The sequence below is a fragment of the Poecile atricapillus genome, chromosome 3 (genome assembly GCF_030490865.1).
Source record: "Poecile atricapillus isolate bPoeAtr1 chromosome 3, bPoeAtr1.hap1, whole genome shotgun sequence".
In the NCBI taxonomy this organism is placed as follows: domain Eukaryota; kingdom Metazoa; phylum Chordata; class Aves; order Passeriformes; family Paridae; genus Poecile; species Poecile atricapillus.
In genome coordinates, this window is record NC_081251.1 from 49,191,900 (window position 1) to 49,435,692 (window position 243,793).

At 41.0% G+C, this 243,793-nt stretch overlaps 3 protein-coding genes and 1 long non-coding RNA gene across 7 annotated transcripts; 2 read left to right on the forward strand and 2 right to left on the reverse strand.

Annotated features, from left to right (window-relative positions):
- Positions 1-63,850: 63,850 nt before the first annotated feature.
- LOC131578011 (uncharacterized) lies at positions 63,851-78,579 on the reverse strand. Of its 3 annotated transcripts, none has more exons than XR_009277359.1 (5): positions 78,461-78,579; positions 73,482-73,592; positions 72,886-72,997; positions 71,230-71,460; positions 63,851-64,022 (listed from the first exon to the last, which is right to left on the reverse strand). It is a non-coding gene; the product is annotated as an uncharacterized LOC131578011 (long non-coding RNA). The 3 variants fall into 3 exon arrangements; XR_009277358.1 differs by lacking the exon at positions 63,851-64,022 and adding an exon at positions 67,778-68,116; XR_009277357.1 differs by lacking the exon at positions 63,851-64,022 and adding an exon at positions 67,778-69,676.
- Positions 78,580-79,255: 676 nt separating this feature from the next.
- VGLL2 (vestigial like family member 2) lies at positions 79,256-87,411 on the forward strand. Of its 2 annotated transcripts, none has more exons than XM_058836363.1 (4): positions 79,256-79,377; positions 81,586-81,877; positions 83,611-84,126; positions 85,038-87,411. In XM_058836363.1, exons 1-4 carry the CDS (start codon positions 79,297-79,299, stop codon positions 85,079-85,081), a joined length of 933 nt encoding a protein of 310 aa, XP_058692346.1. In that variant the 5' UTR covers positions 79,256-79,296; the 3' UTR covers positions 85,082-87,411. The 2 variants fall into 2 exon arrangements, with proteins under 2 accessions (XP_058692346.1, XP_058692347.1); XM_058836364.1 differs by having other exon boundaries at positions 85,200-87,411.
- Positions 87,412-96,408: 8,997 nt separating this feature from the next.
- ROS1 (ROS proto-oncogene 1, receptor tyrosine kinase) lies at positions 96,409-179,184 on the reverse strand. The gene is made up of 44 exons (XM_058835702.1): positions 179,062-179,184; positions 167,064-167,117; positions 165,142-165,201; positions 164,434-164,460; positions 161,578-161,638; positions 160,834-160,982; positions 159,465-159,603; positions 158,765-158,966; positions 158,003-158,079; positions 155,581-155,703; positions 154,434-154,618; positions 153,229-153,326; positions 152,186-152,697; positions 151,384-151,596; positions 150,423-150,533; positions 149,731-149,912; positions 148,599-148,790; positions 143,048-143,148; positions 141,271-141,485; positions 140,741-140,905; positions 140,007-140,168; positions 138,993-139,255; positions 138,119-138,182; positions 137,267-137,469; positions 136,580-136,791; positions 135,786-136,072; positions 134,681-134,857; positions 132,627-132,844; positions 132,079-132,220; positions 127,847-128,079; positions 126,855-127,031; positions 125,679-125,853; positions 125,100-125,217; positions 122,879-123,066; positions 122,153-122,242; positions 121,351-121,486; positions 120,792-120,954; positions 120,470-120,534; positions 117,629-117,758; positions 116,527-116,624; positions 115,705-115,908; positions 114,487-114,621; positions 109,238-109,401; positions 96,409-97,854 (listed from the first exon to the last, which is right to left on the reverse strand). The coding sequence occupies exons 1-44, from the start codon at positions 179,182-179,184 to the stop codon at positions 97,709-97,711; spliced, it is 6,939 nt and encodes a 2,312-aa protein (XP_058691685.1). The 3' UTR covers positions 96,409-97,708.
- A 16,783-nt stretch (positions 179,185-195,967) lies between these two features.
- On the forward strand, positions 195,968-242,940 carry DCBLD1 (discoidin, CUB and LCCL domain containing 1). The gene is made up of 15 exons (XM_058836630.1): positions 195,968-196,506; positions 212,135-212,347; positions 222,448-222,585; positions 223,153-223,204; positions 223,944-224,016; positions 225,685-225,818; positions 229,772-229,812; positions 231,061-231,276; positions 232,342-232,466; positions 233,397-233,544; positions 233,625-233,741; positions 235,199-235,289; positions 236,311-236,360; positions 237,886-238,005; positions 240,538-242,940. The coding sequence occupies exons 1-15, from the start codon at positions 196,257-196,259 to the stop codon at positions 241,053-241,055; spliced, it is 2,286 nt and encodes a 761-aa protein (XP_058692613.1). The 5' UTR covers positions 195,968-196,256; the 3' UTR covers positions 241,056-242,940.
- Positions 242,941-243,793: the final 853 nt, after the last annotated feature.

Genomic DNA, 243,793 nt, shown 5'->3' on the forward strand with positions numbered 1-243,793 from the left:
AGTTTCTACCACATACTTGTGAACTTAACAAAATCCAGCAGAAATTGTCACTGCTGATTTCACATGAACAAGGGCACTGTTTGCAGGAATTTGGTGAGAGCTGTTAGCGCTAACAACAGAGGTGCATTTCCTATACATATAGTACGGGATTCCTTAAGGAGTTGAACTAGGACATTTCTTTGAAAATTGCCTCTGAAACCCCACCCAACTATCACAAAATTTTCTGCCCAATGGAAATGTTACATCAATTTAAACGTGTTCCTGCAAACAAAGCACGGTTTTTAAAAAAAGAAGAAAAAGCCTCTGACAACTGTGTGAAGGCTTTGAGCAGTATGTGAGTACTGAGATGCTCTAAGCACATTTTCTTTTCAATGTGCTATGAGTTCACTGTAGCTCCAACCCTGATACACAGTAAAATCTTCCGTGCTGTGGCTGGCTTTGCTGTCTGGGTTTATATGACTAACTCCCTGTGAATGTTCCACATTCAGAGAAGTGTGTTCCTGACCTCAGCCAAGATGAATATTATTGTCAAAGCTGCCATCATTGCAGCTACTGTGGGTTTTCAGATTCTTCTGGTGTTTGTGGGGAAAATCCATCTGCTAAAGATGTTCCTTCGGATGATGGATTTTGTCATCTAGTCCCGTAATGGGTCAGGAAAACCTAAGGGAACATCCCCTGATGGGATTCCCTTTGCTCCTCATCCTCCTTCTGAAGTGCAGTTCCAAGAGGCTGGAGATCTTGGACACATTCTTGCCCATCCATTTCCTCCATCTGCTCCTACAGAGGGAGATGGTAAAGACTCAGTGCTGGCTTCCTCAGACCAGACTCCACTCTGTGCAGGATTCAGATGTGCCAGCTGAGGTTCCAGTTTTAGGAAGTGCTGGGACTTAGTCAAGGGTTTATTTCCTCTGTTCCTAGAGTCATTATGATTTAAAGCACTTAATTTTGTTAATAAAGTAACAAATTTCTGAGTTATTATAATTCAATAACTTAATTAACTTCTTAACCACCTTCTATACATTGTCTTCTTGTATATGCCTGAAATAAAATTTACTATAGAAATGTGAAAAAAATTGCCATAAACAGTTAAGGAAAGTTGGAGAATGTACAAGTTTATGAATGCCATTTAGCATCGTACTACCAGAAAGAAAAAGAAAAGTATTCTTTGAAACTCTCAAGTAATATGGTGGGGCCAGGAGCATAGGCCAACGAGTGGCATGTGGATGGGCCATAAAATTAAAAATAAACTTAAGAGTAAATGTGCAGCTAAATGCAGACTGTGAGGATAGGATGTGAACTTCAGCTATTTCCTGGAGCTAGTGTGGTTCCAAAGTTTAACAGCTTTAGCCTTTGGAGACCTGGAGGCGTGCATACTTGTGTTCAGTTTCTCCTCCTTTCATCTCCCCCCACTCGGAGCCCTTCCTCCTCCCAGCTGCCCTGCTCGCTCCATCCCTCCCTGCAGAAGGACACTCCTCTTGTCCTCTGACAAACATCCCACATGGCCCTTGGCACTGAGCATCCCCGTGAGGCAGCAGGGCCTCCCTTTCCATCCTTGTGTCCTTCAGCCCGCCCAGATTCCCATTTGCCCTCAAGACCTTGTGGATTGCAAAGGATTCTCTGCTCCCTGTGAGGACAATCCAGGGATAGCAGCAGGTAGCTGCTTTCAGGGCATGCTGGCTAAGGCCTGATAATTAAGCTTTTTATTCTGTGCAACTGTGATGTTTGTGCACTCTTCTTCCACACATAAATTCTTATCAAAGCACTGTTTTCCCTAAACAGATGTTTCTCTGTGTCAAAACTTTGGTGTTATATGATTGTAATTTATTGAAAATATATTGGCCATTACAAAAAGCTCAGTTCTGGGAAGCAACAAGCTCCCAGGACTGAGAACTCAGTGGATGCATTTCCTTTTATTTTTGTCCATGACAAAAAAGAGTTAAAACAAACCTTTATATGCTCTTGGGTCACTATTTTCCTTAACCACAGAGCCTTAAGGTCTTGTTAAGGATTGGGATGATATAGGAAAAAAAATTGTGTCTGCTTTATGTGCTACACAGTCCACCTTTACACTAATTTTCTAAACACACTATCCTCCAATATTGTTTTATTCCAAATGTGGTGAATAACCACAGTGTTTAATACAAAAAAAAAAAAAACCCAAAACCCAGGATGAATAGACATATACAGTATTTGTAAATGTTTCTAAGCATTTTACTTGTATGAAGGATTTTCAGGTTCCCCAAAAATAATTTTCTCTCTGTGCTGTAAGTCAGAAAAGGCAGAGAAATCAGAGGCCCACACAAAGAACTCAAGAGGGAAATATCAGATTTTGGGGTCTCCTTTCCCTTTTATCTGGCAATGAAGTCTTTATTACAGACTGGTTTTTCTGTGCAATGCCTTAATGTTTGTGGATCTTTATCATGCAGCAACAGCTACCATTGATCCCTTCAGGCTTCACCACTGCTTTCAGCTTACAAAACTATCCCTCCTGCAAATGATCTACCAAACTGACATCCCCAGGAGAAAATCCCACTAATGCATAAAGTGATGAGGTAATAAGTGAAGTGGTTCTCAAAACAAAGGGGCAAGAAGTAATCCTGTAATTGGACTACTGGTTGGAGTTTCATCACCTGAAGAAACTTTTCATCTGTACATTATCACCTGTGAAGGAAATGGGACATCTGGGAACAACTTCACCAGCAATTTAGGGAAAATTTAGGGAAAATTTAGGGAAAGGTTTCTACCTGGAACTGAAGGGTGGAAGAAGGGAAACCAGAGAGAGTTTTTTTAAACTATATATTCAGTGCACAAAATCTTGAAGAAAAAAGTATTTTGTAGATTAATTGAGGAAGTATTTTGTAAGTGAATTGTTCCTCTGAGGTGACCTTTTCTTTTACAGTGCCTTCATGAAATATTGGTGAAAATAGCAGCTTTGTTGAGCATGTTAATAACACCAGTTTGTACCCTGCAAACCATTTTATGGGTTACCAGCTAAGATGGAGTTCATTAAAAGATAATTTAAGTTCTTCTGCAGTCTAAGAAATACTGGGGGAAATCCCAGGTAAGCCAATTACTTTGTGTTATCAATTAAAACAAAATTGCCTGAACAATCTTAACTCTGCTTTATTGGGCATACACACTGTGGCATAGCCTTGGAGTACATCCCCATGTGCTGCTTCAACCCCACCCCAGGGTGTGATTCTGATGGGATGATGAAGGAGCATTTAAAATACTCAGTCTTGTACATAGCCTTCAGTGCATGGTCTTTTTCATTGTACACTGCAAAATTATACTTCTCCAGCACAGGATTCATCTCATTAACTTCAAAAGTGATAAGCCCTCATTATGTAGCCTCTGTAGGTATTCTGTACTCCTTTCTCCAGAGGGTGATTCATCCGACCAATTTTAGACAACCACTCAGCGCGAGATGTGTCTCTTGATTTAGACAGTTGTGTTTCATGTGAAATGGTTGAACCCTCAGCTTCAGATCAAACACTAACATGATCTAGGATGATCAATTTTTTAAAAAAAATTTCAAATTCCTTGTCTAAAGAAACAAAGTCTCCTGAAAACTAGTGAGAGTTTAAGGCAACCTATAAAGTTCTTAGGTTAATTTAAAAGGTAAGTGGGTGTAAAGTAGATATCAGGCTTTAACAAGAGAGCTGATGAAATTATGCAGAGAGGTCTTCTGAATACTAGTTCTTGCCATCATTTTTCAAACCTGGATCACTTGCCATAGCTTTCTTCTTCAGTAAAAAATGCTCTGTTCTTTCAGCCAATAGACTTGTTCCCAAGGTTTAGCTCAGCCTGCAGCAGGCTGACTGTCTTTTTTAGGATGCCCCTCTCAAACTGTGCATGACTCAGCTGCCCATGTGTCACTACGAGCATGGACCCTACCCTTTCAGTTAGCCTGGAAGTTCACAGTTGCAAAGACTTTCTTTTACTGTCAGTTTTATTCTTTGCATGTATAACAGGCCTGTTCTTCATCCTTCTGTGTTACAGTACGTGTTGGTTTTGCATTACACAGAGTTATCAGCATTGTCTGTTAGCAATGGCATTAAAATGCTTGTACAATGTTTTGCCATTTCACTAAATTATCTTTTACACAGAGAAGTAAATAGCATTGCTTTATGGCACATACTCATCCTTCACCTAATCTATTCATCAAGCAATATGAGCTAAAGCCTGTGCAGCAGTACCAGGTGATTCAGCAGAGAAAGTGAATTGTGATCTATATGTCAGCTGCTGTATCATAAACCCCTGTCTCCAGCACATGCCTCCCAACCTGAGCAGTGCGGTGGGTGCTGGAGTGGTGTAAGCCAACTCCACCATCAGGCATTACAGGCATTTCTTTCATTGGTGGGAAATATCTGGAAAATCTCTCTGCATCTTTGGCACTGTAAATCTTATGCTTAGCCATAACTTAGAGATAAATTATGGTACATTGAGTTGCCATTAATTTTGAATTAGCAGTGCCATTTATATTTTTCTTTTTTCTTTTTTTTTTTTTCATATAAATATCATTAAAGCTACATATTCCAAAAGTTAGGATATATATTAATAGAGTGTGCTCACTAATCCCAGGAAGATCATGCCTCCTGTTCCATGGGATTTATGTTTTTATCCTATTCAAACAAATTTGTGATGTGAAATGCTAAACAGTGCTGTTGGTGACTACTTTTTCACAAAGGCCAATGCTGGTACCTCATTTTTCTTGCCCTCACACACTGTCCATTGCACTGGAAACTGCAAAAAAATTGCACTGGAAACAAAACAAGTGAAAAAATCCACGGTGTTTTCTTCCATGGTTAGATGCCAGTAGTTGGCAAAATAAAAGCCTGGACTGAGAACTGAAGGCTTTTTCCATTCCTAATCCTTGCCATGCCAAAGGGGACTCATGACCAGCAGCATGCACGGGTTGATTCAGGTGTAACCTGGCTCTCTGTGTCCTTGACCCTGAGCTGCTCGCTGCAGCCAGGCTAGAGCAGAGCCCAGTGACAGGATGCTGACACTGTTTTCTGGTGGCCACTGTCAAAAACCATTTAATTTATATGCTTTGCCATATGTGTGCAGCAAGTTCCCTTGGCCCTGTCAAGACTCTGGCAGGGAGAGCCAAGTCATGTCCCTTGGCTTGGCTCATCTTTGGCAATTGTTCAAGCTTTCATCTTGCCTTGGAGTAGATGACATTCACTTACAGCAATCCTTTGTAAATGTTTAGCCTTCAGAAGGTAGTGAGTGGTCCCTGTTAATGTATATGGGTCCAGTGTGAAGCTGCTAGGTTTGAGGCCTGAGCACTTTCCATCCTTATAGAAAGTATCATGGGATAAATGAAGAGGTCTACAGGTTCTGCAGAGCATCAGATGGAATGGAAAGCTTTTTCCCATTATAAGTGTTTTCTAAATTGCTTTTTATTTTCCTAAAAATGAGAGAGACAACCTCATACCTTAGAAGATAATTAATAATGTTGTTTTGTGCTAGAAAAAATTCTCCTTCAAGGTATAAATAGTCAGACATTGAGAATAATTCATCTCAGGGACCAAGCCAGCCAGATAAAAGACAGCAAACATATTCCTGTTAGTGCCAAGCTGAGACTGAGTCAACAGATGCTACCTCTCAACAGAGCTTATTAAACCATGCCCAACAGCATGTTGACATAGTTAGATGGTATCCCAACTTCTTCTGGCCTGCAACAGCTTAGCTCTTTGCAAAGTCAAACAAGCGTGCAAGCGTGGCTTGTCTCATTGGAAAAACAGTATTGTACCTGCTGTGACTTTAAATATACCAATGATTAATTATTTTTTAACTTTTTAATCCCAAATATTTTTTTTAACATTTGTTATTGTAGCCAGGTCTCATCTTGCAGCAGTCGCTACCCAAAGATCTGTCATTGATCAAACTGTTCAATAATATTACGACACACAAAATCTAAAACTAAAATAAGGATGTTATGCATGTTTTACCTAGTAATGACTGATAATTTAAACTAATGTCTTCAGCATTTTATGGAAGGGCATTTAAATAATACAGAGAAGATAATCCCAATACTCTTTTGGAGATTTTGTCATATTAAGCCATTTATACACAAAAAAATCTAGATTTATGGCTTCAGAAAACACTTTTCTAAGCACATATCAGTGTTGATTTGTTTAAAAGACAGCCAGCAAGCCAAAAATACAAGTTCCAAGTGGCTGGTCTTACGGGAAGCTACCTCTGAGATCCAAGTGGCAGCAGTGTAATGGTGACTGCCATTGCAACTGTCTCAGGTGGCATTACCTATAAGCAGGGCTAGACAAGATGAAAACAAAATGTCTTAAAATGATTTATCTCCTTCCAGCCATTTCTGTTCTTGACCAGTGACTGGTTCTGTTTGAAATACACCCTTTGCAGAGTCTGCCTGTGAAGACTGTTCCAGAGACTAACAGATGCTCTTTTCCATACAGATTATTTTTTCCAGTCTAGTCTTTCCCCTGTATTAATTTCTTTTTTGTTACTTCAAGGCTCTAGCAACCTGCCAGAGAAAATAACATCAGAAGTTCTGCAAGACGGAGAATGGAGAACTAGCAAAAAAGACACAGAGAGAGCTTGTAGCAGAAGCAGGTAAAGGAAAGACTTTTTGGTGAAAACAGCAGTCAAGTGTGCCCCACTTATTGTTCTGTCACCTTTTTTTCTGTGAGTCACAAGTTGTTTTCTTTCTACAGCTTTACTTTGTTTACCTCAACAGTGAGAACAAGCAGAAGGCCTAGGATAGTTTGACTCACAGAGCAATGAGATAGTTTCATACAAGGGTTTCCCTGTGTCAGTGGGCATCAAGGAAATCAACACACAGCTGCAGTTAGCTACCAAGTCAAATTTTTGGACAAAAATCACCACTCTGCCCTACCACTGGCTGTCTCTACAGGGACAAGTAGCCAAGAATTGGATCTCCTTGTTCTCATTGTGACTTGTTTCCCTGAACACAAGTCCCAGAAATTGGTTTATTATTATCTCCAACTCATTCTTTCAAAGTTTATATCTTCCCTAGGCACATGTAGCTTCAAAATACTTGTTCATTTTTGAGTCATTGAAATTTTGCAGTTCTAATACAATAGTATGAGGACAGGCACAGAAAAGGTTGGTTTATATACTGCAATATCACAAACCACCTGGATGAACTTGATGCAGAACAAGGTGTTCTTAACTCCTACAGATCATTTAAAGACCAGGCTTTGATACACTTTTTGTTTGATACACTTTTATGACACATATGATGACTTCCAAAATGAGCAGTCAGGGTGAAAACTTAGCTGCTGAGATAGTGAATGTAGCATTCATTCCTCAAAGTTATGAAAAAATAGTGTCTAAAGGCAGATGAAATGACAGTGACCTGAAATAACAGGAAGCTGGCCTCAGTTGTAAATCTGGCAGGAGCTGAGGGTGATGGTGATGGAAGCTTGTGAGCTGTATCCAAAGCCATGAAATATAGCCCTGCCCCTGAATAAACTGGAAGACATATTTCAGTCTACAGCAAGTCACAGTTCAAGCATCAGTGGCCTTCGGAACCTCTGTTCAGACCTTGTTCAGATCCAAACACAGAAGCTTTGGAGTGATCTTTTTACTCTACTCTTAAATTTCACTGGCACCTATGTCTTCCCTTCTGTTCAGCTGTAGGCTTTCCCCAACACAGTCACTAGCATTCATATTTCCCTTCTGGAAAATGGAAATGAGGGAGTAAAGTCTTGCATTAACTTTAGCCCTCTCCTGTAAGAGAGTGCTCAAGAATCCAAACTTTGGCAATTCTTTTTTCTTTGCCTTAGAATATGCAAGGTTTTGTGAAACCTGTTCTGCAAAATGGATAGCAAAATATGAAATACAATCACAAGGAAAAGCAAAGAAACATGTGAAATAAAATCAGAGTCATGTATGAAAGCATTTCCTTGAACCTGGGAATCAGATTTATTCCATCAGAGAAGCAACAAGAAAATGAGTGCTCTGTATGGAAAAATTGCATGCCCTGATGCTTTACTTGGCACAAGCATTTCGGAAATTCACAGGTGCCTGCCTCCAGCTCAGATCCAATGGCTGCAGTTATGTGGATTAGTCTCCCTTTGCCCAGTACCTGCTACCCGTTTGCTTAGTGGAGAATTCTTTCTGGAAGGATCACCAAGGGAGACAGTGTGCAATACAGGTCTGCTCCTTTTCATAAGCAATATGATCTCCATATCAAAAGCTGTGTCTAAGGAAGCTTGATGGCAAAAGTGCTAAAAGACAAATGCAGTCTGACTGGCAGATTAAGCCAGAAGATCTCCACTAAAATTAACAATTCTTCTAATTGAGCCACTATGTGAACTACTGGATGCCTTCAGACAGGTAAAGTACATCACAAATTGATGGATCCATGATATGCTGAGCCCAGTCTAGATGTTGGCTCTTCCTTAGGAGGACACTTCATCCATCAATTGCTTTGCTCTTCACTGCCAGCTTTCAGCCAGAGCAGCCAGCAGAGGTGGCTCAGCCTGGCCATGCAGCAACTGGGTACCAGGAACCTGAGAGACGACACATAGCCTGGACAAGAGAGGAGGAGAGCTGGACTCTTTCTTCATCAGTGGCTCACAGTGTTAATTGGTAGTGAAACTGCACCCTAGAAATAACCTGTTATAAAGTGATATAGGGAGCTGATGAGTCTGCACTTGGAAATAGAAGACTCTTAATGAGGCTGAGCTGTTGCTCACAGGAGAGATGTTCATGGCAAAGTCTTCTAAAATTGCAAGTGATCATTGTTTTTTGTCTGAATTAGAGGATTGTTTGTGCTAAGTATCTTGGTTAAAAATATTTTTTACTTTGGTGGGCCTGCCCTGGATCCCCAGTCTTTTGAGGATAGTCCATAGGGATTTTATAGTTCAAGCTCAGTTTCATCATGCCCTGATTGTTCACTGTGGAGGGACAGTGGCACTAGCAAATGGAAGAGATTTCATAGTCTTTCCCACTTCATTGCTTAAGTCCTATGGGTGTTTGTGCTGATGCACAACTGGGCAGTAAAAGCGTTATGTAACACCACAGAACAAAAAAAAACCCAGAAAAGATGATTCTGTCATCCTGCTACATAAGGAGTATTTCTAGTCTTGCCTCTTGGTTCCAATAGCTCTGCTTAGAGGGGAGGACAGGGATTTCTTCACTGGCAGTTCCAAAGATTTCATGATCATTGGTAGGAAGTCACACAGCCCTCCAAGTTCCAGCTGCCAAAACTGAAAAGTTTGTTGTCTCCCTCTGTTTATGGGCAGGAGGATAAATTTGGGCAGGAGGATAAATTTGGACAGAAGGATAAATTTGCTGTTCCCAGCAGAATTAGCACAGGGCCAGGATAGGAACTGCTTTCCTTCAGCAGCTGTGTGCTTTTGGCTGGTGCTTGCTGGTGGCACAGCTGGAGGTGGGTACTGCGTGCACACCCGAGCTCAGGCAGAGACACTGAGTTGACTGACTGTGCCTGCTGGAAAGCATTCTCAACAAGACTGCTGTATTCCCACGTTTGCATTTGAAAGACCTTGTGCACACTCACATTTTAAGTATAACCACAGTCAGTGCGTTAATGTATGAGAGATTTACAAACCACACTTGAAATTCTAGGCTGCATTTTGTAAAAAACATACTGGGAAAAAAAAAAAAGTAAAAATTTTTGTGATGTGTGAGCAGATATGGAATTACATGCAATTTCTGTCTGATTGTGCTTTGAGGTAGAGGCCCCAGGTTGAACTTTCAGCCTTCTACTTGCAATCTTTCCTAACACTCATCTGAAAATTATAAAAGTATTGAACCCAGCCACCTTTGAAGCACCAATACTATTGTGGTGATTCAGGTTTTCCTTTGAAAATGCTGGAAGAAGATCATACTCCAGCAGGAGAAAGATGAGACTCAGTATTTTTCCTGTAGGTCTTCACAGGACTCACATATTTGTTTCTGTATTGGTAGTGATTCATATCACAAATGCCTTTGTCCATTTCTCTCTTTCTGCTACAATAGCCCAAGTAATTAACTAAGTGAAGAGGCTGTCAATTAAACACTGATACTAATCTTGGCATAAAAGCTCCCTTAAGAAACACTGAGTTGGAACATATTTTACAGTGACACCACTGCCTTCATTCAACTCACTTCTCAGACAATTAAGTGCTCCAAATGTTTGTGTGTCATCCAGGCAACATTGGTAGCATGAATGACCCCTGCTATAGATACAGTCCTGGGAAGAATGCCTGGAAATACAATGCCTATTGTGACAGCAAGGCTGATTTTATCAACCAAGAGACATTATATAGTTAATTAATGCCAAGATCTTTAATGATAAGATTGTCAAGGACAATTAAGAAGATTATTATAAGTGTCCTTGGTAACAAGAATGCAATACTGATTTTAGCTTACTTTCACTAAGTGTGGCTTAAAGGTCAGTTTCTCTGAAGTGTGAATACTTAAGCATTCTTTGGATAGATGTCATTATACATTAATCTCAGGAGGAAAACACATTTTTCTAATGTAGCTGTGCAGCACATGAAAATTGATGTGAAACTCTTGCTAAGAAATTAAGGTAAAATATTTCAGCAAGGAACTTCTAGCCAGTGTCACATCCTCAGCAACAGCTCTGGGCCCATGTCCTGAGATCAAGTCAATGGAACAACTTCCTCCAACTTCAGCCCCTGTGGTTCAGAACCATAACCATGCAGTCAGTAAATGGACAGACCCTCCTCAGTGAGCCCTCTCGTGCTCAGTAAGCTTCTGCTGTTCTTCATCTGCCCAATATCGGATCCAGCTTTACTGTGTCATTCATGCATTGAAGCTTAAAGGGCACTTGGCATAAAATCCCTCTGTGAACTGGGTAAGCTCACAGAAGAAAAGTGGTACTTACTGGTAGCACAGATTGCACCCTGAATGTTGAAATTATGAGAAACACTAATTTTGTCTGTTAGAACTGAGGAAAGGTGTACTGCAAGAGGACATTTCAGCCTCTTACAATGACATCATAAATGCAGGGCACCTTATGATTTAATGGTTTAAGTGATTACATGTAAGATGGAAGTGGTTTTCTTACAATATCATTCCTTACATCTTAATTCAGCATATGTCTGATGGCAAAAAAAATCACTGACTCAAAAATAAAGAAAACACATTTGTCAGGTTGAGAATATCATGACCTAATGTTCTTCTGTGGTGTGGACAGACCACAGCAGAGACTGGCATACCCAGAACTTGAAACTTCATAGCACTTTTAGTGGTTCCTAACAAAAATTGGAAATCAGTTTTAAGTATGAGTTGCTAGAGGAATGGATAAGTAATAGATACAACTCCTCAGATACAAAAGAAAGAATTGCTTAGAAAAGGTTTTCCTAGTTAAAAGAATATATGAACATTTGATTGGTATCTTTTAACTACAACCATTATAAGAAGGGAAGAAAAGGAAACCTTTTGACAATAAAAAGCAATATACAGTTTTCATTCAGAGAAATTAAAGGAATATAAAAAATGAGGTTAATATAGAAACAGATGTTATAATTACAAATGAGATTCAGTAAAAATTGAGAGGTTTAGAAGAGGCTGCTGTGCCACCTTTTAAAGAAATGATTTTATAGTAGTTATAAATACAAACAATGAAAGCAAAACAATGAAAGTCTAGTCAAGACTACCAAGAAAAAATTATGTTCAAGATGATCAAGACTAAGACACTATAACCTACAAAAATAAGGTTAAAGGTAATCAGCATGTTTTCTGGAACATTAGTCTTCTTAAACATAAAAAAGCACTGCTGTCACACTAATTAGGTCAATAAATGCAACTATTTTCTGATAGTACAACTTACTTCTGTTACTGTTCTTATTCTGTTAGTATAACTTAGATTTATCCCAGGCATCTGATACAGCACCAAATGCCAAGCTGATTTTAAACCCCCAGTTCACTCTGAACCAGGGACCTGTTCTGTTTACCAGCTCCTGTTTAGTGGGTTGGGAAGCCTGGCCACTGCCATAATGCAAAACAGGAGTAAACATATATAGTGGTCTTGAAAGCTGCTTACATCTTTCTCAATCTTGTTCATTCATCCCTGAGAAGGTACAGTCTTTTTTTAAAAAAAAAAAAAAGATTTTCCAGAAGAATCAATATCTGGTCCTTCCTTTTAACACAAAAATGCATTCCTCACAGTGTGGAATACCTCAGTTGTGCAATGTCATCAGATCACAGAAAATATATTTTCATTTATTTCATAACCAATTATCTCCACCTGTGACAATTTCTTTCCAGATACGAGTCCCACCAATATGAACACATTTACTGGGCATGACTGTCATTCTCTAAGCTGCTGCCAGCTGTGGTGCTGCTTCTGCATCTCTTTGTTTTGGAGAGGTGAAGCTCAGTCATGCACTAGAATCTCTTGGCAGCTGAGAGTTCACCTCATTTTCCCCAGGCGTTTACCAAACACACAGCCACACTCACTCCCACAGCTGCATCCTGCCATCAGAAGACTGCTGCTTTGCATGAGGATGTGAAAAGCTGGAAACAACCAAAGGGCTCTGTAGACAAGCTTGCCATATTGCCCATTTGACAGCCTCCTTTCCCCTTTCCCTCCTTTCATTCTTTCACACTGCAGATTAATTTCATTAAGGACCTGTCAGGTCCTAAACTGGTCTAAAAATATGGTTTAGGTGAACAAAGGCTCCAGACCTGGGGAGGAAACAGCACTAGGACATATTGAAAGTCAAAACTGTGAGTTTGATAAATACCCATAAATGCTGATATTTATCCATTAGTTTCCTCTACTTCTCCTTTCCTTCTTTCCCATACCCAGTCATTATTTTCATTTGCTTCTGATCTTTCCACAGCTCATCCCCACACAGAATTCTCTGAAGACTACTTAGGGCCTTCTGTAAAAAAAAGTTGATCCATGACCTAATTTTTAAGGGTCCAAAGGTTTGTTTCATTACATGTACCACCACGTTTGTCATTGAGCATCCCTTTTGCAGCAGTATCACCAAGTGTACCACCAGAAGAGACTCATAGAGAGAAAAGAAATAATTTTGCAGCTCACTGGCCAGTGACAATCACCAAAATAGGGACCAAATACTCTGCTTCCATGCTTGAGGATGTTTTTGAGTAAAGATGGGACTTGGTGAGGGAAAGGCTGAGCCTGGAAGCATAGCCACTTGCCACCACTTGCCATCACTTTCCACCAAAAGCTGCTGTGTATATTATCAGTTTCAGAGCCCATCCTTCAATTTATTCTCCACACTGGAATATTGAGAGGTTCATTTGTCTGTGAGAAATACAGAGAAATTTTGAAGTGCCTACAGTAGAAAAAATATTGCACAGATATTTTTTTTTTCCGACACAGAAATAAATCTGTTTGTAGGAAGGTGGGAAGAGAGAAGTGAATAAAAGCAAAAGTGCTGCATTTTTACACAATGCTTCATGTTGGGCATCAAAGCTATTTTTCCATCAAGGATATACTTACATAAGCAGCAGCTGCTGCTGAGCAAGTCTGTTTTCCTTAACTGCTTTATAATTGCTTTATTATTAATCCATCACATTGCAGATGAATGTCAAAGAAATTGCAGTTCTGATTGTCCATTCACACATGACAGTTTTATTCAGAGGGCTGCTTCCTGACAAACCAGTGGATTGCTTCTGCTGGCTCACAAACTCAAACACATAGCCTTTCTGATGCTGACAGATTCCATCTGCTCCCCTTTAATTAACATCTAATATGTAAACCATCTAATACATGTAACACTGCATAACAAGGGATTAAGAAATAGAAGGTAGCTCTTCATCATAAAGCTGTGTCATCTCCTAGGATCTCATTACGAACAGTAAATGGTACCAAAATGTAATGGGAACTGCACACTAGTAGAAACAGAACATGTGGGTAGTCTCACTGAAACAAGTACAAGCATATATGAACAAAGAGACAAAATAAAGTGGAAGGTGCAGCAGCTTTCATAGATGGATTCACATTGGTACTGCTCCAGCTCAGACATCAGCTGATTTAATGTAATTACAAGGAAGAATGGGATCTACTTATTTGTGTTCCCAATTGTTGCTAGCTAGATAAGAAGCATTGTTTCTATAAGACTCTGGTGAAATCCATTAAACCCATTAAAAGTGTTAATTAGCTCATGTTCTACAAATGAAAGTGTCCAGGCAGCACTTTGTTGTCTAATATCTTCCAGCAGGCAAAAGCTGTGGATGAAAATAACAAAGAATAGCTTCTAGGAAAGCCCTGCAACCAAATTAAGATGTCAAAAGTAAGGGAGACAAAATGCTCTTCTGCATAACAGCAGCTGATGAACAGGCATGAAATTTAGTGGCTGGGGGACAGGGCTTGCCACCATTCATGGCTGGCAAAGTTATGTGAAAGGTCAAGGCTGCTATGTTTTCATGATAACATCTAAGCAGAACACAAGCATTTGGAGAGTCTCATCCACACATCTATCTAGTGAGTTACATTAAATTCATACAGAACAGCTGCAACAAAGGCTTGCAATGCTCAACAAAGGGCAGGAAGATTAGACACCTCGATAATAAGATATGAAGGACCCTAATGACAAGAGGAGAAGTGGAGCTGTGCTCACTAACCTGCAGCAATGACAGAATCATTACTTGAAGCCTCTGAGAAACTGAAAGGGGGGGAAGGGATGAACTGAAGGGACAGTGTGAGATCAGCACCTCCTGGCAGGTTTGTCCTTTGGTTTTCTGCAGTGTGTGGGCTACAGTCTTGTGGTACGAGCTCTTGAGCTAATAATATTGTTCTAAGTTGTGCCAGTTGTTCTCCATTTGCCCAGAATGGATCTAGAAGGCCAGTCTCTGAAAGCATGCTCACATGAAACTGTTCTGTGCTGTGGGCTGAGCAAGCCTTGGAGAGGAGAGAGGAAAGAACTGCTCACATGTCTTTAAGGTTCATACGTATGTATTTACATTTCCCTCTTCCCTGCTCCCAATTTTGGGAGGCATGTAAACAAACACCTTGCTCCAACATATACAAGACAGCACAGGAGCCCATCATTCACAGCATCTTCAGTGGGGGCTGTTCAAAAGCTTGAAGTGAGGAAAAGGGTTTGCATGTGATCTGTTCCATCTGGGACTGGTTGTCCAGCCACCGAGGGGGAAAAAAACACTGAAGTGGGATTGTGTTGGAGTCAGTGCAAATACACATGAGCCCACTTTAGCCCCTGCCTCACATTCTTCTTTCTTAGAGCCTGGGTACCTGATAGTACGCACATTTAAGAATCAATGAAAATAAATAAGTTCATGAAGACTGCAGGCAGATGATAATGAAGCACCTACCAAGACACATGCCAATGTTGCCAACTACCCCAAAGTGCGCAGATCCAAACTTACAACCAACAAGTGCCACTGATCATATTTGCTTTGTCTTCTGTCCACTTATCTCAACTTTTCTGTTTACACCACTGATGTTTTTCAGTGCTGGAAAGGTGTATTTTTTTTGTCAGGTGATGCAGATGATCTGTCTATTTGTGCCTGCCATGTGTCCTGTCCTCTTCAATCTGGTTAATAGTCATGTTTACACTGTTGCAAAGGCAGTGTCTGAACATTCCTTTATAAAGCACATCAATACTGTGACAAGGCACACGTTTCACTTGCCTGACCTATGGGCTGTTATCAGCCATTACATGCTTGGTGCTTATCTGCAATTTACTACTGTCTTGAGAAAATACTTAAAGGGTAAGCAAAAATAGAAATCCTAGGCCTGGTCTTTATTCAGTTCTTTCCAAAATAGGTGGGTTTTCTTGTTATTTTGTAAATGTGTTAATCATAAATTGCTTTCCAATTCTATTGTTTTCCCTGAATGTTTTTTGAGAGAATGAACTAGTATTCATTTATTTTGCTGAGATTTGCTTCATAGTAGCTTTAACATCAGTCCTGGATTTCCTAACCCTTTCTTTTTCCTTTTTTCCTGCCACAGGCTAAATCCATTAGATAGATACACAATCATTTAGAAGCCATTAAATCTTACTTTTGAGAAGAGGCCCTCTAGTTAGAGTTTCACTCTTATCTCATTTCCGATCAGAGGGGGAAGTCCTGTCACAGCGATCCTGCCTTGAAAACTTCCACCGGCATCACGCTCTGCAGGAGAACACCCATCCTCCTCTCCACACCCCTGTGGCATCCAAAGACCCTTCTAAAGCAAGCACCCATTATCTATCTGCCTCATCTCCGTGTTTGCTCACTTGGGGAGTGGTCAGTTTACAGCAAGCAAGCTAAAATCCAGATTTGCTGCAGCAGAGCCTCACTCCAAACAATATCCCAGCCCAGCCCAGGACAATTTCTGGGTTTGAAGCCATGCTCCTAAGGGGAGGAACCTTACACCTGCACTGGCTAATGGATGACAGACTTCAGTAAGACAGGGGGGTAGATGTTGAGGAGGGCTTTCATAATGATAAAATAAATTAGAAGGATACCATAGGCTAGGTAGTCCCGACAGGCATGTTTGGGAGCACCAATCCATAGGTTTGAGCCCTCTCTTCCTCTTCAACCAGCTGTGCACTCATAACTGCAGCCAGAGGAACCCTTCTGTGAGCATCCAGGGACTGGGGGAGAGGAAAGGAAAGAGTTTGTTAGAAACCAACACCCGCAGTGGGTGTCAAGGCTGGAGGAGATTGCCAGCCCAACCTCACCATCAGGAGCAGAGGAGGAACAGGAGCTTGAGTGGATAATCCCATAAGCAGCAGAAGCCACGCAGAGAGGTTTTCTGTGCTGCCTTGCATGGATTTTCTGCTCCCTCGTAATCTGGTTGATTTTATGCTCAAATTGCAGCATTTGCAATTCAGGGAAAGTACTAATGTTGGTGTGATACCTACAGTGGTTTATCTGGTAGCTTTCTCAAGATTTAGGAGTACAGTTTCATGTAGATTTCTTAAGACAGGAGTCCAATATCATGACAGCCTCTGTTCTTCATTCAGACATTTTTGAAATGGACAGTAACATGCAAAGAGCCACATACACTGACTCAGGCAGAGCTTGCTTACAGAAATCCTACTTTTTAGCAAAACAGGTCGTGCTTGAAATCTAGTAAGTTTCATGAAAAGCTGGAATATAGCTTTGGGGAAAGGTCTCACTCAACTCTAAATTTTGACTACTTTACTTATTTTCATATTGATTTAGCCATCTTTTTTTTAAGCAAGTTTTAGGTGATTTGAGGCAATTGAACTCAATTGAACACCTCAGTGATATTATGCTAGTGGAAGGGAAAACACTGTGATCATGTCAAAGAAATTTTACAAATTGTTAAACCAAATTAAGAACATTTTTCCATCGTATTTAAAAAATCCAACGTTTGCATTTGAGCAAAAAGTACAAGCAAGTTGAACTTGCACAGAACAAGTAGCAGAATTGTTGGCTCCTGTGCTTCAGGCAGGATCACCAGCAGATTTCAGGCATTTTTATCTTATTTAATCACCACTAGCTGCAGTCAGGAATGCTGACACGATGTGCAGTGAAAGCAAAGAGGGTAAATTGGGCATGATAGAGGTTTCTTGATGCAGGAAGGAAGTAACATAACACTGAACACAGCTCAAGTTGCACTGTGAGAACAGAACGAATGAGCAAACCAGGTCTCTGTCACAAGACAGCTGAGAAAAAAAAAAGATCATTAAAAAGATGTAAAGGAAAAGAGTAACAAAATCTCCCCCTTTTTCTTACTAAACTAATCTTTTGAAATACAAGAAGAAAGAATACAAGAAGAAAGAACTTTAAAAGAAACTTTAAAAGCATAACTTTAAAAAATGTTATGCTTTAGTTAAAATAGCAAATTAAACAATTATCATATTGAATTTAGTGAGAAAAATCTAATTATTAAGTGTCAAAGTTTTTTTTTCTAAAAGTTTTTGTGAATTCAACTTCTGTCAGCTCTCAGGAACACTTCTATTCATAACTTCAGACTGGGTTCTTCAAACACAGCTGCCAGTTTGCCAAGAGCCCAACACACCCAGTGAGTAGGAGTTCAGGGTATAGGCCCCACTGGGCAATTAAATGCTTAAACCTTGCTGGCCTCAAGATTCTGCAGTGTATTTTAATATGGAAAAAGCTTCTTGAAGCTCCATCCTCAGGTTTATGCCATTATTGGTTGCTGAGGTTTGAGCAAAATTCTTAGAAACACGCTTCTCAGAAAACCACATATCATTAGCTTTTTACAAGAGTGTGTAGTGACAGGACAAGGGCAAATGGCTTCAACCTGAAAGAGGTAGATTTAGATTAGGTATTAGAAAGAAATTCTTCATTGTGAGGGTGGTGAGGGACCAGAACAGATTGCCCAGAAAGGTTGTGGCTTTCTGATCCCTGGCAGTATTCAAGGCCAGGTTGGACAAGACTTTGAGCAGCCTGATCTAGTGCAAGATGTCCTTGCCCATGGCAGGGGGCTGGAATTAAACGATCTTTAAGGTCACTTCCAATCCAAACCATTCTACGATCATTCGATGCACCTTGTACCTCCTCGGTGTACCCCATGCAGAGAGGTAAAAAGAGACTTTGAATGGGGCCTGGTAATGATCAGCTGCTGTTCCTACATGTCTCAGCAGACCAGTCCTTCCCCCAGCTCATCTTGCCTTAGGAAATGTTTCCCCACTCTTGCACCCTGGTGATACGTCCATCCAACCACACAGAGGCTGTGTGAGGGATGGATGGTGCCACGGGTGCAGGTTAGAGGTGCAGGGAGCCTTGGGGTGCAACACACCCTGAAATCTCTATGGAGCCCAGAAGAAGCTCCCTGGTGGCACTTCAGGCTACTGTGAGAAAAACAGACACAGGGAGACTCAGACACCAGGGGAAAAGGGACAACAAGAAGCAGACCGGCAATTCCCCCACTTTTCTGTGATTGTAATTCTGTTTCTAAAGCCAAACACTGAACCTCCTCTTCAGGAAAAATTGGTGGGATCTTACCCTCCGCAGGAATTTTATAATTAACACAGTTTTGCAATTACATTCACCTTCACTGAAACCAAGTGACTTAGAGTAAAAGATTATTTTTATTTTACACTGCTAAACATTTGTTGTCTTAGCAAATAATCTTTCTCTGATGAGAGTGAAAAACTCCTTAGGTTGACTAAGACCACCTTTGCAAGCAGCAGTTCAGAATTACCCTGACTTAAAAACATAAATAAATACTGACCAGATTTACAAACCATTCTTTAGTCTCACTCACTCTTTTCAGAACAAAAAATACTGTTTAGCTGCTCTGAGGTTGACAGCCTTACTCAGATATTCAGCACCATATGGAGAATATTCCAGAGAAGACTGCCATCACAGTCTGTAATGTATCTCTTAGAGCTGTTATATTATAGACACCACATTGTTTGTTGTATCCAGCTACACTATACTACAAAAAAGCCTCTCCTTTTTGTTGCATGTCACCTCATTTTACCTTCATAAAGAAATGTTTAGGTTTCTATCCTTTTGGATGGGACTGAATAATGTCACTTTTTATTTATGAACATATATTTTGAATTTCAACACAAGGACAGAGCCAATGAACAGCTCTATTATACTTAAGAAATTGAGTTTCTATTCATAAAGAGCTGAGTAGCGCCTGTTAGATGGTTTCCCAAACAAAAACCACTGAATACCTCCAAATGAGGCTGACTATATCAAAACACTAAAACATGAATAGGATTTCTTCTCAAAGGAAAGACTGAATCAAAGTACAACTATAGTGATATATCTTCTAATACAGCTATTTACAGACTAAGAAGTACCTTTACCTTGGCTTAGGATCAGTCTGATTTCTGCTACAGTGTTTCTGTCATAAATATGCACCTTATTATACTGAGCAAGGGCTTCTGTGAACTGTGTAAAGGGCACATTTACACACTAATTCTCCTGAATAGAATGAGGTGTTTTCCATGAAATATAATACGTGCCATTTTTCAGACTTAGAGTATCTTAACTCTAAGTTCATACTTTTGTCAGCTAATACTTTCAAAAAATATGTGCATGAACAAAAGTAAATATAACAAATCCTTGATAATAATTTTTCAATAATTATTCAGGAAAAGAAGACTTAATTCCACAGTTCAGTGACAAAAACAGTCTTCAGTGTCCAATCTTAACCAAAACAATGGAAAATAAGGGGGAGATAATATTGCACCTTTTATAGAAGCCACATGCAACCTTATCAAATTGTACATCAAGTAACAAAACACAGCCTTAGGAGAAATTTTCAGGGGTGGAAATATCACCATTGGTTTGTTAGTGCTTAATATTTCTTGCGTTTAGTTTGAAGTCTACTTCAGTCTAGTAGACTAATGGAAAGCCTGGCTCAGCAGTTGTAGCAAACCTTTGCTGAGGATGAAGAAGGTGGAGCACAGACATTGTTAATTCAGCTCTGTGATGCACGAGAGTCTCCTTATTTCCCAAAATAGATGTGATCCTGTTCCTCTGGATCCTGCTGGAGCCAAGTGAGGGTGCATCTGGAGTACAGTGTTCATTTTTGTCCTCCTCAGTAGAAGAGAGACATCGAACTCCTGGAGCAAGTTCAGCACAAGGCTACAAAGGCAATTAAGGGACTGGAGCATCTCTTTTAAGAGGAAAGGCTGAGGGAGCTGGGCCTGTTCAGCCTTGAGAAGAGACAGCTGAGAGGGGACCTCATCAATGTCTACCAGTATCTGAAGGGGAGTGTCAAGACAATGGAGCCAGGCTGTGCTCAGTGGTGCTAAGCAGTAAGACAAGAGACAATGGGCAGAAACTGATGCACAGAAAATTCCCCCAAGCATGATTCAGAACTTCTCTACTGTGCAGGTGATTGAACACTGGAACAGGTTGCCCAGAGAGGCTGTGGAGTCTCCCTCATTGGAGATACTCGAGAACTTGTGAGGCACCATCCTGTGCTGTGTACCTTGTACCTCCTGTGTGCTCTGAAATGACCCTGCTTGAGCAGGGAGGTTGGACCAGATGACCCACTGTGGTGCCTTTCAACTTTACTCATTCTGTGAAAAACCAGAAAGCAAAATAAAGGGCTGGCAACAAAACAGAAGGTGGGTATTCTGCTGGGTTTTAAAAAAAAATGAAACCATCCACTTACTAACAACTGATAGAGCCCATATCAGTGAGTAGGTTCCCTACTTTAGTCTGATATGTAAGTGAAGAATGGATACTCTATTGCAAAGTGAATATAAGCCCAGAGGAAGGGGAAAAAGTGTTTTTCTTCCCCAACCTAAAGTTTAAAAGGCAAAGTCCCATCATTTAGTGATGCCACAAACTTTTTTTGAAAGTTTCTGTTTAAAATGTTTAAGAAGATTTTTTACTTAAAAGGAGTTATTGTTGTCATTGTTGCTTTGAAAGATCTAAAACTCTCAAGTACAGTGGCATCTGCTTCAACAGCAAAGCCACTTAGAAACAGCAGTATTCCTGCTAATGGAAGTACTGTTCAAAGGAAGAACACTACTCAGTTTTCCTCCACAGCCAGCGTTTGCTAGAAGGGAAGAGACTTTGACCTCTGGCTTGTGGTGGGTAAATCTTAGATTACATTTAGCAAGTGAAAGTCAAAAGTGCTTTCAATGTTGCTTTTTTAGTTAATGGCATCTGCTCTGTTAAGACCATGACTGTTTGTAGTTCCTTCTACTCTAAAATATATGTTTTGGTCACCAGACGGATTCTGCTAGGTTTCTCTGAGAAGGAGCATCCTACAGTGAATATCTATGTCCACCTGTTTCAGTTAATTTCTATACATGATTAATAAGTATTCTGAATTATGAAAATTATATAGAATAATTTATTTGAAGTTTTATTAGATGCAGAGTAACAGTGGCTAGGATCAGTTACAGGCAGGTAGAAGGGGAGTTATTTCCCACTGTTAATTAATCTGCCAGTGCCTACTAAACCCTAGTTATACTCCACAGAAATTTTAATCAACATCCTTGTAAATTACTCATTACCTTGCAGTAATTTTTGTGAAGAAAAAACTTATTTTTTTTCATGTGTTTCCTCTCCTCAGATGCAAAGGCATAACAGGACTGGAGAACTATCCTGTAGGAAACCTTACTTTAGGCCCTCTATGTGTCAGTACTTTTGACAATTGCAGGTTTAAGATGTATTTTGCATGAACTAAACACTGATGACTACACACAAGCCAATATGAAATAGAATTTTCATGCTTTGATTTTACATCCGTCACCACAAGTGATGATTCTGATTCTTGTCAGGCTTCCTTAAGTCAGCATCAGCAAGAAATTTCAAAGGTGATTTCAGTTTCAGATTAGTCAGATTGCTTCAAAGAGCTCAGCAAATCTGTAATTCACTCATCTAAAAGCAAAAGTGCATTCCAAGAGCTTAATAAAGTAGTGGTAAAGTGAATTTCAGTCTCATTTTACTAAACACACAAGTTATTTAATAAACTGTGAAAAAACCACTTGCCAATGTAAGTTCCCTGATGGGTAACACAACATAAATTAGGTAAAAAACATCCACTGTGTCACTATCTACCCCCAAGATCTACTGTCTATTTCTGTGGCCCAGGAGAGACCATTATTTCCATATTCAGTTACATAGTTCATTAACAGAAATGTCAAAGAATTTGCACTCTGATGGTGGAAACTCTTTCTGTTTGAGCTCTCTTTGAGCTTTGTTGTGATTCTTTACTTATTAAACTTACATCAGCATGTGAAGAACTGTTTCACACTGGCTTTGTAATTTGATGTGATTATTTGATGGTAAAGGCTTTGAAGTGTGTCTTGCCTCACCCTCAGTTGCTTCAGAAAATAAGGAATGAATTGTCAGCTCTATGGATAGTCAAAGCTCAACTCTGACCCAAAACCTGAGCATTTGTGATGAGGCATAGTTTGCCTAACCATAACTGCCTGGTGCTGCTTTGTGATTCTTGAAGGTGCTGGAGAAAGCTGTCTGAGGCTGGCAGGCACAGGAGCTACAGATCCTTTCCTGAAGCAATAGTGGGTCAAGTTGTCAAAACAGTCTTTAGATTACTTTTGGAAAAATTTACAGACTAGATCAACTATGCCACTGAGGGAGGTGTGTGTGTATACATTCCTGAGGAATATTGCTTAGATAGACTTGGGAGGTGGTAGAATTGTGATTTTTTTTTCTCTATCATCATCTTACCATCTGCAAAGAACCTGGTACCCCAAAATCTGTATTTCCATCCCATTTCTCCTTTGAGTGGGGGTCCCCTTCTTCCCCAGCCCAGGTATCCAAGCCATTTTCTTACCACTGAGTAATCTTATACAGAATGGGGATTTTGGCATTAGCCTGTTTGCTTTTTTCTTACTCAGCCCTACACTGGAAGGATTAGTGTGAAAATGAACTGCAAGTGCAAAGTGACAAAATGGGTCTCTGGCTCACAGTTTCAGGCTGTAACTCAGGCTCAGCACACACAATGCAGTCCCTTGGGTTTGTTTTTATTTTCTTTTTCCTATTTTTTTTTTTTCACTCACGGGCAGCACAAGAATTTTAAGAATATGCAGAATGTCAAAATTGTCACCTCTAAGCCTTCTCAGACAAGAGAAATGGTTTTTCTGCAACTCCCCATCCTCCTCTGCCTGGATTAGCCACGGACAAACAAAAGCAGTGGATTTTCTCCAAGCTTGGGTGCCTAAAACAGGGTCGGGTGACATACAAGACAGGCTAGGTGAGTTTAATGTTTTGTCTATTGATGCCACTGTATCTTCAAAGGCACAGTGTCACTCAGCCATCCCTCACAGAGCTGGGTGTTCTAAAGGTCTGTAAGTAGTTTTAAGTTAAAATAAGGTCACATTGACAAAGAACACATTTCACAACAGCCTCAAATCCCCCTCTCCTCTGTCAGAGTATGTGAGGATTTCAGACCTACATAGCCCTTTTCAAGGAAGTGCCCAACTCCAACTGAACTCTCAGAGGCTTTGCTGTGTCCAAGTTCTAATCATTTTTCATCTCAGAAGCTCATAACCATAATTGGGAGCCATTTTTCCCTACTGCATCTTGTGCTTACCTGGGACAACATCAGCTGATACAGCAGCAAACACCACTTGACAGCCACCATGGCCCACAGGAGTCAGCCACGAGTTTCCATGTCTTCTCTGCATTGTATGGAGCTTTCCACCTCTTGTGTTCTCATGTAAATAAAATGGGACATTACGATATTCCCAAATATTTTTATTAGCAGGTGTCCTCATTGCAGGTGTTCAGCAGCTTCTTCACAGAGTGGACAGAGGACAAGGGCTTGTTCCAGTAAGGGGGATATATGTGCCTTCATTTCCCAGGTCTCAGAGTGGCTGCACTGCATGAGAGTGATAACAATTAAAGCTGTTATGGAGTAATTAAACTGTCTCATGTCTGAGAGACATGCCAACTCACTGTCAGGTCTGCAAGTTGGTGCCAAAACACTAAAGCATCTTTCGTGCCAGTGATATACTCTGGGTGAGTTCAGAAACAGAGAACATTGTTAGTAAATTGTTTTGAGGAACTCAGAAATGACTGTGGAAGTACCAGATTAGCCAAGTGCTTACTGTATCTCTTGTTCTGGGACAGCTGTACACAGCCTCCTGGTGACAGAAAAGCTCCCAGCTTGGTCATTACAAATCAATAAGCCAGAGGTACTGCTATATACATGTATTTGTGTGCATATTTGAATAAATTAGAGACTTAAAAAGTAACAGATATTTATAAAGAAAATCAAATTAAAAACTGCACAAAAATTGTAATTTCTCCTTTTTTTAACTAAAATTCTTCATTATGTTCGTACTAAAAGCAGTCATTGATAAGCATATTAACAAGTAAGTAATATGGTCCACTGCCTGGAATGTGAGTGAAAAATCAGTGTTTTTTTCCTTATTCCTCAAAGATTTTATATGAAGATGATGAATCAGTGTCTGATGTTAAGCTTTTGTCATTTTACTGCCTGTCCGCGTGCAAAGTATTACAACAATAAGTAGTATTGAACTGCAGTTGTCCAGCTGCATCAACATGGGACATTTTGGGATGTGTTGTTCTTGCTTTCTAATTCTCATAACTGACCAGAAGCCAGAGTTTTACAGGTTGTTAGGCACTAGTCCTCTGGAAGTCCTGGAGTTTAGGAGCCTACATCAGTACAATATGGCAATGGCAGAGAGTGCACACAAACATACGTTTTGAAATCTGGAACTAATTGATTTCTAAGTTTTCTCCACACAGAGTCTTCCAAATGCAGAGAACGTCTGCACAGCCAGAACATCAAGGTCTGTGCTCAGTAACCTGCCTGTGCGCTGGGTCAGTCCCTGTGCAATAACATCCAGGAAAGTTCTGGGAAGATGCAAGGCTTGTCTCTGTCATACCAGTCTCCACATCAGCCTCACAAGCTGCCTTCTCTCTGGGAATACGAACAATTCCTGAGGAACATGGTCCAAGTCTATCTTTGCACTTGGACACATAAAACTGTCCTTGCTCAAGTCATAGTACTTAGGTCAGCTTATTTGCACAAAACCAGGGTCAGTGCTTACAGGTAAGCAAAGCCCTGAAGATGTTATTGAAAAGGCTGGAGAGCTTAAGAACTTGTGGTAAAACCTCTGAACTGTGACAGAGGATGTTTGGTTTCATTTCTTATCACAGACTGAGCTGTTTGATATTGGATAAGTGACTTTATTTTGCTATGCATCTACCTGTGAATCAGAAGCAACATCCGTGGTCTTCAACCCAATCGACTTTAGGCATGATCTTTGCAGACACAGGAAAATTGTTTTGCTGAGTATTTGTCAGGTACACTTGACTTTTTCCAAGTGGAAGAAGCAGATTTAGTAGGTGGGGCTGGGAAATTATCGAGACACATCTCACACAGCAGGGGAAACCATTTATCTTCACTTAACTCACTTTCACACCTGTCTCTCCCATTCTTTAGGCTCTGCTATGTACAAGCAGTAAATTGGGGGTAATCTGAACTAGTAATATTTAACATTCCCTAGCAAAAGTCAATGGCAGTTTGTGAAACATCTATGGTGCCACCTCTTGCAGTTCATCCCCTAGAGTGTGCATTTGACACATATTTGTTTTGAGGGGTTGTAAGCTGTAAGACACATGAATACCTGCCATCCTCTTATTCTTGCTTGTCAGAGATGGGCTACTAGGCAGGAGGGATCTTGGGCTCCGGCATACTAGGGCAGGCCACACTTGCAACTTAATTGAATAGACTTGAGAAATGGAACAACTTCTGTAAGTCACATGGCATAGTACATTTTGTCAAAAGAGAAAAACCCCAGGAACAGAGAAAATGTATCCAGCGGTTATGTTAAGGGGAGCAAGGAGCAAGGGAAAGAGACAGAGGACAGGAAAGTGGCAAGTGAAAAGCCATTGCTTCCTTCAGGATGCACAGTAATGTTTGCTGTAGAGGCAGGAACCAAATTCTTCTTTTTATAATCAGCATAATCCACCAGAAATAATATATAATTCCTTGTAACTGAACGGCTGTCTCACAGATGGATGGTGTAATATGTCCCTTGCTTCCCTCGATTCTCTCCCTTCCCTTCTTTCCCTCACTGGAAGTTCCTGTAATTGTCACTTTGTAATGTATATTCCAGCACATGGACATGCAGAATGAAGGCTACATGCTCATTTTGCACCATAAATGATGTGTGCTGCCTTGTGTAACAAACAGTAAATCCTTTATATCGAAAGTCTGTTCTTTTTCACACCATTCACTTGTTCAGTAACAGTTGTCCAGATTTTTTAATTCAGCTCCTTCCACTAATCCAGCAACTGCTGGTCTTAGACAGGTGCAGGGATCAAACAGGCTCAATAAACTGAAACATCTGGCCTGGAAATGATAATAGGCCCTTTTACTTTCCAAAGCAGAGAAGGAATGCAAAGTTTTCAAATGTTAAATCATGCAATTAGCCTTTGTAATATACTTTTTTTAAAAATTGAAACAATAGTGTTTTCTATTCAGGGCTCCATTCATCACTTAGGTCCTGCTCTCCTCTCTGCTGCAGGAGACGCCAGGCCAAAGGGGTCAAAACACCTACTACTAATAATTTTTTTAAAAACCCAAACAAACTAGACCTGCCACCCCTCCTTCACAATCAGACATGTCAAGAGGCCCATCCATGCAATAAGCCAAAAACTAATTCTGTGACAATGTTTGGGAAAACCTGTGCCCCAGAGGATGGAAAAAATCCCAGTGCAAGCCCAGTTGCATGAAGCTGAGTGATCTCCAGCATGTGAAGGCTGGTTAGGGAACAGAGCTGCAGACAATCACCCCATTATCTGGATGACACGGGCAGACAGTTGTCCTCACACTCTTTCTAGCACAGAGACTATTATCAGAGATAGACAAAACCTTTCAAACCCTGAAAATGCCACAGGAGTATTTCTGTTCAAGTTTGTCCAGTTTTGGAGAAGCTCTCACCACACACTTGTGCCTGGGTTTGGTTAGGCTGAGCCCATGCTGAGAAGACTCATCATGGTCTCTTCCAGGCATTGTTCCCAGCTACTCCTGTCTTGTACATGGCTGCCTCTGTGCCCCATAGACCAGAATCAAAACCCTCTGCAGAAAAGAAAAGTTGTCAGAAACTTTTATGGTTATGTCTAAGGGGATGTTGTTTTCTGGCAGACCATGTATGTGACCAAGTATTAGGGACAGGTATGTTCCTTTTCCTGTATTAGAAAATAAATTTCCATTTCTTGTTCAAAAAGTTCTCTATCTTCTTGGTGAAAATGCTTCGGCTTGACAAAATAAAATTCTTTTGAAAAAAGCTTCAAACAGGCCTCACTTTGACTACTGGCACTCATTAAATCCCTTGTGAAGAGTTGGTGTTTTAATCCAGCATCATTGCCAAAATATAGTCTTGGTAACTTTGCACTGACCAAATTTTCCTTTACACTTGGAGCTTAACATGGCATTCTCTCCTGAGTAAACAGGAATGTTCATCTTGGACCAGAGAAACTTGGAAGCCAGTCCTGGGTTCCACTCCAACCTTTGCCTCAAGTTTCCTGTGAGGTCTGAATGCTTTCAGAAGAGCTCTGAGCCTTGGTACAATTTGTTTGGCACATTTGGGCCCAGGATTCCAAAGGTATGTTCAGTTCTTCTTACACAAAATCTAGCCTTATAAACCCTATTTGTGAATATACTTCTCTTGAAAATAATGTCTTTGGGCTCTCATGACTTCTGCTTTCAGGAAAGCTGGAATTGTAACAGAAAGAGAGCGTATAGGCTCTAGATTGCCTACAATGCTGATATCTTCTATAAAGAAGGCAATGGTGTATAAAAGACCAATGTCATGAAAACATAGAAATTATTCCTCCTTATTTATGCAGGAAGAGATGTTGCAGTGTTGCTGGCTGTGGAGGTGCAGCCATAGGGCCAGAGGGTGAGTGCATTTCACAGTCCATGCCATGGTCTGCATTTCATTGCATGACTTTCCCCAAAGGTCATGAGCCTTCAGCTAAAAACACCCTACATCACTGTAATGAGGATGAGCATATATGTTTCCCTCAGTCACTGCATGTTGACAGTCTCTGGCAGCTGTAGCAGATCTGTGTTCTCATCCTGGAGTCGGTAAAAGGGAGTCATGAGCCAGGCAATGAGGAACTCAGGGAAACCTCTTAGTTTTCCTAAATTCTTGCAGAGATTTTCCTTAAGGGCACAAGGCTGTGACAAGAGGAATCTCTAAACACATGCTAAATGACTGGTCACTTGTATTAATGGGCACCTGTGTGACATAAATGAGAGATAGAAACAAAAAAACTTAGAGTTAAGTGAGTACCATTCTTTACAAGCAGTGTCCCTAGGCCAGGGTCAGGCTTAAAGCATCACAGCAGGAGACTTTAACTCAGACCAGGGCTCCTAAATGCTGAGTTCTCCTTTCATGATAGACCTTGCACTGTGAGGCTCACTGGGGAGAGAGAGGTGCTCTGCAAGGGTCTCCATGTGCTCCCAAAGGCGTCATCCCCACCTTGTTGCAGTGGATGTGTCAGACCCAGAAGCAGCTACTGCATTCTGCAGCTGAGGGAGTTTGGGTTAAATCCTAAAGGGCAGGATGGCAACAGGCATCTCTCTCACCAGAACAACAGGAGAAGATGGTAGATAGATATCAACCAGCTCCTTTAGGAATCAGAGGACCAGAAGCTTCTGACCTAAGAAAATAAGCTGGATTGAGATTTCTTTGCATAGGGCAGATGGCACATCCCTGTGTTATCTTTGCTATTCCTGGATGCCAAAAAAATCCTCATGATTTTTGAAGGAAAGATTCAAGTAAGAGAAAAATTCTGTATTGGTACACATACAGCTGATCTCTCAAAATATTTTAACTATATAGCTGCTGATTAGAATTTCAAAAGTTTCTCAAGTTGTGTTCACAATTACAATGTAATGATTTGTTTGGGAAACACAGATGAATAAGTCAGAATTGTGTATACCTTTCATTTTCTGATTTTGAGATGTTACAGCTTCCTATAACTAAGTCAAGAATTTTTAACTTGAGACTAAAAACTTAAACTACTTAAACTACTTTAAACTACCAATTAGTTTACTTTTACTTCTGTGGGGCAATAAAATTCCTCAACACATCCTTTGTTGGTCTCCAGGATCAATCTGCAAGTCATATGCCTACTTCAAAGAGGTTAAGTATTCAAAACCAACAGCCTATGGACAAATTTATATTCTCTGTGAAGGAAGGTTATGACTCAGGGATGTTAGCACTGGAGATAATGTCAAAGAAAAGTGCAGTATAGCAGTATAGCCTGTGCAAAAGCCAGGGGAAAAAGAAATTACTCTTCAGTCATGAGTGAGAATGTGGATGCTCAGCTACTCTGATCTGGTTAATGGAAGTTCCAAGGTCAAGAAAATTTATCAGAACTGTAGCAAAGTGTGTTCAAGCATTCGGAAGGAAGAAAGAAGTAGTCTCTAGAAAAACATCTTTTCCTACCAGAAAACAGAGACCAGGCCTAGTGGCCGTGGCTCCTAGTGGCATGTACCATCACTTGAACATAATTTTGTAATTTGCCACACAAACACAGCTTATGCACTGGAGATTTACTTGATTACACTTGACTTGTGTGGATGCAAAAAAACCACCCACTCACCAAAAATAGCAAGATCAAGGTCATATTTATTATTGACTTCTAAGTTTAGGCGTAAAACGAAACCAAGACAGAGATGTTTTTTGTTAGTATAGCAAAAAGCAGTGTGCCTTTTGAGTTTTAGTGCATTTCACGAATTCAGTGTTCTTTTTGACACATTAGGTACTCTGGTTTGTTGAGCCCTACCAGTATGTCCTTACAAGTCTTCAGTTCATGTGCTCACTTCTAGTACACTAAATCCATCCTATATGTCTGTTATAAATAGGGTACTGCACATACAGCAAATGCAGCCCCCATTACACACCCTTGCATGATCTCCTCAAATAGCACACATATTCTCACGCTATATTTAGTGCTACATCCAGGGTAACATATCACCACATCATTATATACAAAATGTCTTCATAAAAACAAACATTGGCGCAGAGAAATGGGTCTCTTCAGCCTGCATTGAAGTCTGCCAAGCTGCAGAGTCCTACCAAAACTTTTATTTTACTTAGTTTAATCCTGATTACATAATTTTTTAAAGCTTTTCTTAGTGTGTGAAACTCCCAAGCAAATTCAAATGACAATTCTTTGCTGATATTACTCCAGATAGTGTTTCTACATGTGAGTCTAGCAACATGCATAAGCTGTTCAGATAATTTTTATCTGCATATTGCCTTCTGGTTTGAATTTTGGGCTGTATGGATCGACATATTGGAAACTTGCTCACCTAGTAAAGACAGAGCAGTCCATAAAAATGGAGCAGTAACCTCCTTCCAACCCCCAAGTAAGAAATCTGGACCAAAGTGCTGCTCTAAGATATTGCATCAACATAAATTAAGTATTGAAAAAGATATGAGCATGAGAGGATGTACAGCAATGCTGGCTGACACAGCAATCTACAGACTGAGCACACCAGCAATTTGTCATCTTTCTCTGTTTTTTCCTGCTGTAGGTACCACAGAATAAAGGAATGTTAAGAAAGGGTCTCAGGGAAGATAATAAGAGGGATATGTAGAAGTTTCCCTAACGTGGATAACTCTGTGGTCAAGAACATCTTGAAACGGAGCATGTGATGGCAGCAGGGTGGAGATGGAGCAGGAAGCTAGAAGTTAGAGAGTGATTAAGATCTGTTGAGGCAGGATAAAAATGTCCAGGAAGAGCTCTGAGTTTGAGGCACTTAATGCAGCAGAAAACATGGGGAATTGTTGGAGGCTTCATAGGGAAATGCTGTCCAGGGAACTTGGCATGATAAGGAAAGGTCATTACAGCAGCACTGATGAGCCAGGATGGTTCTTCAAGACCGGCTGTCCTGGTTCTGGCCAGGACCGGGTTTGTTTGTTGCAGTAGCCAGGCAGGGGCACGGCCAGGACGCACAGGTTACTCTGTAATGCAGTCATTTCCAGGGGACTGGAGAGGAGTCACAGCACAATGGAGGAAGTAGTCAGCTATTGTCGGGTGTTTTCCTTGGGATGTGACCAATCACGTGTGAATCCTCACTGGTTTTTTCCTTCTACACTCTCTTGTTAGGATTGTTACTGTTACTGCTCATTTTCCTTTTCATTTGCTGTTTCCAGTAAGTCGTTCTTATCTCAACCCCTGATCTTTACCCTTTGTGCCTCCAATATTCCTCCCCAGCCGCAGTGGGAGGAGCGGATGAGGGAGCAGTGCATGGCTCGGAGTGGTTCAGCGGGAACACTAAACTGGGGAGCACCATTCCTAAACCACGACACCAGGTGAGATAATTTTGCAGTAATGAAAGTTGCATTGTGAGAGGGAAAGGGTACATTTTTGATAAATCACACAGCAAAATGCCATCAGCTAAGGCTTCCCTCTGTAGCATCCTAACCCAGCTGAAGTCCTGATGCTCTCTTGACACTTCAGTCTGTGAAACCTCACACTGCGGTTTTTCAGGGAACCAACACAGCTGAAAACCAAATCTTACAAAGACATCAGTTTTTGTAAGCAGCATGACTCATTGAAGTGCCTGGCACATTGCACCAAGCACGAGCAGAATAAGAGAGGGAAGAAGGACATGGGACTGGAATCAGGATGGACACAGCAGCTACCAGGAGACTCTGGGTGTGTCATCTTGCATTCACTCCTCTGCCAAAAGCTGGGAGAATGGGAGGCTGAGAATGGTACTGACCACAGGACAATATGTTGGAACGGTGTTAGAAAAATATACAGAAAGCAAAAGGGTCATTTTTAGCTAGATAAATCCTGAAGCAGTGACTAAACATCCATTAGATATTATAGGAGAGAGAAGACAAGATTTGATCTGGGCAGGAATTAAAAGGTAGGTCTGTATATTTTTGTTTTAAGATGTCAGTGCTGTGAAAGCAACAGTTAGATGGATTTCTTAGCTCCTACTTGCAGTCCCTTGTCTTTATAACCATAATATTACCTTACTATGTCCCATTAGTAATGTTTTCTTTAAAGCCTATTATGGAGAATGAGCTGAAAGTCCCAAATTTCCTGTTATTATTTCTGTCATTTCTGCTCTTTGTTTTTTAAAATGTTTTCAGCTGCTCCAAAAACAACTTAAACTGGGTTTAAACTCATTCCTTCTGGTAGTTAATTCCACTCAGAGATTTCATCCAGTCATGCTTTTTCCTTAGCTACAAGGAGTTTTATTAGGTACCATTAGCTTTGTTTGCTTAAAAGAAATTGCTCCAGCTGAGATAGTTTCTAAAATACTCACAAGATATCTCATGGAGACCAAGAGCTTTAAATTTGTCTCAGAAACAAGGAAACAAGTAGTTCTGTGGAACATACATACACTGTGGTCCCACTGAGAAGCCCAGCTGCTAGCTACTGTGTAGATCATTACTCTGAGAAAATCTTGAGTGATTCTCAAAGTAGCCCTCCAAACCTAAAAGTAAGTAAAGAAGAAATTAGATAATAAGGGTAGTGAGCAAACATGAGGAATGCTGTCTCTTATAGTCCAAGATTGAAGCATGATAAATAACACACATAAACAAGTTTAAATTAACATAATTGCAATTGCATGGGCTTCGAGATGTTATCTCCCCATCATGACTGAAGAAGATTTCACAATGCTAAATTAAAAGCAAACATAGAAAACAATGGCTTTCTAATTCTATTAACCTTTTGTCTTAGAAGAGACACCAGCCACAAACCTCTGACAGAGACGTGCTGCTGCGGTGCCAAAGCACTTCTCAGCCAACTACTCACAGCATAACCCACACACTCAGAGCTGGGCACCACACTTCTGAGAGGACAGCAGGGCAACCCAGATAAAACCAGTATCAACCTACTTTGAGGTAGAAATCTTCTCTCATATCCCTCTTCTGACCTAGACTTGGCAGCTGCATCACTGACTTCAGCCCAGGAGGTGACCTCAGCCAAGTGGGTCTGGAGCAGAAAGCTGGTCTAGAGTAGCTGAAGAAGACAATAGAGGGAAGCTCAACTGTTGGCCCTGTATCAGCCAATATGTAGCATAAATCACACTGTACAAGGTCTCATTTCAGCTTTCTGTAGACCAGTTGCACCAGCCCTAAAATGTTATTGCATCCCTGATAATTAGTTGCCATGTCCGCTGCTGAGTGTGTCTTGTGAAAAATCTGTCCTCTGCTTCAGGTCAAATTCAGCACATTCAGTAAGGATGTAATTAGCCCTTACTGGTGTCTCTCTTTGCAGAAAGAAGCTTGGGATACATGTGGTTTACATGCAATTTGGAAAGGGCTGTGATTTAAATAATAAATAAAAAATAATTTCTAATAGGAGAAGGACAGTAAGAATAATGAGATTTTCACAGCATTTTTTCAGGTACATCTGAATGCATTTTACAGACAAGGTTCTTCTGAACTGTAACAGTTTCTTCCAAAAGTGTATATTGTCAGACATCTGTACCCTGGTTCATGAGCTACCCTTGATTATCCGAAAGAGCAGTCTTATTCATAACACATTTTAAGAACACAGAAACAGATCTGTTTATCAAAAACTGACCTTCAAACCTTCACTCAGTCTATTTTTAGGATAAGGAAAATGCACTATAACTAACCCATTCATGCTGCAGAATAAATTCTGGGATTGTTTCTTGTGCCCTCTGGAAAGTCTTCTTATGTACATGCCTGAAATTGAAAGTAATATCTGAGCAGATTTCAGTAGCTGAAATCATGTTAAGATGCTAGTCTGTTCGCTTTAAAATCTGTAATCAATTTCTCCAAACAAAATACAGTACAGGCATCACAGTTGTAAACTTGTACTCTGTGATGGTTTTAACCTAAACCACCACACACTCAAATCTCAGTCTTTAAATACTGGACTATCTGGCCACTAGCTCTCATGTATTTCAAGGGCATAATGCTACTTCTTTCCACTTTAGGGTCCCAATGGACTGGATTATGAGCCAGCTGTGCCTGGCAAGCAAGGACCTGGAGCAAGACAAGTGGCCTCAGCATCACCCCTCAGCTGCAGAAAGCACACATAAGTGTGTGTGCAGAGAGGTGCTCCCCAGAGCCTCATGTTCAGCTGCAACAATTCCTCACAGCCTCTCTCTCGTCTGTGTATGTGTGTGTGTGACCCTTATTCCCATACAGCAAAAAAACCTTTGCAGCCCCACAATATTAAATCTCTGATCTAACAGTGTCTAGATGGAGGTGGTACATGAAACGGGCATGTCCCAGGGGTATCCAAGATAGCTACATGGGACTCTCAGATTAAACACAGGATCGAGGCTGAGGACCTCCCAGTGTAAAGGATTCTTCATTCTCTTGTTCAGGCTCCTGAGCATATAGGATACTGACTCAGAACCTCATCCTCAGTAACTCCTGGCAAAATTTTTTTCTGTGGTTAAAAATTCAAATTCAGACTTTTGTTTCCATTACCTTTTTCTTTTTTCTTTTTTTTTTAACCTGAAGATAGGCTGGATGGGGAAGGAGAAGTGCCATGTAAAGAGACAGGCTGTATTATCATCCTGGTGTTGACATCAGAACATCCAGCCATGAGAAGCAAAGTTTTATGAAACCAAACTTTATTGGCTTGTCAACTAAACATTTTACTCCAAGGCTGAATCTAAAAGAGAAAATTTTGTTTTGCACTTGCTATTACTACTCAGTGGGCCAGCAACTAATAATTTGGCTTCTTCAATTTCAGGCCTCCAAATCAACCCCTGGGACCCTTCCTAGAGCTTTTCTTGGCATGGACATATGGAGTTTTGCTTCTTGACTATGATAACAAGCCACAGAGCACAGAGGGATGCTTTGTGCTCTATGATTTTGGGACCGAAGTGATACATTCAGACTGCCTGTTATAGCACTCAGGTTCAAAAGGACTATTTCCGCTGTTAACTGTCTAAAGCTGCCAGATGTTGGACGAAGAAAGAAGTAAATGTCACACATGAGTTATACATTCAGGTAACAACCTCTGTCTCTTACCACCAGTAACTGTGGTAGCCAGCCCACAGTGCTGGGAGAGAGGTTTGTCTGCACATAGTGTTGTCTCTCCTTGACTGGAGGCACATCTCCGGCCATTCCACTGTCTGTGTTAGGACGTCTGTAGACAGCTACAGCAATTTTGGTAAAGTCACTCCTTGTCTCTATCTCTCAGTTGCCCCATCCACATAACTCATGTCAAATATTCTCGGAGCTACAAGTGTAGGGCGTGGTTGATTAATTAATAAAAGCATTACAGATCTTCAGACAGAAGGAGCTGAGGGAGTCCAGCAGGATCATTATTATTACCACAAAGTCAACATCACATATTCAGTGATGAAAGCCTCTCCGAGGAGTATTGCAAACCTATTGCTGGAATTAACACTCCCGCTCAAATTTGATAGTACCCTTTGTAGAGGATTTTCATTTGTATTCACAGAATAACATAAATAAGTGCTCAGGCTGGCCAATCTATTTCCTCTGTAACTGGCAGCATTCACAGTCACTTTATTGTATGAAATAATGTCTTGGGTTTTCCTCCCTCTATCTTGCTTGTGCCTGACCTTCCATTAAAAGTTGCTTGGAAACTGCTTAGAGAATAGTCAGTGGTGCTTCTTATTGATATCTTCCTTTTGTGATTTCTTTGCTATTCTATCTTTTTGTATTCCTTCCCTGAAGCTTTTTATGCTAGATGAAGATGAAAAGAAACCAAAGAATCAAAGCCTAACATTTTTCTTTTTAAAAGGAACAGGAAAAACATCCTCCCTGTATACATTGACATGCTAAAGAATAAAGAAATGCTCTTCTAATAAATACTCCGGCCAGTTTTTAACACACATGTTATTATCAAGCAATTTACACATTCTTTTTAGCATCTTGGTAATTAGAAACAGGAAGATAAAGTATGTTATGAGTATAAAGTATGATAAATATACCTTGCACTTGTCATTGTACAGAAATGATGGAAAGTGGGCCCCATTATGACAACCATTTCACCAAGGAGGCTTTGTAAAAGTAGTTAGAGTTGTCTCCTAAAAGAAAGCTGGAGAAGTGGCTCAGAGGATTAACCCCTGGACACCAGTGGTCATGGTGGATAGTAGGAATTTAAGTAGCTGCCTGAGGGAAGGAACTATTCCCTTCTCCTCTGCTCATGTGAGTGCACACATGGAATTGTCAAGGACCTCCTCTGGGACCAGGAGCAGCAAGTGCTCCCCTAGGGTGACAGGGAAGGACCTGATAACCAGAGTTGTTCCACATCCCCAGCCAGAAGCAGAGTGTGGAATGGTTGGGTGCAGTCATTCTGCAAGTAGTCCAGCAAAGGATTAGCAGAACAGTTAGGTGTATGGAGCATCCAAGAAAAAAGGAAAAACTGAGGGAGATGTGTTTTTCTGGCCTGGAGAAGACAAAGCAAGTGAAAAGGTGAATCTAACAGCAGCCTTCCAGCAGTTTGTCTACAGGGGGCTATGGAGATGATAGAGGCAGAAATAAAAATGAAAGGACAAGAGGCAGCAGTCAGAAGTCGTAGCAACAGAACTAGTGGGTGGACTTGAGGAAAATACCTTTTATGACAACCACTGACACCCTTGTCCAGAAAAGCTGGTTAACCTCCATCCTTGAAAATTTAGCTTGATAAATTTTGGGGAAGCTGTCCACATGTGTGTTTAGTGACAAATCTTGAGAGTCATTTGAGCAGAAGTGGGGTTTTTTTGCATAGCAATGTGTTTTACATTCACTGTGCTTTACATGAACTTTAAGCCTTCCGCTTTTGACCACATGCTTGCTCAATACTTCTATACTAGCTCACAAAAAATTCTCCATACAGGCCTGAAAATAATTTTCCAGGTCTAAATAGTTAACTATTTATCTAAATAGTTAAATAACAGGTCTAGGTAGTTTTTCTCCCATAAATATTTTGTCTTTATTCACACTGAACTACGTCGGATGCAGGTTGGTGCTAGGGCTTGTGACTGTCATAGGCAAGTAGCATGGTACTGGAAAGCAGACACAGTAAAGCCTGAATCTGACTGTATGAAAATCCATGTCAAAATTCCACTTTTTGTCTAAACATCATTTCTGACCTTGTTCACAAACTTCCATGTATAACTATTGCTGCAAAGGATCATCCCAATGAAAATACCTAGATTTTATAGATTTTATAAATTCAGAAGAGGTACTTATTCTTGATGATCTGTTCCAATTTTCTCTATGAAGAGTACTGATAATATAACTTTGCTTAGTATAGTATTCTTCAAAATCATAGGATTTTAATTTTTTTTATCATTCCCATATTGCCTCATTTTCCTCATTTGCAAGGAGAAAATGCCAATATGACATATTTGTAAATGATCCTATTTTTTTTCACATGTCTATACTTTTTGGGACCACAGATACTTCTTTCTTGAAGATTTCTGACCAGTATACACATTTTAATGTGATTTATGTCAAAATAAGACAGTAAATTTAACCAGAAAGCAGCCCTTCTGTAAAGGAGTCTGCAAATACCACTTCAATGTATGTGGAACTTAAGTCACTATTAAGTCTAACTTAAGTCAGAATTTTTTTAAACTTCTTTTTCCCAAATTTAACTCATTGAATCCTTTATCTAAAGCTTTTGATCATGTTTCTTTGTTGATCACAGTCTGATCATCTTGCAAACAAAAGGTTACATCAATTCACAGATGTCAACATGCAGCTCTTATCTGTTTCAATCCAGAAATTCCAGGAAATTATCACATGGAGTTCTTTGCATGCCCTTCCAGAGTACAGTCTTTCAGGCTAATCTGTAAGATAGTGGTTAGGGTCAATCTACACATATTAAAGTGTTTATTTCCCAGGAGAGAGAAATAGCCCAGCCTCTTGACTCTGGGAAAATTGTATTTTATTTTCTAAATTTCTCTAGTTTTGCTCTGTTCTATTATCCTCAGGTTTTTATATAGCTGGCTGTGGTTACCTCATAATTATTTTAATAAACGGGCACAATGCTGGCAAAAGTTCTTCTCAAAACCACAGTCCAACTCTGACTAGAGTCTGAAGACAGCTTTTCACTCACAAAGAATTTCAGGTATACTGTTTTGAAAAAAACAGACAAGAATGATGGAATATTCTGGAGTTGGAAGGGACCCTCAAGGATCATTGAGTACAGCTAGTAAGTGAACAGCCCGTATGGGGATCAAATCTGTGGCCTTGGCATTATCAGATGTTTTATTTTATAAAATATTCTGTATTTGCAGAATATCTTCTCTAATACCTTCAGGTGTAATATTTTGAATATACGTCCTTTTCAAAAGCAATATAGGAATCCTAGATCTTCTCCTCTGTGTACAATTGGCAGTAAATTTTGGTATCAGCAATTTTTTTGAGTGGAAACAAAACAAAGGTCTTTTGCAATAGAAGAGCACTGATTATTGGGAGAATTTCAAACTTCTAGATTTATCTTAGTTTGGAAATGAATTTTGTTTTATTTTACTGCCCTATACTCTTAAGTACCTTCTAGGTACATCCCACCTGGTTTATGACAGTGGCTATGCTAAGGCCATTGCAGAGACTCAGAGATGCCGTGCCCAAGTCACTGGCAGGACAAGCAACCAACATTACATGAAGGAATAGGATTTGTGTTGGTAGAAATCATTGACCATTTTCCTTCTGGGATAAAGTTTAACAAGAAAGCATGAAAAGTTTATGCAGCTAGGCAGGTCCTGCTCCACAGGTCATGGGACTAGTACACTTCCATGTAGCCACCCTTTCCCAGTGGATGAACAATTTCTGTCTTCCAGGCCTTGTTTCCTTGGCTTGTACAAGGTTCTTTCAACTTCAGATTTAGGTATCCCTCCTAATTAATGATCATTTCACACTGTCTTCAAAAGCCATTGGATTTTGATTAGCCAGCAAATAAAAATGGCTTCATTTTCTCCTCTGGGTACATATTTCCTCTGTCTCCTTGGCAATTAATTGAGTAGGCGAATAATAGCTAGTGCACTTCAACAGTCCGTGTAAGGAAGGCAATACCAGCCTGGTCACCAGGAGAACTTCACTACCATTAAGCGCTGAGAAAATCTGATTCTCCAAAGGGAGAAAGAAGCTAGATCGGTGCACCCTGTTACATGGTGCCCTAATGGCTCCTGTGCAGCTGGAGCATGGAAAACACAGCATGCAGCCTGGCTCTGTTGTGGATACTCACTCCTCCATGGAGATGTCAGTCTGGAAGCTGTTGTCAGAGGCAAACAGCAATCATATTCTTATTTTTTCTTAGCCAAAAATGTGAAAGTACTAACCTTTGGAGAAGTCTAGACTAATTCCACTGAAAAAGATGAAGTGGCTCTAGCATAGCTTGCCGACAGAAATCTGCATATCAACGAGATATCCTTCCTTTTGTTTATTCTTACCCCTAAGATGTTGTGCATTTCAACAGCAAGTATTTTCCAGGGCAGAACGAGGGCAGGAGAAGTCCCCCAAATGTTTTGCTATTCTCAGCACAGTGTTTAGGCAACACATATGTGAGAACAGTGAGTGAATATGCCAGCCATCTCATTGCACAAATCAGGCAAAATGCAGCATGTGAAATCAAATAGGTATTAAATTTGTCCTGTGATAAAGACATCAAGAACAGGGAGTACTGGATAGCCTCCAGTTCATCTTGATATATTGTGCCTTATTGATATGGCTAGCACAGAAAACTTGCTGTCAGGCTTCCCAAGGAGGTGCTGAGTTCAGAGGAGTAAGCTGGAGGAAAGCAACCTTTCAGCAAGTGCCGTTTTTTGAATTCTCTCAGCCTTGGAGGGTATTAAGGCATTGTATGTATTAAGTGTAAGCAGATACATGTATGTATAATCAAATTGACATCAAGAGGTGCTGAACTTGTTTCCACAGCACTTACAGCAGGCCTTCAGCTTTCATAGGGGTGAGAGGTGTTTCTGTCATTAGCTTCAGGCAAGACCTGAATACCAAACTCTCTGAATGCTGCAAAGAGTGTGCAGTGATTTAACAAGCAGAAGTATTTTTTACACATTCTGGAATCCTTTTTATTGTCCAATCCTGTTTGTTGGATTGTGATAGAAAACACCTAGAATTTTGATGGGAGATCAACGATCAGGAGATGTTTTGTTACCGGTGACAGTTGTGCATCTCTTCTAATATATTAAACAAATATATTTGTTTAATATATAAAAAAAATATAAAACAAATATAAAACAAATGCTGTGAAGATTCATGGTTCATCATCAATAGCCACCAGGACACAAGGTTAATTGACACCCACTGGCACATTGTGGGCACAGCCATTTCTCTTTCACATAGTTTCCCATCTGTACATAGGTTGGCAAAGAAATCAGCTCTTGAGTTTTTCCCCTCTTCAGAGCAAGGATCCCTACAACATAAACTATTTCTCTTCTCTGTCACAGTGTAAAACTAATTAGTAATTGTTGCTTTTAAAAGTGTTGACATTATGAAATTAACCTAGAAACACCAGTGTGCTTTCTACTTAATTTTTCTTCATAAAAACCTGAGTATATAATGAAATTAGAAGGTAACTCTTTAACTTTTTACAAGTTTTTGTTCAGAAGTTTTCCCCGATGAACACAGCCAAGAAAATATGTGAGACCCTGATTAAACAAAATGTTTACCTCCTAGAGTTACAGTCTGAGTTGAATTCTTAAATACATTGTGGGCTAAACATGGAAGTGATGAAAGCTACTCACAAAATGAAGCAAAGCCACAATGTTCAACATCCCAGATCCTACCAAGACCTTTTTTGGTTCTCAAGCTATTTCGTTGTCTCACAGAACTGTCCCACAAAAATCAAATCAAGACTGGTGGATAGGAAAATGAGTAAAAAATAAAAATTATCCCAATAGGTAGAAACCCGTTGCCAAGACCTTTCTTGACAGAGTAGCTGTAGTTGAAAAGTAGATATATAAACTCAAGTAAGTCTCTATGACTTATGTTCATGAAATAAAACCTGCTTGTGTGTGTTGCCACTCTCAGGACCTTCAGTCCTTCAGGAGAAAAACAGGCTTCCTTTTATTTCATGTTCAGCCCTAGCTGCATTACCAACAGCAGAAATTCAAACATAACCACACTCTGCACCCAGTGAAGAACAGCTAGGAAAGGTTTCAGCAGACAAATCAGTTTTGTGTAGTCAACTCACCAAGATTCCTACAATTGGCATTTTTCTTCTGTCTAATTAATTCAGCATCACAAGTTGCTCAATACTGAACTGTTCTGTGTTTTCACACAGCACTGCTTTTATTTATGTCCCCATAACACCAGAGGAGTGAGAAGCTCAAACTGAGACAGAGGCCTCATACCCAGTAAATGGAGGCTGAAGTTAAGTTTTTTAAGGATATGCAGGTGTCTGGAAGCATAGGTGTGTCACAGAGCAAAAATAAAATTAGCTGTCACCGGATGTCATGCTCTAATTTGACAAAGCTTTGACTTTAGGAGGCAAGTGCAATCTTAGAGTATCATGACTTTGATAGTTTATTGCCTATTGATCTCAGAACAATGCTGACTCAGTCCAAAAGTTATTCATAAAGACAAAAAGCTCAAGTATTAACTCTCTGAGCCCCGTGTTTTATATCAACTGTGTCATCTCACCTGCAGACATACTATAATCTCTACCTTCTTTGACAACTACCATAACTTTTTTCCCTGAAAAATTTACTCCAGTGGATGACTCCTTATTTCCATATTCCATATTTCCATATCAGTGCTAATCTGACAAGGCAGCTGTAGGTGCTAATAGATCCATAAACTAGGACTGCCTTATTTTCCCCAAGACAATCTGAGACCAACCTTTGCTGACATATCCAACACTTTAGTCCAACAGAGGCATGGGGAATTCTTGTTGCTCTTCTGTCACTGGGGTGATGCCTTGCTTTGGTTTAAAATATTTGTTAGCATCACTCGTGGGTGACAAATAGATGATCACCTTGGCAATGGCTTCATCGCCTCAAGATTTGAAAAGATGCAAGGTGATATTTTTCCAGAGTTTATTGACAGCACTAGTTTTGTGAGAAAATACAAGAAGAAAGCAAAACTGTGACATGGCAAGATAAACTTATGTCTTGTGATAAAGAGTTTTCTTTACTTATTCTCATTGCTAATGGGCTCGTTCCCATTTCTTTTTCCCTAGTATCATCATATCCCAGCCCCCACTGATCTCTCCTGCAGCCCTACAATTTCCCCTCCCCTCCATGAGGCCATGCTCCAATGCTCTGTCCCAGTCCCCTCCTGCCTGCTGGCAGCAGCTGTTGGGCCAGCAGATGCCTCTCAGACCTCTGAAAGGCTCCTCCCAGGCCCCAGCCACCCTGGCCAGGGGCCAGGAGCTGCTGTCACCACCAGACCCACAGGAAAGGAGGTATGTTCCCTGCTCGGCACACTGCCCAGCTCTTCACCAGGTGGGGCAACTGGGAAGGGGATGTCACAGAGGCAGGAGTTGGCTCCTCACTGTGCCAGCAGCAGAGCAGCCTCCCCCAGAGACAATTTTGTCTGGATTGTCGTATCTACCTATAAAATGCCATCAGACGTGGGGATGGGATGATAGATGCATTTAAGGCAGAAGGCCTCAAAGCATGTGTGCCCACAGTCTTAGCACTCCTGCTGCTGCTACCAGCTGAAGAAAGGGACATTGAGGCATCAATACTGTCAGTTGCCAACAGGGCTGCGAGAGGAAAAGAACTCGAAGAATACCTGAAAGGAATGCAAGGAAAACATACACCGAGAGACTTGCCAAAATACAGGATACATCACCACCAGTAACACTCCAGTGGATGCTTATGCATTTATCTTGAGATAGATGGGAAGCATTAAATGGGACTGGGATCTTATAATTAAAGTGTTCAGTCTGTGTTGTAGAAACAGTGAGCAGCACCCATCTGCAGCCTTTTACTAATGAATGGGAAAGAGCATCAACCGTACAATACCCATTTGTAAGAAGGAACTTAAAAGATACCCACCAGAAGACTCGAAGAAAGACAAAAAGCAGTCTCTGTTAAAGCACAAGTCATGGATCATATAAAAAAAATTTAGATTTCTACTTCACTGTAATTTAGTCATCCAGCTAAGGATCCTATGCCAACAGGTTAACAGATTTTGCTTGTGCCTCTGAAGGCAGCATCCAGGTGGTTTGAAAAGGATGCTGGATCAGCTTCTGCTCCATTCACTGCTGTTATTGCTCTTTATGCTGGGAGCTGTCCTGCACAGACCTCACTCCATACCCAGGGTCACATTAGCACTCGTGTCTGGCACCCACAGTTATGGAGCTGAGAGGTCACTGTGGTGCTGTGATACTGCAGGTGCAGCTCCCCAGACCCTGGGCACTACCAGGCATGGATCCTGAAACACACACAACACACACCTGGGGCAGGAGCAGACAGATTAGCACAGTGGGGTGTTGCGGCTTCTCTGATTTGTCTAAGGGTTTCCTTTCATGGTGGGAGTGGTGAGAGGTGCAGACTGAGAAACTAGGTTTGGGGGAAAGGAGAGCACCTAAGTGCTTTGCTGAATCGAAGCTTTAGGACTCTGTCAGGCTATGGAGAACATGTATGCTGTCTGAATGTCTACTGTGCACACTGGAAGGAGGAAAATACATGCTGAATTAGTGCTGTGGTCAGTTATGTGTCAGAGCTGTAATGGTGGAGGTGGGAGGTGGCAACAGTGCACAGGATTGCCCATCCATTGTAGAGATCCTGCTCCCCACTCCTCACTCCCCATCTTGTCTCTGCCAGCTCAGTTCATCCCTGGCACGCAAAGGCAAAGGTGCTGCGCAGAACCCAGAGCAGACCCTTGTCAGCACATTGGTTTCTCCACCTTTCCTTTCCCATGGGGGAAGATCTCTACCTGGGGGCCATCCCTGGATCTCACTGGCACAGCCACATGCCCGCTGGCACCAGGCTGGGCGCTGCCCTAGCTCTGCTGTGTAGCCGGCCCCCCGCTGCTGGGGCTCACTGCCTGCTGCTCAGCTGTCCCGTGCAGCAGCCCCAGGGCTTGGGTTACAGGACAGTTTCTAACTTTGTGCCTGTCCCAAGGCATCAGGGCAGAGGCACATGATTTTTAATTTATGAGGACACCCATAGAGCTGTCACTTTCAAGGCAGGTGTTGAGAAATTGGCAGGGGGCCCGAGCAAAGAAAAAGACTGACCTCACCCTGAAATAATGGTGGCCAACATGGTCACAGGACAGAGAGTATTGACATAAGCGGGCTTTAAAAATAACTGGGTCATCCCGCTAGTCTAGCTCCACGTCTTATACAAAGAAGCCATGAGGTACCAATTTATAGTAAAAGTAGGAGTGCAAACAGCTATTCAAGGGGTCGAACAAATGAGTAGCATTTTGAGTCATTATTTTATTTAGCTGTTTTAATTCTCCTACCCAAATCGAGTGCTAAGGCACCACTAGACATAGCATCAGAATAAGGCAAGCTTTCAAGGTCCGTGAGTGGTGACAGCACAGACACCAGGGCAGCTGTGGTTGTAGAGTGGTCACTGCTCTGCCTTGTGGCTGCAGCCACTTCAGATCCAAGTTAAGGCAAAAATCTGAAATGGACAGTTGGACTAGATAATCCTCATAGACCTCTTCCAGCTGAACTATTCCAGTCTAAAAATGAAGCAAAGGTCACAAACAAATAAACATTTTGTTGCAGAGGAAAGTCAGTGAATATGTGTTAATAGAACCTGGCCTTAGGAAAAAAGGAGAGGAAATCCAAAGAGGAAATTACTATTTCTTTACCTAATCCAAGCTTTGGAAAAAATCTTAAAGCAGACTGTTCTCCATTCAGATTTGAGGTGGGGCTGAGTGCTTTCAGACAAATGCTGGTTTGCAAAACACACTTCACACCTCCTACGATCAGGGCATTTCGCTGCAATTCCTAAGAGGAAAAAACAAGATTTGGCTTAGACAGAAACTGCAAATAGTTCCAGTAATTACGAGTTACAAGGCCAATAATGACTTAGGTTTTGACATCTCCATCCACAATCGCCTATTCCTGGATTTCTGGCACCCATTTAATTCCACACACGGTTGAAGAATGCTTACTGCTGCTCCTGCCCTCTTCAGCTCTGTCTGTCACTGGAGAGAAAGTGTGATTTTCTCGTAGAAAATGCTTTTACAGTAAGTCTTTCATACCACCTGAACAGTGCAGAGGGAGAGGACAAGAACAAAGACTAGATACGTCCTACTCCAGTTCTGTGAGAATACAGTCACCACATGCTCAAGAGCACAAAAATTAAATTCATGTACTGGTTAACAATATTGCTTTTGTAAACAGTATAAGTTGGCAGCAAACTCTTCTCAGTCTTTGCTTCCTAAAGGGAAACAGCTCCTCAGCAAGAGCTTACAGCACCCGTGTGTTCAGCCAAACTGTTTTTCTCAGCCAGGAGAAGAGAAACAAATAATTACAACATGGAAAATGCTTGCTTTTGCTTTGACCAAGCATGCCTTTGAGTCAGCTGTTAAAGGTTTGTCACATGGTGACCATTCCTCATCTGGGTAACTAGCTAACTACCATAAAAAGTCCAGTATCGTCGGCATTAAGTTGTTTGTCCAGCTTGTAAGGCAGTTTTCTAAATCAAGACATCGTGTTACCAGAGGTCAATAGATTGCTATCTCACACTTGATTATTTCCATGCTCCTTCTAAAAAGCAACTCGTTAATTTTCAATTTTGCAACTGTTAAAAATATCAAAAATATCTTATTTCAGTAAGACACCTATTCTGCTGCTTTGCTAGTTCAGCTTTAGCATTGTCAGCTCATCACAAAGTGCAGCACTATGTCCCCTGCACCGTGTTCAATTTAAATCTAATTTTTCCGCTGCAACTTGCATGACGAGCATAACTTCTATCTTTTCAGTTGTGGAAGACTTCTGTAGCTGAGCCTTGAAAGCATTGAAGTGAATAGCAAAAAATATTTAAAATTAATCTGGGGAATAACAACCAGTATGTATTTTAACTTTTTTTTTTTAATTTAATCTTCTCTGGCACCCATTTTATAAGGCAGACTGAAAACAGGCCCTAAGGAGTTTGCAGCATTTCATGACAAATTGTAATTGACAGGCCAAATTAAGAAGAAATACCCTCAACAAAGCAGATTCTGTGAGCCCAAACATCTTATTAAAGTGACAGGCCACCTAATTAGCTTCAAATGGAATTAGGAGCTTGTTCCATGTTTCTTTTCCAGTAATGTGGCCCTCCCAATTATCCATGTCCTGTTTCATTCATTTTGACTGTAAACACCTTTCCAATATAACAGATCTTTTCTTAATCAGTGTACTGTGGATGAGATTTGACGAAGCCATGGTGCTGTTGTTCTAAGTTGGGGCAAACCTCTTTGGTGTTTTCCCTGCTGCAGCACAGCTGAGAATTATGCTGACTAGCCAAGTGATTGTAATTTCTGGATAAGTAATTGGGGAAAAAAATGACCCTATATAAATGGCATTCCTAGGCATGTCAGAGAGCTGTTGTAGACTGCCACAGAGTAACAGTAGAGTCTACAAGGTGGAGGCAATGTAAACTCTGAGATAGCTGTGATTTGCCAATTTAGCCATATCAGTAGATACTTCTCACAGTATCTGTCTCAGAAAGATATATTTTTCAAATGATCATTTAGTTGCTTGGCTTGCATGTGTTACATTCAGAGAAATAAAATTAAACTGGGCTTTGATAACTCAGCTGAAATAACCCTGGTAAGTGTTTTTGACCCTGCAGTGAGAAGCAATTAAACAAGACATACAGAGTATATTAAAGTCTTGACTCTTCAAGTTACTGACACATTTGGTGGTGATGACAGTCTAGGAATAGGAAGATCAAATCTTGTACTTAATACCCATTAGTCCAAGGCTCCATGAGAGTAAATAAATTACTTCTCTAGATAATATCCATCTGACTGTTTTAATGCCACTTGGTTTGGTATTAGCTTTCCAAATATTGGATAAAAACCAATATCAATGTGTTTTTTTTAAATTCCAATCTTTGGCTTACATTTGGCTGTGTAGTTTCCCCATGTATGTGCACCTAACAGGTTCTATATTCTTAGTGAAAGTAGAAGAACAAGTATCCCTGAACCTCTCTAGACTTGTGCCTCTAAATTGCTTAGCAAAAGGTGAAATTAACTATTTAGAATTTTGGGAGTAGGGAAAATTTTTCAAAATCATTTTATTAAAAATGCACAAAGGAGGGGTCAGTTAAGTAGTTCTCACAATACTGATCCATAGCCAGGAAAGCAACCCTAGGAGAGTAGGGACAACTCCACAATTTACCTAAGTTCTTAAGTAGAGAAGGACTGAATTCAGTGCTTCCAGTACTCAGTGAACCCTTCATTATCTCATGTCCAGGGAAAAGGATGACAGGGTTGTGAAATTTGGTTTGGACTGCTTTCTTAAATGTCAAAAAATGATTTCTGGGCAAATTCACTAAAGAAGCATACAAATAATAGCTGATTTTTGCTAAACTTGATCACAGCTGTGAGTCAAGAGTAAATCATCCAAGCAGGTGGAAGCATTGCATGTTGGAGGTTTGTACCAGACTACCTAAACATAAATAATCTCCAAACAATAGCCAGAGTTGCTGGGTAGCCACTTGACGCTTCATAGTTATTCTCATTATGTTACAGGTTAAGTAGGTTACATGTTCAAAGGCAACCTACCAGCAGACATCTCGATTAGCTATTTCCAGGCTGAAATCACCCACACAGCTCACTCCTTGATAGTTAATTCTATGCAGCACATGTATTGTGGCAGTCACAGAAAAGCTGTTGCCATGATCCTGACACACATGTTAAGATTATACCAAAATTTGCATGAAAGGAAGGATTCCATCTCTTTCTATTTTTATTGATAATATACATTCGCTACTCAAAGAGCATGAGATTTCATTTTGGAAGGGCATGGTATTCCAAAGCAAAGATGATCATAGAAGATGCTGTTTGGTGGAAACACTTCCAAGCTGTGTCAGGCAGAAGAGCATCTGAATTATTTTACACATCTTCCATTTTCTAACTGTATGCTGACATAATGTTTATATGCTGTGGGTATGTTGATTAAAACCTGCTGTACAAAAGTGAAAACTTACAGTAGTGCATGCTTATTTTTCCCTTCTATGTCTCATTGACTGGCAATATCAGTGGACAGATGAGAACAGTGCTACTGATTTAAAGGAAATTTCCCAACTTGTTCTTAAACATCTTTCCTTGCTATGAATTCAGCCAATGAAACAGTAATACTGGGTTTGAACCCAGTACAGGCTGAAAGTGTTCTGCTTGGAACCACAGCTCCAGATTCCCTAGAAATGTTCCCAGTTTGCATTTAAGTCTTCCCATTCCAGTTCCCTGGTTGCTCCTGTAGTCACTGAAGCAACCTAGTCACTAAGGAAGAATTTTATGGAAGTGCTTTTCATAGTGAAAATTCCTTTGCTGGCCTATCATATTTTTTTCCATACTCTTTCCTTTTTTTCCCCTTACCACTGCAATCAGGGATATTTTCAGCTCAGATTATTATGAGAAGAAGGATACAACATAAATATCAAAGGTGCTGTTCACCATATTAGGTCCAGAAGATTTCTCAATACCATGACAGACATCTTCCAGCCAGTTAGGTGGCCAAGAAAATAATAAATCCGATCCATGCAAAGCAGATGGCCTGGAATGCCTCATTACTCAAAAATGAGTGTGGGATTCACAAAATCCTCATGACATCCCAAGAAACTGCTTTTCTCCATAGTTTTCACTCATAAATGTTTGCAGTTTTTCGTGGCTGCATCAATGGACTATCTTTTTATTTTTTCTACTCCTTCTCCTTTTTCTCCAGCACTCTGAAGTAAAATGATTTTTTTTTTTTTTTTTTTTGCCAGCCCAGGAAATTTCTTTGTCCTGTCTGCTTTCTGAAGCTACTTTTTCCCTTTCAGTAGATTCAGGGTTCTCTGTGTCTGGAGCTGCAGGGTGCTCAGTAACCTGAATTAGGCTGGCAGTACTGCAGTGGTTGTTCAAAATTAGCTTGATAAAAAATTACAGTGGTACTAACACAGTAATAAATCTTATTTTCAATTGTTAGAAGTGGCTGATTAAACCAATATCAAAATTTGAATTTTGACCATGAAGAACATATAGAAGTGTTTCTACCTGATATCCCCAATATATAAAGTTCAGATGTTCCAAGTGGTATCACAAATATGGTACAGTGTTCAGTGTCCAATACAGAATTAGTTCAGATGTTCATAATTAGAAACTTGCAGTGCATGCTCATCTGCAGATATTTTCTTCATGAAAATATCCTCTCCTTCATTAACTACAGTAATCCACACTGTTCTTTTACAGAAAGGTTTGCCAGGGGTGCTGTTACTCTTGAACACTTCCTATATTCCTAAGGATTATGTAAACTGTTACCAATTCTAATGCAACAAACTTCTATTGTTAAAATTCTTTTCATTGAGGAAACATAAGCAAAAGTTGTTTTGTTTTCTGTGGGAATCAAATCAAGGTTAGAGATCCATTCACTGCATTGGGTAGCAAAAAGAAAATATGTTTCCTCAGAAAGTTAGCAGCCTAAAATGCTGTCAGAAACTATTTGGAAAGATATCTGGGATTTCAAGAAATACCTTTAAAAAGAAATCACCCTGGTAGTGCTTATTCTCATAAACATGTGAATTAATTGGGAAAAAAAAAAAAAAGAAAAAAAGAAGCATACATCTCTGGGAAGTAAGGCTTGGGAGGATGAAGTGGAGTGGATACCTCTCAGTGGACATCTTGTAGGCTCATATTTCACAACCCTGTCCCCATCAGATCCAGTTGCTAGATTAGTTCCTCTTAAGAGTTCCATTTAACTCCCTATAAGTGTTGCATTTAACTCCCTCTCCTGTGCCTTTTATGTCACACTACTCCTCAGAGGACAACTTGATCTGAAGCAAATATGACTTGCATACAAGACTGTGTTTTGACATAGCCACATAAAACAATGTTTGCATGTTTCAATGAGAAGACCAGTGGTGAAGGTCTCACAAATTAGTACCATCTATAAGGTAAACACAAAAATATGTTAAAAAAACTTCATTTGGGGAATTAATATCACAGCTTTTTGGAAATAGGAACAGCTATAGATGTGAAATAACATATATGGAAGCAATTATTTTTTTAAATAAAAGTGTAAGTGGCTTTTTTATTTGGTGAAATATATTTTAAACATTTAAAATGTTTTGCACCAATTAAATAAAGGCACAAGGTTGCACATTCCCTGGCTCTGTGCACTACAATCTTCACTACCAGAAGCATTTAATTGTTTAAGTCCCCACCTATTCAAGAGCCCTTCCTTAAATGCACTTGAATATAGTGATACTTAGGCATATGGTTAGGTCCTTTTCCTAGTGCCATTCAGCTTTTTAAATTTAAAATACATGCTCATTTTGTGCAGAAGTAGGAAAACACATAGGCCAGTGCTGGATCCCACTCTCCTCTAACAGGAGGGAGAGGAGTAAAGGGAAAAGTATCTGTAGCAAGTCATACAAATGAGTCAGCAGGGTAGGAATCAATGACAGTGTCCAGGCTGTATTTTTTACATACATAATGTCCAAAGAAAATGTGAGACACTTCTCTAGACAAAGTTAAATTTTGTACAAGGGCAGAAACACTATATGGGCACTCTGGAAATATTAAGCATTCTCTAACTAATTCTGAGGCAAAGTTGCAAGAAGAAAAAAATGGTCCTGTATTCCTGTGGGACAGATGGGGAGCTAGTGACTTAATACCTTGTCCCTAAAGAAACTTCATCACAAATTAAAGCAAAAGTTCAGGACTGCTAACTTTCATCCCCACTGAAGTCTTGTAACCAAATGCATAAGTACTGCAAAGGATAACTCACAGTCAGTTTTTCTTTAATTCACCAGATAACAAAGATATAGCTACAAGACTTCAGTGGGGATGAAAGTTAGCAGTTCTGAACTTTTGCTTTAATTTGTGATGAAGTTTCTTTAGGGACAAGGTATTAAGGTATTAAGTCGCTAGCTCCCCATCTGTCCCACAGGAACACATACATTGCTGATTATGATTCCAGCTGATTATGCAGGGACAGTCAAAAAAGTTAAAACACCAGCTATTGGATAACCCTCCAGCTCCTCTCCTCTGGCTGAAGCATGTATTCCCACATCATCTCATGCACATTCTCTGCCACCAATAACTAACTACTTTCAGACCTGTCTCCTTTCCCTAAAAATGACAGATGACGGTGGTCTAGCACAGGTCTGCCCAGATCCATCCCTCTGCTGTCCCAGCCTCCGCCTGGCTGCCCCTGCAGGAGGCTGGCCAGCATGGTGAGTTAAGCCTAAGATTCTCAGGATTCCCCACAACATAACAGCAATGCTTCAGAGAGTTTCTGCAGCTTGTTATGGGGGATGCCGTGCATGGTTACGAGAGGGTATCTTTTCATTTAGTCTGAATGCTTGGCACCCTCGGACCGTAAACAGAAGCCTAGGTAGAAATAGATGGAATTACTTACTTACACTTCCAGTGATGAAAATGATTAGTCAATTAACTTTGCTAATAAACGGTATCTTGTGAGAAGATAAGATGTCAACAGGCAAAACTAGCCTCCAGGTTGTGTCAAAAAGAACAAGCCCTCTGGCATTTACATTGATTTATGGTGAACTATGACAAGTATGTAAATGATGAGAGGTCCCTTTTATGTTTACATTTGTGCATTTTTCTTTGGCTATTTCTGATGATAAACATATTAGTGCAGCTACTTATAATTTGATATCATCGACAGGGAAGCATTCAGGCTGGAGAGATATCCTGTAGTGTCAACTTCCTGTACTACAAGAGGCTGAGAGCACTGTGTTGGTAAATATCTTCAAGGAGAAAATGGCAGCTAAAATTGGCCACAATGACATTACAGGGATGTAAAGAAAAAAAAAGTCCAGATGAAAAAAGTTTATAACACAAGATACAGTCAATTAGTTATTCAGCTCATTTAAGCAGTCCAGCTGGACAATTATAGACAGCTACTAATTCCATTACATAGCCATGAAGCAATGTGTTCATGAGCTTCTATTTGTGATGCCACTGTATCCACCTGGGATATCTAAATCTCTTTTCAGTTCTCTTGTACGTGAGAGTTACTGGGCTATGATCCTGCACGTGTTAAACACACCACACAACACAATTTCTTGGTGTCTCAAACCATGCAGGTGCTTCAAGCTGCCTCTGACTGAATGGCCAGCTCAGGAAGTGAACATGGTATAAACATGGATAGCCTTGACCAGAAGTTTGCTTTCATTTTATGCAAATACCACTTCACCCTCTCACTGTGCACTTCCACCATCCTTAGGCTAATCTGCTGCTCTAATTCTACCAAAAGAAATAGAGCCCTAGAGATTACAATCAAGCAACAGGGTTTCCTTACACATATCTATCTGAGTCAAAATGTTTAAGAAATTAGTTTTTTAAATGCTCTTTGGATCAAAACAGTCCCAAATTCTCAAAATTCACAAAATTCACGTGAGGAGTTCTGCTGCAGGAACTCTTTGAACTCTCCATGTCTTTGGTTTCATTGAGCTGTTTTGGTGAAGAGTAAATCCAAGTACTATGCTTTCCAGAGGTCATCCTTAAGAGATTTCATACGAACATTCACATTCTATCTTTGATGAGAGCCACTCAAAACAATTTGGATGCTCTAGAATATTAAGAATCCTTTCAGAAACCAAAGTGATTCACTCCAGCCAATAGCCAACACATAGTCCAGAGCATAAGGTGCAATGTGCCTACGCTTGTCCATGTGGCCATAAAACCAAAACCTGCCTGCATCTTTCGGGCCAGTCCTGTGCATCCAGACATATTTTTTTGCTCTAGCAGTAACAGCTCTTGACCAGAATCAGCAGCAAGCACATTACTTGGATCTGATTCTATCCTGAACTTCTCTCACATGTCTGTAAAAAGGTTAGAAGAATATTCAAAACACAGTCTACCTTAGCACAGGCAGAGCAGTCATCTGCAATTTAATTATTTCCATTGGAGGCTACTTACAAAGCTGTCCAGTCCCTGGCATCCCCAGACATCAACTGTGAAGAAAATGGCACATCTCAACATTCCCAAAGCTTGATTTCAGATCTAAACTTTGAGCAGGTCCACAAGCATAAAGATCATGCAAAAAAAACTCTCACCTGAGTGAATCCTGAACATTAGAGAAGCACAGTCACAATTTCTTCAGGGTGCAGGAGTATTTCACAGCAGCTTTCCCATGAGTGAATGGGAAGAGGCAAGGCCATACCATTGGCTTTTTCCTTCTCTTACAGCTGCCACATGTTCCATACAGTGACATCCTCTCTGCCAATAACTTCTCAGAGGTATGGCACAACTGCTGGGCCCCTGTAGGCTGCTTAAAGGTTAGAAGGTCTGTGAGAAAACCTGAAAACTACAGGGCAAAAAAATTATTTTGTTTACCTTTACTTTTTTTTCTCTGAATGTCTGTGAAAAGATATTGGAAAGCTTTGAAACAATTCAAAGGAAACATTTTCCACATAGAAAAGATAATTTCTCTTGGAAGAAACAGTGAAAGAACCTCTAGTGCCTTTTTCTTAAAGGATGTAGGTGCTGAACATCAAGCAATCAATAATGTGTCTAAAAAATTAAGCCTTCCATGTGACATTACTCCACTGAAAATCTTGAAGCTTTGAGTTATTAAAATTCCTCTATTCCTTGGGTCAAATGGCTAGTATTGTATAGTGTTAGCAATACAAAAACATTTCCACATACACGTTCATGGAGTAAAGCTGAGTATTAGGTATTAGATCAATTTTCATTATTTAAACCCAAAGAACACATACACAAACACAAAGTCCTTAGGAAGGGGTGATGTAGTTAGACAAGCACATAAAAGAGATTACTATTCTTGCAAAACTTTAATCTCTTGTATTCTTAAACCAGCCAGAATTAAGCACTTGTATTTCCACTACTTCCCATAGAAACATAGACTTGTTCTTCTGTCTAAATAGTATAATTCACACTCTCAAAATTAAGAAAAATTTCTTTTGGTAACAAGTAAGTACCCCATATTGATATTTCAGCCTTCAGTTATTAGAAAAAAAAGTAGCTGCAAGAAAACCTGAAAAACCTCGTGGAGGCATGCTACTTCCTGGGGCTTCAAAACTTACAGAAACTTTGTGCCTCCAACTCTAACTAGAAGCCAGTAGAAGTTACCCAGGACATCAAAAAATACATTTAATAAGCTGATGAACAAATAAGCTGATTTGACCTCTTGGTTTAGCCATGTATATAAGAGGGAGATAATGTCCTATTTTATTAAGTAGCAGCTATCTGAGAAGTTGAAATGAAAGAGGAATCAAAGATTCCTGCTCTGTAAGAAAAACAGCCATTGCCAGGATAATAGAATTTAGAAATCTCCCTCCATTTCTTGATAGAAAGGAAGAAAACAAGACTTAAGTCACTGATTCCAAGAAGCACTAGGCCTTATCTGTTCTCAGGAATATCTACACAAATCACTTGAAGGCAGGTCACTGTGTTCTGCCAAATTGCATGTAACAGAAATAATGTAAAATAAGAAAGTGAGCTCATCACGTGAGCTCAGTTATCCAACCCAGTCCTGAGAACAGTACCTTGGAAAAGGAGTAAGGGCTGGGGAAGAACCCATCATTTGGTACACATTTGGTCACAGTCTTATTAAACCCCCAGTTCTCACCCCCTCCATGGATAAGTCACTCACAGTAAGTCATGGGGTTAAAATCTTCAAGAGTCAGTAAGGTATGTCTGTCTTAAAACCAGTTTGGAGAAAACCTAATGGCAGAAACTGCAGGAGTCAGTCTTTGGATATGGGAAGAGCCTAAGCAGTAGCAGGAGTGAGATCTTCCACAGAAGGCAGACTGCACAACTTCCTTCAGTAGCTGCCCACCAACACTAAATGGGATAGTCTCTGCTCTGAGTACGCACCTCACTTCATACACACTCAGTTATGTGTAGTGTCTACATGCACGTGTGCAAGCATATTGCTTTTAAGATATCAAAACAAAACCCTTCAAATGCACATATCCTTCTGGAGAAAAAGATGAGAGAGTGGATGTGAGCTGTGTTGACTGCATTGCACATAGCAATACTGTAAGAGTCTAATGATGAACAGATTATCTGAATATATTGGGAGTAGGAATGATTTTTAGCATAAAACCTCTAAACTGGAATTTGTGTAATTAAACTCTGTAAAACATGTCTAGACTTGCCTGCTGCTAAAAACAGGACCAATAAGAACATAAAGCAAGCAATATTAATTTCTTCACATATTGTGGTAGAGACCAGATTGATAGTTATTCATTTTAAAAGCCAAAGCGTGGCATGTAATCTCATGTTTTACAGATCCAGCTCAGCAAAATGTCTTATCTTTAAGCACGGGCTTCAACCCCAAGAAACAGTTTGCTGATTGAAAGCCTGGCATGATTAGTGCCAGAAATGAGAGAGTTTCAGAAGCGTGAGATACATACTACTATAAAAGTGTAACTTTGCAGGACAGCAACAGGCACATCTCCTCTTACACAGGCAGCTGCTCCAGAAATACTCCCTTGTTTACTGCCGGCAGTGCGCGCACAAAGAGCGCACGCCTCCGCTCCTGCGCCGCGTGTAACGAGGGGGTGCGTGCCTGCCCAATCCTCCTGTCAGCAGATCTTCTCGGTTTTCACTTCTTCTTTGCTACTTTGCAAACTCTCAGCTATTTTTTCCCAAGCCGTAACACGGGGGCTCTTGGAGATTATTGCCATTCTCCCCCTGCCTGTCATACACCTTGTTTCCAAGTATGGTCACTATGAGGGGACTGTCGCTTGGAGCCTTTGTGGAAAATTAATGGCAGACAGGAAAGGGCAAAAAAGACAGGACAGATGGCTCTGTCACCACCACCAGCCTGATGCCATGAGAGCTCTTCAGTGCCTCTGCAAATGCCACTCTGTTCTACAGACTTACTCTGAAGTTGATCCAATTGCACCCTTGGCAGCTGTCTTTCTTCTTTTTTATAAGATTTTTCCTTGTCCTTTGACTTCCCAGGCTCATCCACGTGGTGAATTCAAAAGGTCAGTTTTTAAATTAGTGACCGGGTGCTGATGGTCTGAAGTACTGTTTAACTATAAACCTATTGGCATCTTGCTAGAAGTAGTGTTGAATAGTGTTGTTAATAGGGCTTGTTTACTTGTTGGTTAAAATCCAAATCGAGTCAGCTGAGATTTGAAGATGCAGTGAGTAATCTTCTAATTCAAGTAAGCAAATGGAGTGATGTCACCTCACTTTATTCTTTAAATGGCATTCTGTCTAGTTTCACTTTCACAGTGAAACATACACCCATAATATATTGAGTGCACACTGGAAGCACAAAGAGATGCCTCTCCTTATGTGAGCGGTGCCAGACGAATCGTGGTTTGGTTTATGCACATACTTGAGGAAAGATATGTTTAGGATTTTATGCATTTTAAACACGATGAACAGGGTGAATAAATTGTGATGCGACGCCAGGACATACAGTCAGAGTCTGCAGAGAGAAAGCTAATCCCTCTGAAGAACTGGGGTTATAATCTCTAGTTATGTAGTTTCAACCTATACGATTGTATTTATAGGAGAAGTTCTACACTGGATACACCCCAATGCCATTTGCTGTCATACAAGAACAATCCATGTGTTTGCAAAGCCTGGGATGTTTGTACAATTTTGTTAATTTGGGGAAAACATTTACAGGTTTGGTCAAAATTTTAAAAAAGGGAGAATTAGCCTGATCACCAGAAGAGCAAATGCTATGGTGTGATTCAGGGTGGAACCACCTGTCTAAATGTGAAAATGTGCAACATTCCCAAATTTACAGACAGAATTGAGCAGTGGCCACTTGCTGTGGGGGAATACCTGAGATCTTGAATACTGTGGGAACATTAATGGGAATTCTGAGGCAGAAACAAACAAACCATCTCTCACAAGGGATTCTTGCCTTTCCTGTATTTTTGAAGGTACAGGCAGTTTCCCTAATACCAGGTATAGTCCCTGCTTGATGCCAGCTTTTCCCATGGTGGTTTTGTGTTGCACATCAACGCTACTGAGTACTGGAAAGTTCTTTGCTGGAAACCAAGTGACAGATTGCTTTCAGGAAGTCAGCTGACACCCACCTACTGCAGTGGAAAGAGCTTCCTCTATTACTGTGAGTCTGGAGGGTGGGGGATTGCCATCATACCACTATATCATGCATAGTCAGTGATGTCATTCCTTGTGGAGAAGCCTGCTATTTCACATGCTCAAATTTTTTTTGCCTAATCAAACTCATCTTCAAGACTGATTCAATAAAAAGTTATAATGTTGAAGTTTTAATGTGAAATAAAGCTCAAATCTGGGCAAAAAATTACTCATTCTGTAGCGACAGGTTACAATTATGCCTGAACATGAAGTATTAGAAGAATCTACATGATTTGCCTTGAAAATGGTCCTGAAATAACTGAGCTTGTTATGTTGTACAGAAGCTGCCAGCACCAACCTTTATGACTTTAATGCACTTATCAAAGACCACTTTGTCATAGTCTTCAGAAGGGGTAAGCCCTGTTTTTATGAAAACAGAAGCTGAGCAAGGTATGTAACAGCAGGATTTCAGGACTGTTAAAGATGAAGCACTCCTCCTATAATAAAGATATCATTGATTACTTTTCTAGATTCACCTGAATCATCTGGTATTCCTCCTGGATTTTGAGCAAGAAGAAGATGTAGCTGAATTACGCTGTTTTCAGCAGACCTCACATGTCCTTTGTGTTCAGACAGGTTAGAATGAAAGTGAATTTTGTCGTTTGCATTTTACAAGGCAAGACAATGTACAGTGACAATGCCACTTATGAGGTTAAACAGGGAAAGGTGCAAGTCATTATGTGCCAACATGTCTAACAAGAGGTGGTCTTATCTCATCTGGGCTTCACTGATATGTCAGTGCTCGATGCTGTGAGCAATAAACACGCTGCTCAGATGCAAAGCATGCTGTAGACATCACTATTTAATCTGTTGTAACCAAAACAAGGTCCCATAGTCATCCACTTCCAGACCTGGAAATACCTGTTTGTGTGTTCTACGTCCTGTCCTAACTTTAGTCAGAATCTGAAAGCAAAAAAAGATTGCTGAGAAGGGCATTAGAACATAACTGCTGTCTAATATTTACTCTTGGTAGTGGATGTGCTAAGTATGGGAGGTGCTGTGCCACAGTCCTTCATGAAAGACCTTTGAACTGTGAATGTAGGTGTAATTTCACTTTGATGAAGCAGGCAGCTTACACACTCCCTAAATTCACTGAGGGTCATCATCTTTGTCTTTTCCAGGACAGAACAATATATTTACCTTCCTTTCCTGATATATCTCATGATCTCTGTTTCTCTTCCTTCTCATTTTGCTTGAAAACTTTCCCCAACACTTTACTCCTATTCCCCACCTTTGATTGCTAAAGTATTCTGTCCTTCCTTTGTCCAGCTGCATGAATTGTCTTTCTCAGCCCTGGTCTAGAATTGACATTTCTACATGTTGTCCTTGCAGAATATAAATAATAAAATGCTGTCAACAGAAGACAAGCATGGGACTTCTGTTTTTGTACGTGGAGGCTTTTGTTCATGTATCCACCTGCTAGATATCACTTAGACATATCAAAATGCATCAGATAATTTCCTACTATTACATTTCCTCATCAACAAATGCTATAATCCTCGCAGGAAAGTTATGTCATGATGAATGGGAGGGAAGAGTCCTCTGTAATCTTTATGGGAGGACAGACACTCTGCCATTCCTTAGCTTCTCTTTCATGTCTCAGAGGCACAGCCTCCTTGGCAGTTTTCAATTCTTATTTTGTGTTCCCTTTTTATATCACAATAAATGTGTGTCACCACCATGACATCTTGTGACTTGGTTACAGAAGTTTAGGAATATCAGTTTTTTAAGCAATCCACAAAGGCTAACATGAGGTTACATTTTCCAGTCTGCAAGCCTGAGTCAGGTGCTTGATGGAAGGTAAACAAATAGCATCTGCCAACTTAGAGAGCACTTTTGAAAAACAAAGGTTTTGTTAGTGTAAGCCCAGAGTTATTTGCACAAAACTACACTGCAGTTCCACCTCTTGGTGGAATCCTTGGTGCTGTGAAGAGCCTACATGAGGTCTAATGAAAGAGCAAGGCAAATAAAAAGTACTTGTATTTGATTTTAATAATTTAATTCACCAGATAGATGAGAAAAGAATACTTTTCCAGAAACACCCTTAAATCTGAAGATGATATTTGAATTTTGGTAGCGATTCCTCAGTGGCAATGTGTGGAAGATAAGCTCAGGATCAAGACTGTCCACTTTAGGAAAAGACAAATTCATTGTGAAGAGGGAGATGGGGACCCCCTACTTAAATAGGTTCAACTTGGAATAAAGTATGAACTCCCTGGACTGCAGGCTAGAAAGGAGAGTGCTGTCTGTAGGTATAGCCAAAGTGGACCAAGAAGAGCTCCAGAAACAGATGAGGGTAGAGACAGTACCTCTTCCCCTCATCCATGTCTCCTGTTTTCTCCTATTTCTTACTCCACTCATTCTGGAAGAGCAATGCAAGTACTGCCAGTGTTGTGGTCAGAGAAAAGAAAGAAAAGGTTAAAAAATGAATTAAGTCTCTCCATGTTTACTACTCCAAAATTTAAAAGTAACACTAATGAGCTACTGCTGCAGATTAATTGGAGGGAGAATGAGATCACACCATCTCTCTTTTCTGCTAACAAAAAGTCTGTATTGATAAGCAGAGACCAAGACCCTGCCTTTCACAGAATGCCATCCTGTGGATCAAAACTGATGTAGAGGCAAGGAAAATCATGTCACAGTGATAGTGGACTCATTTCTGTGCCTGCCTGACAAACAACTGCCTTGTTGTCAGTTGTTGTAGTCTGGGGAACACAGAAAGACAAGGGTTGCTCAACCTAGTGCCCTCCCAAACATCTCATCAGGTACACTATGTTGCAGCAAGAGCTGAAAAAAAAGTCAGCTGCAGAACAGGAAATCAATGTAGTCAGACTATAGACTTGAATGACTTCTGTAATAGAAGAAAACTTATCAAAAGGCAAAGCTGATGTAAAATGTAGTGTGCGAGTGCAGTCTAAGGAAAGATGGGTGGTGAAACACCATGTCTCCCCTAAGGCAAAATATAGCCAAGGGCATGATCACCTAACCCTTGTGGGCTCACCTTCCTGCTCACTAGTATTGTATTGTTTCTTCATTCATCTTTACCTGTTCTCTAACACCAAAGATGCAATGCTCTAATATTCCTTCAAAAAGCCTGCACTACCATGGTAACTTCATGAATAACCAACACCTCTCACCATAAAATTGGTTCTTGTTTTCTGAAAGAAATGTTCTAAAAGGGAAGGCAGCTGATCCCAATTCGATTTGATTAATGATCTTAGAGGTATTTCCAACTTTTAGGATTCTGTGATTCTAAGATTTTATTAATCCATTTGAAAATACTATTTAGCTACCTATCCATGAATTTGTTTTTGGAAGAGCTCAAGAACTAGAAAAATCACATTTACATTTCAGGGCTACTGAGTAGCGAAAGTCCCAGAAAGGTTCACCAGCATCTGAACATGAAGAAGTTCCTCTGGTCAACCTAAACCTGTCATCTCTTGGGAAGAGTTCCTTGAGATGTTGGCAAGGTGAAAAATTGATTAAGGATCTCCACTCCACACAAGATTTAAGCAAGAATAGAACTGTGATAATGATTCACAGCAGATTGCAGGTGCTGTATTAAAATTGCTTTTCTCTCCTCCATTTCACCAGCTCCCTTTTGCAGGAATTATGCAGGGAAGGGCTTTTTTCAGGAAAAGGTTCTCTTGATGGCATGTTCGCAGGAACAAATGTAGAAAATTAGCACAATTTTAAAACACTGACTCCATGGTAAGTATAATACACTGTTCCAATGGGTAGAACATGATAGAATGTACCAATGGAAATAATTTTCCCATATTTCAAAGTGGCCCTGGGAGTTCAGAGTATCACTTGGCCACCACCAACTTTTATTATTTGATCTGACTCTTAAAACACTGGCAGTTGCAATTAGTCAATATATGTATCCAGAAAGAGAAGCATCAATAATGTCAGCCAAAAGAGATATGTGAGTAGCTTCTGTATATAGATGACATTTGTTACTACTGTGGAGACTGAGATGAATAGCTGTGTGTGAGCAGGATCTTCATGTCTGCATGAGAGCACCTTAGTGACAGTTTGGCCTTTGTCTACGCTGGCAGACATTTTTAAATATTCCAGGAAGCCACAAGAAGTGTGCTGCTTAATTCACTGAGCAGACTCAGTCTACATTAAACTCTTGCAATAGGAAGAAAAGAAAGAAGGAAACAACTCAGAGTCATCAGGAAATAGCAGCTGGGCCAACACTACTCAGGTCAACTGGTAAAAGAAAGTGGGAAAAGTGACACCCAAAAGCAACAAGAAAGGATGAAAAAAAATTTTACAAAGCTCTCCTACTCAATTAAACCCTATATGTATGAAATTATCTAGCATCTCAAATCAAATACTTAACGTAGAGGCTTTATATTTATTATATATATTTAAAGAAGAATTAATCTTAGTTGGGAAACAAAGGATAATGTGAGATAAATGGAGGGGAGAGTCTGGTAATGAGGTTGGTGAGTAGCAGTTACTGACTCCTTCTCTGCATTGATCTTCACCGGCAAGACCAGCCCTCAGGCGTCTCTGACTTGGGAAACCAGAGTAAAGGAATGTGTGAAAGAAGACTTTCCCTTGGTCAAGAAGGATTGGTTTGGAGAACATTTAGGCAAACTTTATATCCACAAGTCCATGGAACATGATGGGATGCATCCACAAGTGCTGAGAGCTGGCAGACTATAGCCAGGCCATTCACAATCATCTTTGAAGAGCCACAGAGTTCAGGAGAGGTGCCTGAGGGCTGGAAGAAAGAAAATGTAATCCCAGCCTTCAGAAAGGACAAGGAGGATGATCCAGAGAACTACTGACCCACCAGTCTCACTTCAATCCCTGAAAAGGTGATGGAGAACCTCATCCTAGAGGCCATCTCTATCCATATGGATGACAAGAAGTTGATCAAGAGTAGTCAGCATTGGTTCACTAAAGGTAAATCCTGCTTGACCAACCTGATTGCCTTCTGTGATGTGGCAGCTGCCTGGATGGATGAGGGCAGAGCAGTGGGTATTGTGTACCTCAAGTTTAACAAGGCTTTCGACACTCTCACAACATTCTTGTGGGCAAACTCAGGAAGTGTGGCCTGGATGAGTGGGCAGTGAGGTGGATTGAGAACTGGCTGAGCAGCAGATCCCAGAGGGTCACAGTCAGTGACACAGGGTCTGGTTGGCAGCCTGACACTGGTGGTGTCCCCCAGGGGTTGGTGCTGGGCCTGGTATTGTTCAACTTATCCATCAGTTACTTGGATGGAGGGGAAGATGCCTCATCAGCAAGTTCTCTGAAGACACAAACCTGGAATGGTCGATACTCCAGGGTGCTGTGCAGCCCTTCAGCAGGACCTCAACAGCTTGGAGAAATGAGAAAACAGGAACTGTCTGAAACTCAACAAAGACAAATGCAGGGTCCTGGACCTGGGGAGGAATACCTCCATACACCAGTACAGGCTGGGGGTGACCTGCTGGAAAGCAGCTCTGAGGAGAAGGACCTGAGGATCCCAGTGGACAACAAGTTGTTTGTGAGCCAGCAGTGTGTCCTTGTGGCCAAGAAGGACAATGGCATCCTGCATTATGAAGAGCACTCCTAGCAGGTCAAGGTTGGTGAACCTGCCCCTCTATTCAGCCCTGGTGACGCCACATCTGGAGTGCTGTGTCCAGTTCTTGACTCTTTAGTATGAGAGAGGGACATGGAGCTCCAGGGGCTGGTCCAGCAGAGAACGACAAAAGGGACTAGAACATCTCTTTTATGAGGGAAGGCTGAGAGAATTGGGTCTGTTGAGTCTCTAGAAGAGATGAGTTAGAGGAGACCTTATCAATGTCTGTCAGTATCTGAATGGGGTTCCAAGAGGCACCATGGAGCCAGGCTCTGCTGGGTGGTGCCCAGCAACAGGACAAGAGACAATGGGCAGAAACTGATGCACAGGAAGTTCCATGTGAATTTGAAGAACTTCTTAAATGTGCAGGTGACTGTGCATCTGAACAAGTTGCCCAAAGAGGTTATGGAGTCTTTCTTATTGGATATATTCAAGCATCACCTGGACAAAATCCCGTTCCGTGTGCTCTAGGATTAACCTGCTTGAGCAGGGAGGTTGGAGCAGATGACCGTTGTGGTCCCTTCCAACAATATCCATTTGTACACACTTTTTGAAACTCTATATTCTATCCTATTAAAACATTTTGTATGACTTGACTGAAACATACAGAGAAAAATATTTAAATCACAATATTTAACATCTCACCAATGCGGATATAATTATAATCACAAACTGGGTCCAGGTCTGTCAGTCCTTGAACCCTGCTCCATTTGGTCACAGTCCCTTTGCCAACTGGACAAGTTGCTTCTGCCTTGCCTGGCATTTTCTTGATCTTCTCTCCTGAGTGACAGCTGTTGGCTTCCTGCAAGCATGGGAATTTGCTGGCATATTGTGGGTCAGAAAGAGAAGATGATGGAGAAGAGCAGAAAAGCCAGGTGAGATCCTGCTAACTGAGAGTGAAGAGCACTGTAAGGAGAAAGTAAAGGGAGGAGGATTTCCACCAGACCTTGAAGGTTTAATGCTTTATTTTCTGTCCAAATAGTAACCAACCCATGAGCCATTTTCTGCCTGGACCATACTGATGAACCTGACTGCAGTGGCAAGGTGATAAAACACTCACACATGTGCTTACACTCAACAATAAGTAAATTCAGGTGTCAAGTCACAGCCACTTCTCCATGGTGCCAAGTAGAAAGCAGGAATATCCCAGATAATCAAGAAGTCTAAATTATTTCCTTGAGGTTGTGGCTAGTGGTTTAGTCCCCAGATCCTTCCATCTGGCTCTATCTGGGCTTAGTTAGCATAAGAACCTCATTGGGTGCAGACCTGGAGTCAGCTGCACCTCACTATGCCCTGAGCCCAAGATAGGGCTGGGAACACTGTGCTGAAATGTCTGACATAGATCAGCCTCATCATCCTCCTTCCCAAAGGGTAGTACACATTGTCACACCTGACCTGGCACCTGGAGTCTCTCTGCCCCTGCAACATCACTTATATCCAAAAAGAATAAGCAGCTTATGAGTAACAGATGCACTTCTGTGGCTTCAAGGCTTTTGTTAGACTGGAATAATTTGAAATACCAGACTCTTAATAGCAACAAACACTTGCAAAAATACATTTTGTTACTGCTCTGTTGTATATTAAGTGTATTTCTTATAAATTTCAAGTATCTTGCTTTGTGCTATAGCTGAAGTTAATAACTGAACTTGAAATTTCTGCTTGAGCAATTTATCTCGGAGAGGAGAGGAGACTCGAGGAGAGGAGAGGAGACGAGAGGAGAGGAGAGGAGACGAGAGGAGAGGAGAGGAGAGGAGAGGAGAGGAGAGGAGAGGAGAGGAGAGGAGAGGAGAGGAGAGGAGAGGAGAGGAGAGGAGAGGAGAGGAGAGGAGAGGAGAGGAGAGGAGAGGAGAGGAGAGGAGAGGAGAGGAGAGGAGAGGAGAGGAGAGGAGAGGAGAGGAGAGGAGACATGTATTAAATTGACCTATTAAAAGATTTAAAAGACTGACTTGATTGGTTAGTTGTGCAATGCAAGGGCCCATTACACGACAGAGGGGATCAGTTTGCAGGATATCACCATCAGACTCCTTGGTTCAGTGTTGTTATTGAGCAACACAGATTGATGAAGGAAGGCTACAGTGCCTTTATGAAAATTCATGCTCAATTCTTAAGCTCTCCACAATCATTAAGACATCAACCACTACCATAGCGTGCTCACCCAGCCTAATATTCCCTGGCTGATTTCTTGGTTATACCTCAATGTGTAGAACAGGCTTAGGAAAGGATTTCAAGGACAGCCAATGGATTCATGGATTCATGGATTCATGGATTCATGGAGAATATCTCAGGCTCTAGGGAAGTACAATAAAGCCCAGAGAACTGTAAGAGATCTTGACAGACAGGCTGCCATGACCAGTGTCATTGGCCAAGCAGATGAAGGTAGGTGTGATAACAGCAGAAACAAGTATAATGGCTATAAGTGTACTGCACTCAAGAAAGTCATCCAAATGTGCACAAATGTTTTGACTGACCTGTTTTTGACAAATGGAAAATGACTCCTTGTTAACCACCGAGTCTGTTGCTGTTTCAATTGGAAATAAACTTTCCCAACAAAAGTATAGCTCTGTGTAAACCAGATGTCCTGGTTTGTTATTCTCAGAATTTTTCCACCATACAAATACATCATGACAGGGTGTGGAGACAGGGTTATGGATTTCTACCATGAAAAAAATAATGGCATAATCTTGTCTTTAGCGATCATTATAGGAAGTCTTTGGTCAGAAGGAAGCCAGAAAATCCTGCTAAGTCTTCTCCATGAAGTAGATCAGCTGCTATCTGAATTATAGTAGCCCAAACTGATGAATTACACATGGCACTGACATTAAATCTTGGTGTGTCTAGATCTTTTCTGGTTTTTAAATATGTCTACCCTCTATTGGAGAGTCAGCATGTGTTGTCACAGGTCAGTTGCCTTATCTTAACCACTAGTGAGGCTTGCTTATCCTGGGCCAGAAATAGGAAGCCGAGTGATGGTCATATGTCTGACAAGGAGCCGGGCAGTGGGCCAAAACACATTTGAGCTGGATGGAATTTCTTGCCACTGTGAAAATGCAGTGCTAAATCTTCCTCCCCCACTCGCCTCTTTACACACAAGTGGATCCCTCTAGTACAGTGAACTGTCACCCGAAACTAACAAGGAGGATGTGTCTCCCAGCAATCTGAGCTTAGGTCAAAAGTTCACCACTTGCCAGCCCCCTATGCCAACTTGGACCAAGATTTCTGGAATGGTTAGAAAAATATTTTAATGTAATTCACCTTGCTATGCTATTTCATTAATAACCTCTAAAAATGCAAAGAGTGCGGCTTTAAAATTCCTTGACATCCTCAGCATATGACTAATAATAATGAAACTTTCTTGCTGTCGGTAGAGCCACTCTGTGAAGGCTCTGTTTTCCCTGGAGTTTCATGGAGTCTTTAGCAAATGTAGTACATTTGCCATGTCCATTTTCTACTGCATAGTAACTGCTGTTCAGGCAGGCTTGCCTGAGCTATCTCTTTGTCCACACCACCACATTGCACTCTCCTTTCTCCCTGCACTGTGCTATTTTTCTCACAAGAATATTTTTTTACAGGCATAATTTGGACGTGCGTGAAATACTCTTTTACATGTTATGTCTCCCTTATTTTCTCTATATTAGTTCTGAGTCCAGCCTCTCACTGTCTTCCAAAATATGTCATCCATGCAAAGCATGGAGTTGTTACCAGCCCAAGACTGTGTGTGCTGAGTGAACAGGGCTCAGTCCTCAGACTGGGACAGACCGTGTCTGACATGCCATTATATAACATGAAACCAATGTATACAAGACCATCTTTAAGAGTACATTTTACAGAGATCCCCGTCTCTATATCTTGCTTCAAGCATTTCTTTCTAAAATAGCCTTTGGGGAGTCAATGGATGAGACTGCTCACTGGGGGTAAATCTGAGCCTACAGGTTTGCTTTCCAAGTCATGTCTGCACCCAAGCTTCTAGGACCAGGACTTCATAAACCATGGGTGGTATCTAGAATTAAAGTACATCTAGATTATTTTTTTTCTCTTTGCTCCTGATTTTGCCCCAATGGCAAAAGCAGAGCAAAGAGACAAAATGATTTTATTCTCAACACTTCCAAACTAGTAATGAAACAAAAACTCCTCTCATCATAATTTTTTTAAAAGCCTGTAGTAAGGTACAGTTATGGCCCATAGAGTGTGCTCCCTATCAGTCCTTGATAGGTCTGTCTGCATTGCATATTCAAATGTAACAGGATCATGTTCCACAGCTTCCAGCTGACACATGAGTATTTGGGGATGCCATGCTAGAAGCCTGGAGTAGATCCTTTACCCTACCACAGCCTCCTCTGGACCTGGGGGTTTGCAAAAACATAGTTCTTCTTTGGCTCTGGTGGTTTTCCCACCATGAGAAGCAGCTGAGATCAAATCAAGAGTGCTACCATAAACCATGAGAGGTTGTAATCCAAACATATTCTCTCCAACAAGCTTAGCCAGAGGAACAGTTCCCTGAGGGCTGTGCTGTGCCATGACCAATTGCCCAGCCACTCTATTTTGCGTCCAGAGATCTGTTCATACCACACTCAAACCACACCAGAGACAAAGAGGCAGGTTCAGAAAAATATAGAAAGAAGTGACTAAAAATTATTTTTATAGCTGGATGACCTTCCACTGCATTAAAAATGATCCCTTTCCCAACGAATCCCACTTCTTTTCTAACCCAACCCTGTGCCTGTCTCAATTAACAGTTCATTTTTAGATTAATGTTATGCCATATGCACTGAGAGTTTATTTCCAAAAACTTCACACACTAACGGATGTAATCTTCTAGCACAGGTGAGACTGAACAGTGGAAGAGTTTTCCAGAGGTGAAATGAGAGTGGAATGTTTTTTTCCACAATATATCCATATTTGCTCAGTATTTTCCTATTTGTTCAAAAATCTGGCCCAGGAAAAAAAAAAATGAAGAATTCCAAGCTTCTCTAGAGGTAAGCAAAAACTAAAGAAAAAGAAACAAAAATTTATCACAACAGATTAATAACATTTTAAAGTCCAGAATATTCATGAACATATGCAAATATTTCTAGCTCCAGTTGCCTTGGATTTTGTAATAACAAAAATTAGATTTTATGAGTGAATTTTTCACAGCATAGACATCTGATTTGATTTAGACAGAGACTAGGTTTCCTCCAAAGTATGTGCCACTGTTACACTTCCACCAAACATTGCCACATGAACATGAGCAGTGCTTTTGGGTTTTACCACACAGGTTTTGACTAAAGTCTCTAATCATCCAGTTGTAGGTGGTGCAGGAGCAGCTGCAGTCTGAGGGGATTGGAAATGTTCCCTTGAAGGGGCTTTCTGGGAACACCTACTTTCCATGGAACACCTACTTTCCTACTCTCTAGGAGAGAAAGAAAGACCTGCTTCTGGCATCTTCTGGTTTCAGAGAAGTGTCAGCTGCTGGCCTGGCCACACTCTCCATGTTGAGGCAGTTCTTCAACTAGATGTTATGTTTTACAGTTTTTTAAGAAAAGCACCTCTTTCCCAATTTTTTGTAAATAATAATACATAGTTTCTGAAAATCTTAATCTTCAGACTTTCATTATGTTTGTCAAAGAAAGAAAAATAATATTTTTGGTTTTTATAAACAAAAATATTTTTAAAAAGTTTTGTTTGTGTGTGTATCTATTAAGTTTATATACATGTATGTGTGTGCATGAATATTTGAATACATGAATATGTATGCACTTTTTAACCACTTTTACTGCCTCCTTTATAACGAGCTGTCCATTTGTGACAACATGTCAGAATATGTTTATCTGGCATTATGTCCTTTGTGACTGATACACCAGTGGTGTGCCATTCTGAGCAGTCACAAGCCCCATTTATCCAGAAAAGCCAAATGTACATGTGTTATATGCAAACTGACCAGTGGAAAGTAGTCAATACATGTAAAATAATCAGTAAACCAGTCTTTTGAAAGAGCTGTGCATGTAACAAGTGTTTCTTTAGGCTCATTCTTACTGCACTTGCTGTTGGCCCGCAGTGCCAACCCTCAATCAGCATGCTTCTGGAAACTTCTGTTCTTCTGAAAACCAAGCCTGTTCCTCAACTCATTTTCTTCTCCCTTCCCTGTCAATAGAAAGTCATTTCCTTGTTTCCAGCACTGTTGCTCACGGGGGGTCAGCGAGTCTCTGAAGCTGGAAACCTCAGTGCATATGGGAGCAGACTGTTAGAAGCATTTTTCACACATCAACAAGACCTGCCCTGTGTAGTTTTACATAGCATGGTGTGAAGAAAGGTTGTAACAGCCAGCTGGCCGTCCACACCAGGAATGCTGCTTATGCAGGGCTGAGTTGAGGGTGCAGCTTCCTAGGAAAATGTCCAAATCCAAATTGGGCCTGCAGAAGTGGAGGACATCTGCTGAAGGCACATGCAGAGTGAAGTCTCACCACAGAAACTGAAGGAACCACACTGGAATTGCCACTTGGCTCCAGTTAAAAGGGTAGAAAGGAGGACTCCGGCAGAGAAGGGAGGCATAAGCTTAAAGCTCCCCCTGTGACAGAAGAATAATCACCAAAAAGCAACTGCATCAGGGAAATCTCTGTCAAAACTATCAAATACAACAGAACTAAACGGTGATCAGTTATAGCGCTTATAGCAATTAACATGTGATAGGGATTTTTAAAGGTATTCCAAAAGTTCCAAATACAGGTAGATTTCCAGTCCTTCTTGAAAATGAATTTCTTAAAAATGAGAGAAAATATTAACTCAGTAGAGTTGTGGGAAATCAGTGTTTTAGGTTTTGATCAAGTGTTTCTACAAAAGACAACAGTAACCTGGAAACACGAGTCCCTCAAGGAGACTGGAGGTGAATTTTGTCCATGAAACTGCTGCATATTAACTATCAGGCTACCCATCTCCCCCAAAAGACAAAGTGCCCTCTCCAGTCCTTGGATTAGAAGTTCCCCCATCATATCCCTTAGAACTGAAGGTTTGGCTTATAGTTATTAGTTGCTCAGCCTTCTCTTTTCATGATATCCCTCTCAAACTGTCTTTGCTTAGGTATTTGATAATTTTGAGAAATTTGTATGATAGGCTAGTAGGTGGGTAGGTAGATATTAAATGGATAAATAATCTCGGTAGGAATAGGCTAGCAGACACATAAACTACACCTTTCATAGCATTTGGAGCTCTTCAGTTGAAAAACACTGTATATATTTTGGGCATATTCTCACACTTTAAATATTTTTTATTTCCTAAAAGTAAAAGTATTGACTCTTTTATTGATAAAGAACTTGTAACCGATTTGCATTTTAGACAAATTGTGAGTACAGAAAAACACAGTTGAAGAAACAACTGTGTTGGAAAAGAGATAATTACTTTTTCTAAGTCAGCGAGGATGGTAATTTTTTCTGCTTAGTGTTTCACGTATGTGTGAAATCACTACTTTAGCATGTGCTCTCTGAGATGCAGAAGAAAACAGTTCTGGCTAGTGCACATATAACTAGTTGGATAAAAACATGGAGTGTCAGGATGCCCTGAATACCCTTTGGAAAATTAATTTTACCCTTGTGCCAGCTTTCTCTCATCTATGCAAAAGCTGTCAGGCACCATTACTGATTTAGGAGATTAACACATGCAATTCATGGAGCAGGAGTCATCTTGCTTTTCTCAAATAAGAGGAGCATACAGAAGACTGTTACAAGGCAGTTGCTTTAAGGATCCTGATGGAAGGATCCCTGAGCAGGGAAAACTGGAGAACGCTAGACTGATGGACCCTACTTCTCTGGGGCAACTGACTTTTGACACTATGCTAGGGCAATGCACAAAAGTAACACGAGAGAACTTGCAACCAGCTTCTGAAGCTCCAGTGAAGAGCAGGACACACACCCCAACCTGGCTGCAAGCAGAAAAAAAGCAGTGTAACCATAATTCTGCATATGCAGAACGCAGGCAAGAGGGAACATAGGAGAAAATAGGCTATATGACATTTTTTCTGACACTGGCTTCAAATGCTGTAACTGCACTTGCAGGTTGTTGGAGCGTGGCACCTGGTGCATTTTGCTGAATGATAAAATTTGTCCTACACCGTGAGAACACACTCACCTGGGAAAGAGCACAGCACCCAATAATCAGTGTGTGTTTTCCATCTGAGCATGGCAGCAGGCTGTGCTCCATGTGGGAAGAGGCAGGAGTGGGGTGTCCCATGCGGCAGGAATGCAAGGACTGTGGAGTTTGCCTAGTGCTGGAAGGCGAGAGACTGAAACATGGTTTGCCACATGCCAGCTGGAGGGACGTGCTGAAAGACAAACTTCTGTCCTTGGGAGGGCCAGGGGGCTGGGACAAAGCACACAGCATAAATATATATTATTACATATAATATACATAGAGAAAAGAGCTGTAAGGGGTTCCTGAGTATCCTGATCTTCCTCTGGAGATCTGGAGCATGGAGCTGATGGCAGGCTTTCCCTGACAGCTTTTTCTTGAGTGTTTCTGATTTCCCTAGAAATCACCCTCAGCCCGTGTTTCAGCTGCCTGGCAAGCAGCTACCTGCCTACCCCAGGAACGTGCACAAGGGCTCCTGAAGGCAGCAGCATCTCTGCACAGCAAAACCATTAAAGCCAGGTCCCAGCCAATTCCCCAGCTGGAAGTAAAGGAGCAAATCAGGCAAAGAGACACACAGACCGGTAAAATTGTCCCTGTGATCAGCAATAGGTAGTATAACAAAATTGATGCCTTAATGGTGAACAAGCCAGTTTATTTAATGCAGCTGTTGTGTTATTTCAACAGACAGACACAGAAATGGCTTTGAGCTACCTCCCTGTTGCCCTCTGCATTGGGCCAGCTTTTCAGCTTTCATACTCTCCTTTACAATGAACCATGCTCCCATCTCGCCAGAGAACTGTCTGTATCAATTTCTGAAAAATGTCATTCAAAAATTATCCCAAATTCTGAGGCTAAATGAGTCCTGTCTATTAATTTCTTGTGAAGCAGCAACTCCAAATATGTGCCAAACTATGTGTTTGGCTCTTTCCAGCTATAAACATAAAAAAATTGAAAGGTAATTTTTAATGTTTTCTTCAATTGGATGGTCTTTCTGAAATGAAAATTGCATTCTGCTACCTTGCTATAAAAACTGGATCTGCATTCCAAAAACTTGATTTTTTAGAATAGTATCTCTATCAATTTAACTCAGTAGACAAGAAATTCTTTACTGCACTCAAGCCTTCTTCAGCAGAGGTATGAGAATGGCTGACTTTCTCTAAGCTTGTGGCTCTTACCTCCTGTGCCAGCTCACTGACTGATTCACAGGTACAGGTAAAACACTTTGCTGTTCAGGGAAGTGCCCACCTTCAGCATGAGAAGAGATTCTTCTTAAAAAGTACGACCATCCAGCATGAAGATATAAGCATTATGATTGGCCTTTGAGGTGTGCTTTTTGCATGGGATTTCATTCCATTCATCCTTCTTCTAATACTGTTGTAGAAGCAAGGACATGGGGCACAAGCTACATGTCCTCAGTAGAGTCTAGAGCATTCTTATTTATTACAAATAAGTCATCTGCCTACTAATATCCTATCTTTCCATATTAAAAGAGGTAAATTTACACAGATACTGATATGAAAGCAAGCCAGAATGCCCATCTGGGCTACAATATGGCTATGTATACACTGTTTTTCACAGACTGGACTGCAATATATAGATATTATGAAAATTAAATTATATATTCTTTTGTCCCCTTCTTCCTCACACTGTGCATACCTGTGGCGTTAGTATGTTTGTTCATTCTTTTCTTATTGTTTTCCTCTCTCCTTCTTGTTTGTTTTTCCAGCCTCATTTCTGAAGATGGAGTTGGATTTTGCAGCTGTGAGGACTAAGTTAAATATAACCATTAAAAAAGAAGAAATTAAACGTAGGCTCTGTTCAGTTTCATAAAGTCAGGATATTTTCCAGGCCCTGAAATCAGCACTATTTACATTTAACCCAGGAGCTACATTATTTGGGGCAATTCCAGGCAATCAGAACACAATTCCCTGTAGCATGGCTCCACCTCCAGTATTTTGCTATGAATTTTCTTTTTATTTTATTTTGCCATTTTGTCACTTAAAATATACTCTGTTACCATTTTCTAGTGGCATTCTCTCAAAGCTTAGCCAAATACACACTGAATAAAACAGAAGTGAAGCAGTGAGCCCCTCCTGTATGGTATAACATTGTCCACTCTGAGCAATTAAAGTTTCCACTTGAGGAAGACTTACTCATGGAAGTAAATGAGAGCCTTTCTTTTCCTCATCCCAGCTTCATATTGTTGTTAGTACACTAAAGTCTGCACAGGCATTAAAAGCCACATCCCTTACCTGTTTGTGCTCTGCTGAAACATGATTTTCTTGTTTCCTTGCATCGAGACACTTACTCTCTCAAGCTGCAGTCTTCCTCTGCCACCTACCTCCCTCTGTCTGAAATATTATCTGAAAGAGTGAAAAGAAAGATGCTTCTAAAATGAAAACACTTGCAGAAATTAAAGCCTTTGTATAAAGACACTTTCTTTTTCAAAACAAAACATGCAAAAGTATGACAGTACAATTGAAACCACTGAGACTGGACATTGCAGAGGATCTATATATCATAATTACATCAGAAGTTTAGTGCTTGGATTAACAGGGCTGGTGCTTCAGAAACCTCAAAAGAGTGCAGACACAGCCTTTTTCTGTTTTCACATGAAAGCAACCTAAAAAAAAAGTAAAATAAAACATAAATCCCCCTTATTTTGTGCATAGGGGTGATTTTAAGGAAAATTTTCACTGAAATTGCCTTCCTGCTCAAAGTACAGAAGAAATATGTATTGTAGGTGTTATATACAAATACAAAAAATATATATTTTGGTGAATGAATATCAGAACCAGCCAGATTCATCTTCTGGTGGCTCAGTGCTGAGAGGGAGAAAGAGGTGCACACTGATTCAGCTCAGATCTGAATGTGCCAAAACACCTGCATCAGAAAACCTGCTGCCTCTGCCTCTGAGGGCAAAACTGAGTCTGCTCCTATCCTGACTTGGGAAAAAACTTCCATGAGCTTTCCTGTTGCAAAATCAAGTCCTAAATTCAATGCATTCAGTGTGTTCTCACGCGTGTGAATGTATTCCCTCATGACAGCTCTGGGTTTCCCTTCCAGCCCTGCATAATGATCTCTTCATCTGCCGCCATCAGTAGAGGAGAGACAGGTGATGCCTCTGGCCCGTCAGGGCTGGGCAGGACGGGTGAGTGACACGCGCCAGATGCTGCACCCTGAGCTGGGCTGCGGCTCCCCTGGAAACACATCTTGGAGTAAAAATCACCACGTACATTCCAGCTGCCGCACAGCATGTCACATGGACAAATGTGCCCCAAACAGTGTCCGTACGTGCGGTTAATTAGCAGCAAACAGCCAGTTCTTGGAGGTGTAGGGGAAAGAAAGGAAAAGGGGAGGAAAAGTCATACCTTCAAAGGAAGATCAGACTTAACTATACAAGCTCTCTAAGGTTGAAACACAGGTTTTTCAGGACTGGGAAGGTGACAATGGAGTCAGTGATTTGTGTCATATATCCCTTGATTTTTACTTCATGTTTTACTATATTTATAATACTGATTTTTATCTTTAATGTCAGTTAATTCAGAATCCGCAAAAACTACCAAGCCAGAAGCTCTTGAGCCTAAAGTCTTCTGCATTAAAACAGACCCAGAGGCTGGACCTCAAAAACATCCCTGAGAACACCATGGTAACAGTTGCCAAGCCCTAAAAAAACAAAAAGCTTTTAGGGATGTGGATCACAAAGACTGACAAGATAAGAAATAGGAACAGCATTATCCATCTTAATTCATTCCAGCCAAATTTGACCCATTTAAACTCACAAGTAGTGCACTCAGCTAAAAGTTGAGTATGTGCTGAGTCCTACAGGCAGATTGAGATATTAGAGAGTAACATAGAGAGCAGGAATAGAAGAGTAGTTAAACTGAATTTGTCATCTCTTGGAGGAAGCACTGCACAATATGAGTGGTACACACAGCAAATAGACAAAAAATACAAGAAACAAGTCAACAAACAATCTTCCTGTGTTTAGAAATACGAATACTACCACATAGGAGTACAGTATATGAACACTGTATAGGAATATTTGTGGACTGTGCAAGATGATCATCTGTAGCTTGAAAGTTGATATGAAATCACACCAATAAATTTAGCAGGTAACATAGTAACAAGAAGACTGGTGAGTAAAGTGAGACTTGGGACTTTTGGCAACACCTGAGCCTATTGCTGAGTCTTGTGGCATTCTCATGAACAGCACAAGAATGGAGCTGTTTGAAGAGTTGCACATCTACGACCAAGGAAGACAAGTGATGGAAAATGTCTTAGAAAAGATGATTGTACAAGGCATTGTGAGCAGGTGTCATAGGCTCACATGGGATCATCACATTTTTCAGCCAAGTTACATGCAATCTCAGTCAGATATCTAAGAGTTTAGGAGAAATTCCAGGAGGCTCCCAATACCATTGTCTCCTCACCACCAAATAGTCCATGTTTTTTATGTACTTGTAGTACCAAAACTGAAAATACAGTGGTCATCACACCGGTATGATGACTTTAAAATTGTGTTATGGCAACAGTTTTAAGCATCAGTTGCAAAGAAGGTATTTTACTTCATTTATGTCTTCAGAAAGAGAAATGTTAGAAAAATAAGTTCTTGCCTCAATATTTTTATAACAAAGTTTAAAAATTTCATAGGTTGCAAATAAATGGTACAAAAACTATTAGAAGAATTGCAGAGGAAAGTTAAGGAACTCCATCTATTTTGGCAGCAAAAAATATTATATGGAATAAAATCTATTTCATAAGAGAAAATATTACATACAAAAGGACTGTTTAGATAAGTGAACTAAGGCATTACATGAACCAACAGCTGGAGGCTGAAGCCAAGCCAGCCCAAGCTGGAAGAGAAAAACACTGAAGGCTGCTAAGCAGCGTGGCAAACGGCTGCAGAGGGCTGGATTCTCCACCCACCTCATGGTACCTTCTGTTTGGAAAAGCATGCCTTACTGGAAACTGAAAGTGTCCCTGAGCTTCTGAAGAAGTATATTGTGCACAGCAAGAAAGTTATATGTGGTACCATTGAAAAACCAGAAATGTCCCTTCTGGATGGTAAATACTGAATCCTTTAATTGAATGTAATACTCAGTGCTCAAACCTTCACACACCAGGGGCTGGCAGGCTAGCACTGGATGTAGGATGTAGGGAAGGTGAGCAACAAATGTGGTCAGTGCTACCATGTTTTTGTCACAGTCTTCCTGAAAGTTGATGCTTTGTTTCATGATCTTGTTGCTTGTCTGGTGAACCCTCCATAATAGTACCCAATTCTTGTTTTGTGAAAAGTTCCAGCTTAGTTAGAAGATAACACTTACTTGTTTTATAGGAATGTTTTCTGAGGCAAGTTGTAACTTTCTGCATCTTGCTGTTTATCAGAACCAATCATTCTTTATTCTTAACAAGATTTTCTTTTCATATTACTGCTGTGAAATATTTACCAGTGTGTGGTTTAGGAGTAGGCCCATGCCAGTGCTGCAATGGTACACATTCAGTTCTTAACCCATGTCCTTTCTAAAACTGTGTTTCCTTTACTGCTGTCATAATTTTCTCTCTGAGGTAACACAGCTGTTTCTTTCCAAGTTTTTGTAATTCCTTATGTGATTCAACCCACCTAAAATTATTTAGTTAGGACCACGGAAGACTGTTTTTGTATAATTGTAAATACACAGTGAGATCATTAGTGAATATAGTTTCTCACCCTTGGTTTCCAGGATCATTTGCTATACCAGGACTAATTTCACAGATGCACCAAAGAGGCAAAATACTTCCAGCATTTTTGCATGAATGTTTGTATTGCTCTGCATTAAGACACTGAAGTTTACTTGTGTCTTACACTACACATTTTTACAGTCGAGTAACTGTCTGTAAAAGAGACCTAATTCATAGCGAGCCACATCAGACCTGATTCCCCTAGCATAGATCTGAGAGTGAGGTAAAACCCCTGAAGTCAGCCCTCAAGGAGAGGTTCTGCAGGGTACACACAAGCTAGACTATCTGCCACATCACAGCACCCAGTCACACATGCTGTTGTTACACTTTGGGTTTTTCCACACAAGTGAATGCTGAGCCTTGGCCAGTGCCAGGTCCTACCTTTGCTATGGCACAGAGTCCTGGTGAAGGGCTGCTCCAAAGAGCAGGAAGGTATGCTGTGTCTTTGGAGCAGGTGTTAATTGGACTTACCCTCTGAGAAATGGGCTTTTTTTGGTACCTTGCCCAGCACACTCTTACCTGTGAAACAGGCACAGGTCTGTGTGTGCTGGGAAAGCTCCCTACCTCTCACAAGCAGGACACAGAGGAGAAGAGAGATCCCGGTGTCCCAAGTGAGATTCCTCAGTCTCTCGATGTGAGGAGGGAAGGGCTATTCTCTAGCTGACTGCTTTAATTTGGACACCAGCCATAGAGTGAGTCCTTCCCTCTACTGTGACTATTTGCTTACTGTTCAGGAGAAATAAAATTATAGAATACGAATTACATTTTTTATTTTAAAGCCTAATACCCAGAGGTCATCCCTCATTTTCTTGTCCACCTACACAAAATTGACTCTGATGGGGAAAGGAGCAACACTGAGGCAGAACCCACAGCCACAGTGTTCCAGACTGCACTGCAGTATGGAAAACTAACTTCCCAAACTAGAACAGGGGGAAAGAAATTTGTTTAAATATGACTTTTAAACCTTGCACCTGGTGCAGAAAACATTGAAATATGCTCATCAGGCACTGAAATATGATTTTGGTGAACAACAGGCATTCAAAACAATTTCTAGCACTTGGAATATAAAAATTGTATTTTGAAGAAAACAAAATAGAGTAAATATTTAGTTTTAACTATGATGTTTCTGTGATAAAATTAGTTTAAATATTTCCAGGTCTTCAAAATTCAAAGTGTTCATTCTTTTCAGATTTTCCCCAATACTTTTGTAACCAATCAGCATTTGAAAACTGAGCAATATTCTTTCTCTTGTATTTTCTATATTTTTTTTTCTGCTTTATAACCAGTGCTTAAAACAAAACAAAATGAGTCTCTTCTCACAGTGGTTGTGACCCATACCATGAAGCTGAACATTTCAAAGAGTTTATATTGAAATGAGAACTTACATCTCTGTTAAAAAATAATTTGCCTCCTATGCAACTCCTTTAAAATGAGCAGTGAAGATACATTCAGCTATTTACAACTTTGCGTGTCGTACTCAGCAGAAAGCCAGGGAGTAAATCCAGTTTACCTTCACGATACTTTGTTGTTTTGACATGACTTTGCCCTCGGCGTTGTTTTAGTTTCTATTAAGTGCAAAAGCATCGCCGTTCCCGGGATTTGTAATGATTCAAAAGTTTCTGGGGAGATTCCTCCTCGGGAGCAACTGGTTTTTCCTCCTTCGGTTTATCAGACCTCTCAACTCCTCTGGTTTTGGTGGTGGCATTTTCCGGCGGACGCCGGACTTCGTGGGATTTGTATGGGGTCACCCAGATTCCTGCCTTTCCCGGAGCTCCACTTCGCCCGGGCCAGGAGCAGCGGCCGACGAGGTGGGGGTCGGCAGGGACATCCTCCCCGGGGGCAGCACCCGGCACAGGAGGCGCGTGGAATGTAACGAAATAAATGAAATTAAATAAAAAGCAGCGGGAGATGGGTTGACCCGCTGGGTAAGCCCCCATCTTCCGCCGACCCCCGTTCCCCCCGCCAGGCTCCGGCGTGGCCGGAGCTCCCCCTGCGCCTCCCGCCCCGCTGCTCCCGGGCAGTCCCGGCTGCGGAACGGAGGTCTCCCTGCTCCCTCCGCCTCTGCCACCCTCCGGGCCCGGGGCTGAAATTCCCCCGATGGCCGGGGAGTCCCTCCAGTCCCGGCGTATTTGCGGGAGGGAGCCACGCTTTAGGAAGGGCGGAAGGCAGGGAAAGAAGGCAGGGAGGGGGTGTCAGCAGAGCCCAGCGCGGCCTCATCCCCCCTCACTCCTCCCACCAGCGCGTGGTGCCTCTTAACCCCCGGGAACCTCCCTCCCCCGAAGCATTACTCCACTTTGCAGAACACGAGTTGATGAGAAAAAAAATTCTTCTCGGCCTCGGCCAGCCATGAGCTGTTTGGATGTTATGTACCAAGTTTACGGTCCTGGCCAGCCCTACTTCGCAGCAGCCTACAGCCCCTACCACCAGGTACGTGTAGCGGACAGCGGTGAAGAGGCAGAAGGTGGGAGGGGTATCGTCTGGAGGATGGCCGTCTGGGGCCTCACCAAAGGGAAAAAGGGAAAAGGAGAAGGGGAGGGGAAAGGGGGGGGCGGGAGGGGGGGAGATCTGGGAGCCTGCGATGGTGAGCGGAGCAGAACCGCATCCCACCTTGGCGCGGGGCTCGGCAGGGTATGTACCCCGGCGGTAAACGACGGGCTACGGGGATGCCTTGGGAGAGAGGGCGCGATTTTAACCCTCAGAAGGCTTTTTCGGGGGGTTTGTTTGCTTGTTTGTTTGATTTTAAATGTTTGGTTGTTTGTTTTCTTTACCGGGACGGGCTGCTTCCGAGCGCGGCGGGTGGGGCAGCGATGTCCACGGTGTGTGGCGACCGTCGGGAGCTGCGAGGCCGGGCTTCCCGGGGCATCGCTCACCCCTGCGCGCCGGCATCCCGGCCGCTGCCACGGAGCCCGCTTGGTGCAGAGATTTTACAGCCGCCTCGCAGGGGTGCTCCGGAGTTACGCTCTGGAAGGGGGGGAGACGAGAGAGACGGGAGGTTGTGGGGTTTCCCCGGTTTGGCGGCTTCGGAGGAAACCGCGGCCGCGAAGGGGAGCAAGGGGCTGCAGGATGCTCCCCTCGGCGGCGGCGGGACCCCGGGACGTCCTCCAGCCCCCCGGGCTGCCGGCGGCTGCCGTCGCCTGCGAGAGCCGAGGGTGCTTCGTGAGCTGGAGACACGTCCCGCCGCCTCCCTGCGTGTAGCTCCGCCCGGACGGTCGCGGGTGTCAGCTAATCCCGAGGTTTCAAGAAAGGGATCTCTCCGGGCGCGGGGATGTTTCGGGCACGCACGGCCCGCGGTGCGCGGGGATCGGCTGGCGCTGGGATGCGCACGGTCCCGCGTGGGTCAGGCTCGGCTCCTCCGGCATTGCACCTGCTGCACACCGCTTTGCTTTTCACCCCTCTGCTGTCCCAGTTTTTCCTTCTCCCCTACCCCTTTCAGAAATTAATTCCTTCCTCTCCCAGCATAACGAAAAGGGGATGGGTGCAGAGAACAGCGCCCCGGGCCCAAGGCGGGTGCAGCCCCCGCCGTGCAGTGCCGGGCCCGGGACAGCGGTGTGGCGGTCCCTGCGCCGCCTCCAGAGCCCGGCAGCGGGGCCCAGGACCCGTCACAAATAGCAGATGATGTGTATTCCCCTACCTTGCCTTCCTTCCCACCACCCCCTCAACCCCCGGCTTATTACATTATTAAGGGGGATGATCATTACCTCAATGGCCGAACAGGGAGCCAAGCGGAAAGGCGGTCGTCGCGACGAGTGACATTATCAAATATATATCGCGTGTCTTGGCCCAAGACTCTGTCCCGTCCCCTCGGTTCTTCCCCCGCCGGCCGCCCCAAGGCTCTGCCCGCAGCGGCCAAGCCGTGGCTCCGCGTCCCAGAGCTTATTGCTAAGAAACTCCCAGCAGCTGCAGACACGCTAAAGCGCATAAAGATGGGAAACATCCGGCAAACTTCACAACGCCCGCCGTTTTCCCACTCGGCGGAGTAAATTAAAATGGGATTAATACTGCAGTAAATACCTGGAGCTTCTTGGTGTCCAGGGAAATGCTGAGTTTTGCCCTGAAGTGTGTTTGTGGCTGTCAGTCTTTTTTTTCCCCCTCTTTCCTTCTACCTCGCCGCTGCGGGTTACAGGACACTCTTCGCACCAGATAGATTTCCGGAGCCGGGGACCGAGCGGCTCTCGCCTCCTCCTAGCTGCCGGCGCTGCTCTGTGGGTGCTTGGCCGTCGCACGGCCGTGCCCCCGCATTGCAGCCCCTTGACAGCTGCCGTCCGCTCCTGAGCCAGCTGCAAAGAGCCTTTTTTTGCTGGGCTTGGTGCGGGGTACCCGGCGGTGTGACCCCCGCCCGGCCGCGCCTTCCCCACCCGCCCGCTGTCTTGATCCATCCCGTTCAGCACTAGTGGGTTTCGGTCCCCCAGCCCTATTTGCAGTTCCTTCGCTGCCCCCGGACTACAGAGGGCGATATGAAGGTGTGGGGGTTGCGGTGTACGCTGAGGGAACGGCGGGCAGCCGAGGACCAGATTTTGGCATCCTCTCGGAAGGACCGCGGGAGAGGGCTCGGCGCTGCACGCCGGATGGCACAGGGCGGGCCAGCGCACCTTGGTGTGCTGCGTGACCGGCTCCGTTTTCTTTCCTCCCCTGCAGAAACTCGCCTTTTACTCCAAAATGCAGGAAGCCCCGGAGAGCGGCAGCAGCGCCAGCGCCGGCAGCTCCTTCTCCAGCCACCCCGCGGCCAGCATCAAGGAGGAGGACTGCAGCCCCGAGAAGGAGCGACCCCCCGAGGCCGAGTACATCAGCTCCCGCTGTGTCCTCTTCACCTACTTCCAGGGGGACATCAGCGCCGTGGTGGATGAGCACTTCAGCCGTGCGCTCAGCCAGCCCAGCAGCTTCTCCCTCGGCAGCGCGAAGGCGGCGCGGAACGCCGGCTCCTGGCGGGGTGAGCGCCCAGCGCGGCGCGGGGGATGCGGGGGATGGGGAGGATGCGGGAGTTGCGGGGGATGTGGGGGCGGAGGAGGCTCCCTCTGGGCCGGCACCTCGTCCTCTCCTTGGCTGCGCATCCCCGCTCTCTTCTCCCTCCCACCAGCGTCTGGTGCCCGGAGGGCATCCCCCGGGATCCCAGGCTAAGACCTGCCAGATACTTCGCCCTTTTAGAGTAAAAAAAGAAAGAATAAAGCCCTTCAGATTATGTAGGGGGGGCCATGGTCCAGGGGGAAAGCAGCCTGAGAGGCAGTCGGGGGAAACAAATTGTCTTTTCGCTGCAGGTGCTTTACCTGGAGGCAGATACCGCCCAACTAGCCACGGAGCGACTCCCAGACTGTGACTGTGTATTCCCCATTGACCCCAGCTTTCAGTTTAGAGTGCTCATAGTGATGGGATCAAAGAAAAAAGCAAATGTGGGAACCATCTCATCAGCTTCCCATCTCTAAACAAATGCTTATATGTGTCCCTGTATCTTTCCCTGCATGTACCATCACCCTGATTGCTGCTGGAGTGCTAACAAGGACTCTGAAGTTTCTGAACACAAGGGCTTCCAGACCTGCTCATAGACATGTGCTGTCAAGGCCAAGGCTGTGGCTTATGCACAGCTCTCCGTATCCACGCCTGATTCACATTGGACAGGCCCACAGGGCAGAGGGAGTAAACTTCCCCACACTCCATCTGCCAGAGAGTTAGGGCTGGCACTTCCTTGTGGGCAGTCTTAGTAACCCTCCCTTACAGGGCCACCTGCTCGGCCAGGGCTGGCTTCCCAGACCCTGCACGGATTGCTGTCTGTAGTGTCTAAGAATGTTTCGTGGGTGAGATATATTCAGTGCTGGAATTGATGGCAGTAGATGAGGTTTTTTTGCTCATCATGAACTGCTACCCCTTCTCCCAAGAAATGCCAAGGTTCAGAGCTGACATATTTCCCTGGCAAGGAAGTATTAGGAGCACAGTTTTATTTCTTTCAGGAACAGTGTGCATTCCCAATTAATCATGCATAACATCTATCTGTGCTATTAATAATCACCAGTCCATTTTGCATATTGCTAACTGGGCTAGGAAAATGTAGGGTGCTTGTTCTTTGCCCTGCCAATCTCCAAAATTCTGCTGTGGGCTTCCCAAACCTGTTGACAATATACCTAAGAAACAGACCGCTGTAATAGATGGAGAATTTTCCTCAGATATTTGAGTAACTCAAACGTGCCTTTAGTCACATCTCTCACTGTTCCTGCCCACTTTGTAACTGCACTGAGACAGCAGCCACTTTCTAGGAATCATTGGGCATAAATTCTTAGACAAGGAGATTATTAAAAAAACAAACAAGAAAAACCCAATCCTGAAAATGTAAATGGCATATAGTAGCTCTCACTCAGGTTCCACTACTGAAGAAAAGAGATGTTTCTCTCACCTTAGGTAACAACCTTTTGCCCATCTACACCGTAGCAGAAAGGTGGAGGATACAGTTGCAGTTTCATGGATAAACCGTAGGCTAGGTGTGGTGGATTTTTAGTTGGGGAGGAATCTGTACTTGTTTGGAGCAAGTTCTTATATTTTCCAGTTTTTAGTGGAATAAAGGGAATGAAAGGACTGGTTTGGGTGGATCAGGGAGAGACAGAGCCCTAGGGAAAAGAGATCAAGTCTTGTGGGGTGTGCTCATTTCTGACTTTCTTTCCCACTTCCTTCACCCAGATGGTTCCTTCCCAATGAGCCAGCGCATCTTCCCACCATCCTTCTGGAACAGCACGTACCAGCCCTCCTCGGTCCCGGCCAGCCTGAGCAGCCCCCTTGCAGCTGCAGCCCACAGCGAGCTGCCCTTCGCCGCTGCCACCGACCCCTACGCGCCCACCTCTCTGCACGGCCACCTGCACCAGGGCGGCCCTGAGCCCTGGCACCACGCCCACCACCACCACCACCACCACCACCACCACCCCTACATTGGGACACAGAGCACTGCCTACCCCCGCCCCAGTGCCATGCACGAGGTCTATGGGCCCCACTTCGACCCCCGCTACGGCTCACTCCTGGTGCCCACCGCCTCCGTCCGCCCCCACCGCCTCACCCCCGCCTCCGTATCCACACCAGTCAGCCCCCCCTGTGAACTGGGCAAGAGCGAAGCGGGTGCTGCCGCAGCCTGGACGACGCCGGGCCCCTTCCCCAATGCATCAGGAGACATGGCACAGAGCATTGGCCTCAATGTGGACACAGGTAATGAGCTGCCCTTGGTCCCTCCAGGTCCCCTGGCTCAGCTGCACCCCTGCTCCCTGATTCCACACCGGCCATAGTAGTAGGGAAGGACTCATGGGAGGTGGCTGAGACTCTGCTGTGGGGGAATGAAGTGAGGGTGGAAGCCCCATGTGTGCTGAGCTCTGTCCTGGAGGCTCTTCTTGAGGCTCTCAGGCCAGGCAAATGAGGAAGGGAGAGGAAGGATGGAACAGGCCAGCACATCCCATCTCCACAACATTATTTGAATTTCTGATGCCCTCAAACATGCCCTGAGGCTGCAGGTTGCTTTGATGTACTTTTGTCCTGGTCCTGGTCTTGCTCCTGCATAGAGCAGTGAGAGCTGGGAGTAGAATGGAGCAGCCCCAAAGGTCACTGCTTGGTCCCATCCATGTGTTGCCCTGAGAGGTCATTTCTAGACACCGTGCAGGTTCATGAACTCCTCTCGTTATTTACCTTTTCCTTCCAGGTTTTGAGATGAAAGCACAATTGCATTTGTTGAGCAAAAAAGGCAGTTTTCTTCCCCAATGGTGCCTGTTGGGGTGTCTGGAACCAAGGGTTTGGCTGCAGTGCTGGCAAAAACAGGTATACAGGCACAGTCAGCAGTGACAGATCCTAAGACAGTGGTTGTGAAGGGAAGGAAAATCTGCTCCATGCTGGTTTCATTATTGCAGCCACTAATGGCTCCTTATAGTGTCCTCACTTTAAGCAGGAGGGACGTGTGCCTTTCTCCAGTCTGGCTTGGGCTCTTCTTGTTTCACAGCCTTCTGGGGCTCTGGAGATCCCATGCTTTAAAATGACCTCAGCTGGCAAGAAATGCAATTTGTTTTCCTCTGTTCTTAAATGCCTATACCTATTTTTCTTCTTCCTTTTTTTTTTCTTCTCTCCATTCTCAGGTTTGCAACCTCAGGATAAAAGCAAGGACCTGTACTGGTTTTAGAGCTGTCCTTCAATCCTCTTCCCCTGGCTGTCCCCTGTAGCTCTCTACCCGTTAGACATGGTGGCATTCAGAGCTGAAATCGGGTCAGTTTGTAACAGCTTCTGATCTTGGTTTGCAGCTCGCCGTTACTCCTTCTGTGGTGGATCCCTCCTGAGCTGATGTGCTGACTCAAAGACTCTCAGATCCCCCCTTGCCCTTTTCCAAGCCCACCATGGCCCTGCTGCTCGGGGAAAGACAACGGGATTTAAAAGGAGCTGGCATTGCAAGGGTGATACTTTAGACCTTTTTCGGAAAGGAAAGCCGTTCTGTTGCAAGAGGAGAGCCAAAGACATTGAACTCCTGTTTAAGCAGACCCCACAACCAGACCTGCAGCCAGACTACTCTGAAAGAGACAAACGACATCATGGATGGTGATGCAAAACCACTGGCCTTCATACAGGCAACAGAGGAAATTGTGGGGGGATTTTAGTGGTGTGAATATTTTTATATGGCAGTGAAAGTAATTTCTTGAATGCAACCGTGGGAAAGCTAATCAGTGTTTTTGAACTGGATTTTTATTTTGCATTATAGAAAAGTAAAAGGAGAAGAAACTGGAACTCATGAACATTTTCGGACTACCAAGAAACTGGTCAAATTTTTTGACTTTGTGGTTGTGAGTGGCAAGTGTCTGAGTGGGGCCACCTGCCCTGGACTTACAGATATGCAGCTGTTCCCCTCACAACTGCTTAAATCCCAGAAAGACGAAAACCAAGGTGGCACTTCTCAGAGTTTGGCACATTTGCATTGGCTGTGTAACAGTTGTTTGGTTGGGGGTGGGGTTGTTTGTTTGGTTTTGTTTGGATTTTTGGGTTTTTTCCTTTTTTTCTTTTTTTTTTCTTTTTACAATAAACATTTTCTGGTGAACGTTAAACCCTCTTAAAGCAGGGGGAGAAAGGAATCCGATGAAGAATGGCTCACCTCCAACCCAACCCCCTTTAAAGGGAACACCAGAGCAAAGAGCACATGATGGACATTAGTTCTGAGTTGCCTCTAACACTTCCTTTTGTCTACTTGTTGCTGTAATTTTGCCACTTTAGTAATTGTTTTGTTTGGGGTATTTTGAAAGAGGGAGCTAGATATTTAACAGTAGCCAAGCTGTATTAAAAGTATCTCCTTCTCTCACCCTGTGTACTTTAATGAAGAATTAAAGCTAAGTAAGAGAAATGAAGCAAACTGGAAACTTCAGGATGAAGCAGAAAACATATCTCCCACGTGGATGAAGTGAGTTATTTTATACTTTTGCATGAAAGATATATAGAAATTCCTAACAGCTGAAAATATTTTCTTGATGAGTAAAACACACAGAGATAAATATAAAAGATAGGAAAATATAAGACCATTGCTGTGTTACACTTTAGAGTATGGTGTGTCTGTAAGATTGGTTAAAGTAAGGGAGCTGCTCCATATTTCTTCTGCAAGAAGAGGTGACTGTAGCATATAGAATTACTATTGCAGTGGTAAATTAAAATGTTACTACCTGGTGATGAATAATTAATGAAACAAGGCAGAAATGGCACTTACCCTACACTTGAAAGCTGACTTTTTTATAGACAAAACATCTGATCCCAATACTACTGTGTTTTGGTTTTTTTCCTGTTTTGTTCTGTTTTGTTTCATTCTTTTTCTTAATGTAATGTCTTTAAAGTTGACAAATTTTAAAGCATATAGTAGGAAATTCCTAACATTATCCCCTGACACTGGCAGAAGCAGTAGAAAATGAATTTTTGTGCTGTGATGAGAGTTTTTACCTTTCAAATTCTTATATTGTTCATCGTGTGTCAGAAGTGGATTTACGAATAACCCAAATTTGCTTCTCCTGGGTTTGGTGATAACTCCGTTTCTGGGAAAGAATAGGAATCCTAACAGAAAGAATTTGACAAAGCAGTGCAAGTACATACTGCGAGAAACTGATCAGGAGCACCCATGGCCAGAGCTTAGCAAATGGCAGGGGGGACTTGCCATGATTCCTTCAGCCAGACAAACCAATGGGCATTTTTCTCTCAGCCTCCAAATAGCCAGAGCCCAGACAAACTGCAAAGGGCAAGAGAACGACCCCAGAATTTACACTATTTGTTAAACCAAAAACATTCCCAGGTGTTTATCAAGGAAGAAGGCACCAGCTTTTTGCAGAGGAAAAGTAACTGAAAATGGTATTTAACTGCAGGAGCTTAAAGTTAGCAGGGTCATTTAATGAGCATTTTCCTGAGGGCTTTTTCAGGCTGTTTATAAGGCTTTGGTTTGTTTTTGTTTTTTTAAAATATAAATCTGAGTCTATGATTGATTGTGCTTCACCACAATTATTTCTTTTTTCTTCCTCTTTTCCTCCTCTCTTCTCTGCAATTCTTAACGAGGAGGGCTGAGTGATGCAGCCAGCCCAAATACATTCAGAAATATTCATGTAAACATAAATGAGTCATTCACTACATTGGCATTTACAATTCATTTTAACTGTGAATGTAGTCAAGCATGACAATTTATGCAATGAATCCATGAATATTAGTTTTGGCATTTGTTCTCTGGGTACATTTTATATTGTTATATTATGAAAGCATCTAAACACAAAAGCCAAGACAGTGGCTCAAGGTGCTAAAAGTACAAACAACTTTTTAAAAATGCTCCTGCTCTGGGTGGACTGCAGCTTGAAAGCGCACACGCCCTGTTTTGGCTAATCCCTGCAGTTTTGCTCACTGGATTACTCTGACTCCTGAAGGACCACTCACAGCCCCAACCTTTAAGGCTTGGGCATTAGTCTTTGTAGGACTGGGGCCACAGCTCCTACTGCAGTAACAGCGCACATGACCTCCTTGCCATTTCTCAAGTCTGTTTTATTCCTCTTTGCATCATAGGTTATTACTCCCTTAGTCATGAATGCTTGCAGAAAATCTGGAATTACAAAATAAACCCTTCTTAGATGTTACATAAATATTACCTGTCACATGCTTGTCATGTGCTGAAAGGGATGTGAGTCCCCATCTCTGCACCGTGAAGAGCAAATCCTCCCACTGTCCCTTTCTGAATGTCACACACCACACCGTGCTCTCTAGCTGCCCACCTGACAAACAGACTAGCCCAGCTGGGACAGACAAACAGACACAAACAGCTTCAAACCCATTTGTACAGCGTCCAGAGAAGGAGGCAGAGAGACAACATCTGCTGCAGAGCATGACAGTGCTGGACATAGCAAGGGTATCTGCTGCTGCCCAATAGCAAGAGTGTCCTCTCCACAAGGAGTTTCCAAAATGAGCTCTGGATGTATTCACCACAGATATTTATTTCTCTTTCTGAAAATAGCTGAAAATTAGCAAAGCCTGAAGTAGTACTGTTTTAACGATCTCTGAGGTTAAAAGTGATCTGTCAAGGGAAGGATGGAGGTGGGGATAGGGCGTGGTATTTGTGGGTGCAGTCTCCATTTCATTTTAATGAGGTTTTTTGCTTCAGTATGGCTGCATTTGCAAGAATGAAGCATAAAACTCTTAAATGCTTGTATGTGCCCCTACACTACACTGCAAAGTCTAATGTTGTTGAGCTTTAGGGCAGTGTTGATTTCTTCTTATCTCCTTTTCCGGTGTGTTTTCCATAGGAGCCCCTAGCAGAGGAGGAGGAAGGGAGGGGAGAGAGGGTGAAAGAGAGCTTGAATAATCCCTTTTGCGGCCCCTAGATCGTGTGCTGCCGCCTCTGGGGAAATGTATCTGCCCTGTCTCCTCCTTGGGTCAGGAGCTGCCGACCCTTCTCGCCTTCCCTTTGAAGTCATATTTAGGTTCACAAGACAAGCTCTAGCTAGGGCTTAAATGTTGGGCCCCTCTTGGAAGGGAGGAAAATGCTGCTGGTGGCTTCGGATGGAGCAGTGCTCTCTAACTGACAGTTGCTGTGCATCTTTTTCTGGGCAAGTGTTGTAATTAACGTGCCCTTTTGATTACAGAAGGATGAGCCAGCTCCTGTGGAGGATTGTAGTGTCCTGGCTGTCTTCCCGGGCCTGCCACCCAGAGGAGCAATTGCAGCAGGGAAAGGAGAGAGTCCTATGGTTATTTTCAGGAGTGAGACATTGATTTTGTATGCTAGGCAATTTTGCATAGGGAAATGCAAGTAGGAGATCATAAAAAAAGAAAAAGAAAAAAAAGGGAAAAAGAAGAAAAAAAGAAAAAGAAAAAAAGGGGAAAAAAAAGAAAAAAGAAAAAGAAAAAGAAAAAGAAAAAGAAAAAGAAAAAGAAAAAGAAAAAGAAAAAGAAAAAGAAAAAGAAAAAGAAAAAGAAAAAGAAAAAGAAAAAGAAAAAGAAAAAGAAAAAGAAAAAGAAAAAGAAAAAGAAAAAGAAAAAGAAAAAGAAAAAGAAAAAGAAAAAGAAAAAGAAAAAGAAAAAGAAAAAGAAAAAGAAAAAGAAAAAGAAAAAGAAAAAGAAAAAGAAAAAGAAAAAGAAAAAGAAAAAGAAAAAGAAAAAGAAAAAGAAAAAGAAAAAGAAAAAAAAGAAAAAGAAAAAGAGCAGAGAGGCCCTGGGGAGCTATGTTCCCATCCTCCTGTCCCTGCTCTCTCTGTATCAGGTCCCACAAGAGATAGCAAAGGTGCTGGAGGAGCCCGTGCAGGAGTGTAGGAATGCAGGGATGCAGAGAGCAAATGCAGGTGGGCAGGAGTGAATGTGTGTGGGGTCCAAGACTGTAGGAGTGTAAGAGTGCAGGGCGCAGGGACACAGGGTGCAGGAGTGTAGGAGTGCAGAAGTGCAGGGGTTCAGAAGTGCAGGGGTGCAGGTGTGCACTCTCCTGGGCCCCAGTCTCATGCATGGGCGCTTCCTTTTGCCGTGCTCAGCTGCAGCCCACAAAAGCACTGGCCAAGGATGGAAGCATTTCTTCAGGTATGTACCAGTTGCTTATTCATTCATGGTAAAGGCAGGAAAAACACCTGGCAGGAGTGCTGTCCCACTAGGAGATGTAATACCACATTGGATATTACTGAGGGTACTCCATCTCCCTGTAGCACGGCACATTTCCTTCTGCCCTACCTGGCCCAGATACAGCTGCAAGATGCCCCTCCTCCCTCATCATACCCACCCCAACTTCTCCACCCCTCTTCTTCTGTGTGCAGTCCAGACCCTGCATTTCATCTCCTCTCTGTTCTGCCTCACCCAGGCTCTTCCCTCCTGCACTTAGTACTCTGGCCTCACACCACAGCAGCAAGGAGCAAAGAAACAGTGTTAGGAGGGACACAAACTTTCCTGCCAAGGCTGTTTGCATGGAGTCAGTATCTACATGATAAACAGAGTTGGACAAACATGGGCCTTTTCAGGAAGAGCCAGTGCATTCGTCTCAATCCTGCACCAAACCTCTGTGACAGGACCCAAGGCCTGGTTCTGATCCAGTGGAGCAACTCCTTTTCCCAGAAGCTGGGTCCCAAAGAACTGTGACAGCCCCAGTTGCGCACAGACACAAATGATTATTCTCTCTTGACAGACCTACACAGCTCCCTCCTTGTATTTAACTGCAGTCCAAGTGAGCTGGATCAGGAAAGAGACACTTGATAGCTGCTGTTTCCGTGGTTGAAATATTTGTGAAGTTAGCGCATAATCTGAAAGCAGAAGCTAATAAATTATAGGGTGCTAATTGGGGCCGGAGTGGAGCCGTCAATCATATTATCCTAAACACACAGAGACCCTCATAACCTAAAAAGGCAAGAAAGCTCCAGGAACGGCTCCCAGTTGTCACTAGCCATGACCTCCACTTCAGTGAGTGCATGGAGAGTCAAGGCAGAGAGTTTATTCTGCTAAGAAAATGCAAATCCTGTATTTAAGAGAGCACTTTTATTTAATTTTGTTTATGCTCCTTCAGAGTGTATTTCCAAGAGAATGTTATTGCTTTCCTTTGCCACTTAACTTGACACTTCTGCCATTTAAAAATAAAAGTGTAGATCAGATAAGAATTTCCAATTTTTATATTTGCATAGTCCTTAGAATAACAGTTATAAGACTTTTTTCACAGTCCAGCTTCCTTGCACATAGGCTTGCTTTTAAAAAGCCATCCTATAACTCATATATCATTTATTGCTTCACACGCCCCAGAAACATTTATTCCACTTAGGACCTTCAGGACTCTGATCTGAGTCAAAACACAACCGTGTAAACATGGTAACTATAGGGTGTTTACAGCTATAGTCACTTTGTCACTACTTTTTCTTATATTACTTCCATCAAGATTAAGTATTTTAATCATAATATTAAACTGAATCAAAGAATTCTGAAGAGATTTTTAGCAACATTTTTCCCCAGAAATGTATTTCTTTTTGAAGATAGGTAGGCATTCCAGAAAGCATTCCTTGAAGAAGAGATCTGAATGGATCAGATCACCTTGAGGGCCATCACACTGCACATGCAGGACAATCAGAGGATCAGGTTCAGGCAGCATGGGCTTCCAAAAGGTAGGTCTTGCTTGAGTAACCTGATCTCCTTCTATGGCAAAACATCCCACTTAGTGGATGAAGACAAAGCTGTGGATATTCTATATCTGGACTTTAGTAAAGCCTTTGACACTGTTTCCCACAGCATTCTCCTGGATAATCTGGCTGCTCATGGTTTGGCTGGGGTTTTACCCAGCTCACTGGGTAAAAAGCTTCTTCAAGCAGTGCCAGGGGAGGTTTAGGGTGGATATTAGGAAGAATTTCTTCATGGAAAGGGTTGTCAAGCAGTAGAATGGATTGCTGAGGTGGCAGAGTCACTGTCCCTGGAAGTGTCCAAGAAATGACTGGACATGGTACTTAGTGCAATGGTTTAGTTGGAAAAGTGGTGATTGGTCAAAAGTTGAACTTCATGGTTTTGGAGGTAATTTCCAACCTTGATTCTGTGAATCTGTGAAGGGCATCAGGGCTGGTGAAGGGTCTGGAGCACAAATCTTATGTGAAGCAGCTGAGGGAACTGGGGTTGTTTAGCCTGGAGAAAAGGAGGCTCAAGAGTAACCTCATCACTCTGTATGACTAGCTGAAAGGAGGTTGTAAGAAGACGGGGGTCTGTTTCTTCTCCTGTGTAACAAGTGACAGAATGAAACAGCCTCAAGCTGCACCAGGGGAGGTTTAGATTGGTTTCTATGGGACATTTCTTCTCAAAAAAGGCTGTCAAGCATTGGAACAGGCTGCCCAGGGAAGTGGTGGAGTGGCCATCCCTGGAAGAATTTAAAAGACACGTAGATGTGCTGCTCAGGGACATGGTTTACTGGTGTACTTGGAAGTGCTGGGTTGATGGTTGAACTCAATGATCTTAGAAATCTTTTCCAACCTAAATGATTCTATTCTATTACAGAAAGAAAATCCAGCTATGTCAGCAGAATAAAAAAAGGAATTGATATCCAAACAGAGAGTGGTAATTTTACAACTCTGCTCTTACAGTGAAAGATAGAAGGCAGCAATGAACATCCTCCAAATGGAAGATGTCACACAAAGAAGTTAACACATCATAAAAAAGGTTATTTATACAGCAGTATCAGTTATGTCAGTAGCAATAACAAAAATATTTTGGCATCTTCAGTTGGCTTTGATACCCTGAGTTTCTGGCTATTTTTTAGAATTATAACATCAGTCAGAGTTGTTAAGTGTCATTATAAATAGAGCCATGACTGTTTGAAAAATCCAGCTGGTATACAAGCTTCTGCAACTAGAAGTGTGTGTTTAACAAAAATTTTCAAGAACGAATTAAATGAAAGTGAATTAGAATTTTTCAACCATTAACAGACCTGCCAGGCTATTTTACAGACATTCTTTTCTGCAACATCCTTTTTCAGGTCTAGCTGAATTAATATCAGCTTTGTGTAGAAAGAGGTAAAATTGAATCTAGAGCAAAACTTGCCTTCACAGTTACCATGAAAATGCATAGTCCTAAACCCAAATTACAGAGGATCAGTTTCACCTGGCTATGCTCAGTAAAGCCACACCTGAGGACTCAAATCATCACAGACAGCATGCCATAGATGTCAAAGAAAATTTAAAAAAAAAAAAAAAAAAGAGGAAATAACCTGGAGACATTAGTCAATTCAAATAGATGGTAAAATTTTTTTTTGAAAACCATTGTGGAAAGCAAGCAGTGACTCTGCTGTCAGGATCTTTGTGCCCTTCTGTACAAGCGGTGACAGAAGCATATTTTGAGGGAATTGTGATTTAGATGGTGTTTCTAGTCTCTGATATCTAGGGTACCAGGAAAACTGAGCAACAACAACTTTAGTCTTAGTGGACCCTGGCTTGAGGTTCTCAGATAAGTTAGGCTGAGATGAACTTAGTCCTTGCCTTTCTTATCCTCACCACTTATGAGTTTCTGCAGGTAACAAAGACTAACAGAAAAAAACTTGTGTTAGAAGTGTAGCTATACAACCTTTTGCGTTTCTGGTGGTCATTTTCAAGTTTCCCAAATCTTGTGACTATGCCATTGAGTGAATGACGGTAAAGTGTGCCAGAGAAGATGAGACCTGAATGTTAAATATAAAAAAGGCAAAGAAATTGTCTTGACACCCCAAGTATTTCTGTCCAATGTGATAAAACCAAAGATGACCTTTGCCTTTCATATCTCAACAAATCATCCTTTCAAGCTGTATAATTTTTCCCTTCAGAGCTCTTGACAGCCACATTCCCATAGGTATGTCATTGGGCACTCCCTCTGTAGCACATAGGGATCAGAGAATGATCCTGCTATGCCAATGATTATTGGCATATCTCTCAGCTGCATGAGCATTTTCATAATTTTATCTTTGTTCTAATAAGAACTCAATATTCTTGTCACAAAACATTGGTTTTTCTTTTATAGTATCCTGAGCATGGATTCCAAATAGAAAGCATGAGATACACAGGTTTTGGATAGCTCTGGTCATCACTGTGTGCCAGCTTAAAAACTCTTGCAAGCAACCCTGAAAAACAGAAATGCACTGATGTCTGGGTGCTACCACCAGCTGTAGACCTGAAGATAAAAGACTTAGATCCGATGTCACTGAAAATGCTGTCTTAGTAAATCAGTAACAGCTGCCATGGCCCTCCATGTTTATAAAATTATTTACAAACATTAATTAATCACCACAGCATTTGTGTTGGGTTGCAGGAAGTTCTAATCATAGGCAGAAGTAGAATATTTTTCCCCCATTCATATGAATATCAAGTCTGTGGTTGAAGGACTAGACAAACCAGCTACATCCATGTCTATCCAAGCACAGCTGAGAGTTCAGCCACAGCTGTTTGCGAGCCCAGCACTCGTGGGTTGTGTGTGTGGCATCATGTGTGCAGTGTGGTCATCATTGGTGCTCAGTGTTTGTTGTGCTGGCATCGAGGAACACTGAAGAGCCTGAGACAGGAACTGGCTATGGCCCAGACACTCACCTGGGGTGTCTTCTGATCAGTGCCTGGGGGTACATTTCTCTTCTCCCCAGCAGCTTGGGGACTGTACTGGGCTGGAGTTTATTCACAGCAGCTCATTTTGTGTTGTATTTTAGATTCTCAACCAAAACAATACCAGTAACAAAGTAATATTTTAGATATTGCTGAAAAGTACCTGCACAGAATCAAAGCCTTCTCTGCTTCTCATTCTGTGCCCCTCCCCAGTGAATAGACTGAGGGTGCACAAGACATTGGGAGGGAACACAACCATCCAGATGACTCATATTAACCAAAGAGATATTCCATGCCATGTAAGTCATGCTTAGTGATAAAATGGAGGAGACTTAAAGAGATTAGTCCTCTTTTTTTTTTCCAGGAACTGGCAGGTCATAGGTCTACCTGTCTCAGGACAAATTGAAGCTAAACACTTGGAGACAGTTTTTATTCTGCTGTACATCAGCTTAGCTTAACATATCTAATCTGATTTACAGCATCTGAAAATTGGGTCCCCATGCCTTATACTACCCTTATCTCACTTATAATCTTTCTGATAAACATCTATTGCCTTTAGATGACAATTATCACCCTTAAATCTATCTCTACTTAAAATCTGTAGCCATGGAAGTCAAGACATTGGAACTCAAGGGTTTTTTGACTCATTCCCTTGATCTGTGGTAGGAGGAGGTAAAAACAGAGGCAAACACAGGCCAGGTAGTACCCATTTCCCTGCCCAAGAGAGAATGTGCTTAAGAGGTCTTTCATTCTCCTCACCCCTTATATGCGTGTCTTCCCTACTCTGTCAAAAAGTAGCACAATTGCCATCAGGCCTGTCAGCTGGAAGGCAAGAGGTGACCTCCTCATAGTGAATAAGTGTTGCTGAGAAAAACATGAATCATCAAGAAGAGTTTGAATGAAGAGAGGAATCAACACTTCAATAAGACAGAGAAGGTGAAATCATGAAGATGTATAAGGAGAAGGGTGATACAGAAATATGAGGGATTAAGACACTCTCTTCAAGTAGAATCATGGGTGAGTGCAAGTGAGGCTAAGTTTTCCTGCATCAAATTCAGATTTACCATAACTCAGTGGAATAGTTGCATTTGCATACTTCTCTAAGGCAGGAAAATGAGGGAGGGACAATGGGATTTTGGCCAGTGTAGGAGTAGGGCCATGCTCAGAAGTCACTCTGTATCACTGAGCATGATGACTGCGATTACTGGGAAGGATAGGTATTGTGTCTTCCACTGAATTCAACAAGTTATAGATCAGGATCCTCAAACTTGGATCAATAAGTTAATTTTTTATCCTGTCCAATACACTTTTCATACTATTAGGTAAAAAAGGCATGGATCACTGGTCAATATCTTAAGGTTTCATTTATTGGCAGTGTATTAAACTTGATACTTTTTTCACATCATGCTGTGCTAAATGTTTCATTAAAACTAGGCTTGTTTTGCAACACTTACAAAATGTAAATATAGCAAGAATTACCTTCCCATTTTTCCTTCTGTGCTGCTTTGTATATTTGTGACTGCTTCAAGACTTGGAGGGCATTACTCCTTTTTGCTCTTTGTCACTGATGCTCATGTTGCCCACTAACTCAGTTTACACGTTGGTTAGGCTCTCCCATGATTCAGATCTACACAAAACTGAACTGACTTGGGATATCACATCACAGGTGCTCACAAGGCCCATGAAAGGTATTGTCCTGACAAAATTTTGGGAGGAGTGAAGGTTTTTCCCGCTAAAGAAAACACTATCGTATGGAGTCCTGTTGTTCAAAACCTTTGTCTGTGGCTTGCTGACTGAGCAGTCTTCTTGACTTAAGTGAAACTACGCACACAGAACACACTCAGGTGTGCTGGCTACAGAATAAACCAGGATCCTCCAGGTTTCTGGCCAGCATATGCCATAGGTTAGCAAACATTAGTAATTTTTAAATTACTGAGATGGATGGAATCGCTGTACAACCAATCAAGCAGCACTCGAAGAGGAAGGAAACATAATACAATATTTATTTGTTTATCCATTGCTCGCGGTCTGGTGAGCATAGTGAAGGGCTGCAATTGTATTTATTAGCAAATTTGTCTTTTACACTGATTTGTAAATGAAGAAAAATATTTATATAATGCTTGAAAGGGCTTTTTCAGGGGCTTTGAAGAACCCTAATTCAAAATATCTCAATTTATATTTTAGTGAACTTTCAGATTCCACGTTTTTTTTTCATCTGTGTTGAATCTCCATTTAAGAAACTTTTGAAGCTTGATTGCAATGGAGTTGCTTCTTACAAATGTATACATTCTGACATCAGACAAAACCTTTACTACTCTCCAGTGTGCCCCATTGTCAAATATTTGCATAAAATTATACCATGTTTCCAGCTTCCTGAAAGATGTCAGTGAATAGCTCTGTATAATTTGCAAACTACTGCTCATGATGAAAGGTTAGGAAAAGCTTATAGCTGTCTTTTATTCAATAATTCTTTGTATAAAATTTTATTATATACTTTGAGCTGATCTCCAAACACACCGAGGAAGAGTACCTCCCTTCACCCAGTCTGATAAAAAATAAACTAGGATGATACATACTCAAAAAGGAAAGGAGAAGAAATGTGAGGACTGTCCAGACTCACGGATCAATTGCTGTGCAACTTAATATGCAAGATGATTGCAAACATTTGTTTAAACGAAGTAGGGAAACAGACCACCCACAGCAGTGGACAACCTGGTCACCCTTCTTCAACTGCTTTCTGATTTTGAGTTTGGTATTTATGTTGTTTTTTTCAGCTTGTAGAATCCTGTTTGTGCACAGTGAAGCTACACTTCAACTGTTTGGTTTTATTCATGAGTGAGCTGGTGTATTCTTTGAAGCAGCATAACAGTGCTCCCTTTTTGGAAGAGCTGCCTTGTGCCTGAGGCATATGTGATTCCATAAATTTGATCAATACAACAGTAAAATCGTTTACTGTCTGATACATGGGGTTTTTTTGCTTTAAATTATCTCATGTGAAGCACACAAACAATAACATGTAGAAAATCAAAAGCTATGTAATCACTGTCTTATCCTAATACATACCACTTTGTACCTCATTATGTTTTCTGGTAGCTTTATTAGAGAGTTGCATTTTTTTTTTTCCAGACACCTCTGCAAGTGTGATGACATGCAGAATATTTTCCTTGGCTTATGTCTTCTTTGAAGAGTTTTTTCTCTTTTTTCACACTCTTAAACAGTGGTTTTTTCACTCTCTTAAACAGTGGTAACCAGACTTAACTAATTTTAGCAGAATTGATGCTTTCTTCATCTGAGTTGCCTTCTTTGACTAGTACCAAATAATTTAAACCCTCTTGATTCCTTGTTTCCGTTAGTGTGGCTGAAAGAGCACTGTCTGAATCTGCACACGGGATATCATTATCTGCATGAAAAAAAAAAAAAAAAAAAAGAGAAAACAAAAGGGAAAAATATTTTTTAAAAAAGAAAAAAAAAGGGAAAAGCAACAGACTGGTAATATACATGTAGTATTAGAAAGCAAACAAAATCAGACAGCTGTTGGAGAAAGTTGGTCTAGTGGCCTCATAAGAATGATGATTCAAATTTATTTTCTGCTGTTGTCTGTGCAGACCAGAACTTGAAGCAAATCACTTGGGGAATGTTGCTTATCAGTGGTCATACCTCCAGAGGCAGCAATACCATCATGAATACATGACTTGCTTCTTTTCCTTGTGAAGAAGGATAAAGCTAAAGTGATTTTAATCTGAACCTTTGTAGCAATCCTGCTGTAGTAATCCTGTAACACTGGCAGTTTTCTATCTACAAAATCATTATATACTGTCTCTCTAGAGGACTAGTCTAGACTTCTGTCTCTCTAGTATTCTGCCCTTCTAGAAACTGAAACTTGGCAATCCACTGTGTTTTTCACGTTTTTAAAAACTTTCCATTTTTTCTCTAATTTAATGTAGTTCATATATACATAGTTGCTTGAAATCTAGTTCAGGTGATATAAATTTTTAAATATATAAAATTTTTTAACACTCAAGTTATAACTGCTACTATTTTTTTGCATTTATTTTTGTAACATGCACCTTCTTTTATTACACTCCCTCCTTATTTTACTTCGCAACTGAAAAATAAAGAGTGTGACATTTAGGGTTATCTGTTCAAAGGAATCATAAGCACTGTGCTATTCCACCAGGCAACACACAATTTATTATGTCATTATAATCACATCTCCCCAAGCTATAAAGTAGGAAATTTTTTCCACATGTAAGAGTCCATTATCACAGGAAATATTATCAGGAAAAGTCTGAAAGAGAATTTTGATTTTAGAAACCTGTTAGCAAGATGGGATTTGGGACACAGCGCAAACTGTGGTCACATACCACAGTGACTGACAGCAATATGAAATCATCTGATACTCACTTTGTCCGTTCAGGGCTATTATGGCCATATTTAGTAATTCAGCTCCAACTAAGACTTTACCAACAAATTCAGCTCTTTGTAGTTGATTTTTTGTTTAATTTAATGGCAGCCCTCAGGGACAAGTTGCTTTGGAAAAGGCACACAGGCAAATGCTGAGGGGACATTTGCAGCAAACTCTTAAGAGGGAAACCTTAAAATAAGGACTCAAGTAAAACTGGGTATTTACAGACCAGACATATGCCGGCTGACCTGCCTAAGTATAGAACACTAGAGGAGCATTCAGATTTGTTTCCTGTATAAGTATCTGGAACTGATGAGGTGATGTTTACACAAATGTGAGTATGAGGTCACTGAGATATTTTTACCAGATATATAGATACATTACTAATTCTTTCCCCAATAGGTCTGAAGAACTACAGAATATGTAAAATTTTATAATCCTCTTTCAGCTTATGTGCCTCTGTGTTTCTCATTACAGAAAAAAGGAGTTAAAAAATCAAACACCTTGCCTTGGTTTTACTTCAAGCTGTGGGAATGCAATAAGAAAGAAATACTTTTTTTGCAGAATATTCTTACTATATCCAATGATGGAGGAAGAATATAATATTGATGACCTTTCTCCTATGACATGACATGTGTAAGGTACATTGCCAATTTCACAGTGACATTTTTGACTGTAAGAGCCCTTTCCTTCACTGTTGAGTCATCTCTTAGTGCAGTGCTCAATGCTCACAAAAGTTTAGTACCATTCTGCTCTAAAAGGCAAAGCTACACAAAGATCTTGAGTTATATAGTACAATGCTTAACTGTTAGGTAAGTCAGCAAAGCAAGCAAATTATTTTTGCTCATTTAGTTGGAGCAGAAGAATGGATGGAGACAGAAAATACTAAAAAGGAGTGAATGAAGAAAAAATTCATGATATGTTGTGAAATTCCCCCAGAAATGTGAGGACTATAAACCCAACCAGCACCCTGGGAAGCTGTAAGTCAATTCAGAGAATTCTGAATAATCTTTGGAAGGCCCCCACAAAAAAATATTAAGAAAATGAAGGAAGATAGAGAGAAACTGGAGTGGAGAGGCAGGTTGGTATATTTATGAGATATCATTATTTTCTTTTCAGTTTTAACATCGCTAAAATTAGTTGATTGATGTACAGTCATGCTGGGTTATACGTGAGTAAATGCAGGATAAACCATGTGATGTGATCCCCTCAGATTTCACAAGCAAAGCTGGGCTGAGTCAACAAAACACCCCAAGAGGAGACATCCAAGGAGCACCTTCATGAAATCTGAAGTCATACTGGAGAGTCAGCTCTACAGGCTTAAATTCTAAGGGGTTGTCTACACTGTGAACTACTGCATAGTTTAACAACCTACCTCAGGGAATGAGGCAGGCTTGCTCTGTTAGTCCAGTGCTTTGTACAGGCTGAGAAGTACCCCAGCACCGAGAAGCAGGATCCAACTGAGCTCTGTGTTGTCCCAGGCAGACCACTTCCGATAGCTAAAATGGCAAGCTCAAAGCTCAGCATTGGACTTGCACAGACACACGTCTCAGGTCCTAAAACGCACATGGCTTTGACCTTGCTGGATACTTTTCCTAGCAGAGCTGTGCCTAAAGGTTAAATCTTGTGCTTAGAACTTGTGCATAAAGCACATCTGAGCCAAACTCCAGGTAAGTTAATTACAGCACCTCTCTCCAGGGACCGGCAGAAGCTTACTCTAGAGAACCCCACATTAATTGACACAAGAAACAATGATCGCCTGACTCATACTAATGAGGAATAGAGTTTGCTTGCTTAGCCTCCTCTGAGAAGACCAGCTCTGACCTGATAAAATCTGTGCTTCCCCTTTCCCAATCCCAGCATCTCAGTCGGCCTCTTCCTGCCGCAGGGCAGCCACAGTGCCGAGCCGGGCCGTGGATCCTGCCTCACGATCGCAGAGTGCCTTTCCTTGCCGGCTTGGTAAACTCTGGGGGCTCACAACATGTTTTGAAGTCCTGCCTGGAAGGGTGCAAATTTTTGTGATGTCTTGATAAGCAGATGAGGGGGTTTTGGTGTTTAAATTCAAGAAGGTGACAACATTTAAGAAGAGAAAGAATGTCAGTAGAAAAGCTGATTGGTTGAGACTGAATAAACTGATCTAGAGATGCTGATCTTGTATTACAGCTATTTCAGGGCCAGACCCTCAGCTAGCATAAATTAATGAAGTTCCATTGAAACCAGTGGGCTGCCACCAATTTACACCAGCTAAGTAGCCAGCCTGAGACGTTACTAATTCCGGGTGACATAATCCCATATGATGCTTAGCACCTTCAGTATGGTAAGGTATTTACAAGTCCAGCCACATTTGCTGCTTCTCAGTAACACCCTCCTCTTTTTCTCGTACATACTCTGTCCCTTGTCACTGCTACACAATGTATGTGGCAGTAAACAAGAGACTGGCTGACTTACTGGCAAGGATGAAAGATATTCCCCACGGCAAGCACATTCGAGAGAAACACCTGATTACATATCTTTGTTAAGGGTGAAAAAGGTGGCTATTGAACCTTGACTTCTTTACCTCAGCCATGTTGGTTAGCTCAAGGAGACAGCTCCTGTGAAGAGAGTATTTTCCTGGTACCTGATGGCCACCTGGAGCTGGAGGGGCTGTGTTTCAGTTTCTGCACATAGCCAGTAAGAATATAAATAGAACAAATATATATCCGTTTTAATACTCCACTCTGTATTATGTATCAGTGGAGATATATCTGTGTTTCCTGCCTAATGAAGCATATGATCCTGCATGGTTTGAGGGTGACTCACTGAGCTTTGCTATTCTGTCAGACATTAAAGGTGCTAAAAGTGAGAATTTTGTTCACCCTACATTTCCCCTGCATTAATCTGCTCAAAGCAGTGCCTTTCCTTTTATTTTAATATATTTTTTAGAGAAGTATGTACTGAAATCTCTGTGTGCAAGAGTTGCTGTCCTAGTAATTACAGATATAAACCTGCTTCTTACCTAGTTTATTAATATTTATAATATACATGCACAAAAACCCTCCCAGTTCCACATTTGCTGCAATGCAGTAAGGCTATACAAATAGGAAAGCACTCCCTTTCTCCAGGTTACAAAACAGGATTCATTTTACCACATTTTAACCACCCAGGTCTTACACATCCAATTTAAGCTCCTTGCCTAGCCTGTTTTTACAATCAACAGAGAAAGGAGGAATGAGTCGCTTTGTGGAGATGCTTGATCCTTGCCTTTATACATCAACATCCCCTGAATATGTCTACAAGTCTTTGGTGACTGTCAAACAGCCTAGACACCCAGTGCAAATGCAGTTTTTATGTTTTAGTTGCCTGCATCTATCCACATCTGTCTACACAAATGTGCCTCTTACAGTCTTATACCATCGGATTTTTTCCTTCGGTCTACGGCAAAGTATCGGCGTGACTTCACTTGCAGCATCATACAGTTCATGTGCACTCTCTGGAATCAAACCCCATTTGTCTGGAGTGCAAAGAAGAAATGATTACACCACCAAGCTCCCCTTTTCTTGCAGCATTGTAACCACCCACTCTTTTTTGGAAGCAGCCTTTTCTCTGACCTCTGCAGGTTTTGGGTCAGCCACTCACTGAGCTAAGTGGGGAAGAGGATTACTGAATTTCAGAAAAATACAAAGGAGACTAGATACAAGGTTCTAAAAATGTCTCTTATCAACACATCTGCTTTAGAGAAGCTTCCGTTTGCCCAAGTGATTACGTTCATAGAGGTGTGTGGAGTAGTTTTTAAAAGGCAGATGGGTTTAGGAAAATAAACTGATTACTTACATGGGCAATAGAAAACAGGTACTCAGTTAGTACAGAGTGTGAACATATAAGGAATGATGAAATAGCTGATTCTAGCTTTACTATCAAGTCCTCTCAGTGCAAAATTTTGCAGAAATTTCAAAAAATACAAATGACAGTTTAAGCAAGTACTTGAACTGCTGAAGAAATAAATACCCTGGCTTTGGAAAGAAATTACTAAATTCTAACTCTTGTATCTTCCTACATTTTTCAAGCAATATCTCCAGTTTAGGAATTTTAAAATCATGGTTTTGAGGCCAAATATGTTTCCTTTCAGTCTTTAGTCTTTTATCCTGGATTTTCTCCAACTGCCTGGCATCTCCTCTTGCCAGAGGAGCCTCTTTTTCTGAGCAATTACACATCTTTTCCATATAGGTCCAAAAGACATTGTGAGGAGCAGCCCTGATAAGAATAGTCCTTCCAGGTCATAAAGGCAAGAAGTCTCTCCAGCTGCTTAATACCCAGTTGTCTGATGTCAGGAAAGGCGTTTGCCAAATCAAACAGCTGTTTCCATCTGTAAAAGGGCACTCACAGAACCTGAAAAGCTATCTTATATGTGCTGTCTTATATGTGCAAATGTAAAAACTGATGCCTGAGAATAGATGGTCCAGTTATTTTTACAGCAACGCAGGGCTGTCCTAGCATGCTGCGCTTCTTGGAACTGAGGGAAGAACAGACTATCTTTCCACAATGAATGGAAACTTTGGTGACAGGGTCAGTAAATTCCCATTGAATTCAAAACCCATTGGTGTCTCAGTCCTCCAGCTAGGTAGTTCTGCCCTCACTCAAATAAACATTGTTACTGCTACTTTAAGCCCATTATCTGTGTCTTGGGAAAGCCTGTCAGAGCAAGAAGGAAAATCCCTAAACTCGTAGACCCCAGTCCTGTGTTTGCTTCCCTCCCTTCCAGTGGAGCGGCGTCAGGAGGAGCTGGTATTGCTCAGGCGTGTTTATTGACACTTGATGCCTACTTTAGAAGGGTAACTCTTGCAATAACACAGCATGTGCCCCTTTTGCCATCCCCATGCTATCCTCTTAGCATGCTGTCCACTAGCAGACTGTATTGGTTTACCGACACTTGCCATCTCTGTATCATACTGCACTGGCATTAAGGTAATTGTGAAATTCTAATGTTTTTCAGCACTCTCACCTATAAAAGTCATTGATAGTATGTATGGACCTGCTAGAAGTGTGGCTACCCATGGGCAGGTAAGACTCAATAGAATTTGGAAGATGTATGATTCCCTCTAAGGCTAAGTATCTTAGCTATTTTGAGGCATGTAATTTCACTTTGCTTGACATTTGTCTTTCTTTTGGAACTAGGTCACCCGGTGAGAGCAAGTATTTCTTGGCTGGAGGCTCATGGCTGGAGTTTCATTACACACAAAGGCCAATGACCGTGTAGCATTTTTGGAAAATGTTGTCGAGGACAATCTATCATGGAACAGACTTTTGGATTATTTGTTTTGGCTGTCATCTTTCTACTACTACTACTACAAACACAAGTTCACTTAGTCTCAACTAAAAATGACTACAGATTTTAAAAATTACTAACTTATTATACAATGTGTTACAAATTACAGTCTAAGACATATTCCATGCCCCAAAATGTTTTCGACAGGGTCATAGTAGAGCACACATTTTAGTCTGGAAACTCAAGTAGAACCTGAATGGCCTTTTCTTGCTTGAATCCATCTCACTTCTGTAGCTCACATCTCATGGAATTCCACTGCATGAGACTTACACAGCAGGCAGGAAAACTGTCTAATTAATTCAAGGCTGGAGAGCTACAGAAAACTGACGTGCATGTGTCTCCGATCAGATAACCCAGCAACATTAAGACATCAGAAGGACTCTAGAGCTTCAGACAAATAAAGAGCATAACATTTTAATGGGCTTATTCAGCCTATGGACGGGGAAAGAGGGAGATAACCTACAGGTGAATTATAAATATACAGGGAAATAAGTATGTGCATTATGGATACATGTAAACAGCTAGTCAAGTGTTTAGTCTTTTAAAATACATTTAAATGGAAGGATGACATGTAGATAAATAAAATTCAAGCTACCCTCTTTCCTGATGGATATTTCCTGTATGAGAATCACCAGATGAACCTGAGGGGAAGTGAAGAAGGACTTTTGAGAGCTGAAGCATGAAAAACATTGAATGGAAGCATGAGAACAGTTGCTTTGTCTTCTCCTCCAGCAATGGGTCTGTGGTAACAGCAGCTGGGCAGAACCTACGGAAAGGGAAGAACAGGGGCAAGCTGGGAGAGGGAACATGGCAACTGGTGGGAAAAGGTCCAAGGCTCAGAAAGAGAGTGTGCCAAGTAGAAGCTCTGAGGGACAAAGTTCTGCCTACACTGATTTCCTTGCCTACCACGGTGGGCCAGATTTTACCAATGTCATGGGGTCACTTTACCTTTAAAGTTGCTGGGGACTGAAAGGAGTCTCTTCTCCTGACCAATTATTGGTCATTACTGGGGATTGACAGCAATTTTAGCCATTAGAAAGGGAGATCAACTTGTGAACCCTACCTTAAGATGTAAAGTCAGGGCACTTGAGTTCTTTTTGTTTCCTGGCTGTGAAAGGTAACAGAGCTCCGGCCTCTCGTTCTCTGCTCAGGCCATGCGGCTGGGCGGGGGCTGGGCTGGGCCCAGCGGCTCCCGGCCGGGAGATGGGGCCTGCGGGGCTTGCCCCGGGCTCTGGCCGGGCCAGGCCGGTCCCTGGCTCGGCTGCAGTGACAGAGTTCACTGGGGACTGCCGAGTAAAGAAGGAGAAAAAACTCTGGACCTGCAGTGGGCCAAAACAGCAACTACTCTCTCCAGAGCAGCCATGGGGAATTTTCCATCGCAGACGGCTCCAGCTCCTGCACCGGCCAAGGCCACAGAACTATCTACAAAAACTTGGGCAAGATTTTAACTCTTTCATTACCCAGACGAGACTTGCAGATTAATCTTTTTATCCAGAGAGAGAAAAGGAGAGTGATCAACATGAAAAGAGACTTTATAAACTACCAGTGACAAGAAAGAAAAGAAGCTTCAGGAAAGGTCGAAAATTAAGAAGATGCTTTAATTAAGATGAAATATTTTTCTGTTAAAACTATGGAGATGGACAGTGAAGTCCTGAAAAGAACTCCTTTAATTCATGACAGAGTATGGGGAGGAATAGAGTGTTCAAAGTGTAAAATTTGAGTAAAAAGTAGAGTGATTGTGATATAGTGAAGTACTGGAAACAGTAAAGCGAAAATTGGAAGCCTTGAGGGGGCAATGAGAAAAACTGTTTTCTGGTGAAGCTCACAGAAACAGATGAAGAAGACTTTTGCTTTTGAATAACTCATCCTTAAAAATGCCATCCCTAAACTCATGACCCATACACACCTCAGAGTGATGTGGAATGGGAGGAGTGAGCTCTGATAACAGCAGCTCTGGGCAGCTGATATCAGGGAAAAGGAAAACTATAACAAAAATAGTTTTCTTGTGAGAAACTCCATAAATGAACAGAAAGAAACTTCTGTTTCTCTACAAAGACTGGTGAAAAGACTGTAGAAGGAATTGGGACTGTTTAAACCATCAAAGTTCTAAAGTTTTTGTCTCTGTTGTCATGTGAACAAAGGAATGGTGGGTAGTAAGAGATGAAAAGGTTTTTCTGGAAGTTTATTCTGGTGTTCTTATTATTGTAGTTTGTCAATAAACTTTCTTTATTCCTTTTAAGTTTTATGCCTGTTTTGCTCTTGTTCTAATCCATATCTCATAGCAAGAAATAAGTAAATTTTTTTCCTTTTGTTAGTTACTGGTTTAAAACCACGACAACCAACTAAGTTATTATAAACAGGTTTAATGGTGTATGATTTTAAAAGTGACTGCTCTCATGAGACCACCCTTAAGGTCCATTTACTACCATATTTTCTTTACTAAACTGATGTTTTTCAAGTTTTTATCCTTCAAACTGACACTTTTCATGGAAGCCTCAATCCATGTTCTCCTTTGCAACTTGGAAATTTCTAAGAATGTAACTTTTGTTCCTGCCAAATAAACAAAACAAGGCCTTTTTTCTCTGTGACCTCTGCTGTGTGGTAGAACCTGAAATTTTGGCAAAATGATGTTTCATACATTAATAACATGTATTTATCATCAGAGTGAAAGTAATTATTTGCTTAGACTGAGCAAGTTAGCAGCTGGAGAAAGATCAGGCTTATCTGACAAATATTAAACAGAGACTTGCACTGAAACTAAGACTCTTTCATGTTACATCTGTGCCAGGCCTGCTCCACCACAAATACAATGATCAACATTCCATCCTCTTTCCCCAACCCCAAGAAGCAGAAAGGTAGGTTTCTCTAGAAATTTCAGCCCTGATAAAGATTTTGACAGATACTGATGTAATGCCACAAGAACTTCTTAAGTCCATTAGTTTTCATGTCTCTGTTGCCTGTGGAGTTAGGGAACACAAAGATGTCTAAGCTAGGAAACCAAACTAGCTCAGGAGTGGGGGCAAGCAATTGAATCAGTACAGCCCTGTGTCCAGTGGATGTTGTGCTCCTGTAGTCGTCTGAAAAAACATCTAGTCTGAGATACTGCAGCTGAGATGTTGTATTTTGGACACTCTCCTGAGTAACGTGTTTGGAGGGACCCTGCTTGAGCAGGGATGTTGGACTGGGTGACCTGCACTGGTCCCTTCCAGTCTCACCCACCCTGTGATTCTATGTGAACCAAATTAAATATGGCAAATCACCTGGATGCCAGCCATCATCAGTGAAGAGTAAGGCAAAAGGTGACCCCATTCCTGCTGTGATACATGCCAAAAAACAGGAGCTGTCACTTTCTGCTTCTGACTACAGAGCTACCTAGAAGAGTATCCTAGATGAGACTCCTAGCCTGTAGATAGCTGCACTTAGGTGAGATAAAGTCCATCCAAAACATAAGGCCTATTACCTTGGGCATAGTGCCTAATTAATTGGCTGTAGTCCTTTCCTGAGCTAATGCCAGGCTTACATTTGTGCCAGACTACGTGTCTCTTTCTTGAATGCTGTTATTGAGAGTCAGGATACCCTTAAAAAACTAAAGAGTTACACTATATGCAAATTATTTTTCATTATAAAATGAGAGTACAATATCAGCTGTTCAAAAAACACGAAATGATCTGTGCTGGCCCCTTCATGTCTTTATAAAGTTTTTAGTCTTGTAATGTAAACATGCTGTGAACAGACTGGATTTGACATAAAGAGAAACCACAGTGGAAATAAACTTACAAGGTGAAGGTTGTAAAGCTGATAAAGAACTGATAAAGATTAGCAAAATGTCAAATTAAGTGACAATTGGACAATGCCAGTGAATTGAATATATGTAATATCCTGAAGAAAAATGTCTAATGAGTTGTGTAACAGAATACTGTGTCATTCCTGGGATGGCCCAGGAAGTTTTTAGGAAAACATTAAGTACTGAAATATCAAAACTGTTTGTGATTCAGGGTGAGTTTCCTAGTTCAGTAACAATTTGTGATGGGGACAAAAAAATACAAACACAAAAAATCACCGCCAAAACGAAGCCTTTAGATATTTTAGAAACAGTCAGGTTTTGTTTTTCTAGAATGGGAAGTAGTTCTTTTGCCATTTAATATTTTACATTATAAAACCATAGCATGTAAACAGATTAAATGAAAAAAAATTATTCTGTGAAACAAAACTGAAATCTTACAACTGATAAAAACTTTCTTTTTGTAGAATTCATATCACATTCTTTACTAATATTGTTCACTTTTTCTCAATATTTAGTTAGTCAGGAATTACTGCAAGATATGAATAGATTGCTGTTCTGGCCCTGCCAGGATGCTCATTTCCATATTTAGATGATTTACATCCCAGTTGCACAGACAACTTCAAATTTAGCATTACCTTTTTTCTTAATTCCTGTCTTTACAACCTGAATAATGTTCTTATATAATTGCGCTTTGTTGTGTCCCATATCTTAGGCATGTCTTCCCTAACATCACTTAGTTTATTCACTCACAGAGTGCAGAGCATAGGCAAGACCAGAATTGATCAGGGTTTGGGCTTGGATAAAGGCTACCTTACTAGGATGCTGAAATTATGCCCCATTTTCAGGTGGCTGTTGAATCAGTACTCCTAGAGGAAGTGCCTATGGCCGTGTTTAGATCATGGAGAGGCTGTAGATGTCTTTGAAATCGGGACAGATTTCCACACTGAAGCCTTCTAAGGATCTCCTGGCTCTGCAAGGATCTTAAGCATCTATTTTAGCAGAACAGGGTTGTGAACTACCAAGAATTTAGATGCAAATTGGATGTCTCTGTGTGCCAGGCTTTATTAAAACCTCATCTGGGCCTTTTTGCTTGGTAATCTTACACATCCTTTGTCTAATTCGTTGTACCTAGCAGGCACATAATGAATCTTTTCAAGTTCAGTATGATAGAGGTAAATCTTTGCTGCTTCCATTTAACAGCCAGAGAATTTGAGACAGTGGCAAATGCAATGAAAAGCACTTTGCTTGCTGGGCAGAGGACACAGGAATAGCAGGTGCTGGCCCAGACTCACCTTCAAAAGCTTCATTGATGACTCCAGTTGATGCCTCCTTGTCTTCAAGGCAGTGGGTGAAGGACAGTGGAGAGTGTACTATCTCTTGCAGTTTGTCATGAATATAAGAGAAAGTAGGTCTGCTGTGAGGTTCTTGGGACCAGCATCTTGTCATTAAATCACATCTGGAAAAAAAAAATTATATGAAAACAAAAATGATAGCAGAATCATTCATCTCAGCACTTACCATTCAACATCTGAGATGCAAGTTTGACCTGAAAGCTTTCTGTGTGGTACAAAGATTATCATCAGCTGCTGAGGCAATGAAAAACAAACTAAAGATCAAATTAAAGTTGGGAATATTTACCATGAAGTGTTTTAATTTTTCAAAGATGGCTATTTTTGAGACTGGAAGCAGACGTAACACTTCAAAAAAGAAGACACATTTGCCATGGACATTACTCTCACTGAAGAAGTCAGGAATATTTTCTAAGAAGGCAGACAAGGAGGAAATTCTCTCACAGAAGAAAAAAAGATTAAAAAAAAATGGAAGTGTAAAATCAGAAATTAACCTGAAGTTTTCACTTATTTATTCCACCTTCAACTTTCAACTCAAGCTACCTCACATTCATGAGAAGTTCAAGACAAACCCTCCAGCACGGGGAGAGTTAATTTCAACTTCTATCTCCAGACCAAAACAAATAGGAATTAGTTTTCCAAAGGCAAAAATGGTATGTATTTCTTCTGGGTACAGGGATTTCCAGCTCACCTTGTACAACACTATTGCTACCATTTAGTGGAAAATTTAGCTCCTGTTTGTCTAAATGATAGGGTTGGTTTTTATTCCTTGCTCAAGGTGAGTTTATGCTACACAAAACCAAATCCTACAAAAGCCAGGGAGAGACAGGCTGAAAACCACAACACAGCCAACACCTGGACATGCTAAGTGTTGGGAGTGGAAAGAGGTGTTAGAGTCTCAAAACCAGGGAGCAACCAGTGAAAGGCTGGTTCAGGAAGCTGTATCTGGAATGTGGAGCATTTACCTCTAAGCCTTAAGTTCAAACCCTCCCCTGACAAACATCTTCCCAGACCTGCTGCTATGTGATACCAGGCATTAATCTGTTATGTGAAATGAATTGGCTTGCTCAGATCCTCGCTTATCCATCTTAAAAAGATGACTGCTGTCCTTCACCACAACAGGGCATCTTAAAAAGCCCTTAGTGACAGCTGGGAGGAATCGCTTGACTTCTGATTTTTCAATTATGTTTTTCATCAAAATATTAGTGTCAAGTGAGAATGTGAGTAGAAAAATTGTTTCAAAACCATTTTCCATCAATGTGTATTCTTGTGGTTTTCAAGCTGAACAGAGTGATTTTTCAAAAGGATTCCATGAAATTTTGAAAATTTGTTTTAAGAATCTAAAAAGTGGTAGTAGCTTCCAAACACTCTGGAGCACTTCATCTGCTTACTTTCAGTTGCACTGGTTATTGATGACACTGGAAATATAGAAGGAAAAGGACTGAATAGGACTCAAAATAAGGTTAAATAACTGTTTTTCCTTCTGCTGCCAGAAAGGTGTCTGTCATGCTGAATTCCAGCCTTGGATGCTGGAAGCCAAACAATCTTCTTTCTGGTCATGCTTGTTGGTAGGATATCCAGGAAAAAAACATGAGTTCAGGTGCTGTGCTTCATCAGGTTTGCACTTGGGGTCTCATAAGCAGAGCCTTATGGAAGAAAGAGCCAGCCACTGACCAAAAGAGAAACAGGAAATGATACATAAGTCAAAGACTCCTAGAATGTTTTGGGCTGGAAGGGACCTTCAAGGATCATCTAGTCCAACCCACCAGCCACATGCAGGGACATCTTCCACTACATCAGGTTGCTCAAAGCCCCACCCAACCTGGCCATGAACAGTTCCAGGGATGGAGTATCCACAGCTTCTCTGGGCAATCATTTCCAATGTTTCACCACCCTTACTGTAAAATAATTCTTTCTGTTTTACAATCTAAAATTACCCTCCTTTCATTTATGAAACAAGAGCATTGCTAGTGTGGATTGTGAATATTTTTATTTCCTATGACCAATCTCTGTCTTTCTAAATAACAGTTTTTTTATTGGTCAATCTGCTTTATAATGCCATTCAGTTTTGCTATGGAGTAAGGATATTAACTTCTGCCAAAACTGTAACTCAGTACTGTAATTTTCTCAATTTAGTTATATTCCATATTTTTATTTCCTAAATCAAATTACTTGGTGATTGGCTTAAAATATCAGTACTGATATTTTTTACTAAGTGTTTAATTCAGATAGGCTTTAGGTTTCTAATGACAAAAACGTTCATGCTCAGAATATATCTGCAAATTTTACATGTACAGCTATCTGTGGCATGGCATTTCGCTTTTAAGGCATGCTGTGACATCCAAAGTTTTAAGTCATATGGCTCAAACTTTCATTAGCTCAGAAGTGTATGATATGAGTCAAGAGGGTGAAAGACAGCTTAAGATACCAAGATACACATAAGTAAGAGATTGAACATATTCCTATATTTCACCTTAGCCCAATGCCCCCATACATGGACTAGCAAATAGTGCATCACTTCAGTATAAGAAAGAGACCCAGGGATTCCCCTACTTCATGGGCAAAGCCTGTCAGGAAAAAATGAAAAATGACAGTTCCAAACACAACATTGGCTAAAGGTCTCAGGTTTCAGAACCTAGATGAACACCTACACACCTACATTTCACAACTGTGTTTTATCTGGGGGCGACAACCAAATATCCAACAGAGTTGCTTATGTGGGTCTAGTTAGAATTCAAGAGCCTGGAAAAGCAAAGAACTAATATTTGGTATCTGATATTGGAGGCACAATGTGAACATTCCTGAAATGCATTATAATGCACAGAAGCTGCAGGTATTACCAATTTTTTTCTCACATGAAATGGGAAATACAATTGATGTGTGATTTTTTTTAGAAAATGAGAAAATTTGTAATGATGAGGAGCTCATGATTTTATCTGATGCATTCTGTGCAAGGTTGCCTTCTCTCTCACTCTCTTAATCCCTCCAGGGGATCATTCCCAGAGACAAACAGCAAAAGGCTTTAGTTACAAGACTGAAACTTCTTATCAAAGTCAGTTGTATAAGTTTGCATGGGACTGAGCATTCAGTGAAATTGCAGTTTCAAGTCAGCAAATGTCCTGGTGCTTGTACAAATTTTCTAGACCGTAATACACAGCCTTTGAGGATCTATGTTAAATTATAGCTTGGTTCAGTCCAAACCTTGGCATTCTCTTTCATGCAAGCCTCATACCCAGGTGGCTGTGCCAGATGTGGATCTCTGACTGCAAATGAAGTTACATTCATAGATCTAATTCATGTTTCAATTTATGTGTCTCATTTATACATCCCCAAACCCCTTCTTCAATTCATTACCAAGCTTTACCTAGCCACAGTTCTCTGGGGAAAAGTGATTAGTCCCTGGAAAAACAACTGTGGAGGTAAGGGGAAGAATTTCTCCCCCTTCCAAACAAAAAAACACCTAAACAACCCACTTCCTTCACGCCTTTACACCCCAAGGTTTCTATGCCAGCCCTACTTGCACTTGCAGTGTAAGCCTACCACAGATTCCTAAACACTTCTCAGCTGAAGTACTTTGGCCTTTGAACTCTCTTCCTATCAGTGATGGTTTGTTTTGTCAAATGACAATGAGCAAGCCAAAGTGCCGAGGAGACAATTACTGGCTGCTGATGTCCTGATACAGGTTCAAAACCACAAGGAAGGAAGCAGGAATGTCAAGAATTCTGGCATGCCATTAATGACCTAGCAAAGCAGCAAAAAGCTGTTTACCTATTGACAGAAGCTGCATGCAGGTGCTGAGTGTTCACCAAATGAGATAAAAGATGGTACAAGAGTCTAAGCTCATCAGCTCTTTGCCTTTCAAAAACTAATATTAGGCACTGATCCTACAAGTTACAACAGGCAGGCAAGTATTTAAGATCTATCTGTTATGCTAAATTCAGGATCTGGGACCTTAAAAATTATTTCAAGCAAAGTCTTCTTGATTTTTCTGAAGATCAAGTCACTTAAGGCGATTTATGAGCCTTTGCTTAAATCTGAATGTCAGACTAGTACACGGATATAGCTGCCTTCCGTGCTTTTTTATTCACAGGATAGCTTTTTTGCTAATTTTTTTTGAGAAAACCTTTCTCAGCAGAAAATATTACAATTAAAATTTCTTTGGGCTTTCATTTGTTCTGTGACTTCCAGTTCTCCCTCTGTTATTAAAATAAAATTCTAATCTCTTCAGTTCTTCAGTTCCTCCAAGTGCAAAAGCTTGGTTTGGGTTTTTTTTTTGTGTGTTTTTTTGTTGCTAACATGGTATTTCAGCTATATCTACATAATGATAAGTAATCACCTTCTCTTAAACTCAGAACATGGTAATCGGTGTGAAATCTATCATGGAGTTATTGGCTTGCCAACCACAGAATTATTGTCAAGTCTTTTCCTCAGCCCTGTGAGTAAGAATTGTTCACTTTCAGTAGCTTCTCCTATTTGTAGGACCAGCTGTCATGTGCATTGCTGTGACTGCTTTTGCTGAGTGGGTGATAAAGAAATTGACACATGAAATTAGCAATACTGATTGTTAAGTTCATGTTCTGCTTCCTCTTTTATACAACTCTGGTCAGTATGGGTTTGATCCACTTCATGTATTTATTTTATTCTGTTAATTGCAAGAATTTTGCAATTAAACCTGAGTTTTGTGCTCAAGACACAAACAGTTATCAAAGGATTTATCCAGTCCAGCTACAGACTAAACAGAAATGCAGACTTTCCTTTTCATGTACTGCTCAGCTTTTCCTATTGGTTTTTTTTAGTTCTCTCTACAAAGGGCAGAGTTTATTAGTCACACATTTTCTAATATAAGCCTATTCCTGCACTTACCATTAAGAAAAAGTTTTGTCCATAGTCACAGACACATGATGTACAGAGACCGATAAAATCTTTCTTAGAGCCATCTTAACTTCTAACCAATACCTTCGGGTAGTCTCAGCCTGTTCTCACAGTATTACCAGATCCATGCCTCAAATTCTTATTCACAGGCTGGACTATTGGATGAATTAGTAGCAGGTTGGCAAGTTTTATTGGAAACAAAAGTTGAAGATGTTGGGAACTCCATGGGCATGACTAACTTCCAAAATGATGACCAACTGGAAAAAAGCCTCTTGCTTCTTATAAATATTATCAACAACATTTAAACAAAATTAACTTACACATCATCAGGACAATTGTTTGGAGATTCCAGCCTTCCTCCTGATCGTACATGGTGTAAAACTTCTGTATTGGAGAAACCTGGATATGGCTGTTGACCCAAAGTCAGTGTTTCCCACACTAATACTCCAAAAGCCCTGAGAAACACCATGAAAAAAAAAAGAGAAAAATGAATAACCATAGTCATGATGAAATCTCCCTATTAACAGTTGGATTGTGTCTAACCTAAGAATAAGACTCAAAAAAATTAGAAGTAAAAAGACTTAATTCAGTTTTGTCCCTAAGCCAGCCTCTGGAATAGCTAAAATAAATGTGTAGAACTGAGATGCAGCTCGGGAGACGCTGAGTGCCCACATCTTCCCCGGACAACACTCAGGTTGAGCAGGTCCTCATAGAAACAAGTGTTTTGAAATCTCGAGAGGTGTGGTTTAAAATGGAGAAAAACAAATTCCTCTAAGCACCACTTGTGGAGCAATCGGCACCTCATTTGGTTTGGCACAGAGTACTAAGCTGCTTTCTCAGATAAGTGCAAGAGCAGCAGTCAGATGGGTGCAGGCACTGGGGACTTGGACAAGATGCCTGGGCTGAGTACCTGCAGCCACCAAAATCTAAACTTTTGTGAATACCAGGTTTCAGCCATCTGGTTTAGACTGGGGTATTTTTTCCATGTCTCCTGACAGTGGGTCTCTGCTTCTTCACAATAAACCCAAAGCCACTCAAATACACACTTTTAGCAAACCTTCACAAAAAAAAGTACTGTGACCTTCCCGTGATGATGCTACAAAATCTGGTCTTCAAAGTAAAGAAGTCACTAGAAGAGGGTGAAACTGTAAGGGCAAAGTATTTGGCTGTTGGAAGGAAATGTCAATAAACCTAATGGAAAACAAAATGGAACAACATGCAGGCAGTCAATTCAGTGATCAATCAGAAACCATATTGTGGGCCTGGTACAACTGTAAAATTGTTTGAGTGGCACTAGTTCTTTCCAGTCAAAATCCAAAGAGCTCAAAGCATAAAGAAATACATCCATGAAATATACTGTCATGGTATCAAGTATTTCATTAGATCCTTAAAATTTCACTTAGGAGGAAATCTGCCCTAGCCTAAAAATGATTAGAGATGACAATATACAACCCTGTAATTCCTCCTCTAAACCAATATTTTCTTGCTGCAGAATTTACTATGGTTATCCTTACAGCTGTGTGGGTGCTATAACTCACCAGACATCAGAGCGACTTGTAAAGACACCATCAATAAGGCTTTCAGGAGCCATCCATCTGACAGGGAGCAGACCTTCTCCTCTTTTCCTGTAATAATCATTTTTATAGACATCTCTGGCAAGTCCAAAATCACCGATCTTTACTATCCGGGACGAACGCTCATATTCCTTCTTCGACACAAGGCAGTTGCGAGCAGCCAAGTCCCTAATTCGTAAGGCAGAAAAAAGAGGATGGATTGCAGAAAAACTCAGGTCTATAAGTCATTTGGCTCAACATTCTCTTCAGAGCAGTGCCAGCCTCAAGGTTGGATCAAATGATTTAGGGCCTCACCCAGATAAATTTGTCATATCTTCAAGACTGAAGACACAGCCCTTCTGGACAACCCGTTTCAGTGATTGATCTGGGATGTTGTGAACAATACTATCTAATTTACTTTCCTTTAAGTTGTGCCTGTTGCCTCTCATCTTTTCCCTGTACCTCTTTGAGAAAAGCTGTCTCTGTGTCCTCTAAAGCTACTCATTAGGCAGACAAAGACAGTAGATGGATCTTCCACTTGTCCTTCTCTCTGTTGCACATGATATGATTCTTGCCTAGGGTGCAGTAAGTCCTCAGTTCAGATCTTAGAGTAGCCCACCAGTTTGGGAGAGAACTGTGAGTGATATTTAGCAGAAAAGCATAGTGTTAGATTTTTACTCCAGTGGTCTCTCCTGTCATGTTACACTGTGACATTGTGACATCTTTCTAGACATTTTCTCCTGGGTAAGATAATGAGTCCCAATACCATGGGTAAACCTGGGAAGACTAAGGAAGTAAGTTCTGTACCTGTGTATAAAATGCATTTTCTCTAAATAGACACAGCCTTTGCAAACATCCAAACATATATCCAAGAGGTCAGTGACTCTCAGTAAAGGGCTCTGGAGCTACAAGAAACAAAGACAGAAGTTAGCTATTTCTTCCAGCTTTACCAGCTCAGAATGATGAACTCCCCATGCAAGACTTCCTCATTGAAATGTATTTCCCCATTTGAAATGTATAGGATTTTTCCAAAAGTGTCAAAGCACAGGTGCAAAATCTCTGTATGCCAATCAAATGCTAATTTGAAGGAGGGTAAATCGTCAAATCGCTGTGCTGTAAGGAAGGTGAACACATCCTGTTTGATTTGCAGCTCAGAATACCCTGGGACCTTCAGAATTTTGAAAAAATGGGACCCTGAAAATTTCCTCCCGCTCTCAGATGAGATTTGTTTGTTGCTCTATTAATCATTGTAATATTTTTTTCTCATAAAACATGTGTATATGCATTTCACTAAATTTGACACTAACTGTGGATTCAATCTGATTATGTAAATAAATGAACTATACAATTGCTATAATGCTATAAAATTTCATTTTCACCTCCAGTCATACTATCTATATTCCTAATACACCCACTAACTGGAGAAAAATTTACTCAAAATTGTTTATTCTTTATTCTTTTCTTTCTTTCTAAAGAATTTGAGGACACAGGCACAGGGACAGTATATTCTTATATGCTTGGACTATGTCTCTCACATTAAGGATACTATTATGCAGAGACAAAAAAAAACAAACCCTCTATGATTCCTAGTAGACCACATACATGATCACCATTATTTATCATCACTTTCAAAAGAACAGTTTATGATTTTCACAGAGAGAAATCCAGCAGACATCTCATGACTGAAAGCACAATTTTGGTCAGTGATCTAATGACATTCAATCTTCTTCACAGCATCACTGATTGCAAGATCAGCACTGTTGACTGAAGTCCCAGGGTGTTAAGGAAAAGCTGGGTCAGACTTTGCAAGTACAGAAACAGCTGAACATCAGCATGGACTTTTAGAAAAGGAAAAAGTGAGAAACTGTGGGCAGTTACAGGTTAAAAATAAGAGTCTCATGGTCTTTACCTTTTTCTTTCTTGCACCTCGTAAATAGCTAAGTAGATCCCCTCCTTCCATCAGCTCCAGTATGAGATACTGAGGTTCATTTAACAGACACACACCAAGCAACTTCAGAATGTGGGGATGATCAAATTTGCTAAACAGAAGGAAACAACTGTAAGATTACATAGGAGAAATCCAGCTGGTTGATAGCTCACAGAGTGTTTATAGTTGCAAGCAGTGAATGAGCAGTTTGGCCTTTACAATCCTACTTCTGTGAACAATGATTTAGTAGCTCTCAGTGCCTGGATTTGCTCAGTCATGGGGAGAGTTCAGGGACATCCTTCCAAAACACAGGCTTACACTTTCTTTGACAGGCACTCTAATGCACGCACACATATTAAAAAGCACACTTCATTGCATTTCCAGGAAGCAAAAAAAAGTAACCAAATGGCAATTTCTTCTAAAAATAAGATGATTCATCACCTTTCAGTACATTAAAGGTAACTACATTATTTTAATAGAGTATTTTTACTACTATATTCACAGTAGAACTGCTGATTCAGAGAAATACACAAAAGTAAAAGCACAAGGTGCAATATATTATTTTCACAGTTCAGAGGGGGACAGTTTTTCATAGCACATTTGTAATAGGAACAAAATACATATGAGGAATACTTCTAAGTATACTAGAAATTGTGTGTCTAAGACAGGGATTACCACAGAGCAATCAGTACTCTCAGTACTGCAAGTGTTCTTCAAAGAGGAATATTTATTGTCTCTGTCAGTGCCTGTGTTTTTTTCAGTCACTTTACTTGTGTTAGAAAATGGTTTTCCCCTCTCCCTGCTGCATGAAAGCACTTACACAAGCAGTCAGAGAAACTTGATTCTATTGTGAGAGTTGGTGGTGTCCAAAATGCTGTCAAATTCAGCAGTGTAAACAAACAAATAAGAGAGGGACATTTTCCTTCTAATCTCTTTCAATTCACCTAATCTCAGGTGTGGGCAAAGACTCTTGCAAAAAGTGTGATTTAGAATTTGACAGTTCCCCCCGGCCCCTAGCACATACCTCTCAATCAGACAAACTTTGACACTTTCAGGAACAAACAGAGGGGAAGGAACACCTGGCACTTTCCTTTGCACCCAATGCAGACCTTCCTCCACTGAACTGCCATTCCTAACTTCCCAAGAAATGGGACAGACACAAGAATTTCATGCATGTATTTGCACACAAATGACTCACCAATAACCCACAACAAATGAGTTTTTGAAATAGAGGCAACTCAGTTTTCCTTTTGCTGCATAGCAATAAAAAGGAACAAATAATTCTGGCTTAACTGAGCCAGCATGCATAACATAACAAGCCAAATTTTAATGAACATCCAAAAAGGCAAGTAAGATAGAAGTTGCATGTATTGCATCTTATATATCTACCTGTTTGTAAGCACTCAGATGCACTTATTTTTCCTTTCTACCTTTGGTTTAATTTATGAAACAGATAAACATGAACATCAAGTAAAATCATTCAACCCTCTGTGATGCAATTAAATACTTATTTTTTAATATTAAAAAATGAAATATTCAAAAATATAAAATATACATTATTATTGTTGCTGTTGTTACTGCTGATGTTACAAATTACTATTAATAATAATATAAATTATTATTACTAAGTATATAATACTTAAACTTTTCTATTCTCTTCATTTCTGATTCACTGTATTGGTGTACATATGGGCCCATGTCAATGTTTACATTTAAATGCAAAAAATTTTCAATTATATACTCTTCCAGGATTTCTGGGTTTGGATTATTGTCTGCAACAAGAATTGGGAGAGCCTCAGAAACTTTAACTATGGGTTCATATAATTTCCATAGTACACAGAAAAAAAGACCTTAACTGTGTTTATGACTGCTAGGTAGACTGAAGATAGATTATAAGGAGTTTGCACACAACTCTTATTATTTATCATTAATTTGCACTACAATGACATGGTTGAATACTGGTCATAACAAGCCTTTTACCTCATTCAGTTACATGCAAATAAAAGGCATTAAAAGGCAAATAATGGAAGATATATTTTTAAGTGTGTAACCACAAAAAAAAATTAATATTGTGAAAATCAATTTCCAGTTTAATAGCACCACATTTTCTGTGCAGAAATAAATCCTTCATTTTTAAAAAATTATTTCTACTTCTGCATGCATGAAATGAAAGTCAAAGAAATGCAAAAGTGCATCTGAAAACTAAACTGCACTCTGAGTCTTATACTACTAGCTGAAAATTTCAGTTGAACGTCTTGTTTCTGGCGACACTCTAGAAAACAAGATTTCTAACTGAAACACAAACAAACATTGTTATGTGAAATTCTTGCAGTGGTAATTGCATGGTGATATGCATACAGATGCATAATTTAACACAACCTCAGTAGAAGGAGTATGTGGCAGCCCCTAGTGGTACATTTTTTAAAAATATTTTCCACTGTAAATTACAACTTTAAGGCATCAGTTTGTTATGATTTCTTTCAGTAAAATAGGATTATCTGAATTCTGACCAGCTGCTTTTAGCAACTAACTTGGTTTAGGGGAGCAAGGATACTGAAATGCACCAGTACAATCCCAAATAAATCCGCCATATAAGCATATAGAACATGCAGTCTGTATCTTAAATTTTGCTTATCATATTTATAGCTTTATTTCCATTATACTTATCAGTAGCGATTTACTTGTACGACAGAAACACAAGAACACCTCAAAAAGGCCACAATAATCTGTTTAGAGGAAAGTGCTGCTTTCATTCCTCTGGAAAACCACCACCCTCAAATGATACCAGCTTTGAAGTGTGCCCAGGGACAAAGCTGTCCCTACCTCATTAAGTGTGCCTCCTTCAAGAATTCGCTCTTCTCGTGGTCTGTTGCACCCTTCTTCAGAGTCTACTCAACAGAAAGCAGAAGTGTAGTAACATTTGGTCATCATCACTGTTATCAAATGGTGCTAAGTAGAACCACCATAGATGTGGCCTTAAATATATTCCAGAAATCATTACAAGGCTGAGTTTTAAGAGATTACGAAGAAACTCCGCAAGGAAATACCCAGATCAGCCCAACACCCATTTCTCAGGTAAAACCTCTGAGACAGATCTCTCTGCCCATCCCATTCTGTTGCCAGAGAAATACACAGCTGTGATTACCTTGACTGCTACTTTGGATTCTCCACTTCCATCTGCCAGGATATCTACTGCAGTTCCTTCATATACCTCTCCAAATGCTCCACTTCCTAACAATTTGTGTAAGTTGAGTTTGTCGCGAGGGAAGGCTGGCAGTGATTCAATCTCTGCTTGAGAAGGAAGAGTGCTACAAAACAGCAATAGCAGTCACTTGCTCCTACCTAAGGATGTCTGAAATTCTATTAAAACTCACACAAAGCCAGTACTATTTGCCTCATCAGGTATATTTAAGGGGAGCTCAGGTAAGGCCTGGATGTTTTGGAAGTTACTGGAAAACACCAGGTCTTCTTCCTTCCCTGTGCACTTGCGTTTGTTGCCAGAGTAACGTGAAGAATAGGCTGGGGCTGTGTGCCAGAGGGGCAACACGGCAGGGCATTCTTCACAGCAGACCTGCCCTGCAGAAAACATGCAGCTCTTAACTCTGCCTTCAGGTTTCAGGGATGAGTGCCCTGATGAAAACTGCTCCAGGGAAGACCTCTTAGGTGTTTTTGGCCTGAAAATAACATTTGCTCTGAGGACATACCGTACAGCATAACAGGCATTGGCTAGTCCCACTGTCTCAGCCATCCCCCTGAGTTGAGCTAGTTCTTTATCTTCCTTGATGAACACTATCTGTCCAGGCAAGGCCCGTTTTCTGGATTTCAATCTTTGCTTCCATACTGGAATAGAAAAGGAGATCATTAGGTGTTTCAGTCTGAGAGCACCCCAGTGTGTGAGCACTCTGAAAGGCTACAGGTTTTACATTATTTTGTTCAACATCACCCCCCAGCAGCTCAGGTAAGCAAGCCATTTCCATCTGGCCATTTTTTTTCCACAAAACACAGACAACTGCTCACTGAGCTGGCAACTCAGGTATCCTTTCCTGTGTGTGACAAGACCCCAGGGAAAGGATGAGGATTGAGAGGACAGGACCATCACATGTGGACATTTGCATCTCAGAGTAATCATTATATCCTTTCTTCAGGGACAAAGCTTAAGAGAAAGAAAATGGGACCCTTTGGTGAATAAACTTGAGAATTGTAAGATGCAAGTTTTTATAATGATGCACACAAGGATTAGAGTTCCTTAAGCACTCCTGTGCTCTCCCTGCAGGTAATCAACAGCAAGAAACGCCTGAGGATGGACTGAATTTCTATCCTTGATACTAAAAATATAATTAGCCATCTCTAGGGCCTCAAAGAATGAGAATATACAAATTCCTGTCAGTTCTCACCCTAGGGAGGGAGAATTTCCCTGAATCTGGAGACCAGTAATTTCCCACCATGTGAACTGCCTTTCACTGAGGCCTGACAAACCACAGGTAAACAAAAAACTCTATCACATACCAAAGCCGAATAGCATGACCACAGCCAAACACAGCACAGCTCCAATCACAGAAGCAATGGCAATGATGGTGCCCATGGAAATCATATTATCTGTTAAAGAGAAAGGGAAATTTGCTTAATCACTGTGTATGCATGCAATGTCAACCCTAGGAAGTGGAGTGCACCTGAGAGAACCCTTCAGCTGCCTGCTATGTAAAAGTCTTCCATTGCACAAAGCTCTCTTGTAGGCTGTATATGGATGTGCATTTGGTCAGACTAATCCTTCTCCCCCAGACTTGGGCCATTCCTGTGACTTAATGTATATGCAGAAATAGAAAATGCTGAACTGTTTGGTTCAAGGTCAAACTCAGGGTGTGATTTCCAAAAGCACCCACAAACTGTAAATCTAACATTCTGGCTGAAGGCAAGGAGTAATTCTGATGTCTTTACCCAGTGTGTGAACTTGCCTCTTTTCAAGAATCACATCATAAAGCAGAGTGGCAGACCCACAGAGACAAAGTGGTATAAATCAGCAGAAGTACTTTTCAGGCTCCCTGTTCTGAGCAAAAGAGCCTGGATGAGCACTAGCAGTAGGGGTCACCATACAAACATCATCATCTATTACCTGTTAGAGATAATACTTTACCTTTGCAGGAATATTGTTATTGAATATATTGTTGCTAAATTGGTATGACTATTTAGAATAACAAAAAAGAGATCAACGGAATACAGAAATACAAGACATACCTTCACTCAAGATTATATCCAAGCTAATGTCACTGTATTCACCAAGTCCCAGCATATTTGCAGCTGCTGCTCTGAACTGGAAAGTTCCTTCTAAGTTCTCGGCCTTCCATGTGCAAACACTGCCACAGGAGCCATTGTAAACCACCTCCCATGTGGACTTCATATCGCTGCTGTTGCCAGACTGTCTCCTGAAACATGCACAGCACAGCACAGGAATGTCATTAATGCCACGAGGGCAGTTTACTGCTTCACCCCCACCCCATTCTTTGCTTGAGTTTCATGGTTTTTACAGCATCTCTCTGTCTGCATAAAAGCACAATCTGGTCATGGGATTTTGGCTACAGAGAAGAAAATTGTGCTGCACTATTTCAGCAGTGCTAGGAACCAAACATCTTTATCTTAGCATTGGAAATGAAATACCGGAACACTTTAGATGCAAAAAGCTGTTCAGTATATGCCTGATTCACCTGTTTCAGTATATGCCTCACATCCAAGATTTTAAAATGTTCTAATTTAGCTTTCTGGGGAAAAAAAAAAAAAAAATTTTCTACTGTGCTAGAACTTTTTTACCCTTCCAGACCCAGAGTAATTCAGTGTCTCTTGTGCATCAGGTTTCACAAGCTAAATAGGATACAAATCATTGGCAGTGAAGATACCATTCTTTAGCTAGCCACTTTCCCATAGTATCTGCTGACTGCTGGGTGTATTTCTTCCTTTCCCCATTGGACTGAGATTGATTGCTCACAATAAATTCAGAGCTGATTATTCACCAACCAAAAGAAGACCACGTACTTAAACTTGAAAGGCCATATCTGAAATATCATTTCATGTCACACAACACCGTAATACATCATGTGAAATGACTTCATGAGCAAGTCACTCATTCTCCCAACACACTTTAATGAAGGAAAAAGGCCAAACACTCCTAAACCAGAAAGTTAGGAGTTGGAAAAACTAAATGTTCATGCCCTTAGTGTGTATGTGCTGCCACCAGGGCTGTAGGAAAAATAGAGGTTGTTTAAAAGGGCTAGGCAAACATTTTCTAGAATGCTATGCAGCTGACCTATTTTTCTCCCTGATATGAAATTCAGTCAAAAACATCAGCATGTGTACATTCAAACTGCAAGAGAAAAGCTTATTTCGTTAGAAGACCACCTCAGAGGTGCACTATGATTCCAGAGATGAATAAGAAGCTGGAGTCTGGAGAACAAAGCAGTTAATGCACAGCCATGGCACAGACCAAGAGACTGACCTTTCCTTACCCATCTGCAGCAAGTCAGGAACAGATTATCTCCTGGCATATCAAAATTATTTTCTCAGAACATGCAAGTCAGTGCTCCTGCATGCTCACAAAACTGTAGGAAGCTTACAGCACCAGAAAAACATGTCTGGGTGAAAATTTATATAGATAAAGTATTTACAGCTCCAGAGTGCTGTCAGTCCTTAGCTTTCACAAGCACAAAGAAATAATGGCTGAGTTTAGAAAACTGCTTCCCTCCATCAGTAATGACTTTAAACAATCACTGGACTATTTCAGAAGATGGACTCTCCTAATTTTAAAATAATGCATTAATTAAACTTTGACTGACTGCTGACTACTTTAAACTGACTGCTTTAAAGAAATCTCTCCAGACTCATGGTCAAAAAATTAGAAGTCCAAAGTCACTGCCCACAGCAATATACTCTAACCTGCCCAATCAGCCCTTCCAATGCCAGTGCAGAAATAAGAGTGAGCTGGCACTCTAGTGTGATATCAATAGCCCAGGCAATCGCTATTTGATGACAGAGCACTTTAAAAATTATTAAGTCATCCCACATGGGTGGGAATATTTTATTTCTGGCAATATTACAACACCTTCTTTGAGTCCTCTGAGCATTAATATATTTATGCATATATTTCAGCCAAAAATACATACTACATGTTAGTTGAGATTTATGATTTGAAATTATCTCTAAATCTTCTAATTCACTGGCATAGATCCAAGTATATGATTGTATTTCAAGATTGCTTTGAAAATATTGTGTTTATTTTTCTTCTGTGCTTTCCAGAATTTCTGGAAATTATGGGTCTTGGTTTATCTATGAAAAAGATCCCAATGGGAAAGGCCTTTTGCATCTTATGTATTTCATTCTTCCCATTGGAGTCAGCCTGAAAAGCCCTGCACACCCAGATTTGTTCTGGGCTGCTACCTATGGGAAGAGTGCCTCATGCATAGCTTACCTGCTTTCTAAGATGTAGTAGGTCAGTTTGCTTCCATTGTCATCAGCCTTTTCCCACTGTAGAGAGTTTTTGGAGTCTTCTACTCTTTTAGGAATTCCTGGCTTACTGGGAACACCAGCTTAAGTCAAACAGGGGAAGAAACAGAACCCTTAAAATGTGTTTGTAGCATGACAAAGGGCTAAAAGCACAGAGAAAAATCTGATGCACACAAGGGTGTTTAGATATACAAAAGGAAGGAGGATATATATTAATAATCCTCATAGGGAATGAATCCTTAGCCTTTTCTGTGATGGGTAAATTCCAAGATTTTTACTCACATGCAGGCTTTTACCACTAACAAGTTCACTTGCATTATAGGCATTTCATTTCAGTTCCCCTCACTCTACTTGGAAACGAACCTCATTTCTTTCCCCCTATTACTTCTGAAGGTATGGTATTGTGTTACTCATTTTTCAAACACACAGAACTATTGGGCCTTAGTATAAGAAAATTGTCTGCTAAATTTTTGAAAATATTACATTTAACATTCAGATCCTGCAAAGAGTCTTAAAATCTTGTTATCATGCGTTAAGTGCTTACCTGTAGTTTTAAAGCTTGTTGAAGAGGAAGTGCTTTTCACTCCTGTAACATAAACTACTGTTACTCTTACAAAATAGTTGGTCCAAGGAAGAGTTCCTGTGAGGTTGCACGTGTAAACAAGATTTCCTATGCATGTAGTGTTCGCAGGAGAAAACCAGTCACTTTTTGTTGGCCACTAGAGAAATAAAATATCATTATGGTCAACTTTCTTGCTCTGCTGAAAGTGTGTCACAGTTCTATTCCTGGGTAGATTAACTACTTTGCCACCTCTTAATATCATAGTGGAAATATGACACAGGTGCTCTTTTGACCATGGGATTTTGTCCTCTCAGACACCAAGGACACAAACCCTAATTTTCTTCTTTGTTTTCTGGAGACCTACAAGTCTTGGCAGAAACAAAGAACAGCAGATTAAGTGCCTGCTTTACACAGCCAAAAGGAGCCTTCCCCCTTATATTTCTGGATCATCGTGACGTGCCCATGAGTTCAGTTTGCCATGATGCAACTGAAAGGAGGTGGGTTAGTGGAATTGTGATGTGACATTTATTTTGGGGCAGGAAATGTTTGTTGTAGGTCTATTGAATCTGATCCTCTATAGTAAAGAATCTGCATGATCCAGTTTGGACTTTTTTTGTGTCCAGTGGTTCAGGTGTTGAAGTCTGAAATTTCCATGCATGCTGCTCTCACTGCAGTGCTTACTTCTTACTCCCTGGATCTGGTCTTCTCGCTGGCATTTTCTCCTATCAATCTCTATCACAGGAAAATAAAATCCAGATACTAGATTGTAGCCAATATTTATTGCTTCTTTTCTTCATTTTCTTGTGCAGGGCAGACATAGGATTTGCAACTGCAAACTCAGTTGGGGCAGGGCAGTGAGGAAACAGGGATAGGACTGCTGAAACAGGAGACTCAGAAGAAATTCTGGTGAGGTCATCCAGGATGTCCTTTGGCACTATGGAATACTAAATGCTACAGCTGCACTCCTCCTTGTTCCTGGCAAATGCTGACTCCATCCTGCCCCTGCTGAGCAGCTAAGACTGACATCACCATGCCCAAATTATCCACTGAGACTCTTCATATACTTCCTGCCACCCACCCTGTCCTGCTTACCAGGACAGAGTAGGTTAAATTGTCTCTCTGAAAAATACCCACCCCAAAACCTAAAGGTATTTTTACCTTACACAGCTCAAACCAGAAGCTGGTTTCGTTGATGTGCAGAGGAGCTCTCCATTCTAGCTGGAAACTGGTATTTCTAGGGACTATGTTGATAGGTGCAGATGGAGTCTCAAAAGTTTTTGCAATGACAGGGACACTTTCAGAGAACCAGTTCTCATCAGGATGAAAAGCAAGAACCTGGTAAAGCAATGGATGAACTGTACAATACCAGAGCAGTTGGAAAGCCAGCTTTGCTTTAGCAACACCAAGTGTTTTGAAGACTAATGTTTCAAAGACATTATTCAGGCAATGGAGATATAAGTGTAGAAAGATTTTGCACTTCACAGCTGCAAGGTTATATACCTTCAGGCTGAAATTCATGTCCAGTTCCGCAGAGAATCTTCTTCATTTCTCATCTCAGATTTCTACCAAGTCCCTTCTCTTTCTAGATCTTTCTTAAATGCCATGCACTCTTACACAGACATACGTGATGTCACACCACATATTAGGCAGTGTTTTAGAACCACAGAAACACAAAGTCAAGAAGTGCCTTAGCACATTGCTTTTCACTAAGCCACAGACAAATATGACCTGCTAGGGATGCATACTTGCATACACACGTACAGGTATTTAGGTATATGTGTGTGTATTTATATTCCCCATTATATTATCCAAATCATTAACAAAAGCACAAAATCAAATTAGGACCTACAGATCCCCTCCTGCCACCATCTGAATGTTCTCCCAGCTGTGTTAAATCACTCTAATTGTGATACCCAGTGCACATTCTACAGACATGTTAACTTGGTTACTTTTGAAAATGTCACTCTGATCATAGACCTTCTGTCCAGATGCATAATTGACTATGTTTTTTAAGCCTTCATCTGTAAAGGGGAAACATTACATTTTGTTCTTATGAATCCACATTGCATACATACTTTTGTCTACTTAACAGAAGAGCAGTCTAAAGATTTGCAGGTCGAACAAACCAGTAAAACTATTTGCAATTATACCTTGAATGAATTATTTGTTCCAGGTTGGAGCCCACTGACAGACCAGGCAAGCATCCCATTTGAAAATTCACTTTTTGGCAAAGGTGTTGCTGGGACAGGAGGCAATAAATTGACAGAGATTTGATAGCGGATGGATTCAAGAGGTCCATTTGGCTTCAGAGGTTCACTCCAAGATATGTTGATGGTGGTGTCAGACAAAACTAATGTTTTAATAGTGTCAACTGCCTCTGGTACTGAAACAGAAAGAAAAATTAATCTCCCTTTCAGAGAAGTCAAGAAATGTCACCAAGGAAAGAAAAGAAGGGTATAAGTGTATTAATATGATTCATTCACAGGACTGAAACTCTACACACGTAAAACTCATATTCTGGTATAGTCAGTCAGCTGCAGACAAGTTCAAAATATTTTGACAGACTCTGAGTATCTTCTTGGCTGTCCTAAAACACAAGAAAACAAAAAACCCAAAAAAACTGAACAACAATAGGAAAACAACTGCTGTCCTATACCTCTACATTTGTAGTCATATCACTGAATCCCTATTCCCTCTTAGTTTCCTAATCAGGGTCTCAGATGAGAGTTTAATATGGTGCTTCAATATGCACACAAAAAAATATTCCTGTGCACTATTCCAACTGAAAAGTCTTTTCTTGAACAGAAACTTATGAAAGAAGAAAATCCAAGAATCCAAAATTAAGCATTATTTCCCATCATTTACAATTTTCCTTAGAAATACAGATTCTGGCTGAACTGTGTAAGGAAGAAACTGGGTTGCTGGTCAGATGTCCATACCAGCTGGTTACTCACTAATTGTTCTGGGAAAATCAACCCTTCCTTTGAAGCTTTAAGAACACAGACTTTGTAATGGTATATGGCACTCTGCACAAAAAAAAAACTTTCTTTCCTATTGAGCTGTCCAGATAGGTAAAAATTTAACAAGTCATTACACCATTTATGTTCCCAGCATATCAAAATTATGAGTCCATATGTTTTAATTCATATCCTACTATCAAGACTACAAAGTATTTAATGAAATATACAGAAGCTACACGAAGAAAGAAGACAAATTTCTCGTTTGTCTAGCTAAAACATATGTGGAGTAAGAGTGACACTCTGTGGCAAGAGCAATGCATTAATTGGCTTCCTCTTTTTTACATTCCCTCTGTCTTGCTATTTGATGGAAAGCATAAATTATTCCAAGCTTCTTTCACTTCATTAGAGAATTGAGAAAAAGGCAGAGGGAATTCACACAGCTTCAGAGGTGTTAAATAGTGCACACACTTCAAGAGGCTCTAGCAGCGTCTGATTACAATTTAAACTGGCAGTTACATTCATGAAATTGAGAGCATAAGTGTCAGGACACATATACCTTCTATTTACAGCTGGCTGGAAGTTTTTCAACAAATTGTGTAAAGCTCTGAATGCTGATACAAATACCTATTCAAAATACTCAGGGTTTGTAGGCTGGGGTGGGGTGAGGGTTTTTTGTTAGTTTGGTTTGCTTTTTGTTCAAGACTTGATTTTCATCCAGATTTTTCATTTTGTCCCAACTAGAGAAGCCTGTTCTGAGTTTCATGTTTCATTTTAACATGAGACTAAAAAATTCCATTTGAGTGGAGCAATCCTGTCTCCCACTTCATATGCTACCTTTATGTTTCTTCACAGAAAGGGTGTACATTGCTGCAGGATGGCACAGTTTACCACACAAAAAAGTAATTGTGCACATTCTTGCCACATCCCAATAGTATTTAATGTTATTCAATCAAGATGTCACACAAATTTTATATTACAGATGTGGAATCCCATGCAAAGAATTGAAATCTACTGATAGAAGGCTAGAATTGTTGGGTGTTTTGGAGGGGTTTTGTTTGTTTGTTTTTCTCCATAGACTCCATAGGAAGGTAGAATCAAGGTTGGAAGAGACCTTTCAGATCATTAAGTCCAACTGTCAACCAGCACTACCCCTGTAACCTCTAAACCACATCACCCAACACCAGGTACCTCTTAAACACCTCTAGGGATGGTGACTCCACCACCTCCCTGGGAAACTTATTCCTGACCACCCAAACAGTGCTAACATTTTTTCTGATATCAAAGCTGAATCTCCCATCTCAGATAAGATAAAGGCCATTGCCTCCAGCCCTCTCATTACAGGCTTGTTAGAAGAGACTGGCTCACAATATTCAGAGATTCACATAGGACGAGAGCCTATTTGCTTGATGAGGCAGATGCTAAGGGATCTGACTATTAAGAGAAAAATATCCAGCACAGTTGAACTAGAGAACTTTCAAAGTCTGGATTCCGTGAGAAGGGTGGCAATATGCCTGCACCTCTTGTTTCACTTTCATTTAAAAGATGAAAAGAAGTTCAGCTTAAACAGAGGTTTTTTAAGGGTAAAATGTGACTGCTCCCAGGACAAAAAACAGGGAATGGTCTGTGCATAAGAGAAGCTACTGGTGGCTCACAGGTCTCCTCTGGACAATGGTGGCAAAAAGAGAGGCTGATTATTCTATGAATGAGCCTTTAAAGAAACCACAGAGTGAATCCCTAATGAAATAAGAAAGAAAATCAGGACTCCTGGCGTGTACTTGTCAGGTGTTCTGGGTAAAATGTTTTCTTGGGCACAGCTGATCACTAGGGGAAAGAGACGTTGAGGAAAGTAAGAAAAACACAGTGGTGGCTGTCTGTACTTTAATGCCAGTGATTTCATCAGCTGCTGAAGCAGCCAAAATCCAAGGAGAGGTAAAAAGAAGTAAAGGAAAACGTTAGGAGTCCTGTGGTGGCTCCCTCACTGCATGTCAGAGCCGTATCCACATGCACAGCTGTGCAGCCTGCACGGCTCTGTGCCAGCCACAGCCAGCCCTGATGCAGCAGGGCGAAGGGAGCCAGTGCCCAAGGGCCAGAGGCTGCTGTGCCTCTCAGTTTCGCTCCCTTAGCCTCTCTCAAACAAGAACTGCTCCAGCTCTGCAGGACAAGACTCAGACAAGAAGACTACTGAAGATGGGGGCCACAGCATTCCCACATCCCAGTTCAATACCAAGTATCCCTAGGTACCATCTCTCCAGGCTTTCAGCAAAACATAGATATGCTGTCATGTAGACCTGGCTACAATTCTGACTCTTTGACTTAGGAATTAACAGAGGTGTCTGATGGATTTGCAAGGGAGGAGTTTATGTGTGGATCAAGCTGACACTGGCTGGTGACACCAGGCACAACAGAGCAAAACTGACACAACAGAAGAGCAAGCCCTACGTATTCTATGGGGAATAGCACAATGGCTATTCCATGTTTTCAGCAAGGGACTTCAGCAGAAGCATTGAGAAAGTTTTCTGAAGAGGATCACAAAAGAAAGCTCCTCATAATGACAAATGTGCATGTACAAAATGACACACACAAAACAAGAAAAAGTGAGGAGCAAGGTAGTTCTACTGGGCTGGGTTGCAACATGTGCAAAAGCATAACATGCACATTTGGCATGATTCTTCTCTTTCTGGAAGAGGTCAAGAGCTTCAAGGAAACTGGCACAGTAGCTGCCCCACTGCTGCAAACAGGTAGAGTGAAGCAGGGAATGAGTAGAAGCATCTTTCTGCCCTCACTGAGGTATTTACAAGCACGGGAGGCATCTAGCTCAGATTGCAGTATTCTCAAAGAACAAGAACTGAAAGGGCACATCAAAATTCTTGAAATCAACTGAAAATGAGCTGTTTTCATTCAGTCCAAAAGTAAAAAATGAAGTGTTGTCTTTTCAGCCTGGTTCACAACAAAACAAATCTGCGTTACCCTTAAAAACAGGAATTATGAGAATGACATCAAGCTAAGGGAAAAAAATCTTAAAGTGAAATGAATACATAACACAGATACTTAAACATATGTAACCACACTTACATTCAAATGCAATTTAGTTAAAGTTGTGGTCCAAGGCAAAAACTGCAACTGTTTAGTCACTTTTAATTTATCTTTCCTCAGGAAGCCAGTAAGTCAAAGAGTTAAGAATATATAAATATATATATATTATATATATATATATACACATATATATATAGAATAAAGAATAAATATATTGAATAAATCCTACAAATTCATTTTGTCTTATTGCCAAAACCTTGCAAAGATCTACACAGGTTGTACTTTTAAGAAGTCTATTTGTCCACTTTCTGATTTACAACCCAAATTTGCATACACCTTTCTCTGAGATGAGAACTCTGTTCAAAATCAGAATAAAATATGAAACAAACCTCCATAAAGAGTTGTGCCAATTGTGCCTTCTCCCACAGGCAGTACTTCCTCATCTGAATAATAGTTTTTCACGGCAACTTGTATGGAATAACTCGAAAATGGCTGTAGGTTCTCTAAGACAGCAATAGGACCCTGATATTCCTGTAAGTCAAAATCAGATAATAAACATGCATTCTTAGAAAAGAGTGTCATATGTCAATCCAATCATCTTTCATGTTTAAAAAAAGAATGTTTGAATCACAGTTTCAGTATAGGTCCCTACAGAAAAGAAAGCACATACCAAAAAACAAGCCAAAAATAGGGGGGGAGGTACTTGCATAAAGGAAAACTAGGGAAACTAAGAAATCTATCACGTACCAAATACCTAGAGAAAAGACAATTACTGTTGTAAAATTATCCTAGAGAAAGGACAATTACTCTTGGGAGAGAGAAATGGAAAAACTTGCTGACAGAAAGCTACAGAATGGTTCATAAAATCACTAGAAGTGATATCACATTGCCTGTTTATAGATGATAGCACATGCATTTCTGTGTGAAGTAGCCATACCAATGTTTTTTGCTGTGGAGCAGACACACAGTGTATTGAGTTCCTGCAGATGTTTGTCATTTGTCTGGAAAATACCAGGTACGTTGGTGTAGGCTGGGAAATGCCAGGGCATAGCTGCTGTGGTGTGACAGATGGCAAGCTTAGTGTAAAACTGGTGTTAGTCGTAGCAAGGATGGTAGGTTTCTCAGTGTCTGGCAAGAGAGTCAGGCACCTTTTATCTAGAAAAGACATCAAAAGATTAAAAATTGAAATCATGGCTGGACCAATCCAAACTTGCATAGGATTCTACCACCATTCATATGAGGAAGCATAACTACAAAGCATTCTTACTGCTCTCACAAAGAGAAACAGAAGAAAGTTCCACCTGAAAGTATTTTATTTGTTTACTTTCATGGACACAAAAACAGTGGTCCTCAAAGAAACTCTCATTTATCTTTAATAAGATACAACTTTAATGAAGAATTTAGGTTCTTCTTCAAGAAGAAGATGGAAATGCATCTTGAAGATGGAAATGCAAATTGTAGTTGCTGTGTTGTCAGGGCAGTACATAGTGATGAGCCCAAACTTGCCTGTTACAGGAAAGATATATACTGAATAGACATCACCTTTCTCTAGCAATTGAGTGTTATCTACTACTCCTTCCAAACAGTTTTCCATGTGTAATGTGACAACAAATAATGAGAGCCAAATTTAGGAGGTATAAAAGGAGTCTAGAGGGAGAAAATAACAGAAAACTATACTGACAGTTAATGAAAAGTAACAAAAGAAAATTCCTCATCACTTGATATACTTTGAAAAACAAAATAAAAATATATTAAATGGACTTCCTGCTAAGAAGGAAGAAATTTAGGCATGTGTACAGGGAAGAAAGTACAAGGAACAATGCTTGCCCTTAGGTCACAACTGACCTCATAGTCAAGATCTTTCCTCCCAAAGTGAGTAACGGGCTATTCCTACAAAAGTCAGGCTCTTGCATATTCCTTCAAATGTATTTGCAGCACCCAGTGTAAATTAGAAAATCTCTGTGGGGATCTCTGGGTAGAAATAATCCATTTGGACTGAAATTTGTTTCTTCCCTTTGTGCTCCAGCTAAGCCTGAGGCTCTTGCAGGAAGCCCTGTCCCTGGGGAGAGGGATTGGCACATTCTGTACCAGGGCCAAACCAGGCTCCTGCACCAATGCCAAGCCCACACAGATCTCATGAGAACAAACATGCCCAAAGTGTTGGCAAGAATAGCCTGAGCATTGGTCAGAGCAGCTGCAGGCAGGCATGACTATACCAGCTACCCAAAAGAATGTGAAATGATTCTGTTCTGAAGTTTATCTCAATAAAATATTCATTTGAATATTTTTCAGGTTTTTTATGCAAAACTGGAGTTCAATAATTATTTTGAGTATATTCATCATGTTGGTAGCTGTTCTAAACCTCTGCATTTACAAAGATAATCCCTATAGGTACCTTGAACCCTAATTTTCTATTAAAACTAATGTTTTATTTCTTTCATTATCATTCTACAATGGTTTGTTTAAAATATTAGGAGTTATTAGCCTGGGTCTACTATAATGTAACCTGTAACTGTCTCTTGCATACTTCATTATAAATCACTTTATTAGGCAGAGTTCTTATCTCTTTGTCTTTGGAAGGACAGACCTTTTTTTGAGTTTTACATACTTTCGAACAAACTCAGAAATCTGCGTCATGACAGGGATCACTATCAAATTCTTGCTACAGCACTGTGGAACATATTTACTCTTTTTCTGCCCTGTAACATGCACCACCTTTTCTAAATCTCTGGGTCTGACACAGCTTTGAAAATAGGCATAGTTTGGCATTAAGAAACAAGGGAAATACTCATCATCATGACCTTCCACTGTATCCAACACAAGGCCAGCCCTTTTATTCATCCTTTTAAAAATGTGCAAATTGTTTGTCTGTAGAAGGCACCTGAATTCATGAAGCATACTTTACATAAATACACATAGCACAATCTGAAACTTAAATACATGCCCTGAAAGAAATGAGTTACATTCACAAAACAACCAAATCCCCTCTACCTGGATATGATTGTGCTGCTGAGCTGTAAGCTAAGATTTTCAGTGCATGGTTTGTTCTCTTGTGAAGAAAGTGTCTTCTGCTTTCTTTATTTGCTAGCCAAATTTCAGTGTATTCCTTTGTTTCAGTGGTCCAGTATATAAATTTCTTATCTGCAGTCAAGCTGCTAATTTTATTACCTGTAGGAAAACATTGCATAAGTCAGTTTCATAGTCAACCCTGAGCACATGATTTTTACAAGAGCAGGCAGGTGCTTGTATTCTCAGTGAGTCAATATAGGTATCTTGGCCATACCGTATTCTCAAAGACCTCCCCTTGAGAAGAGATTTCTGATATTTTCCAGTGGGTCTCATGATGCTGAGACACTGTTATTCCAGCTTACAGGTGTAGATTTGAAGGTGTTTAATTGCCTATAATTATGAGAATTTCTAGTCCATTAACAAACACAAGAAATAAAACCCAAAATCAAGAGCTGTCTAAAGAAACTTTACTCTTTTTCCAAGATGACGACCACTGTGATCTGCCATCTCTCAGGAGCCACTAAGACAGCTCCTCTGGTAACAGAACAGTTTTACCAGCATCTCTCTAGAACTGAGCTGAAAACTGAGCAGCCGAGAGTAAGTGTTATGGAAGTGAACATGGATAATTTGTCACACAAGACCCTACCTGCATAAAATACCTTCCCCACATGATGAAGTCTGCAATGCCATTTTCAGGCATAAATTTTTATTGTATCTTTTCACTGAGATAAACTGCAATAGGTGTAGCCAATATGAAACCCTAGCAAAATAATGTGTTCATATCCTAAGTGAAATCTATTGACAAGTAGCACTTGAGGCCGTAGCATTTCTTTTACATCTTACTAGAATACAAACTTGCATCAGTAAACATCTACACACTGCTCCTTCTTCTAGTTTGTACACAGTACAAACTAGAAACACAGTACAAACTGGAAACACAGAACACAAATATTTTGTTCATATTGACGTATAGACTTAGTTCTAGAAACTAAGCGTTTCATGAATACGATTTTCTGAAATGAATGTTGATTGAAGTAAGAGACAGCAAGAATCACAAACTACTTAGACAAATAAAAGACTCTCAGACCTTGAATACTTGGTATTTTGATAATTCTCCAGCAGTGGCAACCATCCACATCTGAGACCCATATTTCATCTCTTCGTCTGATAAAAAGCAGCTGGGGGTTTTTGGAGTCAGACAAATCTATATACATAGGTCTTCCTAGCTCCACTTCTGTGACATTGCAGGTGCAGCAGTTCCTCATCTGTTTTTCTACCAATCCTTGTCCCAAGATGTGGTGCACGGTGTTGTTCAGAATATCATAATAAAACATGTGGCTGCCATTATCAAGCTCTTCCATCCAGTACAAGCGGCTATCAAAGAAAATGTATTGCTTTCAGCAGAAAAGCTTCAACCTGACCAATCTAAATGCAACCCTAGCCTGGGTAAATAACTTGTCACAAATCTCCCAAACATTTAAAGCCAGTTAACTACAGCAGCATAATTGCAAAGTGATTCCAAGTGCCAAATTATTATTTTTGTGTAGAAGGCCACAATAACTTACTATTTTGGACAAAATGGCTACTATAAAAAAATTGTTATCTGGTGCTGACCTTCATTTGCATTACTCACATAGAAGAACCTATCAGTATTTAAGCGTAATTTGAAATCTTTACTCACAGACATCTTTTTGAAATTAGATATATCCATGCTCAACTAGCGGTTCTAAAGTAGTACTACATCCAAAAATTTCTGAGATTTACATAATGCCAAAACTCATCAACAATAAAAAATCCGTTTTAGTCTTTTACAGTTCAAGTTTTAATGAAAATCATATTTAAAATTTGCTTTAAAAAAGTTATTAGCAATATGTGCCTTACCTTAAGAAAGGATATGACAAGAGAGATGATACAGTTGAATTACTTTTGTCCAGCTGCAAGTTCAAGGATTTTAGAGATTTTTTCTTGAGCTCAAGATCAATAACAAATATTTGAGTTTCATTCTGTGGTGTTTTCAGTGCAACAAAGAGATGCCTTGCAATCCAGTCAACTGTGATGGCTGTGACATTGTGAAGATGTGCATCTTTGAAAAACTTAAGAAAAAAAATTTAAAAGGATGGAATTTTCCAACCTGTTGTTAAGACATTATGAAAATCAATTTGATTTCAAAAGAAAAATGTCTACTTGGGAAGTAGAAGTCAAACAAATATGTGTCATGGATTGGCAACTCTTTCAGACAAATCAAAACTATTGTTTCACAAATATCAATTGTTGCTTCCATACTCTTGAAATTAGAATGAATTAAATTAAATTGAAATAATTAAGTGTGATACAAAATACAAACTTCTTGTATTTACTAGTATGAGTTTTAAATTAAACATCTGATAATATATCTTATCAACATAGAAGATGTCAGTCAAACCATTTCTAATTAATAGGACAACTTCAACAATGGCATACTCTGGTCATTTTTACTTTTTCAAAAGCATAGTTGGCCATAAAATTATGGCAATAATGGCCAGGTATGAAAGTAGATTCTCTCAAGTAAAGGAGTGAATAAAAGAATACCTGAAACATTGAAGCATTCTGTATATTCAGAATAAAAAGAGAATCTTCAGTGATATGGTATGCTTTGTCATCATCAGCAGTGTAACAGATGTCCTTTACATTAGTCTTTGCTGAAAGTTCCCATATGGTATGACTACTGTCTATGTCGGTAAGAAACAACTTGTTGGCAGAAATAGTTATTAGAGTTGGGGCAGGGAAAAGTTCTGGAGGAAAAAGGGCACAGCAGAATTAACAAAAAAAAAAAACATCCTAGATAATCACAGTTGTTCATAAGGAAAGGAAGTATGAGATACAAATAAATGATGGACCTGAACTTATTGTATTTAGTTGTATGCCACAGTCAATAAATAATGAGATGCCCTCTTGTCATCACAATCAAACTACTGAGATATTTTCAGTGTTATTTTGAATGCTTACCTAACAAATATAAGCATAGTAAATCAGATTTTCTCATTTAATTCCCTTTAACAGCCAAACTAGAAACAGCCTATGATCTATAGTGGCTCTCTAACTTTCCTAGTTAACTTTGACAGCCTTATTAGAAATGTATCATGATCTCTAGCAGTATACAGATTGCAGGTGAAAACCTACTGTTCCATACTAGCCTGAAGTTGCACAAAAAAGCTAACTTAGCATAGTTTTGAGGAAAGGCATGAAATTCCCAAAAATTTAGTCTAATGATAAGGAATGTGTTAATCTTTCGTATCAGAGGATGTAACCATTTCCTCTGTTGTGTCTGCTGTATGTCACATAAAATGTTCGAGGCTATTTATCAGATTGCCAAACTCTTGTACTGTCATTTTCAGCAGCTATTGCACACAAACCATGAGACAGCAGCTAAATCATCCATACCTGAAGAATTCCTCTCTGCCATATCAGACAAAGGTCCTGGACCTACAGAGGTGAAAGCCTGTACCTGTGGGACAGGAGATTGACACTTATGTTAAGTAACAGCATAAATGTCTGCATATAAGAGCCTGTAGAGTCAATAGAGAGAAAACCCCTGGCTGCTCACCAAGGAATGTATGTGCCCTGTTTGACATAAGGCTGTGCTGGTCAGTTCAAAGGTTGCATTCAAGTTGGGACTGTGGCTATGAAGAGAATTTTAAGCAGTGCCACAGAGATTGACAATCCATGTTGCATCTAACAGTTAGAGCTCAAAGTACCCCAGACAGACTTTTTGTTTCCTTTCCCAGCCTGGAACAATCCCTACCGTTTGTTGACCTTGCAACCAACATGGTGTTCTCTCTTATTAGTATCTGGTCTATTACACACTCTCATGCTTTTAACTTGTCTTTCAAGCATACGTCCTGTCTGTTCCAAAACTTTATCCCAATGAAAATATTACTTCTTGACAAGTTCTGAACTGGAAGTCTCTTTGCATGGAAACCACATGAGTCCTTGCATTTCTCAAACTCTGGCTCAGTTCAAAAGGCCTGTCACTCTCTGCCAGATCAGCTGAATTTGTGTTCAACTTGCAGTTTTCAATAGTGACTTGGGGAAGCCTCTAGCAAAGTTTCTTTTGGGCTTCACCATTTATTGAACAACATGATACACAGAGAGGTTAAGCCAGGTATCCATGGGTGAGTCAGCAAATCAGCAGTTCTACAAGCAGAAACCACAAACTCTTGCCCCAAGCCAAAAGAACATCTCCCAGGCAAACACATCAGACTGCACAGATAACATCTACCAACTAACATGAGACAAGCTTAGTAATTTTTCATACCTGAAACCTCACTGTGAGGTTGGGAAGGACATCCTTGGGAGAAAACTGCATCTGTGTGGGTTTAACATTGATTTCAGTCCACTCCATGAAAGTGCCAGCAGTGCTGCTCTGATTCAACAGCTGATAGTAAACCCTGAACTGCGTTAATATTCCATTGTCTCTTTCAGGTCTGTCCCACCTGAACTCCATAAGGACTTTCCCTTCACTTTCATGTAGGTTCTTTTGTACCACATATATTCTAGGGTTCCTAGGGGCTGAAGGAACTGTATAAAAAACATAAAGATAAAATGCACAGAACAAAATACTCCTGTTAAAACACAAGCCCTACCTCATAACTACTCTACAGAAGAATATCTAAAACTTAAAGGTAATTCCTTTCTGGTTTTCATTGATGTGAGGCTATCTGGTTTTAACTTACCTAGCCAAAAGAAGGAGCTGTATAAACAGGAAAAAAATGCACTCCTGCACTGAGATTGAGACATATCTATTTAGCCAAGTCCTGTATGTAACTATGAGGCTGTAAAAATTTTCACAACACAGGGCATATTCTATCCCCTCTCCTATTCATTTCAAAATCTACTGCATCTCATAAGCTTTCTCAGTGCTTCAGTCACTCTACACTATATTTTAGCAAACTTAATTTTGACATGCATAAGAGCAAAAATAAACACTGAAGCAAGAGTAAAATATGCATAACATTTATTAAAAATCTACTAAGTGGTTAAGATATTGCATGCAGCCTTTGGTGTTCATTATGGATTCAGTTTCTCTTTCCTGCTCATAGTTATAGACATATTGTCCTGCATTTTCTGTTCTGAATTCAATTACTTCAATTGTCTGCATTTATTTATGCAATAGATGATTGCCAAAGATACTCAGAAATATGTCCTTTTAACTCTGCCTGCAGCTGACTAGCTCTGAAAGCTGCTCATGCTTTGCCAGGTTTCACTTGCTGACATTGAGCTGCTCCCAGTACCCATTACACGAGAGGAAGAGGATGTAAAATTTTAGTACCTCCTTCAGGGGCTCGAAGGGATACAGATGTCATTGGTGCCTTGCCCCAGTATGTGTACGGAGTGACAGTAAAATCAAAGAGTGTAAATGGTTCCAGCCAGTCCACTCTGTAGGATGGCACTGTCAGATTATGGGGGTGAAGGCATCCTTCACTCTCCATAGACTGCAAATGAAATTAAACAGAACAAAATAAAGCAAGATTTTTTTTCCTACTCAAAAGGCCTTCAGTTTTCCAAAATTCCTTCGCCAAACTGGTCAACTAAATGAAAACACAGCTTCTCTTCCTGTGAGTGATCATTGTTTCACCAGCTCCTGTGGCACTGTAGTGATGTGTAGCAATGTGCCAGCAATCCGCCCTTCTAATTTAAAGTAAAGTTTACCATATGTGCTAAAGAGGGGATGAAGGCTGGATTTCACATTCAAGCAAAGGCTGTCCCACTGTCCCCTCAGAGGACACTTCTGTCTCTGAGTTTCTGTGAGAGGCTTTCTCATGAATTTTTGATCACTGTGATCTCCTTGACTGGCTCTTCACATCACACCCACTAGTCCAGAGCCACTGCTGGCTGCAGTGCCAGAGAAACTGGACAATTTGCACTCTGTTTACAATTTAGTTTGGATCTTGACCAATTTGTAAATGTTGGAGAAGAAACAAACTCTATTTCTTTTTAAAGATACATGTAACAGCAAGTATGTGCAGTAATACATGTAGATAATAGGGAGGGATTGCATCAAGATCCTCACTTGTAGAGCTTTTGATCCCACGCAGTAAAAGACAGTTCCCCATTCCACCTTTGTGGAGGGACTCCAAGTGATGTGGAAACTTGAGGAATTTCCTGTGATTCTGAAAGAAGACTCTGGCACTGAATTTGGAATCACTTTTGGCGTAGAAGAAAAATTTCCTGTCCATAAACAGAAGAAATAATAATAATCTAAAGAATGTGAGGAAAAGGTAGACTATTCAAACGTGATTTAAAGCATTAAAGTAAATCCTGTAAGACAGCATTAAATAGAAACAATAAACAACAACAACATGTATTCTTTTTATCCATATGTATACATTCAGCTTTTATAATTGCACATTAGCCTGACATATTTATCAGGTGGTATATATATATATATGTATCAGGTGTGTCCTGCTATATTTATTAATAAGTTGCTCTTGTCCCCATCTTTTGTCAAATGACTAAAGAATTTCAAGAATGAAGAATTGCAGGCTGACAGTGAATACTTGTATTGAGGAGTTTAGATAAAGAAAATAATGTACCTGGCAAAGGTTTAAGTGACGCCTGAACAAGGGTAAAGGCTGTAAACTGTGCTGGTTGTGAGAAGGGAATGCTAAGGCTCTGATTGACTTCCTGGACTGTAATAAACTGAAGCCTATTAATCCAGAACAGACGACCACTGTAGTATTCCAGTGCACCCTGAGATATTTCTGAAGTACTCCATGCTGCAAATTCCGTGACAATGGCCTTAGCACAACTGTGGAAATATGTATGAAATTAGCAACTGATAGCACACATGTAGAGGGAACAGATTTATGCAATGTTTGACACATTGTTAAGTTTTTTTATAATTCACGTTCTTAATACTTATAATTCAAATTCTAAAATGTAGGAGGCAGGAAATCAAATTTTTTTTCTTTTAGCTCTTTAAAGCAGAACATTTTTCAGCATATGAAACATTGCAGAACAAAAAGGCCTTCATTCCCTTTATTTCATTGGAAAACAATTATGAAATGGTTTAAGATCCTGTTGCATAGATGCAGACAAATGAGTATTTTGAAAAGTCAGCCTACATTCTCTCAACAATTCCACTGAAACAGTGAAATCTGCTTCAGAGCATGAGATTCATTCTACTTCACTACATCAGGAACCCAGATTTATTTGACCCTGCTGGTTTTCTTCCACTATTTATTAAGATATATTAACATTTTTCTTCACTGGGATCACTGGTGATTTAATCTGCCTCGTATATTCTATGTCAAAACTAACAGGCTTTTTTAGGTCCCAATTTATCTTGGCAAGAGATTAAATATGTTGTAAGAGGCATCATTTTGCCATCTCAGAAATGTCTTTGAGCTTAGACACATGCCATCCAAAACAAATTTGGAAAAGCTTTGACACGCCATCAGGTCCATTAGGATGGATCACTTCTAATCTCTGTATTCTGGCATGCCAGGGACAATGATTTATGGTTGCCAATTGGTTCATAATGGAGCTGCATGTTCCAGCTAAAACTAATCAACATATTTTGATTATTTAAGTGTTTACTATTAATCATAGCAAGTCTAAAATCAGTCAGAAAATTCATCTGATTCCACACAAAGCCAGCCTGCAACACTGTGGGCACATGTAAATACAGATGCTTCTCAATTAAGTTTAAGCAGCTTAATCTGATGCTTGAAAGAATATTAAAATAATCACATTCCCCACATGGAAGAGAGGAAAAACGTAGCTTCACAAACTACTTTGCATTATACACTTTGCACTTAGAGAACAAACCACCACTTTTCTCAAGGTTTTAGTATATAATCAAGCTAACCCATAAACACTGTTTGTTATGTTTTGTCTTATTAAACTTTCTGCCTCTCTGGAGTAATGCAGCCATTTCATGCTCTTGATGATTGAGAGGAAAGCCTGCTGAGTGCTGTTTGCTCAGGTGAGAAAGTGGTGTCAGTTCAAGTCCTGAGATTCGTGAAAGATGAGCAGGTTACAGAGCTCCAGGCTCTTGGAAACTGTCGAGAGTTGTAAATGCCAAGATAAAATAGACAATAAGCAGCAATTATTTCCTAAAGCTAAGTCAAAAAATTGATGAGCATGACCTCAGTTCAGCTGAGGTTCCATACCATGTTTCTCTTGCTGTAAACCTGTGTTACCAACCATCACATGTAGTTTGCCATCAGCTAGCCACGATCACTAGCTCTTCTTTTTGTTTATTGCTAAATTAGTAAATAGTGTGCACTGAATGGCATTTTTTTCTTAAAGAGTATGACAAAAACTAGAAAATACAGACTTTCTTACCTTTCTTACCTATTTACTTACCCTTCTTTGCGGAGAGAAGCTCTGTATAGGTTTAGACATAGACTGTCTTGCACAAGCCAGTAAAGGAAACCACAGGTGAGATCCAAAGTTACACCAACCACCTAAGAAAAAACAGTCCAAATAGCAATTTGAACACACCTTCACTTCTGAGGTAAGAGCCCTTAGGCATAGCAGTTGTCTAGACAGCATCATGAGACCCTTCATTGGCTAAAACAGCATCACTACCATGAATGTTTATTCTAACACAAAAAGAGATAGCACTAGAAAATAATCAGGTCCCTGGTGGACACCTATTTATAGCAGCTGATGATTTCTAGATAACATTTTTTGAACACCTGTCACAGTGTTCATTCCTGGAGTATCTGAGTACCTCAGATGTGATGGCAATAGCATATCAAGAGATTAGCAGAACTACCTACCAAAATATCTCTCGTATTTTAGCATTCTTTGCCTGAAAGAGGTGGGTGATATCCAGTCTGAAAGTCAGAATCACCTTTTGAAAAAAGTATTTCAGGTCTTTTGTCTTTGTTTTCCAGCTTTGATTTTATACAGAAACAGTTTAAAGTGTTGCATTACTTATGGAAAATAGATGCAAAATATTAATTAATTTATTTGATTGAGCAGGAAATTTGATTTTTTTTTTTTGTAAATAATTTATCATTAAATAAAGGGGGAAGGAAATTAAACAATCTTCCTGTTCTTTACTTCAGTGTTTCATTTTCCTTTAAGGGAGGTGAAAGATTTGTTGTTCCTTTTTAATAGGATCTAATATTCAAAATAGAGTTTTCTTGTTTCTGTAGTAAACAACAGATTCAATACCATATGCAACAGTAATAAGAATCAGACATTTAATAATCTGTTCTGTGAATAAAAAAGAATTTGCTTCCATAAGTTAGTCTGCTAAATGTTATCAAGTTTAGTCTATTTTATATCATTAGCACAGCTTACAAGTTGTTTGGGGCCTCTCTGAACGTGTTTTCCAGCAGCTCTCAAACTTCTCATGCAAACATTAGTTGTAACTATTCTTTTACAAGCTTAAATTTCCATTATGTATGTAAGTGGAACAGCCTTTTTTTTCCTAACTCTTCATTAATAAACTGCAGAAGATGATGACAGGAAAGCAAATGCTATATCACTTGGTTGTCTGTTGCTCCTTATGTAATCACATTCTTGACATATTTCTGTTGACATTGTATGTCAGAAAATCAAGGTTTGAATGATTGCTCCTGTAGGTTGTCCTGTTAAAAATATCTCACAGTGTGTATGTGCCCAAGTGTATATTTAGTCAGCTGTGCTATATTTTATCCCATTTACCTATTCTCCCTCCAATGCTCAACACCAAAAGATAAGTTCCTGAATTTATGTTGCTTTTTTGAACATTTAGGTCCTTCTACCCTACCTCATTTTTTTTTTCCTGCAGCTATTACATTTTCCTATAAATGTGTCCATCTTCTTTATCCTGATCCCTGTATCACCACTATTAGAAGGCAAATAAATATTTGTACTATTCATTTTCAGGAGTTAGGCAGTAGTTTAACACCTCCCTTCTGTTATGCTTCAAAGAGAGGCAAACATTTCCCAGTTCATGAGCGGTATTAGTCTCTGGGCATGACATGAATTTGTGGTGGTGCAATGAAACTGAACATCATGAGATGCAGGATGAACTTAGCTATTTGAAATATCTTTTGACTAAAAATATTGAAACAACACCTAAAGGGTCCTGGCCCCACTTCCATATAATGCACTTTGCTGCTCCCCTATAAATTACTTATGCTCTAGTCATGTTGTACAGTGTAAACAGCTAAGTGGTTTAGAAATTCTATGCCAGATCCTAAGTTAAAATAAATCAGAGTAGCTCTGCTAAAATCAATCAAGCTCTGCCAATACATGCCAGCTGAGCTAAACAACTGATCAGAAAATAAAATAATTGCCATAAAAGGATCTAGTTCCTGCCAAAGAAATTACGTTTTCAAAGCTCTGCCTTTGTATTTGTTTAGGAAACCTGCCATTTTCACAGTAGGCTCTTCTATTCCTATTCCTAGCATTCAGATTTCAAGCTAAAAGGAAGTACAGCTACAAACTGCTGAAGATCCAGCTGAACAGCAATTCTTTATTAGAAAAACAGATGGTGAATATCAGTACGAACCACTCCACTGTGTGGAGAACACACTTTAACTGTTGGATAACAGCAATTAACTATTGCATCTGTGTTTTAGTACTGAGGTAAGACATGCTCTTCTCAGGTAAAGGATTTCATTGTGCAAGGAAGATACATATTAGTACCTGTGCAAACATGTATTTGCCTCTTGATATTGAGACGATAACAACCAGCTCAACAATTCCATCATTAAAAAACATTGTGCTGTCCTTTTTTTTCTGAGAGTTTCATTGAGTTTTATTTTAATAAAGAAGCACCTGTCAGCTATAACTGGTCACTTCTCAATCTAGACACTTTCACTTGGCTTTTTGCCTGTGTGCATCACAGCAGGAGGCTGAGTTCAGGAAGTCAGTGCATAGATTAGGGCAGCAGAGAAGCAGAAGAGGAGATGTTTGTTTGTAGGAGGTGTGAATAAGTGAATGGTTGAAGGCTGGTATCACTGACATAGAGAAAGGTGCAGAAAAAAAAAATAAAAAATGACAGGACCAGACAAGCAGTCATATTGCTGCCAAGGTTCTTGAAAGCAAGAACAAGAAATTTGAGGTTAGCATGAGGTGATCCAGAGAAGCAAGTAGTGATTCAAAAGAGAAGGGCAAGGAAGTTGAGGTTCGAGATTTAGAATAAACTGGAGCTTGTTGGTCCTTTGCCAGAGATCATCCAGAAGATGTATGCTAAGTCCAAGTGTGCCACTGAGCTTGGACAATATATATATTTCTATGGAGACAGTTCACACCAGCCAGCTTCCACAGAGGTAGGGAAGCACTGGAAGATAGATTGGTCCTTTGTGACACAGACTTGTCTCTCATGTACAAAAGTTTTAGCATTCTTCTGTATGCAGGATTACAAGTATAGTAGGTGGCACACCAAACCTGCCTTCCTTCTTCCCAAGCTCTCATGAAAGTAAAAGATCACAGGAGTAAAATCTCAAAGGAGATTAGCTGGCCTTTCATGGACTAAACTAGGCCAGGTTTTTTGGTTTTTTTTGTTTTTTTTAAATAATCAGAGAAACAGCAGATTCTTTTCATTTGGGAAAGGAAAGTGAAATGTTCTGGGGAATGATACAAAGCTAACTAAGAAAGATAAAACTGGAAGTAACACTAAAACTGGAAAGGGTCTTTAATGGACAACCTGGCTTCAGGTAAAATAGGAGTACATTTTGTATGACAGATGGAATAAAAGAAAATACTTCTTTAGCAAGGGCTGTGAGGAGGGAGGGAGGGAGGGAGGGAGGGAGGGAGGGAGGGAGGAAGGAAGGAAGGAAGGAAGGAAGGAAGGAAGGAAGGAAGGAAGGAAGGAAGGAAGGAAGGAAGGAAGGAAGGAAGGAAGGAAGGAAGGAAGGAAGGAAGGAAGGAAGGAAGGAAGGAAGGAAGGAAGGAAGGAAGGAAGGAAGGAAGGAAGGAAGGAAGGAAGGAAGGAAGGAAGGAAGGAAGGAAGGAAGGAAGGAAGGAAGGAGGGAAGGAGGGAAGGAGGGAAGGAGGGAAGGAGGGAAGGAGGGAAGGAGGGAAGGAGGGAAGGAGGGAAGGAGGGAAGGAGGGAAGGAGGGAAGGAGGGAAGGAGGGAAGGAGGGAAGGAGGGAAGGAGGGAAGGAAGGAAGGAAGGAAGGAAGGAAGGAAGGAAGGAAGGAAGGAAGGAAGGAAGGAAGGAAGGAAGGAAGGAAGGAAGGAAGGAAGGAAGGAAGGAAGGAAGGAAGGAAGGAAGGAAGGAAGGAAGGAAGGAAGGAAGGAAGGAGGGAAGGAGGGAAGGAGGGAAGGAGGGAAGGAGGGAAGGAGGGAAGGAGGGAAGGAGGGAAGGAGGGAAGGAGGGAAGGAGGGAAGGAGGGAAGGAGGGAAGGAGGGAAGGAGGGAAGGAGGGAAGGAGGAAGGAAGGAAGGAAGGAAGGAAGGAAGGAAGGAAGGAAGGAAGGAAGGAAGGAAGGAAGGAAGGAAGGAAGGAAGGAAGGAAGGAAGGAAGGAAGGAAGGAAGGAAGGAAGGAAGGAAGGAAGGAAGGAAGGAAGGAAGGAAGGAAGGAAGGAAGGAAGGAAGGAAGGAAGGAAGGAAGGAAGGAAGGAAGGAAGGAAGGAAGGAAGGAAGGAAGGAAGGAAGGAAGGAAGGAAGGAAGGAAGGAAGGAAGGAAGGAAGGAAGGAAGGAAGGAAGGAAGGAAGGAAGGAAGGAAGGAAGGAAGGAAGGAAGGAAGGAAGGAAGATGCTAAGACCCTGACAGATTTTTTCATGAGAATACTCAGACTTGGAGTTCTTCCATTGTGTTGGCAACACCAATCCTCCTATCAAGAATGAAGTCAAATCTCACATGGTGGCAGAGGCAGGATGGATTTAGAGAAGACCAGGTCACAATGACCTGTGAGGAGCCAACAGTGAAGCAAGATTTTAAGAGACTTGACAGGACATCAGAGAGAGGTGAATGTAGAAGAAAGACAGGGGAAAGGTCAACAGAAATATGGAGGTTATCTGTGCAGGCCTCAGAGCATAACAAAATGTCTTCAGGTAGGAAAAGGGAGCTAATGAGCTTCCACATACTACAGGATCTTTGGTGAGCTAGCTACTGGTGGAAACAGCATCTTTATTTTCCCTCTCTTTCTACTTCTGCGTGGGACCCATTCTCCACCCTAATACAACTAAAACAGCAATCCCCCATCCCTTTTTCCCCACCTATGCTGCCCAGTGTCTTTACTCACTCTTGCAAGAAGGCCCCTTCTCTCTGAGGAGCTGCTCTGCTCAGCACCAGCCCCCTCACAGCCTTCTGGAGCTCCTTGTGAGCCTGGGGCAAAGCAAGGGGGGCCAAGCTGGGACCAGGCCTGTGTCTGGTTTGGGCAAGCGATGAAGAGAGGATGGGGAAGGGAAGGGATGGGCTGGGGAAGGAGAGCCTTACAAGCCTCAGGGTGTTGAACTTGCTGTTCCTGCCACCACATGAGGGACAGGATCAGGAAAGGTGGAGAGTGTCAGTGGCAGATGTGGCACCTGCACCGTGGCAGCAGCAGCAGCAACAAGCTGTGCCAGGCTGCAGCAGGGGCAGATGCCTTCCCCCCTCTCTCATCACCAGAGGAAAAGTCTACTTCTGGAACACACCTCTGCAGCCTGAAATGCAACCCTGGTATCCCTGGCAAGTGCCAAGCCTCAAAACTGGCCTTGACAGGTCCTGCAAGCTGGGGAACATCACAAAAGAGGCAGGATGCTATGAAGCTCTGGTTTCACATTTTGATGTGAAAGCCAGAAGTGACCATTAGACAAATTGTTTGGAAAAAAAGGAACCTTTCACATGTGGGAAGAAGCAGCATTACAACCACGATTTTGACAGCTGTGAACACTGACTATATTCAACGGTTCTAAATACTGAAACACACACCACCCCTCCACCCCATCTCTCACAAAAAGAAAGAAAAGTAAAAAAATCAGTCACCTGTTTATCAGAAAACTGTAGCTGCTCTTGTAACATGAGATACTCCTCTCCATTCAATCTTGTGGTCTCCACTGAATACATTGTGGCCCAGTACAAATAGCCATTTACTGAATCCACAACTAGATCCTTCACTGAGAAGACAACATGAGCTACAACATCTATATGGCCTCCCCACAGTGATTTTCTATAGATCTAGGGACAAAAGAATTGACTTTAGCATCACATCTAAATCATCAGCTATGATCAGCTGAGTGTACATTAGTGACTTTTCCACAGCTGTTTATCAAAAGACTGTGCAAGCCTTCAGCTTTCAAAGCCTAAACCTTTTGCATTCAAAGTAAAAGGATGAAGAATAATGCAAAATTATTAGTTCATTTTTGCCAGAAAGTAACAAAAGGAAAAAGCTGAAATAGCTTTTTTCCTTCGCTTTCCCAGTTTTGGCAGCCTTCTGTCTGACAGAATTTCTCACCCACTTCATATTCACTATTCACAAGTGTAAATGAGGGTGCAAGGCAGTGTGAAATCTGGCCTCCTAGCTCCAGTTTTTAAAACAGATTCTGACTTTGCACTTACAAGAAATGAAAAGCATAATTTGACAGCACTGCATAAATTAGCACTACAATTTTGAAGTCAGATACCTTTTAAATAATTCACATGTCAGTGTTCCTGATATGAGAGTGTACAAAGTGTAATTGTAATTATTTTTTAACTGCAGTGATCTGCAAAATATCACAGAGCAGAGGTCAACCTTGAAAATCTCTGTGTAAACAAATAACGCCAAATTTGATTAAAATAAAGTCCATCTACTTCTTGGATGAGATCAACAGGGCAGCCTCCATTTTCATTATCTTCATTTATTTTTACAATCTTGAATCCAACAGAACTGTTGATAGCATGTTTGACTTGCACCTGGTGAATTGCATGTTAGTGAATATTTTACCCCAAATTTTGTATAACTGTGGAAAATAACTTAAGGAAATAAAGATCTCCTTGTTCTACACTATAATAGCAAAGGTCCAAATGTATCTCAGGTTGCAAGAAGTAGGCATTATTTTCCCAAATACTGCCTTACAGTCTTTATTATTGATTTAAGGGATTTTTTTTTTTCTTTCAAGAATGCAGCTATACCTACCGTATTTGCCTTGCCAGCCCAATACAAGCATTGACCCAACCAATCAAAGGCCAACATCCTTGCATTTCTGATGCCAGACACATAAGTGTTCTCTGCGGTACCCTTTCTTTTGTTCAGTATCCGGGTCTGAACTTCCCCCATGGAATTAATCCAATAAAGAGTGTCATTATACCAATCGAGGTCTTGAAGAAAAAAAGGAATATGTTAAGCACTACACAAACATGCAAATAATGAAAAAAAACCCAAAGTCATTGTTTTAAAGAATAAAAATCGGTTAGGCACTTCAGCTTTTTAAAAATCAATACAAATGCACAGTTAGTCTCAGCTAATGTGAAGGTAGATGCTTCTTTATAGGACATAATGTACATGTATTGTACATATATAGCCTGGATTACTATAAATGCATGGCATATGTTAGGATGCTGGAGACAGAGCTATTTAGTTCAGAGGGTTGATTTTAGCTCTGCTGTAACTGTGGTCATGTCAGAAGTGTTTCACTAAGGATTAATTTGACTGATAAACTAGAAGAAAGGGGATGAACCCAAAGGGTCAGCTCAGTGAAGCTGCTGTATTGCCCTGCACATTCAAGTCTAGAGAACTCTTGTCTTTCAGTGCTGTAGGTGAAATTTATGGAGAGCTAATAAATGCCAAAAAAGCCTGTAGCAGCAGTAAGTGATTTGTTTAGCATGTACCTGAAACATTTCTTATATGAGGGTAGAGGAGTTCTCCTGGCCTGTAGCTATCCAGTCGCTGCTTCCAGAGACCTTCAGGCCCCACAGCCAACATATAGGGCTCTTCTTCAGCTGCAAAAGAAGAAAACTGCAGTTGTGCACACCAAGAAGCAATTTATGTATAGTATTTCTATTTCAATAGCAGTGGTTCCTGTTTCTGGAAAGTTACAAAAGTGCCTTTAAAACTGCCCCTGTCCTAAGGAATAAAGGACAAAGAAGAAATGCATGAAAATGTCATAATTTGAGAAACTCATGGTAGGTTCAGATAAAGAGCAATAAGGCAATTTGGAATTGTATTAGATGCTGAAAAAACACTGTGGGTTTGGACCTGTCCTTACCAAAGTCAGGTAAAAGTCACCCCTAAGTCAGTCCAGTACCCTAAACTGGAAGATATTTTCCCCTCAGACACACGTTAATTTGGGTGGACTAGTTTTAAAAAAACATTCCAAAGACATGGAAATCTCAGTCATTTTGCACAAATCCATATCCTCTGATAATCTATGCTCAAACCAAGAATTTTCAGCATTTGGTGAGCTGCACTTTTCCATGAATTGTCACTGACCCTCAGGGCACTGCACAAACCACTTCGTCACAAGAAGTTCTTTATAGAGCAATGGAAAGGGATAACACCTCTTTTACCATATCAAATAATGTTTTTGATAGAGTATTTGCATTAGAAAAATGTAGATAAGTACCAGTAATAATGCATAAATAAAATTTAATATCATTATTCTAGTTGGAGAATCTTACTGCTTTAACTAAAAGCAAATTTACTTATCCTGTATTCTTTAATATTTCTAAGAAAAACTCTTTTTTGTGCCCTTCATTTTGCAGTCTTTGCCCAAAGTGTGTGTCTCACTAGGTGGAAAGATTTATACACACTTTGTTCTTCATTTTTCCTGTGTGACAAAGCAATTCTCACCTTCTTCTAAAGTTGTACCTCTAAATGACTCTGACCATGGCCCTGCACCAGCAGGAGACACAGCTCTGACTGACACCTCATATGCTGTGAAGCTGGCCAGCCCTTTCACTGTAAGCCTCGTGTTACTAATATTTGAGACAACCCATTCCTCCTCAAATGAGTGCTGGGGTGACACTTTCACATCGTAGGTCCAGTTCTGCCAAGCAGATAAACCTGTGTGAAGCAAATAATCATGTTATTACAGAGTAAATGACTGTAACTGGTGATACACATCCTTTGAGAAAGATGTATATTGGAGACTCCTTTTAAAAATGCCAATATCAGTGGAATTAAGAAAATTTACACTCTTCCCCTCTGGCCCCATGCTTCAATCCCCCAGGAGGAATACAATCAGAACAAAAAATTTTCCCTGGCCAGGTAATTTTCTCCTATTCAAAGACACATGCACAGAGGGTAGAAACCATAGCACAGTCACTGATCAAAAGTCATTACACCTCTGCCATGCATTTCCTGTGCGATATCAGTACCCGGCATTACTGCTACTCCATAATATACTTAAGATCAAGCTTTGTTTAAAATCCTTGCAGGGAACAGATGAGTTGCCAACACAAACTTCTATTGATTTAGACAGACAATTTAGCTATTTTACTGGTAAATTATGGGCTAAATTTTTCAGAGGTAACTCCATAACTTCCATCAGGATCTGCTGTTGAAGTCACGAAAGCCCAAATCAAGAAAAGAGAAGCTAGAAAGTTACTTCTCTAGAAAGAAGTGGATCTTCAGGGAAATCAGCTGAACTTACTGGTTCCAATGGCACGTTCAGGTGGCCTCCAGCTGATCACAGCTCGGTCCCATCCAAATAGAGCCGTGACAAGACGAGGAGCAGTTGGTAAAGGAAAGGGCTGAGTCGATGGCCCATAGAAAACCAAGTTGCCAAAGCCAAAGTACTCTGGGTACACCAAATTGCAATCCACAATGTACTCATTGAAGCTAGAACTTCCCACTGGAGAGACCTCCTCGTGGAAAACTGCCGAGCCATCTGTGACTATAAATGTGTTATCCTCGTAAACAAAGCTCTCCATGTCATTAAATGGCACTTGTGATCGCAGCGTGTGAAACTCCGAACCATCAAGAAAACCTGACACAAAGGCCTGTTCTGTTTCGTTGAAGAAAATGAGTCTCTTAGATTGGAAGTTGATTGTGAAGGTTCTCAGAGCACTGGATCTCACCACTGGTGAAGCTGTGGAGGCGGCGCCAGGAAAGAGTGGAAGGTTTGCTCTGTATATTCCATCCTCCAGGAGACAGAAAATATAACTGGCCATAGACCAAAAAAACTCAAATAACTACAGTGCAAGTCTGTAGACAAGCCACAAATATTTTAGCAGTTAAGACATGTGCCTGTCTTTATGCACAATAAAAAAATGCTTTTGGTACTATTAGTATATATATGCTGGGGAAGTAGACACATCAGTTTTTACCTTTTGGAAATTTGCATAGCAGATTATTGGAGAATATTCTTCTACAATACCTTAAATGCTAAGCATGAACATTTAAAATTCATATAACTTCATATTCATAAAAGCATGAAATTTCTGAAACTCTAATTTCTGTATTGAAAAATCTTTATCTCTTCTGCTAATGCCGTAAAGAAAATGCAGGAAACAATACTGCATGGCACCTTTCTTGTTCCAATTGTTTTGTAGCTTGCTATTTGTTGCCAATTGCACTTTTGTTTTGTTAACTTAAGAGCTTGAAACAGAAACCTAGATGACTAATGAAGTGGAGAAAATTAGAGAGGAGCTTTACAGCATCTTTGTCACCAAGCACTCAAAAGAGTTCACTTACCCATTATAGGGATCAGCTATAACCTTCCTAGGGGATGTCAGGTAAAGAGGAGTGATGTCTTCAGCTACAGTGCAGTTCTCTAAATGGCAGACATGTATCTGGGGAATGAGAAGAAAAGCAGGTGATGCGTTCATAGGGTGTTGGCTAATGAGCAGACAAGCTGACCCGAGATTCCTTCAGGGGATGGAGAGAGTGAAACACCTCGCTCACAGTCCTAGGTCCTTCTGGGCTCCTGAGTGTTCAGTCAGCCACATATAACTGTGTGCACAAAGCCATGACAGCACAAAGCCATGACAGCTTACCCTGCAGCTGTCAGTCATACCTCTAAGCTGGAGGGAAAACTGCGTATCCAACTGCCTATACTCAATTTGGAGGATTATAGGCAAACCGTACTTGGAAAATCATCTGGCAGGGAAGGGAAATGCTTTTCTGATCCTGGAAGCAATACCTTGGAATTCAGAAATCTCTGCCATTGGTCTACTCATCTACAGCTCATTTGTATCTTTCCATCACTACTGCTTTTCCTGCTCCCTGTTCCCTGTGCAGTAAGTAAAAACTCAGACATGGCAAGAGGATTAAAAAAAAAAATCCCCCACTACCCATTATGGGCGAGTTTCTAGTCCTCTGTACATTAGAGGATTACATGGGTACATGCAAAATCTGACCATTAGTGTAACTGATGTTTTATGAGTAAGAAATCCAGTGCAGGGTTGCCATCTCAGTTTTTACTTCAAACTGAAGCAGATACAATCTGAGCTGCTGCCATTGTATGAAACACTTAACATATTTTGTCAATTATGACAGACAATAAAATCACTATCTAATTATCTGACCACCTGCCTGAGGCAGAGTAGGAAATGAACAGAGTAGATGGGTAACCAAGAGAAACAGTGTGCCTATACTGGATATGAGGAGGGTGTGAAGTCAGTCTCAAAAACAAACTAAAACCAAAACATCCTAAGGCGAAAAACAAGGCCAGGAGCCAGAGTTCCACATAGGGTATTTCCTTTAAATATGACCTGATAGTTAAGCCTTTCTTCTTTTTCAAATTATAAAATATGTGAATATTAATGTTGTATTAAAATATATTTTTGTAATTATATTTTGTGCATACATATCTACACATAAATCATATTTTCTCATGTAAAATTAATCATGTAATGGTTCAAATTAAGCAAGAAATTAATTAAGTACTAGACTTTTACCTTTTCATTCATGACAAAGTATATCTTCTGGTAAAGCCAGTCTACTGAGATGGATACAATATTTCCCCAGCCAGCATAAAAGAGCTTTAGGTCAGATACATCAGACATATTTGCAACTCCTTTCTCCCAGATAGAATTCCCTTCAGAAAAATAGACAACTTGCTGATAAATATTCACAGAAATTCCTAAAAATAGAAAGATATGTGCACACAGATAATACAAAAAAAGTTTCAGTTATCGGTTAATTATTCTACTTGCCTTAAAAATATGTACTTTTCAGTCTGCAACACATCATCGTCTTTGTCAGAGAAAAGTTAACTGTTTTTTCTCCTGACTTCTAGTCTTCTTTCAGATAATATAAGGAAGCATTCCCATGTGCTATGTAGGTGACATTATTATGGAGAATTACCCTTCAGAAAGGTAATCAGACAATGAGAGGACATGTAATATGCAAACCAACACTGATTGCCCCTCTACAGGTCAAACAGATGCAACTGGCACCTCACAAAGCACCTTTCACTCTAGAATTCAATCTCGAGATAATCTGTGCCACCTCTGCACTATCAAAGGCTATTTAGTCAGTGGCAACATTCTTTCTCTAGAGCCTTTGTGGCTCTGTGAAATTTGGTAGATAAACTCAGATTTCCACAGTGTCACCAAGGACAGGGTAGATAAGAAACGTTAGAGTGGTGAGTAATTTGAGATAACATGGTTATCTGGTGACTTTGGCTACTAAATGCCTCATCAGTATGCTAATACAATAGCACTCTCTTTTAACACTTGGCATTATTTTATTCAGAAGTTTGAACCACTTCATTTCCCCATATTCCTGTTGAGAAAAAGTAGATATTAATTGCAAGGAAACATGGATTCATATTACCTCAATTTATATACCTACAACGTAAAAAATTAACCAGCTGCCTAGATATAGTGAAGAAAAAGTTGCAGTGGGAAGAATGATTTTTCTCTTCCTAATGCCTGTCACTTCAAATATATCAAATCAGGTCCTGAAAGTTCCTATTTCTCCTGATTATCTATAAAGGGAGACTAGATACTGTCTCAAGCTATGTGAGGTGAATTCTGTCCTTGGTGAAAAGAGGTCTTAGTTGCACTTGACAGAAAAGGAGAGAGCCCAATCTGATTTTACCTGTGATGTTGTGGAGTATAGCACCATTTGGCAGGCATTGAGCAGCTTCAAGGAAGTGTTCCGTATATCTCTTCCTTAAAGACTCTTTTCTGGATAGAAAGAGCCACGCTGCTTTTTCTTTAACTAGCAAACAGAAAAATTCAGAATTTAGATGACAGCAGCATGTTGCCAATTCAGATACTTCAGTAACAGACATGCATATGCACATGTACCCAAACGTTTGTATGTATGTACCTATGAATATATTTTTACATTAGCAGTGACAGACCAAAACTTAAACTCTTTGAGTGTTGAAAGTATATGGAGTTATTCACCATTGCAGTTGATTCTGGCTCCTCACAGAGAGTGGGAACACACCACGTGAATTTCACATCATCATTCCTGCAACAATAGTCAGTTCCCTAGTGTGGGAAAGTAAGCTGAAGAAAATGAAGCCTTACTGACTTGGGGAAATGAAGGCACACATGACTTCAAGATCCAGCAGAAATAGGATATTTAACCCCTCTGAACTTCTTTGAAAACCCCAGTCCAACTAGAATATTATCCCACAGCTGGAGAAAAGCAAGGCAAGTCCATGTATTTCATGTGTTTTCTTGTAATGATTAGTGATTTATTCAAAAAACAAGTACTTATTACAGATGAAGATGATAATGGGATAATATCATCTACTTCAAAGGTGATAAATTTACTATTTTTTTTTTCTAATAAAGTCACAGAAATTAAAGTCAACAAGGATAGTTTTAGTCACATTAACTTCATGCTTATAAAGGCCCAAGTAATTTACATCAAAACCTCTGCAAATAGTAAATCTGTACCTTCTGCCTGGCCTATGCATAGCCCTGGGAAAGATAACTTGCCTCACTTCTGAATCTTAAATCCTTGGAAATCTAGCACACACCCTGCTAAATTGATTGTTACCTTCATTCTTAAAGATGGTGTATTATTTTGAGTATGATTTTGGCTAATTTCCATTGGCAAACAATCCTTCCCTTTTTTTAATCCTCTCCAGTTTAAGCAGCTGTCTGCAATCAGATATCATTTCCTCATATGGATATCACAAAACTGTGATCAAATGCTGTCTTAATTTATTTCCAGATAATCTGCATAGATTGAGCTGCATGTATTTCTCACATGATGCACACACTGTGAGTAATTTCAATAATGATGCCTTCAGAGCGGAGTACAAGAGGCCAATATTGCCTCTTTATCTCTTTTCAAGTAACATTTATTGCAATCTACAGCAGCAATCAGATTCTTTCCCTGACTCTTCTCAGACCTACACAGCTCAGTGCCTGATGCAGTAACACCACTTCTGGACATGGTGCATGAGGAAGGGCTGCTCCTGCTCATGTTAGCACAGAGAGAAAGCACGTGCCTGTGCAATTTGAGGGAAAACAACTGAAATTTTATGTGAAAACTAACAAGGGGGGTGAGGTGGTTCCCCACCCTCATAAGGTGGACTTTGGGGGGTTTGTTTCTTTGGTTGTTTGTTTTCTACCTTAAATTAATTGCTTGGCCATTGGATTGATGTAGTGAATGCAGACTGGGCTTTCCAAAAATGACACAAATGTTTATGACTCAGGGTCCACCAACCCTAGAGCAAACCTCTGTGGAGTTGTCAAGTAAGGAAATATCAGTGTGTCTGAGCTAATACACACACACACACACACACACACACACAAATAGTAATATTTTAGAAAGCACTAGAGAAGCAAGTTCAGTTTCTCTAACCAATAGCAGAAAACTGGCAATTCAGAGACAGTCTTGGAGTGTTTTCATAAAACTGAAGAATTTCCAGGTGTTTGACAACTGAATCTTTTCACGAGAAGGGAAGTCTTATTTTGTTTCCTAAAAGAACATTTCCATAACATCGATTTCACTCTTATTTGTGCTCTATGTCAACACATATCTTTCTCTGCCAATTAATTAATAATTCTGCAATTATTTGAGTAATAATATAGTGCATCATTACCTTCAATATTAATTAGTTGATATAGTAAAATAAATACCTCCATGAAGGAGCAAAATAAATTGGTATGATTTCACATATATGGCTTGAGATTTTTGACAAAAGAGTTTCATGTTAAATATCTTATATTAGAAGAAATGTATTTGTCTGACAGCTGTTAAAATCTCATCTAGAAAATGGAATTATGTTTTTTCCAGTCACTGCCTCAGACCACTGTGGTGTTTTTCATTTGTAATACAGCTCAGATCTGTTTGGGCCTACCAGTTGTGCTTCCTTAACATATCCACAGCTGAAGAACAGGACCCTCTGATGTGCTCCTGACCCCTCAGTGCCCAACTCCTTGACACCTTCACAGTCTAAATATTTGTGTCCTCTGCCAGGTAGGGGCCAGGCCAAGGAACAAGAGCTTATCCCCAGGAACAGGCGGTGATAAGGACTCTGCTACTCTCGTACCTTCGGATGCCGGTGTTGTGATGTTGGCTTCGGCAGGGGGTCCAGCACCAGCCTCGTTGACTGCCACAATACTGAACCTATGGTACACCAAAGAGACAGGCTTTGGTTGGTGGGTTTCTTTTGAAAGATTGCCTGAGAAACATTTTATCGAGTAGGGAAACTGCTATAGAAGTGCTTGACTTTCAGAAAATGCCTGTTTAAATACGATGCTCTGGGAAAATTTAGAATAAAAACAAAACCAACCAAAGTCTGAATTTCCCAAAGGCAGAACAACAGAATCTTCTAAGTTTCAATTCCAAATAAATTTTCAGACTCAGAAAAACAACTCCATTTCAAAGGAAGATCTGTATTTACCAGTGCAAGTAGAATGCAGCCCTTTGTGGTTAATAAAAACAAAGGAATTTTTCCAGATTCTTAAAGGACTACAGAAGATTGCTCTATCTTTCTCCTACTATACTAAAAATACGCCACACAAGCCTAAAAGAATTAAAAACAGCAGCTAAGAAAATTCAGCCTCCCAGCCCCATATCAAGTTATTTTTCCTTCCTCACCATCTGACTTCTGCAAAAGCAGCCAAGTTACCCAGGAAAACTCTGTTACCTCAAGGAAGGTGTCCTTGCTTTTGGCAAGAATGTAAGAAAATAGCATAATTGTGCAGAATTATTAAGGCAGGTAATGCAGGTATTAAGGCATACTCAGGGCTACTTGGGCAAGAAGTGTGACCTCATATGTGGCCACGTTGGCTATCTTTTCTTTTTGTACCTGTAAGTGGTGTTTGGGAAGGTGGAATAGAACTGAAAGCTGTGCCCTCTTGAGGCTCTCAACAATTTATGATTCTCACTGGTCAGGAGCAAGTTATATCCACTAATCAATCCGTTCGGAAAAAGTGGTGGAGACCAGCTAACTTCAACAGTGTTTGGACTTGAACTCTGAATGTCTTTAATGACAGGAGCTGTTGCAGGAACTGCAAGAGAGAAATATCTGAATCCAGGATTTGATTAAGACATAAACCGTTTTTCATTTTTAAATATATTTTTAGGTTTTACACCTGTAAATTCATTTATACATATAAATGTATTATTATACAATAAATATTATCAGGGACCGTTAACATTTCAGCAACATTTCAGGGTTTTTTTTAATGTCCAGGAAAACAGTACTGTGTTTCAATCAAATATATGCATAATTATGTCCAAAAGTACCCCATGTGCCTGCACTATTTTGACCGAGTCATTTTCTATGCTTGGTTTTAAAACCAAAAGCAGGGAGAAGCCCTAAATCTTCTAGGTCAAACAAAAAGAACCTATAGTTTTTTAGTTTGGTCTTCTGCAGCTGCCCAAGAGACAACATACACATGGTTCTGAAGATTAGGCACTGATGTTTTCTGCCAAAGAAACAGCAATGAAACCCAAATGTTTCTATTAAGGTCCTGGAAGATGGAATTAATAGTGCAACTCATTACCTCCATAAGCATGTGTCCGGTAGCTGGGACTAGGCGGAGAATGGAGCTGCAGCTGAGATGTAATGATCCAAACTACTTGAAACACATATTCTGTGAAGGCCTGCAGGTCTTTGACGGTATATGAAGTTTCAGATACTACCTAGATTAATGCACAAACACAATTGAGCTTTTCCTTCCTCCAGCTGCAGCTACTATGTGGGATCTTATGAAGGCAAAAGAGGCCTGATACAACAACATACATATTTCAGGATAAAAAAGGGCAGCATTCCAAATTTAATTAAGAGGAAATTCTGAAAGTTATTTGCAGCATAGACTTTGATTTTCCATTTCTTTAGAATATTTTCTCTTCTCTTTCTTCAGAACATGGCACCAAATCTCAACAATGAGCAGGTGGATTGATGCAATAGCAAATTTTAAGTAAAAAAATAAAAGCTAAAATAGTAGCATATTACAAGCTATGTATTTTAAACATATACCACAGGTTTCAGATACAAAGGATCCTAGTTACACTGCAATATTTATTGCCTGAAGTAATTGCTTCCTATTATTTCATCAATGATTCATTCAGAATAACTCCCTGCTTAGCAAATTATCTTTACCTTTGATTTGTGGCACCAACTTGTCGTGCCCTGTAAATTGATCCAATAGAGATGATGGCAAGATAACAAGTGTACAGATGACGCAAAAGAACAAATTATGAGAATAACTCTACTGAATCAGAACAAAGGTCTTTCTAGCCAAGTATTGTGCTTTGACAAGAAGCAAAAAAAAAATTCTCTAGGGAGAAGTATTAAAAAAAAAAAAAAAATAGCCTACAGCCATTCTTCTCCTGAATACTCTCACTGGCATTTCACAAGCATGGCTCAACATGAAACAATGGGAATATTTGCATTTAGCAGAACTCAATTTTTTCTTCTGCTAATTTTTCCAGTCACTTTTCAAACCCGATTTAGTAATTTTAGCAATTTTAATATTCAGGAGTTTAATTTTAGCAATTTACCATCCACACATGCCAGGAAGCAGCTGAAAATTTCAACTACCCATTCAGTGAGAAAATATACTTTGCTAGTTTTGAACCTGCTACCTGCTAGTTTCCATCAAGGTCCCTAGTTCTTATTGAAAGTTGAAGAAATGGGGAATAATCCACTCCTTCTCAGCTTCCTCATGCCACTCATGATTTTGAAAATATCTTTCATGTACCTAACATCTTAGGTACATGAAATATACAGGAAGTAGATATACATAATATACCTAACAATATTTTTTCTAAACAAACAAACAAACAAAAACAGAACAAAAAAAAAAAAACCACCTAAAAGCAGAGACAAGCCAATTTCCTTACAAAGTAAAAGGAGGTGTCCTCCCTTACCTCTGTGTACCTCCAGTCACCAGGGAGCTTGCTGAACTTCCACTGGATAATATATTTCACCCCAGAGATGTTAGCTTCCTTCCACCCTAATGTGACACTGTGGTTTCCAATGACAGATGCAAATGGTGCACTAGGCTTGTTCAAGTAGTCTGAGGGGAAAATACAATATGACAGTAAGAAAAAATCTTTCATGGCAATCCCTCCATCTCCAGAGTATAAACCTTTTACCTCACACACCTAAAAGCTGCAAAGCCCATAAAAACACATAAAAAGAATATATTAAAATGCTGCTGAGTAACTTGCATGGCATTTTAAAGGCAGTTTGATAAGTCAGACAGAAACAGGCCAGGTTCAATGTAAGCAGTTGTGACTACAACCCCATACTTGTGTAAGTACATTTTTAGTTACAGCTACTTAGTAAACTTTTTTTCTGAATAGAAACGTAGAGAAGGCATGAGAGACTTCTGAAAAGGTTTTCAAGGGGACTATTTCAATATTACTGTATTGGCCCAAGGTATCATCTTAAACAGTTAAGACTGGATTCAAACAGTCTCATGTCCATGAAAGAGGGAAAAATGTTTTACTCCAAGATAAACTTCAGTGTATTTGTTAAGAGAGAGTGGTAGTTTTCTGATTAATGAAAATACTCAAGACATTCCTATTTTTTAAATAAAGCCAGATCATAGAACAATACTATGAATTTGTCAGTCTGTCAACTGGATACAGGACTCTATTCAGACTTACTTAATGCTTCAACTCCATATGCATCCTCTGCACAGCTACAGCCAAACTTACAGGAAACTGCCTGTGTAGGGTACAGAACCCACTGGTTAGCTTTGTGTAAAGGCAAACTTCCTTCCAGAATAGTTTTAAACATACACAGACACATTTTAAACATACAAATTCTGTGGACATTTTGCAGATACACAAACCCTGTGGAAATATTTTTATTAAATATAAAAAATAGCACTACCATGAACTCACTCCAAAGATATTCTTGAGAGCCTTTTCATCAATTTACTGGGCCATGAATTAAAGGTTTCCTCCTTACACATTGTCCCATTGTAGAAAGCATGAACATGGGGCTACATTAAAGTTGGAAATAGACTTTAGTGATGACCATGGAGTTAGGAAGACAAGGTTTTGACTAGTTAGTAATATATTCCACATGTTACATTTCACCCTTTCCCTGCTTCACGTATTCCCTATGAATGAGGCACATTCTTACAATGTATTTCCAGTGAATTTTCAAAATAGCTGAAATTAGCAATTTTTAAGAGCAGCCATGCTAAACCACCCTTCCTTTTCAGCAGCTCCTCCTTCTGTTACAGTTGTGCCTACAAGCTGAAAACATAACAAATACCCCAGAGCAGTGAGCTCCACACTGATGTGCTAAAACCAGAAAATTCCCAAGTTTTCAGTTCAGGTAGGGAAGATGTGTCATTCTGCTTTTTATGTAGAGAACTTAAGAAGAAGTAGAAACGAGTTCTAGGTGGGTCTCAGTAGCTTTAAAATTATATGCAAGATTGAGTCTCTTGGAAATCCAAAACTTTGGAGAAGTGGTGATTTGAGCTTTTCTAGGCAGGATGTTTATTTGGGCTCATTTTATTCTGCAAGTTCATTCAGGCTTTAAAGTCTTGAAGTTTTCTCCATACAGCAGAGAGCTTTCAAGTGATAATCAACCTTTAGATCATTCAGAAGCAATTCATTATAGCAAGTGAGGAAAGTTTTAATTGCTCTTCCTATGATTTGAGGAAACACACTTCTGGCACCCTATGGAAACTGATAAGACATGTTATTTCAGACAACACAGTTGCAACCAAGACAGATTTGAAAACTTGCTTAGCTGTATATTCCTATATACATTATATCACATCTAGACATTCAGTGCCAAGTGCAAGCACTTATAATGTTTTTCCAATATTTTCATATTCAGAGAAATAAAATGTTTTCAGTTAAATTATCACCATTGTTAGCAGGTGAAAATTCAGGTATTTGCACCTATAAATTATCTACTGTACACTGGAGCTTTCATTTATGACTAATATTTATTTGTTTTAATGGGCAATGTCCCCAGATTGCACACTTTTGGCCTCATTTAACACACGTATTTCTGAACATCTGTTTTTTGTTGTGTTATACCTTCTTCTGGTTTTTGTTCTGAATCTGAACCATAAATCAAATTTTTGCTTGAGGTAAGAGGATTGTTAAAGCTCCTAAACTTAAATTTTGAGGGAAATTTGCCAGCTGCTCTACTTGAAAACAATAAATCTTCATATTTTATCCATCCATCAGCAACGTTATTATATAAGCCACAGTCTGATGTCTTTTCTTGCGATTATTCCCATGAAATTCAATGGCAATCCCCTATTCCTAGGTGGAAGGAGAAATACTATCAGATTTCAGTCCCAGGGTGCATTCAGACAACAGAATTGAGCTAATGCCAAAGAAAAAGTCCGACTTTTACTCCCACTCCTTTGCTCTTCAGGCTGCAATGACCTAATCCTCTGGATGCAGTGACATAGTGCATGCCTGACATGTGGGTAGTCAAGTCAGTCAGTCAGACCCAGTGGAAAAGTAATCCTAAAAAAACCCCTGCAGAGTCAGAACATTTAAGTGGCATATTACATGACCAAAGAGGCAAAAAAATCCCCCAACACAAAAACAGCAAAACCCCACACTCATTTTATATTTCTACAAAAGTAATTTGGTTACCTCTTGGACTGTTCCTACACTCCAAAACTACCATTTAGTGCACTAGTAAACCCTTGTCATCATCACAATTTGATAGACTAAAAAAAGCATTTTAAAAAAAACAACCCTTTCAATCAAATTTCCAGGTTGCCAATGGGTTTGTGTTCTACTTGTGACTCTCTCCAACTCCTCCATCACCTCCTTGAAATGTGTTGCTTCCATCTGGGAGCAACCTTCATCCTGGTCTCAATAGTGCCAAACACAATCTTTCAATCATCTCATCCCCACCCTCCTATCCTGCACTCTGTTCATGCTGAAAGGGCCCATCTCTTTACCAGCACTTGGTTGACCCATATTCATCACTGTGAACACCAGTCCATCTACAGCACTCCCCACTTGAGGTCTCTTTCTAAAGGGCATTGTGTTGCCCCTTACTACATTGTGTTTTATTTAATTTAGAGCCTCTATCCAGTCAAGAGTTTTGTCTTCTAGCTCCCACTCTTTGTTCCCACTTTTTGCCAAGCTGGTGTCATACCAGCCTTAACAAGCATTCTCTCTGGACAGTCTTTGATGGAATTAATGAAAAACTGGATGGACAACACTCTGTGAGAGTGTAGAACATGGTTTGCATAGGTCTGTCCTGTTTCATAATACCGAGATTAGTCTTCTTTCTTTACAGCAATGTTCTTTGTCACACAGCAGTTTTTAGTGCAAACCTGGCCTTGCTCACCATGCTGAAAAGGTAAATAATTCATTCTTCATCTTTAGGGAGTACAAAACAATTGGACCTGAATTGATAAGTGTGTGTATCTACATTGCATTTCCTACCACTGTGTGGATATAGCAATTGCGGAAATAATGTGGGGTTTTTTTTTTTTGGTATTGCTCTGATGGTATTTGACTTACCTCACATGCTCTAGTGTATGTCTCGTTCTGCCAAGAAACAAATTAATAAATTGTGGGGTTAGCATAAATACTAAGTATTTATTGAGTATTTCAAATAGATAATACCAATTTATTAGGATTTCTTATAGTGAAAGTACATTACAAAACCCTATCATTGTCAAATAATTAAAGAAGGAAAACCCACACTTGAAAAAACAGAAAGTCAGCATTAGCATGATGCTAAGGTTGAATGAGATTCAGATATTCAAGAGATGCAGAAAAATGAGAAGTTTAAAAGTTGTCATGGCAGTTGTCCCAAACCAATGGTAGTTCTCATCCACCTGGTTTAGTAAAAGCAAGAAATCAATCTGTTGAGGGCCATGTGCCTCATTTACATCTACATGAAACTCCAAAACAGCCCCAGTAGAGTAAAATCCTGAAAAGCACTAGTGCATTCTCACTGTCTAAAAATCTGTGTTGAGCTTAATGAACCATAAAATACATATATTCTGACAAACTCAATGAAAACCTTTGATATTACAGGCAACTTGCATAATAAGAATTATTAATTTCCCAAATCAGAAATTATAAGGAACTGAGAAAAAATGTAGACATTACATCTTTTGGTAGCAACACTGCTCTGATTGGATTTTGAACGTCTGCCATTGGATAAGATACTCAACAGGCTGGAAACAAATGCTATAGAGCCAAAGCTCAGGTAATACTCACACATTTCAGTGGACAGTCAGTTTGCACGGTTGCATTCCAAAACTGACATCCCTCTGTACACTGCAAAGACAGAGGATGGCTTTAAAAATTACTTTTAAAGCAAAATTCTAAATGGATACTCCAGCAATTAGCAATACCTTAAAGGTAGATATGGGTGTTATAAGGATCAGATCCTAAAGTAAAAGAATTATGTTATATAGTGCCCTTCTCAATGCAAAACCAAATACAAAGCAAAACAAACTCAGTCTTGTTCTGGGAATGAGTTTACTTAGCTGGCTATGATGTGGCCAGCACCCCCACCCTCCCAGTTTTATTTCACCACTTATTCTCTGTGCAGAAGCGGCAGACATGCAATGTGCAGGACAGCAAAGCACAGAGGAAAGCTGTTCAGCACAAGCCCTCCCACATGTGCTCGCCAAGAGGCGTTGGCTTTAAAACCATGAGTTTGCAGAGAAGCAATAAATATTATGTCATTCAGTTTTGATGTTGGACCTTTCTTGTTTATGCTGTCCCATCTACTTCTTAGTGGTTGTGAAGGTTTTTCTTTTTAAAGGGAATCTGAAACAACTTTACAAGCAGAAGACTAATACTGAGTGTTGCAAAGCCTCATGAAAAATAAAGTGAAGATTTGATAACACTGAGCAAAGATACTCAGAAGCTTAAACAGGTGAGTCAACCTTGCTATGTATTGTCGTGACAACACAGACTTTTATGGTCCCGGCATCATAAATTGCCCAGCCTCACTAGATACGAGGTGTTGAGAGGCTGCTTGCCACTAGTCTTGTGGAAAATAATAAAGACTGAATTCCCCACTACTCTTCAAAGAATATGTATAATCACTGATACTGCAATTGGCAGGAAAAACTTTCTAACACAATCTGAGCCATTAGAAACCCAGAATTCTTTATCTGTGCAGGACACTCATAAGGACATTTCCTTATTTTTGTGTGTATTGTGAGACTTTACAACCAAGTATTTATCCACTATAATCATACATATTCATTAAAATGTGTTTCTCATCTAATACATAAACATCACTTTCCTAGAACTAATTTTCCTGTATCTGCCTCCTACTGGAAGTCCTGTTATGGTCCTGAAGGTTTATCAGGAGGGGTCTCTGGTGGCCATATTCAGTGAATGCTTCAATATTAAAGGTGACCTTTCCTTGAACTTTTTCTTTGGGCATGTGATGTTGATTCTTGCTACATAACTTGCAAAAACCCCACTGTAGTCCGCTTTATCTGCTTCTCCACTGGTTCCAGCCATGCTTATCATCCTGCATGCATAGCTTTATATATTTTTATATTTTCTTTTTGCCACTTAGTCTTTAAGCTTTATTCAGCAGCTTCAGGAGAGCTGAAAATTTTTATTCTCTGTATTATTCATCACCACCAGCTTGAATTGCATCTGCAATATGAACTAGGACATCAGCTGAAATCCTCCAAGAATGCTCCTATGGAAAACTCACGTTAAGCCCCCGAGACAGACACAACTATTTGAAGTCCTAGAGAACTCTAAATGTTCAACAATTAAAAGTTTTCTTACATTGAATCACTGTGAAAATAAACTACTTAACTGCACAGAGGTAACTGAATAAGACAGTCTTAATGATTTGCATGTTGGAGGCAACACTAGCTTTGGCTCATTGTCTCAAAAATGAAAGGTTTTGAACTTTGTCTATCACAAATGTGAACATAACTCACAGCAGAGATCATCACCCTTTACACATTTTCTTTAAATAAAAAATATGTAGCCGTGTCTCTAATAATTTGAACCAAATCTACCCACTCAACTTAGTGACTTATGCTAGACAGGCAACTGTGCACATTTTCATGGAGTCTTTGAAAATATAATTGTACCCATTGTATTCAAATAGCAGGAACATAAAATGTCAGTAATTAACAAAGTAAACCATTACTCACCGCTCCAGTGATGTCACTAACATTGCAAAGGTTAGTAATTCCAAGTTCTCCTCCCTACAGGAAAATACATCATTTTTTTTATCATTTAAGAGAATCAAAATATTTCCCCCAAATTCTTTGATTAAAACACATTAAATTATTAGCTTCTTGTAAACCAAATTTTCTTCGGCTGATGTTTCCTCTGATGACCTGGAGAAATTTATTGTTGAACCACCAGTAGCTTCTCACTGGAGATTAATTTCAGAGATACCTTCAAAGACATTGGCAGAATCAGATGGTGTGAATCAAATTATCTGAGGTAGGAATTTGGCTCTTACCTCTCCATTCTGGTTCACTGAGTCAATAACAAATGCTTCACAAATATGTTGGGCTTAAATGACAAAGCCAAGTGGCTTTGACCTCTTGGGAGACTGAAGGACCTTCCTTCAAGCTAAATGCCTTTTGTCTGGCCACCTTGAAGGAATTTTACGAAGCCATATGGTGATCACCACCACCCTTCCTCTCCTGCCAAAAGTGTTCTCCAGCAAACTGTTTTTTCACATCATTCAGAGTGTGTAAAACCTATCACTGTCACTGAAGTGCAAATGATTTGAGGATGCATGCAACAACCTTAGAGAAGCTGAATAGCAGCTCTTAAGTTTTTGACCTGAAACCAGGTAAGAACAGCCTTAATAAAACAATTCTCGGGAAGAAATTTTCAGCACACTGCATACAGCGTGGCAATAGTGAGGATCAAAGCTGTCACCAAAAAAAATCGAACACAAGTAGACCAGAGGAGAAAAATAAGATTTACAACTCTCAGACTCAAAGATTACATTTTTTACACCTGAACCAATACATTCACTGAACATAAATGTGATTTCCCTGTCTTTCAAAGCTGAAAGGAAGAGCAACTTGTTTCTTATTCTGAATTAATTTAAACTCAAATCAAAGGATCCCCATTAAAGTAATCATTGCATGATAAACTTCCATCAGAAAGCAATTAACTCTTTCACTGATGCAAGAGCTCCAAATAGTTTCAAAGGAACTGTCAGGCAAGTATATGAAATAAAATAGATCAGGTGATAGTTCCCTGCAGCAGGTTTCCACAATTAGCACCAAGGCACAAAATGTCCTTTTTACAAAGCAAATATACACAGTGTTCTAAAACACATCAACATTTCTGGCAAATAGAAACATGGAGGCAACTACTGAAGGCAGAATAATTGTCTAGATTTCAGAGGTTTTGCTTATCTTTGTCTTGCATTCTTAGAATGTCTTGCACAATATTCCAAGCAATATTAAGAAAGTATAAAACTAAGGATCTTATCACTAATTTTAATACTTACAGAATTAGCCACAATTAAAACCAGCTAACTTAAAAATTAAGCTGCAACTAATTTCAGGACGGCTGTGTGTGTCACAGAAAGGAAACTTCTTGTGACTTTACAGTTTTCCTCAATTATATAACAAAAGCCCTGGACTAGACTGAAATGAATAAGTGAATAAACTGAAAGAATAAAAGTTTATCTTCCCCACCCTCCAGGGTCTGGGAAGGGTCTATCATTTATAGTAATTGCATGGAGTCAGAGTAGTGGGATTTGTTCCTTACCAGATTCCATAAATTCAAATGGTAAACATTAATTCTCAAATTCTGCTCTTAGCAAAGCACATTCTGTAGAGTAATTTTGATACATAATACGAAGTTCCTATAGTGCTAACAACAATCTGTACTTAAAAAGTGTAATAAATTATGGTTGTATTAAAAATTCGGAGTATATAAGAAAGATATGTTTTGTAGAAACAAAACAAAATATAAAGCATGGAAAAGCCTCCCCCCCCAAGTGGGATGAGGCTTTCTGCCGAGGGGTTGCTGATTACCAGCAACGCCCAAGATAACTAACCAAAACCGGCCCATCAACCCAAACAAACACACAGGACACGGACCATCAGGAAAACAATGACACTGGCTCGGGAAATTATCTACCTCCGGATCCAAGCAACGCCCTGCGGATTCCAGTGGGTAGAGAAACTGATCAATCGAAAAAGACAAGTTCCAAAAGAAAAGCTTCGCCAGACTCAAACATCTCTGTGTCGAAAAAGCAATCAGGGAAAACAAAGGAGGAAACCCGGCCAAGATATTCATCGGCACCAACCCGGATTCCACCACCCTGTCATGAAAAACTTAACTTTGCAACACACAGAGTCTCCTTTGCATGAGAGGAGACTCTGGCCGGACACAAAAATAATGTCATCATTCTAGGTCAGGAAATCCATTCACTGGACAATCAAGGACACTTGGTGAATGGAACTTGCCTGGAATTTTGGCCTGAGGACTTAAAAATCCTATAAAACCCCAATCCTGAGGATGCTCAGACGTGGATTTGGGAAACCTATACCTCCGGTGTAGACCCCTGTCCACCCAGCGCTGCGCTGTTCTTTTTATTGTGGGTTTTTATCGCTGTTTCTGTTTATTATTGTTTTTTTAATAAATTTCTCTTTGATTTTATCCCAAAATTGCCTTTGCATTTATAACAGATTGGTGCCGTGACTCGGATCGGAAAAACTGTAGGAGAACCTCGCTATCCAGGGGGGTACCCCCGCTGATTTCAGCGGCCTGGGAAGCCGAGAACCTCCGCAGTTCACTCCGACACCCGAACCAAATTTAGGCTGAGGTAAAAACCACAATAAAAGAGAAAATACGGATCCAGGAAGAGCTCGGGAAGAGAAGCCGCGGCTTGGTAGCTCATAAAAAGTCAGTTGTGCACGAAGACATCCTCGCAGGAAAATTGCTGTAAGTACTGCAAGGTTGAGCGGAGTGATTGGGCAAGCGTGTGTGAGACGTGATCTGATCACGGAGCGAGAGCGGACTCCAAAGCCGCGGTTCCATCCTCCCGCGAGGGAATTGGCCGGCCACGGAGGAAGCGAGTCGGGGTGAGAGGACTCTCTCTACACGTTTGTAAAGCCTGGGGCCAAAGGGGTGCTCTGGGGGACTGATCACGAAGGGCTGGAAGAGGAAGAGGACGTCCAGTAGAGCTCGGGAAAGAGTAAACTCTTCTAGCAATCAGGACCCAGGAGAGGTCCGGAGGAGAGATCAAAGCGCTAAGAAAAACCCCGGAACAGCAATCCGAGAAGGTGAGTATTAGCAGACTTTTTGACTCTCAAACTACAAACACAACGCAGAATACTAGGTAAGACTTTTGTTTTTTTTCCTTCACCATGGGACAGAAAAAGAGTAAAATGCAAAAGCCAGTAGACACGAGAAACCCTTCCATAGAAACGAAGGAATTGTTAGACATCCCACCAGAAAGTCCTTTGGGTTGGTTGTTAAAAGAGTGGGAAAATTGCCCTGAAAGGAAAAAGAAGTCCAAGGCAAAAATGATCTACTATTGTGCCGAGGTTTGGGGGGGACAGAAACTGAGGCCCCATCTCACTTGGCCAATATTAGGAACATTTGAAAAGTGGACGTGCAATGAGTTACTCTCGTATGTAGAGAGCAAGGTTCCCTCGGACTCCGAGGAACCGGAATATGCCCGACTCTGGCTAAAGGCCAGAGTAGGACTATTTCCGATCAAACTAAAAGATGAAACAAAAACAGAAACCTGGGAGCCCCTGGATCATTTACCTCCTCCATACCACGGGCCGGCAGGGTCTCCCGTGGTGGACCAAGTGGTGCCATCAGCTCCCACGAGCCAGCTGGCACAACCAAGTGAAGCACACACATCGCGAACAGGGGAACCGGCGCCAGCAGTGGTTCCGGTGGCCCCTCCCCTGGCTCCTCCTGTGGGAACCGCGACCGCCGCGGTTTCCCAAGAAACCATGGTAGCGCAAAATAGGGGATCTCCGTATCCCCCATTGCCCGTCCCGTTGCCCCAGCCAGATCCCCCAACTTTGGAAAGGGGGATCCTTCATAATAACCTAGCGGCAACTGATTTTTCATCAGCAATAAAGGAACAAACTCTCAAAAACCCCTATTCCCCCCCCGCAAGCAGGACTCGGTTTAAGTCTAGACAGATGAGTGAGGAATGGGAAGAGAATGAGAGTAGGCACAGAATGTTCCCTCTCAGGGAAGTGCCTACTGCTCCAGGAGTGATTGGATTTGTGAATGTACCCCTAAATTCAGGGGATGTGCGGGCATTTAAGAAAGAGATGGGAAGATTGTTGGATGATCCGTTTGGAGTGGCAGAAAGGTTGGATGAATTTTTAGGCAGTAGCATTTATACCTATGAAGATCTCATGGCTATCTTGAGATCTCTGTTTAGTCAAGAGGAAAGAGAAATGATTAAACAAGCTGGTATCAGGGAGTGGGAGCGGCGAAACCCTCAGGGAACGCCAGGCACTCAAAAGTGGCCGAGCGTAAGCCCGAGTTGGAACGCCCAAACAGAGGATGGTAGAAGGAGCATGAATGATTTAAGGAATATAATTGTGCAAGGAATAAGGGAAGCGGTTCCCCGGGGCCAAAATATTAGTAAGGTGTTTGGGGAATGTCAGGGGAAAGAGGAATCCCCCACCGAGTGGTTGGAAAGATTACGGCGAAGTCTGCAGATCTATTCTGGGACGGACCCTAGTTCTCCGGTAGGAGAAGTGTTACTCAAAACACAGTTCGTGGCGAAATCATGGGAGGATATTAGAAAGAAATTGGAAAAGATTGAAGGGTGGCAGGAGAAAGGTCTCCAAGAGCTTCTGAGGGAAGCTCAAAAGATTTACATGAGGAGAGAAGACGAGAAACAGAAACTTCAGGCCAAAATACTGGTGGCCGCAGTAAAAGAAGCTCAGAAACAAGAACAGACACACGGCAAGTTTAAAACAGCGCCGAAAAAGCCGCAGGAGCCACAGAAGAATGGCTCCGCCCCGCGGAGAGATCCCCCAGAATGTTTTTACTGTAAGAAAGTAGGACACATACAAAGGAATTGCCACCAGAAAATAAAAGATGAAAAGGTATTTCAAGAAGATTAGGGAAGTCTTGGGCTCTTTCAGATGGGGATGATAACAGCTAAAGAGCCCTTGATAAAATTAAAAGTAGGTCCCCATCGCGAGGAAATAGAATTTTTGGTTGACACGGGAGCTGAGAGAAGCACCCTGCAAAAATTACCACGGGGATGCGTGGTAAGTAAGGAAAAGGTAGTGGTAATCGGTGCGAAGGGAGATCCCTTCAAAGTTTCTGTAATTAAAAATGTGGAAATAGAGTCTGAAAATAAAATATGCCTAGGAAATTTGTTATTAGTAGAAGAAGCCGATTACAATTTGTTAGGAAGAGATATGATTGTCTCATTGGGTATAAACATTGTCGTAAAGAATTCTGAATTAGTAATAAAGATATTCCATTTGAGTCCAAAAGATGAAAGGGAAATCGATCCCAAAGTGTGGCATTCAAAAGGGGAGGTGGGGAAATTAGATATTACCCCCATCAAAATTGAAATAGAAAACCCAGAGGACCCGATAAGGGTAAAACAATATCCCATCCCGATAGAAGGGAAAAGGGGTCTGAAACTAGTAATTGATGACCTCCTTAGAGGAGGTACCCTCGAACCCTGCATGTCTCAACATAACACCCCCATCCTGGCAGTGAAGAAAGCGGATGGGAGCTTCCGACTGGTGCAGGATCTCAGGGCAGTAAATGCTAGAACCCGAACCAGGTTTCCGGTAGTGGCAAATCCTTATACTTTACTTAACAGACTCTCACCCGAGGATGTATGGTACAGTGTAATTGATTTAAAAGACGCATTTTGGACTTGTCCTTTGGATGAAGGGAGTAGAAACTTCTTTGCCTTTCAATGGGAGGATCCGGACACAAACAGAAATCAACAATTAAGGTGGACGGTCCTCCCACAGGGGTTTGTGGAATCACCCAATTTATTTGGACAGGCATTGGAACAATTACTTACTGAATTCATTCCAGAAGAAGGGACAAAGCTCTTACAATATGTAGATGATTTATTAATTGCTGGAACCATGGAGGAAAAGGTCAGAAAAAGTACAATTTCATTATTGAATTTTCTGGGGAAAAAGGGGTTGAAAGTATCAAAATCCAAACTGCAGTTCACGGAGCCCGAGGTAAAATATCTTGGACATTGGATTTCTCAGGGGAAAAAGATGCTAGATCCTGACAGAGTGGCCGGGATTCTGGTGCTCCCAGCCCCAAAAACGAAAAGACAAATCAGGCAATTTTTAGGGCTCCTGGGATATTGCAGACAGTGGATTGAAGGATACAGTGAAAAAGTAAAATTTTTGTATGAGAGATTAAACACAGATAGAGTAAAATGGACCACACAGGATGAAAGCAAGTTTCAGGAATTGAAAACTGCACTTATAACTGCTCCTGTTCTAACCTTGCCAGACACAAATAAAGAATTCCAGCTATTTGTTGATGTAAGTGGACAAACAGCCCAAGGAGTTCTGACCCAGGAGTGGGCAGAAAAGAAAAAGCCCATAGGATTTTTATCAAAAATCCTAGATCCAGTCAGTCGAGGGTGGCCCACTTGCTTGCAAGCAATTGTTGCAGTAGCTCTGTTAGTCGGGGAAGCAAAAAAGATAACTTTTGGAGCCTCTTTGACAGTCTACACCCCACACGATGTAAGAAATATCTTACAACAAAAAGCCGAGAAATGGCTAACTGATTCGAGGCTTCTGAAATATGAAGCCATGCTAATTAGTTCGCCGGGCCTCGAGTTGAGGACAACTACTGTCCAAAACCCGGCGCAGTTTTTGTTTGGGGAACCAACAGGTGAGCTGTTGCATAATTGCATTGAAGCAGTGGAATTGCAAACTAAGGTAAGACCAGACCTGGAAGATCAAGAGTTAGAGGGGGGAGAAAAATGGTTTATTGATGGTTCATCAAAAGTGGTAGAAGGAAAAAGAAAGTCAGGTTATGCCATCATAAATGGTAAGACCGAACAAATCATAGAATCAGGTCCTTTGCAAGCATGTTGGTCGGCTCAAGCCTGTGAACTGTTTGCACTCTTAAGAGCCCTCAAAGGCCTGAAGGGAAAAAGGGGAACTATTTTCACCGATTCGAAGTATGCATTTGGGGTAGTGCATACTTTTGGAAAAATATGGGAAGAAAGAGGTTTAATAAACACCAAGGGAAAAAGATTAATACATGGAGAAATAATTAAACAAATCTTAGAAGCTATCAGGGAGCCCCAGGAGATATCAGTAGTCCATGTAAAAGGACACCAAACTGGGTGGCGGTTTCACACCAGGGGAAACAATCTAGCGGACAAAGAGGCGAAACGAGCTGCGTTACTGGCGGTAAGTATTCCCGAGATCAGTCCCAAAGAAACCCCAGAAGTGTCCGTGCTTCCTTCAGAGAAGGAGCAAGAAGATTTCCAGAAGGTAGGTGGATATTTTAAAGAAAATAAATGGTGGTTGCCAGACGGGAGGGAGCTGGTTCCAAAAAGTATAGCGAGAGGAATACTCAGGAGATTGCATGAACAAACCCACTGGGGAACCCGGGCACTGGCTGAACAATTTTTAAAATTTTTCGGATGTAAAGGAATCTTTGAACTTGCCAAGCAAGAGGTACAGGGGTGCGTGATATGCCAGAAAGTAAATCGTGCCAATTCAAAACAAACAAATTGGGGTGGCCGGCCACTTTCGTATAGGCCATTCGAGAGAATCCAGGTAGATTTCACGGAACTACCAAAGATTGGGAGAAATAGATATTTATTAGTGATAGTGGATAAACTGACACATTGGGTCGAGGCATTTCCCAGAGCAAAGGCTACGGCCCAAACCGTATCTAAAATTCTACTAGAGGAAATAATTCCTAGATATGGGATAGTAGACCATATCGATTCTGATCAAGGGACTCACTTCACTTCCAAAATCATCAAACAACTGTCAGAGGCATTGGGAATCAGATGGCAATATCACACCCCCTGGCACCCTCAAAGCTCGGGACAGGTGGAAAGGATGAATCAAACCTTAAAGTCGCAATTATCCAAATTAATAATCGAAACAAAAATGACTTGGATCCGATGTCTTCCTTTAGCTTTGTTAAACATCCGGACCATGCCTCATTCTGAAACCGGTTTATCCCCTTTTGAAATGCTATATGGAATGCCATATAGGCATGGGATGCCGGTGGCACACCCTCAAATAGAGGATGTGCAATTACAACCTTATCTCATTTCTATAAATAAAAATCTACAGGAACTCCGGAAAAAGGGATTGATTCCTCAGAGCACAACATTGGGATTTCCAGTTCACAAAATCCAGCCGGGCGACAAAGTATTGATTAAAGTGTGGAGGGAACTTCCCCTCAGTCCGCATTGGGAAGGTCCCTTCCTCGTTCTCCTGACCACGGACACTGCTGTGCGAACGGCCGAGAAAGGGTGGACACACTTTTCTCGGGCCAAGAAGGTTCCGGATTGCCAAGCCCCCGAGTGGAAGATCACCACCCCGCCAGGAGATTTGAAAATCAAGCTCCGAAGGCACAACAAATGAACAATAGCGAGAAGATAAGTTGTAATATCCGCGATTGTTATTGTTTCCCGTTTATACATTTTAAGTGCGCTTATTGTAAGCAGATTTGGGTAACTCATTGCATAAGGGGTTATAAACCAAGGGGATTGTGCACTAGGTGCTACGAAAAAGAGCTAGACCAGACCAATCGATTCCTGATACTTGCGACTCGAGCGGGCCTTTTGGAACTTGACTCTCCGGAGTGGTTCCTGTTTTACCAAAAAGGATTAAGGGGTCAGCTTGATTGCAAAGCAGACCCCTTGGAAATTGAGTGCCGAAGGACCGTAAAAGTACCTTGTAGATTTGAACCAGTTAAAGCCTCTCGGTGGGCAACCTTCAAGCGGAGGTTTGCCATCAGGACATCAAGGGCCCCTGAAGACAGTCCTTGCTGCCGGGAAGATGGTTATCCCCGCCGTATACTTTTGTACGGGCGGAGGGAATGGCAGAGGGATGCAATTGTGGGGAATCCTGATGTCCCTGAGCCTAGTCATGTACTCGATCAAGAAAATAGAGGCCGAGGCCCCCCTAGGGGAGGCTCCCCAGGGGAAGTGTGAGCAGTGTCAGACTGCCCCAGAAAGCGAGCTCATGACCAAGTGCCCTTCGGAACTACAGGCAGGTATTTGTTGGTTAAACGGCACTCAGTTTGAATTATGTAAATCAGAAAGGAAAATCTGGTGCTCAAACTCGAGAGTAAGTATCGAGGAAAAACCTATTCGGAACTTGGAAGGAATAGGGGCTGCTGAGACCCACTTCCGAAACAAAAGAGAAATAAAGGGAATTCCCCCAATCGAGGTCTGTGGACAGTGTAATAAGACTGTCTGGATTGGGGGAAAGAAGCATTCGACGTTTTTGGCATACCACCGAGTTAACCCTACCTGCTACAATGAAGCAAGCTTAAAACTGTGCATGATGGGGGGAAAGCTGTACTGGGAAGGGAAAAATGTAAAACACGAGACAAGGCTGACATTCAATAATGAACCTATAATTTTGGAATTATTGAAGTCAGACGATGAGAACTCGTGTCTTCAATTCGACCCAGTGTTTTGCTTTTCAAAGGATGAAAAGGGATTGGATCCAGAGAGTAAAATAAAGCAAATAGCTATAGATTTAAAACGGAAAGAAATGGAAAATAAAAAGAAAAGGCTGGAGCAAGAGAGGTTAAACTCTCTCAGCGAACAATATGAATTATTAGAGAAACAATACGATAATTGGAAATTACCCAGCCCTAACCAAAACTTGTTTGTTGACTTAATGCAGGAAATAGCCACTGAATTAGGTATATCCAACTGCTGGATATGCGGTGGTTTAAAATCAGCAGAGAGGTGGCCATGGAAAGGAGAGGGATTGACCCCGGAACAAATATTAAAAGGGACAGAATTAAAATTCTCAAAAACTACCCGGAGGCCAGAGGGATGGGTCATAGATGACCGAATAATTGGAACGTTTTGCATTAGCCGGGAGGGAAAAGAGTTTACCGATTTGGTAGGATACACTCCGTGTGTGAATACACTCACGGTAAACTCAGAAAAGAAAACAAAAATCTGGCACCCGGAATCGCCCGAAGGATATTGGATCTCCTATCGGGAAAACAATTGTGAATGGGTAGAAACTATTGGATTGTGTTGGAACAAGAAACCGGGGGCCAATCCCTTCCATGTTTTCATAGGCCTGAGGGATTATTGGGAGGATCCGGCAAAAACTAATAAAAACTGGGAAGCTCCCGATGGAATTTACTGGATATGCGGGAAAAAGGCATACAGTGAATTACCTCGGAAGTGGAAAGGGTCATGCACACTGGGACTAATTCGGCCGTTTTTCTTCACCCTACCAAAAGATGAGAGTAAATCCCTAGGGGCTCCCCTCTTTGAAACTTTAGCTCGACAAAAGAGGGATCTAAAAAAGATATTACCGATAGCAGGAGGGAGCCAGAAATGGAACGAGGAAGAATGGCCGGCCGAGAGAATCATACAATACTATGGTCCGGCCACCTGGGCGAATGATGGCAGTTGGGGTTATAGAACCCCCATTTATCTTCTGAATCGGCTCATTCGACTGCAAGCGGTAATGGAGGTAGTTTCCAATCACACCTCAGAAGCCCTGGAACTCCTAGCAAGGCAACATTCTCAAATGAGGGCCTTTGTTTACCAGAACAGACTAGCCCTCGATTACTTGCTAGCTGAGGAGGGAGGGGTGTGCGGGAGATTCAATGAATCGGAGTGTTGCATGGAAATAGATGATTATGGCGAAACTATAAAGGGACTAGCTGCAGAAATCAAGAAAGTGGCACATGTGCCCGTTCAAAAATGGAATTCTATTCTACAAGCCTCTTGGTGGGACCAAATTTTCGGTCAAGGGGCTTGGTGGAAAAAGCTAGTGTTCTTTATAGGATGTTCAATAGCCGGAATCATCTTTTTACCTTGTTTAATTCCTTGCCTGATTAGGCTAATACAATCTGTAGTGCAAGGAATGCAAATTGCCGCCCTCCCAATAGATCCAGAAAAATCACAAGATAAAAGTGCCCTTCTTTCTAAATTACTGGTTTTAGAAGAAGAGAAAGAGAGTAATAAGGCATTAAGGGCCTTAGAAAAATTTGAAAACGAACATATGCTGACCACCAAAATTGACAATTAGACAAAGAAAAAATGATGATGGAAAAAAGAATAAGAAAAGGATACTTTTCTGTAAAAAGAGTGTAAAATAACGAATTTTTAAATGTGATAAATTATTAGGTGGGGGACTGTAATAAATTATGGTTGTATTAAAAATTCGGAGTATATAAGAAAGATATGTTTTGTAGAAACAAAACAAAATATAAAGCATGGAAAAGCCTCCCCCCCCAAGTGGGATGAGGCTTTCTGCCGAGGGGTTGCTGATTACCAGCAACGCCCAAGATAACTAACCAAAACCGGCCCATCAACCCAAACAAACACACAGGACACGGACCATCAGGAAAACAATGACACTGGCTCGGGAAATTATCTACCTCCGGATCCAAGCAACGCCCTGCGGATTCCAGTGGGTAGAGAAACTGATCAATCGAAAAAGACAAGTTCCAAAAGAAAAGCTTCGCCAGACTCAAACATCTCTGTGTCGAAAAAGCAATCAGGGAAAACAAAGGAGGAAACCCGGCCAAGATATTCATCGGCACCAACCCGGATTCCACCACCCTGTCATGAAAAACTTAACTTTGCAACACACAGAGTCTCCTTTGCATGAGAGGAGACTCTGGCCGGACACAAAAATAATGTCATCATTCTAGGTCAGGAAATCCATTCACTGGACAATCAAGGACACTTGGTGAATGGAACTTGCCTGGAATTTTGGCCTGAGGACTTAAAAATCCTATAAAACCCCAATCCTGAGGATGCTCAGACGTGGATTTGGGAAACCTATACCTCCGGTGTAGACCCCTGTCCACCCAGCGCTGCGCTGTTCTTTTTATTGTGGGTTTTTATCGCTGTTTCTGTTTATTATTGTTTTTTTAATAAATTTCTCTTTGATTTTATCCCAAAATTGCCTTTGCATTTATAACAAAAAGATTTTGAAAACTTACCAGGTTACTTGTACATAAGTTCTGACAATTCCTTGAGAAAGCACAGTACACTGCAGAAATCCATAGACAGTAAAAAACAACAGGACTTCTTAGCAGGAAATCCCACAGGCAAGTGTTCTTCATAACTCAAACAATTTCATCTATTAATCTGACACTTCCCTTGACATGGCCATACAAACTCCTTTTAGTCTAGGTGACAGAGATGCAACTGTGACATTTCTGCATGTCCGATCATTAAAATACTTTTTGAATCCTTGTTTACACTCTGCTCCTTCAACAACTTCCCAGCTTCCTGGAGCACTTGTCTTGAACTTACGCAACCTCTATTTCATAGTTTCTTATTAAGCCACTGAAACAAAAGGGTTGACCAATGAAAGTCAGTGTGTCTACTTACACAAATATCATTAACGTAAAAAGGAAACTAAGTGCAGTGCTTTTAATCAGGTGCTCCAAGCCACACAGAAACAGGGAAACAGTGGGAAAAAAATGGCCTAATGTTAATTTTGACTAGATTAAGCTATTTCTAAATATTTTTATCTGGATGCAACTAAGAAAATTTGTTGGTGATGATGAATAACTTTGTTAGAACACCATTGGTCATATCAGACATGGCAAAAATTTTAATTAAACTTTTTTTGGATGACTATTTCCAAATGTTCCATTTCCACACCAAAATTCCATGTGGAACAGACCTGTGTCTGCCTTCAGATGCAACCTAGACACAAACTAACCAGAGCCAATTTGCTAGGGGTTCTCTAGATGAGGAGGCACAATTTTGTACATACAAAACAAAATAAATTTGCATCCATATCATGGAAGAAAAATGAAGGTGATAGATAAATCATGCGTCTGATTTGAACAGTGGTGAAGAGTCTTACATAAAGTTGAAGATTCATGTTAAAGAGGTCCATGGAAAGTCAAGCTTAAGACACATCCAGGTCCTGGTCTGTGGCACATCTGAGCTGTACCAGCAGAGGTATCTACAGAGTAATTCTGCAGTAGAAAATCAGCTTACATACACATGTATATATATATATATGTATACGAATGTTATGCCATTTTGTGCATGTGTATTACTCACTATAAATCAAATGTGCTACTTTATAAATAATACAGCATTCTGATGATCAGTTGAGGCTAGCACATCCTGTGATTGCTGCTTAGAAAGGTACCTGTTTTTCCACCATACCTTTCCAAGCCCCATTCAATTGCCAAGGAAACATTTCTGCAATAAAACAGGCTAAGAACCTGGTTAACACTAATCCAGCAACAGCAGAGGTGAATTTGATGGCATTAATCTGATGCTGTTTTTTTCTGACGTGGGCTCTAGTACAATCCCCTGTGTAGTTCTGTCCGTGCAGTGAAAGGAGTAAATGCACTAAGGCATGAGGAAAGGGAAAGACAGGCTGGAGACAGACAATGTATGTCAGGAAATATTTCGCTCAAAGTGGTCCAAGTAAGGGAAGGCTTTTAGGACCAGGTTCCTTCCTTTTCCTCCAGTTGTCCTGGAAAGCTTTGGGAGCTTTCCTTGTGCATTATCTCAGTCTCCTCACCGCTACTCAAGGGAAATTCCAAATGAGAGTAAGGCTCATCTAGGGTGAGATTTACTTTCAGCTATGCGGGTGTGGGGGCATTGCTGTCCAATTTGCTTCTCACTTCTCCACTCCAGAAGGATGCTGCCCCCACTCCAGCCCATAAGCAAAGCTGCTCAAGAAGGAACTCCTTAGATCCAGCCAAAATAAGCCAGTTTAGTCTGACTGCTTAAATAGTAGGTCTCTGCTAATCCAGCTCATCTTGGCTGAAGAAGTTTCATCAGAGCTCACATGACCAGCAACATAAAGTAGAAGCTGGTGACAGGCAGATGAAGGCTGCAATTTCTTTCTGAGGCAAAGAACTTAGGCTTTGGATAGTTAGTACATTTAGGACCTTTGGGATTTGGTCTCTAGGTCTTGTACATCTATACTACTAAATTCAATGTACACATCAGTACCCTAGCAAGTGGCATGGGATAACCCATATCCACACTTGAAAAATCTCTCATAATCCAAGAGAGGAGTGAAATACCTATGGGCAACGGGTCTGAGATTTACTATATCTTAAATTGCTCCTGGATATTATTTAAGCTATGCTGATGTGGGTCAAAATCAGGCAGAGTTCAACAACTGATGTACATGGTCAATCAGGATTAAGAATGCTGGCTAGCATGGATTTAACTTACTAAATTAGGTGTAGTGCAGGTAAAAAAATATGCCTAAGTTATAACTTTTTCTAAAAAATCTTTCAATGGCATTTAAATAGTCAACATAGGTTTTTAATTTGGTTTTGATTGTTCTTTTTTTAAGGAACTATTTGCTTGTTAGGATGTCTAGGGTGTTTTTTCAGCATGTATAGGGAGAAGTATTGGGAGATGAGAAACACAGAACCATAGAATCATTATAGTTGGAAAAGACTTCCACGATCACTCAGTTCAGCCGTTGACTGCACACCACCATAGCAGTAATAATAATAATAATAATAATAATAATAATAATAATAATAATAATAATAACAACACTAAATGCCATGTCCAGGAGTTTCTTGAATGCTTTCAGGGACAGTGACTCCACCAAGTTAAGAACCTGGTGAGGAATGTAATCAAGGAGGTGCATCTTGAAGTCTGAAGAAAAAGCCCACAGCACCATAATAATAACAAAACAGTATTTGGCTTTTCAGACAAGGAAATTTGGTTACTATCAAATACGCATAAGGAGCCCATTGTAACTGGAAAGCTTGGCTGCTACTGATGAGAATAATTCTTGTCAGTCAGCCTTTTCACACTCACATAGGGGTAGTGCACACATGCCTCACACAAATGGGCTCTACCCCTTATAGCTAGCTAATAAAATAGTAATATTAAACTCAATATTCAAACGAAGTACTCAAATGGTGCAGAATTTTTTCTTAAACAAACACTGTTTTCCACCAGGTGTCACTCTAACATCCCATAAACTACGACTTTCAATGAAAAAAAGGACTGAAATATCTCCTTTCTTGTTTATTTTCCTCTGAACACATTGAGAGAATAAATAGTAACAGTCACTTGACTCTTTGGATTTTTAACCTGAATTTCAGGATTTCTACAAGAAGAGAGTACTTATGGGCTTTAGAAGCCAAACTTTAAAAGGACTGTTTGCAGTATCTGTAAATGACAAAGCATTAAGCGTAATTTATAAGTACATCCCTTCCATAACACTGTGCCCTGACATGGAACTAGGGATCCAAATCTTGTGAGATATTAATAAATTAATAATAAATATAAATTAATTAATAAACCTTGTCTTTTATATTATAGATCTCCTTACAGAATATAATTTCCCTCATCACAAAGACCAGCAAAAGGAAGGTGTGCTTGCTGACCAGCACATCTGCAAAGGAGAAGACTGAGAATGAAGAGAAAATCAGAGAAGAGAAAACTTGATCACAATTCCCTACCTAGACAGAAGTACATATCAGAGCTCTTTACAAACCATGGATTCATCTTTCAAGTTCTTTTGAGTCTCTTTTAAGAGAAATAGAACTATGTATAGACAAATGGTCAGCCCTGATAGAATGAATAAGGGTTATCATACCTTGAGTAGAAACATGTACATTATTACTGCTAGTAAAGTGAGTAACTAACAGCTTCTTTATCCCTGAAATTACCGTGATCCATAAAGACAAACCTTTCCTGTACATGAACATGCACATGACTGTGCATACGTATACATGAATAGTTAATACAAGTAGACTAAGGATCAAAGACACAGAGCTTTAGTGCTTTGCTGCACTTACAGCAGAAGATTAAAACTATTGGCTCAAGGTGGGTTGGCAGCCTCCTCTACCATTCACCCCAGTGCACAGTCACAGGCTGTTGCACATACAGCCAGAAAGATCAGGTGGAAAACACCTCCTGGGCTGCCAAAAGGTTACAGCTCAACGCATTAACATAAACCGATGGCAGCTTCAGCTTATTTTAATAGTACAGGACAAAAGCTCTCAAATAGTCAGCTCCCAGATGACCCAGGTCCTGGAGTTGTGCCATCATTCCTGCCCCTGTGACAGCAATCTCCACCATGAAGGTAAGCCAAATTACTCAACGTAATTCCCACTCCAGCAAACTAATTTTAATCTTCTCACACATTCGAGTCAGGTACCTAAAATCTCATCAAATGAAATAATTGTCTATGTGCTGCCACTTAAACAATCTGTGCACAGTTTCACAAAACAGCAGCACACAGCAGGAGTCGGCAGGACAACAAAAACTGAACACAGGATGGCTGAGGAGACAGACAGGGGGACACCCAAAGCCCACAGATGTTTGTGTCCAGTCACACAGCACCAAAATTTCCTTGAAGATAGACTACCATTCATGAGTCCTATCTTGATGGGAAGGGAAGCTGGGAGAGGTGAGAAAGCAAAGACTGTCAATCCCTCATCCAGCCTACAGGGCAGAGCAATGAAAAGGAAAATCTCAGTTTTCACTTATCAGTTGCTACCTTCTTAATCTTGGGAAGGTCATCCTGAAAAGATATGCTGATGTGAAGCACTCACTAAGTGATGATGGATATTCACTCTTTTGCAAAGATCATAGATTTTTCTCATTTTCCCTCTGGCAATGGGCTCCCATTAGATTTTTAATTTCTTAGTAAAGTAAGTGAACAAGGACCCTTAGGACAAAAAGCTTCCCTCCACTGCCCAGGCCTCCCTCTTTCCCCTTTTATTTGTTGGTGCAACTGCAAAGACAGCTGTTTGTCTGGCAATAGCAGCCAGTCGGTCAGGGAGTGCTGTGCACAAACAGAGGGAAGGCCATATAAGAGAAACCCCCTGTAGTCTGGCTCAAGATTTATATCTATCTCTGCAGATTAAAGAAGTGGGGTTAGGAGCGGGGGGAGAAACAGACTGTTAAACTGGATCAAATTGGAAAGACAGTCATGCATGAGATCCTTAGCTAAACCAGTCAGGAGACAGGGATTTGCTTCTATTGATCTGCAGTAATGATGACTGGAGAAATGTCTCATTAAACGATGCACAATGATGGATTTCAGACCAGGCAAATTTGAGCTGTGGAGATTAACAGGAAGAGATGTAAAAGCTAGGCCAGGATAGAAAATATAAGGCATGCTAAAGTGCAACATGGATCTATAAAAATATTGCTAAAAAATTCAAATCTAAAAGAAAAATAATATATTAGGGCTCATAAAACTATTAGTGTGATCATCATACACAACATTAGGAGAGACAATGAAAAAAAGCTCACTGTTAAGTAGGTAAATCTTGCATTTCTTTTTATATTGCTTTAAAGAGGATGAGTTGGCAAGGTATTTGCAAAGCTATTTCGTGATTTGTTCAACTGTGTTATCTATTACATATCTCCTGATTATTACCAATCAAATGTGCTGCCTGAAATTTGAAGAAAACTAAATTTCAACATACACAAGTGGCAGGCAGTGCAAGAGTGTGAGTGTAAAATGGCCTGATGCAGGATGTCTGAAGAGGATTGCATGAAAAAGATGTGCAAAGGGTTTGAGAGAAACAGAAGGAAAGAAGATTGCATAACACAGAGGGAGTGACTTATAGTTCTGAGCATGTAGATCAGTGTGTAAGATATAAAATCAAGATTAGGAGAAAATTACAAAAGGTGCAGAAGCAGTAGTGCAGATTACATGATCTTTGTAAAGATCTTCAGAACAGTCAGATGTTCAGTTTGCATACACATCTTCCATAAAATCTCTACCTCTAACACCTCCTGGTTTCCATGGCATTCCCAAATACCTGAACATTTCATTTCCCAGTAGTTCCATAAAAAGGAATGGCTTATCCAGCAATCCAGAAATGAGCCCATCTGCCTTGAGTTCCTTACAGACTGAGAAGCAACAGTGCCCACCATGGAGACAGGAATTAACTGGGACTGGATTTGACCATTTCAGTCACCAGCCTGAGAAAGTGTGTTGCTGGACTGTTGTTTGGATGCACTGCTCACTAACCTTTTGGTAGGTATCTAGAGTCCCAGTCCTTCTCCCCCCCTAAATTCCCATCCTCCTCTCCTTGACTGGGCAGTATCTCTGGGTACAAGAACTGACACTGGTCCACAGGAACAAGCAGATCCCTTTCTCCACACAAGCAAGAGCAAATCTCCTCATAGTAGTGGGAAAAAAATTAAGGATGGCTTGTTGCAAACAACTGGAGATATATCTGATCCCTTCTTTTCTGAAGGAGAGGGAAACATTCCCTGGGAAGACCATAATTAGCTGGGATCTACCATCAGGAGAAATCCTGGGGATGGTAATCCAGCACATCCTTTCCACCTGCAAGAACAGCTAAAAAGGTAAATGCTGTGGGCAAGACAACACTTTGCCTCGGCTCGCTAACATGCACCAATACCACAGGCAACCCAGTCAACTACAGGCTTTATCCTCCAAGGGTTTCAAACCCCTCTGGAACACCAACAGCTGCCATGACTTAACACAAGTCTGCTCCTTGCCCTTCTGGGAGCAGGGGAAGGCCTGGGCATCCCAAGTGTGCCCTCAGACCCTGGCTGGCAAGTGTCACCCCCCCAGGAGTAAGGGAACCCCTGCCCTTCTGGACCAGTTGCTGAGAACCAGAGGGATCGTCTAAGAATCTCAAAAGGCCACTGAACTGAGTCTGCCAACTCCATTGACTGCAGCAGCAGTCATTTGGATTTACATGTATTGATTTTAAATTAATTGCAATGCTTTTAAACAGCCTAAGTATTATCTGCCCACAGCCATATGTGCTGACCCTCGAGCTGGCACAGACATGATGACAGAATTACAGCAAGACGGTGGTTTGGGTGTTAAACCAGCTTCTTTATTTTCTTTTGCTGAGGAAATTTCCTTCCAGCTGAGGGAAGTTTCCTTCCTCAGGAAGTTTTCTTTACTGAGAAGTAGGGAAAGGAGGGACAGGCACACAGAGCTACACCCGCACTCTGCCAGTGAAGGGGCACCCCGATGCCGAGAGGATTTATCACCCATGAAGGACATCAGCCCTGTCATTCCTTGTCATGGTCCCAGACCTGTTTTCCTGCCCTGTCCTAGCAGTGTGATCCCTGCCTCCCCCTTGCAGCAGCTCTGGTGCTGTTTTGATCCTCTAATGAGCTAATTCAGGTCCGCAGCACAGCGGAAAGCCATTCACCTTGTTGTCAAGATGTTCTGCTACCTCAGCAAATTGTACTAGCTCAACACAACATCAGGTGAGCTCCAGGAAGAGGGGAAGTAAGGCAAAGAAAGGAACCCTTTGACCCAGCTGGTTTGAGCCTTCACTCTAACAGCTGCTATTGTTAACTAAATTTAGGTCTGATACATCATTGTCCCTTAACAGAGGGAAGCCTGGGGAGCAGGGTCTGCTGCTCATGACATGTTTGAATGTGATCTTGCACAACAGAGCAGTGACCTCTCTCTACATTATGATAACACAAATAGTAAGAGGTGGCCTTTAATTGTGAGTGCATCTGGACTCCTAAAAGATTTGCAGAACAATGACATGCTTAAGCTGTAATGACAAACACTACCTCAATGTAGAGCAAGCTAAGACCGGAGAAACATTAAACCAGGGATGTCATACATGTTCATATGTTTATGCTCCCAAGATTAAAGAATTAATTAAAGAAATTAAAATTAAATTTAAACCAATTAAAGATTGGTTTATAAAAAGTACATTATTTTTCCAGTATTACTTACATGCTGAAGGACAATGATATGCCTTTCCTAAGGCTGAAAGGACTCAGTGGAGCTCAAGGAAGAAAGGGATGCACTAAAACCAGGATATCTCTATACCAAAAATGAGAGAATGAATTATTTTAAATCAATAACTAAGATTATTTCTGAGAAGATTCTTCTGGCTTGGTTGGGTTTTTTTTCTGTTTGTTTTTTTAAAAAATCTACTTTCCAGATATGTTTTGGATTTCTACTAAATTACAAACCAGAGAAAGACTATTCTCTGAAAAAAGGTTAATGTGACCTTTCGCAGTAATCCACAGATTAACACCATATCCTTCAACCTCCCTGGGCATTTGTGTTCTCAGTCCAGTGTACTGGTGGATACCCATCCTAACAGCAATTTAAATGAGGTGCAGACACATGCTGTCTTCCACTGCTCTGCAAGCTGCAGAAGTTGAGGAGAGTGAAGAGCTGGATACAGCAACATCTTGATATATTACAGCATCAGAATCTAGAAAGTATGGGCCCAAAGGAGCACTTGGCACTGCTGTCAACAGAGGTTCCCCCAGTAATTTCAAGGTATCTTAGATTAGGTCCAAGAACTAAACTGAAGAAAGAGACTCTGCCCAAACAGGACTACTAAGCAGTAATATTTCATTTAGTGGAGATTCAAGGTGCACAGACTGCCCAGGCAGATATACTTCAATGTCTGTATGCCAGCAAAAATAGTCTACTGCATTTTCACACAAGTTTTTCAGATAAATATAATACATATGAGGAATTCTCTTTAGGTATGTCTTTATAAGATTAATAAAACAAAACAGTTACAAATATTTCCTTTATGTAGCAACAAGTTAGCCTTCACTTCGTAGAATGGCTGTCTGCAAATGGTATTATTTTCTGACTATGGTATCTCTGTCATGCTGTTTTTGTTTCCTTTGCTTCAGTGTTTGCCATTTTATTTCATTAATGAAATTCTACAGATCAAAGCAACAACAACAAAAAATATTCATGGGACAGTAACATAGAACAAGGAACATCAAGAAAAAATACTGGGCATAAGATGCAAGGAAGTAAGTGAAGGTTCCTGGTCCACCAAATCCAGGCTGCAACCAGCAGAAAGCAATGTGAAATTACCTATGTGTGCTCCAGAGTGGTTTGTAACTGAGAGGAGACTGAAGAGCAGCCAGGCTTCCTGCTCCTGCTCATTTCGACCAGAGGATTTGCCTCTCTAGATGCCTAGTAATAGGAGCACGTTGTTGGGAGTGTAGGAGAGGAATCAGATAATGCCATGAGAATGAATCAAAATCCATTTGATCTTTCTCTTTTCCAAGTAAAAGCTACAAAGTCAGCTAGAAAACAGTTCTGCATGCTGACATGAATCCCAATGATTGATTAATATACCATGCTCATCTTTTTTGAAGCAGTAAGTCAAATACCTATAAATGCCTGGATGGTACAGTAGTCAAAGGTAGACAGCAGAAATCTGAGCCTAAAAGATTATGGTAACTCCTGAAAAAGTGCTGAGTCCTTGTAAATCCCTCATGGGCTGGGTGCTGCATGAGAAAGCCAGAAACTGCAGGGACTCAGGTCTTTGAGAGAGAGAAGAGGTAACTGCAGAAGCTGAGCAGGTAATTATTACCAGGGTTAGTTTTGGCGTGGTTGGAGCAGACAATAACAGTCTTAGCTGTGGCTGACTGCACCAACATCATGCTCACCATCTGGCATTCTGGGTGTGCATCCTGCATCCTTTTGTGCCAGACTAATCCCAAGTGTCCCAAGGCATGTCCTCTGTGAGGCTGCCTGATTCTCTGGGCACACGAGGAACTGTGGCTGGGTGGGGTTTGTTATGGGGACTCTGGCCACAAACAGTTGTTCTCTGCCACTGCTGGTCATGCCAGATAAAGGTTTTCTTGTTCCAAGATGCTCAGCACTGTTCATCCATTGGAGAATGAAGCCATGAAGGGCTCACTCAAACTCTTTTAAGGTAATGTGGACAAATGTATATGAAATAGATAACGCTTAGTGTGGGAACTCAACATGCCCAGGCAGCAGGAGCTAGAAACTAAGGCAGCAGAGCTGCTCACATGGTGAATGCCTGGCCCTGGCTGTAACATCTCTCACCTGTGCAGCTGAGCAGCCCAGAGGAGGTGAATGCCTGGGCTGGGTCTGCATGGACAGTCAGCCCAGCCCCACCACCCTGCACCAAAACCTTCATCATGCTCAAGGGAACAAGGGTAAGAACATCTGATTTTGGTAGACAAATGACATACTGGATATAGAGCAAAATATTAAAATACAGGTTGAATTTAAGTCTTGGAGGCAGACCTAACTTGAGTTCAACTATGCATATCACATTTGGAAAAAGGCCTTTAGGACCATTTATGAACTCTGGGGCCTAGAACAACTACCAGTATGCATGTCTGACATAACTAAGAATACAGTATCCTTAATGAAAAAAATAAGAAAGCTAAGAGTTCTTGCTTTGGGAAGGAATATCTGAGAAATTATACTGTCCACACAAACTTAACTTCAGGTGGCAACAAATTTCAATTATTGATCTTTTATTATCTTATGAAGAAGAAATGTTCAAAACTGATTTGAGTGTTCACCAACATGCTGTATTTACTTTCTGTTGTGCAGTTATCTTTCACATGGAACCTAAAGCAGGCTCTAATCTTTTGTATTTCGTAAACAGGCACAATAGTATATTAAAATTAATGTAATTAAATATTAAAATATGAGAAAATATTCACTCAAACTCGCATTTTTCTAATTATTTGCAAAAAGGAAAAAAAAATTGACAGAGACAGTTTACATTTGATCAGGCTTTTACATTTAATAAGTAGCCTGGCTTCAAAAGGAATTCACAGTGAATCCTTAAACTACAGACTGTAGTTTAAGATCACTACAGTTGTGATCCACAGCTGTGACAGAATGAATTACAAGAATTTGACCTTGTGATTCATTGGCGTAGTGGGCCAATGCTATGTAGAAAAGTTGCACAAGAAGCTTTTTCTCCATACATAATGATTATTGCAGATTTATGAGCTATGCTTCCACTCTGTATAACTGGCTTACTTCTGTGCAGACTTCCACAGGGCGGAGGGGGGGGAGGGACCACAGTCCCACACATCATAATTGCTAAATTAATAAGCATTATTCCCATCCCTCTCTCTTGAAACAAATGAACTGAAGAGAAAGAAGGTCTTACTTTTCAACTCCTGAGACTTTCAGCCTGAGTTCATATCATACCCTTCAAAAAAATTGCATCATGGCATGAACACTTGAAATTAGGAAGACGAGCTAGATCTGGAGTAAACTGGATGACTTCTTTTAAATCAAGCAGTCACTCAGCTCATATTTGCTTTCATCTCTCTTAGTTATGCAGCCAGGGATATCATGATCAATAAAACAGCACATAAACTGCCGTCTCCAGTGTCATAAGTGGAACACTCTCTATATTAGAAATTATCAAGCCCTGCTTACTTGCATTCATCTCCCATTACTCCACACCTTTTGGGAAAGATTGGGTAGATAAATTGCCAACTTTATTTAAAATATATATAATTCAAACATAATTTGTTATTCCTGGAAGTGACCACTGGATTGCTTCATATTTTGCACAAGTAACTTCTTAGTTCCTACTTGGATGCAACCTCATAAACACGAGCAAATGATTAAGACTCCTTCTTCCTATGGGAAAAAAAATGCAGACTGTGCAAATTCAGCTGTGAAAATCCCAAGCATGCTGTCTTTAAAAATTACATAGTACCTATGTATTAATGGGCAAAATTTGAAATTTTTTAAGAGTATACGGACTAATACCTTGTAGAAACACAAAGACTCTTTAAAACACCGGTACAATCAATCAGAGCTTTGTCACTGACAATGACCAAGGATGTTGCCAACTACTAAGTTATAAACTACTACTGTTTTGACAGTGTCATTAATCCCTAGATCATAATATTTTTCAAGGCAACCCTAAAACAATATGTTTAAATGAAAAGGAACTTTCTGCCCCATATTTCTTGACAGCAGCATAGCATATTTGGTTGATTGTCTTCAAAATCCAGATGATTAGCAACTTTATTTCTTTTTCCTTGAAAGTATGAAAAATTATGACCTAAGACTACCAAGCAGCTGTGAGAAACTGCAAAATATGTGGCAGTGGGACAAATGATTAGTCTTCAACTTGATCTCATAATTACATCATAATAGGTGACATGATTGGATAGGTGACAGCAATTAAAGTGATGAAAAGTGCACATTCATCCCCTATATGACTCTCATTAGAGTTACACCCAACTGCTGCTGTTGCAGTGAATGAGGCTGCCTCTTAGCATCCAATTATCCCATAGACATTCCCAACCAGTGCTGGGAAGAGCCCTGCTATCACCCCCACCCTGACAAAACCTTTAGTTCTCAGCTGCTGAAAAGACAAAAGTCTTGAAGCCTGCTGTAGTTTAGTTTTCTCTCCCAGAATTTATTGCCGTAATTTCTTTTTCCATGCTCTTATGGTCCAAGAATATTTATGGTCTGTCCCCCCTGGGGATTTTTGCTACCAGTGTAAGTACATAATGACACTATATGGTTCCAACTCATCCATATGGGTGCAGGCAGTGGCCTGCTCCAGTGAAAGTTAAACTGTTTCTTCTATCAGATTTTTCTTCTGTCTGATTCTTGCCTCATGTTTGCCTTAAAGTACTGAAGAAGCATTCGGTCATGATATCCTCTTAGCTGCTTGCTCAGAACTACTTGAAAAGTGGAAATGCTATTTTATCGACTCCTTCCCTCCTGGGCATTTTCATACCTGGAGAGGGATGTTTACATTTAGCAAGGAGGGAAGCTGCTAACATGAAATTTGCCAGAACCCAGGCTAGCTCTAAGAAGGAGGGCACAGTCCCACAGTCTACTACAAATGGGTAGATTTTTTCTACTTGCAATGGGTAAATTGCAAAATTTTTTGCAACAGTAGTTAGGTGAATATTCAGAGGAGTCCTGGAGGTCAGCCCATCTTCTCATGGTTTAATGGCATGCAGACCTTAGCGGAGGGTGGTGTTTTACAGGCTGAAATGCCTGTGCTGCTCCATGGGCAATGCCTTAGGTTCCAATGATAAAAACAAAGCATAGAGCATCATGCCCATAAAATACTCTACATATATAGAAAAATTCATGTGTATTTCAAGGAATTTGCTAAACTTCCTAAGCCATGCTACAGCCTTGTGGCAGCACTGACTTTGCTGTAGTCTGACCATTTTTAACAGAGAGGACTCCTCACACAGTGTATACAAATGTTGCATCTAGACACATTTCATGATTTTACTTTATGTGTTCTATTTTCTAATTATTTTTTTTTTTATAACCACTGCTAAAAGCCAATATCACAATATGAGTTCACAACACCACCACATACACTTCTGGCAGATCACCATCCCTGAATACACGGAGATCAGCAACCACAGCATTTTGTTCTCAGCTTTATCCTGTAAATCCACTATTCCATTTGCTTTTGCCCCAGTGAAAATGCAAAACCCGGCCCATGTATAAAGACTGATAAAAGGCCTCTCAATCTGCAAGCTATCCTTCTGCTAATGAAGAGATTAACATAGCTCTCAATGTCTAGAATTGTTCTTGAGTTTTGTAATTTGTAACCTCGGGTCCTCTCCATCTCACTGTGTTTTCAATACCTCCCCCTTCTTCTATGCAAAGAAAAAGCTTTCCATTTAATAAGAACACAAACTTTCCTGTTAGCTGCACAAAAGCGAGACTGCTCCATTAAGATGAAACTTAAACCTCTTTGTATAAATTAAGTTTTTGGTTTCTATTTATTTCCCTAGAACCTATACAGAACAAGATGCTTTTGAAAGGAAGGATATATACAGTGTCAAGTTTGGAAGATAAGCTTAGGTGAACTCTGTGGTGTGTTTTTCCTTCCTCCCCTGCCCCTCGCCCCAGACAAACTACCAGTTTAGCACCATGCGAGGAACACAAAGGCTCATCAGATGATTTAGGTCTGCTCAGAAGCAGCCCTTTCTCTGTGTATTATATACAATTATGCAACAGTATATAAAAAGTATAGGTCAAGAAAGTAAATCCATGAAGCTAGACTGCGCAAGTCTACAAATGAAACCTAGGTATGTCCCCATACTGACCATCCACCTTCTAAAGTGTTTTAAGCTGATTTTGTCCTGAAGTCCTCACTTGCTGCTTCTTCATTCTGAGGTCAAAGGTTTGTGGAGTAAAAACTCAATTACTCATTTGCAGGTGGCTGCACAGTAAAGGTATCCATACAATGAGCGATTAGACACATTATCTAGTTGTAGGTGACTCAGTTAATACCATTTGCAACACACAAAATACTCCTAACTCATACCATTGGAAAACTACCTGTAAAGGCATATGCTCATGCTAAAAAGTAGCCATGTGTTTGGGTGAATCAGGTCTCTTCCAAATTAAGTCAGTGTTAGTGACTAAAATCAGTTGCATTAAGCTGTCAGAAGTGGTTTGGCAGGGAATTTTCCCATTATGAAGCTCCCACTGTGTGACAATGTATTAGTCAAGCTCAATGTATGCCTTCTTTCTGAACTAATCTTTTGCCTTAAAGCCCTTGCCTTTAAAACTAGATTTATTTAAAAGCTGGATTTTACTCTCCTCGGTACAAAAGGAAATTTGGAAAAGTACACGTGAACCAGTGTAGCAATGTGACAAGGGTTACACAAGTCCTCCTTCTGAATAGCAACTTTGAGAGCTATGAACTGTTTCATTCATCTTAATGATTATTTAATCTTGGAAGCTGACAGTAAGTTCTTTGCCTACAGCATATTGAAATCTGACAGAGAGAGGGCATAGTAATGAGAATTTAATAGCAAAATAAATAATACAGAAGCTACTTCACTGATTGCATTGTTATTATTATCCTGCTGAAGTCAATAGGAAAGCTGTGCTCCCAACACCTGGGAGAGGAGCAGGGCTTCCCCCTGCACTACTACTTCCTGAGCACTACACGTTTGCAACAGGGAGCACGTGGCCATGGACAAGCGACCAGCTGCGGCTGAGCCCAGCGTGGTGAGAAGATCGAAAAGGCAGCCTGCACGCTTTCCCTCCACCAGCGCTCTCCTGACTGGCCATGAAAGGAAAACAAATACCACTCCCAGATATTTTACAGCCCCAGTCTCAAGGGCATGACTTATCATTTCACTACGAATCATTGAAATAAAAATAACTGTGAATTGAATCATTATCTCTCTGTCTCAGAGGGCACTGCCAAGCCTCCAGTGCCCAGGAGATGAAGAAAGCCTCCTTTCATGGTATCTGCCAACCTACCTTCCCTCTTGTTCTCAGCCTCCTAGAAGTGTGTGACAGGCAAAAACCACTTTGGCCTTCCAAGGCTCCTAACTTGCCTCTAGCAATTACCAGCCGTCCAAGCTCTGTGGAGAGATCAGCACTAGTGACATTATCTGCAAGCTTCATGGCAAAGCGTTTTGCACATTAAATTGCTCAAGATCACTAAAGATGGTTTGTCGCAGTACACAGGGCTCCCCTAAGGTTAGTTGGGATTGACCTGCAGGACTGTTCTGTCCATACTTACCATAGCCCTTAATAAATATAACTAGAACCTGGCACTATTACTAGAGAATATATTTTAGACCTCAGTTGATGGAATACAAACCAGTATGATTCCCAGTACCAACCCCTGTGGGACTGACTGGTTTTGATTGCCTGCTGAGACTAATACAAAACAATGCACACTCATATGTTGTTATATGTCTTTTCAACAACTACCACTTTCTCAAAGATGATATATGTTTTGCAACATATGTATTATCCTATGCATCTCCCTCATGTTTCCATTTATACTGAGTCTCATTTGTAGGTTTTGAACCAGAATTTGGTACAGGAAAAACTATTTTCCGGGACCACAATATTTTCATCACTTCTGTGGGGTCTTTAAATCCAGTCTTGAGGCTGCTGCAGAGTTTGACTTTCTGGCCCCTTTGTCTCCATAATCACCCTCATTTGAATGGATTTGCTCCCGACAATCTATGAGACAACTACAAGAACAGGCCACATTTATTCACACGGACACACTCCTCTTTAAAAGACTTTCAGACTTCAGAGTCTTGCAGAGAGTGACCCATCCCAATCTCCTTCAACCAGAAGGATGCTGGCATTTGTTGGCAAAATCCAGTGAGGATTAGTCTGACCACCAAACTGCTGCACTAACTCTCTCTGCCTTATTCCATCTCTAACAGTTTAGTCTAGATTTCAAACTCTCCTTTGAAAGAAGGGTAAGTCTCAAATACTAACAACGTGTGTTAAATACATACACCAAGAATATAATGTACTGGGTACATGGCAAAAAATATGCCTGATCACATATGGTGTCTGAAAAGTTAAAAAACAGACATTAACACTTACAAAACAAGAGCTCAATTAGAATAAAGGTTTACCAAACTCGACTCTTTCTAACATAATATAAAATCTAGCAATGCTGTCTCTGACATACAAGTTAATTCTGTACTTCATTTTAGCACAGCAGCACAGTGCTCCTGACCTGCCAGCAGTGCGAATCCACCTGCCTCACAGCAACCCATCCCCGACAAGACTGTACAGAGTCAGACACCCCACCTTCCATTCTCCAGCGTACTTTTAAAAGGCAAACCATTGGGGCCTGCTTAACATTCGTGTCTCCTGCGACAGCTGGCAGTGTCGTGCATCTGCAGCCCTCCCTGTGCCACAGGTTTCTTCACAGCCGGACCGTCGAAGTGCCACGCAGAGAGATGCCCACGGCACACTTCAGAGAACTCCTATTTAACCCAGCCCATAATTGTAGCAAACAATGCTGGCACAGATTAAGCAGACTGTTTGCAAACCTGCATGGAAAGGCTTCCTAGGGACCGAGAAGCCCGATCACGACGCCAGCTGTGCTGAGGGAGCCGGACACTCCCGCTTGCCCCACTCGTTCCCGCCCCCGCGCCCACACCCTGCAGCGTTCCCGCGTCCCTTCCCGCCCTGCCAGCGGGAGCGACGCCTGGGAATTAGCCTGCAAACGGCAAAATAATCCTGTTTTCTCAAGAACATACACGTATATACGAGGGTGTGTGTGTATATATATATATGTGGGCATCTACACGGCTTGCCAACTTCGGGGGCTCGCAGGCGATGCTGGGGGCTGCACGGCTTTGGGGACACGGCGCGGCCCCGGTGCAGCACCCCAGAGCGGCGGTGGGTGGGAGAAGCAGCGCTCGGCGAGGGGAGGGGGCGGCGGGGCCGCGCCGGCCCCTCGGTCCGCGGCAGGAGGAGGAGATACCCCGAGCGGCAGCCCAATGGGAATAGTGGCGCTTCCCCTTCTCCCGTTTCCTCTCTCCACCCCCAGCCCCAGGCCGGGGAGGCGGGAGGCGGCAGCGCTGCAGCCCGGCCGCCGGCGGGGCACGGGGCCAGAGGCAGCCCCGCTCGGCCCCTTCTCCGCCTCCGCAGAAGCACCTGCGGGGGAGAAGGATGCCGGGAGGTGGCCGCCCCCCTCCGCGGGAGCGCGGGCTGGCTCCGGAGCCGCCCCAGCGAGAAGGAGGAGGAGGAAGAGGAGAGGAAGAGAAAGGAGCAGGAGGGAAGTGGGGAAGTTGTGCCTTGCCCGCCCCGCCGAGAGCCGGAGCCATGGGCCCCGCCGGGGGGGCGCGGGCCGCCCCCTCGCTGCTGCTCTCGCTGCTGCTCGGAGCCTCGGCCCCGCTCTGGCTGCGGGCGGAGACGCTGGGTGAGTCCGGGGCCGGGCGGGGAGGCTCGGCAGGCGCGGCCCCGGGGGCTGCCCGCGCTGGGGGCGAGCGGAGGGGTGCTGCGGGCTACCCCCGCCGTCCTCGCCCCGCCGCTCTGCGGGAGCGTAGCCTGAGCTGCTCTCAGGGCTGTATATAGCTGACCTGGTTAATCCTCGCCGGGTTTATCCCTGTGTCTGAGTAGCTGCGAGATTAAAGTGGTAACCAGCCTTACGGTAAATGTATACTATGAGTTTCTTGATCTTTGTTAATTGGGACTTTTTTTTTTTTTTGTAATAATATTAAGTCAGATAAGCGGCGAAAAAGTCTCCGGCAAGTTGCGTGCGGGAGGCAGGGGGAGGCCACCTGGGCGCCCGCCTGTGGCCGCGCCTCGTCAGCCCCGGCGGGAGCCCCGGGCGCGGCGGGCGGCGCTCGGTCAGCGGCAGCACCGCGTCTGCTCCGGCCGGGGCCGGGGCTGGGGCCCGCAGCCGCTGTCCCACAGCCGCCTACAGGCTGCCCTGCTCTCCCACTGCCTCGGGGAGAAAGCGAAATGCCCATACTCGTGCCGGGACAAAGTTTCGTAGGCATCTCCAGGAGATGTTATGAGCCTTTTTGTGATAGGGCTGTTTGTCGCAAATAGAGTGCGGGTACCATTCTCTTTACCCTGTGTTTTTAGGCTTCCTGTGTAAGTTACCAGTAGAGCTGACATCTCCAGCTGCGGAGTTGCAACCTCTTGGCTGTTGCATTGCGTGGCCTGATGCATCCGTCTTAGAAGACTTCACTGGCAGCTACCGATAAAATAGCTAATACTGGAAACTAAGCATCATAATGAGCTTGTCAATGCATTCAGATAACTTAGAAGTCCTGTATTAGCGTTCCGACTTGGCTGCAAATTCCCGAACCCAGCGCTGTGAATTAGCTGTATACAGGCATTGGCAGAAAGTACTTCCCCTGATTCTTCCCATAGCCTCCTATTAACAGAGATTTCTGATATGCATCTCCACAAAAGGGAGAAGTTGGTATGAGTCGTGTTGCCACTTGCCAGCTTCATGGTCGCTTTGCAGTTCTGTCCTTGAAGTGCTGGGATTCCAATTTAATACGTTCCAGGAAACATATGTAGCAAAGAGAAAACATTCCCTTAATCCCCTCTTTTCATCAGTGTTTTGAGGTTTTTTTTCTGTTGTTCACCAATGCTTGTCCCTCACTCGATGGCACCAGGAAAGTCATTTGGGGAGCAAGTGAGTAATAGTAAGTCTGCTGGGATTTCAGGGGGTTTTGGTGTGTACAGTGACACCGTAGAAAGTACGAATGTCCTCGCTTGTCCATATTCCCAAATTAACTGGTAAAAGCACTTTTTTTTATTAATATTAAAAATATTTCTACTATCGAATCAACAGAATGGAAACACAAATACTCTTTTGCCTGATTCTCTTTGGACCAAACTCAGATTTAAAAGATAATCTGTCCAGTGTCTAGAAAGCAGAAAAGATGTTGATTCCCCCCCTCCCACTTAATTTCTTCATGGGGGAAGTTCTTCTGTGTTTGCTTATTACTATTACCCTATAAATTAGGGCAGGCTAAGTGTTCTAAAGTCACACCAGTGGAGAAAGGAGATAAGGATAAGTGGATACAAACTTCCTGTTACACAAGCTTCTTGACTTGATTTAAAAGTTGTAATGGAGCAGGAGAAGTGCCAGAGTGAATCAGGCTTGAGTTTCAGATAATTCTGTATCTCGTCACCACTGGTGTTTCCCACCAGCTGGTTCAAAGAAAGATGCACTGGTTTAAGTATATTGATTTTAAAATATCCATTTAAAAAAATGAAGCATTACATTTTTCTGACTCCTCATGAGCTGACTACAGAACACGTAGCCTTTACCTTTGTGGTAGTTTAAACCACCACAACCTTCCTCTTAACTTTTTCTTGAGGGCTGCTACAGAACGAGGATGAAGCGGCTGTTATAGCTTCTGTTCTTTCACTTTAGTTTCAAATTAAGGAAAGAGCCTTTTTTTCAGTATGGTTGGGTTATTTCAGAGAATGGCTCATATTTGATTGTGTAGAGTCTGGGTGTCAACACTCTTTTTGTTCTTGAAAATATGTTAAATGTGTGTGTTGACCGAGGAATCTATGGACGTGGGATTTTGTTGTCCATAAAATGGTAATGAGAAAGGCTGAGTGTTAAGGGAAATTACTTTAATTAAAAAATATTTACAGGCTTAGTAGGTCTCACCTGGAACAAATACTACATCTATGACTGTCCGTGAGTAATAAATAGCTTTGGGAGTTATAATAAAAGGTGGTTCTTTTTTCTTTTTATTCTTCTGTACACTGATCTTCTCTTGGGGGTTCAGTTGCCAGTTCTTTGCTGACAACTGCAAAACATATCTTGTTCCCTGTCTGCCAACCTCACACAGCCATCCCATATCCTGGTATATCTTCTAAAAATCTCTTCCAGCGGTTAGAATCCAAGGCAGAAGGGCATTATTTTTGCCTTTCACCATTCCCTGTTTTTTCTTCTGGTGTTGTTGAGCAAGACCTTGAACCATGTAATTGTGGGCAGCAGAAATCAGAGTTGAATCTGAGTCTTTCAGAGTTTCGACTCATTTTCTATTGCATTTCCATACAGTAGGACTTAAAACTGATCCAAAGGTTGGTTGTTTGTAGGAAGGCATAAGAGTAATGGGGATTTTAATCTATTAAGTACAAGATTTAAGCCACTGCTCTTGCTGTACCTCGTTTATTTTCACTTCAAAAAACCACACAGCTATGAAACTAGTTCATGTGGGATTTGCAGATCAGCATCTAGGAGTGAGCTTTGCTTGCTGTGTTCCTGGATCTGTTGGCAGTTGCACCCAATGCCCAGTTGGAAGAATCGATGGGGAGTAGACTTTTATATGTTTTGAGGAAAGGCTGTTATTCAGTGTGACAACAGTGTATCCAGTAATTACCAGAGATTATGCCTGTTCTCAGGGGCTTGAACAAAACCCTTGCTGAAGAACACTGGTGTGATCATGGTAATCCACTTTGTATGCCCATTTCCAGCAGTTTGAAATGCAGATTGAGATGAGTCTTTCTTCTACCCAAACCCCCCACCCCCCACTTCAGTTTCTGAATATAAGTGATTGGTAAATTTTCAGTTTGTTTGCTTTTTGTCCTTATGTCTGTTTCCTTCCTTGGCTCCTTCTCTCTTGCCTTGGGAATGCTGACTAGAATTGCTAAAGAGGGAGGCAACAGTTTTCCAGTTGCAGTTCATAAGCAATGCGCGTATCCACCACAAGAAAACTGCAATGTTTTCAGTCACACAGACTTTGCTATAAATAGCTCTAAGCTCTTCATAAGTACTTCTCTTTAGGTTATCAGGGGATGTATTTCAAACAAATTCAAAGACAGGGAGGGCAGCAGGAGTCTCTCTGACAATTCAGGGAGAAAAAGATGCTTTGAGAAAGTTGTTACCTGCGTGGCTGTTGAATCATATTTCATGAAAATTAGTTGTTCATTTGCATATGCAAAAATATATTAATTTATATTTATCAAAATTGTGTCACCTTTAGTCCATCTGAGTTACGTGAGTAGCACAGTAAAAATTACTTTGGAAAAAATACCAATTTTGAGGACAGTCATGCTCCTGTGTAGAGATGCCTAAGGTACCTTTTCAAAAGTATCTTAGGTACCAGGACTAGTATAGTTTTGAAAGCCCATCTGAGCTCTCACACTGTGCTGAGAAGTGTGGTCCTGTGTGGTGGCAGGCACTGAAGTCCTCAGCATAGACATCACTGTAGTTTGGGGCTGGCTGTATCAGATCAGATGCTCTCCTGTGGCATGTACTCATCAACATATGGGTTTGCACCATCTGCTAAGAATAAAACAAGCCAGACAAAATCAAAATAAAATCCTTCTGACTGGATTCAGTGGAATGGTGTTGGATCCCAACTAACTGCAATAAAAAATATTAATAGCAATGCATAAGAATGAGCACACCACTTCCCCAAAAGGTTTAATTAGTGTTACAACTGGGAGTGGGAAACTTCAAACTGGGACAAGCTAATAGTGATGCTTAAATAAAAAAAGGATAGTGGTTTGACTAGTTTTAAGAGTATACAGATAGCTTCATTTTTGCTTTCAAAAGAAATTACAAACTATCTAATTAAACTGATTTTTGTCTGTGAAAATTGTGTGAGTGCTAAAGCCACATTTTTGAGGTTGGCTGTATGCTTGTACATAGAGAGAGGCTGCCAGTAGTTATGGTTAGGATTGTTGATCCTGTATAATTAGGCCTGGGAGCTGAGTGTTTTGAGGAGAGGAAGTATTTTGGTCTTTCATTGCGTCTCTCCCTAATTTTGACAGAGCCAGAACTCGCCTCTCAGGAGTTTCCTTCCAAGACAAGAAGGCTTAGTTTTGAGGTGCTGGTACTCACTCATCCTCTTTGAGCAAGATTTCCAGTTCCAGTGTGTCTGTATTAATTATTTTTGTTTCCATGATGGGATGGGGTTGCTGTGTGACGGCAGCTCCATTCTTCTCCCCCACCGAGGCATGGAGAAGGATGAGTGCACCCATGTTGTGCAGTATTTGCCCATCTCCAAAGAGCAAAGAGAAGGTGTTTTTGAGCCAACCGTGATGAGGGACAGGAGAATAAATGGGGAAAGCAGAGCAGGGCAAGGTTAGAAACCCAGTTCCCAGGCGTCCTACAGGACTGGTGTGGAGGCCTGCTACCAAAATGCCTCAACCCTGGAGGGGCAGAGGCAAAAGGGGAGAGACTCCCCTCTAGAATAGAGTCAGAAAAGGCCTCCATCCCATGGGCTTTTTGCAGCCACATGTTGGTGCCTTTTGGGTTCTGGTGTTCTCATAGTGTGTGGGAATTGATGTCACCGTTGTTCAGCCCCCGTTTACCATTCATGTACTCTTCCTAGAATGTCCTTCCTTCCCTTAACCTCCATTGGCTCTGTTTTGCCGCATTGTTCCACCCCTGTTATCCCCTTGGTTCTCCCAACCCTTATCCACTCCCCTGCATCACTTTTCCCTACTGGACCTCAACCCTCAGATCCACCCCTTTTGCCCTGTATATAACCTAGTGCTCTGAGCCCAGCCCTTGGTTCTTGTCCCTGCACCTAGTCAAGGCTGTGTTCAATAGAGCAGTTGTTGGACTGCCAGACGAGAACACATCCCTTCATCTAAAATTGTCAGCATTTCCTACGGTGTGCTTGGGGCTCAGAGACACAGGTCACTCTCTGGGATCTCGCTGCAGCACGCACTGTAACACGCCAGGGTGTTCATTTTTATATTTAGTATCACGCATTTCAGCCCAAGCTGCATCTGTAATTACATTACTGTTCATCGGGCATTTAGTTGGGCTCTAAAACATTGCTTCTTCCCTCAGTTACTGCAGAAACCTCATATCCATCACTGTTTTATTCCATGATGTTCAAGTTTCTGGCATTTCCACCACAAATTGTTCAACAATATTGGATTTCAGTCTAATGCTTTGACATTAAAGTTGAAGTCATGTTGATGTCATCTTCCAGATGTTCATGTCTACTGAATAAAAATTTTGTTTGTTTGTTTTATTTCAAATTACAAAAACACATGGGGAATTCTGGATGTGATCCCTCATGCTATACAAAGGCCTGTGTGTGTCCTGTCAGAAATCAAACAAAACTTTTCTTCATGGAGTAGCAGCAGAGACTTCAAAAAGCTGGAAACATAGGTGGATTTCTTCACCCACCCGAACAGAATGGCTTTGTTACGTGCCTGAGCTTTGTTGTTGCAGCTGCAGTTACTGTGCAGAAATGAGATGTGTGGCTTCTGCCTGAAATGACTTGTGTTTTGCTCTGGTGCCACACCAGTTCTGTGTTGGTGTGTTGTTTTGACTTGATAGTCAGGAGCACCTCACTTGTAAAATGAACTCATAACAACAACAACAGAAGTCCACGCTTTGTCCTCTAGGTATGCAAAAATATATTTTGACATGTAAAATAGATTCAGGTATACTGTGGGTCTCCCTCTGCTGGGATGCTTTAGCAGCAAGGTCCGTGGCTCGCATTTGAGGTGTTGTCTTTGTCTCAGCTTTCTCCCAAAGGCAGGGGTTTGTATTAACCCATGTTTCTTGTGTCAGCATGCTACAGGGGAATTGAAGTTCAAATGCCTCTGAGCTAGTGAAGGCTTTATGAGTGGTTTTAAGTGTTAACGTCTTCAGACCCAAGGAATCAGCTCTTACTTATCTAGTAGTGTTTTAGCACAGACAGAAGAGACATGTTTAAACTCATGGTCCTTGCTAGTGCTTGTGTTTTGAAAATTATCCACTATTTTTTTGATGAAATTTAATTGACTGTGTTTTGTAGGTGGAAAGCAAAATAAAACTGTATCAAAATAAACTAAGCAGTTACACTGAGAGATTCACTCTTGGGTTGAATGAAAAACTGTTTAGACCTTTCTGCTGTATCCTGTTTCAAAAGTTGAGAATGTGATTGTTTAATATTACTGCTAATCAAAAAAAATCTGGTCAAAATGGAATTACAGAGTTTCAGCATAAGTGGTGTACACAGGGTGGCATAAAATACACTCCTCTGCTGTTTTCCACATCCGTATACAAATACCTTTTATGCAGACTCATTAATGTGTGACAGAAGACACAGAAATGATGCTGTGGGTCACATGCAGTGCCACAACCAACACTGTAGTACTTAAGTAATGATGTAGCTGTTTTCCTTTTCTTTTTTTTTTCCTTTTTTAATTTAAAACATCTTTCACAACAACTGTTTATCACCACAATGAATTGAGAAGATCACAAAAGCTGATGGAGCTTCTGCATGTACCATTTTGTTTAGTACTTTGAGGATGAGTATCAAGGTTGGTTGTGTGACAGTACTGACAAAAGGCATTTCTTGCTTTCAGTGTATCAGATTAGAGTTCCTGGATTGTTTCTTCATCTTAGTTCAGTAAAAGTTTGCTTTCATTTCTACTGGAGTTGCAAGAAACTCTTTGTTGTTAGTTCACAGTAATCATGGAGGAAATAGTTCCTTAGACACTGGATTCACTGAGTCAGAAGACATAAAAAAACTTTTTTCTGCTGATAAATGACAATTACTGTTTCCATTACAAACCAATTTATTTTCTCTTGAGATGTTTGTTGATTTACACCTTGGGAATAATGGGGTGTTTGTATAATTCACTTTGAGAAAAGTAGCATCCTTTCTTTTGTCTTTTCTTATTAACAAATTGCATATTCCACCTAGGCGTACAGGCATAGGAGGATACGTGGTTTTTCAAGTAAGTCAGGACAAGTTTGATTTCTAGAAAAAAAGACCATCTTCCATCATTGATAACTGTCTATCTTGCTCAACTTGTATCACACTAACAAGGTAATTGCATATTAAAATAAGGGGAGTGTGTGGTTTAATTCTATCATGTTCAGCCATTTCCTCTTGCCCAAATTAAAACTGTTTTGAAATCTTGCCTTCCCACCTGCTACTGTAACTGGAACAGCTCTGCTTCAGCCTCTCCTTACCCTGGTGTCTCTGAATTTCCTGTCCCTGTGGGTTTGTCAGTCCTTAGCACTGCTGTGAATATTCCTATTCCTGTGCAACCCAATATTCGAGTCTGGCCTTGAGCTTGCAGCATATGTTTCCCACACAGTCCAAATTTGGTGCAATATACTGTAAGTTAATCTCCAGTAAAGCACAGCGCAGAGAAAAACCTGGGAAGAAAACAGATGGAGAAAGTAGAGCAAACAATTTGCATATATATGATATGACTCTTAGTTAAGATTAGCATTTCCCACTTTGCCTGAAAAGCCCTTAATAAAAATCCAACTTCATGTTTGCCTCAAGTCAGCAGAACTGGAGGAGATGCCCTAATGGCAGAATGTCCCCTCAGTCCAGGGACAGCCCAGCACAGGGTAGGAGGGAGCTCCAGCCATGTGTTGCTGATACATTTATGGGAGGCAGAGGGTCAGGGAGGAAACTGCTGTTTGTGGGATATTTGCTCCTCATAGTCTTCATAGCTCTGAACCATCACCAGGGTCCTGAGTTACCTTGCATGGGTGGCTGATGGAGGAATATGGCCATCTTCCTATTTATTTATAGTCCTTCACAGTTCTTTCTGAGCATGCAGGTACAAGAAGTGCTTGGCAATGGACTCGGTGCCTTCTCTGCACTTGAGGTGTGTAATACAATCATGTATCTCATAGTAATCATTTATTTATTTAGAAAACAAAAAATCGGTTTCCCATTTGCAAAAATGGGACTCTAAGATTCCTCTGAAATTTCTGTACATGTGTAGCTCCATCCTCATATCTGTCCAAACCTGCACAACACTAAGATGTTGAGGTGGTCAGTTGCAGCAGTATGCCGCCTTCATAAAAGGAAAGCATTGAAAAAAATTTAAATTCAGCTATGCAGTAAATAAATAAATTACAAATCTCTTTTGTTTCAGCAGTTAAAAAGGCATAGAAGTTTTCTCACACCCACAAGCTCAAGAGTGCTGTATTTAGAGTGCTGAAAAGCAAATTCCAGTACTGAAGCTCGCTTCTCTGGCGGGCTACATTTGGGTATAGTGCCTAAGTCCTGGAAGCAGTGACTAAAACATACTTATTTTTGACATGTACTCTGGTACTGCCTGTCTTTCACAGATTGCATATGTGCATATGCACAGATAGTGGAACTAGATCGTGATTCACATTTGTGTTAGTGTAAGAAAGGCTTTACTACTTGTTCAGGTTTCAAACCTGCGTGCTGAGTGTAAAGTTCTCTCTTAGTGGACATGGCTTACTGTTGATAGAAGTTGCTTATAAGGAGGTATCTGCTTTCTTTTGACCTTTTAACAGCTAAATAAATAAAATCTCAGATCTTGATATGTATTTGTCTTTGTGAACTTCTGCAAAAGTGAGAGGTTTCTGGGGTTATAAAGGCTGCCCAGGTCAGTTGTAGCAATCCTGCAAAGTCACTACCATGTAGCTGGAAAGATTTCCCTCACTACTCCCAGATGGCTGTGCTGCAATTGCTAAAAAACTCAAGCTTTGAAAAATGGTAGTATGGATGTAAGCTAGATTGCTAGATTAGACATTCAGAAGGGTTGTCAGGGTTTTTTTTCTTTACTTGATGATGGCAATCCAACTAGTTACCAAAATAACTTTTCATATGTTTGAGGCAGAGCATCTCCTGAGGCTGGCTGCAGGGGACATCCTGAGGAAAGCCAGTTCCCAGCCGCAGTCTGAATGGCTGTGGGGGTGATTGCAGCTGGGCACGTGGTGGGAATTTGTGATTTATGGAATGGCGGAACCAATTGGAGGTCATTTGCTTCTTTTGTGTCTCTACTTTAAGAGGGACGCTACAGTAAATAATGTCTGTGAAGAGGAGGGGGAAACATGCTGTGGTTGGTTTGACCTCCTTCTCCTTTTGCATCCCTTTGAAGCTGGTAAGTAAATAATTTGGGCAACAAAATCAGCACTCCACAGTATTGCTTTGTTTCTTCTGCTGCTCTACCTTCCCTTCCTGCTCTTGGCGCTCCTGCCAGCCACCACTTGGTTAGTTTGGGCAGCAAAATTAGTGTCCTTAGGAACTGCTGAAGCACAAAGGATAAAATGTTTCCTGACTTCCTAATGGAGTTAAATTAAAATGCAAGTCAAAGAAAATATGTACATGGTATTTGTTTTTCCTTTTGCAACAGGGCAAATGTGTGATGTGGGAGACTTTTTCCCTTAAAAAGATATTAATACTAATTTGAAGGCCATGGAGGATGACAGTCACTTTTTTTTTTTCTTAGACTTGCCTTCATTTCTAGTGGTTTCTTTCATTTGAAAATAGTTTTTTCTGCATTCACAAAATACTGTGAAGGATATAACGTTGGACTTCTGAAAAAAAACTGGATTTATATACTTTTGAAGGAGGGCTCAATCAGTTGATTGGCTGGTGTAAATGGCATCTGCCTTGAATCCAGGGGCTTGTGAAATCCCCAAATGTGTGTCCATTTCTCCCTCTACCTCTCCTATGGTGCCTGTGGCTCTGGAACCCCACACTGCTGGGGGTTCCTCACCTGCCCACCAGTGCCTCAGGGATGTGGTGTTACCCTTTGAGCTCACTGCCAAGAAAAGCACAAAGCTCTCACCATTCCCTGTGGAAGTGATGGGTTTAGGTCCTGGTTGTGCAGAGGTGCCTCTTTTGTTATAATGACACAGCAAAGAGCTGATGCTCTTGACCCAGGTTTGGCATCAGAGAGGTTAGAGGTGAAGCACTTAACTCTGCATTTTACTCCATCCCCTCAGAAAGCAGTGAAGGTGTGAACCCATTTGTGTTTGCAGCGTGCATGGTTCTATTAGTGATGAAGGTTAAAGTTGCTGTATGAAAACAAAGTGTTTTCAGACCACGTTGGTGGATTTGGATGGCATCTGGCAAGAAAACTTGGATTTTCTCTCTTTTCTCTGATCCCACGTGAGCAGAGAGGGCACAGGTTTGACTGGAAGGAGTTGATTTTTTTTTTTTTTTTTTTTTAGATACTTAACTGTTCTTATGCATAACTCAAATCTTATTTCAAGCACAGATGCAAAACTCCTTGACTCAGTTATTATTGTATCTTTTAATAAGCTGGAGTTATTACTTCAGTGAAAGCAATGTGGAAGATGAGACAAATCTCTTTTCTCCTTGTGATGCTTCTCATCAGAGCTCTCAGAGCCATAGCCTTGACCCGGTGGCATTCTGTTCCCTTTGACTGTGCCCATTTGCTGCGGTGGCTCTTCAGAAATGCTGGGTTTTTTGGCTGAATTTGGTGTTTAGGGATTCAAACCCAGTTTTTTGGTCTCCTCTTAAAGGAAGGAGTGTAAAGGACAGGCCATGAGCTCCCAACAGCTCTATTCCCTGTCCTCCATGTGGAGTAGGAGGAGCTTGCCTTCTCCCAAGCACCACTGTGAAGTTGATCTTCAAAAGGATGAAAAAATGGGAGAGAAGAGGCAGGGAGGGAAATAAGGTTGCTTTGAGGGGATCTCCATCCTGGTGGAAAGAGTGGGCAGCCAAGGGACACCAGGTAGCAGTAGTCTGTAACCAGGGAGACCAAGTGGGAAACGCTGGGGCCCCACAGGGCTCATCCAATGGAATGGAAGAGGGCAGGGTGCCGCAGGCTGAGTGCGTGATCACGCCTAGGTATAACACATATTTAGCACTGGAGTGAGTCCAAGGCTGTTATGAATTGCTTCGGGAGGGTGAATCAGAAGGATGAAAAAGGCAGCTGTTTGCTGCCAGGATATTGTAGCAATGCTTTTGAAAATGCTTTGATATCATACTCTGTAGCTGTTTTGGAGTTGGCCAAATCAACATGTTTCTGAAAGGTGCAGCGCGTGGAAACTTTATGTAGCACTGATGTGAAAAACTGTAGCCTTTTCCCTATTCGGAAAGGAATGTGCTGAGTGGTTGGATGAAGGCACTGTGCGCATCCACATGTGTGTGCAGCCAAGGGCTGGAAAAGCCCAGGGAGCAGAGGAGTGACACACCATGCCTCCACTTGTGTGCTGGGCCTAGGAGGGGATGGAAGGAGAGAGTCAGTCCAGTCAGGTGGTTGTGGGTGATAGGAGGGTACCTATGATGCTGGAAGGAACCAGCATCATCTTCTGTGCTGCTTCTGGCACTCCCACCATTTTGCTAAGGCTCAGGGGTTGTGTCCCAGGCAACTTCACAGGATGGGGCCAGAACTTGTTTGTGGACATTGGTTCCATCACCTCTGTCCTTCCTGGCAGGTTAGATGCTGGAGGGGGCCCTCCTCCCTGTGTGCCAGCAGCCATGGTCAGATCTGGCCCAGACACAGGCACTCAGAGATACTTTTCCACCTTAGCTCCCCATCCATGTGTGTCTGAGGGTGGGGATACCTGCCAGCCCCTTGATATCTCCTCTTGCCCTTTCCACATCCACATGTGCTGGTGTCTTCTGGTGGGCTCCTGGGTTTGGGTTTACAAACATGCACTGCTCTTAGTGAGCACCGTGTGAGAGAGGGCAAGGTGTGAGTGGCGTGCCGGCTGCTGTGGCAGAAGATGCCAGTTGTGGTTCTTTCTTCTTGGGGAGTTCTTTCCATCACCTGCCATGGGAGATTATTTTTATCTCTGGTAAACAGCCTTCATTTCAGTGCTGTGTGATCTTTGGTACAACCTGCATGTAGGCCAACAGGTGATCGCCCACAATTCAGAGATCACGATCTTGGTCTTGATTCAAATGCCCGTGGGAATGTGCTCTACAAAGCATGTTTGATGTGTTTTCAATACCTCCTGGTGCTGGGGGAAGATTTTGTTAATCTGAGTAGGTTTAGATTCTCTGGTTGTTTCGTACCTTGTGCACAAATACGTTGCTTTGCTCCTGTCCAGTGAGAAGTGATGAAACCTGGATGTCTGAGGCAAGGCTGCCAGCTTCTTGCCAAATGGGGTGATAGAAAACAGTTCTCAGAAGTAATGATAAGTGAAAATTTAGTGTCAGCAAGAAAGTCTGTGTCAAACTGACTGGTTAAATAAACATATTTCCACGCAGAAGGGCTGTGCCTATGGAAAAGAGTGTGACATCAGGTGTTTAAACTGTAGGTTTCATAAGGACGAGGAGTTGTGAGTCAGTATATTCTAAGTTTAGCCAACACATTTCTACTGAAAATCAAAATTTCCTGTGGAAAATAATAACAAAACTAATGACACTATTGTTCACATTTTACATTTGATAATGTGACTAGGGATATACTTTGAATTCCTTACAACTTGCCTCCATTTCTGAGCCCTTGTTATTCAGTGATATTTGTGAGTTTTTTACTAACATTTAGTCATTAAGTCACTCCTTGAATTGTCAGATCCTGAGCTTTATTCTACCTTCCCTCTATACCTTCTGACTCTTTCTTTAGGGTGTATTTTCCAGCAAATTTCAGTGCACCACAGCAAAGAAAAATCTTAATCTTGCTGAAAACTCAGAATTCAGAGCTGCAGCCAGCTTTCTTTGTAAGAAACAATAGTTACTAGGACTTGGTCTGACTTTTTGGACATTACTTCAGATCTTGTGGCAAACAAGCTTTTATCATTAGGTTTTGCTTCATGGCAGGCAGGCAGAACTGAGGCAGTAAGGGACGTTGCAAGTTGATGCTGAGCCTTCCTCTCCTCAGCTGGAGTGTTTGGATGGCCATGCTCTACCAGTGAAAAGCCAGAAAATAGCATTTATGCTTTCTTAGCTCAAAAGACATTCTGGTGTTAATGGTCACACTCAAAGGCAGATATAACACACACACACAAAAAAAAAAAGGAATTTTCCTAGGAACAAGACCTTGTATAACCTTAACAGAGGAGGATGGCAGGCTGAGGTCTCTCATGCACAGTTTTGCCTGCACACTTACTGCAGAAATATAAGGCTCTGTGACATGGACAGTCGTCAGGGTCTTATCATGATAGCGAGGTCTTTACAGTCTTTTGAGCAGCATTTTGCACCACAAAAGATCTTTGGTGTTGTACAAAGGTGACAGGGTGACAGAGGCCAGAATATAGCCCAGTAAGATGAAGTTTGTGTGAACACTGAACTTTCCATTTCAAGGAACTCATCCCCATGTGGTTCTGTAACTTTCCCTTTGTTTTTTCTTTGCTTCCCTAATAAGGATAAGTTGCAAACAAAGCTCAATATTGTAGTTTCTTTATTCCAGCTAAAATAAATTCTCACACTTAGAAACATGCAGTTTAAATTAAAGGCCATGGGCAGTTCTTTATTTACTGCACAGCAGTTGGCTACACGGGCATCAAGGTTTGTCCTGTGTCCTGCTGGAAGTGATCTGGTTTTACACTGCCTAGACCTCTATTGACTCCTCTCTCTGTTCAGAAAGTTGACAGCTCATCTACTATAATGTTCTTTATATCTTCATTTCTGTTGCCAGAAATTTCCATTAAAAGGTGTTTTGCTTATAAGGCCATCTTGCCTTTCTTTCATCTTGAGTATTTTCCTAGGCATCCTAAAATCAATAGTGCTCGGTTAAAAAATCTGAACAACAGATGTTTTTAAAGCATGTGAAAAAGGAAATCTGAAAAATACATATTGAATATGTTTTATGGTGATACAATTTTGGATCTGTGTCTTCTATTCACCTCTATTCCCAGCATGAACCCATGACAAAAATAAATAACAGGCAACAAAGCTAGTAGTAATGCCAAAGCTTCAAAATAAATGTGGTTGCTTGTGAAAAAGCAGTTGAGTGAGTTGGATGAAATGGCAGTGTAATTATACGGTAGCAAGTCAAAGTTTGATAGCTTGGAGCTTATCTTAGCACAGCATGCCACTTCCCCCCCACCCTTGGTATGGCATGTTTCTTTTTCAACACTTCATTCCTAGTTGTTCCTTTTTAAATAATCCTATCAAACCTTAAGTTTGTTGTTCCTAATGATATTGGAAGGAAATTCAGATAGTAAATAAAATGGCACAGACCAAAACAGTTTAACCAAGATATCCCCAAAAGGAAAATTTTGGGTAGTTAAAGTGAACATTGTGAATTCCCAGCTCTGCAGGTTTCTTTATTTTGTTAACACTTCTTGGATTAGCTTCAGTTTTGCCAAGATAAAGGATAACAGTATGCAAGACTCCTGTGGAAAGTATGCCTATGCCCTAAATGACCTAAAACTGAGGACTGCCTGTTACATATATGTGTATATGACACTAGTCCACTGTCACAAGTGTTTCCATTATTCGGAAGATTGAGCAGAACAAAATGGCTTAAGCTTTGGTAAACAAATTTTAAGTCACTAGTATGCTTTTAAATAGTTCAGTAAAAATTGCCTCCTTTAGTAGTCAAGGTCTCTTATCTGATACCTGCTTCCTTCCCTCTCTGTGGATGCTTCCTGTTTTCCATGTCAGTCCACACATCCCCCTGTGTATTTCCATGTGCCTTTTCCTGTTGTCCTCTGATCTGCTGCAGCTGCTCCTCAGATGCCTCTCCACCACCGGTTCCAAAGCTGGGTTGGCTCCCATACAGTGCCATGAAGACACACTTTGAGGACCCCTACTCTCACCCCTTGAGCAAAGAGGCAGCAGCACATACATTTCTGGCCATGCTGCTGCAAACTAGCCTTGTACCATTAACAGTGCACACCCCACATTGGAGGTCCCTCTTGTGTCTTCACCTGGTCCCCTGTGCTGTTAGTATTGTGCAAGAGGCACGAGAAAAACAAGAAGAAAATAAGATGTGTCAGGTCTGTGATAGTACGCAGTTAAATCATGTCTGTGCTTTCAGGTATGACTCAGTTACCCTCTCTGTGATGGCTATTACTATGGAAATAAAATGCTGACTGATAAGTGGGAGAAAATTACTTCAGGAAGGATCCTGCTTCTTGTAGGTGGAATTGCATCTTCAGGGATTTAGTAGGGTTTGGCTATAAAGCAGAAAGCCAGAGAGATACTGTCTGTACATTGCTGTCAAGTACACTCTAGTTCATGAGTGTTTCCAACCCCTCTTTCTACTGTTTTACAAGAGGAATGTGACTATATTTATTTCAATTACCCATGTTCCAACAACAGCAAAACTGAGGCAGAATATTGCAAAATACTTACTTAAAAGGGAAGAGTGCATGAGATATTATATAGCCAGTATTTTCTTACATTTTTTTAATTGAGAAATTCATTCTGTTTCTCTTCCTTTCTGTTCTCCTACTGCAGGGGATGGATGTGGGCACACAGTGATGTACCAAGACAGTGGGACACTGGCATCCAAGAACTATCCTGGGACATACCCAAACTACACTCTTTGTGAAAAGAAAATCCAAGTGCCTCCGGGAAAACGCCTGATCTTGAAAATTGGAGACCTGGATATAGAATCACAGAAATGCGAGTCCAGCTACCTTACCATCCAGAGCTCTTCAACATTGCACGGTATGTAAGAGACAAGGCCACGGTCGATGCATGAACTGGTAAAAGTGTGAGTAAAAGGCAGCTTAGCAAAATGCAGGTAATGTCAGCCTTTGTCCTCTCCTTTCTGTATCCAAGTGTTCCGTTCTCTGTGTGGGAAGCCATTGTCCTGCTGTGTGTAGTTCTGCCAGGGCTGAGGTGCTGCAGAGGGGCTGCCGGGGCTCTGGCACAGCAGTCCTGAGAGCTCTGCCTCCACACCTGTGGACCATCGCAGTTTTGGTACAGCAAGTCTGTAGATCTGTATCAGCCCTGTTCCCTTCTGTGTAGGGGAAAAGGTTCCTCACAAACTAGCCAAAGATGGGAAATTGTGTGTCTCTATTCCTAGGCAGTCCGTGGCTCAGAGGGGAGATAACCTTTACTGTTGCTAGCTGTTAGCCGCCTTACTAATGTACAGGCTTTAATACTTGCAGATATTAAATGCATGCAGCCAGACTGCACTCTTGTAAGAGATTTGCACAGGAAGATAAACAAATAATCTGCTACAGCTGTGCACTTAAAACAATCATAATGGCAACAGGATTCTCCCCAGGGAAAACCTGAGGCCTTCCTCAAAATGGTTTTCCCAGCCAATTGTCACTGAAATTTTTGATCTGCACTTTCTAGAAGAGTCAAACTGATTTTCAAGTCATGCACCCTTTTTCAGAAATCAAATTTAAATTCAAAGCTGCAAGGAGTTCTGCAATGTGGGAATGAACTCCTGAATTGAAAACTCATAAATTTTTTGCTGCTGGGAGTGGGCTGTGCAGCCCTTCAGTCAGCTGAGGCTAAATGTGTTGTACTGGACTTAGCAAGCAGGATTCAGGGGAAAAATGTGATGAAGATATGAGCTGCACAGAGCCTCTGCAGGTTTTCCACCTCGCTGCTTGGCTCAGAAAAGTATGTGGTTCTCCAAAGATGAGATCTCACAGGGTATCTTAGTAGTAAGGAGGGTTGATTGCCTTCCATTTATCAGCATGATAGGCTTATCACTCATCTGGTAAGAGAAGATCAAGTGAGGTATTAAAGGCTTGCTCACAAAGGAAGGTAAAGGTAATTATTGTTCTCATGGGGGAGGTATTACAATTTGAAACAACCTTCACTAAGAGTGGGCAGTGACATGCTGATATCTAAGCCTGCAGAGAGCTTGATTTGAGGCATAAGGAATATCTCTGTTCATGTGTGCTGGGATTTTTTAATGTTTTTTATTTCTTTCTTCACTGTGAGTGCGCTGAGGCACTGGAACAGGTTTCCCAGAGAAGTTGTGGATGCCACATCCCTGGAAGTATTCAAGGCCAGGTTGGATGGGGACCTGACCAACCTAATCTAATGAAAGGTCCCTGCCCATATCAGGGAGGGCTGGAATTAGATGCTCTACAAGATCCCTGACAATCCAAGCCATTCTGTGGTTCTGTGATCCGTTTCATAACTAAGAAATGAGTTGTGTTCACCTGAAGCGGTCTGTCTGTACTTGGCAGTAAGAAATAGGTGGTTATTATTGTTATTATTGCATTAGCATATGTTTGAATAATTTTTATTGATACTGCCTTGACATTTCTAATCTAAGGATCTTCTCGGAAACAGGGAAAAATCAATATATTGTTTTTTGAAGTGAAAAATGAAGCTTGGATGTTGATTGAAATTCTGGCTCCTCACAGATCAGCCTGAAGGCATCATCTTCACATCGTTTATGCTGCAGTTATTCAGCCTGTAAGCACAGAATAGCTGTGTATTATGCAATCAAGTTCACATAATTAATTTTTTTAAAGTATTCCCACACCCATTTTCAACTCAGACTGGTAACGTCTGATGCATGTGGACTGTCATTTGCATTCTCAGTAGTGAGCAGCACAATTAGCAGATTTTGCTCCTATCTGATTAAACTAGTTTTATAATTTAGGCAGATCTATCATCTGTAATGGTTTTTGTGGTCTCACTGTAGACTTTCCCACCGGCATACCTATAGAGTGTCTATGCTACATTCAGGCAAATCCATGCAGAATGGATGTGGCAATAGTTCTGTAGGCATAAATTAATGATGTTGCTTATGTTTTAAAAGACACGTGAATTCTTAGATGAGATTAGAGCATTTTTTTCAAACGGTCTTGGTATAGCTTTGGGTTTCAATATGCATTTATGCAAGTAAAAGAAGCCCCATGAATAAACACTGCTACATCCATTCAGCCTGTGTCCTTTTAGACAGCTGTTTCTGAACTCAGATCTCCTCTTTGCAACCCTTCCCTCTTCATGAACATCTACAGGCAGGTCAACGTTTTCCCTCTGGCCAAGGAGATACTGACCTTAGACATAGAAATTCTTCCACGGGATGATGGAGAGTTGAAAATATTTTGCAGGCACTGAAAACATCTGAGCAATTAAAAACTAATCTTTGTGTGTTTTCTGTATTTGACCTGGGTTAAAAAGGAAAACCTAAAAAGCAAAGTATGAAAGCTGGCAATGTGAATACTGCTTATGTTTCAAATTAGTCTGAGCAGCCTTTGCTCTTTATTTAGGAGGCTCACAATTACAAGACAATAAGGTCCAAAGGGAAATATGTTTTAAATATCATGCTGATTTCTTCAGCTCCATAGAAGACAACAGCATAAATGTCAGTATGAGTACAAACATCTGTTGAGGAGTATATCTGAAGCTTAGAAAATTGGTCAGAGGCAAAATACTAGATTATGCATACAAATATAAAATTAGTGTGAAGAAGACTCCAGATGATAAAGTATTGTTTTTCTTTCAGATTTCTTCCAGTCTTTACATTTAACTGTGATTCATTCATCATTATAACCATCTGCAGGGATTCTTGCAATACAGCAAGGAGTAACTCAATTTGTCTTTGGGGTATTTGTGTTCCATTCAGCAAAGGGAATCTTTTAAATACAAATGAAGGGATTAATTGATTTATATTAGTGGGAACATTGATGCTACTTTTGTAAGTTGGTGACTACAGATTAGAGCACTTACATTCAAATTTTATAGAAGTTCAGGACATTCCTTGAATTCTGCAGATGGATAGAAGAGTATGATTCATTCCTAGAAAAGCGTGCAGTGTTATTGCATAAGCTGATCTACTGAAGCCCTTCTCAGTCTCAACTAATACACAAATGTGACACTACAGTTCTTCTCACCTTTGGTACTTCTCAGCTGTGATGGACCTGTGAAAGCAACTATTGAATTTAGATTTCTCCAATATTGCAATTAAAAGATGACAGTTAAATAATCATAATGCAGCTCTGAAGCCAGAGTCATAAGGCATCTGAACACTGTATCTTATTACTCTGCAAATTATTTTCTTTAGTGTTCACCAAAGAAAGGAACCTGCAGAAAGCCTTTTCTTTCAAGCTGTTAGCTCTGTATCCAGACATAGCTGTGAAAATATTAATCATCAGTCAGCAAAGGGAGTCTAACACCCGTTTTGGTGAAACTGAGTCACCTTTGTCTGACAAACATTTAAATATTAGCACAGCTTCGCACGGGTTGTCTCTAGGAGAAATAAATAGATGATCATGGTCTGTTTCAAAGGCACAGCTTTTGACTGGATTAAAACGTGGTGTTTTTTGTCCCACAGAAAATTAATATGAGCATAATCTCACAGTGCAGACAAGGTGCAGCCTCTACCGAAATGCTTTTCTTCTCGAGTTAATTGCATTATCTGAGCATATTAAAAATACTGAGCTCTGAAGTAGAGCTTCTGATTTTTTAATTAGTTAAAGGGATATGTGAAAACAAGATTAACCATGTCAGCCCTGTAGTTCTCAAGAACAAAATTTGCACTACTTACGAAGGTGGATCATAAATGTTTAAAAAGTTTGACAGGAACTGCTTTTAGTCTGCTTCTTTTCATGTCTCTATCAGATTTCTGTACCTGTTTTGACCCCCTTTTTTTGCTTTTTCTATCTCTTCCCCATCTAATGGCTTGGTATTTTTTCCCTTAATTTTGTGAGATGATCATCAGTCTTGACTGGAGAGAAAGCCAAAAGAAGAGATAAGTGCCTACTTACTTCCTCATTCACTTGCAGTCAGTAGGAGGTTGATGTGTTCCTCTGGGGTGGATGTCAGAGCTGCTGAGTGACTAGTAATAATTTGGAGAGTTAGTGCAGTTGACTTGTTCTTGCATAATTTACAGCTGGTAACTAATGTGAAATAGAGGATTTACTGAAAATGCTTTCTTCTCCCCACACTTCATCACTAAAGGTACAGAGTGCCTTTGGATGCCTCCTACCTGTCATTACGACTTGAGGGGATTCATCAAACCAGTCTCTCCTTGTTATGTATTGAAGTAAATATCTTGTTTGAATAAAGGGTGTGTCCAGATTTCTTTTTCATCCCTCAAAGGAAACTTGTTATTACTGTATTGTTTCTGGTATTTCAGGAAACCCAGAGAAATGCCCAGACAAGTTCTTGCTGAAGATCAAGTTGAGCAGTTTCTTAACAGTCAAAACACTTTTAACAGTTTGGTTTCACCTGAGTGGTTACAGTAGCCTGAGTTTTCAGCTTTGGAAGGATTGATGCAACAAAGAATGTCAGCGTTTTGTTTTATCAAATGGACCTTTTTTCCTGTTAGCTGCATACATGCAGTGAATTAGTCTCTGTTTTTTGTTAAACTACACCCATGTTTCCTAGTTGTTGCTGTGTTTCTGTCTTTGGATTTGGCTAAAACCACAGTAAGTGTTAAAAGGGGGGATCTCACCTGAGGTCAAGCAGGCAGACCAGACTGTGCAGGTGGCCCAGATGCTCCATTTTAAAGTTGTGATTCCTTCCCTGACGTAACTCAGATGCCTTTTTCATTCCTTTATTGCAGTCTTTGGAAACCCTTTAGAAACATTGACCGAATGTTATATTTGTTTTTTTCTAAAACAAGAAGTGCTTACCTCTCAGCCTGAGGTCAGACTGTGTTGCACAGAGTTAAATGTTGAATAACCAGGCTGTCTCATGCTGACTACTCTGTCATCTCGTATCTGCAGTGTTAAACACCACCTTCCCTGCATCCTGCAAGGAAGGACATAGAGCAGCACTTTCTGTGTCCTTGCAGGGTCCTGCTGGTTCCCACTGAACATGTGCGTGTCAGGGTTGGAGCAAAGAGGACCTCTCTTGGTAAGGGGGCGAGGAAGAGTGATTGCTTATCAAAGTATTTATGTGAATGTGGGATGGAGATGAGTTTTGAGACTGAAGATGTTTTCATACAACAGATCCTTGCTGGTTTTGTTAACTATTTGTGGAAGACTTGCACTCTGTATGAGTTTCCAGCTCTGAAATGAAACAAGTGTAATCCGTGTTCATTTTATCCCCTGTTCTTCCCCAGATACTGAGGTCATTCCAAATTGATTTGAGAAAAGGCTACAGTTTAAAACAGTTTCCCCCAGACAAATGCATTAAGACATGATAATCCTTTGGAGGCACATCCATGGGTTGTTGCTCGTCTTGCCTGCTAACCACAGCTTACTCTGCAAGACCGAAAAAAAGGGAGAAGATTCTCTGTTGAACAGAGGACATCATTATTTAATATCCAAACCAAGTTTCTTGAAGACCTCTGCAAATGTCAAGCTGCAAATGAAGTCTGCAGTTTCAAATCTCAAATGATGTTGAGGAATTTGAAAGCAGAAGGAGCACAGTGAACTGGCCATTCAATAGCTCAAGAGGGAAATAGTTGCTTCTAAAAGGAAGCAAAAGCCGTACAGAAGAGGCAGAAAGTATTAAGAACTAGAGAAACAAGCACCATGTAGGCATTGCCAGCTGGTGTGAAAGAAGAGAGTCCTCTGGGCACAGTACTTCTTAAGGAAAGTAGAAAAAAATAAAGGAACATAATTCAACAAAGAAAGCTCAGGAGCTGTGCCAGAATCTGGTTGACAGTAGAAGTAAACTAGACCTCATAAAACCAGACAATGCTGTAAAGATCATCAGATTTGCAAAACAACACTATTATGAAAAAGACAAAAGCATTAGGCTATTGCTAACATTTAAAAAATAAACAATATGTAAAATAGTATCTTCAGTTTCCAGAGGGGGCCAGCCAAAGGATATCCACAAGACAATTTACTGTGTATTTTGCAGGATGTTAATACTGCTTGGAGACAAAAGTGTTTTATTTAAGCCACCTAAACCATACCAATAGATCAAATGTTCTGCATGAAAGGCATTAAAAGTTAGCTTAATTATGGAGAATATTAAAATTAGTATACTTGAAGTCCTTAGACCTCTAATATGTCTCCTGCAGAATTTTTATAAATATGTATAAAAGGAATCTGGAGTGAACAGACGGAACCACAGTTGGGTCAACTTCTTAATGAGACACGGAAAGAAGAAAAGGCCCTGGCATCTCGATAGTCATATTGAAACATGGAGAACACCTACTCAGCTTCATCACATGTAACACATCTGTTTATTAAATCAAACTCTTTCCTTTGTTCTTATAAACAAACCAAATAATCCTGCCTACTTACCCCAGCAGAGCTCCAGCCAAGTCACTTTAACAGGAAGCTGAGAGAGATCAGCATTCATGACTCGTTTTTCAAGCTGAATATGCAAAACAACCCACCTCACAACTAACATTAGAAGATGAAAAACTGATAACGTGATCTGGCAGTTCTCAAAAGGGATCTTAAAAAACTTCTGGCTAAGTCCCAGGTTTAGGAATTAAATATTTATCCAGAGTCAAGTCCAAATGCTGCAGTAAAAATTAACAGGCCCCTATAAGCATGTTTCTCATTTTCATACCGGGGCTTTCTCCATCGTCTCTCATCTTCGCTATGGTTGTACAGTATTTGTAGACAGCCCAGGGAAATCTGTGAATTTCAGGTGGAATGGACAGTCAAAATGGGGAGCACATGAGTTTTAAAAGTAAACAGTGAAAGCATTTTTGTCACCTCAGTTGCAAATGGAAACTACTGAGTAGATTAAATACATTTTCAGATGAAGACTAATGTGTACAGATGCTGGCTGGGTTTAGTCTTCTAATGTCTATAAATTCTCATATTAAATATATGTATTTGAGGTAATTGTGAGTCAATAGAGAGCAAACCTACCAGGCACTACTGTGTCTATAGCAAGTGCATCTAACCAGGCACACCACAAGCAAAAATGCAGAGAGCCTGGGACACTGTCCTGTCTCTGGCTTTCCAATGTGAAGGGAAATAAGAGGATTGATATATGGAGGTGCATGGGAAGAGAGTATATAAAAACAAAGATGTTACTTTTCTAAAGAAAATTTAAAAACAGATGAAAGCATGTCTCTCATCAGTCAAAACTGAACCCAGAGAATTTTCAGAAAGGCCGCTCTGCAAAGACTTGGCAAAATGGAGAGAGATGCTTCTTAACCAAAACCTGTATTATCGGGTAAAGCAAATCTGATGGGTGCTTTTAAACTGGTCATTCTAAACACTCTAAGCACCAAAGGAGTGGATTAACACCTTTTCCTAAAAACCAGACTGTACACGTCTCTAGTTCTTTCAGGGAGTAAAGCACCTTGGAGTCAAACTGGTGTCTGATCAGTTTCTCTGAGAGCTGCAGTTTAGGGGTGAGATAATGCTTATACTTTTTCCTGAACCCTCCCTCTCAGCACTTATTTCTGTCTTTGATAACATGGAAATAAACTCTGCCAAATCCCAGGCAAATCTGAGGACCTGACAGTGTAGTCCTGATATGGTATTACCTGAATTATTGAGAGTAAATATATTGAAATGTTTTGCAAACCTTCCTCAGTTTACAACAAATGAACAAGTGAACCCATTTTTTTCTTACAAATTTTTGCAGAAAACTTAGAAACCTTTGGAAAATATTCCTTCCTTGAGTGTATACTTTTGCTTCTATATCCTCCAAGGAATTAATCCTAGGCTCCCTTTATTTTGAGCTACCCATGAGAATCTCTTGGTACGCCAGAGCTGCTCTCAGCAGAAGATAACCATAGCCTGGTAACATTTTTGGATTTATTACTTAATAGTAGAAACTTGTCTTTAGACACTGAATGTTGATTTCTTAAACTGATTGCTTCTGAATTTCTTGCTTTAATTTGGATTATACAGTTGTGTGTGAGTCTAGACTATTTTGTATTTTATTTTATTTTGTTGGTTTTGCTCATGATATATGATTTGTTCATATAATTATCTGGAACGTATGTAAACTTGCTCCTGGAGGAGACACTCATCCCTGATCCAGCTGATGTGTGGTTGCATGAATCAGCCATCTAAAGTATACCTCCAGAGTAGATAGGTCAGTGCCAATTGCTGCAAGGGAGAAAGCCAAAGAACACTTGTGAGAAAATATGTAGAGACCGTCCTTGAGAGAAGAGAAGGACTAAAGCTTTCTCAGGTGTTTTATTTTGAAGACATGTAATGCTCTCTGTCTTGTCCCCGTTTTTCTCTCTCTCTCTCTAAAAAATATCTAAGTTAGCACTTCTCCCACTGCAACCTGACACAAAAGACCTTCTCAAATAAATCACTCGTGCAGTTGTCTGGTATGACACAGTGTCAGATGCTGTCTTTTTGATAAGTTCATTTCCTAAGCAATTTGTTTAACCCTTTTTATAGACATTGTTTTCTCTGACTAAGTCGTGAGTCATTTTTCGACACATGAGTACTCCAGGGAAATGTCACACTTGTCGCTTGTTTCTCTGCCTGCCTGGCTTCACCATTTGATTTTTATAAGCCAAAAGGACAAGAGTTCTTTCTTTTGTTTGACCCATTCTGCTGACAGCTGGCTGTCGTTGGCTCTGATTGGGCTACTCTATAGGCTGACCTTATAGTTGTTTTAAGGCAAATGAAGTATTTGGAGAAGAGCCCCTTCCCTAACCCTGAGTATCAAACGAAATGAAAGAGCTTTTAGGAACCTGTTACGATGGGTATCACTCATCAGATTTGTGTCATGATGTGAATGTAATTTCTTCTGTCTCAGAAGTAGTTCCAAGTTGCCCTAAAGTAGCCACCACCACCAAGATGAGGCTGTTTAGGAAAAATCAAAGTAATCATTTTCCATTCCAAAGACTTGCTTTAGGACACAAAAGCTGTCATTCACCTCAGCAGAACAGATGGGCTGAGGACTTGTAAAGGGTCATTTGGATTTTTTTTTTCCTCTGGGGAAAAAAGTCTGTTTGCCATCTTACAAAAACCTCTTCTTTTCAGTTTATATTGTAAATAGACTCATAAATTTGAACAAGTATATCCAAACTGATTTGAATTTTCTGTATTATCTCTGCCTGAGGGCAGCTAGGGACAAGTGTTTGCACCCAGGTATGGTGACAGAAGGCAAGCGCAAAGACTGTGGCAGTCTCAAAGGAGCACTCCCCTCGGGAACTGATTTTTCTGAGGAAGCAAATGTAATTACTAGGAGTCCTGAGCACGCCTGCTGTCACAAGAAAGGAGTGTCCCAAAGACTGTTCCAAGATACTGCAGCTGATAGCTATAAAAACCTTATCTAATTCACTGTGAGCATGAGGCTGTTGTCTCTCTGTCCCACTCCCTTCATTGTCCCCTTTTTTCTCCCTCTCTTTTTTTTTGCTTAAAACTCTAGAGACTTGAACCGTATACTTCCATGGTCTAATGGTGTTTTTAAATGGAAAAATATTAGGAAATGTTCTAAGGGAAACATTACTGCCTTGTTGTACAATTCAGCTTGTGGCACGCAGGTCCTTGAAAAACCAGGTGCTCTGCTTCTGATCTTAATCCTTTCTGACTGGCTGCTGTGCCACTGTGGCATGAGCTGTGTGTGTTTGGAGGGTTTATCTCAGGGACCCTGCCTAGATTCCTTGGATTGCTTCTGAATGTAGTGTCATTTTCTCTAATGAGTTACTGCTGGTTGTAAGCATGCTGTACTTCAAAGGTGGAAGGGCTTTCTCTTAAGGCTTATGTGATGAGAAATGTGGATGCTGGAATTGCTGCCATGCAGAGACAACTGGATCCTGGCCACTCCATGTCAGGGTAGCTTTAGAGCTCATACCCGTAAAGGACTAAAGCCAAAACCCTTTTGTCAACATTTGGATTGATACTGAAAGAGAAGGAGTGTGTTATGAAATTCTTTGCTAATCATGAGGCTTTCCCAGCCTAATTATGTCATCTAAGCTTTTGAAATCTTCTTTGTTCTGTCTGTAGGGCCGTACTGTGGTAATGTGATGCCTGTCCCCAAAGAAATCATTCTAGATAGCAATGAGGCAACTATTCACTTTGAGAGTGGATCCCACGTGTCGGGACGAGGCTTTCTGTTGTCCTATGCCAGCAGTGATCATCCAGGTAAGGTGATGTCCAAAAGCAGTAGAAGATGAGTGGCATAGTTCCCCCTATTTAATTATCATCTCTACACACATAGAGCTTTAGCCTAAATGTTTGTTCCTAAATATTTCCAGGTTAGCATGAGCCATGGTATTTTTAATAGCATGTGTGCTATAACAGTTGTAACATTAACCAGAGATAATAGCTGCTGAAAGCCTACCTAGACCATTTGCAATACAGCGCCCATGGAGGGGAAAATAGTGCCCTCTCCTTGAAGCCCCACTGTGTTTTGAGCTCTAGCATCCATCACACTGTGATAGAATGGAGGAGTAGGAGGGATTAAAGTTTTCATTCCCACATTTAATGTTCTAGAGGTCTGTAAAACTTTGAAGAAGGTGTAAAGCATAAGAAGGGTAGAAGAGGGAGTTGAAAAGAATGAAAGAAAACCATAGCTGTTGCTTCCAGTCTAATAAAATTGCTCAAGTATTATACAGAGAGGTCTTTAAATGTAATTTCATGTTCTGGGAAATATTTGTCTGTATTTTTACATTCTATGATGGGAATTGATATTTTGTAAACTTTTCACAGATCTAATCACCTGTTTGGAACGAGCAAACCACTACACAAAGGCTGAATTCAGGTAAAGAGGGTTTGCAGCTCACCATTCTGGCTTGCTTTACAGTATCTGTCAACTTATTAAATTGTTAGAAAATGTTAAACAGTCTTGGTTTTCTGGAGAAGTGAATTTTTTTGAGCTCCAGTGCTGTAATGGTCTAATGCTGGTTGTGAGAAGCAGTAGTGCAGAATGGAAGACTGTGGCCCAGAAAAATGATAGAATGGAGTTGCAGAGCTCTCAGCAATTCTCATTAGGTGCATACATATACATGGTATATGTAAAAAGAGTTTCCACTTTGAAATTCAAAGTAGCCTCAAATTCTAGTGCTTCCTCTGGGAGCAGATCACGTCCCAGCTGATACAAGATTATCTGAGGACAAGCTATAATTTCTCGGTTCCTTGAACTTTGTGATAGGTTTGAAATGGTAATAACTTGTGCTCTTCTGGCTGCTGTCTGGATGTGCATATAGGCTTCTTATCTTACTTTGAAGAGTTGTGTGGTAGCATTTCTAGAACAAGAGAATTAAACAGAAATAAATGCCCTTGCTAAAGTGCATTTCTGGTTCTTTGTGTGCTGCTGTGTTCAGTCCACCTAGGAACTCAAGGGTCCATTTATTTAGCTCCTAGACTCACTAACAGAGCATCAGCCAGAAATTTCCGCTAAAATATTTATTGTCTTGAGAATATTTCTTTTGTAGGAGTTTGTTTGTGTGTATTGTCACTACAGTTCATGCCTTAAACAAGCCTTTCTTCTCTCACTACAGTAGATACTGTCCTGCTGGCTGCAGAGACATAGCAGGTGACATTTCTGGGAATATTGGAGAAGGATACAGAGATGTAAGTACACAGGATAATGGGGGAAAGATTATAAAGACAAAAGAAACAAGAATAGAAAAACTTGGTTTCAACTTTTGATGCTTGACTTTTGTTAGTTATTCTTCTGGGCTGTTTTGCTATACCTTTATTATCAGTATATAAGTAAGTTATCAGTATATAAGCACACAGAGACACTTTTCAAACAGACAAATCAATTGTGTGAGAACAAAGTCCACTGATTGTCAAATATACCTACTGACTTGTGGTTTCTGACTTTCTGGAAAAAGCCTACCTAGTGTTTGTCCTTCTTGAGGCAGTGTTCATCCATGTATGAAATATTTCTATGATTTTAGCTTTCACTTGTTTGGTGTCCATGTGTGAAAAAGATACATCTCAGTGACATGTGGGTTTTCTCTAAGATTATGCCTGCACTATCCTAGCATGTGCTCTGAGATGAAAAAAATATTACACACTGCCTAACCACATCCCACTGGTAACTACCAAGCTCGTGGGTTGCTTTAACTTCTTGTTCTTTAAACTGAAGAAGTTGAAGTGGTTGCATTTATCCACAGTTCATGTCACTCAGAGCTCTGCCCTCTCTGTGCCCCTCGCCCTGGACTCTTCTCCTGTCATGTCTGTGAAATCTTTACCTCTCTCCTGGAGGAGTAAGCCTAATCATACCACTGAAGAAAAATCCCACTCTATCACAATCACTGAGTTTCCAAAAAGTCTGTGCTCAGGTTTAACCTGTTCATCCAGTTATTCAAGTGTGCTGGCTCCAGCCTGGAAAGTGGCAGAGCTGAAGAAACAAAGAAAAGCCACATTACATTCTCATTAGCTGGAGTTATTCTGCCCTTGGTTCCAATGATTAGGGCAGAAAAGCAACACATGGCATGACCTCATGCAGATTTTATCTGCACTGAGGAATTTGCAAAAGAAATTTTCCCTCCACCATTAAGGAGGATTTTCTGATGGGAAGAACCTGTAGGGCTCCCCTGGAGATGTGTTGTCTTTGTGCCTCCACTCTCCCCACCCCTCCCTGGAGGGGACAGCTCAGCACCCCAGCTTGTCATGTAGCACAGCCCAAACTGAGCCAGTGTGAACCTGACCAGCCTCTGCCTGCAGCCCCTAGGAAAGTCTCCTTTGTACCTTTCTCTGCCCCTTTCCTGCTTTGTCCTAGTCCTGTTTTTGCCACCTACTTGGCACATGAGGAGTTGTCCTGCCTGTATTTTTCAGCACTATCCCACCTAAGATACTGGGAAAGGGGCTGCACCTAAAACCCAGCAGCAGCTACTCAACACATAGCCAGATCCCCTAATGTACACTATAACTCAGATCCTAAGGTGCAGTAATAGATAGGTCTGCCTTCAGGCAAGAACAGCAAGGAATTATTGATTTATCTTCCCAAGGAAGTGTTGCCTTGCCTTTGACTTCTTTTTTCTGATAAGTGACAATCTTACAGCACCTTCTCAGAAGCAGATTATTTGTTTTTTCACTTGAAAAGAAAAATTACTTTGAGAGATGTATATTTTTCAAAGATTACTGTTCTTTCTCCCTCCCCTGCCTCTTATTCCTCTTGAGCTTTTACTGGATTTTATGAGCTGTAACACCTGTATACTGGTGGCTTGGAAGGGAAGGCATTAGCAATCTGTCAGACTGATTTCCTGAGCCTTGGCTCCTGCCTTTCAGACGTCTCTGCTGTGCAAATCCGCGATCCATGCTGGCGTGGTGGCAGACGAGCTGGGCGGCCAGATCAGCGTCACCCTGCACAAGGGCATCAGCCGCTACGAGGGCGCCGTCGCCAATGGTGTTCCCTCACTCGAGTGAGTACCACGGGATGGGCTGGCACTGGGGCACAGGGCTCTGGGAACACCCTTTTGAGGAGGAAAAGATGTTAGGTGTGTTTCTAGGGCTTTATTAAATCAGTATTGGCAATGGAGATAGAAGGAGGTTCCAGGTTTTCAGTTGCTCCATACCATGTAGGGTGGTATTTTCTTTTTTTTTTTTTTTTTCCCTTCTGTTCCTTCCAAAACATATTTGCAAATTACTTTGTTAGCAGATACATAAGAGTACGATGTTCTTCAACAAACAGCTTTAATCCTTCTGCTAATAAATCATGATAAATTCCTGTTGAAGTTTAAAAAAAGCTAGGAAAAATGAGTAAGTAAAAAGTGCCATTGAGCCATAGGGGATTTAATGAACAACTTCTTAAACATTGTGCTTTTGACATGTTCAGAGTTTTTCTCTTTCAGAATATTTATAGTAAGGGTGTTATATTTACCGCTTATCTTCTGACTTTTAATTGTACTGCTGTTGAAGTAGAAATAAATCCTCTAATCTCTAGCCAGCACAGTAAGACCTTCCAGCAACTGCTTCTGTCATTCCTGTTGGTTTATAGTTTTTAATTTTCAAATGTTATCTGGATTTTACATGAGGCCTTCTTTATTCTTTTTTAAGAAGGAAAATTTCCATCCCATAGCCTATGACAGCTAAGGCAATATGTATTTTTTATACTATTTTCCTGTTTTCTCCATGATTTCTCACACCCTCCTGACAATTTTATAATCATGGTTTCATTCATTAAAAAAAAAGGCATACAAGTGCTCTGTTGCTGTGCTTAAACTTCAGCACAGGCTGAAATGCTTCATGTTCAATGGCACCAGAGTATACAAAGCTGGGTAGTATGTACATCCTGGGTGGAACTGTACATCCTAAATATTTTTGATTTTTCTTGAAAGTTAGTTGCCAAAGAAAATTAATATAAACTTGTCTCAAGCAAAGCAGGACTGAAAACTCTGGTCAGGCACCAAGACCTTCCATAAAACAAACTCTTTCCATGACAGGTGCCAGCTTAATGAAACCCTAAATTAAATATTTTGTACCTTATCTAAAGATGTTACAGAACCGTTCACATGCATTCATATGCTTGTAACCCTTGATAATCCCAGTGGAGTAACTCGGATAGTAGCACATTAAATTTTGTAATGAGAGGGAGTTGTGATTCCCATTTGTATTTTTTTGCCCAGTGGGCAAAGAAGTGTATAAAACTGCAAGTGTTCACAGGCTGGGGGGTTTAGCCCATTTAATGTGAGGCCCCTGAGAGAGCACCCTAAGGAGAAGCAGAGCCCCTGTAGCTCTTCTGCCTACAGGGGCAGACAGAGGCACTGCTTGAGCATGATGAACATCTCCAAGGAACAGAATTGCCCCCAGGAGACAACCATACCTTTCTGCAGGTTATACAGGAAGCCACAGGCTCACACTGGCCTGGATGCCTACAAACTAGATGGCACAGGGTTTGAGAAAAATAGTGTCAGCACAGTGATTCCTAGGATGTGTCTGCCACACCTGGCAGCTGGGACAGTCTCTAGAACAGATGAACTCTTGCTGTGAGCCCAGGAGAGGGAAACTGGAGCATGTAGGGAAATGCTTTTGTTTCAAAACATGAAAAAGTGCTCCTACAAACAGCAGGCCTGTTGACTAAGAAAATGTACCAATGCATTTTGTGCTTTAAAAAATCTTTTAGAAGAGGTATCTACAAAGCTGCAGGGCTTCCCAGTTCTGCAGTAACTACATGCTGAAAAAAAATCCTGCAGATGAGCCAGTTCCCGCAAGAAAAAATTGGTGCTTGAGCAGCAGTGCCTTAAGAGCTTTTTAGATGCCCTTAAATAAGAGGTTGCTCAAGCTTTTAAAATCTCATTTATAGTGGATTTCAGTATTAAAGGTTCAAATTATTTAGTGACTTTAGCCGAAATTGATCTCATCAAAAGCTGCTGCTGGAGTACATCGAGCTGTTAAGTATCTGTGTTGTTAACGTGAAGTTATGTCTCGCTCACCCACCACCCTGCAAGAGCTGACCTTGGCCTTCCCACTCCATTTCTCAGTGTGTTTGTTAGCGCTCCAGCATCTGTGAGGTTTCCACTTCCCATGATCCATGTGCAGACCTGCATCCCCAGATGAGTGGCTGGATTTATTGGGCAGTTCTGATACCCCAGTACAAATACACAGGGTGTTGTGACATGGCCTGGCCTGTGACTACACATCTGCACACATGAAATCATTTGCCTTTGAAAATGCAAGACATTTGTGTGCTTGTCAACAGTGAGAGGTGAGATTTGGGGTTAACCTGCACTGCTCAGGAAAAGTTTGCTTGAGACCAACTCTGACAAAAAAAATAAATGGTGGGATCCTGAATGTTGTCAGGCAAATGATGACAATGGGGCAATACCCCTCCTTAAAGGACAAAGTTGAACCTGTGAGACAAATTCCAGCAGTCACATTAGGAAACTGATGAATTACCACTTACTGAATTGGCTTGTTCTCTTTAGTGAATTATATCAGAAATTTATCAGCTTGATTTCATAGCTTTGTAGACCTTAGAAATGCTAACTTCCTCTATTTGCTAAATTTGCAGCCCTCTATTTGAAAGGGTTCTGGTTGACTTTTTTTCATTTTAAGTATTCAAGGGGCACTGTGATTGCTGTTTTGGATATGTTTTACTGATGACATAGGTATTTATTTTCTTCTTTTTACTTGAAATGAATTGCTTTGCATTCACTAAGAAATCAAAATCTGTTTTGGTTGTGATGTCTAACTGGTTTGAAGTGAGCATAGTGCATCTGATCGCCCCTGAGGATTGCCTGTGGGGAAGATGTGGGAGGGAGGGCTTGTGTTTCCCCTTCTAGCTACTCAGCTGCCTACATGCCCAAATAAATCAGCTCCCACCCAGAGCTCTGAAGGGCTTCGTTTGCCTGTAGTCATTAGTTTTCCCTCAGTGACAAAAAAAGGCAGTGTTTTTATTGACCTTGACATGGGACTACTTTCCTATTCCCCATTTGCAGTGCTCTCAAAACACATAGCTCTGCACACTGTGCTAAGGCCAAAGACAGTACCTTGGGGGAAATTTTCCTGGCCAAAAACAAAAGGCAGCCTGAAAGGGAACTGTCTTCATGCTTAGTGCAGAAGTTGTTTTACTGCTTAGTCACGCTGGCCAAGGCTTTTCAAAAGGGGCCAGTGATGCGTGCAGCTGATCGAAGTGACAATGGAGGAGGCAGGTTTTCAAGAAATCCAAACTAATTTCACGTTTAAACTCTGGCTCTTCTTTTTATTAGGCAGCCAGTTGGAGTCATTGCTTCTGGAATGAAACCTCAGGGGCATCTCCCTGAGAATTAGAAAGCAGCTCCCTGAGAGGCCAAGGAAAACTCAGCTTTCCCTTAGAGTGGTGATTTTTATCTTGTCCTGCATTGTGCAGGGCTGTGTGGAGTGGCCCAAGAAATGGCTTTTCCCCTGAAGCAAAACATGTCAGAAGGAGGAAGAAGAAGGGAGCCATAGATGTGGTTAATGGAGCATAAAGAACCATTCCTGATGGGAGATGTTGGCCCTGGTTATAACAGAACTGGTTCCCACCCAGACTAAGACAAGGAGTAGTTTTCATCCCATTTTCATCCTGTGACACACCTGTAGCTCAAGTATGGCCAGAGCTGGTATGGTTTAGTCTCCATCAAGTGTAACACTTTCACAAGCAGCAGGAGTTCCATGATGCAATGAGAAGTCACTTTAAAGATTTAAAAAATGCTCAAAATCATTAAAAAATTACCTGAATTCAGTGACAGTAAGAGACACACTTGAATGCTCTTAAAGGGGTCAGTATCCAGCCAGCAGAGAAAGTGGCTGTCTGGCCAGAGATATTTTACTGGATAAACAGTGATTCTGGAGCTCTACCTTGGCACTCCTGTGAGCACCTCATGAAAGACTGAATTACCTTTTTCTTTTCTTACAGTGGTTCTCTCTCAGATAAGCGGTTTACATTTACTTCAAATGGTAAGAATAATTGCTTTCTTTTTAGCTACTTAAATATTTTCTGTGAAAAGTTTTAAAAAATAATCAGGAGAATGTCTAGGAAGGATATTTTAGGGCAGCAGTTTTTTAAAATTGGCAAGTGGATAAAAAAATTGAAGGGATGTGAAGTGAGCTAGAAAAAAACAGAATATGTGCGGTCATACGCACATAGATGAGAAACAGAAATAGTATTCTGCTGTTACATTTCTGGTGCCAGCATATGAAAAATGACAATCAGATAATCCCATTTTTATGTACTTTAGGCCATAGAAAATGAAAGCAGTTTTTCTTCAGACATTTGTAATTTCCATCTTCATCATACAAATGGAGAAAAAAAACATAGGAGAAATGAAAATATATTTATATTGCAGTGATACAGAAGGAGTTTTTGTTTATGGCTTTCCAAGATGCAAAATCCTCTTTTAATCTGTCAAGCCATTCATTTGCATAAAACACAGCAGAAGGGGGAAAAGTTCACATTCGTTCATTTGAATTATATTTCACTCATTTGAGATAAAATCATTTACTATTCTACTGAAAACTGTGGAGCATGTATAGGCCTTTGAATCTGCCAAGCAATTATTTTTAACTTCATTGAACCATATTCCACTGGCCTGTTTTCTCTGAAGAACCTTGATGTGCAGAGACTTTGTGGGTTCTTTGGTGGAGTTTGTAGTACTTACCCACAGATATTATCTTCATGATATCACATCTTGGCAGCAGTATCAAGGAGTTTCTCTAATGAGTAACTTTCCTAGCCCTAATTGCAGGTGGGAATCATGAAGTATTTACAGTAAAGTATTCCTCTCAGTACAGTACCTTCATCTGTGAAATGTTTTTTCAGCAGAATTAGTTAATGCCAATCTCAAAACATAAATATTATGTTTCAGAAGGAAAAATTTAAAAATAAAAAATGTCTTCACAGGAATGAGACAAAAGTGCAGAGATTAAAAAACTAAATGGCAAAAATAGCAGATGTAGTCAGAAGGTGTCATGTATGTAGGAGTTAGACTGGTAAAGGATTGGGACTGCAGCACTCTGGTACTGGATCATACACTACAAATTGACTGGTAAACACCACAGCTAATGGAGAGCATCAGGCTAGCACTAGATTCAGCAACGTCTGACTTTGCTGTTGTGGGTGGTCTTCAAATGTTGCTAGCCTAATATAAAAATATCCTGTGAAAATGCAAAATAACTCCTTCTGCCTGTCTGTGTGGGGACTCCTAGGCTGCAACAAATCTCTCAGCCTGGAAGAGGGATTCCTCTCCAAGAGCCAGGTTACTGCATCTTCCTACTGGGAGGAGACCAATGAGTTTGGGCAACTACTCCTGTGGTCCCCAGACAAGGCTTGGCTACAAGTCCCGGGATGGTCTTGGGCCTCTAACCACAGCAGCAACCGTGAATGGCTGGAGATAGACCTGGGAGAGAAGAAGAGAATAACAGGTATGTCCCTCTCTGGTTGTTAGAAATGGGTGTTTCAGCTGGAGAAGAAACTGAATGCATCTGAAAACCTGATAATGCACTAAGACAATGTTTCTTTTGTTAAATGTAATGAAATGTTCTGCACTCAGGAATATTATTTTCCTATTTAAAACATCATGGCTGTTTACAGGACTGGTCTGCCTATGGGGATATAGGATTGAGCTTGACTGTCATGCACATCTGATCTGTAAACCTGCTGACAGGACAAAATACTTGCACAGGGAGCAGTAGAGTGTGGGTGGATGATCTGGAATCAATAAGAAACATGAAAGTCACAGCCTTTGAAGCAAGGCCTAGGTGAAAGAAATTCCTGTTTCAATCTCCTGGTTTAGTTGTAAAAATGTAAATTACAGTTGCTGTAAAAGATGTAAAGATGGCTGATACAGACCATAATATCAAAAAGCAATTTTCATTTTGGAGTCACAGAATCACAGAATGAGTGACAATGGAAGGCACCACAGTGGGTCATATGGTCCAACCTCAAGCAGGGTGATCCTCAAGCACACAGCACAGGATTGTGTCCAGGTAGTTCTTGGATATCTCCCATGAGGAACACTCCACAACTACTTTGGGCAACCAGTTCCAGTGCTTGGCCACCTGCACAGTAAAGAAGTTCTTTCTCATGTTCAGGTGGAACTTCCTGTGCATCAGTTTCTGCCCATTGTCTCTTGTCCTACTGCTGGGCACCACTGAGCACAGCCTGGCTCCATCCTCTTGTCATGCCCCTTTTTGGATACTGATGGATATTGGTGAGGTCCCCTCAGTCATCTCTCCTCAAGGCTGAACAGACCCAGCTCCCTCAGCCTTTTGTGCTCTGTTAAAAATATCTGTTGCTCCAAGTTTACAATTTAAAACAGATTTCCATTTTTCATCCAACTTTTAAACTCAATTTCAACAGAGTTTGAAAAATAAACACCTTGAAGACCAAGTTTTCTAAATTGTTTTGGCTTCTGTGTTTGTGTTTGAAAATGTTCCTTTAAAACAGGCACATAGCAAATGAAAATGTTTCTTGTATTTTCTTAAAAGGGATTAAGACCACTGGTTCTGGATCCATGAATTTTAACTTTTATGTGAAGACATTTACAATGAACTATAAAAATAACAACTCAAAATGGAGAACTTACAAAGGGATTCTGAGCAACGAAGAAAAGGTAAGGGAAAGTGGGAAGGGTAGGAAAACACAAAACAATAATACGTATGCTGCCTTGACATTGAAGGGCAGACTTTCACTGTTAAGAAAGATTAGGAGTTTCAAACTTGTCTAGACTTGGGCTGTCTTCACCAGTGTAATTTATGGCTACAGAGTAGATAGTGAGCTTGTCGAAACAAGGAAGTTATCCAGGGATTGGTGAAGCTGTGGGACACACACAGGGAGGCATGTGTATGTCTGCACCCATCTTTTAAAAAAGCGGAGTAATTGGAGCTGTACAGCAGCTGTTGGGGCAAGTCCTTAGCTCAGCTCAGTGTTTGTCCGTGCCAGGGATGCTGTTGGTATGGCACCAGCAAAGCTGAGCTCCAAATGCATCGGGATGGTCAATCCACCTCCCTCTGCCAAGTGAAGCAACCCCTCAGGTGAAGGGCAGAGCTGCTGGTAGAGTTTGTCTGAAAACATTTTCCCCTAAAAAACCTCATGTTTCCTTCCAAACAAAAGAAATTCCAAAAGCCTTCCGCCCTGTCCCCACAGGAGCAAGCTTGATATAGAAACCGGACCATTTTACTAAAATGTCTAGAAGTGGATCACCTCAGTTTTTCCTTTTTATGTTTCTACCCCGCATTTCCAAGAAAGGGTGCTGCAGTGCTCTTAAATGATAGCATTAAACCAGCATACTTTAGCTGGAAATTACACATATTGAAATGGTGATAATCATTCTCCACCGAGCTAACAGAAAAATGTGATCATCTGGCACAACTAAAAAGATTATTTCATTCCAGAACTCTCAATTCCTAAAGTCTTGCAGCTGAATCCCAGGTTATCAGTGTGTTAGTCTTAGGATGAAAATCTTTGAAATTGGATATCAGGAGCACTTTGAAGAAAGAGACTTTTAAAACAGGGCAAACAGTGTGTGCACCTTTTGTTGCAGGTATTCCAAGGCAACTCCAACTCCGGTGACATAGTGCGCAATAACTTCATCCCTCCAATAGTGGCTCGCTATGTGCGGATTATCCCTCAAACCTGGAACCAAAGAATAGCACTGAAGCTGGAGCTGATGGGCTGTAGAATAATGCCAGGTATGGGGTAAGCAGTGCATGGTGCCCGTAAAGCCCACTGAGCTGCCCCAGTGCCGCTGACCCCCCCTTCTCTCTTGCAGCTAACAGTTCGTTCACGCACTCAATGTGGCAGAAACCGAGTCAGAGCACAGAAACCTCCCTTGGAAAAGAAGACAGGACTGTTACAGAGCCCATCCCCTCCGAAGAAACTAACTTGGGTAACACTACCTAGTGCTGCATTTTCTGTAGGATGCATCGTGCCTTCAGCCCAGTCTGAGTGAACTTTAAACTTTCTCAGAAATCAAAATTTTTATTTTCCCTTCAGACTTTATTAATGACAGAGAGAAGAGGGAGGAGCAATAGGTTCTTTTTGTATTAAGGCACAGAAAGAGATTGAAAGCCTTAATTTTCCTTGATGTGTTAAACATTGGGCTTTGGTTTCCCTGTCATACTGGTTGATGTGCCATGCTTGGTGGGTGGCTCAAGGGAATACAGTGAGCACTCAGCAGCAATTTTTGGGAGAGTTCTTCCTCACTCTCATCCTGTATTTTAGAATTTTTTAGTATGTGAAGTAGTCATCTCACAAAAGTGTTATCATCTCTCCACACAAGCATGACTCCTTCTAGAGTGAGTTCCCAGCTGAAAGCAGCATACAGTAGTGCCTGATTGTGTAATTAAACACTATTCCATAATGCCTGTGTTCCATGGGGGCTCAGACAACCTCAGTTTGTGTAATTCTCCCTGAATTTGCAGTCTTCATCCTTTAATGTTGTGGAGCTAACTTCTTAGACTTTAAAAAGCAAACAAAATTTGGTATACTGACTGTTTGGTGGGCTCATAGCCAGGCAGGAATTGCCAGACCCACAAATGCTAGTACCCATTAGGTAGCTGATAGTTGTAGAAATGCCTCTGTGAAAAAACTGGTTGTAAGAAGCAATCAGTGGAAGAAAAAACAAAATTCTGAAACTGCTTGCCAAGAGGAAAAAAGCTCAGTTCATCTGTGCAGCAGTATGAGTAAACCATATCCATGTTCACTGAAAATGAAATCTACTGAGATTTCATCTGCTAAACTGTAAATGTCCTGCGGACACTTATACTGCCTTATTCTCACAGCTGGCAAGTGTCTGTAGAAATGGAATGGCACACTCCTGACACAAGAGCTAGTCCACTGCTAATTTTCAAATCCCTTTTCTAAAGCATGGTAGAATTTAAGAGTGGCTAAACAGGTTTTCCCCTAGGTTCCCTCATGGAAATCTTTGAACTATTTTGACTGAAACATTTCAGCCAGTTCAGCATGAGCCATGAGATACTTGGCATGTAAAATTGCAGTCTCCTCTGGCAGATTTATAAGCAACTGCAAACAGTATGTATGAGTGACTTTTTAAAAGTCATCTAGTGTGTAATAAGAAAGAACTGCTCTTTGTAATGATGCATATAGATGCCAAATCAAGTGTAACCCTTGAGAAAGTACATTCAACTATTTTGTTTCAACATTGTTCCACACAGGTATGTGGCATCCAACCATGGCTGAGGAATGGTCTTTTTGTTATATAACTGCATTTTCAGGCTTTCTTCAAGAAGCATTCCTGCAACATTATCTACCTTTTGTTATAGTAAAAATTACCAGCTTTAGAGTACCTTTTAAACTTTTATCCCTTCTTTTTTTCTCATCCAGGTTTAAAGCTTACAGCTATAATTGTCCCCATCCTCATCGTGCTGTTTCTGTTTTTGTTCTCTGGAATTTGTATCTGCGCAGCCCTACGCAAGTAAGATACTGGTTTTTGTCAAAGGAGGCATTTGTGGGTACCTAGCTAGCATATCCAACTCTGTGCCTTCTTTACAGAGCCTCCTTACCAGGGAGCTGGGAATTGATCCTGTGTTTCCATCTTTCTTTTAAGTAGTCTTCAACCTGTCTTTGTAAATTGTATTTGTAAATTATATTTCTTACTGTATGCCTCCCCTAGTCAGAGAAAAATGAAGGTAAAGCAGGTCAGAACTGTGCATAACCAGCTGTTCTCTTCACCCTACATGTACTCACAAGCACTGAGGTGTAAAGCAGTCAAAGACAGGATACTTTCCACACCAAAGCCAAGTAAAAATTCAGTGAAGGGAAGATTTGAGCTATCTATCTGGATAATTTTCTTTTATTTCCCTCCTGTTGTGTTTCTGCCTCCCAGTCCCTTAAGTCAGAGCACTTAACCTAGCAGGCTGAAAGCAGAGCTCGGCTCTGGAGTCACACACACACACTGATGTAAGCAGCTAAAAGTAAGCCATTTCAGCTCAAAAGCCTGGAAGAAGCACTGCTAACTGTGCTTCCTCCTAGATGCCCATTCCTATCAATCTGCACTTTCATGTTGAACCAGGAAATTCTTCTGGCAGCAGATGGGGATTTGGAAGTGTAAGCAATGCTCTGGTGATGCTGCTTCATCACCAGTGATACTCAGCTCTGCCCTGGATTCCCAGTAAATCCATAAAATAGCCAAAGAATTCAGAAGAGCAGACCCAAACATAGCCTGGAGTGACACATGTAGGCATAGACACATCAAACTGATGAGTGCCAGCCCCAGAAATTTGAACACCAGCATTCACAGCCTGCACATAGATGGAGGAAAAGAAAATGTCAAAGTGCTGGTTTGCATGCCTGATATTCTGGTAAACAGCAACCTCCAGGAACTCAAAGTGAAGCCTTGTCCTCAGCCACTAAGTAAAAAGGCTCTGCTGAAGCTAAGGCATGAAGCTGAAATGCTGTAAGTACTGATGTTCATAAATCCTTTCCTCTCCTCGCAGGCGAGAAGCCAAAGGACTTTCTTATGGATTATCCAGTACTCAGAAATCAGGTTAGTGGAGAATCATGCACTTTGTCCTGTCCTGTCCCCTGGGCCAGCAGGAAGGAGTATATGTAACTAAGTACTTAATGCTTGTGAAATAGAATCCACATTTCCTCATTCAAATTCACCTCTTCATACCAGGGAAACAGCAAATGATAGTCCCACTTGTGTCATCCTAGCACAGTGCCCTGAGAAACAATATAATTTAGTTTCTGTGACAGAAAGGCAATTAACAAAAGATCTATTATACAGAGTGCATAAGTTAGCGTGTAAGAGTGCTCCCAGGTGCCCTCCTTTTCCTTCCCACTTCCAAAATACCTATTTTGCAGAAAATTGCTCGTTTTCTTTTTTTTTCCCCACAGCAGAGGGGATTGCCTTCCTCTAAGAGAGCAAGGGATAATAATTTTTTACGGCTTTAATATTTTCTTCTCACTGCCCTCCCTGGTTGAAACTGTGTTTATAAAGCCTAACAACAGTGAACTGTATTGAATGAGGGATTGGCTTAAGCACACTGCTTTAGGAGATGACTGCAAAACCCCAATGAAATATTTTCTTTGTCTTGCTCAATAACATTTCCAAGAGTGGGGTTCCCATCAGCTTGGTAGCTGGGGTGTTTTTCCTGGCCAGACAGTTCTGAGAAGGAATATGCTTCTGAAACTCAGCTTTCCATAAAAAAACCAAACCACTAAGCACTTCATATGTCTCTTGACAAGTCTCTTGCTCAGCTCCAAAATTTCATCCCTCAGCAGGTGCTGACGTCAGTGAAAGGAACGCTGTTACCCACTGCAGCTCGCCCTCATTAGAAAATTAATTTGTACTTAACATCATATTTGCTAATATGATTTTTCAAGGTCACATCATAATCCTTTCTCACTTGCTAATGAGGACAAATCCCAAGAAATTGAAGATAGCCTCTTACCTAGTCAGTTCATTTGTTGTATGTCTGCTTCATAATTCAAGCTCCTAAGCCCTTGTGAACCAGGCTTGGGGCTTAGGAAGCTGTGAATCAAACTCACCTCTCCACAGACCTCCTGGTGCAGGCTCCAGCAAGTCCTTGACACTGGATTTTTTTTTTCTTTTCTGTCTTACAAGGATGTTGTGAGAACAAGATAATTGATGAGTGCAGGTGCTCAGATACCAATGAAATGGAAGTCACCCTAATCTACTGAAAAAAGGAGAAATTATAAGCATAATTTTTGCCACATATTCAATGCCAAAACATAACTGACTTAAAGTTGGTATTTTATCAATATACTTTTTTAAGGCACCACTGTAGGCACCTACAGAGTTTGAGCCCTTCTTGCCAAAAAATCTTATATAAACTTGGAAATCCCAGTTGATGATTCACTTCTTCCTTCACCCTCCATATTTAGGGGGCTTTTTTTAAACAAACAGCCCATTTTAGTCATGTTTTTTAACTATTTCAATATGTTGAGGGCAATGAGTATACCAAAAATTAAACTTTTTGGTAAGTCTACTGATTCTAAGCATTTATCTTGCTGATAAGCCTTCTATTTTTATTTCTTTTTCATAGGTTGTTGGAAACAAATCAAGCAGCCCTTCACCAGACATCAGTCAACTGAATTTACCATCAGCTATAACAACGAGAAAGAGACACCACAAAAGCTGGATCTCGTCACCAGTGACATGGCAGGTAACAGCTGCTCCCCCCCTAGATGCATCCCTTTTTCTCTGTGTGCAGAGCCAGTAACAGGGAGAGTGATGGCCCAGCAATGTTACAAGGTTCAGCTCTTATGTAAGCTGAGGTCCAGATTTATTCATGTTCATCCCAAACACATAGTGAAGCAGCTAAATATATTAGGAGAAGAAAGACTCACTATTTTGGATTTTTGTTTTCTTGGAGTTGTTGGAAAAATTTCCTGACTCTGAAATAGTTACAGCTGAAGGTAATGATGGAAGGCACTCAGTCATGGATGAAGTGTAAGAATGTGCCTAGGATAGGATTGATTCCCTTTGCTGACTAATGGTTGTGTTTCTATTCAAACACAAGTGTCTCTGGAAATGGAAATATGATGCCCCTTGCTGCTGATCAAATAGAAAAGTTACTTAGTTGGTTTGTGATGGGATTTCATGCCTGACTGGAAGTTGTGCTGAGATCCCTGTGCGGCTTTCCTGAACTATCTGGCAGATGAGGCCTCCCAAAGAGGAGGCAGGTGGATGAGAGAGAGGAAGAAAGCCAACCACAGCACTTCTCTCTGTGCTACCTTGGCTCCAGGTCACTGTTTGGATAGAGCAAATCCCAATGAAACAGCATCAGTACTATTTGCATCCCAAAGGGATGATTTTTTTAATTCATCCTCTTAGCACATCTTATCCCCACCTAGTCTAGTCTGTCTGGTAAGGCCAGTGAGACCAGCCATTTCATGGGATCAGTGATCAGCACTCTTGAAGAAAGATTAGTTTGCTGTTTCCAGCCCCTAGACCTTAGAAATTCCTTAGAATTTCTTCATTGTGTTTGGCAGAGAAATACATTTATAAAACAAATGAATGGTTACTGTAATTCCATATGGTGCTGCTCTCAATATCTTTCAAAGACAGTTTCAATCCTTTATAGAAACTTCCAATATAAATATGCAGAGACCTATAAAGCAGTTTTAAGGAAAGAGAATGAATAAAGGTTTCTCACAAAATATGGTTATTTGGTTCCCTGGCCACGTCTGAGCAGTCTTTGCTCTCTCCACCATCCCCTCCTGCTGTGTTTTTGGGAAGTCTGAACTCCCAGCCTGGCTCAGGCATATTCCCAGCCTTAGCATTTCACCTGCAGTCTCCTTAAAAATAAAAAACACGAAATAAGAATGTGAATGCAACCTAGAAATGTGTCATTTAATAATTTAACTGTAGGGAGCTCATGATCTGCATATAGGTTATCATGCTACATGAAATTCCCTCACTTCGGACCCCCAGCTGCCTGCTGGTTCCCAAAGGCAGCCAGGAGGAAGTCGAGATACTTAATCCTGAGCGAGAGATTTCTGGGGATGGCGGCAGCGATGCTGAGGAGAGCTGCACTACTTACTTAGTGAAATATCATAACACCTTCACCCTACATGCTGAAGTTTGGGACACAGCCAGAAACTGCCAAAAAGATTCACAGGACATATGGGATCGAATTCGACGCTCATGTCAGATGAACCGCGATGCCAGAACAGAAACCGAGCTAACTTCTTCACGCCTGCATGAAAACACGATACTTTAGCAGTGTCATTTACTAGAGCTGTTCAGGCCACTGTATGTATCTGTAAAAGATTGTTACCAGCGCCAAAGCGAGAAAGTTAGAACGTTCACTTTTCTCATAATAGTATTACAGGATTTTTCAGAAAACCTTCTCGTTCAGATCTCCTCACACGGCAGCCTGGCACCTACCTTAACTAGAGGTGCAAACAGGCACTTCTTGAGGCTGTGTTTCCTCCATCCCACTCCCTGCTCCTGCTCAGGCCGTTTGCCCTAGGCCAGCTCTATCCCTGCCATCCCCCTTGACTGGGTGACTGCCCAGTTCCTCTGGCAGCACCATTCCTGCTTCTCCCCCCAAGCTCATCCCCCCTGGCATGCCTGCAGCCGTGCTGAGCTGGCTTAGCACATTTCACACTTCCATTGACTCTCTTGGCTGCCGTTTTGCCTAACTTCATCCTTCTTGTCAGTCAGCTACTGTGAGATGCCTTTTAAATAAAGCCGGCTCGTTAAGAATCCTCTGGGCATTTTAATTATTCCAAAAGTGGAACACTCATTTTGGAGAACTTCTGGCTTGTGGATCTTCCTGAAGTGTCCTTTGTCCAGTTTGTTGCCAATACTTTGTTGATCTCACTCTTTTTTTTTAGGGCTTTCAAGTATACTCCAGAAATGTTAGTTGATTTGGAAGAGGGTAGGTAGGGAAAGGGAGGGAGGGAGTAGGAAAAAAGGTGGCAGATTGGAGCTTCTCTGTGGAAGAGCTTCTGCCATGTTGTGCAACTCTTGCTGGCTGAAGGAAGTTGAAGGATCAGTGTTGGGGAAAGGTTTCCTCACGTTCCCCAATAACCACACATTTCATAAAATAACAGTGTAGTTTTTCAACATAAAATACCTATCTATGCTTAAGTAATATATATATATATATATATATACATCTTATATATATATATATATATATAATAACCAATCTATGCCTTATTGAGCATTTCATGCTTTCTTTTAGATTATCAGCAGCCTCTCATGATTGGGACTGGGACAGTAACACGTAAAGGATCTACTTTTCGCCCCATGGACACCAAAGAGGAGGGAAGAAGGGGGAGTTCTGAGTTTGAAAATCACTATCACTGCCCTCACAGAGCTAACAGGCACGAATATGCTCTGCCCCTGACCAGTCAAGAGCCCGAGTACGCCACCCCCATCATAGAGCGGCACATAGCAAGAGAAAGTAATTTCCCCTCTGAGAATGGCTACAACGTTCCTGTCGCCTCCTCTCAGATACATTCCCTTACTGCTGGCAGCTTCTCCAGTTCATGTAAAACCGACACCAGGAACGGAGACTATCAGACACCCCAGAGTGTCATAAACTACGACAAACCCAAAATTAATGGTGTTCTGACCTCGGTGAGCTACAGCACAGACTACCAGAAGCCCCAGCAAACTGCTCTCGGGGGCGAGGGTTACTCCACACCCAGAGACTGCCTAAAGCCCATAAGCCAGACAGCAATGACAGCTCTCTTGTGATTTGCCGAGCAGGAGCGGCACGGTGCGCAGGAACGTCACTGCACAGCTTTCTGAAGTGAAAACAGAGTTTGGAGGGACTCTGCTGTGGGAGGCAGAAGGCAAACAAGCCCTGTGTACATAATATTGCTGTCTTGCTGGGTTCTGACATCTGAAGAAAGCATATGCTGTTTATCACTGTTTATAGCAAGAGAGATGTTATCAGTGAAGACTGTACATCTTATTTTCTGTAACTGATCTCAGTGCTCCATTTGCAATGTGTGCAATTTGTACATAGCTTTTATTTAAGGAGAATTTCTTAGGTTTCCTTTTCACCTGGGGGTTTGAAAGGATTGCAGGAATGCCTATTTAAGAAAAACAGTCCTCTTTTTCTGTCTTTATCTTACCTGCTGCTGTGCTGGCAGCTGTAAATGGTGTATCTTACAGTTGTGTTGATTCATCTCCTTTCCTATGATAACTGAAGATAGGGCTGTAATTCTGACTGGGAGGATAGAAGTTAAACTACTTGCTGCATAATGTGCACGAGAGAAGGCAGCTGAGTATTTAAATACTGTGCTCAAACACAACTTCCCAGATGCTTTTTTAGCAGCAATTCTCACATGCTTGAATTTGATCTAGCGTACAAGCTGAGCCCATGAAACTTGCAATTCATGTTAGAAAACAGGTATAAAGGCTGAAACTGGTTTTGGGTTCAAGCCATGGTTTTCACTCCACAAGAGAAAAAAAAACCCAGCAAACCTAAACCAGAAAAACAAATGAAACAAAACAACATATCTGATACCAGTTAACCTGGGGAAGTTATTTTATTTATTTTTTTTTTATTTAGGAAGTGTGTGTGTAACCAAAATGTGAATTTACAACTGATAATTCAATGCTGTTCAAGCCCACGTTGATTCTTTTGCTGCTAAACTATAAGGAAATTTGTTCCTTGGCACAAAGCAGCAAACTTCCCAAACTCTTCATTTCTCCACTAGGTATTTTTCTGTCTTACAAATTTAGTGTAACATTTCTGCTAGAAGTATTTTAGCTACCTAAAACACAGTGCGTGTATGGGTTACTGTTGCAGTTAAATCTGCAAGACTAGCAAGATCAGCACTGTTGTTTTCAAATAGTTTTTCTTTTGCAGCTAATGTTTCCTTTAGTTCTGTTTTCAGACAAACTTGAAAAAGCTTGGGGTTGGGTGCAATGTGTCGCACAGTAGCTGGCTCCTCTTCCAGCAGGGGCAGCTTTGGAGCAGAACAGCTTCTGGTCATGACTGGGACCGTCCACTGCCCTCCTACCTCCAGTGTTTGGGGCATTTCTTTGAATTCAAAAGCTTGTCCTAAAATGTTAAGAAGCTATATACTTCTGTGAAGAAAGAATGGTGCTATACTTAAGGCACAAGGTTGGGAAGCGAGACCAGTGAAACCTGAGCTCTGGGAAAGTCGCTCTTTGAAGGCCCTCCCTTTATTTCCTTGTACATAAACGGGATGATTTGCAAAGGATGCAACGAAGATTGATCAGTCTGTTCGCAGAGTGCTTTCAGATCTCTGGGTGGAAAGTGCTCTCAGAGGACAGAGTGGTTGCAGTGGTGCTGCTCACAAATACTGCTAACTCCAGCCAGACCTGAACTTAAGGCAAGCTCTGAGTGGGTTCTTTGCATACCCTTGTTTTGCGGCCTCAGGTGGTGGCATTCCCCCGTGCTGCCGCACCGTGCATGCGATTCCCATGCAAAGAAGAAAGAGTCAAGGTAACCTCGTAGCCTTCCTGTGTTTGCTGTCAATACAGTTTCTGTGAAATGTCTAAAACACCTCAGGTGCCGAAGTAAAACAGCAGCAGCCTGTTTGTTAGACCGAGCTGGGCGGTGTTGTTTACCTTCTGTTGTTTACATGTCTGTGTAAATAAAGAACACTGGTATTTGTAAATCAGCCACACAGCCCTGCCACTTCACTCGGTGACTGGATCATCGCTGCACGCCCACTCCTGCCACATACCCTGCAGGGTGAGAAGGAAGTGTTCCTTACGCCCTGCAAAAGTGCCAGTTGCGCTGCTGCAATTCACGGCCCCAGTGTGACAGGCTAAAAAAAGATTCTCTCAGTGCCCCATTTAGCCCAGATTTTCTGTCCATAAGCTCTAGAGAAGAGCCCACAAACAAACTCCTGCGCCAAACCCCACTGCTGGGTGCATATGATTGAGGAAAGGATGAGGATGCCCTCCTGATGAGCTTGAAACCAATCCTCTGCCCACACAACTAATTAGCCTGACTTGTCACTTGACAAACAAGTCAGTAATTAGGCCTACTCCCCACCTAATGAGGCAGCTAAGTAACACAGCAATGCAAGGGGACCAGGCAGCAGATGACACTACTTGTATTACAATGAACTTTTTGCATATTTCTGCCACATGCTTGGCACATCTGCAGCAAGTGTCAAAAGCTCCTTGGCAACATCTGTCCATTTCTGCTGTCACTCAAATCCATCTTAACGCAGCTGATTTAGCTTAATGGAAAGTTTGGTCTCAATTTGCACCTTGCCTTCATCCTCACCCCCCTCAAAAGAAACCCAACAAACCTGCAAAGGTGGCTTAAAATAGATCCCCAAACACCTTCAGCCTCCCTTCACAGCAGCTTAGTGCTGACAGGGACAGAGGCAGCACATCTCCTGGTCACTGCCAGGGTGCTTCATGGTTCACATCTGAGTGACTGCTGAGTGTGGTTAACACTAAGAGCCTCGGGCCTCTCCACCTTGGCCTAGGAAATTTTT

Excerpts from the sequence above, each read along its gene's own strand:
- VGLL2 (XM_058836363.1), top strand. The coding sequence starts at position 79,297 with ATGAGCTGTTTGGATGTTATGTACCAAGTTTACGGTCCTGGCCAGCCC. Across the intron at positions 79,378-81,585 it reads CCTACAGCCCCTACCACCAG|AAACTCGCCTTTTACTCCAA; the intron begins GTACGTGTAGCG and ends CCTCCCCTGCAG. Across the intron at positions 84,127-85,037 it reads TGGCCTCAATGTGGACACAG|GTTTGCAACCTCAGGATAAA; the intron begins GTAATGAGCTGC and ends CTCCATTCTCAG.
- ROS1 (XM_058835702.1), bottom strand. The coding sequence starts at position 179,184 with ATGAAGAACACTTGCCTGTGGGATTTCCTGCTAAGAAGTCCTGTTGTT. Across the intron at positions 165,202-167,063 it reads TTAGTGACATCACTGGAGCG|TGTACAGAGGGATGTCAGTT; the intron begins GTGAGTAATGGT and ends CTGTCTTTGCAG. Across the intron at positions 155,704-158,002 it reads CACAACACCGGCATCCGAAG|TTAAAGAAAAAGCAGCGTGG; the intron begins GTACGAGAGTAG and ends TCTGTTTGCTAG.
- DCBLD1 (XM_058836630.1), top strand. The coding sequence starts at position 196,257 with ATGCCGGGAGGTGGCCGCCCCCCTCCGCGGGAGCGCGGGCTGGCTCCG. Across the intron at positions 231,277-232,341 it reads AGAGAAGAAGAGAATAACAG|GGATTAAGACCACTGGTTCT; the intron begins GTATGTCCCTCT and ends TTTTCTTAAAAG. Across the intron at positions 233,742-235,198 it reads CTCCGAAGAAACTAACTTGG|GTTTAAAGCTTACAGCTATA; the intron begins GTAACACTACCT and ends TTTCTCATCCAG.